The sequence below is a fragment of the Misgurnus anguillicaudatus genome, chromosome 13 (genome assembly GCF_027580225.2).
Source record: "Misgurnus anguillicaudatus chromosome 13, ASM2758022v2, whole genome shotgun sequence".
Classification (NCBI taxonomy): domain Eukaryota; kingdom Metazoa; phylum Chordata; class Actinopteri; order Cypriniformes; family Cobitidae; genus Misgurnus; species Misgurnus anguillicaudatus.
In genome coordinates, this window is record NC_073349.2 from 27,955,817 (window position 1) to 28,193,568 (window position 237,752).

The following is a 237,752-nucleotide window of genomic DNA, read 5'->3' on the forward strand; positions in this document are numbered from 1 at the left end:
TTATTATGTTTTTATAATAATCTTATATATTTATACAATTCACTTTGTGTAAATTCTTACAAATCAGCCAACTCGTAAAATACGGATGAATTCTCATAAGATCAGGCTGTATTTTACGAAGTGGTAAATTCATATTAATTTGTATGACAACATTCGTACAGGGTGTATGCTTTGCTTTCGCTTCTGTGATTTTAGAGTTGGGGGTATTATGTTTTTATAATAATCGTACATATTTATACAATTCACTTTGTACAAATTCATACAAATTAGCCAACTCGTAAAATATGTACGAATTCTCGTGAGATCGGGCTGTATTTTAGGAGGTGTCTAATTCATATTCATTCGTACAACCACATTCGTACATTTTGCTTTCAGGTGACGTTAGGGTCAGGGGCGGGGTTTATTATGTTTTCATAATAATCGTATATATTTATACAATTCACTACAAATTAATATGAATTAGCCAACTCGTAAAATACGTACGAATTCTCATGAGATCAGGCTGTATTTTACAAAGTGGCCAATTCATATTAATTCGTACGACAACATTCGTACACTTTGCTTTCGCTTCTGTGTTTTACAGGTTCTGGGGGGTATTATGTTTTTATAATAATTGTACATATTTAAACAATTCACTTTGTAGAGATTTATATAAATTAGCCAACTCGTAAAATAGGTACGAATTCTCGTGAGATCAGGCTGTATTTTACGAGGTGGCTAATTTATATTAATTCGTACAACCACATTCATACATTTTGTACGATTTGCTTTCATGTGACATTAGGGTCAGGGGCGAGGTTTTATTATGTTTTTTGTAATAATTGTATGTATTTGTACAATTCACTTTTTTTACAAATTCATACAAATGACCCAACTCGTAAAATACTTACGAATTCTCATTAAATCAGGCTGTATTTTACGACGTGGCTAATTCATAATAATTCGTACGACCACATTTATACATTTTGTATGATTTGCTTTCGGCCTTGTGACGTTAGGGGTGGGGTTTGATTATGTTTTACGATAACATACGTATTCGTACAATTCACTTTGTACAAATTCAAACAAATTAGCCAACTCGTAAAATACGTACAAATTCTCATGGGATCAGGCTGTATTTTTCGAGGTGGCTAATTCATATTAATTCACGACCACATTTGCTTTCGGCCCTGTGACGTTAGGAGTGGGGTTTTATTATGTTTTATGATTCACTTTGTACAAATTCATACGAATTAGCCAACTTGCAAAATACTTACGAAATTCTCTTAAGATCAGGCTGTATTTTACGAGGTGGCTAATTCATATTAATTCATATTAATTCCACATTTGTACATTTTGTACGATTTGCTTTCGTCCCCTGTGTAGTTAGAGGTGGGGTTTTATTATGTTTTATGATCATCATACGTATTCCTATAAATGAGTTTGTTCAAAAATATCCGAATTAGCCCTATTGTAAAATAGTTTAAAAGAATTGCAATGGGATTGTGTTGGCTCAACAAACTTTCGGTTGAATTTTAGGCGAGCATCAGTTTTGTCGCTGATGTTTCACCTCAAATACCTTACAGGAAGAATTGAAGAAAATTAGATCAAATGAGAGTTGTTGATTTATAATAAGAAAGCTTTGGTTCATGTTTTTTGACATGTCTGACCTTTGCAGACAGAGCTGAGACAATTGAGAAACTCTGTAGGTAAATTACTGGAAACAAAAAAATGTCTATCAACAAAGCTGCCAAAATAAAAATCACCAATCAGATCTCTGTAATGTATCTGTCCTTTCTATAAGCTACTAATGAAATTAAGTGAAGAGCGAATGCTGAAATTCCACGTTTTTTGGTGTTTCATGTGTTTATGAATCTGCATCATTAAACTGAGTGGTAATTATTTACTGTTTTTAATGCAGATGACAGAGACTTCAAAAAAGTCTCTTTTATTCAACCGAGTTTATAAAACCAAATAAATTTTACTGCAATGATAATTGATCAAATCTAAATCTTAAAGCATAACAACCCCAGATGTTTTTTTCTGAAAACAAAAGTTGGCTGATATCCACGGCACGTTTTCCGCAGTCTGACGGTTTTCAAAGAGGGTGGCGGCGTAGAAAATAATCAGTCGAACATCCCATAATTCAGAATGTGAGGCAACAGATGTTGATGGTGAAGAAAGGGGCTCTCAGGACCCAAGCCTGCGGAGCTGTCCATTGTTCGGCCTCAGAGCCATTTATGTGGTTGCCATGGCAATGCTACGCCACTTTTATCCATTTCCCTGCGCCGGACGCATGCTAATGCGAGATCATAGCTCTTATTGACAAAGATGATAGAAGCTGAACAACAAACAGAACATTGTGGATAAAAGCCAACAGAGCTCAGCCTTTCATGTACAAGGTGCAAAACAGAGTTTTATTTAGCAGCAAACAGTTTGATTATCATTACGAGCAAATATGTTTAATTATGTTCTCATTTGAAAGTTGTTTATGACTTGATGCATATACCATTTGTGCCACAAACATACATTTTCAAAAGCTTGTTGAGAAAGTTACTGTTACTTTTATTATATGCGCTCCATGGACAATGTAGTCAACCAGAATGGATCTGTGGCAGGTGTAAGTTCTGGTCAGTGGAGGTGAATGTAGTGGACACAGCTTTGCCTTTTATGTGACAAAAAGGCTATTGTACCCCAGACCAAAGCTCGTCCGTCTCCAAGACGGCTGTAAAGTGGCCGGCCAGGTGTCCATGTGTCTTTGAGCTACTGGACAATGCTGTGGCTCATTGTCAAGTGCCACATGCTGTCTGTGACACACGGTGATAAAACACAGATCCACGTTCATTTATGGGCAGATTTAGTTTTTGTAGTTTCAGTCATTTCCAGGCCGTATTTGTTATTTTGATTCTGGAAGAGTTCAAACTTTAGCATTATGTTTTATATTTTCAAGTATTTCATTCACCCTGAACGTCCATTTATCTGACTTTCACTTTCCTAGTTTGTAGTAGTGGTTGTATTTGATTTTCAGCTCTGTAACATTGAACCCCAAAACATTTGGAGTGTAACAGGGTTGACAAGTTGTAAAAGTTTTTGTGATTTACATAAAATCATGCTACATAATGTAAAGAACATTCTGTGAAAATATAACCTTGATATATCTAATTAAATTTAATTAAATCAATGAATGAAATTAAAATGTGATTGTGAGACTTTAACCTGGATTTCATAAACAGGGTCACATTATTATTATTATTATTATTATTATTATTATTATTATTATTATTATTATTATTATTATTATTATTATTATTATTATTAAAATGAAAAATATAATACACTATGTTAATTGATCTTAAGGTAATGGTACTTTGCATGCTTTTTTCAAAGAAGTGATTTATAGAATAAAATTAAACAAATACACTTTTAGCATAATATTAGCATGATGCCTGGAAACACTCAGTTAATGTAAACAAGTCAAATGAGTTTGCATGGAAAGGCACTATAGTTATTTTGTCCCTGTTTAAAAATTCACTACATGCAAAAGTGACGAACATGACAGGTGGACTCACGTTTTGTGAACTGGTGAAAACCAGCATTTTATTTTTTTTGTGAAAATATGATGCTGGAGAGTAATAATAGCTGTCACTGGGACCTTTTCACCTAAAGAGTTCAGGTAACACTTTACTTGAAGGGGTGTTCATAAAACTGACATGACGTTGTGTCATGAACATGAAGGAGATTTTATGCACGTTTATGACAACTGTCATAAAATGTCATTCGCTCAATTTTAATGCAAAAATGACATTATTGAAAATTTGAGTCGTCTTTGTTATGAAAAGTTGACATAAACCAATACATCATAACTTGTCATGACAAATTGACATTACCAAGAAAACATAACTTGTCATAAATCTGTGTGAAACTACCTAGCTTTGTGTGTTAACATTACATAAAACTGTCATGTGGTTAGTTTTGACATTGGCTGTCATGAAGCCATTATAATTGTGTCTGACCACTTTTTACCAGTAATACAAACTTGTCATTAAAATATTAAGTGTTAATACTCTTTCAAATAGTTTTATAACAGCGTCATAAGTATTTTTCTTGACCTCAACTGCAGTGGTACAAATTAAATTTGTCATTAAAATGTCATTAATACTCTGTCAAATAGTTTTATAATGCCATCATGAATATTCTTCTTTTTATAATTTTTTTTATTTTCCTTTAGGTGTAGGAGAAATAAAATCAATCATCCAATAATAATAATAATTACGGATGCACCGATACCACTTTTTAAGGATCGAGTTCGAGTACCGATATTTTTCCCTGGTACTCGCCGATACCGATACACATTTTTCATGTGGCAATCACAATGAGACTAATGAACATATCAGCATCTTAATTTGTAACAACTTCAACTCATATTATGAAAAAACAAATCATTATTATGTGCTTATCATCACACATCTTCAAAGCCCAAATTTTACAGTGTTCAATAAGCTCCAAAGGGCAAAACCAAGGACGTAATGCATGTAATTTTTACCTGCCTCTCACAAAGTTGTCAAAGTGCTAAAGAAATCACAGACAACAAGACAATCAAATTGGTCATAAAGTACGTCACATGAGGTATTGGTATTTGGTAATGGGGTATTTTTAAGAGTAAAAGTACAAGTACATATCGGGCCCGATACCAATACTGGTATCGGTGCATCCCTAATAATAATAATAATAATTCAATTTGATTACATTTTATTAAATTTGGAGACAGATTTACTTAAAATTAAATGAAAACAGTACAATGGTGGGTTAAGCCAAGCAGCATTTGGTCCATATTGCTGCAAAAACTTTCATTTAATGTTAATTAAATTAAAATAATGACATTTTGTCAGTTTTTTCTTTTATGTGAGAAAATTCCAGAATCCTTTCTGCAAGGAAGAACAAGCTCTGTTAGTTGTCAGTTTTTATGTATTGTGCACATACATAGAGTAAAATATAATCTTTTAACGTGTCTGTTTATTAACAATTAGTATTAACACTGCCTTAATGCTTCATGTCCATACTCAGGCTAGATCCTTGAGGTCGTCCAATCGAAAGCTTCTTGATGTTACCAGATTGGATATACGTACCTTAGAGATACATGTTGGTATGTTTTGAGCAGTGAGGTCCGACTTAAATAAAAGTTCAGCTCATATCCAGAGCAGCTGTCAATCTCAAGGGTCTGTGTTTATGAGTTTAAATACAAAAAAAGATCTGTAATGAACTAAAAGTAAGTAATAATCCAGATCTTAATGAGAGACAAACATCACAGTACAGCCGGAGGAGAAATGTCTTCAATATTTGTGTATTATAATCAATACACTCTTCATACATCAAGAGCTTTCTGGCACGCATCATATTGTTTTAATCAAAATTCGGCAATTTTTGTTGACAATCAATCTTGTTCGCAATTAAATTTACAGTATCTATCCACTTCAAACAGTTTCACTATCCAGTATTCACGCAGCTGATAGTAATATAATACTTTTATAATGATTAGTAACTAATTCTTCATGAATTTTGTTTATAGAAGCATCAAGACGCTGGTTTGATAAAGCAAACCTAATCAGCAGTTTTTGATGTTGAGAATTGAAATGAAACATAAAAACTATGTGAAGCGATATGTTGATGTTGTCTGGTCAATGTAACGCAAGTGTTTAAACCACCACGCAAAGATGTCTACATGTAGAAGTAAATAAGTGTGTACAAACATGTGTCCTCCATCTGGTTGCTGTTTTTACTAATCAACAGTGCAGATGGAAGTTTTAAAACATATTTTAATCTCTTTTCCGACAACATTCGAAATGTGTTAACAGTGTGTTCACACCTCAGTTTAAACATTTGGCTCATTTTTTGTTATGGTTCACCTGGTAGAACCGATGAGAGTCATGGCTTCATAATTTTACATTTGTGACCTTTGACCATAAAACCAGAGTAATTTTTTTTTTAATTGAGATTTATACATCCTCCGGATAAATAAGCCTTTCATTGATGTATGGTTTGTTAGGATCCCACTAAACATTAGAAGTCTGATGGACATGCAAATCATGTCTATATTGCATCCGTCGGTCCAAGACTAATTCTGGACGTCTACAGGATGTGCAAACTAGGTCCGCGATTTGGACGTCTAACAATGACCCCAGTTAGATGTATATGCACTTTAACTTTTGAACGCCTGACTAAGTTTTGTTTGGTGGACTAAGACCATAGAGCACATTTACTTATATTTTTTCCCGATGCGCTCTCTTCTATTGGACTTTGTGACTTTGTATGAATACAGGTTATTTGTGATTAAACATTATTTGTTATTTAATTATTTATGTATTTTGACTTTTTCCAGTTTTTCCCTTTAATTTACTGCTTCATTTTAAGTGTCTCTGGACCGCAGTTTGTGTCTACATCATCTCTGATTGTGTTTAATGTGGTACATGTTATCAAGGCAAATGTGAACAATGTGAGTTAGAAAATGAAGCATTTTATCTGCTGCTGTGACAAAGGAAGCTATAGGAAAATAAACTTGAACAGTATGCCACTTTCTGAAATATAAAAGCAGTATAAAGCAGAATAAGAACGTCTAAAATTCATTTAAATTTGATGTAGAAAAGACCTACACAACGACCATGTTTGGTCTACAATTAGCTCTTATACAGAGGTCCTATAGTATAGGTTGGAAAAAAGACATTCAGGGGATCAAAATTAGATGTTGTTTCAATGTGCAGTGGGAGGTTAAATTTGATGTAAAAAGACGTCCACAACGACCACATTTGGACTACGAGTAGCCCCCAGAGGTCAATACTGGACGTTCAATAGACGTTGGAAGAAAGACGTCATCTGATGTCACAGTCTGCACCTTCAGGGGACAAAAATTGGACGTGCAAAAGACATCACATTGCTCGGTGGGATAGGACAATATTTGGCAGAGATACAATTATTTAAAAACCTGGAATCTGAGAGTGCAAAAAAAATTGTCCTTAGCAACACATATGGTTAATGATGAATACATTTTTGATATATATGATAGGAAATTTACAAAATATCTTTATAGAATATGCTCTTTACTTAAAGGGACATTTAACTTTTTTTAAAATATGCTCATTTTCCAGCTCCCCTAGAGTTAAACATTTGATGCTTACCGTTTTGGAATCCATTCAGCTGATCTCCGGGTCTGGCGCTAGCACTTTTAGCATCGCGCTAAAAAATAACCAAAGAGTTTCGATATTTTTTGATTTAAAACTTGACTCTTCTGTAGTTACATTGTGTACTAAGATAAATTAAAAGCTGCAATTTTCTAGGCAGATATGGCTAGGAACTATACTCTCAAACTGGCGTAATAATCAGTGACTTTGATGATGTAACATGGCTGCAGCAGGTGTAGTGATATTACGCACTGCCCGAAAATAATCCCCCCTTGGTTACTTTCAATGGCAGGGGACTATTTTCGGCAGTGCGTAATATCACTACGCCAAAATTTGAGTATTCCTAATGCTAATGGTCTAATCAGATTCAATGGATTATGCTAAGCTATGCTAAAAGTGCTAGCGCCAGACCCGGAGATCAACTGAATGGATTCCAAAATGGTAAGAATCAAACGTTTAACTCTAGGGGAGCTGGAAAATGAACATATTTCCAAAAAAAAGTGGAATGTCCTTTCAATATCCTCATGATTTTTTTGGCATTAAAAATAAATAATTTTGACCCATACAATGTATTGTTGATTTTACTACAAATATACCCGTGCTACTTATGACTAGTTGTGGTCCAGGGTCACGTTTATACCTTCAATGTGCCGTACGTCACTTTCAATAAATGCCTCTGCTAAATATATAAATATGAATGTGTCTTGAAATATCATAATTAGGTGACTAAAGTGACTTTAGCTGTTTAGTGCTTTATCAGATGTTATCATCATTTTAACATCTCTCATTCTTTGACATTCATATCATTCAATGACATTTATGGGCTTGCTATATATTATTGGCACACTTGTCATAAAAATTGTAAAAAAAAATGGCCATAGGCTGTCACTGGGGCATTAACTTTTAAAAAGGTCCTAATACATACCATTTAGGTATAAAATTGGTACCTTTGAGGTATATGCACTTTATGGTACCAATACACCTGAGGCACTAATATGAACTCTTTAGGTACAAAGGTGTACTTTTTAAAAGGGCACCACCCCAGTGACAGTTAGGGACCATTTTTGGACATTTTTTGGCCGTGCATTTTGTGCTTTTTATGACGGGATGTGTTGTATGTAGCACTACAATTGTATTAATTTGCGTTTTGCAATTGTATTGATCCTGGTTCGTACTTGCACGAGAATCAGCCTTATCATTGGACATGTGTTTTTACAATCTGCTTAAGTAATTGCTAAAATTCTTACTCAGTCAATTTGGCAAAAAGATCAAGACCTAAATATCCTTCTCTGGATATCATCACATTTGTGTGTTGTGGGACTAATATACTTAAAAGGATCCTGAACTTCACATATCTGATAGAAATTCAATTGGACTTAAATTTAGCTTTTTGTGTGAAAATCAAATATTTCGCTTTTACTTAGTTTAATTTCTGAAATGCTCAACGCAAAATGTATTGAATTTATTTTTGTCCAACACTTCAATAATGTGACATTTCCATGTTGAAACAACATTTTGATAGTTTACATATAATGCACATAAACTCATGTGAACTATTATGAGCATAGACTGAAAAAATATCATTTGGTATTGAATAAAAAATGGTTGCTTTTATATAGGAATCTTTAAATATCAGTTTTTCTCGTACCTCATTTAACTTGCTAATCAACTTTATTTTTATGAATAATATGCAACTCCTCTCTAGTCAAGAAAGCTATAAGGAATTGTAAATTCAAGTTGATTTAACTTTAAAATATAAGTGCAATAATTAATATTACAGTGTATGTTATAAATATTAAATGAATTTGCTAATTTGAAACTATATATTTCTTTCTAAACATTATGTTTTGTCTATGACTGTTTGTATGTTTTGTCATAGTTGTGTGTGGGTCCCTGAATTTCCTGCATCTTTTGCACATTTGAGTTCTTGGAAATATGTAAATAGCTTATGCAGTTTCAGGAAAGCATTAGGATATTTACATATTTCCAAGAACACAAAATAATAACAATTTACACAGATCCTCCTGTTCAAACATGAACGTCCTCTTGGCTCTTTATGTATTGCATTGCTTATTTCCAGCCTTTTGTATATATATATATATAGCTATAAATTCAATTAGATTGTGTTATGCTTCTAGAATTCACTGCATGCAAAGGACAAAAATAAAGTGCATATCTTCGCGATTTGCATATCCTGACTCGGTTACAATGACCCATAGCATAACAAATGCTTTATCTGGCTTTATATGCAGCATTGTTTTGTTTTGTTTTTCAGTGCAGGTGTGTTAATTTTGTGTGTTTGACCATTAGCATATAACTTTAGAGATAGACTCCCTCCCGCCCGATGAATGTTTATAGCCCCGCTCTTCAGATTTGAAGAATCGACCCCCTGTTGTTTCACAGTGTGGCGCTGACGGCAGGACCATCATGTGTCTCAATCGCTTTTCATTCAATCCCCCTCAAATATCCATCTCATAACATGAGACACATCCCCATAATGTTTCACATTCGTATTGCATATCTTTGAATAAAAATGTCTCAATAACCAAATCAGATATTTAAAGATTTATATATAAGAACTTTTAAAGCACTTATGTATTTTTTTTTATTCACAAATGTGTTATCTTGCTACGGTACGGATGTGTTTGGCTTCATTAGACTGATGTGACAGACACAGCATACATCTGATAGGGGGGTTTATGGTGAGAATTGCCCTCGGCAGGGGTCTCCGCTGACTGTGTGGCCTTTTCTCCGCCTCACACTTTTATTGTTTGTTGATGGAAGCAGTTGTCATACTCTGGCAATAACAAAAGCAGGCCCATCATTCTGTTTACCTCTGCACAGGAACCAATGGTGGGCAATTCTCCATTAAATTACAGCCATGTGTGGAATCCAGATCCTTTCACCCACCCCCCATCTCTCTTACATACACATTGAAAAGTTGGTGTGAGATTTAATAGTTAATTTCCACTATATTCCTCGTTTTATTGTTTTAAAGCATGCATAGACACATAACTTGGATTGGGCAGATGTTGCTTTTTTTATAGCTTGGAAGACTTTTGTTTCATTTAAGATTCACGATTTTTATTGTCATGTGTGAAATTTTTATTTTGTCCATTCCTCACGAGAAACAACAATTTACAAAGGCAATAAAATGTAAATGAATATACAATAAAAGATCTCAGATGTTTATCTTACAATCTAAAGTATTTTTAGTGATTTACTGTTACATAAAATCATCCTACATAATGTAAAGAACATATAAGATGAAAATATAATCTTTAATATTGACTGCTTAAGATCAATACGAAATCAATGAATGAAATCAAACTTTGATGCTCCTCATTAGATTATTAGACTTTAACCTGGATTTCACAGACAGGCTCACATAGCAAGACAGCTAAAGTATGTGATTTGATAAGAAATGTTTATATTGATATCTTAAACGTATGCACAGACTATGTTAAAGGGACAGTTCACCCAAAAATGAGTCATCATTTATTCACTTTCGTGTTGTTACAAACCATACCCAGTCTCACAAGGTTTCGTGATATAGTCACATATTTTTTATTCTTTCTTCGTGATATTGTCAAAAAAAAAAAATTCGTGATCGTATAACGAATTCCTGTTTTCATGTAATTATCACGTATTGGTTCCTCAACTGCTTTTTCCTATTTTTAAACCATTTTCGCTTCGGTTTAGTGTTAGATTTGGTGCGCGCATTAGAATGTTACTTTATATATTGGTTTACACTATTTTATTTTTATATGTCGCCTGGTGTTATGGTTAGAGTTGGGTTTGGTTAGGGATGTCATTTTAAGTAAATCTAACCCTAAACCGAAGCGACATTGGTAAGAAAATAGGACAAAACAGTTGAGTAACCAATAGGTGATAATCACACGAAAACAGGAATTCGTTATGCGATCACAAAAAAATTCAAAAATTCGTGACAATATCACGAAAAAAGAATAAAAAAAAATATGTGACTATATAACGAAATATCGTGAGACTGGGCTGTACAAACCTGTATAAATGTCTTTGTTCTGATGAACACGAAGAAAGATATTTCGAGGAATGTTTGTAAACCGTTCATAGGCCCCATTGACTTCCATAGTATTCTTTTTCCCACTATGGAAGTGAATGGGGCTCATAATCATAAATTTGGTTACAAACATTGCTTAAAATATCTTTCTTTATTTATACAGGTTTGTAACAACACGAGAGTGAATAAATAATGATTTTTCATTTTGGGGTGAACTAAGTCTGAGCCCAGTTTGAGACGTTTATTGACACATGAGATTAAATCCTGAACACTTAAGCAAAAATCTCTCCGTTTAATCTCATTGAAACAAGTTAGACGAAGCAATCAAAGTTTTTCTAATAAAACTATAATTTTGCATTTACTAATTCATATTCATACATTTTTACTGATCTCACACATGAATGTCCAGCACCACAAAGAAACCAAAGTTGTTTGTAACATCATTTCCCCCGACTCCACCCTTACCTCCCCCGTGATGGCTGTTTCAGACAAATAAACAGTTTACTTGTTATCTTTAAAGGGGTCACATCTCTATGAGGGCTTCCTGTGAGACATTTATGTGAATATGACTGTATTGTCTCGTGTTATTGCCAGTCATATACTGAATATTTTATTACAGCGGGGGAATTCACTCGCAGAAACCTTAAATAAGAAAAGAAGGTTGACTGAAAAAACACTGTTTATCATATATATTTTATTTTTTATGAGAATAATGAATGCAAGTAATAATAGTAATCAGATTTTTCATCAGTCAAACTTTAGCATTTAACTGAGCTGGAGGGACGGATGGCATCGATCGTACGCCCTCAAAAAGCTGTATCGTAAACATATTCATATGCTCTCCCCACATCATTTATTCTCATCTATTGTGTGAAATGTTATGCCTGCAAATTTATAAACACATAAATATGAGGTCTGAGTATTTCCTTTCATAATGTCTCTCACAAAGAGAGTTTAGTTACGACCCAGATGAAGACAAATACCAAATTACGTCTGAAGTCGAAACATAAAGAAACAACGTTCGCTCCTTGATGAAATTGTTTACAGAAACAACGGCATGCACCCGCAGAGAGGGGCGAATGATCGTGCGAGCCATTTATTTAAATCAATCAATTTTTCCATTTCTTTATTTGTATGTTTAATCCTTTGAGGAGAACAGTCGGTGAGCTAAACAAATTATTTTTAGAGTTAAATCATGCCAACGTGGAAACATGAGTGCTTTGCAAACTATGAATTGCTCAAAGCGTCTGTTTGATTTGGTTATTTTGTACCGTATGATTCGATTCATTTTGATCTTGTGAATATTTGGCCAACGAGAGCTTCCGGTTTGTTTGATGTTGAGCTGACACTGCAAAATATTTTGTGTGTTTCTAGGGGATGCCGAATCAAACACATACACCATGCAAAACATGCATTTCTTTAATAAAATCATTTGAATAGATCAATAATGACTGTTGAATGTTGGTTTTCTTCACATTCCAGTGCACTCGGATGACAAACTAGCCACATGTGAAAAAACCAATTGATGTGAAAGATTGCAGTGGTGTTCGATTGGTTTGTGTCTTTCATGTTTTACAGTAAGTGGACACCGGGAACATGTGTTTAATTTACAGATTCACTTCAAGTGTCACACTGTCACTTTTATAGGAGATATCAGACATCGCAAGCCTCTTTAAAAAAAATGCTAAGTCTCAAAAATACAGTTCGTGTCTTCAAAGCGACTTACAATGCATTACAAGATCACTGTATGCATTCCCCGGGATCGAACCCATGACCTTTTGCCAGTGGCGGCTCGTGACTGCTCATCCGAGGGTCACTAATTCAAAATAAGTGTCGTGTGTTGCTCGTGTTTTCAAAATATGTATTTGTTTTGCGTCATGTGCATCACGTGTTTTGTCAAAATAAGTGCCTGCTGCACACGCGTCAAAACCGTTTATGATAAAAGAGACGCTCACGTTCACAAAATAAACACAAGACACTCCCTTAACAGTAAACTCTGATTACGCATGAGATTATGTGAGTATCTGGCAAACGCAAACGTCTTTTTTATCATAAACCATTTAGACGCGTTTGCAGCAGGCACTTATTTTGACAAGACACGTGATGCACATAGAATCTCTCGAGGCGCATAACACATATTTTGAAATTACGAACCACACACATGACGGGCTACATACATGCTGAACTTCGCATCGTGCGCCCTCGAAAAAAGAAGTCACTGGCCGCCACTGCCTTTTGCGCTGCTAATGCTAATGCTCCACCGATTGACAGGAACACAAGATAAAATGCTTACTTATTTTTCCATATATAAATATATTTGCATACAATATTTTATCAACATATCTATATCTTTATCAATGTTATCATATCACGTGGCTTTCGTGGTCATCACGTATCGTGCGCCCACGAAAAAAGAAGTCACCGGCTGCCACTGCCTTTTGCGCTGCTAATGCTAATGCTAATGCTAATGCTCCACCAATTGACAGGAACACAAGACAAAATGCTTACTTATTTTTCCATATATAAATATATTTGCATACAATATTTTATCAACATATCTATATCTTTATCAATGTTATCATATCACGTGGCTTTCGTGGTCATCACGTATCGTGCACCCACGAAAAAAGAAGTCACCGGCCGCCACTGCCTTTTGCGCTGCTAATGCTAATGCTAATGCTAATGCTAATGCTCTACCAATTGACAGGAACACAAGACAAAATGCTTACTTATTTTTCCATATATAAATATATTTACATACAATATTTTATCAACATATCTATATCTTTATCAATGTTATCATATCACGTGGCTTTCGTGGTCATTACGTAACTTCCGGTAAACTCTGCGAAGAATAAATAACAACAAAGTCCTTTTAAAGTAGTTTATTTATATAACAAGCAAAATAAACAACACGTAGATTACATAGGAACCCAAAATTTTATTAATTTAATTTTATTTTCGACGAGGTATTTGTTTAAGAGTTCAGTTTCAGCAACTAGTCAGACCATTAAACAAACAGAAACCGGAAGTTCTGACCAGACGTTTATCGCGTCACCACACGTGTGCTCGATGAAACGGTCTATAGAAGAATCTTTAATATTCAAAATAGATGTTTATTTTATAATACAAATAAACATCTTTTGATGTGCAATCTCAAAGTCTCAGTTTAAAGCTTCACTCACAATCATTTCTCTTGACATATATTGACATTCTGCTTCTTAGGCAGCTTTATCTCAGAAACATCAATCGATGTATCATTGATCAATTCACCGCATCGGCGTGAATCTTCAGACAACACGAGTGAAATTGACATTTGACCGCTGATGCATACTGATCATCTGCACACGACTGTTTTGTGTTTCCCCTGTATCATATGTTCAAATCCAGCAAATTCTGCTAATAAAGGTGCTTTAAGATGCCACAGAAGAACCATTTTTGAATTACAAAGGATCTTCTTTTTAGATCCTTAATGTTTTTGTAAGGAACCTTAAAGGGACATTCAATTTCCAGCTTCCCCTAGAGTTAAACATTTGATTCTTACCGTTTTGGAATCCATTCAGACGATCCCGAGTCTGGCGCTAGCACTTTTAGCATAGCTTAGCACAATCCATTGAATCTGATTAGACCATTATCATCGCGCTAAAAAATAACCAAAGAGTTTCGATATTTTACCTATTTAAAACTTGACTCTTCTGTACCCTACTGAAAAATCCAGCTAAGACCAGCATAAGCTGGTGAGCTGGTTTTTGCTGGTCCCCAGCTTGGTTTTAGCTGGTTTTGCTGGTGTAGGAAGCTGGTTTTGCTGGTGTAGCAAGCTGGTCTAGCTGTGTTTTGGTCACATTTTAAGCTGGTCTAGCTGGACTTAGCTGGTCATGCTGGAATACCAGCTGGCCCACCAGCATGACCAGCTTTGTCAGGCTGGGAGGACCAGCTTAAACCACCTTAAACCAGCTAAAACCAGCTACCAGCTTATGCTGGTTTTAGCTGGATTTTTCAGTAGGGTAGTTACATTGTTTAATAATAGTCACCATGGTTACTTTCAATAGCAGGGGACTATTTTCGGGCAGTGCGTAATATCACTATGCCTGCTGCAGCCATGTTACATCAGAAAAGTCCTTTATTTACGCCAGTTTGAGAGTATAGTTCCTGGCCATATCTACCTAGAAAATCGCAAATCTTTTTTTCCGTTGGTCTTAGTACACGGTGTAACCACAGAAGAGTCAAGTTTAAAATAGGAAAAATATCAAAACTCTTTGGTTGTTTTTAGCACGATGCTGGTGGTCTAATCAGATTCAATGGATTATGCTAAGCTATGCTAAAAGTGGTACCGCCAGACCCGGAGATCGGCTGAAAGGATTCCAAAACAGTAAAAATCAAATGTTTAACTCTAGGGGAGCTAGAAAAATAGCATATTTTCAAAAAAGTGGAATGTCCCTTTAACTAAATGGTTCGAGGAACCAAAAAATGGCATCGCTGTAAAGAACCTTTTAAAGACTTTGCACAATGCTTTTGGAAAATATTTATACAGTTGAAACCTAAATAGCCATTCACTTTTAAATACATATAGAAGTGAACAGGTCATAAGTTACTACATGTCACAGAATTACTGTATATTAATTTACAATAGGGAAAGCTACTTATTGATCTTGCCTCAGAATAAAACAAAACCTCCATCTGTCAATCTTAAGAAAGTTAGAAATATAAGATGAGACCCTCGCGTTCCCACCGTGCAGGATTTATGACTCAACACAGTCTAACAAAGTGAGAATTGTTTAGTTTGAACACAACAGGAACACTGAAGCCAAGCGAAGTTTCTTATTGCCGTCATAAAGCGTCTAGACTGCACACCCCTCCTTTCTGCACCTTCAGTCCGTACGTGATAGACGTTTGTTTTTACAAAATATATAGAGTGCCCTTTGTGTCATGATGGACAGATGGACCAGTTTACAAGTTCTTCTCAACCTTAAAACATTGCTGTTGGTGAAACAACATGAAAAAATAAGAGGTTTAAGCTTTAATGAACCATTCATAAAGTGTTTTAGCGCTCCAAAGTATTTTCCCCAAGACCTTGAGGCTGAATTCCTGTAACATCCATGAGTCACAATGCTTACTTTAACCCCAGCCCTCTGTTGATTTTAATGGATACAACACTTATGTGTCTGGATTGGGAAATGGATTGAAAATATTCTTTCTTCCTGTTCTTACTCATGAGGCCCTCCATTAAGTTTTCGGGGTATTAATTTCCCGTGAGATAGGGCACACACGGTTGACAGTGAGACATGACGTTGAGGAGGGGGTGATGGCTATATGCAGGCCTATCTTCTTTTCACAAAAGCTATAAATTCTTTCGCACCCTCAAAGCACTTGCCGTTCTCACATTGCCTTATGAAAAAAGGGGGCGGGAGGAAGCAGGGGTTAAAAAATCTCTGTCCATTCTGAACTGTGAGATTTACAGAACCATAGCCGTCCATTACAAAACAGGATGTGCCAATTGGTGCGTACTTAAACAGCATTTACTGGCACATCTGGTGAAAGAAAAATGGATCGTAGAAGTTGTTTGCTCTTAAAGCCTGGTCATCTGTGTTTCATAAAACGGCGGCGGGGACATTTGCATTAAAGAATTTATAAACAAATTTATCAGACTTTAAACTCATCATTGTCCTGCAAATCCTGTCGATGATTCACGCGCCATCTTATCCAATAAACATCTTTGGTATCTATGACAAATCCTGACCAAACAAAAGACCACTGACCAACAGCTATTTTTATGTTTGGTCAATGATATCATAAAAGAAAATTGTGGGAAAATACACTGACTTTATTTTTTGCTCCTTATTTAAGCAACCTTTAAATAATGTGTATGATCAAAATATATACCCTAAAGAAGTGGTCTCCAACATGGTGCCCGCGGGCAAATTTTTTATATCAGCTTGGCTTCTTTTATGTATGTTAACATTTTAAACAATGATTAAAAGTTTTGAGTAGACTGTATCAAAAAAGTAACCATCCAGAAGTATATAAAAGTATAAAAAATACCCTAAAGTATTTCAAAGTATTGGCTTAATCTTTTTCTATCATTTTATTACTCAACTAGAATATCAATACACATGCAAATGTTGAAATGTGAATAAAGGCAAATGTTTTCATAATGCATTTCAAGTAAACTCATAGTATTTTTTTCTAATTCAAATATCTGTCTATATGCCCACTTGTTTGTACTTCACTGGTTTTCAACACTGCACATACAATGTGGTAGACCGAGGTTTGTGTTTCATGTGATGTTGGTTATTGTCAGTTGTGATTTCCATATTTAAATGGCAGCGCGTAAAGGCACGCACACATCTGATCACATGTACACATGCAATTTAATGTAAACGTTGCTTTGTTTAGTATAGGCAAGAAAACATTTACATTATAATCAAGTAAAACATACACATCACATTTTCGTAAAAAAAAAAAACTAAATTAAAAATCAAAACATAAATCTGTTTACATGAGACGGTTTGTGATTTCTGAGATTGTGTCAATGCTGTAAAATGATTGCATTTTTATTTCACCTCGCGTGCGCACTTGCCTCCCTCCCTTTCAGCATCACTCCTCCCTCTCTCTCTCGTTCTCTCTCTCTCTTTGGCTCTTTCTTTCACATCTCCCTCCCCCTTTCTCTCGACTCTGCATTTCTCATCAATGAAGCCTCATTTGAATAATGCTCGAGCACATTGGACCGGAGCCAATCAGCTGTCAGAAGACCATGATAAATCGCAATGCATTATTGATAATAATAATTACTTTGACATGCGCATTTCTACTCGAGGGGCTAATTTCCCCCGACCTGGAGAATTTCTAAAGGAGAGGGACTAAATAGCCTTACTATTTGCCCCTGATGGTCGTAGGTTACCATGTCGCGGCGCAAGCAATCCAAACCACAGCACATTAATTCGGATGAGCCCGCTTCGACAGAAAATGGTAAGTTTGGAGTTTGGTTAACAAACTTTATGCCTCTTTGGGGTTTTTAAAAAATGTATAGTTTGTACATTTTGAGTCGTACCTGAATTATGTTATCGGACCTGGATGGGGATCACGACCTTTCGAGATTGCCCGTGCCTGTTTATAAATTAGGTAGAGTACGCAAAAGTTTCGAATAAATGCAATGAAAGAATATTTACTTCAGATGTTGCGTCAACGAGGTTTGTAAAAATGAGACACTTTGTCTGTTTGGTTTTTGTTAACTGTGATAGTTTGTTTGTTTACGCGTGTGCCTAATATTCGGTAGCATTGAATTTGAATCGCGTTTTTCGTCAGCTTTTTACTGTACGCTGATTGTTTTGCCTTTACATCACTTGTAACTTGTACTTTACGTAGTATTATTAATTTTATAATTCGTAGTATTATCGGTTGAACACGATTGTAGTTTGGTGATATCGATTAACTATGCCTTTTTGAACATTCACTGATCAAATGAATACATGCATCTTTTTTATATAGCCTATAGATAAATGACTTTTTATACTTTGAGATGCATTGGATTGCTGGCTGATAGATGCATGCATATATTCCAGAGCTTGCTCGTGTATTAATATTTGATGCTGGTATCACTGACCACCGTTAAACAAAGGTGCTCAACAGGTCGGAATGAAATGTGAGTCGGGAACAAGCTTGACCACAAAGCAATAAATCCCCCACAGTTTCTTTTGGTCGCATATGGAGACGTGGATTGGGGGATGGAATTGAAGTTGCGGAGGGGGTCGAATCCCAAATGTAAACTATATGAATATTATACATGGGATGTTAAAGTGTTCACTTTTAAAGCAGAGAGCGCATTTATTTATTGGTTATAGATTAAATGATGCGTGGAGTGTGTCATGTTATATTTTAAACGACTATTTATCAAAGTCTGTGGTTGATGGGACATTGCATGTGAAATGGCCCGAATATGTTGACGTACAATCAGCGCTGTTAAGGTATTGAAAGATGCATTGTATCCCCTGTACATTGATCAGACGCCCTCTTGTGGTGAGTTGAGGAATGGACAGGTGTGTTACATTGTATCTTTCATTAAACGCATGTTTTAACACGTGTCTAGTCACTCTGTTATTTCTAATCAAGTTATTTAAGCTTTCATTGTAGATGTAACACGTTTGAAAAAGTTTAATGCACTTTTGATATGATTGCATGTTAACCATGGCTTAGTTTAAATGTCTCATACTGTGTGCGTGCACGAGAACAATGCGCGTACATTTGCAACTTTTTATTTGCGATTCAAGCTGTCCACCGAACAATTAACACGTCCAGATCCACTGTCAGAATGTTAACAGGTGGTCTCTCTCATTCATAAGAGATGGCGACATTTGCATTAAACAGTGGCCCTGATAAAAGACCCCCCCAATAGCTCTGCTATAGACTAATCTGATTTGTCTCGCATGTTCTTTAATTGGAGCGACTGCTTTGCATTATCAGATCTGGTTTCTGGTCTTTTAACAATAGTGAATGCCACAGCCCACATATGTAAAAACACTCTTATTTTTATTGAGCATAAATGTTGGTGTGTAGTTTGTAAACTCTACAATTTTATGGTTTTGTTGCAATTTAATAGCTTGATATTGCTAAATTCTTGTTTTAAATGGATGTTATTTTTTGTATTGTATGTACTGCCCTCATCTGGTAGGTTTTTAAAATGGCTTTATGTTCAGGGGTGTGGGGGGGTGTAGTACAGCTATTTCAAGTTTTTTTTATGTGCACATGCAATGCGTCATCATTTAAAAATGCATCATGAAATGCCTCTTCATAACTTTCTTTTGTTATATATGTAATAATAAATGCTTACATTTTATTTTTGTTAAAGTTGGTTTTGAATACCATTTCATCTCTTGGCCTTTTTGTCTTTCTGCAGGGATATTGCATGATGGTCAAAGAGAGGATGGTGGTAATGAAGCTAAGAGGCGGCGATCTGAGGAGACGAGGGTTTGCGACAAATGTTGTGGCGAGTTCTTCGACGAGACTGAGTTTTTGGAACACGAGATGAGTTGCACAAAGAGTCAGCAGGTCGTGATCATGAAAGACGGTGATGGAAGTGAAGTGCCCCGTGAATTCACCCAGCAGTCTTCAGATGATTTCCTGAGTGATCATAACAGTGATGGTCAGTCTGCCAGTACCCTGCACTCAAAGCACAATGGAGAGATGGACGAAATGGAAGGAGACCTCAAACTGAACCAGGATGATCCCTCAAATCAAGAACAAGAGATGCCTGGCACTCCAGAAATGAACTACATGCTTTCGTCCAAAATGCAAGACTCTAATGTGACTCTTGAGTCTATGGCTGCTACCAAAGTTGCTGTAACGCAACATTCATCCAACTCCTCCAGTCAGAAATCTTCACCCCCGCAACCGCACCAAGAAGCTCTTCTTTCAATCCCGATGATCTTGGAACAGTTGGTCAGCCTCCAGCAGCAACAACTGCAGCAGATTCAGCTAACCGAGCAGATACGTATACAAGTGGCCATGATGGCACCCCATAGTCTCCATCCTGCTGTGGGCGCTGCTGTGGATCCACTGAAGGCACTGGGTGCGCATCTGTCTCAACAACTTTCAGCTGCGGCCGCCCTCATCGGAAAACGAACTCAGAGTTTGTCTCTGGAGGCCTTGAAGCAAGCCAAACTACCTCAGTCCAGTGTCATCCCCACGTCCCTTCCTGGAAGTTTGGGCCCTTTGCCCTTAAAGACTGATTTGAAAGGGCTCCCCGATCTCGCTAGCCGGCTTCCAGCATTACTTCCCCAATCTCCAGGGGTCATGGGATTACAGAGTCCATTTGGTGCTGTTGCAGCAGGTGTGGATCCTTCTAAAAAGGCAAAAAATAAAATACCTGTGATGGCAGAGGCAAAGAATGGCTTGGGTGAGAACATGTTAAAGCACAAATGCAAGTACTGTGGAAAAACTTTTGGAAATGACAGCGCGCTCCAAATCCACTTGCGCTCGCACACCGGAGAAAGGCCCTTTAAATGTAACATCTGCGGAAACCGTTTCACGACCAAAGGAAACCTCAAAGTGCATTTCCAGAGACACAAAGACAAATATCCACACATTAAGATGAATCCACATCCCGTACCAGAACACCTGGACAACGTCCCGACAAACAACGGCATCCCTTACGGCATGTCCTTGCCCATGGAAGAAAATGGTTTTGCTGACAATAAATCTGTGCTTGGGCTTCCCTCCTCAGGTCTCCATCCATCAACGCTCCAGGGATTTAAGCCCTCCTTTGATGTCCCAGTGGGTGGGGATCTCTACTCCCAGAGGCCCTCTTCATCGGGCAGTGATGGCGCATCCATTTCTTCCGGCATGTTTGGTCAGGAAATGTCGGGACTGGATCAAAACAAGGATTCCTCTGAAGCGCTGGCTGGGTTGCACCACATAAATGGTAATGGCCTATCAGGTGAGAATGGCTCTGGCACAGCTAAACTTCAGCAAATGGTGGATGGCTTGGACAAGAGGACCAGTGACCCAAACGAGTGTGTGATATGCCACAGGGTGCTCAGCTGCCAAAGTTCCCTTAAAATGCATTACCGCACCCACACTGGCGAGCGACCGTACAAATGCAAAATCTGTGGCAGGGCCTTTTCCACCAAAGGCAACCTTAAAGCACATTATGGGGTTCACAGGGCCAACACACCCCTCAAAATGCAACACTCTTGCCCAATTTGTCATAAGAAGTTCACAAATGCAATTGTTCTCCAGCAGCATATTCGTATGCACATGGGTGGGCAGATTCCCAACACCCCTATGCCTGAGAGTCAGTTTGAAAATCCTGAAGCTTTGGATGTTAGCTTGACTGAGGAGAAGAACATGGACTCCAATGAAAACGAGGAGAGCATGGAGGAGCAAGACATGGATTTGGACAATCAGGAGAAGATGAACGACTCTATGGAGCCTCATCCTGCCACCAAAGAAGATCAGTCTTTTCAAGGTCCACCATCGATGTTTACAAGCATTGCTGCCTTGGAGAACCATATGAAGAGTCTCACCTCCGCACTGAATCTACAGCGGCAAAGCAGCACTGCTTCTGAGAGTGATGGCGGGCTGAAAGATTCACCTTTAGGGTCTGGAGAGATTGACTACAAGAATGGCCGTAGTCCAGCAGTGTCAGATTCAATGTCATTTCACTCCTCTTCTCCAGTAGATGGTCCTCTGAGTAACGGTCAGTCAAAATCACCAGAATCCACACACCCAGATGATGGACCTAAAGCTAGGTTGGACTCTGATGGTGGACCTCAAGATTTTTGTGAAAACAATGGAGCCCTGGACTTGACATCTAGTTTTACTTCAAAACCCATTAAAGAGGAGCCAGGCTTGCCGTTCTCTAATGGGGAATATGGTAATTTATCATTTTGTTGTTTCTACACTGAAGAACCATTTGTTTAAGCTATCATGAATTGTTTTTCATAATTGTAATTCATTTTCTCATAGGCTCTACTCAATTGCCATACATGAGGGTTCCTCCAAGTTTGGTCAAACTAGAGATGCAGATTCCTCCTGAAAGTCCTATAGGTGCCCACAGCCTGTACAGCTCCCAACTTCCTCAAGGAGCAGCAACACCGCCTGCTTCTGCTAATGGTCCTCGCCGGTCTGCCAAGCAACATATCTGCAACTCCTGTGGCAAGAACTTTTCATCTGCCAGTGCTCTGCAGATCCACGAACGCACTCACACGGGAGAAAAGCCATTTGCGTGCACAATTTGTGGCAGGGCTTTCACAACAAAGGGCAACCTTAAGGTAACCACATCTTTTAATGTTTCTACTCCATGAAGATCTCAAAATTTGTAAATGGTTGACTTCCGATGTTAATGTTAATTATCATTATTCCAATACTGTGTATGTGGCAACTCACTGACTCGTGTTATTTATTTTGCAGGTGCATGTCGGGACTCACATGTGGAATAATTCGGCAAGGCGAGGTCAGCGTCTGTCGTTGGATAACCCAATGGCTTTGATGGCCATGGGCACCGAGTCCAAGATGATGCCAGACATGATGCAGCCCCCCAAGGATTTGATTCCCCCACCAATCAGTTTTGACCCATCTGTATGGAACCAGTACGCTGCTGCCTTTACAAACGGCCTCACAATGAAGACCAACGAGATTTCGGTCATCCAAAATGGTGGCATTCCTCTACCAGGAAGTCTTGCTGGAGGTCCTTTAGTGGGCTCTACTGGGGGAATGACAAAGATGGAATCTTCTCAATCTGGCATCCCTGGCACAGTTGCCGAAATGCAAAAGAATGGATCTGAAAGTGTAGCGAAATTTCCACATTTTATGGAGGAAGGGAAAGTGAATTAAAGCGTACTAAAGGACTAATTTTCCCGATCGACTGTCTATTCTGTGCTGATTCGGCTTGTGGAGAGCCTCCTGAGATATTACGAACTAGGCTATTTATTAAGGCAGTCCTCGGTCGGTACAATCAATTCTTATGTGTAACGTTCCTTTTTAAGAAATTGTGAATGTACATAGCCTTGTTAAATCATTGCCTAAATGGGCCACGCCTTCATTTTTGGACCCTTTACCTACTAGTGATGCTTCTAGATGAATCTGTTGTAACTACTGTAGTTCTTATTTCCTTTTCTCTTTCTAATATATGCGGGTATTTTGTCAAAAGTTTTGTTTCTAGAAGTTGAATGTAAGTCTTACTTGAAATAACTTTATTCCATGGACACACTATATCTGAGTTCATTGGGCTTTGCTCTGCGTGACCTTCAGGAAGCCCTCAGAGACGATAGTGATTTTGTTTTAACCGGTAACATTTTGTTACGGCGTCTCTGCTTGACTACTCGCAGTCCTGTTGTGTGTTGATTTTGTTCATAATTAATTGTTCACGATACATCATCTGTGTCAAAGAGCTGGATTATGTGCCTGGAGGATTAAGTTGTCCATTAGGTTGTCTATCCACTATCTACTGAAGATTATAGATTCCTTAATAGACCAACCGAGTAGTTATAGTGTAGACATTTGTTCTGAAACTGGATTTCACTAAGTTATTATGTATTTTTTGACTTTGTAGTTTCTATCTGCGCTTAATACCAAAAATAATTTTGCTAAGTGCCTGTCTTCGAGTGCATTTTTTTTCTTTCTACTTTGTTCTGCCTAAAGACACCACAGGATTGCAAGCAAGGCCTTTCAGATTTATTTTTTATTTAGACCAAGATGTGCTTTATACCTTTTTCTTTTTTTCTGGTGTCCACCATGATTTTATATGGGGATTTCAGTGGTCCTTATTAAATGCCAGTTAGATTAAATCGGTTTCATTTGGTACCTTTGATAGGAATGCGAATGGCCAGTACAAACTGAAACTCATAATCAGTCCTTGCACTTTATTTTTCTCATTCTGCTAAGAATTATCTGAGCTGGCATTATCCTATGATCAATTGTTTTTTGGATGCGTTGCTTGGAGAACGTTAGCTTGCTTGACATTGTTTTACGACCTATGACTTTTAGAACTGTACATTTTTCCATTACCACACATTTTATACTTGTGAGCTATGTAGGCCTGGATATCTTGTATCACTGTCATCAAAAATGTACTGTTTTCGCAGGGAGACGTTTTTGAGATCGTAGTCATGTACCCTTGAGTAAAACTAACAAAACTGTGCACGCGGAGTAACCGTGAGCTTTAAGCTGGTCAAGTTTCTACCTCATTTAGATGACTTTTTTTTGCATTGTGTTTGGCGTTATGGTTGCTTCCTCCCCTGTAACCTGCTGATTTCTGTAATATATATGAATGTATCACCAGACACTTTGCACAACACTTGTTCAGAATAGGCAGACTCCTCATGTACATTCTCTTTCTATTATGCATTTACCAAGTTGTGCCTTTTTCTAGATGTAAAGAAAGATCAGATCTTGGTTAAATGGGGTCACGTCTGTATGATTGTTCAAATGTTGCGTCTGTTTTAGGCTTGTTTACAGTGTAGACTTTTTGTGAATGTTTGCTTTTTCCAACCCCTCTTTCGTTCTGATATTTTGAAAATAAAACCATGGATGACTTTTCAAAGACTTCAGTCTCATTTACAATTTGGTTACGACAGAGATAATGTTTTATTATGATTACATTTCTGGGGAATGATTGGAGCTCTTAGTAACACAACTATTTTAATCTAATTTCCTGCAAGCTAAAAATATGACCACTATAGATGACAAATACTTATGTGATGAGTGCTAAAAAAATATACAGAGTATAGAATGGTTCCTTTCAGTAACCCTTGACCACAAACCAGTCATAAGTTGCATGGGTATATTTGAAGAGTTTGGTTCTAAAACGAGAGAACTTTTTTAAAAAAATCTAGTTTTTTTTTATTGTGCATTCCAATTAATATCAATCAAACAGCATTTTTTTTATTTAAGCCTTTATAACAAAAGAAATTACAGTTAAGTAGCACAATAAAACATAACATAATAATCAACATGTTTTGACAAAAAAAGTTACCTTTTTTTTACAACCAAACTCTTAATTTGTAGGAATTGCCCACAATACATTGTCAAATCCCCCCCCCAAAAAAAATAGGATATTAAGTAAAGCTCATGTTCCATGAAGATATTTTGTAAATTTACTACTGTTAAATATAGTGTACATTGTTTAAAATGTCTGTAAAAATTACAGTATTACTGGCAGCTGTTTGCCAGTAACTTACTGTAGATTTAAATGTGTTATTTACTGGCAACAGTTTGTTCAAAGTTAAATAAACAACACGTATCTGTCTTTACAGAATAAAACTATAAAATAACAGCCTCATACAACGCAGTCTGAGAACCAGAAATCTTTATTAACCTTTTTCTGTTATTTCCTTCAGATTTTGGTTCCCAGAATGCTTTGCATGAGGCTGTTATTTTAGTTTTATTCATGAAATATAAAGACTTGTTAATGTTTAATATTCATTAACTTTGAACAAACTGTTGCCATTAAATAACATCAATTTAAATCTACAGTAAGTTACTGCTGCCAGTTTTACTGTAATTTTAACAGTGAACATTATATTTACGGTAGTAACTTTCTTCATGGAACATGATCTTTACTTAGTATCCTAATTATTTTGGGGGGAAAACAATTTTTGACAATGTATTGTTGGCTATTCCTACAAATGAAGAGTTTGGTTCCAAAACGAGATAACACAAATTTATATCTACAGTAAGTTACTGGCAAACAGCTGAAAAAGTACAGCAACTTTACAGTGGATTTATCATTAGTAATATGTGTTGCTAAGGACTTTTGGACAACTTTAAAGGCTATTTTCTCAATATTTAGATTTAGTTTACACCCTTAGATTTTTATGTCTTGGCCAAATATTGTCCTATCCTAACAAACCATACATCAATAGCACTGTAAATTCAAATACGGCAGCACATACAGCAATAATAAAGCTTGTTCATTCAGCATTCAGATTATGTATATAAATCTCAATTTCGAAACAATTGACCCTATGACTGGTTTGGTGGTCCAGGGTCAGAAATTATTATATCTTAAAGGAATCATAACTTCCAGAAAAAAGTTGTCATTGTATCCAATAGTGATTCTATAATATTGAATTAATTTCGTAATCACATGCCATTGTATTTACAAGGTCGTTTGAAAGAATGCGATTATAAAATCAGGTACCTTTATTAAAAACCAATAAACAAACGATTATGGTATGAACATAATACGATATGAACATGTCATGGCAATAGCGAGATATTTTTATATAATAAATTATTGCCCCATGTATTTTATTATGTAGGATGATTTTTACATAAAAACTATTTTTCTTATATCTTATGACAAAATACACCCACATTTAAAAATTACTGTAGTACACTGCAGTTTTGATATCCCTCCTGAAAAATCCAGCTAAGACCAGCATAAGCTGGTAGCTGGTTTTTGCTGGTTTAAGGTGGCAGTAGCTGGTTTAAGCTGGTCCTGGGTGGGTCACCTGTGGGTCACCTGTCTGTGGCCGGTTGCATAAACATAGCCGTGAAGTTAAGACTGCATCTTAAGAATGAGTCTGACTAACTAACTAGCAATTAGTAAGAGCTAATCAGTCTTATTATTTGGATTTAAATTAGACCAATCTACCTTTCTATGTAACATACTTTAAACAGTTATGATCAGTCTTGGAGAAAAAAATTCATGACTAACTTTTAAGACTAGTCTTAGAAGTTTATGCAAACGGCCACTGGTCTTCCAGCCAGACCAACAAAGTCCAGCTAGACCAGCTTAAAAAGTGACCAAATTACAGCTAGACCAGCTTGCTACACCAGCAATACCAGTTAAAACCAAGCTGGGAGACCAGTGCTCACCAGTTTATGCTGGTCTTAGCTGAATTTTTCAGTAGATGTAAACCAGTAAAATAAATTGATACTACAGTGTTTTAATATAGTAAATACGACAGTGTAGCAATACACTATGGTTAAAACTACTATACTGTACTATAAACCTACATTAATAAAATGCAGTGAATATTAAAAGTTTACTATAGTAAATACTAAAGTACAGTTTTTCACGTGTGAGTTTGTGCGGGTGAATTTCGCAAAGTATCGTACCATTATGGAAGTTTAAAGTAATTTAACATAAACAATGCCAGATAATATTGATTGTAAATGAATGAAATACATTGCCCATCATGCTGAGCTGCTGCTCAGACTCAGAGCCCAACCCATCATCATCTCACACGGCCAGCCTCCGCCCAACACTCGGGCCACTGCTGTGCTCCGTAACCGACAACCATGACGGACAATATCCCGTTACAGCCCGTACGGCACAAAAACCGACACGACGGCAAACGCAGAGACGGGTAAGATCACGACACGACCCGAAACTCATGCAAATACACGCCAGCTGGTAAATGCGCGTTTGTTTATGGATGACACACACACAGGAGGTAGCATAGAAGCTAACAGCCCGATAAACAACATCCGCATATTTCCGATATTTTATGACGACTTGGTATTTATTTAATTTACCAAAGGTGCTATATTTGTTATTTAGCATGGCCTTTGTTTTGATGTGTGTGTATGTGTAGGAAAGGCACATCCTTGTTCCGGATGTAAACGCAGGTGAATTGTCAGAGATCGCGATATACACTGTATCGTGTGAAAATGAGAGACACGCCTGCACATAAAGGCACGAGGAGATAAATAACAGCATTTCCCCATTCATGAATTGCTTTTTACACATTTATTTTTGATGTACAATGTATCAGGGCCTGTTGTGAGTATCATACTTGCACTTGATTAGGCTCTTTACCCTTGTAAAACATAGTAATACCATAGTACATAGTGTGTGTCACTGCGGTTTTCAATTCCCATACAAATATTGTAGTTTACTTTATTATTTACTCTATTAAACTGTGAATGTAAACTTTTTTTGGACCTTACCATAGTAAATATTTAAATATACTACATTGTTTACTACACTTAAGCAGTTTATCAGTATAGTTAATGCTGCAAAATACTGTAGTATACATTAACAAATTGTAGTAGCCTAATTGCTATAATATACTACTACAATTTGCCACAGTTTACTATAGTACGTATACAACAGTATGTTCATGTGTGAAATACGCCACCTTTGTAATAAAATACCAACATATGATATGTTAACACAATAATAATAGGCTACATTCTTTCAGGGCAGATACATCTTGACATATGATGTGTAAAATCTTTTTTTACATCATACATATGTTTGACTTATTTGTAAAGACCTTTGTTTATGTCAGTGCTGTGTTATTTCCTATATGCTTTCATTCAGCTTGAGTAGCTACACGTTTAAGGTCGATGCAGCTTTTGATAAGAGATTGTTTGATGAAGGTGTTGGTAGGAGCTGAATGTTAAAGGCAAATATTAACTCTAGTATTCAGCCTGTTTGAAAGTATTTCTATGGTTAAAGTTAGTTTTAGTTTGAGCATGTTTATGTCAAATGTTTTCCAATGCTCAGAAATGGCAAAACGTTGTAATATTTGTGATGACGGGTGCTGCCCATGGTCGAGATGCTGCGGTGGGGGCGATTTTCGACCCCGGACCGTCTGGTTGGGCCATCCGGAAAAGAGAGAACAGAGGTACCCAAGAAACGTCATAAACAACCAAAAATACAATTTCTTCACCTTCTTGCCTGGGGTAAGAATGATTCAGCATGCCTTATACCTTGTTTCCCAATATCTTCTAATGACTAATGAGTAATGTGATTATTTCAAATGGTCAGATTAAAGGGACACTCCAGTCTTTTTGAAAATATGCTAATTTTCCAGCTCCCATAGAGTTAAACATTTAATTTTTACCGTTTTGGAATCCATTTAGCCAATGTCCAGGTCTGGTGCTAGCACTTTAGCATAGCTTAGCACAATCCATTGAATCTGATTAGACCATTCCTATTTAAACTTGACTATTCTGTAGTTACATCGTGTACTAAGACCGATGGAAAACTAAAAGTTGTGATTTTCTAAAATTTTCTAGACAGATATGGCTAGGAACTATACTCTCAAACTGGCGTAATAATCAAGATATTTGCTGCCGTAACATGGCTGCAGGAGGCGCAGGGATATTATGCACGCAGTGCCCGAAAATAGTCCCCTGTTTTTGAAAGTAACCAAGGGGACTATTTTCGGACAATGCGTAATATCATCAATGTAAGTTTTAAATAGAAAAAATATCTAAACTCGTTATTTTTTTAGCGCAATGCTAATGGTCTAATCAGATTTAATGGATTCTGCTAAGCTATGCTAAAAGTGGTACCGCCAAACCTGGAGATCAGCTGAATGAATTCCAAAATGGTAAGAATCAAATGTTTTAACTATAGGGGAGCTGGAAAATGAGCATATTTTAAAAAAAAGTGGAGTGTCCCTTTAAAGGAATATTCCATTTTCTTAAAAGAAAAATCCAGATAATTTACTCACCACAATGTCATCCAAAATGTTGATGTCTTTCTTTGTTCAGTCGAGAAGAAATTGTTTTTTGAGGAAAACATTGCAGGATTTTTCTCATTTTAATGGACTTTAATAGACACCAACAACCAATACTCAACTCAACACTTAACAGTTTTTTTCAACGGAGTTTCAAAGGACTATAAATGATCCCAAACGAGGCATAAGGGTCTTATCTAGCAAAACGTTAGGTCCGGTCGTCATGCGCTAGCGTGACCCGACGCAATACGTCATCACGTCAAGAGGTCACAGAGGACGAACGCGAAACTCCGCCCCAATGTTTACAAGTGGGGTGAAAGAGGGCCGTTCCTACGTTGTTGTATGTCAACTGATACTAATTAATGTCTTTGTGTCAGTTTATTGTTTACAATGGTCCGCAAATGTGCGTTTTATATATGTAACACGTGACCTCCCTATGTCACTACGCATTTACGTTAGGTCACGCTGGACCGGACCTAAAACGAAAAGTTGTGCTTTAAAAGTGTATATTTGTTATTTTTCTTGTCAAAAATGACAATCGTTTTGCTAGATAAGACCCTTATGCCTCGTTTGGGATTGTTTATAGTCCTTTGAAACTCTTAAGTGTTGAGTTAAGTATTAAATGTTGGTGTCTATTAAAGTCCATTAAAATGAGAAAAATCCTGCAATGTTTTCCTCAAAAAACATAACTTCTCGACTGAACAAAGAAAGACATCAACATTTTGGATGACATTGTAGTGCGTAAATTATCTGATTTTTTCTTTTAAGAAAATGGAATATTCCTTTAAGGACTTAATCACAGTAAGATGTTTACATGTCTCTTCACTCCTGTTTACATGTAGTTTTTTTTTTTTCAAATTATTTACTGTGCTTATTATTCACACATAGCCCAATGCAGAGTACAAACTATGAACTCATATATACTGTCCACTGTTTTAATTTACTTACGTTAAATGACAAACACGTCCTTATGAACATATTACGTCTGATGTAGACGGTGCCTGTAACGGTTTAATACGCGTCTACATCGTGAAAAAAAATGGCGTACGCCACCTATTTTAATACGATTATAGTGTGATTATGAGCTTAAAGGTGGGGTGCATGATCTTTGAAAAACACTTTGGAAAGGGAGTCGGGCCGAGTACCAAAACATACTTGTAGTCAATCAGCAGTAAGGGGGCGTGTCTATGTCTACTAACCGACATCGTTGCCTGGGTTGCATATGTGTGGGGCGGGTCTATCAAAAAAGGTCCAGATTCTATGGGGTAGGGACGTGTTTGTTTAGGTGATTTCAAATGTCAACATTGGCTTTCAGAGATCATGCACCCTGCCTTTAATCACATTATTTTTTATCAAAGTATTGTGCTTGTGTAAAGTAAAGTATAATTGCAATATTGTCAAAATCTCATTATAATCGCATTATGAGGGTGCATGTAAACGTGGTCAATGTGTCTATTCAGATCATTTATCATCTGTGTATACTGCTTTGGGATTTTAACAAACGAACCAATCCAATTCTAGTGCTGCCTCAGGATTAGGCAAATCGTTTGCAGAATAAAAGTTTTTGTTTACATAATATATATATATATATGGGTGTGTACTGTGTATAATAATTATGTTTATATAAATACACACACATACATTTATAATTTTAAGAAAAAAAAATTATATAATAAATATTTCACGACTAATCGTGAGGCAGCACTATCACATTTTTTTTAAATTGTTTTAAAATCTGTGTTTTTCCAGTTCTTTTCACTAAGTAACTCGTCCTGCACCATTTGTGTTACGAAAATGAATGATTTTTTTTATTTTGTGCATCTGGTTGAGATGTTTTTAAAGAGCTAGCCACCGATAACATATCTACAGCTTTTAATATTACAAAGATTATGACCTGGGCAAATAAACAACTTAATAACACCCTGACAACTACCCATAACAGCCTAGCAACCCACAAAACCAGCCACAGGATACACAGAATCTGGGAGGTGGGATTTGCTTTGGAAAAGTGCCAAAAATGTAAAAATCTATTTTCCTTGTCATGCAGGCATCACAAACAACCTTGACCAGATTGGTGTATGGAAAAAAATAATTTGCATTGCAAATAGTTTCTGGTTATTTTGAATGATTTGAAGGACAAAATGATCAGTGTTTTGTAAATGAGTACCCAGAACTCTCATCATCATAAACTTAAAGACATGTGAGGTTATGCAAAAAAAAATGTCTTGTCCTCAGTTGATCTTTATGCACTTCAAGGTCGAATCCTATTAAGGCATTATTAAGGGCAAAAATGTTTTGTAGTAGTATCATAGTTTTGACAACATTGTGTAGTACATTTTTAAAAGTACATTTATCTATATCAAAGTACTATTGTATACGCTTCAAAAATCATCCCTGTAGCATGGTATCAACACAAGTTTTTCTTTGTTTTTGTCATGCAATAAAGCAAAGTGTTTTTTTTAAAGTAAGACAAAATTGTTTCTGCTTGACTAATCATTTTGTGCTTTTGTGTTTAGGTGTTATTCAACCAGTTCAAATACTTCTTCAACCTTTATTTTCTGCTGTTGGCTTGCTCTCAGTTTGTCAATGAGCTCAGACTGGGTCCGCTCTACACATACTGGGTTCCTCTGGTACGTCACGGCATAATATTTTTGCCTTACCTTAATTTTCATCATGAAATTGTAATGGATTTTTATGTTTGTTTGTTTGATCCTAAGGGGTTTGTATTGATTATTACAATTGTGAGGGAAGCCGTCGAAGAGATCCGATGTTATCTGCGAGACAAAGAGGTCAATTCACAGATCTACAGCAAACTGTCCACAAGAGGTGAGTGATGGTTTTCTCAAGCTCTTGTGAATTGTTTTCGTACTTTCCTTTGCCGCTCATTGTTTGTAGATCTAAATGGGTTTTATGCTAATTTCTAAAAAGAATAGTTCACCCAAATATTTAAAATTCTCTCATAATCTACTTAACCACATGCCATGCCAGATGTTTGTCACTTTCTTCTTTAGTTGAACACAAACAATTTTATATTAATGTTCTGATGTAGAACAATATGGTTGTAAGAAAAAACTATAAATTACTTGGCATTCTGTATGTCTTATTGTAAACATACAAATTAGCACTGTAAATTAAAAAACGGCAGCACATAAATAACTTTGAATCTTATTGGTTCTCGTGTACCTCATGCTTACTTTCTTTAGCACCAGGCCTGATTATAGGCTTGTTCAACTTCATGCGGCGCTGCAAGAACCGACAGCCGGATGACATCAAAGTTCCACGAGAGCGATTTAAAAGCAGACTCCTCCATATGATTTCGCGAATCGCTCTCGCAGTACTTTAACGTCATCCGGCTGTCAATTCTTGCAGTAAACAAGCCTTATGTGCTTTGAACATTTTTTCGCAATGAGGAGTCAAAATGTGTTTATATTTTTTGTAGTTTCTCATGATGTAAAGGCAGAAAGTTTCTTATTTTTATACTTTGTAGAAAGCTGTAAGTATAGTTTGTTTTTTTATGTACACAAATGAACAGCCTTGCAAAGCATAGTTAATTTGACACGTATGCAGACACAGGCATTGGACGCATGTGTATTGCGACAAATAGCAATACAGGTACATACACATTACAAGCGACTTTGTCACTATGTGTCGCCCGTCTCTTTCAAAGAGGTCATTTCTAATTCTGGTTGTCATAAACAAATGAGTTCTGTCCATCCAGTAACTGACGAGAGACGGATGACGTGAACTTAGAAAAAAGTCGCTCACCATTAGCATTTTCTCAACTTTATCTCGCAGGGCTGTAACGATAAATCGTGTGTCCCATTAAAAAGGCCTGTCTAAAATCGATTCTGAATCACAAGGCTGCGATTCTGTGTTTCATGCGCAGCTTGTGCGTGTACTATGGCGTTTTGATCAGTAGAAAGTCCTTATCAATCTAAACTCATTATGAGTCGGAGTCGTTTATAACGTGCATATAAAAAAGCAACACTCGTTAAACACAATCATTCACAATATTCTTTATTATCATGAAAATACCTGAAACAATCTGAAGAACAGCAATATAAATATTCTTCTAGCCATTTCCTGGAATAGGGTTTGTAATGCTACTTCTTCTATGGCTCAATTGGAGTTTCTGCACGAGAGCGCCCTCTGGCTTTTGGAAGTGGCGGCATTTCACCGTAATTCATTCAAATTCATTCATTGAGAAAACGCGCATTTGCACGATTAATCGTTTCAGCCCTATTTGCCGCTGTTCGTGCTCCATCGGGTCGCCAAAGGTCATTGTCGCTCGTGTGTCCGGAAGTCCCATTAAAATTAATGGGATTGTGTCGCTTTATTGCTGCGTGTCGCTTGTAATGTGAATGGGGTATACCTCTCCTGGCCTACTACAAACTTCGGTATGTGCGACCTGTGTGTACAAAGTATGCAGGGTTACAAAAATCCTGTGGTGCACGTACAGTACGTGCGTAATATTCTGTTGACAAAATTTGCGTCACGCACACTGTATGCTGCTGACACTCGCGTACATGTAAAAATTTAACTATACTTGATGCAACTTCTGTACGTTTGCCGCATTTTTGCACTTTTCACAAAAGCAGCGCAATTACAATTTGGATGCCATTTTATTTAAATGAAGGCTGTTAAAGCATGCAAAATGATCTAAGAGCTTGTTTACATCTAGTATTAGGATGCGTTTTGGTCGATTGGATCCGTTTATACCTTGTGTTTTAACTAGGGGTGTAACGATATTTTACGATACACGCTGTGATGCCCATCCGATATCGATTCTGAATCGCAAGGGCGATATTATTCGCAGCTCTTTTGTGTATTATGGCATTTTGATCATTAGAAAGTCCTTTTCAATCTAAATTCACTGTTAGTTTGAGACGTTTATAACATGCATTTGAAAAAGCTCGTCAAACATAATCATTATAAATATTCTTTATTATCATGAAAAGGTTTGATGAACGTTCATATAAACATGCTTATACATTTCCTGGAGCTGTCTGTGTAATGGTACTTCTTTTGCAGTGCATATTGAGTTTCTGCACAAGAGCGCCATCTGTTGAGAAGCATAGCAAGCAAAATATATTTTTGCAATATTATATGTATTGTTACACCGCTAGTTTTAATCCGTCTCTTTTGTCCACTTTCGACTGCTTTTGTCCTGATTACTTCGAGGGGATGGTCTATGGGCGAGTCGTTTAAACGCGCACTAATATTATGTGAGATTACCGCTTAAATGTATATGTAAGGGTTTTCTCACATATTCAGACTAAGGGGGTGTGCACACCAAAGCTTTTAAACACGGCTAAAAAATACCAGGCGTACGCCGACTACTAGCTTTCTTTAGCTGAGTGCTTTGGTTGCTGATACTTCTGCTTTGTTTATCAGTCGTTGTACGATGTGCCGCTTGTTGTGATATTTGTCCCACCCCTCCTCCACTGTGATTGGACGGACGTTTGAGAACTGACATTGACGAGCTGAGCTTTTCACTCAAAGTTGAATATTTTTCAACTCTCGTCGCTCAGTGCTGAGCGCGAAAAAAAGCCCAGTGATGGCTTTCAGTGCGAACAAAACCACCAGCTGCTGGCTTTTTTGAAAAACGCTGCACTTCCATTGAAAATATTTTAAAAAACATGCTCCGGCCGCCGGTGTAAAAGCTTTGGTGTGCACGACCCCTAATTGATGAAATAAGCTTGCGCAACTTTGACACACACGCTAAATAAAAAAAAAACTAAGCTGAAAGAATCAAAGAGTAGCTGCTAGTGCTGCACAATTAATCGCATCGCAATCGCGATGTCAGCCTGTGCGATTATATGACAGCAAATGGTTGCAATTATATTAAATAAATAAATGTGTGGACTTGTTAACACAAACTTTCTGATAACAGTTTGATGATTTTCCTTGCTGTTTAAAAAAGAAAGTAAAACGAACAAAAAAGGCAGTGCACGTGTGGCATGCACGTGTGTGGTGTGCGTCGTCACTTATACCAGAGCGAAGATGGATGCAGAGGAGGTTGACAGTGATCTGGTAGCTAAAAAAAACTCTACGTCTGTTGTATAGGGGTATTTTGGATTTAGGATTACTGACACTGAGCAGTTGCTACAACACGTGGCAATACGAAAACATTTATAGTTTTACAAATACACATTTTAGCATTATCACTAAACTGTGTGTGGATTTTCCTTAAAACCCATCAAGTTGACTCATGATACCATTTAGTATAATCGCAATCGCACATCGAAATATTAGCATCAATAACCGCAATGGGAAAAATTGCCCAAATCGTGCAGCCCTAGTAGCTGCTTTAGTTTTATCAATGAAAGCCTAAAGACAACACCAAACATTGTGGGTTCGCGCTAGAAATGAGGTTTGTTGTTAAAACGTGTACTCGATACATCACACATTAGATCAATAGGTGGAGAGTAGGCGGTCTTTTGTGGCTGCTCGAACACATTCGACCACATGAGCATCTGCACCAAAAATGCAATATGGTAGAATGTTTTCGACTACCTCTGAACGTGGTCGAAAGTGGACGAGCTCAAAACGTTTCACGCCCCGTATACACCTGTATTTACCGTCGTCCACTTGTGATCCATTCGACCAAAGCGCATCTTAATACCCGGTGTAAACACGGCCTTAAGGAGGCTACTGTTTGTTTTTAATTTGAAGTAAGGATGTAAACTGTATCATATAGTGGGGGATGAAAAGCATGTGACAATAAAAACCGAGAGAACCTCCTGTCGTTTCCATCACACGTTCTCCTTTGATCTTGCGGTCTCTCTTTACTCATAAACTCGGTGTATGCGTGCGTCGCTCTAACAGCCTCCATATAAGGCTTATGGAGCAGAGCTGTGGCATTTGTTAGCAGCCTGGGAGGGCCGATGATTGCCATGGCCAGACCAACAGGGATAAAAACATCAAAGTTCATCATATTTAAACCGCTCCTTCACTCCTTTTTTAAGACTTGCACCATTAAAGCTGGGTGTGGGATTTACGGTCACAGGTCACACCTTCCGGAAAGCAATATTGGTGTTTCCCGGATTCTGGAAGTTAGCAAATGACCAACCTCTCTACCTGCTACAGATTTAAATTATTTTTCGGGGGGGTAAAGCTTTACATGTTATTGAGTAAACAGAACTGCTGGTTGACTTTAGACAGTGATGATGATGATAATGCCACCAAATGTGATTTATACACTTTATATATATGAGGTATGGATCTGGAAGATTATTGCATGAATTGAAATGTCATTTATCCCCAAAAGAATGCACATATACATACGTGCTAATGCCTTACATATGCATTGGTAAAGGTCTCCGCAGGGGTGAAAGGTCCCTGACCTTTTCCAAACAATTTTAGCCTGTCATTCTCAATGGAATGAGAGATGGTTCTCCTGTGTTCTTGTAAAGCTGAGGAGGAGGGTATTGTCTAAAAACAAATGAAATCTCATATGCACTCAGAGCTTTTCACAAATCTGAATGGGGATTTAAAGGAGGCTTAAATATTTGAATCTTCACTGGAGGTTTGTCATGAAATATGCAGATGCGGGGCCATCGGTGAACCATCAGAGGACAATAGATGATCCTTTGAGTTGATTTGTTTTATGTTAGACTTTTATAGGGGATTAGAAAACATTTGTGACCCTGGACCACAAAACCAGTCACATGTTGCACGGATATAGCCAAAAATGCATTGTATGGGTCAAAATTATTGTTTTTTTTTTTTGTTTGTTTTTTAAAACATTAGAATATTATGTAAAGATTATGCTCCATAAAGATATTTGTACATTTCCTACCGTAAATATATCAAAAATGTATTTGTTCTTAATAATATGTGTTGTTAAGTGACTTCATTTGGACAACTATAAAGGCGATTTTCTCAATATTTAAATTTTTTTTGCATCCTCAATGTCTTTGAAATTTGTGTTTTTGTAAAAAAAATTCTACTTGTATTTTATTTCTTATGGGTCAAAATTATAGTTTTTTTTATGCCAAAAACATTAGGATATTAGGTAGGGGTGTGACGAGACACTTAATCCACGAGACGAGACGAGACACGAGATTGGGTTCACGAGAACGAGACGAGACGATATTTTTACACTTTTTAAGAAACCCTCGATGATAAAAAAAATGAACAAGAAACTGAAATCACGTTATTTTTAAATGTTTTAACTAATCAAGGACTGGCCCTAACAATTATTTTGCTAACTGATAATGAAGTAGTTTGTTATTTTTGGGCAATAAAAATAGACCCAAGTGAGCAGTAGCCTTTAAAATTACATAATAACGAAGATGCAATAATAATTGGTTCAAATAAAGTATTAAAACCAAGTTACATTAAACAACATTACATTAACAAACACATTACATTTGTGGTCTATAAATAAAAAGCATTATGTATATATTATAACAAATGCCTGCAGGGAGAGATAGTTGACTCGTCTCGCAGACGCTATCTTCACTTTCACTTTAGACGGAGAGAAACGCTTATTTTTTAGCCAAACAATGTTTAAATCCATTTGAATATTTAATATACGTCCATTTCTTTACAATAGAAATGAACATGCAGACATTAAATCATGTAAACTCTGTGATGGTTTAATCTGTTGAGACTTACATCTGACAGTGATCATCAGACAAACACAACACGTCTCACGAGCTCCCAAACGAACATTATTGGAAACCCAAACAAAAAAGCAAATGCAGTAAAAGACAGAATATAATGCATGCACTGTAAGAGGCTAATTACACCAACCACGCTTTAAACGCTTGGAAACGCAAGGCGCGACGCACTGCCTTTTTTTAAAGAAGAGCAGTGCGAGTCGACGTGGCTTTTCATATTGCTAGGCAACCACCTAGTCAGCTGTCTTGTCAATCAAATATTGAAGCGTGAGCGCTCTTTTGCTGTTAACTGTCACATTAGCAGAAACTTTAAAAAGATGACGCTTGCTCTGACCTTGTTTGAGGGTGAGAGGTGCACAAACACGCAGGAGAGAGTGAGCGAGTGGAGTCCGGTTCTTCAAAGCAACTGTAAACCTCCCTCACCACAACGTAAGGCCTGCATCTCCCCTCATTCGAGTGGACAATAGAAAGACGCGAATGACGTCGGGCGCTTCTCCGCTCTTCAGCGTTCCTTCGAAGGCGCGTGCTGCGGCCGCCGGCAAAAACCGCAAGGCGCTCAGCGCGCATAAACAGCGCACAAACGCTCCATGCCCATAGAATATCATTTAAAAAAGGTGCCTGCAACTACCATAAACGCTTTTGGTGTAACTGGCCCCTAAAAGGGTCAAACAGAAAGCTGCATCCTCCGGAGGTCGCATATGCAGGCTGCATACATCATTAAGGTTTATTTCAGATCATTAACTGAGCATTACATTCGCAAGTCGTGAGCATATTACATCAATTTGCGATTAACTAAATTATTAGTAAACTTTATAATTGTTAGTAGTCTCTAATAAGACAGTCTTTATGAAGTAAATGCAGTTTAAAAATGCGACCTCCGAAGGATGCAGTCTTTTATTTGAGACACACTTAATCTCGCGATACATATTTAATATCGCGAGATCTCGTCGCACGAGATCTCGTCACACCCCTAATATTAGGTAAAGATTATGCTTCATAAAGATATTTTGTACATTTTCTACTGTAAATTTATAAAAAATATATTTATTGTTAAGAATATGTGTTGTTAAGGACTTCATTTGGACAACTTTAGAGGCGATTTTCTCAATATTTAGATTTTTTCGTATCCTCAATGTCTTTGAAATTTGTATTTTTGTAAAAAAAAATTCTACTTGTATTTTATTTCTTATGGGTCAAAATGATTTTTATGCCAAAAACTATTAGGATATTACGTAAAGATTATGCTCCATAAAGATATTTTGTACATTTTCTACTGTAAATTTATAAAAAATGTATTTATCGTTAATAATATGTGTTGTTAAGGACTTCATTTGGACTTTAAAGGCGATTTTCTCATAATTTAGATTTTTTTGCATCCTCAATGTCTTTGAAATGTGTATTTTTGTAAAAAAAAAATCTACTTTCATTTTATTTCTGTAAATAATTTTAAGAAATATGACTGTAAAAATGTGTCCCCGGTTATCAGTTAATGAGACAATCATCAGCTATTAGGATTTAGGGCCTGTGTTCTTTTTTATTTTTTTTCTTGAGAGCGTGATTGGCTGATATTTAACAATAATGGGTTCATGCTTAAAGGTGCAGTGTGTACATTTTTGCGGCATCTAGTGGTGAGGTTGCGAATTGCAACCAACAGCTAAGTCCACTGCTTACCCCTCACTATTGAAACGCATAGAGAAGCTACGGTAGCCGCCACCAGAAAAACATGTCATCGTTGGAGACAACTTGGTAAAAAAAGTTTGTCCATTAAGGGCTTCTGTAAAAACATGGCGGCACAAAATGACGACTTCCACGTAAGGGACCCTCAATGCATGTAGATTAAAAAAATATCATTCTAAGGTAATAAAAACATAACGGTTCATTATAAAAAGGTCTTTATACACCCCTAATGATAAAGTTTTGTATATTATTTTGGATTTCCGTCAAGATATCCTTCTAAAAATTATACACTGCACCTTTAAATCTTCACGTATGAAACAAACTCATTGTTCACACTTTTTTTCTCTCTCTTTCTCTCTGCAGGAACGGTGAAGGTAAAAAGCAGTGGCATCCAGGTTGGAGATCTTATCATTGTTGAAAAGGTTGGTTTGCTAATAAGCTCAGTCATTGTTAAGAATTGAGATCTTTAGACAAACGGCTTCTCATCTCTCTCTCAATGCTTCAGCTGTTTATCTTCCCTTGAGATTAAGGCAATCTGACCTCTGATCAGACCTGTAAGACATAACATGCTTTATATGTAAAATTAAAAAGAGTTCCTCATGCATATGTTCAAATTAAAATTTTATACAATATGGCTCATGACAATAATTCTTTGCCGAGTTTCTAATAAATCTACCAGTCAATCGCAGGTTATGTTTTATTAACATAATGGATGAGTAGTGTCTATGAGGATTTAATGCAGAGACTAGCTGTCAATCATGTTGAATGACTGAAGCATGTGACCTGAGGCCAATGGTTGGTTATTAGTAATCCTTCCTAATTCCATTCTGGTATTTAGTGTTGCCTTTTGTTCAACAGTTGCCTCTTTACCGTGCAGACTGAAGCCTATTGTGAGGGAATTGCGATGCTCGTTTCCCACTACAAAGTCTGAGAGCATGAAATTCGAGACACCTCCTCAGTCTCCAATTACCCAACCAGCCAATTTTCTTAAATATGTTGATTTTGCACAGAGAGACGATTTGCACATGTTGCGCTCAATGTGGTTTTGTTAAAAAAGCATTAATTAAAAGAACTAGAAGTAATAGTTTTACTCCTGATAAATAATATTAATTTAATTTATGGGTGAAATGTGACTCTGACATGGTGACTCGGACAAGAAATTGCAATGTAACTTTAGTGTAATACGTTTGATCTATAATATCCATAATCTGTGGAGAATCCAATTGGCTCAAATATTCAAAGGTTATGCGTGGGTTATGGAGTGCATATATATACTGTAGTAAAAGTTGAAATGATTAAAAGCGGGGCCAACGTTTGAGATACCGAAGTCACATCCGATGTTGTGAAACATCTGCCGAGTTTAATAGCGTAGCGAATTCACCTTCGAATAACTACAAACAGAGCCGGGAGTGAAGCGAGGGTCAGGTCGAGTGGAAGTCCCGGTCAGAGCTGCCACGGGGCACCACCCAATGATTTGCTGTCGGCTGTCCTCTTTAAACAGGCCAAATACTGGTAATTGACTAGATTAAAGCCAAATAGAGCCTGTACAACTAAACCGAGGTGATCGTTGTTGACGGCATACTTGGGTTTGTGTCTTTATATTTTATCTTGTTTTAACTCTCTATCTCTTCCTTCAAACTCTTTGCAGAACCAGCGTGTTCCAGCTGACATGATTTTTCTGAGGACTTCTGAAAGAAATGGTAAACATCTGTCGGTCATTCATCCAAATTTCCTAAACAAAAAAGCAGGGGAAACGATACGAGCACGAGGGCGACTGTGTGGAGATGGAGGGATTAGTCTAAATCTCGGGTCATTTAATGAGCTGTGCTTAAATTGCCCAGAAAGATGGCATGCATTGTGATTTTGGGAATTTTTTCTTTAGATCCTGTGTCGGGGAATAATCTAATCTTATCTGGAATGACATTCTTTTTGTCTTTCAAATTTAAAGGCATGCAGACTGTCCCAGAAAATCAAAGGAATGCCCAAAACAAACAAATTCACAGGACTTTCAGGAATGAAGAAAACTTAATAAACAAATAGAATTATTAGTAATAGTGGTAGTGCTATTAGTATTATTATTATATTAAGTAAGAAACATTAATTATGTTTATTTGGTTTATTTTTAAATAACTGAACTTAATCTGATAATATATATATATATATATATATATATATATATATATATTTATATATACACACACTTTTAGCACTGTCTGTTTGTCTGAAAGATTATCCGACATCGTGAAGTGATTTAATGTGGACTCTTTCTTTTTTAGAGTGTTCATAATTTTAAATGGGAAGGTTGAATGTCAAATTGAATTTGTGTTTCTATACCTAAATTTGAGTCGCACATTCAACTTCTCTCAGAAGTCAGAAATCAAGCCTAACTGTGCGTTCACACCAGACGCAGAAAACGCACGAGTTGAAATTCTGAACTTTGGTGGATATTCACGCCGCATTAACCAATCAGGAGCTTGCTTTAGTGACGTGATTACTACGCGCGAATAGCACATTTTTGCCGCCTCTGTCGCGTCTGGTGTAAATGCCCAGTAACATTAAAGCATAACAACTTATTTTTTTATTAAAAGATTACTCCACACAAGAAAATCCTGATAATTTACTCGCCCCTCAGGTCATCAGGGTTGTTCGTGTTTTTGTTTAGTCGAGAAGAAGTTACGTTTTTTTTTTTTTTTTTTTAGGAAAACATTACAGCATTTTTGTCAAATTAATATAATTTATTTGTCCTGTTTAAATGAAGTTTAAGATTGCAGTTTAATCGCGGCTGCAGGGAGCTCCAACAGAGGCAGGGGGGTCTTGTCTGGCAGAACGATTGTCATTTTTGACAAGAGTGATAAAAAATATGCACTTTTAAACCACAACTTCTCGTCTTGCACCAGCCGTGTATTGCACCAACGTAATGCATAATGACATCGAAAGGTCACGCTTTACATATATGAAACGCACACTTGAGGACCATTTTAAACAATAAACTGACACACAAAGACATAAATTAGTATCATTCCACATACAACAAATTCGGAACGGTCCTCTTTCTCCACACTTGTAAACACTGAGGCGGAAGTTTTGCGTGACCTTTCGACGTGATTAGTTTAGGAGTACATTTGTTGTATTTTTCTTGCCGAAAATGACAATTGTTTTGCTAAAAAAAGACCCTTATGCCTCGTTTGGCATCGTTTAGAGCTTTTTGAAGTGGCGTTTAAACTGCAATTTTAAACTGCATTCATGTAATCTAAAATCAGGTCAAGAAAAATCCTGGAATGTTTTCTTCAAAAAATATAATTTCTTCTCGACTGAAAGACATCGACATTTTGGATGACATGGTGGTAAGTAAATTATCTGGATTTTTTTTTTAAGAAAATGGACTAATCCTTTAAACTGTTGAGGACCAATAAATCTATTAAATTGAGAAAAATCCTGAAATGTTTTTAATTTCTTTTTGACTGAACAAAAAAAATTTTGGATGACATGGGTAATCCTTTAAGGACTGCAAGTAAACTGTAATCAGGCTTCTGAATTAAAAAAAATAATAAAGTGCTTTACAATTTTTTCTGCCATTCTTGTAAAACAGTAAATTCATAGATTATTCATACAACAATAATTATATTATAACATTAAAAAAACTACTGTGACTGAAGGTCTTACATATCCGGATAGATTAACCATTACAGAAACATAAACAAATGCTGGCAATACTGTTAGTTTAGAGCAGTGGTGCAAACCTCACATTTACGTTTACATGCAACCAAATAATTTGTTTGTAATCAGATTGATGGCTTAATTGGATTGAAAAGCCTTCATGTAAACACCTTAATCAATTCCATAGAGGTCGATCGGATGCAAATTTCAATTATATTGAAAAAGGGTGGTGTAGTCCAATCTGTGATCCGATGATCAGGAGAAAAGCATGCATGTAAGTGTCTTATAATGTCTTATACATTTGTTATGCACATGAGTCTATAGGATTGGCTATTATATCATCTGCCAGGTAAGCCTGATCACGTAACTTATTCACCTTTATAATTGTACTTTTTTATTTTGGCGAAAATGACTATTCACTGATCATCCTAAGTTTACATCCAGTATAAATCGATCTGATAAACTTTCTTTTGGTGGCTGCTTGTGCTGGAATTCCGCCTGGTTGAGATTTCATTTCTTGGGGGTTGGAAGTAGCCGGCAGTAGTTGATGTGTTAGTTTTCCGGGAAGGGGAGCATTGTTATCTACCCCGCAGATGGACACCATTAGGCAATTATTAAGAGTCCAGGGTTGAATGGCTAAAGCAGAGGGACATATCTTTAAATGGGCGGGGGGTGGGTGACATGTTTTAATAGCAGTACAGCTGCTTCAGGGGTTAAGCTGTGCTTGTTGGTCAAAAAAAAGAGCTGTTTTCTTGTTGTCAGTATTTAACCAGAGAACCGATTTAATTAAAGGTGCATAACCCCTTTAAACACCACATGTGGTAGTTGATTTTACATATGGCTATACCATATTCGTTTTTTATTAGTATGTAGCAAATCAAAACTAGTCAGTGATAATATTAACATATTTTAGTTTAGAAGACTAAACTTCAGTATTTTACTTTTTGATTTATTTTATGCTATTATTTGTCTGTCTACGGCACTTTGGGATACACTAGCTTTATCAGAAATGCCTTATAAATTAAAATAAACAAATGTGAATGGAACTGCTGCGCCCTCTAGAGTTTATGAGAGGCATTACAGTACAATATTGTCTTTAGAAATGCTTTCAGATAGATTGAGTAGGAAATCAAAAGCTGACTTTTGGCCTGTCTTTAAAGTTGTATGAGTATATTTAGATGTATTCTCATATTTTTGTCGTACAGGCTCCTGCTTTTTGAGGACTGATCAATTGGATGGAGAGACCGATTGGAAACTGCGCCTCCCAGTGGCCTGTACGCAAAGATTGCCCACAGCCGCAGTGAGTATTTATTTGTCCTTCACTTATAGTTTTTAAAGTAATGTAAAAAAAGCTCTGTGTACTTGCTAATTTATTTAAATGATTTTATTGTGCCCAATTGATAAGTGCACATTATTTTAAAGTAGGGGTGAGCGATATTGTCCAAAATTCATATCTTTGTCATTTTAGAAAGAATTGGGTTATATGATTAATATCTTGTTGATAGCGTTGAATCAAAAGAAATATGTATTTTTTTTAGAAAGTAGAATTAATGTTTGTATGCAAGTCAAAGCCTTGTGTGAAATGTCACAATCACACAAGGGTTACGAGGCAGTCATAAGCATGATGAATTAAATATTTCCTCTCTGTTTGAAAAAAATATACAGCTTTGTACCACAGGGCTGTTGAATGCTTTATTCTGATTGGTTGGGGAATGTTTCATGGGTATGCATTATTAAAAAAAGCACAAATGTGTAAGGAATAATTGACGACAGGCACGGCGCGAAGCGGGTGTTTATTATGTGGATCAGTGACAAAAACGGTTTGGCAAGATGAGAAATTCTAAAATCTTAAAAAAAAACTTGGTTTAAAAGCACGCATCAGGATTGTTTCAATGCACATAGTGTATTTATGTTAATTTTATGTAATAAAAATTACATTTGCACCATTTTTATGAAAGTTAAGACTGAATGGACCTGAAAATGTCAAATGGTGTAACCGGCAGTTGTGGCAAAGAATGAGAAATATTAAATATTGTATCCACCTTGATGGCATGTAAGCTTAATCATCAAAAAAAAAAAATGTAAAATATATTTTTATTAGTTATTTCAAAATGTACATTTTAATGTGTTTTTGCAATATTTGTCCTGACATATGCCGAAAACCGCTCTGTTTTCTAAATAACCTTTGACAAATGATGTAAAAAAAAAATCATATTACACTAAACTAGATGATTATATTTTATTCCACCTTTTTATGAATATATTTATATTTTAATAAAAAAAAAAATACTAGTTACACCAATTGACACAGACCGGTTACACCACATTGACATTTTTGCAATATCCCCCAAATATTTTTTCAAAGTGAAATAAAACCAGAAATTTTAGACTTGGTCTTCAAAAAAGTGAATGTATGCATTTATTTTAAAAATGTAACCCTTTTACATTTAGTCATTGACCCATGTAAGTAATAGTTGATGAATTATAAGAAAATAATGCACACCCAAGTATTGTACTTTGAAATTTTTAATAAATACAATATTGTTGTATTTTTTGTGACTTATTACATCTCTGAAACACAATGTTATGTTTTCTCAGGATCTACTGCAGATCAGATCGTACATTTATGCTGAAGAGCCAAACATTGACATCCACAACTTTATTGGTACCTTCACCAGAGTAAGTTTGTCAGTTTGTGCCGACAGAACCGCATACATAAATGTTTATCTGACCTTAAAATGATCAAAAGCATCAAAAAGTCAAGTTCAGTGTTTTGACCTGACAGAGAAGATGGAGATCCTCCGGTCAATGAGAGTCTCAGCATTGAAAACACTCTTTGGGCCAGTACAGTCGTTGCATCTGGTAACCTGCAAATTATAACACTTGCAATAGTAATAAAACATAAATTGTATAATTTTTGTATAATTAAAGTGGAATCCGTCAATGTGTAACACTGCCCTTGATATTGCAACATTTAATAATTATAGTTTGAATTGCATGTTCAAAGGCACAGTGGTCGGAGTGGTGATTTACACCGGTAAAGAGCTGCGGAGTGTGATGAACACCTCAAACCCGAGACATAAGGTAATTTTTTAGCACACTACAGCCTCTTGTAATAAGTACTGTGTCACACAATAAAACTAAAAATATGAATGTATGCTTTCTAGATTGGACTGTTTGATCTGGAGGTGAACTGCTTGACGAAGATCCTGTTTGGTGCTTTGGTCGTGGTGTCGCTGGTCATGGTGGCTCTTCAGCATTTTGCCGGACGCTGGTATCTCCAAATCTTCCGCTTCGTTCTGCTTTTTTCCAACATCGTGCCCATCAGGTAAGACGACTTTCTATGTTTTGAACAATCCATAACAGTTTTCATAGTCGGTGTCTAGTGCATGTGCTATGAAGCGTTGAGTTCTGATGCTCAGATGGGTGACGAAGTTCAAGTCCAGTTCTGAATCATTAAAACAACCATGTAATTCTACACTCGTCATTTTTTTTAGTTTGCGTGTGAATTTGGACATGGGCAAAATGGTGTTTAGCTGGATGATCAAGAAAGATTCAAAGATCCCGGGGACGGTCGTGAGAGCAAGCACCATACCAGAACAGCTGGGCCGTATCTCTTATCTCCTTACAGACAAAACTGGTATTATAACCATTTCTGTTATTTTTCTATGGACAGTAACCAAAAACTTATTATGTCTAACAATGTGTAACAGCTTGTTAAAGATCTTTATCATACAGTGACTTAAGTAAAGGAATTTTTATTTTTTTTATGAATCAAGTGTTTGCTATGGTTAAATTTATTATCCATAATATATGCAGGGTTTTTCTGAATTGACCCATGTAGAAGTGAAGAGAGCTGATAGCGTTGAAGTGTGTTTTTAGGATTTGAACCAGTAGCACACATATCGCCGAAGGGCTTAAAGCTGTGTGCCGTGAGCACAGACATGCCACTTATTAAAGCCTTAAATCAGAGATGATCTGAAGGTTCCCATCCTAACATATACGCCTCCGTTAACCATACAGATTTAATAAAGAAATCCTTCCCCCTCCAAATTTATGCGTTTTACCGTCTGCAAAATTATGGCCCTGTTCCTGCATGGATACTGATGTAGCTTGACTGATCCAGTGAATGAAAGGGTTCAGAGGTCATCGTAATGTACGAGGTAGACCAGCGATGCCGGAATGATATACTAGGAGAAGGCTCAGTTTAAGAGCGGCAAGAGCAAGAGGTGTAAGGAAACGAACCTAAAGCTCTTTGTCATTAACAAGCCATTAGTGTTAATATTGTTTCCCTTGTGTTTTTGGCTAGAGGAAGTTCATGTCGATCTGGAAATATTGTTAGGGGTTAACAGAACAGTTAACCCCTTGAGCAGTCTGTTTCTGAGTTTGTGATACTTTTCTTAATAAGGATATGGTAGTGTTTATTACAGAACATGCATTATTTGTTTAAAGACTTGTTTGCACTATATACAATAATTTTTAACTTTATGAATAAGTTTTAAATTAAAGAGAGTAGCGAGAGTTCACACCACAACTACAACAATAAACAATATTTTTTGAATCGTTTTTAAAGAGATTTTTTTTTAACTAATGAAAATTAACCATTGACAGCCAATCAAATTTATTTGAATTTAAAGTGCTCACATATTGGAAAAGTGATGTAAGTAACATTAAACAATTGCAAAAGTTTTCATTAAAGGAAATCTACAGAATTAATTAATGTCATTTAAAGGTAAATGCTTTTCGTGAATACTGCAGCATGTGAGCTAATTAAAAAAACGTCCGGTGGTGTGGACGCAAATATAGTTATTTTGTGATAGTTAATGTTATCCTTAAAGTGTGAACGGCTCTAGGATATATTTTAAAATATCCTTTTAAAAATTGTCCTACATTGAAAGAAAATCGAAGTTCACAGCACAACTATAAGGATAAAGATACACAGAACGGAATTATTGGGAGTGTTTTCTAAGTTATTTTTTTACTAACTGATGAACGATAAACCATTGACAGCCAATCAAATTTAAAGTGCTTACATATTTGAAAAGCCAGACGACACTATGGAGTAAAAAAATCACCACATTTTTTTTTTTTAAGAAAATCTACAGAATAAGTTAATGCCGTAAAAGGTAAAAGTTTTTCGTGAATGCTGCGACACGCGTGCGAATTAAAATAGTTATTGTTAAAATAATGGTATCATTAAAATAAAAGGGAAAAATGTTATCATTAAAATCATGTTGTCGTCAAAAAAAACCAAAAAAAAAACCCATGTTATCGTAAAAAAAGAGTTACCAATCAAATCATGTTATTGTCAAATATGTTATCGTTAAAATCATGCAGCGCTAAAATAACGATATCGGTTAAAATCATGATACCGTTAAAATCGCAGCATCACTAAAATTATGTTGTCGTTAAAATAATGTTATCGTTAACACAACATCCGGTAATATAGCTTTTAAAAATGGTCCTAAATTAAGAGAATAGTGGAGTTCACACCTCAACTATAACAATAAAAAAATAAAGAACAATAACATTTTTCGGATCAGAACTATTTGTTTTTAGCTGTTAAATGCTAAAACAAGCTGGCAAATATAATCTCTGGTGGGTTCCTGAATGTTGTTTAGCTATTTTAGATTGTGGCGCAACAAAAATGATAATAAGGTTTTGTACATTCGTTTTCATGACTGTAAACTACAGAGCGTGAGTTAAAGGGACACTCCCCTTTTTTGAAAATAGGCTCATTTTCCAGCTCCCCTAGAGTCCCCTTTATTTTTACCATTTTGGAAACCATTCAGCTGATCTCCGGGTCTGGCGGTACCACTTTTAGCTTAGATTAGCATAATCCATTGAATCTGATTAGACCATTAGCATCGCGCAAAAAAATAACCAAAGAGTTTCAATATTTTACCTATTTAAAAGTTAACTCTTCTGTTACATCCCCTTGGTAACTTTCAATAGCATGGGATTATTTTCTTTGATTATTAAGCCAGAATGAGAGTATAGTTCCTAGCCATATCGACCTAGAAAATCTCAACTTTAAATTTTCCGTCAATCTTAGATGTAACTAGAGAAGAGTCAAGTTTTAAATAGGAAAAATATCAAAACTCTTTGGTTATTTTCTAGCGCGATGCTAATGGTCTAATCAGATTCAATAGATAATGCTAAGCTATGCTAAAAGTGCTAGCGCCAGACCCGGAGATCAGCTGAATGGATTCCAAAACAGTAAAAATCAAATGTTTAACTCTAGGGGAGCTGAAAAGTGAGCCTATTTTCAAAAAAAGTTGAGTAAGAATTAACATAACCTTATAGTTATGATGTTAACTACTCAGTTAAGTGTGGATGCTAATATCATCATAGCGGTATAGCTTGATAAAGCTTCTGCAAATTAATTCATGCCCGAATTGTTTGCATTGCGTTTGGTTGCATAAGTTCTGGCATGAATTTTTGTCTACCGTTTTTGGCATAAGGCTTACCGAAGCCCACAGCAGTCAAACCACAGGCATCACAGTTTTAAAACAGCCAATTCCGGTCAGGATATCCTTCAGCAAACCTGTAAATGCATTGAAAGTTGAAATTGTATTAGCAGTTCTGTCGGTTTCGTCAGGATGGTATTAATGTTAATATTTTTCACAGGGACCCTCACACAGAATGAGATGGTGTTCAGGCGACTTCATCTTGGGACCGTGGCGTACGGAATGGACTCAATGGACGAAGTGCAGAGCCACGTGTTCAGTGCTTATACTCAGGTATTCCCAGAATTCCATGAATTCGTTGACTTCCATTGATTATGACTGCATCACATGCATACTTACATGTACTATATATTAAAAGTATGTATTTCGCGACTGATAAGTGTGTACTTTTGAGAATAGTATTGGGACATGCATCATAAAATTATACGTTGATACTTTTGTCAGGCTCCTCTGTACATGTAAGGATTAGCAACTAGCTAAATTTGTTAATTGACATCTTTAGCATCACACGTGTAGGCATCCCATTACTGTGTTATTTGCTTGTGCACTCATGTTATTTTTTTCCGTAGTCCTTATAAAACCGGTCTTTTTCACCTCTGACTGACATGTATTGTTCATTTGACACCAGAGGGCATTCAGACAGGAAGCAGAGGTTAGGAGGACTTCGGCCTCCTAATAGCTAATATACGAACTTATGAACTCTGTCATTAGCCTTCGGAAATATGTGCTATATAAATAGAAGCAAAATGTTAAGGTGGTTGTTCATATATGTATCACATCTGGTAGTGTTTATGAGTCGACATATAGATAGACAAGGGTCATTTTATGGGTAGATGGAGAAGTGGACATTTAGAAAATAAAGCTAAATCTTTAATGGTAACACAGCTAGAGACACCCAATTACAAATTATTTAGCAAACCTTAATTATAGTCTCATTTAACAAAGTCAGATATTTAGGTTTTCCATTAACAAAATCCTTATGACCACCTCTTTATTGTGATTGTCCTGTGAATGTATAAACCAGTGGTCTCCAACATGATGCCCACGGGTACCAGTTTCCCCACACAGATTCTGTGAGGTGCCCGCCAAAGCATGTTCTACTAATAGTCTAAATTGTAATATTTATTTATTGCATATTTTTATATTAGCTTGGCTTCTTCTATGCATGTTACAAAATGATAAAACATATCAACAATAAAATAAAATAAAATCAACTAGTAAAACAAAAACGAGTAGATAAATATCAAAAAGTAGCCCTCCAGATTGTTTTATCCATTGTGGTAGCCCTTGCTCACAAAATGGTTGGAGACCCCTGGCATAGACCATCACATTATATCTGATCTTCACAGCCTCCCCAAGACCAGGCTTCCCGTGCACCAGCTGCCACTAAAGTGAGGAAGACCATCAGCAGTCGAGTGCACGAGGCAGTGAAGGCCATCGCGCTGGTGCACAACGTGACCCCGGTGTACGAATCCAACGGTGTGACAGACCAGGCGGAGGCTGAACAACATTATGAAGACACCTGTAGGGTTTATCAAGCATCCAGTCCAGATGAGGTACAATACTTGATTATTTTTTGTTTTATTTGAAACTGATTCGACTCAAATGATTCATCATTCCTTGCTCAGCTCATGTCTTCCTTTTATTCCTCATCATGAATGATGTCACACCAAAAATAGATTTGAATCACAGGGGCCTGATCATAGTCGATCACTTTGGCAGATGTGCCGCCTCACATTTGATACCGTCTGGACGCCGAATCCAGATTCACATGTGCCAGGAGCGAGCGGTTTCACGTGACTCACACTATGATCAGTGCTGTGGTTAGGCAGGCATCATGGTTTGCTTTATTATTGGTTTGCATTGAATCACTGAAAGCCACCAGACTGACTGTGTGACTAAACACACGTTCTGTAGCCCACCACAACTAAACCATTTTAGGACATGATCGGTAAACCAATCTGCTGTAGTTTTGTTGTGTTACTAGGCGTGTCATACGATTAAAAACAAATGCATTTTTATTGTGTAAAATAGAAAAGGTCACTGTGCTTAGGAAAAATATTCATAATAGTTTTATAAAGATGAATCGTAACGGGCACAGAAATGAGCATGAGATCGTTGACGTATTTCTTGCATATTTCTTTTCTTTATCAAAAGCTACACTGCAAAAAAAAATGTTCAAGAAAATTCTTAGTATTTTTTTTCTTCTTTTCAGTAAAAAATTCTAATAATTCTTAAATGAAGATGCTTCTTGATGAGCAAAATGACCCAAGAAAAAAGCCTAGTTTTTAAACCAAAAATATCAAATTTAAGTGATTTTGTGCATAAAACAAGCAAAAAAATCTGCCAATAGGGTAAGCACATTTTTCTTGATTTTTTATTTATTTAGTGCACTGCAAAAAATTATTTTCAAGAAAAAATTCTTAGTATTTTTGTCTTGTATTCAGTAAAAATATAAAAAAATTCATAAATTAAGATGCTTTTTCTTTACAAGCAAAACGAACCAAGAAAATCTAGTCTAGTTTTAAGACCAAAAATATCTAATTTAAGTGATTTTGTGCATAAAACAAGCAAAAAAAATCTGCCAATAGGGTAAGCAAATTTTTCTTGATTTTTTTTTATTTATTGCACTGCAAAAAATTATTTTCAAGAAAAAATTCTTAGTATTTCTGTCTTGTATTCAGTAAAAATATCAAAAAATTCTTAAATTAAGATGCTTTTTCTTTTTAAGCAAAACAAACCAAGAAAATCTAGTCTAGTTTTAAGACCAAAAATATCAAATTTAAGTGATTTTGTGCATAAAACAAGCAAAAAAATCTGGCAATGGGGTAAGCAAAAAATCTGGAAAATTTTCTTAAACACTAAATTCAAGAAAAATTTGCTTACCCCATTGGCAGATTTTTTTGCTTGATTTATGCACAAAGTCACTTAAATTTGATATTTTTGGTCTAAAAACAATACTTATTTTCTTGGGTCGTTTTGCTCATCAAGAAAAAGCATCTTAATTTAAGAATTTTTTTATATTTTTACTGAAAACAAGACAAAAGTACTAAGATTTTTTTTCTTGAAAATCACTTTTTGCAGTGTGTTTAAGAAAAATGTTCAAGATTTTTTGCTTACCCCATTGGCAGTTTTTTTTTTTTTTTTTTTTTGCTTTTTTTATGCACAGAGTCACTTAAATTTGATGTTTTTGGTCTAAAAATAAGACTTGTGTTTTTGGGTCGTTTTGCTCATCAAGAGGGAGCATCTTAATTTGAGAGTTTTTGGATATTTTTACTGAAAACAAGACAAATATACTAAGAAATGTCTTTCTTGAAAATCATTGTTTGCAGTGTGGTGATTTTTAAACTTTTCAGGTTCTTATCAAACAGTTTAAAAGTAGCGTCATCGTTTCTTTATGCTCCATAGATAAGCCTCATTCATTATTTTATAAAAGCGAGGTCCGGCAGCGGCCTGCCCATCTGGATATTGTGAGAGATGTGTTATTAGCAGCTAGTAAGAGAGGGCATTAGAAATCGGGGTTTTTGATCTCTCTGTAACCCTTGGTCTGGAAGTTATTGGGCAATAACTTTTGCCTCCCAGATATACCCCCCTTTAGCATTGCACTAATGGATGGCATGTGGTTTCCCTTTATCTTCACGTGTTCCCAGAAGAGACGCACTTATAATTGCTCCTGTGTTGCATACTTGTATTTTCTGCACCGCACATCCAAAACAGTTTGCCTTCACAGGAAACAGCTCAGGATGTAAAGCAAAACGCCTGTTTGATTTCCAGTTTGTTTTGCTTTTTTGTTTTCTATGCGACATGTTTAAGTAATTTTCTTATGGCGTTGACAAATGAGACCGCACAAATTGCATCCTGTTGTTGCGCATCCGGTTATTCAAAAACATTTGTTTATGAAACTGCGGAAAAGTTGAGAACATTTTGATTTCTTTCTCTCTGTCTGTCTAGGTTTCTCTGGTTCAGTGGACAGAAAGTGTAGGTCTGACGCTGGTTGGGAGAGATCAGTCATCCATGCAGCTGAGGACACCTAGTGGACAAATCCTCAACTTCACGATACTGCAGATTTTCCCTTTCACATACGAGAGCAAACGCATGGGCATCATAGTGCGTGTGAGTATCACATACAAAACTTTACAGAAACGCAAAGCCTCCTTAATTTGGGTTTAGCTCCACTGGTAGAGCGCTGTGCTTGCAACGGCTATGTTGTGGGTTTGATTCCAAAGGTATGCAAGTAAATAAGCTATTTTGTAACTTAAAATGCCATGTACGTCTCTGTACAGCTTATTACACATACATAAATGTTTCTGTTATGTACTTACATCAAAATGCAACTTGGAAAGACTTGCTGGAGAACCCAACTATACTTTTTTACTAAACTAGGTAAAAATTGTTTAGGTCACTAGTCAGGTTTTGTGACCCTGGACCACAAAACCTTTCATAAGGGTACATTTTTATTTATACATTATTTGAAAGCTGAATAAAGAAGCTTAACTATTTGAAATCTGGAACCTGAGGGTGTAAAAAAATACAAAAATATTGAGAAAATCGCCTTTAAAGTTGTCCAATAGAAGACCTTAGCAGCACATATTACTTAAGATAAATACTTTTCTATATTTGGGTCCACAGTGCTTCTTTTGAACTAGAAAATGTGATAAAGATCAACCCAGTAGCTTAGTTTTGGTAAACCATTCTCTGTAAGAATGTGAAAAATAGCTCATTGAAATTTGGCTCCCTTGTGATGTCAGAAGGGTATAATACCGCACCTTAATCGTCACTAACAAACACGGCACTGCCATTTATTGCAGAGATCAGCTCATTTGCATTTGAAAGGACACACCAAAAAGCAGCACATTTTTGCTCATACCTACAAATAAAACAAAATATCACCCCAAAAATCTATCATTTTGTCCCATACATTGAATTTTTGGCCATTGCTACAAATATACCTGTGATGCTTATGACTGGTTTTGTGGTCCAGGGTCACATATAAGCAAACTACTCCATTGTACATGTTAACTCCTTTGTTTAAAAATATTAAAGTCAGATTTTCTGGCTAACATTAAAGCACTCAGGATGTTCTGGAATGACATGGATCATCAGGTTTCTAATGGACCAGTACAGCTTCCGTAATCTTTGTTTTATTATAGTAAAAGTGTGGGCATCATGTTTTTGGTTTTATTTGTAGTAAAACCGTGGTTCATTTTCGTAAGGGCTATGCAGCCCGAGTGCATAATGTCACAATGCAAAAAATTATTTTTAAGAAAAATGTTTTCAGTAAAAATATCTAAAAATTCTTAAATTAAGATGCTTTTTCTTGATGAGCAAAACGACCCAAGAAAATAAGTCTAGTTTTTAGACCAAAAATATCAAATTTAAGTGATTTTGTGCATAAAACAAGAAAACAAATCTGCCAATGGGGTAAGCAAATTTTTCTTGAATTTAATGTTTAAGAAAAATGTTCACGATTTTTTGCTTACCCCATTGGCAGATTTTTTTTTTGCTTGTTTTATACACAAAATCACTTAAATTTGATATTTTTGGTCTAAAACTAGACAGTTTTGCCCATCAAGAAAAGCGTCTTAATTTAAGAAATTTTAAATATTTGTACTGAAAACAAGACAAAAATACAAAGTAAGAAAGTCAGTTTTTGCATTGCACAAAAATATTCTTAGCGTTTTTGTCTTGTTTGCAGTAAAAATGTCTAAAAATTAAGATGCTTTTTCTTGGTGAGCAAAACAATCGAAAAAAAGTGTAGTTTTTAGACCAAAACTATCAAATTTAAGTGATTTTATGGATAAAATAAGCATAAAAATTGCCAATGGGATAAGCAAAAAAAAGAAAAAAAAAGAAAAATTTGCTTACCCCATTGGCGGATTTTTTTGCTTGTTTTATGCACAAAATCACTTAAATTTCTCATTTTTGGTCTAAACACTAGACTTATTTTCTTGGGTCGTTTTGCTCATCAAGAAAAAGCATCTTAATTTAAGCATTTTTTGATATTTTTACTGAAAACAAGACAAAAGTACTAAGAATTTTTTTTCTTGAAAATAATTTTTTGCAGTGTGTATACTGTATGTAATCTTGGACCACAAAACCTGTCATAAGTTGCATAAATATATTTGTAGCAATAGCCAACAATACATTGTATGGGTCAAAATTATCAATTTTATATTTTTAATGCCAAAAATCATTAGGATATTAAGATATTTTGTAAATTCCCTACCATAAATATATAAAAATGTATTTATCATTAGTAATATGTGTCATTTGGACAACTTTAAAAGTGATTTCTTTAATATTTTGATTTTGTGCTCTCAAATTCCAGATTTTCAAATAGTTTCTCTGCCAGATATTCACTTATCCTAACAAACTATACATCAAGCTTATTTATTCAACTTTCAGAAGAAAAAAATTATGCTTATGACTGGTTTTGTGGTAAAGGGTCACATATATTTAACAATTTTCCATTTTCTGTGGTGTCTCCTTTTTTCATGTAAAGCTACTTTGAAACAGCAACATTGCAAACAAAAGCTAAATAAATAAATTAATTAATAAAGTTGCACCCGAGTCATCTTTAAAGCCCAGAATATCATTAAGATTTGGGGTGGGCTCATTTGATGGTCAGCAACTACCCACAACACCCTAGCAACATCTTTGATAACACTTTTAGATACCATAATTATTTAAAAACACCCTAGCAGAACGGCTATCCCTGCTGAAAAATCCAGCATAAGCTGGTGAGCTGGTTTTAGCTGGTCTCCCAGCTTGGTTTTAGCTGGTTTTGCTGGTGTAGCAAGCTGGTCTTGCTGGGTTTTGGTCACTTTTTAAGATGGTCTAGCTGGACTTAGCTGGTCTGGCTGGAAAACCAGCTGGCCCACCAGCATGACCAGCTTTGTCAGGCTGGGAGGACCAGCGTAAACCAGCTAGTGCCACCTTAAACCAGCTAAAACCAGCTACTAGCTTATGCTGGTCTTAGCTGGATTTTTCAGTAGGGATGAGTTTTGCACTGGTGAGCAATACTCACATTTCTAGAAAATGTGAAAATATAGTTCGTCAACAATGCTTGAATGCAATATATCAAAATTGAAGATCAGCCTAAAGATTACATGACTAGACTTGCTGTTATCTGAGAAAGTTGTGACCCTGCCCTGGGCTGGATGACTAACTCTCTCCCCATATGAGCTGTGTGCTATTGTTGTTGGCTTGGAGTGAAGCCTGTAAATGTGTCTCAGGAAACCAGTAACCGAACCTAGTTTCCTCTCTAGAATCCTTTTAAAACACCTTTAAGGACCATCGAGAAAAGCCAAAAATAATTTCCCACATTGCTATGGAAACCGCCATAGACTGTCCTGCTTACCTGTGAAGTTTTCCTGTTTACAATGATAGAATGAGTATCATAAAATATTTGGGAACACATTATTCTTGACACAGGCCTGATAGTCTTCGATGTCTGAAATAATGTGTTTTGGACAACCGAGTGGACTGTAGTCATAACAATAAACAGTCCTAATGATATATATATTTTTGTTTGGGATAGGATGAATCCACGGGAGAGATCACGTTTTACATGAAGGGTGCAGACGTCGTGATGGCCGGAATCGTGCAATACAATGACTGGCTGGAGGAAGAGTGTGACCAAACGCTTTCTCAAACATAAACAAATCCAAAACGTAATTCGAATGACGTTGACGTCAGCTTGACGTTGAGAATTTGTTTTTTTGCCGTCTTTATCAGTGTGGAAATATGGCCAGGGAAGGCCTGAGGGTCTTAGTGGTGGCCAAGAAATCACTTACAGAAGAACAATACCAAGATTTTGAGGTAAGTTGCCAGCGATTAGTCATTAAAATAATGAAAAATATTTCTGATTTGTTTATCTCTAAACAAATTGAATAGTTATGCTCGCTTTAATTTTCAAAATCTGATGGAAATTTTAGAAGTTGTTGGGGGTTCATATGAAAAATAAGTGTGAATCTATCTATGAGGATCTCACGAAAATAGAAAATAAAAGTTGGGCCCTTTATGTAGAGATGCATGATATAACGACTGATACCGATTACTGGCCGATATATAGTCATGGCCGGTATATCCTGTCAATCAAAAGAGAACAGGAAAATGCAATGAATTTTAGCTCTGTGTATAGATGGTTTCAGCAGTAACAACATAAACAAGCGGCTTTCGTGGTCTTCTCGTAACTTCCGGTAAACTCTGCGAAGAATAAGTAACAACAAAGTACTTTTAAAGTAGTTTATTTATATAACAAGCAAAATAAACAACACGTAGATTACATAGGAACCCAAAACATTTGTTATTTTCGACGAGGTGTTTGTTTAAGAGTTCAGTTTCAGCAACTAGTCAGACCATTAAACAAACAGAAACCAGAAGAAAAGTTCGGACCGGACGCTTATCGCGACACCGCACGTGCGCCCGATGAAACGGTCTATAGAAAATTTAAAGAAACATCACTAGTTTAATGTTCAATAGTAATGGTCATTATATCAATGAATGACATTCAAAAATGTAATCTTCAGAATTTAGTTAATATAACCACCAAACTATCGGTATCATCATCGGTATCTGCAGAAATCAGTCTAAATAATCGTACAGTTGGAAAATGTATGCCTTTTATCAATGTTACATGGACAATAATTCTGTTACACATTGAGGACTGGTGCCGGCAACACAGACCTACAAATACAATATAAATACATATGCACCCTATGTTGTAGATCTAGTCGAGCTGTATGATATGTCTTTGAGGATTTCACAGATGGTTTACACATCAGGAAGTTACAGCTTGGCTGGCAGCCATTTGACTCTCAGATGACTTAAGATTGACATTAAGGAGAGAACTTTTGTTATGCTTATATAATAATGAAGGGTTAAACTTTAGCACGTAACTCATTCACACTGACAGAAATGACACTATGAGTGAAATATGAGTGCTGAGCGATCAGACGTACGATTTTTACCTGAAAGACAATAAAACATGCTTTTGACCATGTAACTAACCACATAACAGGGTTTTTATTGTAACTAAAACTTTAAAAGGTTCTGAAATAAAATAAAATATAGGCCGCCTAAATATTACAATTATAATTGGCAGTATAATTATAAACTAAAACTTCATAAAAACAAAACTAAAACTGAAATAGCATTTGCATTGCTTTTATCTAAGCAACGTACAGTTTATTACAAGTATGGCTGCACAATATATCGTTGAAGCATCAACTTCGCAATGTGTCCATCCACAATAGTCACATTGCAGAATGTGCATTGTATTAAGGTAAACATATATCAGTTTAAAATATACTGTATATTATTGGTCTGTAATATATAATTTATGCAATGTATATAAAATATATACATTGATTCATTTTATAAACTAGTGTTATTTCTTAAATGGCGTGATTTATTTTGATTTTACAGGTTCTCGAGTTTTGCATGCATATAACAAAATGATAATCCCGGAGCTTTACGAGAAATGCAAAGTGCAAGTTAAACAGCTTTTAATCTTCTGTGAAGTCGCGGTTTCCTACAATATCATAATTGAATAATCACTTCTTCATAAATAGAGCTTCACTCATATGGTGACATAATTCTGTATTTTACACCAGATTTTTAGACCGGCCTCCTTCCTGCAACATTCAAAAAACAACTAAAAACTCATCTCTTCCAAAAAATACCTGACAAATTGATATTGACTCCATATCTTATAAAAAAGTACTAACTCTCTTTCTCTCTTAACATTGTTTTGGAAAAGTGAAAACTTGTAATTTGATAGCTATACACTGCAAAAATGATTTTCAAAAAAAAATTCTTAGTATTTTTGTCTTGTTTTCAGTAAAAATATCTAAAAATTCTTGAAATTGAGATGCTTTGTCCTGATGAGCAAAACGACCCAAGAAAATAGGTCTAGTTTTCAATTCTAGTTTTTAGACCAAAAATATCAAATTTAAGTGATGTGGGGATAAAACAAGCAAAAAAATCTGCCAATGGAGTAAGCAAAAAATCTTGAAAATTTTTCCTAAACACTAATTTCAAGAAAAAAATCAAGAAAAATTAGCTTACCCCACTGGCGGATTTTTTGCTTGTTATGCACAAAATCACTTAAATTTGATATTTTTGGTCTAAAAACTAGACTTATTTTCTTGGATCGTTTTGCTCATCAAGAAAAAGCATCGTAATCTAATTTTTAGATATTTTTTCCAAAGACAAGACAAAAATACTAATATTTTTTTTTTCTTGAAAATCATTTTTTGCAAAAATTGACTTTCTTGAATTTTTTTCTTGTTTTTAGTACAAATATCTAAAAATGCATCTTGATGAGGAAAATGACCTGAGAAAATAAGTCTAGTTTTAGGACAAAAAATATTTAATTTAAGTCAATTTATGAAAAAACCCATTGGACATATTCTCCTTGTTTTATGCACAAATTTACTTATATATGATAATTTTTGTCTAAAAACTAGACTTCGGTCATTTTGTTCATCAAAAAATGCATTTTGATTTAATAATTTTTAGATATTTGTACTTAAAACAAGACAATTTTCATTGTCATATTTTGCAGAGTAATTTAATATAATTTAATAAAACTAATATAAAAAGATGATCCTAGCATCAGGTTTGCTTGCATTATTCGGATTCAAAAATCTAGTGTTACGTAATGTTGGGCCTGCGAAGGTATTTAAAGATGATTTTGTTGCTTTGTACAATAAATAATTTTGGTACAGTGTCGGTTCTCCAGTAGACGTCCAATGTAAAATCTGGGCCCAGTGACACAAACGGTGAACTTTGGATGTTTATAGCTACAATATCCAGGTGCTAATCTATATTTAGATGGATTAAATGGTTGCCAAGCAGCCGTCCGTCGTCAACAGTGATTGAAAAAAAGAAATTTAACAGCGTGTTTTCCACCGGGAGCACCCCTAAAAATGAAAAAGTGTATCAGTTACCCCACCCACACACACACACATGCACTCGCATAGAGAAAGAGTTGTTTCTTCTCATAGTCTCGGACTGTCAGTGTAATTGTGTGTAAGCGGGTGGGTGGTAGTGGTGACTCAGAGACTGACTCATGCAATGAGAGTGTGTTCCTGTTTGAGACTCGCACATTGTTTGCACTTTATCTCGCTCGGACCGTGGGCCGTACCCTCAGGACAGCACACTGGCTTCCTTCAGCAGCGTGGCATTGAGCGCTTCACGGGTCAATATAAGGGTGTGTGATTTATGAAGTAGTAAAGTTGACAGTGCAGAGGATTATTTTTTTCTGCTGATGAAGTATTTAGAGGTCTGAACTTTCTCACTCGGTGCATCTGTTGTGTACCAGCATCTATGAAATACTGTAAGCTTATATGAATGTAAAACACAGTGTTTCATTGCATCAGATGAATGCTGCCCAGTGAAAAGAGTTTTTGCAGTGTGTAGTTATTGACACATGAGTGGACCTATAGAGTACTGGACTGACAAGGACTGATGGACAATACCTCAACATAATGAAATCATGGTATTTTTGCTTAAGGTTATCATAGACATTCCTAAAACTTTTGATGACTCATGCACAATTGGCTTTTTAAAGTGGTCTGAATCAGTTCAAAACTTACTGTATATTCATACCAGAAGTTATAGTTTTGCGTGTGATGTTGCATGCAAAATTGTATATCACAGATTTCTGATAAACTGTTTGGTGTTCATGTGTGTTGCAGTCACGCTACGTCCAGGCCAAGCTGAGCGTGCACGATCGCTCGCTGAAGGTTGCCACTGTGATTGAGAGTTTGGAGATGGAGATGGAGCTTCTGTGTCTTACTGGAGTGGAGGACCAATTGCAGGCCGACGTCAGACCCACACTGGAGATACTGCGCAACGCTGGCATCAAAGTCAGAGTCACACCCTATACACAAGAGATTTTTACAGTGCTCTTAACCCTGGCTTACTCTGGCATGTCGTCTTTTCAAACCACACTGCATGTTGTCTTTATTTTGGACTGTAGCTGTGTCCCAAAGACAATGATACTATATGCACTTAAACTAGGCACTGGGGCGGCACAGTGGCTCACCTCTCCGGTTCGAGCCCCGGCTAGGTCAGGTGTCCTTTCTGTGTGGAGTCCTTCCTGTGTCCGTGTGGGTTTACTCTAAGTACTCCAGTTTCCTCCCACAGGCCAAAAACATGCAAGTGAATTGGAGATACCAAATTGCCCCACCACTAATCTGTGTATGGATTAACTTGTGTTGGATTAACCGGTTCTCGCCATGAATATAGCCTTAGATGCTGGAATGGCATGAAGAAGAAGGAAAGAAAGGAACTAGGCCCTGTGTACTCACCCATCTAGTGTATGAATTTTATAAGAGTAGAATTGTCCACTATTGGAAAACATGTTCTTACCTCACTTTAGACAAATTAATACATACCTATCTTTTTTCAATGGGTGCACTGTATCTTTTACAGCACGTTGTGAATGTGTGGGCATTTAGCCTGGCCCCGTTCGTTCCTTAGGACCCAAACAGGGATCCAAACGGGAGCAGTAATATTGACAGAAGTTTGAGTGAAGAGGAGGAGTAGTCAGGAGTGATGATGTTACTGCGCGCCGAGGTCAAAGTGCTGCATACTAAGTGCTTTTCCGCCATACAATATAGTTCGCCACGTTTTATTTTGTGCCACCATACTTACTCATTAGGGGTGTGACGAGATCTCGTGCGGCGAGATTAAATATTTATCACAAAATTAATTATGTCACAAGATTTCTTGGGGAGATGAAATGCTGGCCGTTTGTCAAACAAAAGGCTGCATCCTTTGGAGGTCGCATTTGTAGACTACATACTTCATGACGTATGCAGCCTGTATATGCGACCTCCGGGGGATGCAGCTTTTTGTTTGAGAAACGGTCACTGTCAGCATAAAGTTAAGTTTCTGGCTAAACCTTTTCCAGTGCAGTGTGCATGCATTAAATTCAGTCTTTTACTGCATGTGCTTTTTTGTTTGGGCATCCAATAATGTTCGTCTACGCATTGCAATTGTCTGTTGATCAGTGTCAGTGTGTTAGCAGATTAAACCCTCACTCAGAGTTTACATCATTTTATCTTTGCATGTTCTTGATCAAGAATAAAAGTGGCTGTATCATTTCTGTTGTAACGAATTGGACCAATATTAAAGATTTAAATAAATTTAAACGTTGTTTGGTTAAAAGTAAGCGGCTAAAGTTTAGATTCTAAAGTGAAAGTAACAAAAGCGGGTCCGTTAGCGCCCCCTGCAGGCATTTGTTATAATACATAATGCTGGTTTTTCTTACAAAGGCTACTTATTACTTTGTTTACTTGTTCTGATACTTTATTTGAACAAATGATTATTGCATCGTCATTATTATGTAATTTTAAAGGTTATTGCTAAATTAGGTCTATTTTTATTACCAAAAATATCAAAATACTTCATTATCAATTAGCAAAATAATTGTTAGGGACAGTCCTTGATTAGTTAAAACATTTAAATATAATGTGATTTTAGTTTCCCATTCATTTATTATCATTGAGGATTTCTTAAAAAAAGTAAAAATCTCGTCTCGTTCTCGTGAACCCAATCTCGTGTCTCGTCTCGTCTCGTAGATTAAGTGTCTCGTCACACCCCTTTTTCTCATGTAACAGACTTTAAATATTGAAAACCTATTTGGATCCTAAGGAATGAATGGGGCTAGCCTCAATGCTAACATATTCACGAAACGCTGTACAATGATTACCGTATTTTTCGGACTATAAGTTGCGTTTTTTTTTCATAACTTGGCTGGTGCTGCGTCTTATAGTCAGGTGCGCTTTAAAAGTCAGTATGAATTAATTTTGACATTTATGAGGCAAGAGACATCATTACCGTCTACAGCCGCAAGAATCCGCTATATGCTGCTCCTGTAATTATGTAATTTAATGGATTCAGGAATGATGAGTCGCTAGCTTCACGCTAGTTGGCTTGTTCGGTTAATTTAGACTATTCAACCTTCCAGGTAAGTTCTGTGTGCTATATGGTTTATAGTTTAAATAACTGATAATATTACTTTAATGTACAGACATCTATTCAGCCTGCTGTTCTGTCTGCTGTTGTTTAGTTGAATAACTTACCTTTCCAGATTAAATCTCTGTTCTTCAGCTTGAATTTTGTGAAATAATTTTCTAAATAAACGCAACGTGTAGTCCACTGCGACTTATATATGTTATTTCGTCTTAATGACGCATTTTTGAATGATGCGGCTTATACTCCGGTGCGGCTTATAGTCCAGAAAATACGGTAAGTGCACACATTGAAAAAGATGGGTATGTAGTTATCTAAGACATGTAAGAACATAGTAAAATATTAAATAACGGCAGTTTCCCAGCCAAGGGACACTGAAGTCAGATTCATTGTGCAATGCAAGTCAATGAAAATCAATCCGTACATCATTCTTTTAATGTCATTCTTATTTGCTTTGTTTAACATGACTTCAGAAAGCCGTCTACACAGGTAAACTTGGCTCTCACGGCATCTCATAGCCCTGCCATTGTCGCAACAGTTGACTGCATGAAGTGATCAAGGATGGGGCTTGCACCACTTTTTCATACCCATGATCTATGTCAGTTTGGCTGACTTTATTAAAGTGCACATTATTTGCCCAAACTGGAATATTGATCAAAGAAATGCGATGTTGTCTTATGTAAAATGTAATTTAAGTGAACCTGTTCCTCATCTAGGTTTGGATGCTGACTGGGGACAAATTGGAGACGGCGACCTGCACAGCCAAGAACGCCCACCTTGTGACCCGCAACCAGGACATCCATGTGTTTAGGCCTGTAAGTTTCTGAATACTGTACACTCACATAGCTAAAATGACGCGTGCGTTGATAAATATAATTCATTTACTACTTCACTTGTACATGTATATCCCTCATTTGCTGTTCAAAAACCTTGTAACTGCATTTGAGTTTGATTTTGGTCAAATGTTATAAATGGAAGTATCGGACCCTGTATAAAACCAAAAATGTCAACTTTGACCACACAGTGTTTAACTTTATAGAAACACAATTTTTTTCCATTTCCTAAAAAGTAGCCGTTTTGGACATGCATGTCAGGGTCTTCAACACTTCATCTAACACTTCATTGTTGATATAGTCATGACTGAAGAATTGCAGGCACTCCTTTGTGTGTCATTTTTAGCCACGGTTATATTCACATTGTACCCTTCTCATACCTTATTGCCTAAATATATACATAGTCTCAGTGAATTTAATCTTTCGTGCAGATGGTTTTTCAAAGTTTAGTGGTACCTTTTTGTGAACCAGACGGGGAAAGTGTCTTCCTGAAGCCTCCATATGTCCACTATATCTGAAATTGGACTTTAGAAGCTCTTGTGGAGTTCCCCTATGGCACGATGCCATAGAAAGATCAGCCGCTCTGAGGAAGGTTGAATGTCTCCCCGTTGCTGGAGTTCCTGGAAACAAAACACAATGGCTGGCACAACATAAAAACCAGTCGCTTCATTCCCTGCAGATTCAATCGGCATCTGCATTGACTTCCTCCTGGACGCAAACGGCATCCAGTTTGAGGCTCTCTTGTGTTTGAAATTGACAGATGAATTGCTAAACTCCAAATATCCACCAGTCAGAGATTACCGTCTGCTGGCATGGAGTTTTAGTTAAATTGATATGTGAAAAATGTAAGGTCTTTTTAAAGAATTTGTTAACCCAAAAATGACCATTCTGCAGCAATTTCTTTACCAGTGTGTCATTCATATTCATATCCACTGCTTTCTATGTCAAAATCTAAATGTTATGCATAATAAATGATAAAGTCCTGAAGATTTAATGTGACAAATGAATAAATTATGACACAATTGTCATTTTTAGGTGAATTATTACTTTAAGCTTTAACATCTTGACAAAACAATAGGCGAGCAGATATATCGAAATAAATTGAAACATTGCAAATATGCTAAATGGTTAACTAAATGATTTTAAAACTTTGAAAAGTTACAAATAATCAAGTTAATAAAGTTTTGACAACCTGACAAAACAATAGGCCAGCAAATAATAATGTGCATATGGTTTGCAGAAACAATAGGCCATCAAACAAATCGAAATGAAGTGAAACACTCGCAATATTGCAAATATGCATAGATCGCAAAACAATGAAAATTGCAATGGTTTTCATTAACTAAATGAGACATTACAAATAATCAAAGTTTTGACAACCTGACACAACAAAGGGCAGCAAATAAACCTAAATGAATTGAAACAATCGCAATATTGCAATATAAATATGAGATTGGTTTGCTTTAACTAAATGATTTTAAAATGTGGAAAAGTTACAAATAATCAAATTTTTGACAACCTGACAATACAATAGGCCAGTGAATATATTGAAACTATTGAAAATATTGCAACTATGCATATTCCAATATTAATATTGCAATGGTTTGCGTTAAGTAAATTATATTAAAACTTTAAAAAGTTTAAAATATCAAAGTTTTGACAAAATCAAAGTTTTGACAACCTCCATTGAATACAACGGAATAAACTAAAACGAGCAAAAAAAAAAAATGCAAATATGCATATCGCAATATGAATATTGCATCGGTTTTTGTAACTAAATGATTTTAAAACTTAAAAAAGTTAATAATAAAAGTTTTGACAAAATCAAAGTTTGGCATTGTGACAAAACAAAATGCCATCAAATACACCGGAATAAACTAAAACGACAGGAATATTGCAAATATGCATATCGCAATATGAATATTGCATCGGTTTACGTCAACTAAGTGATTTTAAAACGTAGAAAAGTTACAAATAATCAAAGTTGTGACCAAATCAAAGTTTTGACATCGTGACAAAGCAAAATGCAATTGAATACACCGGAATAAACTAAAACGACAGTAATATTGTAAATATGCATATCGCAATATGAATATTGCATCGGTTTACGTTAACTAAATTATTTAAAAACTTAAAAAAGTTACAAATAATCAAAGTTTTGACAAAATCAAAGTTTTGACAACCTCCATTGAATACAACGGAATAAACTAAAACGACCCCCAAAAATTGCAAATATGCATATCGCAATATGAATATTGCATCGGTTTAAGTTAACTAAATGATTTTAAAACTTAAAAAAGTTGCAAATAATCAAAGTTTTGACAAAATCAAAGTTTTGACATTGTGACAAAACAAAATGCAATCGAATACACCGGAATAAACTAAAACGACAGTAATATTGTAAATATGCATATCGCAATATGAATATTGCATCGGTTTAAGTTAACTAAATGATTTTAAAACTTAAAAAAGTTACAAATAATCAAAGATTTGACAAAATGACATTGTGACAAAACAAAATGCCATCGAATACACCAGAATAAACTAAAACGACAGTAATATTGTAAAAATGCATATCGCAACATGAATATTGCATCGGTTTACGTTAACTAAATTATTTTAAAACTTAAAAAAGTTACAAATAATCAAAGTTTTGACAAAATCAAAGTTTTGACATTGTGACAAAACAATAGGCCAGTGAATATATTAAAACAAATTGAAACTATCGAAAATATTGCAAATATTTATATTGCAATATGAATATTGAATATTAATATTGCAATGTTTTGCATTAACTAAATGGTTTCAAACAAATAATCCAACTTTTAGGTTGATGCAGGTAGCACAGAACCTGGCGAGATGTAGAGAGTGATGTTTTTTTCCAGAAAGACATTTTAATATATTTAAATAGATTTTACAGATTAAATCATTATTGTATAGCATGTCGTCTATAGCATTATCCAACAAGTTATCACAGTTTCATCATTATTGTGCAGCATAACCTCCCACCCCTAAAATTGTGCTGCCCTGCAAGCCTACATCTGCCTAAAGCCATCTAAACAGTCTGTAAGAACCAACAAAAGCAACTAATATTGAATTTCCTGTGTGAAACTCTTTTATGGTCTTCGAGGCAGCAGGCGAAGTGAGCCTTACGCTCTTGACGGTTAAGCAGATAGCTTACTCGGCCTAACACGGTCTGACACGCAAATGACGGTTGAAGTTAGTATCTCATTTCTGCTGTGGTCGACCTATCTAAGATCAGTATCTGAGCGACTGCTCGTGTGAGAAAACTTCTCCTGACAGTGACATCTCCTCTGTCTTGCAGGTAACCACTCGAAGTGAAGCTCACCTTGAGCTCAACGCCTTTAGGAGGAAACACGACTGTGCTCTGGTGATATCAGGAGACTCTTTAGAGGTAACACACGCATGGCATTGTCAGCCGACAGCATGCACAAAACCTCAATATGCAAATATGAAGATGCTTCATTACACCTAATAATGAAAAGAAATGTCAGGTGTGAGTGTTAGATATGCATACTGTTGAGTAAGCTCAACAAGACAGCTGGAGAGTTTGCACATGGAAGCACCACACATATTTATCTCTGACATATATGAATCAGATGTAGAAATCAAGATATGAATAATAAATTGAAAATGTCACAATCTTCACCCAGATGCTCTGCTGGATTTTCCTCTTATGATTTTGTTATTTAGTGGACTGTTTCTTTTAACATTGATCAGTCTGTTTACAGTGCTGTTGTTATTCGGCAGGTCTGTCTGAAGTATTACGAATATGAGTTTATGGAGTTGGCGTGCCAGTGTCCGGCCGTTGTATGTTGCCGCTGCGCCCCGACACAGAAAGCTCAGATAGTTCGCCTGTTGCAGGAACGCACTGGTAAACTCGCCTGCGCTGTTGGTGAGTCTCCAATCATCATACAGGCCTTTTCAAAACTTACATTACTAACAGAAACTGGGTTTGTATTTGTATTATATCTTAATCGCTAATATTCCTTCTTGTATAATTCAAAACACAATACTGGTCTAAGCCTGTTAGATGGATTAATCATTATCACAGACAGAACAGCGGAACCATCTGCAAGTTAAACTTTTATTTTGGATTAAATGTCATATTTTTTTTATTTTAAAAGTAAAGTCAGATATGAAATGTGTTCTAAGTTTATCACGCCACAGGAAAATGTGTTATTAACCACCCAACCAAATTTGAATGATGGTAAAAATGCGAAAATAGGCAGCATTCTTTGCTCTCAAGCTGTGGGGGCGTGTCCACTGTTGGTGCTGAAACCACGCCCACTCGCAGGAAACTGCTGTATTTATCAACTTTTAAGTAACACTACAACCTAAATGGATCCCTGCGTTAGTGTTAGGGGCGTGGCCTAAATGGTGACTCGATGACACACTTGAGCCACTGTTTTAGGCCCGCCTAAAAAATCCTTAACTCAGAAATGTAAAAAAAAAAAAAAAGTGTTAAACGATCTAACTCTGCAATTCACTACTACATTTGCTGTCTTTGTGGTGTGTTTCAGCAAGACATTTCTAACATTTTTAATGTGATTAAAGCAATTTTCAAGATTGACTTTACAGGGACTTTAACTCTTTCCCCGCCAGTTTCATCCTACCATCATTTGTTTTCTTTTTATCACCTCCCAATTATAAAAAATTTTGAGCAAAAAGCTTAGATAATTGCATTTTTGTGAAGGACTTTTAATAGAGATCAGATTCAGAGCGATGATCAAAACATACACGGAGTTCTTACTTTTTGCCCTAAGGGATTGCTTCCGGGTAGATAATAGCGGAAAAACGGATTGAAAAACTCGTCATTGGCAGGGAAGCGCATTCTCTTAATTGACGAGTTAACTCGTCAATGGCGGGAAAAGAGTTAAATTAGAAAAGAATGACCAAGCGATTTGGTATTATGGACAAATGAGACCTAAATTTGGTGCTTTTTCCTATAATAATATGCGATATCTTTGTTTCTGTCCTAATCTAAAAATGGACCAAATATAGTTTTTAGTGCTGGGCAAAGATAAATCGCGATATATATGTATGTATGTATGTATTTTTGTATTATTATTATACATTTTAAAAAGTTATATATAAATAAAAAAAAATCTGAAATTAATATATGTTTGTGTGGTTAAATATACATAATAAATAAACACAGTACACACACATATATTATGCAAAAATCACTTTTATTTTGTATGCGATAAATCGCGATTCATTTTTGCCCAGCACTAATAATTTTGCTTTTGCATTTTATTACATAATTCTACTGAAAGGTATGCATGTGATTTTTGGGTTGTGTATTGTGTTTTGGCTCGTGTGTTTTTTATAAATCAAAATTATTAAAATAATGCAAATGAGCAATACGAGTATAAAAATCACTCAAGTGTTGTATCAATAAATCTTATAAGTCATAAATTGCATGGGTATATTTGCAGCAATTGCCAAAAATACATTGTAGTGGGTCAAAATTATAGATTTTTTAATGACAAAAATCTTTAGGATATCAAGTAAAGATCATGTTTCATGAAGATATATATATTTTTTAATTTAAAGGTGATTTTGTCAAATTTTGATTTTGCACCCTCGGATTCCAGAATTCAAATAGTTGTATCTTGGCCAAATATTGACTTATCCTTACAAACCATACGTCAACGGAAAGCTTTTTGAGATATTTTTGAGACAAAACGACCCTTATGGTTTTATGTTCCAGGGTCACACTTGTTATTAATTTAGTATTGCTTATCTTTTTAAAGACAGTACATTATATTAAAGACAGTTAATTAATAATTATTTTAACTTATGGCTGACAGGTGAGATACAATGAAGGATGTATGTCTATAGTATTTTGCATATTTTTTATGCTTTGACCAGCTTTCTCATTTTTGCCTTTGGATAAAAGTATCTGCTAAATGAATATTTTTAAATTTATTATAGGATTGTATTAGCTTTTAGCAACCAAGCATTAAAATATTAAGAAGAAAAAATTAAGATATTTTTTGGGGTGCACTGAAAGAAAAATTGTTGTCCGAAGCCGAAACCAAATATAATGAAACACTCAGCCGAGGGCCGAATACCAGACAACCAAGCTTTTTTTAATTCATTTTACCTAATTATTTGTCAATTTGTTCACAATTACATAGTTTCATTTTCAGAATGTGCATTTTTAATATATTTATTATACATTATTTAACAAAAAAAATTACATTACAGCAGACATTATAAACCTGGTCACTTTATGCGTTTCTCTGATCAGGTTATGAATTCGACTTGTTTTTATTTGACTTGATTTTTATTATTTTTGAAACATCCTAAAAATTATACTGATTTTATCTGCATGTAAGGTTGGTCAATTCAGGTCATTGTTTGGAACTGGTAACATGATGATGTGTCCAGCATTACATTATGCATTGCTAAAATATAAGTTTCAGGGTTTTACCTAAAGTGACGAAGAACGTGTAGATGTGTTTTATTGACCCTGTCATAAGGTCTGCATTTGGGTCATGGCACCGGCTGTCAGTGGCCTATCTCACAATTTTTGCTTTCTCTCAGGGGACGGAGGAAATGATGTCAGCATGATCCAGGAAGCAGACTGTGGCGTGGGAGTGGAGGGCAAAGTAAGAGCTACCACTTCCCTGCACACGATCCTGTCACATACACTATCATATACTCTGTCGCCTGCTTCCGGATGGTTCTGTCCATCTGCTCTATCACTTTGTCAAACACACACCAACCAGAGTCTCATTTACATTCATCCTAAAGATTCACACATTTCTTACATTACAGACACTGAATGCTCAGGGATATTCTCATGTAAAACATTTCCCACACACATGCATGCTGTAACTTCTCCTTAGAGAATATGGGGCATATTGCAGAAACTTTCTATCTTAAGATATGATATGTTAAATTAGGATTTTTTATAAATTTATATTACATGCTTATTCTAAAGTCCTGTGAGATTCTGTGAGATTTCCTGTGTTCACAGTCAAGACTTTGATTGAAAATCTGTTCGTGTTGTGTGCCGTCTTTGACACATCATGGCACACCACACACTATAGGAGCAAAACATCTTTTTTTTGTAAAAAAAATCTTATAAGATGTAAAAAAAAAATTGGTGTGTACCAAGCATTAGGATTCTCATCTGATCTCACCAAATCTTATCTCATCTCTAGTTATTAAGTCTAACACTACGAAAGTGTTACTTTCATCCCGACAGGAACTCCTGACATTTAAACCCGATTTACTTTTATTTTGAAAAACACTGAGAAGGCAAACTTCAGGATGTGTTATAACACTAAATAACCTGTAGATTGATCAGTACAGTACTGTACACTGCAAACAATGACTTTCTTACTTAGTATTAAGATGCATTTTTTGATGAGCAAAATGACCTAAGAAAATAAGTCTAGTTTATAAAGAAAAAAGAAACAATTTAAGTGAATTTGTGCTTTAAAACAAGCAAAAATATCTGCCAATGGGGTGAGAAAAAATCTTGAAATAAAATTCTTTTTTCTTAAACACTTAATTTAAGCAAAATTTTCTCACCCCATTGCCAGATATTTTTGCTTGTTTTAAGCACAAATTTACTTAAATTGTATATGTTTTGTCTAAAAACTAGACTTATTTTCTTAGGTCATTTTGCTCATCAAGGAAATTTTGATTTAAGAATTTTTAGATATTTGTACTGAAAACAAGACAAAAATACTAAGTAAGAAAGTGCACTGCAAAAAATGATTTTCAAGTAAAAAAATTCTTAATATTTTTGTCTTGTTTTCAGGAAAAATATCTAAAAAATTCTTAAATTAAGATGCTTTTTCTTGATGAGCAAAACGACCCAAGAAAATAAGTCTAGTTTTTAGACCAAAAATATCAAATTTAAGTGATTTTGTAAATAAGACAAGCAAACAAATCTGCCAATGGGGTAAGAAGATTATTCTTGAAATTTTTTTTAATTTAGTGTTTTCACGATTTTTTTGCTTACCCCATTGGCAGATTTTTTTTGCTTTTTTGGTCATTTTGCTCATCAAGAAAAGCATCTTAATTTAAGAATTCATTTATATTTTTACTGAATTTTTTTCAGTGAAAAACATTTTTTGCAGTGTAACACATAAAACAAAAAACACAACACATTATAAGAAAAAAAGACCACTTTAGGAATTTACTTTTCATGGTCGAAAACAGCTTTCCGTACCTACAAGCAGAAAACGGTGATGAAATAACGCGATATTTGTCAGCTCTGTCAAGGTTTTTGTGCTAAAGATGCTGTCATAGTTTGAAATGCAAATAGTCAGGGCTTGGAGAAATTCACTTTACAGCGTTACTTTCGCCCAGTTCTCCTATATTCATTGCAGTCATAGTCAGTTTTTGTTTTTTTTAAGCATCAATGCGCTGCACATCATCTGTGAGTTACCATTTAATTTAAACATTTAGCAAATGTGACTTACAATAATGAGAGATGGATATAAGTGCTAGGGTCGAGTGTTTACTGTATTCATTATGATCCCATCAAGTGCTCACTGATAAGAAATTTTTTTTTAATAATGAGGAATGACAGAGATTAGAAGATCGCTCCACTAGTGAGAAACATTGAATTTGAATAATGGGACTGATTGCTGTTTTTCATCCTGCACATTGTTAAAGGGGACATTTCACAAGACTTTTTTAAGATGTCAAACAAATCTTTGGTGTCCCCAGAGTACATATGTGAAGTTTTAGCTCAAAATACCATAAAGATAATATATTATAGCATGTTAAAATTGCCACTTTGTAGGTGTGAGTAAAAAAGGGGCGGTATTATCCCCCACTGACATCACAGGGGGAGACAAATTTCAATGAGCTATTTTTCCACATGCTTGCAGAATGGTTTACCAAAACTAAATTACTGGGTTGATCTTTTTCATATTTTCTAAGTTGATAGAAGCACTGAGGACCCAGTTATAGCACTTAAACATGAAAAAAAATTAAAAATGTAATGTCATTCTCCTGCAGGTCTATCATAATGGGATTGTTTTAGCTAGCTTTCATTTAAGTTGTTAGTTACGACACCTGTGGGGTTACCCTAAAGTTAAGACCGTTTTTAAGATGTTTGTCAAGTTATGAATGATGCTTCTGAAATACCCCTTTCCAATCTGCAGTTAAGATAATGCACTTAGGAAAGGTTATGTTGTAAAAGCTTTTGTCTTAAATGAGGTCTGAAATTACCATGGTTACTAAACGGAAAAGAAAAATCTTAAAAATACAATCTTTCTGTAATACGCCCCTAAAACAAAATTCCTGTATTTATATGTTTATATGTTGCTTGGGATTTTATCAGTGCTTGTTAGTCTAATGGTATTTCAGGATGTGAGTAGTCCTTCACATTCCAAAAAGTCCCTACATTTTTTCTCATTGAATTTCCTGCTTCTCTAGAAGGATTTAAGGGTTTTCTGTAGTTTTCCTGTTTTTTTTTATTTCCTTGTTGTGTTATTAAGATTCTTTGAAACAATGTAACATTGAACAACTTTTAATTTAAATTGAGAATTGAGTTAAAAGAAAGCTCTGTAAGTCATTTTTAGTTAAAAGTGTCAAATGTAAATATAAATGTTTTGCCTAGACCAGTGGTTTTCAAACTGGGGGCCGCGAGATGGTGCCAGGGGGCCCCAGTTTTATGCCATTTTATCAAATACATTAATTTATCACGAATTCTGCGTAATTAAACCTAAAAAATAAGGCTACTAACCAAAAGCACTACTTTTTTGTATAATTTAATGTTTTTTTATTAAAATGTTGAGTTTTAGAACAGTTTTTGTCACAAATTTTCTTTGGGGGGCCGCGAAGGAATGCACCATACACAAGGGGGGTCGCACGCTGAAAAAGTTTGGGAACCACTGGCCTAGACCACAGTATATTTCATAATCCTGGATGGTCAGGAATCTTTTTAGAAATCTTCAGAAACTTTTACCGGTTTTACGACGTGGCGTCTAAACGCAGCCTAAATACTACAAAACCAAGATTGACCCAGTTGTGGTGTGCCAGGCGCTCTTTGTAGGTCATCAAAATGAGACGTTATGACATGGTTAATTGATATTGAGTCACTCGTGACTAACATGCTTTAAACCTTGATTAAATTGCCGTGGTTATGTGGGCTGTTGTTTCTTTTTACGCTCTGCGTTCACTCCGTCACCCCCAACTATAAGATGCTTATTATAGCCGTCTTAATTTAGAAAACACTCTTTCTCATGGTCTAAAAAAGTGGCGGTGTTTGTTGATTTGTCTGTGTTTTCAGGAAGGGAAGCAGGCATCTCTAGCTGCAGATTTCTCCATCACTCAGTTTAAGCACTTGGGCAGACTGCTGATGGTACACGGTCGTAACAGCTACAAGCGTTCGGCGGCGCTGAGCCAATTCGTCATTCATCGCAGTCTCTGCATCAGCACCATGCAGGTACAGCGTGTTTCTGCATGCATCTGAGTTATTATCCATCGGAAATGTGAATCATGTTCAGTACCTGCAGATAAGCGCAGTGTCATGTCAAGGGCTTAGTGTTTTTCAAAAGAACGACTTGTGCATGGCTAAACTCCATCATGTTCCCACGACACCCATTAAAGTTTGTATGATGCTTTTATTATAATAAATGCTATCATATTTTTATTGAAGTTTGGAAAATTATTACATATTGTATGCAGATGTTTTATCTGCAAGTGTTATAAATTCACATAAGCACCATGATAATGCCATAGTTCTTTGTGCATGTACCATAGACAAGAAACATCATTTGGATGTGATGCAGTTTGTAAAACCTTATTTTTGAAATGTATTGTTGGTATTATATTATATTATTTTACTTGACACATGCCTTAGTAATGTGTGACCCTGGACCACAGTTAGGGATGCACCGATAGGATTTTTTTGGGCCGATTCCGATTTAAACAGACAACTTCTGACTGATGCCGATATCAAACACTTGTATACAATACTATACAGTTGGTCTATTAGCTAGTTTATTTCTGCATCAAATTATTTTTACTGAACATGGATTGGATCTAATTAACATCCAACTGACCAGCATAATAAGAGAGGCACAAATTAAGCTAAAACAAATATAATAAGACAGCATGACAAACTTCAAAGGTGGTTTTTGCTATTCAGCATTTATTTTATTAACAACATTAACTCATTTTTTACATATAATGGATTTCTTTATGCAGTTAATTAATAAACAATCGGTATCGGCCTGTCTCGTGCTATTGCCGATATGCTGATGGTTTCAATTTCATCAAAAATCGGCCGATAAATATCGGTGCATCACTAGTAATAAGGATAAATTTTTGATCAAAAATAAGCTTTCAATTGATGTATGGTTTGTTAGGATATGAGAATATTAAAAAATCTGGAATCTGAGGGTGCAAAAAAATCTAAATATTGACAAAATCGCCCTTAAAGTTGTGTCCAAGTCCTTAGCAAAACATATTACTAATGATAAATAATTTTTTATATATTTACGGTAGGAAATGTACACAATATCTACTTAACAAAATGATTAATAATAATTTTGACCCAAAACAATGTATTGTTGACTAATGCTACAAATATGCCTGTGCTACTTATGACTGGTTTTCTGGTCCAGGGTCGCATATTATGTTTGTTTGGGCATGGCCTATAGCAGGGGTCTCCAACATAGTGCCTCTGAGGTGCCCGCCAAAGCACATTTTATTTATAGTCTCAGTTGTATTTTTATTTATTTTTTTGCATATTTTTATATTTGCCTGGCTTCTTGTATGTATGTTAACATTTTAAACAATACTAAAACATATCAACAAATAAAATAAAATGAAATAAACAAGTATAACAAAAAAATTGAGTAGACTAGTATTTTTGTCTTGTTTTAAGTTAAAATATCAAAAAAAAAAAATTAAGATGTATTTTCTTGATGAGCAAAACCACCCAAGAAAATAAGTCTAGTTTTTAGACCAAAAATATTAAATTTAAGTGATTTTGTGTATAAATTAAATGAACAAGCAAAAAAATCTGCCAATGGGGTAAGCAAATTTTTCTTAAATTTTTCTTGAATTTAGTGTTTAAGAAAAATGTTCAAGATTTTTTTGCTTACCCCTTTGGCAGATTTTTTTTGCTTGTTTATTGCACAAAATCACTTAAATTTAATACATTTTGTCTAAAAACTAGACTTATTTTCTTGGGTCATTTTGGTCATCAAGAAAATACATCTTAATTTAAGAACTTTTAGATATTTTAACCGAAAACAAGAAAAAAATACTAAGAATTTTTTCTTGAAAAAGTGCACTGCAAAAAATTACTTTCTTACTTTGTTTTCAGTACAAATATCTAAAAATTCTTACATTTAGATGTGTTTTCTTGATGAGCAAAATGACCTAAGAAAATAAGTCTAGTTTATAGACAAAAAATATACAATTTAAGTGAATTTGTGCTTAAAACAAGCAAAAATATCTGCCAATGGGGTGAGAAAAAAATCTAAAAATAAGTTTTCTTTTTTCTTAAACATTTAGTTTAACGCAAAATTTTCTCACCCCATTGGCAGATAATTTTGCTTGATTTAAGCACAAATTCACTTAAATTGTGTATATTTTGTCTAAAAACTAGACTAATTTTGCTCATCAAGAACATACATCTTGATTTAAGATTTTTACTGAAAACAAGACAAAAATACAAAGAAAAAAGTCATTTTTTGCAGTGTAAAAAGTAGCCCTCCAGATTGTTTTATCCATTGTGGTAGCTCTTAGTAAAAGTATTAAAAAGTCATCCTTGATGTATGTTGTTAAAACCATGGTACATTTGGTAATTATTCAGTAAGTGTGACCCTGCCTGTGAAAACCCAGCAAAAGTATTTTTTATGATTTACTGTTTTCTACATAAAATCATCCTACATAAAGAAAATGCTGTGAAAAAATAACCATGATATCTTTAATAATGACTAAGTAAGACCATGTCAAACTTTAATGCTCCAAATGTCATCATGAGGCCTGGATTTCACAGACAGTGTTATACATATATTGGTATTTGTATCAGTGTCCAGTAGTGTGTTAAATATCAAAATATCATGACTGTATATCTCTGTCTGTGAGATGGTTTGCATTGCCTGATGTTCTTGCATTTTGTGTCCGACAGGCTGTGTTCTCCTCGGTCTTCTACTTTGCATCTGTTCCACTTTATCAAGGTTTCCTCATTATCGGGTGAGTCTCAGCGTGACTCATTTGCTCTCAGTGAAATTTCATTGGCATTCCAGCCATGTGTTTTAGTCAGTTTTGACATTTTAAGATCGCTGAGGGATTTGTTCCATCCAGAAGTCACAAATATCAGAGCACCAAAGCCGACCAATATCAAAAGATTCTTTGTGATGTCTGAAATTAGATGAGAGGGGTTAAACTGAACTCGCTTAATTAAAGTCGTTGCCAAGAGTTCGGCACAGACATGGGCTGAAATTTTATCCAAATCTGCTTATGCTTTGGTGAATAAAACATATGTGTGATTAATTCTGCACCAGCTTTTACAAACCAGTTAAATTGAACTTAAACAAATATATACATGTTGTATATTAGAGAGACGCTGTTTAATAATTCTTCTATTAGTTTTAAGGTGTTACAAAATATTGAGAGACCTGACAATATAATTTTATCAATAACTGCGTTTCCATTAAAGGAAAACACCACAGTTTTTCAATATTTTACTATGTTCTTACCTCAACTTAAATGAATTAAAACATACCTCTCTTTTCCCAATGTGTGCACTTAATCTTTGCACATTGCTTCGTAAATGTGTTGGCATTTGGCCTAGCCCCATTCGTTCCTTGGGATCCAGACAGGGATGAATTTGGAGGCCATCAAACACTTCCATGTTTTCCCTATTTAAAGACTGTTACATGAGTAGTTACACGAGTGGGTGTGGTGGCACAAAATAAAACATGGTGATTTTCTAAGCGGATAAAAAACGAGAACTATATTGTATGGCGGAAGAGCACTTAGTTTGCAGCACTTCGACCTCGGGCGCACAGTAACATCATCACCCCCCTTCTTTTGCTCAAACTTCCGAAGTCAGAAGTGATTATGTTCCTGCAACCGAGGTCGAGAAAAACATAGTAAAATATTGAAAACCTTTAAGGATTTGTGCAAAACTTTAGCATTATTTTCTACATTTCAAAATAAAAACTATTGCAAAAAGTTATGCGACTAAAACGTATAATTATCTAGTATTATTATTATTATTTTGACATCATGCGCTTGTTAGTACTTGTGATGAGGTCGAACACACCTCTTCTGTCTTGTCCTCTAATCAAACAAACCATGGCATATTTAAGGAATGATCATGTGACCTTTACGCACTTCCTTGTTCGAAGTGCCTGAAAAACCATCTCACCCGTGCGTAACAACTTTTTTGCAATATATGGGAGTTTATAAGAAATTGCCATGTTTCCATTAGGCATAATTTAAAGGGTAACATTAGTTAATGCATAAGCTAGCCATGGCAGGATTTTGGGTGCGTTTTCCGGGAGTCTAATGCGTATTTGACAAATTACCCAAAATCCTGGCCTGGTCGCGCCCTGGGAAAATGCCACGTATGGTCACCCTAGCGCAGGGGTGTCCAAACTCGGTCCTGGAGGGCCGGTGTCCTGCAAAGTTTAGCTCCAACTTGCCTCAGCACACCTGCCTGAAAGTTTCTAGTATGCCTAGTAAGACCTTAATAGGGTATATGCGCAACTTGCTTTCGCATTTCTGTAAACATAGGAGATCGCTTCTGGTTCTGTATGCTGTTTTCATACATGAAGCCTTCAGAAGCTACCAAAGATGAGAAGTTAAAGCAACACTATGTAGTTTTTTTACCTTTAAATAATGTCTCTAAAATTATTTCAGTGATAGAACAACTTTTAACTGGACAATTTGTTCTGTTGCTGCAACCTGAGCAACCTCCTAGCTGCTACAAGCACACTCTGAAAGTCGAGGTGGAGGGTAGGAAACACAGCCCCGCCCCTCCCACTGCCTGCAGAAGAGTGTCTGATACCAGGCACTGTTGCGCTTTTCAACCACATGGGGGAGCTGTAAGCCATTTTTACATGGAAACTACATAGTGTTGCTTTAAAGAAAATGTACTTACTTTTTTTTTTAACTTAATAGCCATTTTCTTCTCACACATTCAGATATTAGAATAAAAAAGAACATAACACAAATAATAATACTACGAATAACAATAACAAGCTACGAATGCATATGCCGGCAACCGAAAGCAATCAACCCAGTTTTCCTGTTTGGTCACGTGACGTTCGACATATACCTGATTTGTTGCTTCAGGTGTGTTTGATTAGGGTTGGAGCTAAACTCTGCAGGACACCGTCCCTCCAGGACCGGGTTTGAGCTAGCATAATTTAATAATTTAACATAATTTACATATTTTAATATGTATATGTCACTGTCTAACAGGTACTCCACTATCTACACAATGTTTCCTGTATTCTCTCTGGTTTTGGATAAGGATGTAAAATCTGAGGTGGCCATGTTGTATCCTGAACTTTATAAAGATCTTCTGAAGGTATTTATCAATCTACAATGAGGGTTTTGCACAACAATCCCCTTATTTAGCAAAACAGGTCACATTACTTCCGGTTCAGATCTTTTGCGTATGCTTCATGAAATGAAGATGTTTAACTTAAAGGGGAGGTTTAATGCTATTTCATGCATTCTGACTTATTAACACAGTTTAAGTGTTGTAGTCCTCATGCTAAACATAAGTAAAGTGTCAAAAAACAGTTGAGCTTGTAACAGAGTATTTCTGAGCCAAACTCACGCCTCCTTTTTCCTACAAGTTTCGGAACGTTTTTTTCAAATGGAGGTATCTGTTACGACTGATTGACCCCATATTCCTTTTATGGGCCTTTACCTCCAGAAAAGCACGCCTGTCCTGCACGTCAAGTGAGAGCGAGAACGCGCATTAGCATTGCTCCGTCGAGTAGAAGTCAACGGTATCACTGCACAGCAAGCGACAACTTTGTTTTAGCAAGATAAAGTTCGACAAAAAAGTGTTTTGGGATGTAAGGAGAAGAAAACCTTATTTAGCTTTCCCTGTCGTAAGACAACAGTGGATGCAGTTCGTTTTTCCCGGACAGCAACATAATTGCGAATGAGTGTTTGTTCCCTGGCTGCATTTCGGAGAGGACTGCTTTACAAACAAGGCTCAGTTTGACGCCGGATTTTCCACTTTTTTACAACTATTGGAGCGGTCAAAACTTTAAAAGACCCCGTTTAGGAGTCACAACCACAGGCGTAAGTAAATCAAAATCTCACGTGTTTTGTTTGCAATCGCGCATACGTGCATGTAATGTAAACAACACCAACAACAACACTTTCTACTGCATTTACAACATTTACACCTTTTAAAACGGGCAAATGCAGTTAAAAACTGGATTATGTTGCTTTTTTATTAAAATAGCGGATAAACAAACAAGGATTAATTACCTGATAGAGACGTCTTGCTGTAATCGTTGCTGCTATTGTTCCTGTTCGTCCATTACTGACTAAGTATCTGATTCTGGATCATATTTATAATAAAAGGCTGGTTATTTAAAAAAAAAAGTTTTTTTAAAGATTGATTTCCATCTATGTCGGCTGTAAATCCAAAATTAGTATCCGAAGCTGCACGTACTCGTAACTTTTCAGCTCCGCCTACCGCACGCCTTCAAGTGTTCGACCTTTTACGCCCAAAATCGGAAAGGCTGTTTTTTCCCTTATAAATCTGGCCAAACGAAAGACTCCTCGGACACATGAATGATGAAATACCACTCCATATATAAGCAAGATTAACATTAGATTGGCAAAAACGTCTTGTGTTATGTCAGCTTTAAGTGCATTTAAAGAAGGTACCAAAGATAAACATGAGTGATATCCATCGCATATATAGAATGGTATTTTAAAGTTTTATTTTTTTTCTTACTGACATTTGGATGTTAAAATAGTATTAAAAAGCCACAAATTAAAGCAACTAAGTTAGCTGAATACCTTAAAAGATATCTCGAGTAACACTTGTTGGATGTGATGAACCTGTTTTCTTGTTTGTTCATGTGACATTAAGCAAAAAATACTATTGGCAAATGTAAATCCTTAAAAGTTGAGTTACTCATTTTTTATTGTAAATATTAATCGGAATTTTTTTTTTTTTTAGGGTCGACCTCTCTCGTTCAAAACCTTTTTAATATGGGTGTTGATCAGTATCTACCAAGGTAAGCAAGCAAACTCTTATGCAGTACAATAAATTAACCAGACTGTTTTACTCCATGACCTTAAATTCAACAGGTAATCGTGATCTAAATCATCGTCTTCGTCTGACCGAAAGCGTAACTCAGTTTACAGTCTCTTGTTAAGAAAACAGGAAAGATCCGAAATTGAGTTGTGTGTGCTGAATGTTGTTTCATCCAAACAAACCCACGCACAGGTTTCTCCTCAGCCGTTCTGAATGGTTTATTTGTGTCTGTGGCTGCAAAAGCCGAATAAGCCAGGGTGCTTTTCCACAACTACTGTTTGAGACGAAACTGGATGGCCACAGCGCTCCACCCTAAGCTCTTTGTGTGTAAATCTTTTCGCGTCACACGTGGGCATTCCTTTCGTTTGTAAGGTGATTCTGTTTGTTTTAGTATTTATAGTGCACTTTTTACCTTTATTGATAGCTTGTTTCCAAAAGAAACGTCAGGTATCCCTCATTGGTCTCTGCCCAGGAGCTGTTTTCACCTACATGCAGGTTATTCTGGATCTTTCTTTGCATTTGTTTTTCTGAAGCATGTTTACATGTGTATTGCCGTCGAGGTCAAAGCATTTCAGATGTTATGTATGAATTAATGACATTTTTAAAGGTTGTAGTATTTTGTGTTTAAGTGCAGAGGTCAACAAAACACTTCAGGACAGGAAGCTCCATTAAAAAAAACATCAATATAAGGAAGGGCTTTTACACTTCCTGTCACTGCTCTTATTTACTTGTTAAGTGAATCCTCAGTTTTGGGGTAAAAGTTAATATCAGTTTATCTTTTAAGGGCTGCTGGGTTGTATTAATCCATTGTTGGATCAAATATGTAACTCTGGACAACAAAATCACTCATAAGTAGCACTGGGTATTTGCCAACAATAAACAGAGTTCCCACGGGTCCTTAAAATCCTTGAAAGTTTGTGAATTTGGGGGGGGGATTCAAAGTCCTGGGAAGTTTTTGAAAATATACATGCATAGATATAGGTCATTGAAAGTGCTTGAATCTATTTTATGCAAGAAGTTTTCTGGAAAAAAATCCATATTATTCCTTGTGTAGTGTAGGATAATATCATAAAAATTCTAGACTTTAAACTGTTCGCTTTACATGCTTAATCTTCTGTATGCGAATGTTGATTCATACCAAAATGCTTTTTTGCATAGTTGTGCTTGACACATGAAAACATCTCGGGTTACGTATGTAACTTTTGTTCCCTGAGAAGGGAACAAGACGCTGCGTCTCCCTTGCCATACTTCCTGTGTCCCTGTAACGCCATCTTTGGCAATATTTCAGATAGCGTATACTTCCTGGCTCCCACGTCACCCTGTCTTTGTCGTTAAGCCTCACCATTGGTTGAATTTGATATACACATGTAGACGCAGTTACCCCTGGAGGCGTCCCCAAAGTGACACCGCATTGACGCAGCGCGAGTTCCCTCGAAAGGGAACTGTAACAAAGTATCTTAAAAGGTAACACGATGTAACCTTGCTCTCACTTAAAATGTGTCCCCACAATTAGTCCTTGAATTTGAGGGTATTGAACCTGGAAAGTCCTTGAAAGGTCCTTGAATTTGAAGTTAACTGAGGTGTGGGAACCCTGAATAGAGGTCGACCGATATGGGTTTTTATGGCTGATACTGATATTAAGAAAGCTGTGTGGTCAATATAAGGCTGATATAACACAAATGTTATCGCAGTAAATAAGAGACAAACAGAAAACTAAAAAAAAAACATTATTTATGCACTTTAAATATACAATTTTTAAGTACTTAAAACATATTTTCAATTAAATTTATTTTAATTATTTACAAGACATAATTAATGTGGAGCTGACATAGTACTGTTTGAATAAGTGTTGTATTGTGTCAAAAAGTGAATAATGACAATAATAATAATAATAATAATGTCTTTTTTTATTACAAACATCAAATTTATGTACTAGAGAAATTTATCAACCAATGCCGATAAAACAAATCTAAATATTGGCGGATATAACAACCTCAGCAATATATTTTCCTATCACTAGCCAATAATACATTGTATAGGTTAAAATTATAGATTTTTTTTATGCCAAGAATCATCAGGATATTAATTAAAGGTAATCTTCCATATATTTTGTCAATTTTCTACCGTAAATATATAAAAATGTATTAATCATTATTAGACCATTTTAAAGGCGATTTTTTTCTGATATTTTGATGTTTTTTCTTGCACCCTCAGATTCCAGATTTGCAAATAGTTGTATCTTGACCAAATATTGTCCTAACAAATCCTACATCAATGGAAAGCTTATTTATTCAGCTTTCAGATGATGTGTAAATATACATTTGAATAAAAATGACCCTCTGACTGGTTTTGTGATTCAGAGTCACATATAAACATTGTCTGAGTAATTTAACCCAAAGGCTGGTGTTGGTCCATTTTTAACCCAATGATGGGTTGTAAATAATCCAGCGTGTTTTAAAGTGTAGCTATATGGGTCAGTGACAAAAATGGTTTGGCAAGATGAGAATTTTTTTACTTGTTTTAAAAGCATGCATCAGGTATATTTCAATGCACATAGTGTATTCATGCTAATTTTATCCAATAAAAAATTACATTTGCGCAATTTTTATGAAAGTTGGACCTGAAAATGTCAAATGGTGTAACCACCAATTGTGCCAAAGAATGAGAAATATTAAATATTTGATCCACCTTGACGGCATGTAAGCGTAATCATCAAAGAATAATAATTTTCAAATATAATTTTATTAGTTATTTCTAAATATATATTTTAATGCGTTTTTGTAATATTTGTCCTGACAAATGCTGAAAACAGCTCTGTTTTATAAATAATCTTTGACAAATGATGTAAAAATGTATGTAAAAAAATCATATTACACTAAACTAGATGGTTATATTTGATTCCACATTTTTTTATGAATATATTTATATTTTAATTAAAAAAAATACTAGTTACACCAACTGACACAAACCGGTTGCACCACATTGACATTTTTGCAATTATCCCACAAATATTCTTTCAAAATGAAATAAAAACAGAAATTTTAGACTTGGTCCTCAAAAAACTATATGTACGCAAGTTTGTTTTGAAATTTTAACCCTTTAAATTTAATTTATCCTACGGACACAAAATAATGAACGTCACGTCATTGACCCATATATCTTCTGAAAACCTCTCAGAAGTCAACTCCATATATCCCATATATATCACACAAGATGTTTCATATATATCTAACTACAGTATAGCTAATCCTGTAGCTAAATTTCAGCAAAGCCAAGTTCATGAGTTCGGTTAGAAAGGACAACACAAACTGATCAAATGAACCGTATGTCTCTTTGGAGTAGTGAACAGATGTCGTGATGTGAGATCTGTGGTGTAGATCTGGTTGATCTCAGTTCTGATGGAAACATCTCAATGTTGTGGTTCCTCAGGAAGCATCATCATGTATGGAGCTCTGTTGCTGTTCGAGTCAGAGTTCGTGCACATCGTGGCGATCTCCTTCACCTCTCTGATCCTGACCGAGCTCCTGATGGTGGCGCTGACCATTCAGACGTGGCACTGGCTGATGATCGTCGGCGAGCTCCTCAGTCTGGCCTGCTACATCGCTTCTCTGGTCTTCTTACACGAGTTCATCGGTGAGTACGCAGACTTGCACTAACAAATGGCAAACATTTACACATTATCAATATTAAATGTATATGAATGTTTATAGGAAAGTCTATTTCATATGCTGTGACAATTTTTTACCCTTTCCTGCAAGACCATGGTGCACCACATTTAAATATGTGCAGTACTGAATTTAACAAATATATATATATATATATATATATATATATATATATATATATATATATATATATATATATATATATATACAGTGGAGTTTTGCATGTTCATATAAAGTCCTGAAATGGCAATTACTCCATTTAGTCAATTAATAATTGTGCAATTATTGTAAAAATGCTACTTTTTAACAGTTTAAGGTATAGCATAGCCGTCACATTGTCGTTTTCTGCTGTCACGCATTCTTTTAAAGGACCTTCATCTTTATTCCCAGTAGTAAATACTTTTTTTATATAAGGGTTCAAGGTTTCACCCATGCTTTAGTATCCTATTATCCTCATGATGTCTTATTGTCATGTAACTAGTTTGACGTCAGACTTTCGGATGTGTTCAGGTGAAGCATGCGGCCACATTCCACCAAACCCATTCCTGTTGTCGGTAGAGTGAGCTATATTTGAGCTAATAAAATTTACCTCCCGATCTCCCTGAATCAGCATTCCAGAAGCACTTTGCTCCTGCGGTCTTATGTATATATGTACCTGACGGGTCTGCCAGCGAGCGACCCGCAGCGCTACAGAGGGAAATACCACAAGTCTGTTCTCATTTCCTGCAGTCCTGATGCGGTGTGCTAGCCAAGGTCTCTGTGTTTATCAGTTTAGAGAGTCTCTGGTTTAGCAAAAGAGATTTTCACACGCTTATATGGTATTTCTTATTCATGCATTTTAAAACGCTTTAATCCGTACACGTTTAAAAATAAAGGTGCTTAAAAGATTCTTCACAGCGGCCCCCCAGTTTGAGAACCACTGACATAAAGAACCATTTTTGGTTCCTCAAAGAACCATTCGGTCAGATCCTTTTAAAAGAACCATTTTTTATACAATGTATACACACATGTGCTCCTGTATAGCTCAGTGGTAGATCATTGCGTTAGCACTGCAAACGGTCATAGGTTCGAACCAACACAACACAGACATACTGATAAAAATGTATACCTTGTCATGCACTGTAAGTCGCTTTGGATAAAAGCGTCTGCCAAATGCATGAATGTTATTGTAATTTTATAATCTAAAGAAAGGTTCTTCCAATGTTAAAGGTTCTTAAATTGCGCAACTTGCGTCACTGATGATGGGCTAGGCCTGAAACATGCTGGGTTGTTTTTACCAATTGTTGGGTCAAATATAAACATTTATTGGGTTAATTTAACCCAACAGTCACTTTTTGACAAAACGCTGGGTTGAAAAGTGCACTTTAAAAAATGCTGGGTTATTTTCAACCCAGCATTGGGTCAAAAAGGGACAAACCCAGCTGTTGGTTAAAATTAACCCAATAAATGTGTATATTTGACCCAACAATTGGTTAAAACAACCGAGCATTTTGGGTTGAAACAGCCCAGGATAGGTTAAATTACAACCCAGTTTGCTGGGTTTGTCCCTTTTTGACCCAACGCTGGGGTGAAGATAACCCAGCATTTTTCCGAGTGATACACTTTAATACATGCTGGATTATTTTTAACCCAGCATTGGGTCAAAAAGGGACAAATCCAGCTGTTGGGTTAAATTAATGTTTATATTTGACCCAATAATTGGTAAAAACAACCCAGCATTTTGGGTTGAAACAACCCAGCATAGGTTAAATTACAAACTATTTGGCTGGGTTTGTCCCTTTTTCACCCGATGCTGGGGTGAAAGTGAACCAGCGTTTTTCCATTTTAAAAATGCTGAGTAATTTTCAACCCAGCATTGGGTCAAAAAGAGACAAATCCAGCTGTTCGGTTAAATTAACCCAATAAATTTTTATATTTGACCCAACAATTGGTAAAAACAACCGAGCATTTTGGGTTGAAACAGCCCAGAATAGGTTAAATTACAACCCAGTTGGCTGGGTTTGTCCCTTTTTGACCCAACGCTGGGGTGAAGATAACCCAGCAATTTTCGGAGTGTACACTTTGGTACATGCTGGATTATTTTTAGCCCGGCGTTGGGTCAAAAAGGGACAAATCCAGCTGTTGGGTTAAATTGACCCAGTAAATGTTTGTATTTGACCCAACAATTGGTAAAAACAACCGAGCATTTTGGGTTGAAACAGCCCAGAATAGGTTAAATTACAACCCAGTTGGCTGGGTTTGTCCCTTTGTGACCCAACGCTGGGGTGAAAATAACCCAGCATTTTTCAGAGTGTACACTTTAATACATGCTGGATTATTTTTGACCCAGCGTTGGGTCAAAAAGGGACAAATCCAGCTGTTGGGTTAAATTAACCCAGTAAATGTTTATATTTGACCCAACCATTGGTAAAAACAACCCAGCATTTTGGGTTGAAACAACCCAGCATAGGTTAAATTACAAACCATTTGGCTGGGTTTGACCCTTTTTCACCCAATGCTGGGGTAAAAATAACCCAGCGTTTTTACACTTTAATATATGCGGGATTATTTTAGCCCAGCATTGGGTCATGAAGGTTCAAACCCAGCTGTTGGTTTAAATTAACCCAATAAATGTGTATATTTGACCCAACAATTGGTAAAAACAGCCCAGCATTTTGGGTTGAAACAACCCAGCATAGGTTAAATTACAACCCATTTGGCTGGGTTTGTCCCTTTTTGACCCAACGCTGGGGTGAAAATAACCAAGCATTTTCCGAGTGATACACTTTAAAAAATGCTGGGTTATTTTTAACCCACCGTTAAAAATGCTGGGGTAAAACTAACCCAGCGTTTTTACACTTTAATATATGCTGGATTATTTTTAACCCAGCATTGGGTCAAAAAGGGACAAATCCAGCTGTTGGGTTAAATTAACCCAATAAATGTTTATATTTGACCCAACAATTGGTAAAAACAGCCCAGCATTTTGGGTTGAAACAACCCAGCATAGGTTAAATTACAACCCATTTGGCTGGGTTTGTCCCTTTTTGACCCAACGCTGGGGAGAAAATAACCCAGCATTTTTCCGAGTGATACACTTTAATACATGCTGGATTATTTTTAACCCAGCATTGGGTCAAAAGGGACCAGCCCAGGCAGTTGAGTTAAATTAACCCAGTAAATGTTTATATTTGACCCAACAATTGGTAAAAACAACCCAGCATAGGCTAATTTACAACCCATTTTGCTGGGTTTGTCACTTTTTGACCAAACGCTGGGATTGAATTGATCAATTGCACAAAAGCTGTGTAGTTTTCCCCTTGTTCTCAGCCTGTCAGTTATCTTGTGTAGTTTTGTGTGGCCTTGATATTTCATCACTTGTTACGCTAACCCATGCCATCAACACAACCGCTTTACTTTTGCCCACCTACCGTGGCTAAGGTCTCGATGCATAACCCTGGCAGAGAAGATGATGGATACATGATGGTGGAGATGACTTGTGTCCATCCCGGGCTCACGTTCACAGCACATGAACAAGTGTTCCTTCAGTCGTGTCGATGAGCCATCCCGACACCGCAGAGCAAAATCTGTTGGTGTGTGGCGCGTTACCACATTAAACAAAGACTGGGACTGCTTCTCACTGTGTGACGCTGGTTTCCAGAAAACACTAAACAAACTGTGGCCTACTTACATTTCAGCATTCAATCTGAGTTGCTTCCCCTGACCTGACTGTGGTCTGCTTGTGTTTCTCAAACTCTGTTCTGGTGTTTTTGCATTTCTGGGAATCAATGTTTAAATAAAGACCCAGCGGCTTATTCAGCAGAAATTTAAACAGGATTACTTTGATGGGAACGACTTTTACATGAGCGCGTTTAAATGTCTAGACGTTGTCGTGAGATTCTGACTGTGCATTGGAAAGTCAATGCCTTACATGATGTCAGCCTTCTGGTTTGCAAAACTGTTGTAATGAGATCTTTCCTACATGTCTTTTTTTCTCTCACATGCACAGATGTGTATTTCATCACCACACTGTCTTTCGTCTGGAAGGTCACGGTTATCACTTTGGTCAGCTGCCTGCCTCTCTACATCCTCAAATATCTGCGGCGACGCTTCTCCCCACCCAGCTACTCCAAACTGACCTCTTAAAGACCAACGTACCACCCCTCGCATCTCCAACCTCAAACTTCTGGTTTGGTTTGGTACTGTAATTTACTCTGAACTCCCTAAAGCTAAAAATGCAGGTGTGGTTTTATTTATCTAGTAAGTTTTACTAGATTTTTGGATTTAGGCGTATTCTTGATACTCAGTCAGTGTTAAAGAGCAGACTCACCGAGAGTCATTCAGTCTGAATCATCCCATTTTCACTACAGTTTAACTTTCAGTGAATCACTCTCACTAGGGAAGACTAAACAAACTGGTTTGCTTTGGGATTTATCCTCGACATAAAGGGAAGTCTGGGACGTTTTTCTATAATTAATCATGTGTTGTTGTTATGCATCTCAAGTTCATTTCTTTTGTATTTATATTCTCATGAAAAGGAGAAATTTGCACAATGAAAGGGGAATATGGAAACTGGAATTAAATTTATAAGTTATTTTATGGTCTTTTGGTACATTTATTTTTATTTATTTTCCAAAACTACTGAACGTTATTATTTAATAACTTTAAAATGTCTTCAGATCAGGTGAAATAAAAACGTATCTATTGTACAACTCCACAAAACACAAATTATAATGTAGTAATAATTATTATTATTATAATGTAACGTTATGTGTCTGCGTGTTTGTGCATGCGCAACCTCATTAACTAGGTTTACTGGAAGCCATAACCAGATTCAGAGGTCTCTATCGTCTTAAACCGATACTCCAGCCAAATATCAAAATTACACAGCAAAAGGGATTTTCAGGAAAACATTTTCTTGGTGTTTTTGTCTTGTTTTCAGTGAAAATATCAAAAAAAAATTAGATTGGGATGCTTTTTCTTGATGAGCAAAACGACCCAAGAAAACAAGTCTAGTTTTTAAACCAAAAATATCAAATCTAAGTGATTTTGTGCATAAATCAAGCAAAAAAAAATCTGCTAATGGGGTAAGCAAATTTTTCTTGATTTTTTTTTTTCTTGGGTCGTTTTGCTCATCAAGAAAAAGCATCTTGATTTAGGAATTTTTTGATATTTTTCCTGAAAACAAGACAAAAAGACTAAAAAAATTTTTTGTTCTTAAATCATTTTTTGCAGTCTAGCCCATGATTTACTTACCATCAAGCAATCCGAGATACATCAAGCAATCCATCACCTTTTGACGAACACATTTGGAGTTATTTTAATAAATGTCCTTGCTCTTCCAAGCTTATAATGCGAAAAACTCATTGGCGTCATTACCGGAAGCAACACTGCAGAAAATAATTTTCAAGAAAAAAAATCTTGGTATTTTTGTCTTGTTTTTAGTAAAAATATAAAAAAATTCTTAAATTGGGAGGCTTTTTCCTGATGAGCAAAACGACCCAGGAAAGTGAGTCTAGTTTTTAGACCAAAAATATCAAATTTAAGTGATTTTGTGCATAAAACAAGCAAAAAAATCTGCCAATGGGGTAAGCAAAAAAATCTTCTTTTCTTAAACACTAAATTCAAGATTAATAATAAATTCATATAAACTAAATTAATCACTAAATTCATATTTTTGGTCTAAAAACTGGACGTATTTTCTTGGGTTGTTTTGCTCATCAGGAAAAGGATCTTAATTTAATTTTGCTGAAAACAAGACAAAAATACTAAGAATTTTTTTTCTTGAAAATCATTTTTTGCAGTGTATAGTTTATAAAGTTTCAAATCTGAATATTTTTCTTATAAAATCACATCAGTTACCTGCAAAAAAAACTGTATTACCCTTTTTAGCCATGTGGATTACCTTTGTGAAGGATGAATGCACTTTTTGAGGGTTTGAAGTCAGAAGTTGACTAATCCCTGTTTGCTACCAATATAAAACCATATTTCACAGATTGCTTGAGGGTAAGTACATCATGGGTAATTTTGATATTTAGCTGCAGTATCCCTTTAAAAGCATGAACGTCTGCTTGTACAGAAACGTTTGTCCACTTTTGTGGTGACCTCTGACGCTAAACATGGTCACTTTTGTACCCTGACCTCCTCCGTTGACCGGGGTTTTGACCATTACACCTACACACAATTGGGTTGTCTTTTAAAACATTCAGTCGGTGGATTAAAGGGCAAAATCTTATGATGCATCTTAGCGTTTCATGTTTTTTTTAGGTGTCTTTATGAGACATAAGCCAGTGTGCATCTTGATGTGTGTTTGTAAATGATCCCCAAAAAAGTGACCTGCACTTACCATTACTCACTACGTGTCTGTGTTTGCAGTAATTGTGCCATATTCGCTCATCTGCACACCGTTATTTTGGTAAATGCGCTTATTTTATTTATTGTAAGTCTCTTTGCATGGAAGAGCATTTGTACAGATGTGATGTGGACTCTCGTTGTCATGAATTTCATCTGACTGCTTTATCGTTGACTGTTTTTTATGATTGGGACTAATTCATTTAATAATGTATTGTAACCTACTGAACTGTAAATAACAAAAAAATGGCTTTTATTTATTGTTTTTCTTACCTGTGTTGGAATTTGCACAAATTTACAGAACAAAAAAAAGAGACGTGTGGCTCAGGATTAAAGGTGTTAAAATAAAAATCATCTTTTATAAACTTTCTCTCCTCATTCTCAAATGAATTTTTTTCAGATTTGATTTTGTATTAATACAAGAGTTTTCTGTATTTTAAGTCAAGAAGACATTCAAAAATAGTCAAATCTTAATGTGTTTATGCTGCTGCACATTTTGGCAATTGATGTAGATCAGCTGGAATTTATATCCATACAAAAAAAATTTCAACTTGCTGATACAAATATGTTAGTATGGTACATTAGTATGGTATTACATTTGTAGCATGTGTGTTTTAAACAGATAAATCATATTTCACCAGCAGGGGGAGTCTCAAATATTAATGCACACTTTGAATCTTACTGCAGGAGTGACAGTCTACACTTCTTCATAGTGCACTGCCAAGTACAAATACATCATAGTGGATGATTGCATCCTAAGGGAATTTTCCACTTTAAATCAAATATTAGACTATCGAGTGGAAAATCACCTCCATATACGTGTTTAAATGTGGCATTTTACAGTATTACAAATTCAGAGATAAAATAAAGATGATTAAGTAATAACAACTTTTTTGCATTTGGCTGAAATGGTAACCACAAAATCTGAACATTGCTTTGTATTGCACAGTGGAAAACCTCTTACGCTTCTGTTTTCAGCCCGTGTGTGTAATCTGATCAACTTTCTTTTGTGCCTCACATATTTCTCCCCGGGTTCCTCCATCTCTTACATCTATAATGCTGTTTTTGCTGAAATGAGCTCCTTTGGTAAACCCATACAGCCCATATAATCACAAACGGTCCTCTTCTTCTGATGTGGTGAAGTCTGCGGCGTGCCAGACGCTGGAGTGCCCATGTGCACGTAGCATTAAGACAGATTTTCTTTATTATCAGACACGTGTGCTGCAGATCAGATGAGGCTCAGAGAAAGAGCTGCTATGAGAATCAAAGGAAAGCAGATATGTTAGCAAGGTCACGCCTATGTAATGGGACTGTAAATTGGGCTGAAATCGGAGTGTAATCCGATCAAATTGTTCTTACGTTCATATTTAAGATCAATAACTGCTGAGTTTAGTCAGTTAAAGCATTACGGTGATAAATGTGATGATAACCACACTGTCAGAGCAAAATGGTCAAAAATGGTCCCAAGCTGTCACTGGGCCAGTACCTAATATGTAACTTTTAGGTAAAGATATGTAAACATTTGGTAACGGTAGGCACCTTTGAGGTACTAATATGAAACTTGGGTATGAATATTAATCTTTGAGGTACAAATATAAACTTTTGAGGTACTAATATGAAACTTTGAGGTGCTGTTAATGGCCCTTCGAGGTGCTGATAGGAAACTTTAAGGTACTATGTGTAAACTTGAAGGAACTTATGTGAAACTTTGAGATACTAATATGCACATTGAAGTACAAATAAGAACTTTTGAGGTACTAAAATGAAATTTAGGAACTAATATGAACCATTGAGGTACTAATATGAACCTTTGAGGTACTAATATGAACTTTTGAGGTACTAAAATGAAATTTAGGAACTAATATGAACCTTTGATGTACTAATATGAACTTTTGAGGTACTAAAATGAAATTTAGGAACTAATATGAACCTTTGATGTACTAATATGAACTTTTGAGGTACTAAAATGAAATTTAGGAACTAATATGAACCTTTGAGATACTAATATGGACTTTTGAGGTACTAATATGCACATTGAAGTACTAATAAGAACTTTTGAGGTACTAATATGAACTTTTGAGGTACTAAAATGAAATTTAGGAACTAATATGAACCTTTAAGGTACTAATATGAACCTTTGAGGTACTAATATGAACTTTTGAGGTACTAAAATGAAATTTAGGAACTAATATGAACCTTTGAGGTACTAATATGCACATTGAAGTACTAATAAGAACTTTTGAGGTACTAAAATGAAATTTAGGAACTAATATGAACCTTTGATACTAATATGAACTTTTAAGGTACTAAAATGAAATTTAGGAACTAATATGAACCTTGAGGTACTAATATGCACATTGAAGTACTAATAAGAACTTTTGAGGTACTAAAATGAAATTTAGGAACTAATATGAACCTTTGATACTAATATGAACTTTTAAGGTACTAAAATGAAATTTAGGAACTAATATGAACCTTGAGGTACTAATATGCACATTGAAGTACTAATAAGAACTTTTGAGGTACTAAAATGAAATTTAGGAACTAATATGAACCTTTGAGGTACTAATATGGACTTTTGAGGTACTTATATGAACTTTTGTGGTACTAATGTGGAACTTTGAGGGAATAATATAAAACTTTGAGATACTAATATGAAATTGAGGTACTAATATGAACTTTTGAACTTTTGAGGTACTAAAATGAACCTTCGAGGGACTAATATAAAACTTTAAGGTACTAATATGAAATTGAGGTACTAATATGAACTTTTGAGGTACAAATATGAACCTTCGAGGTACTAATATTAAACTTTGAGGTACGAATATGAACCTTCAAGGTACTAATATTAAACGTTTAGGTACTAATATGCACATTTTCAGTACTAATATGAAACTTTGAGGTAGCAATATGAAACTTTGAGGCACTATTATTCACCGTTGAGGTATTAATATAAAACTAAGGTACTATTATGAAACTTTGACATACTAGCACCTCTGAGGTACTAATATGAACTCTTTAGGTGCAAATGTGTGCTACTGCAGTGACAGCTAGGGACTACACGTATATAGTTACTATTCTGCTAAGGAGAATGACTTTAAACAGCTACTGAAAATTACCTTGACACCACTTAATTAAAATTAATTGCAAAATGGCTCAGTTGAAATGTTGTATTTTCAAACGTAAAAAATCATAGGTTTGATCCGCATGGAGCATGCATACTAATAAAAAAGTATGCATTGAATCTACTGTACAGTAAGTCATTTGGGATAAACGCATCAGGAAATGTATATACAAATGTGGTTGCTGAGGGGTTAAATCACAAGAAGAGATCTTCAGTAGCTGTGACTTCTGATTGTGTAGTGTGCACTATGTAATGTAAAATCATTGAACCATGAAACGCAGATCCAGGCTTGTATTCCATTGCGTACATTAACAGTGACTACAGATGATGATAAATCACTTAGAGAATTTGTGTTGAGCTGATCTCACACCCCAGCGGAGAGCTATTTATATACACACGCACACACAACAGACTGATATGTTTTCATTTGCCTTTTAAAGCTCTGCTGACAAAGATTTTCTCCTGCGATTGTGATCACAGGCACACCTCATGGTACAATGATGACTGAGAGATGCATTGTGCAGGATACATTTTGAACACAGTTAAACTTTTGCACGTATTGTGGTGGGGTGAGCGAGGAAAAACGCAGTGGGTGTGACGTCCAGTTTTTGTTTATGTAAATGTAAAATAAACAAATGGGGCATGGCGTCCAAATGAAAGGGGGTGTGGTGTCAATACTATGAAAATGATGAATGGGTTCACTCTTGGAAAAATAATTGTTTTTCAAAAAAGTAAACCTTTGCATATATTAGTACCACAGAAGGTATACATATCTGTACCTAAATGGTACATCATAGGACATTTTTAAGGGTACTGCCCCAGTTACAGCTATAGGGCCAGTTTTTTGGCTCATTACTTCTGCTATAAAGCTAGATCTGTGGACATTGAAGGTGTCTTGCACACTTCACTTCAGCTCAATCCAATTTAGGTCAACACATCTTCTGTTGATGTTGCTATTTATATCACATACATTATTATTCGTTTGGATTATAGGAAACAGCAGAGACGCTGTACTGGTGGCCCACTGGTGTGTAAATTGAAAATGCTTACTGGAGTGTAACAGGGTAATACATAAATATTAGCTTGTATTTTGTCACAGATGTTGTTTAAGGGGGATGTAGAAGACGTCACTCATATCAGAGTCTTATTAACTCACCACTCCTATTGGTTTCCAAGGAGACAAATCCCAAAACCTTACAGTTGAGTTGTTGTTTGTTAATCCGGAATGGGTGATGTTGACCGGTTCAAGTTTCGCTGCTCCAACTGGAAAATTTAGGAATTTTATACGGATTCCTTTAACGTGAGAGAACTGATGCTATTTTAAGTGTGTCTGAAATCACTTTTTCATTTTTTCCAAGGGGCGTATAAAACCGTTTACATAACACATGCATTTTGTCCTGTAAATACAAGTAGCATATCAGTGAAAAATTTTATTCATAAGTCAATCAAAATTTACCACATTTACTTTTCTAATGCAATAATAGTAAATTAAAATTACTTGTAAAAAAGTTGATTAACCAAACAAATTTCAGAAGCAATTTTTTTACAGTGTACATTTCTGGTCTTATTTATCAGTATTCAATATTTCAAATAAGAAATTATGTTTGCCTTTTTTTAACTTTTTATAAAAATGCACTTTTAAAAATTATTTGCTGCCTGAATTTTTTTGTTTAGTAAACTCAAATTTACAAATAATTTTAACAAGACATGAGTTGCTACAACTTATTTCAACTATATTTTATAAGTTATACCAACTCTAGTCAAGATAAATAATACTATAAGGTTAAATGATTTGTAAGTCTGAGTTGATTAAACAAAAAATTTAAGGAGCAAATATTTTTACAGAGTACATTTCTGGTTTTATTTACTATAATTTATCACACTGTAAAAATACTTTGCTGCCTTAAAATGTTTTGTTGAATCAACTCGGATTTACAAGTCATTTCAACTTACTATTGTTCATCCTGACCATGCAGAGATGAGTTGTTATAACTACAGATTAGTTGTTATAACTTATAAAATTAAATTGACTTTTCTCAACTATATTTTATAAGTTGTGACAACTCATCTCTGTTGACATGACTTGTAAATCTGAGTTGATTTAACTACATTTTTTAAGGCAGCAAAATATTTTTACAGTGCAGTATTCAATATTCCAAATAAGAAATTATGTTTGCTTTTTTACTTTTTATTAAAACGCACTGTTACAAAATTATTTGCTGCCTTAAATTTTTGTGTTTAATAAACTCAGATTTACAAGTCATTTTAACAAGAGATGAACTGCTACAACCTATTTCATATATTTTATAAGCTATGATGACAACTTATCTCTAGTCAAGATAAATAATAGTATGTTAAAATTACTTGTAAATCTGAGTTGATTAAACAAACAAATTTCAGGAGCAATTTTTTACAGTGTACATTTCTGGTCTTATTTACCATCATTTATCAGGATTCAATATTTCAAATGAGAAATTATGTTTGCTTTTTTTATTACTTTTTTAAAAAAGGAACTTTTTTGTTTAATAAACTCAGATTTACAAGTCATTTTAACAAGAGATGAACTGCTACACCTTATTTCAACAATATTTTATAAGTTATAACAACTTATCTCTAGTCAAGATAAATAATAGTAAGTTAAAATGACTTCTGAGTTGATTAAACTAAAAAATTTAAGGCAGCAAATATATTTTTACATTGTACATTTCTGGTCTTATTTGCCATCATTTATCAGTATTCAATATTTCAAATGAGAAGTTATGTTTGCCTTTTTTTTCACTTTTTTAAATTATTTGCTACCTTAAATGTTTGTGTTTAATAAACTCAGATTTACAAGTCATTTTAACAAGAGATGAACTGTCACACCTTATTTTAACAATATTTTATAAGTTATAACAACTTATCTCTAGTCAAGATAAATAATAGTAAGTTAAAATGACTTCTGAGTTGATTAAATTAAAAAAATTAAGGCAGCAAATATATTTTTACATTGTACATTTCTGGTCTTATTTGCCATCATTTATCAGTATTCAATATTTCAAATAAGAAATTATGTTTGCCTTTTTTTACTTTTTATAAAGATTTGTAGCAGCTTATATTTAGACAGGATTAATAATATTAAGTTGAAATGACTTGTAAATTTGAGTTGATTCAACTTAAAAATTTAAGGCAGCAAAGAATGTTTACAGTGTTGCAATTTGCTTATCTTTCTAATTGAAATACGTTCCCAAAGTTTTCCTCATTAAATACCCTAAAAAAGTTGTGTTCCTGTAGCTCAGTGCATTGTATTACCAGTTCAAAAGATTATGGGTTCAATTCCAAGGAATTCACATAATGAAAAAATGTATACCTTGTTATGCATTGTAAGTCGCTTTGAATAAATGCGTTTGCCAAATGCATAAATGTAATGTAAATGGCAATACTTTAAAGCTTAAATGTTCTATAACTTTGCTTCCGTCTAATGCAGCTTAAACTGACGTCAGAGCTGTTGGTGACACAATAAACGCACACGTGACATCACAGCCGTAAATACGCAGCATCCACCATCTTGCATAAAGGACCGGGCAAGATGGGAAATATGACTAAACTAGCAGAGAATGTTGGAAGCGATCAAACGCATAGCCCAAAGGTTTTCCCTTTTCCCAAACATGCCAAAACTTCTCCACGGGACATGATATAATATGCCATTTCCATATCATCTACAGTCGCCAGCTTAAACACAACTGTTGCAATTGGAAAACTCAAATGTTTTAGCGCTCCAACCCAGACAGCCAAACTCATGCGTTGCATAAAGTAGATGGAAAGTGCTGCGTGAACTTGGAAAAAGTGCATGTGTTCTTTTAACTAAAATTCAATTCCGTCGCCTGGAATGACAAGTTTCCTTTTTCCAACTTGTGGAGTATTAATTTACTCATTCATAATTTGAGTTGCATAATAGTGCTGTAACAGTGAAGGAATGTACATCTGTTAGACAACGCTGTCTTGGTCCCCGAAAAACGTACACTTTTTCCAGATAGCTGTCTTTCTGCAGTAATCTTCCACTGCATTCCCATTGGTCAATTTACAGCGTCTGATGCTCACAGTTTCCTATGCATCATTCTGGATCTTACGTCACTGATGGTGCTATTGAAGTCTACAGCAATTACAGTGTAAAGAAAAGATTTCGTGCAGTTTTATGCTAGATCTATGCGTTGTGTTTTGTATCCACGGCATTAGATGTTGGTTTGCTTAAGCTTCACCAGAAAGTCTGTACTGGGTGACCTGCACTAACCATCACACACCAGTTTTAACCTGAATGGACACTTATACTGGTTGTGTCTAGACATTTACTCAGACCTACACAGAGGTCAGTGGGTATACTTCATTCATTTAAACATTTATGTCAGTGTATCATATCACTAAATTTTCTGGCAAAAAAAACTTTACAGCAGAGTTTGGCCAAACAGGCTCAGTCCACAGCCTTGTAGTTGATTTTGGCATTCATTGCCATCCCAGAATTCAGCACTGTTCTCAACTGGGCACTTGAAAAACTCGCTAATGTGCTACATTAGATTTTCTTGAATAATTTAATGCTTACAATTACCAATTTGGCTTTATTTGATGCAAATGAAATCCTTGCTCCACTTAGCTTCTGCTGTTTTATTAATATGCAAAACTAAATCTAAATGTGTAACTACTGCTATATATATAAATAAATATCAGATTACTATTAGACCACATTTAAACCTTAATATACTTTAAATCATCTTTTTATAATAAATGGACCTTTTTTGCATTGATATAAGACCTTTTCAAACGCATTTCAGTGCCATCCAAGTAAAGCATGTCAAATAAACTTTGAAACTTTTGGGATTAGAGAAGGAAAAGCTTCATAAATAAACCATGCAATATTTTCCATGGTTTCTCAAGGTATCTGAGTATAAACTGTGTTACTTCAACCAAAACCATAACCCTGGTCCAGTTGTTTTTAACAGACTTTCTTGAATGTCAGGTGGGTCAAATAACAAATTTCCATCGGAAAAATAACCTCAATCTGAAATCTTAGCAAAAAGATCCATTCAAGACATAACTGCATGTATTTTCCCATCTGTTATGTATGGTTGAAAAGCATGTGAGGCTACAGCTGTATATTTGAGACATATTTTACTATCGAATGTATTTTATATATTGCATCTATACACAGTGATCTCAAAAAAGTACTTACATTTAGAAACAAAATATAAAAAACATTGCATACTTTAATAGGCATTTTTTTAAATACTTTTAACCACCTGGTCCTAAATACTGTATTGGATCTCAAGCTCTTTGACTTCAAGGCCCCAATATTTGTAGGCCCCAAACTCACAATTTCTTAAAAAAAATATTCCAGAGAGTTTCTGACCCTACTTAAATTGAATATAATTAAAATTTCTAATTTAATCCATTATAATGTTGTTTTTTTGTTTTATGAAAAATATTAAGTGGTTTCTAGGCATATCACATGTGTTTTAAATAAATCTATGTGAACTTGACTCATTTAAGTTGTGACTACATGAATAATTTGTGTTGTATTAAAGCAATTTTGCTAAAAGGTGGGGATTTCCAGTTCCCAGCATGCTCAGCATGAGATTGAATAATTTGAATGAATAACAAAATAAAGGATTATTGTACTGCAAAAAATGACTTTCAAGAAAAAAATTATTGGTATTTTTGTCTTGTTTTCAGTAAAAAATATCTAAAAATTCTTAAATTAAGATGCTTTTTCTTGATGAGCAAAATGACCCAAGAATGTAAGTCTAGTTTTTAGACCAAAAATTTCAAATTTAAGTGATTTTGTGCATAAAGCAAGCACATTTTTTGTGAATTTGTGGATTAAACAAGCAAAAAAATCTGCCTATGGGGTAAGCAAAAAAATCTTGAATTTTTTAAACACTAAATTCAAGAAAAAAATTGCTTGCTTTATGCACAAAATCACTTGAATTTGATATTTTTGTTCTAAAAACTAGACTTCGTCATTTTTCTCATCAGGAAAAAGCATCTTAATTTAAAACATTTTAGATATTTTTACTGAAAACAAGACAAAAATACTAAGAAAATGTTTTCTTGAAAATAATTTTTTGCAGTGTATTTGATAGAGTTTCTGTTTTATTGTTGGGTTTTTAAATGGTTACCTTTGTACAATATAATGTGCAGTATAATAACTTTATTTCGAAATTCAAGTAGAGCTAATATGATTAGATAATAGTAACATTGGTTAACATAACTAAATTTAGCAAGTTCAACTAAATGCATATATCTAAAGATATATATATCTTAGATAATTTAACTGCGTGCAGCTACTTACTTTAAGAAAAAAATAGTAAATTCAATTAATGTTTTTTTTTCAGTGTAGAAGGATGAATTTATTTTTATAAAAAATAACCAAAAACTGGAAAAAAAAATCTGCTTATTTTAATGTTAGTTTTTGCTGGTCACACAAATGTATACATTTCACATTTAAAACTCTATTCAATATTATATGACACATTTTTCTTTTAAATAACAGTAAACTTCACACAAGTATACAGTTTCATAAATCTACAGGCCACTTGAACTTAACGAGCCCCGCGCCTTAAAACCCTGCTGTGTGCACCTCGTTTCTTTCATGCATATCCTTAAACCTCGCTCCTGTTTTCATTTTTCTACGCCCTCCTCCTCGTTACTGTGATTTCTTCAAGGCCACAATGAAGCTCTTGTGCGCCAGTGTGTGGACGCAGCCGCAGAAATGCGCTCGCGCACAGTCTCGAGACGTCATGGATTCCTCCGCGCGCGCTCCAAAGGAAAGCCCTGATTCTCCGGCATGGAGCCGCTCCAGGTTTCCATGGCAGAGCGCACAAACAGGAGGAAACACTGTGGGAATCCCGTTATTTTACAGCGTTGGACCATTATAAACAGCCTGTGCCGGGGAAGGAAGCCACTCTTGATACTCAAGTCAATGCTCAGGCAAAGAAGTTCACACCACACAGAGCTTTACTACTATTAAAGTCAACTCTCTTTTGCATTCTTACAACGGAGTATTTTCGTCCACAGTTTTTTTTACTTGCTATGAGCTTTGAGGAAAAGCTGTTTTTTGATTGCTGAATTCGTTTTTTGTTTGTTTTGTTTAGTTTTTTCCAAATGTTTAGAGAGACTTGGAGACTGATGCATTACCACAGCATGAGGTCGATGGATCAAGGTATGGATGGCGCGTGCTGAACTGTTGTGAATTACTGGTAATCAATAATTTGATTTTTAATTCGTCTTTTTTATGCCAGAACTGTTAAAGATTTTTATGGCCATTTTTGCTAATGAATATTTAACGCAAAACCTAGTGTGTAAAGTAGTAAGGGACAGTAATTAACTTTATGCGTGTACAGTTTTGTACATTATATTACAGTATGTACAGTAAAGGGGACTTACGTCATCAGGGCATGCTTAGTTACAGTTACGTCGATGCAACCAATATTATTAGTGAAACTTTAACCATGCGTCTGTATACTGATCATATAATGAATGAATGAACAGTTTCATGTAGTTCAATAGTTTTTAGTGTTAGATGCTCTTATTGTTCAAATTGATATTTGCATGCACTTAACAGTTTATTTTTTATACATTGCAAATATTAAAAAGCATTCGAGCCCATTTAAATTATATCATATAATATAATTTTTTGTGCCAATGTGTTGGTCAAATGTTAACGTCTTATGACTTACGGGTTAATGTCTTACTTTTTATAGGCAGATGGTGTATTGACATATTTAATAATTTATTAATACTTTCCAACTAAAACCAGCTGTTTTTTAGCTGGTTTCCCAGCCTGGTTTTAGCTGGTTTATCTGGTGTAGCAGGCTGATTTTAGAAGGGCTTTGGACACTTAGCTCAGGGTGGAAGACCAGCTGACCACCCAGCTTAAACCAGCATGACCAGGCTGGAAGCTGGTTTAAGATGGTCCTCTCATCCTGGCAAAGCTAGTCATGCTGGTCTTCCAGCCTAGGTCCGCTGGTCTTCTAGCCTGACCAGCTAAAACCAACTTTACCAGCTAAAACCATGCTGGAAGACAAACTAAAACCAGCCAACCATCTTTAGATGGTTTAAGCTGATCTTTTTAGTAGAGATGCACCATATTACACGTTTGCTCAGAAAGAGGAGATGCAATTTTAGGTGTAAAACAGACATTTTAATATACTGATTTGATATACTTTAATTATATACAGTACTAACATACTTTATAATGTGTACAAAAATAAGTCTTCCTGGCTATTTATAGATCGTGCAGCCATGGAAAACCCAGATAATGTTTTATAACCCTATATACAGTACTGTCACTATGCAAATATAATAACTTCCTTTGGGGCCGTAAGTGTTGAGTTTAATTATGGTAACCAAATACAGATAGATAGATAGATAGATAGATAGATAGATAGATAGATAGATAGATAGATAGATAGATAGATAGATAGATAGATAGATAGATAGATAGATAGATAGATAGATAGATTGTTGAACCAAGCCACAACTTAAAATAACCAAGTTTATTTACACACCCGCCCATCACTGCTAAACAATGTTATGTAACTCGGGTTACTTTTGTTGTTTCCGTCATAACTGCTACCTATCAACAGGAGGCGCGTGTCATCAATTTATAGCGTAACCTCTGAATGAACCTTCAGCATGACAGCCCGTACTCTGCACGCGAGCGACGCGACGCAACAAAACGCTCCCGGCGTACGCTCCCGGCTATTTCGGATATGTTTAGAATGATGTTTTTGCCGGTTGCGTCGCGTCAAGAGCGTTGCGTTTGTTAGGCGACGAGTCGAGTTCAACTTTAAAAATGCACTTCGAAATGCGTCCTATTTCATTCCGCTATATTTGAACGCAAGTTTGTTTATGTTTTGAATGGGCAGGGGAGCGTTGTGTCGCGTCGCGATGTAAATGGGGGTGTGAGTGAAGTTAAAGCCGGAAGTTAAAGTTGCGCTCGAATGTCACGAGCATCTGTGACTCGAGCTCATTCAAGCGTTTGCGTGCGCTCGGATCCCTCGCGACGCGTTTATGAAGTTATTGTGGTGCGCGTGCAAATCAAAAACTGAGACAGATGAGCTCTTTTTACGAAGATAAAAGTGAGTTAGGGCTCGTGGAGGAGCTGCGGCAGGTGAACTGTCAGGATGAGCTGGAGTTTGACTATCTCTTTGAATATGAATTTCCTCCGGGACATCAAGGTATGAGATGTGCTGAAGGCTTTTAATGTTTCTATTTAACTTTATGCAGGGTTTGGATAGTAAACTGTAAACTACATAACATTATTGATTGAATGAAAACAGTCATTTATGCTGTGGACTATAAAATGTGGTTCGTTTTATAGCTACAGGGTCCGTTTCTCAATCCGAAGGCTGCAGCCTCCGGAGGTCGCATTTATAGGCTGCATACGTCATTACGACTGTCTTATTTCAGAACATTAACAATTATAAAGTTGACTATTATTCTTAGTTAAACGTAAATTGTTGTAACATGCTTATGATTTGTGAATGTAATGCTCAGTTACCTTAAACGAACCAGGCTTGATGACGTAGCAGCCTGCATATGCGACCTCTGAAGGCTGCAGCCTTCAGATTGAGAAACGGCCATAGACCTCGTTTTAAATAGAAATACTTATTTTATGTGCATTATAAAAGTCTTTAAAATTCAATTCAGTTTCTAAATTTTGCATATTCTCCTTACAAAATCATTTAACTTTAAAAATGTAAAAGCATATTGCTTTAATCTAATAAAATATTTTGTATATTTGTTGTTTAAGTTTAATGTTGTAAATGTTAATATTAATCTTATGTTTGTTAAGAAGTGCTTTAAATATATGACTGATATCTATCTAATGATATATTTAATATAATATCTACTCATAAATCTTTGAATTGAACTAAAAATCTGCCTCTATAGTAATAGCTTCCAGCATTTAAGTGTATACACATTTTTTAAAAACTAAACATTTTAATAAGATTTTGTTTTCTGTATACAGAAATTTGATTATTTAAAATGTGCATGTCGTACAACTTATTGTGTCTAAATAAAGAAACTAAATACTGCTTATATAGTCTAGTCTTCTGTACAGCATATTGCTTCACACATGCTTCAATTTTATTCTGTCCTAACATAACCCGTGACATCACCTCGCAAGCCGTTTTGGATTGACGCTGTGCGCGCTTACCTACTTTGTTTTTTTTATCCTTTGTTGTTGTTTGTCTAGATGAGCAAAGTATCTCATCACACAAAGACCTCAACTCACCGTCCTGCCTCTCCTATCCATTGGAGGAAGCTCCGGCTTACGGCTTCAAGCCTTGCGTGCCCACCTACGACGAGGTCAGCGCCGAGGGTCTCGGTGGTTTTGAGCAACTGGAAGCGAAGGGCTACCTGGATCACACCAGGCCAAACAACCAGGCCCTGAGCCCCAGGATTGAAATCACCCCTTCACGTGAGCACTATAGTCATGGTCGAGAATCCCTCCAGCCCAATCTCGTGAACATCAGCCCCAGTCCTGGGCTCACCGTGCCGGGTCAAGATCCCTTAGCCTACCGAGAGCCCACGTGCCTGAGTCCCGCCAGCAGTAACTCATCTACCTCCTGGCACTCCGAGAACCTCTCGCCCTGGGCGTCGCCCTGCGTATCCCCCAGCAACAGCCAGGCAGCTGGGGAACTCTGCCCGCGACTCCAGGGCATCCATACGGGTTCTCCTCGTGCGAGTCCGGGAACCTCCCCTCATTCCAGCCTGGCCGAGGACGGCTCGGTTAGGCCGCGCTCTCCTTCCTCCAGGCCCGGGTCACGTTCCACCTCCCCCCTATGCAAACGCACCTACGACATGTACAGGAACCCCAACCTGGTGCCAGGATCCCGCTCGCGCAGCCCGTCGCCCCACGGCGGCCACGATGACCATCAGGGTGGCCATTATGGTTTGAACAACCTGTCCGGTGCCTTGAATGGGTTCAATGTTGGGCAGGCTAGCTCCATTCCTCCCAAAATTGTAAAGACCAATCAGCAGGCCTATCCTCTCTATACAGAGAACCATAGTGAGGGCTACCTGTTGTCTTGTGACCAGGATGTAAAGACCAAACCTGGTTCTGAACCTTACTTTGTAATTCCACAAATCTGGCCTAAACAATTGGTGCCTGGGATATGCAGGTAAATATTAATGTCAGTTTTCTGAAAATAACTATGGATAGGAGATGAGACATTTAATTATTTTGAGTTATATGCTACAAACCTCTCAATGTATTGTGCACTGCATGCTTTTATATGTTATGAATCAGATAAGTGAATCAAATGAACGTGATTCTGATCTGTCATCTCTTCCAGCATCCCTGTGACATCACTGCCACCTCTGGAGTGGCCACTACCAAGTCGCACCGATCAATATGAGCTACACATTGAGGTTCAGCCCAAACCCCACCACAGAGCCCACTATGAAACCGAAGGGAGCAGAGGGGCGGTTAAAGCCCCTACTGGAGGTCACCCGGTGGTCCAGGTGGGCGTGGCTTTTATATTCTCTAACCTAGTTAGGCTCGCGTGTGAAGATATTTCCTAATCATTATGCAGCATGAGGTCATTTTGCTCCAGGGCAGGGCTATGAAAATGGCCGGCTTCACTTATTTGTACGTCTGAACTTATACAGATTTCATTCATTAATAGTGTTAGAGAAGACAACTATCGCTTAGACGAAGGGTTTTCCCCCTGAGTTTGTTATACGAACATGAAAAGTACCTGTCCTGCATCATGTTATAAAGAAATGTAATACTGCATTTCTAAGTGAGCAATTTTTAACTGGCAGAGAATAAAAATAATAAAAATCACACACAATGTATTTACTTTACATGTATATAAAAACATACAGACTTCCAAACATGAAAAATATGATAAGATACTTTAGGATCTACTATAGTAAACTGTATAGTTTAGAAAATTACCAGTGTAAATATGAAAGTATGCTACAGTATTTACTACATTTTATTAAATTATTATAGAAAATTCTACAGAATGCTATAGTATACATTAACAGTGTAGTGTAGTATACTATAATTTACTACAGTTTACTACAGTATTTACTACAATTATTTATTATAGTTAATGCTACTTAAGAGTATAGTATACTTAAAAAAGTCTAGTACAGTACACTATAATTAACTGTGGTAATTAATAAAGTATATTACAGTATTCACTACACTTTATTAATTTATTATACATAAATAATGCAACAGAATGCTGTAGTATACATTAACAAAGTGTAGTGCAGTATACTATAATGTACCACAGTTTACTACAGTAAACTAAACACTAAAGTATACTACAATATTTACTACAATTATTTATTATAGTTAATGCTACTAAAGAGTATAGTATACTTTAAAAGTGTAGTACAGTATACTATAATTGACCGGAGTTTACTGTTGTAATTAATAAAGTATATTACAGTATTCACTACACTTTATAAATTTATTATACATAATTAATGCAACAGAACGCTGTAGTATACATTAACAAAGTGTAGTGCAGTATACTATAATGTACCACAGTTTACTATAGTAAACTAAACACTAAAGTATACTACAATATTTACTACAATTATTTATTATAGCTAATGCTACTAAAGAGTATTGTATACTTAAAAAGTGTAGTACAGTATACTATAATTTACAACAGTTTACTGTGGTAAATAATAAAGTATATTACAGTATTCACTACACTTTTTTAATTTATTATACATAGTTAATGCTACTGAATACTATAGTATACACTAACAACGTGTACTACAGTATACTATAATGTACCGCAGTTCACTATAGTAAATACTAAAGTATACTACAATATTTACTACAATTATTTATTATAGTTAATGCTCCTTAAGAGTATAGTATACTTAAAAAAGTCTAGTACAGTATATTATAATTTACCACAGTTTACTGTAGTAATTAATAAAGTATACTACAGTATCCACTACAGTTTATTCATTTAATATTATTCATAGTTAATGCTACAGAATGCTGTAGGATACATTAACAAAGTGTATTACAGTATACTATAATGTACCACAGTTCACTATAGTAAATACTAAAGTATACTACAGTATTTACTTCAATTATTTATTGTAGTTAATGCTACAAAATGCTATGGTATACATTAACAAAGTGTACTACAGTATACTATAATGTACCACAGTTTACTGTAGTAATTAATAAAGTTTACTACAGTATTTACTAAACTTTATTAATTTATTATACATAATTAATGCTACTGAATACTATAGTATACATTAACAAAGTGTAGTACAGTATACTATAATTTATCACAGTTTATTATAGTAAATACTAAACTATTATACAGTATTTACTACAATTATTTATTATAGTTAATGCTACAAAATGCTATAGCATACATTAACAAAGTGTACTACAGTATACTAAATGTACCATGTATATATAAATTATAGTCAATGCACAGTTTACCATAGTAAAAATTTAAATAAATAACAGTATTTTTAATGGGGGCAGGGCCAGTAAGGAACCATTGAGAACACAGGTTCCACAATCTCAAATGCTGCGTCTGAAACAACCTACTTCCATACTATATAGTAGGCAAAAAGCAGTAGTGGAGGCGAGTAGTATGTCCGAATTCATAGTATTCGAAAAACAATAGGCGGAAAGTACCCGAATGACCTACTACTTTCGGGAAGATCCCGAGGTGTTCATTCGATGGACACTTTGCTATCCCCCGATCCCCCAGAAGAGGTGTTATCCAACGAAGAAGAAGGGGCGTTGTTTTATTAAAAAATGCCAGAAAGCGATAACGTGGCTCTCTTTAAATGCAAATACATATATTAAACAGCTGTCCCTTGTGTTTAAATTGTGCTTGTTTAACGTCATTGCACTTAACAACTAACTTGTTGTTATGTTGATGTATGTCACGTGATGTATCAACATGCCAGATGTAGTTTGTCCGAATTCATTCATACTATCCATTAGGGATGCACCGATATGGAAATTTTGGCCCATACCGATAACCGATAACTCTTTAAATTTGGGGGCCGATAACCGATATCTATAGGCCAATAAATATTCATATTTGCACAATGAAAAACTTGCAGACCGCGGACATCTTGTCTTTGCGCTAGACTGGCATACTCTTCTTAAGCCCACAACACGTGTCATCTTCGTGCTATGTCACAGAAAGCCCCAATCAAAACTCCACATGGCCAGCAATGAGCGAGTGAAGTGGTTCAACAAACCAAAATAATCCATCATTTATCGGCTTTCATTTATCGGCCTAATTTTGCTATCAGACCGATAACCGATAATATAAAAAATAAGCAGTTTTTGGCCGATAACGATATGTCGGCCGATATATCGTGCATCCCTACTATCCATATTCATACTATATAGTACCTACTGCTTTAAAGGGAAAATATGCTAATTTTCCAGCTCCACTGGAGTTAAACATTTGATTTTGACCATTTTGGAATCCATTCAGCCAATCTCCGGGTCTGGCGGTACCACTTTTAGCATAGCTTAGCATAACTGATTGAATCTGATTAGACCATTAGCATTGCGCTTAAAAAATAACCAAAGACGTTTTTTTCCTATTTAAAACTTGACTCTTCTGTAATTACAACGTGTACTAAGACCGACGTGAAATTAAAAGTTGTGATTTTTTTAGGCAGATATGGCTAGGAACTATACTTTCATTCTGGTTTAATACTCAAGGACTTTGCTGCCGTAACATGGCTGCAGCAGGCGCAATGATATTAAGCAGCAGCCGAAAATAGTCCCCTTAGTAACTTTCAATAGCAGGGGACTATTTTCGGGCACTGCGTAATATCATGAGTAGGTACAACCTGGCAACCCCCCATGACATTCTAGTTTTGGTAGAAAAGGGCTACCCACATTTTCTTCACAAAATGATCAAATCTGGTGTGAACCTTTTGTAGTTTTTTTACAGCAAGCTGTGAATAATTAGAAAAAGGTTGTGCAATTTATCATTTAGAGAATAAACGTGACTGTCTTTTGAATTGCTTTGACGTCACTTAAATTGACTCAGGAAGTTGTGTTCACCCAGAGATTTTACAGACGTAATGGCAGCTGTTTTCTGTAGACACATGATATTTCTCTGTTTGTTTACCACTTTAAGTTTGATGTTTCCCGGGTAACAGTTTATGTAAAAGCCCTGGTGTTGCCTTTTGCTCACTCGGTGTAAACCATCTTTAATGGTCTTCCTACCGGCGTCCTTCCGATGTCATCTCACTGGTATAGATCGCAGACTGCCTTGGCGAAGCCAAAATGTTTAATGCTTTCCATTCCCCGGCGTTTGCTGTGGTCAGTCCAGTCCCTCGTTGACCAATCACATGGCAGGGAGTTACTCGGGATCGGGATGAATCTCTCGCTCCTTCCTCTACTTTTCTTTTCCAACCTCACAAATGAGTCACCGCTCGCCGGTTGCCATGGCGATCAGGTTCTCAGATGGCGCATGGAAACAGTCGTGTTTACACAGTTTGTGAGGCTCAGCTCTTGTACCTGACTCATTCACCTGTGTCTTAAAGAGACATAGCAGACCTTTATTTCATGTACAAAGAGAGCATTTAGTACATTTTGTGGCCATAATCAACTAAACATTATGATAATGGTGCTTTTACATAAAGGTTGTAGAAAGAAGACTTTGAGATCTGTGATCAAACTTAATCTCATTGCTGTTTAGATATGGGCGTAATCTCATGTGTGACATATCTCAGTTCCTATTTAGGCTTTTGTAAATAACCAGTTAAAAATAATTAGCTATTATTAGCCTCTTTGATATGAAGTGGTATTATTTATCGTTCATTCTAGGAAAAAATCACATGTGGACCATTGCTGATGATAACGTACGTATTCGGGCGACTTATCTGATGCAATTCATTAAAGTGCATGATTTGAAATTTTCACACTTGGCTTGCTCACTTTGCTTTTGAACTCGGTGTAAATTTAGCTGCATCTTCATGCTCTGTGGTTTCTGCACACTTCCTTCCCATGTACATTCTGCTTTTTTCAGCACACATCTAATTTGTTAGTTGCATTTCTGTGTGTCATCGAATAAACAGCCGTAATGTAGATTGTAGTATAGACTGTAGCTGCTGTGCACAGTTCAGAGAAAATACTGATTCATCTTGTACTAAGATTACTGGTTGTGTTGGAGTGTTTTTTTGGGAAATGCCAATGAAAAAAACGAGTTTTGTAAATGTAATTTAATGTAATGTTATGTCTATTTTTGTGATTTATATATTTTATATAAATCTTCAAATGTACTTCAAAATGTATCTTTCATTAGCTGCAAATGTTAAAAAAGCTGTCAATGAGTTACGGACACGTAGTATAAGCGTTAACGCTTTCCATTCACTTTTGCCAAACCGAATTGCGGATCCGTCAGTGCCACGTCAGTGACGTTGCTCGCGCCAGAAGTTTAACATTTCTCAACTTTTCAAGCGGCAACGCGTGCATCAGATCGCCTTATGCAAATAACCTAGGCAGAGCCAGCCAATTACGTTTATGGAAGCATGTGTTGCGGCCACTGTGATTGGCTATTGGCCACGCTTCAGAAAAGCCTTCCGTCAAGTGTTAACGCTTTTGTCCCGTGTGAATGTACCGCTAAACCTTCAAACAGGTCTGTGCGAATTTCTGTCCAATCAAATGCTCTCTGAGAATGCCCCTCCCCCTAATAGCACCTGCCAATGATTAGCAATAACAATAAGTAACATTTCATTGGTTTGTTCAGTTTGTGCCTTATTTCGTTTACTAACCTAAGTAAATGGTTGTTAAAGAAACAACTGAAATGTATTATTTTGTCGACGGTTAAATCAGCCTGAACTCATAGGATTTCGTACGTACTTTACAAGTTGGCGATTTCGTATAATTTTGTACAAAGTGAATCATCCAAAAACATATGACTATCAGAAGAAAAAAAATAATGAAACTCCACCCTTACTGTAAATCCAACGTCATATAGTCGTGCCAAAGCTACACCGTAGCTATGCCATAGGTTATCCGTAGCTGGTGCGTAGCTTTGCGTAGCCTGACGTGCACCTCGCAAAGTTTCTAACAGTGCGTCAATTCTACGCGGACCGCAAGCGCTGTGATTGGTCCACCAGAATCCTTCCCGTCAGGTAAAAAAAACGGAGTCATAGGTATTTCCGTTTAAGACGGTGAAAACAAAGATGGGCCAAGTTGAGGAGTGATTTAACTCAAACTGCAACAAAAGTCGCTGTTTATTTACCCTACATCATTGCTGGTCTTCTCAAATCATACACAACAAGTTGCTGTTTCTTCTTCTCTTCTTCTTTCTCTCTTCACGTCAACGTGGACGACGATGCAAAAGTATAAATGTAGGCCGTTGGACCTACGCACAACTATAACGAGCCCTTAAATTGCAAAAAAATGTACAAACGTTGTCGTACGAATTTGTAATATATGTATGAATTATCAATAAGATCGAGTTGTCTCATCAAACCGCCAGTTCTAGTCGAAAATACTTAAACACAAGATAAAAAAGCTGGACTACATGCAGATTTTAGTAGTTACAAAGGTTAATACCAAATACAAATGGCTTGCCAAACTTTTCCGTGATTAAAATCCTGATTTACTACCAATGTGCCTTTGAGAAAGACATTTATCTTTATGTAAAAGGACAATCCCTGCATTAGTTTACAGTAAATTGGTTGGGTGTATGTAAATGGTAATCTAAATCGATCAATCGACGCAATCATATCGTAGTAGTTTCTTAATATTTTAATGCACACAGGCTCAAATCCTCAAACCCTGCTAAAAAACCAATAGACACCATCACGGAAATTCTATTGGTTTTATTGGGAATTTTATTAGTTCTAATGGAATATGGCCCAAAACACACTATAGTGTATTGGTCTTTGTTGGTCTCTAATGGTATGTATTGGTTCTATGTATTGGTTCTAATGGAATACGGCCCAAAACACACTACAGTGTAGTGGTTTTAATGTTAAAAGCTAATGGTTCCTATTGGTATTTTAATGGAAACCATTAGAATTTTCTGTAATGGTTTTATTGTTTTTTTTCAGCAGGGAATTCCCCCTTAAACTACTCTTTACATTTCCAAAACGACTCTTTCACGATTCAGATATAATTCTTGTTTGGTTGTTCAGCATATCTATCCCATCTACAACCAAACGACAAGGCTGCAGTTGTTTTTCTCATTGGGCCTGCCATGCTTTGCATATGAAAATGTGACCCATTTGCCTTTGTGTCGAATATGATTTGAATTATTAACCTTCATCGCAGAAACGCAGACAGCAAAGTAAAATACATTTGAGCAATTTTGTGTTCATCTACATACATAAATATGTTTTTAAGCCTTAATTTAAGGAGATCAGATGTAATTCCCATAATGCCACATTAGACCCACCTTTTGTCTAAAATTTGAAATGTTATCTTTCTTGATCAATCTGTTGGTCCCACAAACCATGAACCTTGGCACAGTTACAGCTCATGAGTGACTGATGGGTTTCCGGTAGCGTCTGAGAGACAGAGATGAATCGGTGAAAATGTTTGCAGACTCTGAGACCGACTGCACACGCCCTCCTGGCCTGCGTTCAAGGTTTTTGGAGATGCTAATGTTTCCAGCAGCGTGTGTACTTTAAGTACCCAACCAGGAGAGCAGAGCGTTGCTAAAATAGTTGCTCTGGCAGCACAGCCCAGTCTAAACTGAACAAACTTTGTTCTCCATTTAGGGGAGAGGAAAGTCTGACAGACTATCTGAACATCCGAGCACCTCATGATTTTCGTCTATTATCATAATGAGTCGTAGTGGTTGGCTAGTGCTGTATTTACTGCTAGTTTGCCTCTTTTTTGTAATATGTTTAGAAAATGTGCATAATTCTTGTTAGTGGAAAGATGGTGGTTGCCAGGGTGTTGCTAGGGTGTGCTCTATGGTTGCCCCAAATCAAAAAGCCCACTGTCAAATGCCTCTGATGTTATGCACCTGTAACTCAGGTTTCTTATATAATTTTCGGCAATGATACCTTGTTATGTGCATTGTAAACTACAAAGCTATTTAAAGACATCATCATTTTCTCTTGCTCTGTCCCATGTGTAGCTTCGTGGATATAGGGGTAAGGAACCTCTGGGTCTGCAGATCTTTATTGGCACAGCAGATGAGCGGATCCTGAAGCCTCACGCTTTCTATCAGGTTCATCGCATCACCGGCAAAACTGTTACAACCACCAGCTATGAGAAGATCATTCATGGCACCAAAGTCCTAGAAATTCCCCTGGAGCCGAAGAATAACATGAAAGCAATGTGAGTAAGATTTCGATTCAGATTTACATTTTTCTAGATCCATTTAGTTGTATAGATTGTCGCAGGGATAAAGTACATATGTAGGCAAAACCCAGAAGCGAGTTTTTGCATTTTAGCACTTCCGGTTCCATTTTGAATGGGGTTTTGGTTAAACCTTAAATAAGATCTTGGGATAACATAAGCCCAAGATATTTTCAAGTTTTATTCTATGACAAAAAACATCAGTAATCACCCACCCGTGACTTTTTAAAGCTTTAAAGTGTCTTTGATGATACTTTTGAAAAGAATATACTTCTGAATATTTGAAAAGAACCGCCCCTCAAAAAAATGCATATGCGCAAAACTCTACCTGCTCAAGAGAGGGAACACCTATTAAACGTGTGCACGAGAGAGAGCGAGCGAGCATGCAGGAGCCTAGTTCGTGACTTGTGCCAGGGCTAGCATTGCTAATCATAGCTTACATTAACTTTTACTAGCAGTGATTTTAAATGGATTTTTCCAAATAGCATGCCAAACTTTACCTGTCGAGTAGAAACTTTGCGTGGCAAGCTCAACCTGTGCTTTTAGCGCACGCCAGCGTGTGAAATTGTCTCCCCAAAACACTCTGGTCTTGTTTCTTTCTTCATAGTCCTTTCTCTTCTTGTCATACAATTCGTAGACACTTTTTTTCTTGCGACCCTCAGACATTTAAAAAAAACACGGTGAGAACGCGAGCGTCAATGAATGGTTGAAACCGTAGCCCATCACACATATACACCTGAAAGTGCGCATGTGCAGAAAGCGAACCTAGAGACGAGCACGTACGACGGCTTTACGTCAACATATCATCAGAATGATTGACAACTTGGATGACCAATAGTCTTGATGATCCACCCAGAAAAAGAAAATCTTCCGCTATACCTTTAATTTTTGTTAATGTTAGGTAATATCTGCACAGTTATTCAAGTTAGTTCTTAGTGCATTTATTAATGTTAATAGATGCTTGATTTTATAAATGTATTAATAAATTAACATGAACTAAGATTAATAAATGCTGTAGTATTGTTTATTGTACGTTCATGTTAAATAATACATTAACTAATTGTTAACAAATACAACCTTGTTGTAAAGTGTTACTGGTGTGTTAGGGCGGATGCTAACAAGTTGCTTCATGGGACTACACACTTTGTTGGGTACTTTTGAAGATCTCAAAAACAATGCAACATAGGCACAATTCCCAACAAAGATTTATTCAGAGAATTTTCTCATTAGGAAACATGTTTCTAAATTTGTTTAATAAAGTTTGAAAGAGCTGTTGGTGGTGATGACGTTGATGTCAAGAGATCGTGGTGTAGTTCGCTTGTAGCCCAATGCTGCGTTCACACCAGGCGCGGTAGAGACGTAAAGCACGAGTGATTTCAATGTTAAGTCAATGTAAAGATGCGTTGATGCGCGTCTGGAGGTCTCACGGTGTGAATGATGTGTTTAGCCAGCAAGGTAGGCACGATTCTGCCTCATTCGCGCGTCTAGTTTGCACGAATTGAGCATTGCGCGAGAACGCGCGAGTTGAAAAATCTGAACTTTGGCGGAAAAACGTGTCGTGTTAACCAATCGGGAGCTTGCTCTAGTAGTGATGTGATTACAGAAAGTGAACGGTGCAAATGATGTGTTTAGCCAGCAAGGCAGGCGCGATTCTGCCTCATTTGCGCGTCTAGTTTGCACGAATTGAGCATTGCGCGAGAATGCGCGAGTTGAAAAATCTGAACTTTGGCGGAAAAACGCGTCGCGTTAACCAATCGGGAGCTTGCTCTAGTAGTGATGTGATTACAGGAAGTGAACGGTGCAAATGATGTGTTTAGCCAGCAAGGCAGGCGCGATTCTGCCTCATTCGCGCGTCTAGTTTGCACGAATTGAGCATTGCGCGAGAACGCACGAGTTGATACATTTGAACTTTGGGGGGAAAACGCGTTGCGTTAACCAATCAGGAGGTTGCTCTAGTAGTAATGTGATTACAGGAAGTGAACGGTGCGAATGATGTGTTTAGCCAGCAAGGCAGGCACGATTCTGCCTCATTCGCGCGTCTAGTTTGCACGAATTGAGCATTGCGCGAGTTGAAAAATCTGAACTTTGGCGGAAAAACGCGCCACGTTAACCAATCAGGAGCTTGCTCTAGTAGTGATGTGATTACAGGAAGTGAACGGTGCGAATGATGTGTTTAGCCAGCAAGGCAGGCACGATTCTGCCTCATTCGCGCGTCTAGGTTGCACGAATTGAGCATTGCGCGAGTTGAAAAATCTGAACTTTGGCGGAAAAACGTGCCACGTTAACCAATCAGGAGCTTGCTCTAGTAGTGATGTGATTACAGGAAGTGAACGGTGCGAATGATGTGTTTAGCCAGCAAGGCAGGCACGATTCTGCCTCATTCGCGCGTCTAGTTTGCACGAATTGAGCATTGCGCGAGAACGCGTGAGTTGAAAAATCTGAACTTTGGCGGAAAAACACGCCAAGATAACCAATCAGGAGGTTGCTCTAGTAGTAATGTGATTACAGGAAGCGAGCGGAGTCGCAGAAGCCCCTCCCATGACTCGAAGTTCCACGTGAATGGCTCGATGACTAGAATTTGAGAATGAGTGGGCTAACTAACTTCCAGCTAACTTCCGGGTTGGCCTACAAAAAGACCTCATCCCTGCAGCAATCTATTTAACACGTTCTTCATGGGATTTGATTATTTTATGCCAAAAAAAATCCTCAATGGTTTTTCTTCTCACAGAATTGATTGTGCCGGAATTCTGAAGCTTCGGAATGCAGACATAGAGCTGCGCAAAGGGGAGACGGACATTGGCCGGAAAAACACTCGCGTTCGCCTGGTGTTCCGTGTTCATATTCCGCAGCCAGGCGGCCAAAATGTGTCTCTCCAGGTGACTTCCCATCCCATTGAGTGCTGTGAGTACATTTTTGAAATGACAGATTCAGATCGTTCATGATAAGGTCAATGTCAAAGTGAAACTGACATTTAGGTTTCTGGTTTTATTATGAGTGATTTATCAGTGCATGTTACTGCAAAGAAAAAACATTTGTATACATAATCTTCTTTTATCAAAAGGTGTTTCACCTTTTAAAGGTTAGTGTTTCCTGAAAGGTCTTGTTGAAGACTTTGAGTGACTATTTGCAATGCTCTTTAGATGCATCATATGCCTGTGTTCGATTTCACACATGGTAAACGGGGTGGGCTCGACATGTTTTGTTTTTTCTGAGATGTAAATTGCGATATGATAAATACTGGATGACTTCACCAGATGACACGAAAAGCTCTGTTTGAGAGGATTTAACTTCTGCTTTGCATTTCTTGAATAGGTTACAGATTTGTTTACAGAGAATTTTGTGATTTCTTTCTGTCATTTGAAACCATTTTCATGTAGTGTAACACTGGCAAAGGCATCCGAAATAGTTTTCCTTTAGAAATAACTGTTCTGGATGTTCTGCGATGTGAGGCGCACATTGCAACGTCTACGCTGAAAATATATATTGCACAACCCTATTCTGAATTATGACTTCTTAACCTTGATTTGTCAGATAATTTCACATTCTCTATTTGAACCAAATATCCTCATTTGTGGTTAACGCTTCATTTACTTATCATTAAACTATAGCACGTCTGTGCACAACTGTCCAAAGGTCTCTCTTATTGGTCTTTATCTTAGTTACTATAGCGGATATTAAATCATAGCTGTTAGGAGATTAGTTTCATGCATGATGTTAATAACATGAATTTAATCTTCTTGCAAAACAGGATTTTATGCTCACTCAACCTAAAGTAAATAAAGAGGTGATGGATCATCCGGTCTGTTTGTTAACAGGGCCTAAAGTCAATTTGGCTAAAGCAAACCACATTCGTATGATAATAGCTTATTGAACTGCAATGCAAATACTAATATAAAATTTTATTCATTTCGTAAGTAAATAAAATAAATGGATTGTAATGACAAGTGTCATTAGTTTAGGGAACATAAACATTTCATTGCTTAACCTACAAAACAAATTTGTGGTATGTTTGCACCCAGCCTTAACAAATATCTAAATATTAGTGATGCACCGATGTATCGGCCGGCGATATTTATCGGCCGATTTTTGATGAATTTGAAACCATCAGCAATAGCATGAGAAAGGTCGATATCGATTGTTTATTAATTAACCGCATAAAGGCAATGAGTTGCATGTCTGTTGTTCAATTGAAATTATTTAATTTGTGCCTCTCTTATTATGTTGGTCAGTTGAATGTTAATTAGATCCAATCCATGTTCAGTAAAAATAATATGATGCAAAAATAAACTAGCTAATAGACCAACTGTATGGCATTGTATACAAGTGTTTAATATCGGTATCGGCATCGGCCAGAAGTTGTCAGTTTAAATCGGTATCGGCCCAAAAAAATTCTATCGGTGCATCCCTACTAAATATGCAAGACAAAAATATTACTGTTTTGAATATCAGATGATTCGTTTGGCTTGATCTAAAATTTAGCACAATAAAATACTAAATTAATGCATTGTATGTGACTAAACACAAGTACACATCGCTTTGTTCCTCTGTAGCCCAGAGATCTGCTCACGAGCTGCCCATGGTGGAGAAGCAGGACATGGACTCCTGTTCAGTTCTCGGGGGTCAGCAGATGATTCTCAGCGGTCAGAACTTCAGCTCGGATTCAAAAGTCATCTTCACAGAGAAAACTCAAGGTAAGTGCTGTGAGATTGGCTGGATTTTAGAGAGATTGTCAATGAAGCTTTTGAACCTAAACTGAATGAATACAATATCAGTTAGATTGATTTGACTGCATCTTCCTGTTGAGTCAACGTAAGCAAATATTTGCACTTGGTGTCTTCATTAAACGATCTTCATGTCCGCAGTAAAATAGAGCAAGTGAATTCAGAGCACAATAAAAAATGTGTTTTTAATTTTATTAAGTAGTTTACTATATGGTTCTTTGCAGAATTAAGTTGATTGTTCATGTCAGCATATTTGTTTCTGGGTTATTTACATTTTTAAGTACAGTACATGGATGAATTGCTCTTGTATAGCTTATTGTTAGAGCATTGTGTTGGGTTCGAACCCATGATACAAAAACTGTTTAAAAACAATGTATGGGGAGAACGCTTTTTGGTTTTGGCTCAATCATTAAAAAATATTTGAGTTTGATTAATTATATTTTTACACAAGCAACACACACATCTCTGCTACAAATTAACATTTGAAGTTTGTTTCTAGTACTTACCATTCTTTGACAATTACACCAAACGTGACAGAAGTGCAAACGTGGGGTTAATTGTAACAGGCAGGGGGTAAAAATTAAGTTTGCAGGCAAATATTTCAATACTATTTTGTCTATGTGGATATTGTTTATATATCTGTCTAGGTATCCACACTGTATTCATTCATCAAGCCCTTTTCTAACAATAGTTCAATTATAAATGGTTACAAATGTCTAAATATGTGAGAAAAAGCAGCACAATTATGACAAAACATTTTTTATATGTGACCTGTAATAACCATACTACAGTTTCAAAATCAAATTCTGAGATAATGAGCATCAAAGTCTGATTTTAGCCATTTATTTCATTATGATTTCAATCGTTGACATGACCTTATTCAATCAATATTAAAAATATGAACAAAAATCAATTTCACACATGATTTTTGATAAGACAGGCACATTTATTTTGTTGGCAGCCAGCAATCATTCATGTGTAGCCTATTTAAAACAACGGCAAGAATTACGCTAACCTTAGCGGTTTTCATATCATTAGTGCTGAAGGGTTAGTTGTAACACAGCGTTACAATTAACCCCGCTAGGTCAAAATGTTTTCAAGGGCACCAAAAAGGTTGCTAAGAGCTGCAGACATATTTCAAAACAATGCTATGTTTTAGTCAACAAGACAATGATTAATATGACATAGAATTGGATTTGGTATCTTACACACCCAACTTAGAAACCTAAAATAACACATAATGAAAAAATGTACTTACATGCCACCAAAACACTCGTTTATTAATAACTCTCTGGAAAAAACATGATACATTTCCAATAATTTGCGGGAGATCGTATTTTGGCAGCGTGAAAAAATACCGGAAAAACAAACTCTCAACCTTGTGCAACAATGTAAACAGTCCGTGTTACAACTAACCCACCTTTTGCCCTGGGCACCCCTACCCACTGTAAGAAGCGTCTGTCAAAAGTGTCTGTCAAATGCATAAATCTTATGTAGTGTAAATGCAATAATTTTTTCTGTTAAGATTCTTTTATGGTTCCTATTAAGCTCTATAAATGATTTGCTTGTAATGGGAACGTAACTCTTTCGACATACTCAAGATTTTTGAGGATAAAAGCTAGTTTTAAAACAGCAGATAGTCATGGCTGATATATCTTGTCAATCAAAAAAATAACAGGAATTATAAAAAGAAAGGAAAATTAAGAAAATTTTATCTTCAGAAATAAGTTAATGCAAGTTAAAATAACCATCAAACTATCTGTATCGGCCAATATCAATTTTAATAATCAAGTATCTGTGAAAAAATTTAATATTGGTGCATATACAAATTTTTGAGTTTCTCTTTTTTTAGGTTGACTGCTAAAAAGCTTTAATCTGTCAGGTTTCACTGTTGTATTTTTATTGTACAAGGTTTTTGACCCCTCCTTTTGTGCTTTCTGTTTATTTTATTTTATTTGACTTGCACACAAATTTACCCATCAACAATTTGCATTATTTTAGAGATAAGATGCCAAGCCTCACTGTCCCTCCTTTGTGTTGTTTTAGCTCGCGAGCGTCGATGAGTGTCCCGCCTTTGTGTTTAACGTCAAAAACACGTAAAACAGCTCTTGAATGTGGTCTGTCATAATTGTTTAAAAATAATGCACAGTGCACCAAAATCACACAGTCGGCTGATTGCTTTCTCTTTCTGTGTGTGCATTTATGAGTCATTCTTTTAACCAATATGTACTTGAGTTCAACAACTACTAGAACTTAATAATTACATAATTATCACACACGCATGAACTAAACCTGCAAGTGCAACTTTATTATTGACAGAGACCTGCAGCAGACCTTTGCTGCGTTTTTATTTTGAATTGTGAAATTATTCTAATCCAGTTTTTGATTTCTGATTGAATACAGTGTCAGCTTCACATACTGAGAGTGGGTGATCCATTTCATTGTCTTGATTCAGGGTTCACACGGATCCTTGAAATCCTTGAAAGTTTGTGAATCTGGGGAAAAATAACAGTTGTTCCTTGAGAAGGGAACGAGACGCTGTGTCTCCTTTGCCATACTTCCTGCGTCCCTGTAACCTCGTCTTTAGCAATATTTCAGATAGCGATATACTTCCTGGTTCCCGTGTCACCCTGTCTTTGTCGTTAAGCCTCACCATTGGTTGAATTTGATATATACATTCAGACACATTTGGAGGCGTCCACAAAGTGTCACCGCAGTGACACAGCGCGAGTTCACTCGAAAGGGAACTGTAACAATGTATCTTATAAGGTAACACGATGTAACCTTGCTCTCGCTTAAAATGTGTCCCCCCATTTAGTCCTTGAATTTGAGGGTATTGGACCTGGAAAGTCCTTGAAAGGTCCTTGAATTTGAAGTTAACTAAGGTGTGGGAACCATGTTACCAGATTGATTTACGTGTTTGTCGAATAAAATCGATTTAAAAAAATTAAATAAAAGTCAGTTTAGAGAAGTCGCGCCACTAGGCAACTAAAGTCGTATCTATTTGACTTGAGTTGTATCGACTCTACAAAGTTTAATATTAACATATTTTTGACTAACAATTAAACCTGACATCAACTTTACCGTAACTTGTGTTTCTTAAGCTCAAATTCTGCTAAAAACACCTTTATTCAATGTCGTTCAAGTGCTGCGTCGCAAGTGCCTCACACGAATCTGTCTAGAGCCCCTCCCCCAGTCTTTATTGATTGATGATTGGTTCTTTTAGGTGAAAGGCGGGACTTCCGTTACCCCATTTAAAGCAACAGCAGTACTCAATATTGTTAAATCTAGTATTTTTGTTAAAATGTAATTATTTTACTATTAAGCTTTTTCTATATTTAACATCCTGTTTTTTCATATAGTTAATACTTCATTTTACAAAGGTTAATGGCTTGCAAACTGTTTATAGTCAGCCTGAATTTTGAAGTCAGTTTTTCAAATCTTGGAGAGTTAAGCTACCTAAAAACAGGAAAATGTTATGCATCATATTTGTTTTTTCGTGTCGCTGACAGGTTTATGAGAAGCGCGTTCATCGAATGTGTGTGAAGAGATTATTGTGTTGTTTGTGTAGTGCGTGTTGCCTGCAGGTGCCATTGTTATGTCTCTGTCACACATTGTGTTCTTTCATGCATGCTAAGCGGCAGATGAATTGTGCATGGGCTGTGATGGCTCTCTATTATTGACAGGCTTTTTTGATGTGAACAGGTGGCAACTAGCAGTTCGGCTTGCAAATGAAATCCTGTCACAGCTGTGTGATTACAAAGTCTATATCAAAGTCCTTGCTTTGGGTGTTTTTACTTTATTATTGTCACCGTATTTAAATTTAGTTTGTTTGTCTACTTTTATTTAGAGTCTGTTTTATTGATGGACGTGATAGATTGTTTTGTTTGTTTTGGTAAAATGCTAGGCTCTGTTTATTGATCTGTGTGGTGCTTTAAGTACTGCTAGGTTGCATGGCCCTGCCACAGTGTCTTATTTTTGAAGGCTAACCCAGAAGTTAGTTTCACATGGTTTTCCTCTGTAAAAAAAAATAGGCTTTTGGATTATTGTGAAAAACGAGCTCTGTGATCAAGAAGGGTTACAGTACTTATTGTTTGTCCATCAAGATAATCTTCACAATTGAACACAACCTTTATGAATAAAGTTTACTAGAAATTAGAAGCTAACCTTAGCCCATAAGCGAACTACCAAAAATGATGTTGACCCTGGGAAAACATTTCAATCAACCAATCAGAAACTCATAATTTCCCTTTGATTTTAGGGTTCAGTTATTGTTTGGGGTGGGTTTAGGTCTTATTTACAAAATGTGTTGCTTTGAGGACATTTCTTACTTGGCAAAATCGGGTCGAGCTTAGTTGCTCGACTCCATCATCACCACAAAGCTTCCGACAACTCTTTAAAACTTTATTTAAAGAATTTAAAAGATGATTCCCTGGTAAGGAAACACTCCTTAAGGAAATATAAATAAAGTGAATACAGTAAATTTTGGGGGGAATTGTGTCCATGTAGCATTGTTTTTTAGATTTTCAGACAACGTCTGTAGTCCTAGCAACTTTTTACCAACCGCCCAACCGAAGTGTAAAAATCGTGCCATACATACGGCAAATTCCAATTTAGCATGCATATAATACGCCAGTCCTTCCCAATTCTCTTAAATGGCGCATCTTTTTTTGTCGTTTTATTTATTGGTTTCTCAATTTTTTGTTTAGGGTTAGAACAACTTTTTGTTACATAAAAATGACATCCAAACCCCAATTCTAACCCCAACTCCAAGCGATCATGGCTTTAAAAAAGACAAAAACGTAGAGAAACCTGTATATTAAATAACCTTCTTAAGCAAATCTCAAATCTAACCATAAACCCAAGCAGAAATGGTTTAAAAAAACAGAAAAAAATTGAGAAACCAATAAATTAAACGACAAAAAGATGTGCTGTGTAAGTGAATGGGGAGGACTGGCGTATCATATGTTTTGCACGATTTTCACACTTTGTGCTATTTATACGCATCGTCATGAGACTGGGTAGTTAAAAACATAAAAATTGCGAGTGTGGTATTACTGCTGTGTATTTAATGTGTAAAATATCTTCAACCAAGATCTTACTTAAGGTATTTACCCAAAACCCTATTCAAAAACGTGCTGACTTTAGGAAGAGCAAACCAGAGGTGCTAAAATGTTAACTCGCTGGGTTTTGACTACGAAAATATGTCATCCCTGCAGCTAACCCTCTTTCTCTTTTCTGTTCATCACTAACACATTTACTGGTTTGTGTCCTTATATACAGTGCATTATAAAGCATTTAGACACCTAATGGTGGGTACACACCAAAAGATTTTTTTACATCTTATAAGATTTTTAAAATGTGATAGACCACAAACATGAGGATAAAAAATCCTACATTTAACCGTTTTGCACCTATAGTGTCAAATACAGCACACAACAAGAACAGATTTTCAACCAGAGTCTCGACTGTGAACACAGAAAATCTTGCAAAATCTCGCGAGACTTCAGAATTAGCATGGCGGACGATATGCAGGAAGAACTTTCAATGATAGTGTTTGGAATGATTTTCATAGAAATTCAAGGGAAATAAAGAAAAGGGTTTGGGTGAAGTCAAAGAGACAGCGGGAACATGGACTGTCCCTGCTGAAAAATCCAGCTAAGACCAGCATAAGCTGGTAGCTGGTTTTAGCTGGTTTACGCTGGTCCTCCCAGCCTGACAAAGTTGGTCATGCTGGTGGGCCAGCTGGTCTTCCAGCCTGACCAGCTAAGTCCAGCTAGACAAGCTTAAAAAGTGACCAAAACACAGCTAGACCAGCTTGCTACACCAGCTAAAACCAAGCTGGAGACCAGCTAAAACCAGCTCACCAGCTTATAGCTGGATTTTTCAGTAGGGGTTAATGTTTACTTTGCATCAACTTCACTGTACTGCGGCATGACTGCTTCCATCTTCTATCATCTCACTTTCTGATTGAATATTGTTTCGTTTCACGTGATAATCTCAAGAGCGTCCGCGCGTTTGTCCTCGGGGTTCTCCACACACATTAGGATTTTGTAATCATGTTTAATATTTACCATTCGCGATCAGGTGGCTCTGACGTTCTTTCGATCAGGTTCGGACACTCTTAACACACCAAGGGAAAATCTAATAAGATAATCTGTAGAACCATCAAGATAATCAGGACATAGCTAGGACTGTCGGAAGGGGGAAAATCGGCCGAAAATCAGCCAGATTATTTTTTGGTGTGTACCCAGCATAAAGGACACTAAAGATGACACACATGTTGATAAAAAATTACCACTAAAAGCATCTGCCAAATCATGAGTACTTAATGTTAGTTTTGGAAAATGATCCAGCATCTTCGTTTGATATTTTGTGCATCAGTGCATAGAAAATCCTTCAATCTTCTAATAACTCAACGGTCAAAATACTTGATTTTGTTATGCAATTCTGCTCTAAATGTGGAAATAACCAAAAACAGAAGCAGATTGCTGTTTTGTAGTGTTTCTCTCCTTGACAGGCTGTTTTGTATCAGTTTACTGTGAAATCTTAAAAAAATGGGAGACAGCTGTCTTTGGCCAGAGTTTTGCTGGCTCTAAATGAGAGACTCTCTGCCGAGAGCTTCTACTTTCAAAGCCTCATTGGCCAATTATAAGAAAAAACAAACACAAACCTATGGGATTCTCATGAAGGAGCTTTGGAACGAACTGCGATCGAACAGAACGGCCAAGGAAGAATCTCTTTCCACCTGTCTCGGGTGAAACAGGGAGGTTTGATCATAAAGCAGTTTTTAAGACGTTATCCTGGCACTGCATGTGGAATCCCCCTCTTTGTTGCTGACTCATTTCAGCCACATGTGTCTCATTTTCAACCTGATGAGGGGTTTCCCACTCGCTGCTAAGATACGATGCATAATCGCTCCTTGTTTAATGATTAATTTAGTTGGAACGCTACAATGAACAAAATTATAAACACAACACTTTTGTTTTTGCCCACATTTTTCATGAGCTGAACTCCAAGGTCTTGTACACAAAAAGGCCTATTTCTTCAAATATTGTTCACAAATCTGTCTAAATCTGTTAAGCCCGGAATACACTGCACGATTTTTGTCCTCTTATAAGATCATTACCTTATCACTGTGCGACATGTATCGTTTAAACTCGGGTACGAGAGGCATGTAGACTGTACGATGATGACACGGAAGCTTCGGTGGCAGCGGCACACGTTGCGCAACGTCACCAGCATGCGCTCGTGGTAAACAAATACGGGCGCGCAGGTCGTAGCAGCAAACACACTGTGCGGTGATCATGCCGAATTTCTGACACTGTCAGAAAACTATCGTAGGCTATCTTTGGACGCAAGACCGGGAAAACGTCCGTCTTTGAACCTCTCTCATTGTACGACATAGGACTACCGATGAAGAGCCACGATCACAGAAATCGCGACGATTGTTTCACAATGGCATTCTTTCGTCTGGGACAGCCAATTATCGTGCAGTGTATCCCGGGCTTTAGTGAGCATTTCTCCTTTGCTGAGATAATCCATCAACCTCACAGGTGTGGCATATCAAGATGCTGATTAGGGCGCATGATTATTGCACAGGTGGGCCTTAGGCTGGCCACAATAAAAGGCCATTCTAAAACTCTCAGTTTTATTACACAGCACAATGCCATAGATGTTGCAAGTTTTAAGGTATCGTGCAAAGGCATTTCAGAGAATTTGGCAGTACATTAAACTGGCCTCACAACCGTCGGCCATGTTTATCCACACCAGCTCAGGATCTCCACATCCAGCATCTTTATCTCAATGATAATCTGCGACCAGCCACCCAGAAAGCTGCTGCAATCTGAGATACACATGTCCATCATCTTTCAGACACACATATTTGGAGTTATTTAGTTACATTAAAGTACATTACATTATAGTTACATTAAATATCCTTGCTCTTCCACACTGTAGAAAACAGGGTTCAAGGAGCAACTTCTGACTTTAAACCCCAAAAAAGTGCATCCATCTTTCACAGAAGTAATCCACACAGCTCCAAGGGGTTCATAAAGGTCTTCTGCGGATAATCAATGCGATTTTGTGAGAAAAACATTCATATTTCAAACTTTTTAAACGATAATGACTAGCTTCCAGTAACAACATCATCTTGACCGTGCTCGAGCATGATTGTCCCCACTTCCCCATAAGCTTCCAGTCACATTGTGTCTTCATCGATCCGAGCATGAGCTCATCATTAGGATGTGATTGTTTTGAAGAAAATAGGAAGTAATGCGCTCTCTTAACACGACATAATAATATCCCATGTCATAATGTTAAGTTTGTGGCTTCTATTTTGAGTCGTTTGGAATGCAATGACACAACGAATCTATGTTCCAGTCTCTCAATTGTGACCCTGTGTGTGAATCCAGGTCTCAAAATAATCATCAAAGTTTGATTTCAGCCATTAATTTAACTTTGATTTCAATCTTTGACCTTTCTCAGTCAATATAAATATATCTAGGTTATATTTTCACACAATGTTCTTTATGTTATGTAGGATGATTTAATGTAGAAAACAGTACATTTTGAAAAGTGACTTCAGCAAGGAAATGTAAATTGACATTTGAAGCTTTCTTGTTTACGTGCACTTTAAAAAAAATCTTGTCTCTGACACCATATGGGCATATACTGTGCTGCGTAGTGTGCTTTGGCTATCCTGTCCTGAGGTAAGCAGTGATGTTTGAGGAAGTGGGTGTGAAAGGAGATGCAATCGGCTCGTACCACGTGCAGTCTCTATTGTATGGGAACCAGTCAGTAGGCGAGAGATTATAAGTACGACGGTGACTTTGTACACAGACGGATTGATGTACACAGACGTTATCGCCCACTTTTACCTGTCACAACAAAGCCACGGTGTTGAGTCATTATGAACAGGGGAAGAAGCGATGTGTGCCAGTGAGAAGGTCGAAGCTTCACAAGTAAAGGGAACAAGGGATAGTTGGCCAAACCCGTATTTCCCCATACAACTTTGACATAGTATGGCATGAGTATGTGCGAAAGACTCAAAAGATATGAAAGTACCAGCACTTCCTAAAAATTGAATAGTGCTGAGGTTGTATGATTGTATGTTTACTGTATGGTTGGTTATCAATGAATTTCACAAGTGTATTGGTTTAATTTTACAAACATTTATCTTTACAGACGGGCAGCAAATTTGGGAATTAGAAGCCACAGTGGACAAAGATAAAAGTCAGGCAGTAAGTCCAGCAACTGCTTTTTTGTGAATGACTAAAGTAGTCAATTAACTTCCTATATATATATATATATATATATATATATATATATATATATATATATATATATATATAGCTAATAAAAATCGATGTTGTTTACAGAGCATGCTGTTCATCGAGGTGCCTCCATACAGAGACCCGTCCATTTGCCTTCCAGCTAAAGTGAACTTCTATGTGATAAATGGAAAGCGGAAGCGCAGTCAGCCTCAGCATTTCACCTACACACCTTTACCAGGTATGCGTCGTATTACTGCTGTACCTGTAGTCGATAATTTGATCACTTAAAACTCATCTTTGAGCATCAAAATAGCATACAGTATGTTTTTCCTGTAATAATACATTTTCATGCCTTTATAATAGCTTAAATGTAACTCTATGCCCTTGCCTCATTTTGTATATGACAAGAATTGATATGCAAATTAGTCCCTGCCCCCACTTAGTCGCACCAGCTTGGACCATAGATGTGAAAAGGCTAATTAGTCCCCGCCTCCACTAAATCACACTGGCTTGGACTATAGAACTGAATAGACTAATTAGTCCCCGCCTCCACTAAATCACACTGGCCTGGACTATAGAAATGAATAGACTAATTAGTCCCCGCCTCCACTAAATCACATTGGCTTGGACTATAGAAATGAATAGACTAATTAGTCCCCGCCTCCACTAAATCGCACCAGCTTGGACCATAGATGTGAATATGCTAATTAGTCCCCACCTCCACTAAATCACACTGGCTTGGACTATAGAAATGAATAGACTAATTAGTCCCCTTCTCCACTAAATCGCACCTGCTTGGACCATAGATGTGAAAATGCTAATTAGTCCCCACCTCCACAAAATCGCACCAGCTTGGACCATAGATGTGAATATGCTAATTAGTCCCCACCTCCACTAAATCGCACCAGCTTGGACCATAGATGTGAATATGCTAATTAGTCCCCACCTCCACTAAATCACACTGGCTTGGACTATAGAAATGAATAGACTAATTAGTCCCCGCCTCCACTAAATCACACTGGCCTGGACTATAGAAATGAATTGACTAATTAGTCCCCGCATCCACTAAGTCGCACCAGCTTGGACCATATATATGAATATGCTAATTAGTCCACGCCTCCAAGTTGCTAGCCAGCGCCAACATTTTTCATGATTTTCACAAAAGTTTAATGCCTTCCAGAAAATGTTCTTCTTAAAATATATAAACAAACAATATATAAAATGAAAGAACAGACCCTCTGCTTTCAATAAAAAACATTTTATCCTTCCTTCATTAGTTCTCTTTTTATCACCTCTCAAATATGCGTTTCTTCAAAAACACAACATTTTAAGCAAAAAGCTGAGATAATTCCACTTTTTGTGAAAGACTTTTGATAGAGATCAGATTCATAGTGATCCTCAAAACTTACACGGACATACAGCTGTTTGCCCTAGGGTGATACTTCCGGGTTGCGGAAGATCTGGTGGATTATAGCGAGATTGTGGAAAGCCCGAAATACGCAGAGAAGCGTTTCTCTTTCTCAATGGCGTGGAAAGAGTTAATTGTATCAGATTGGACAATATATAAAACTATGCAATTAGTCCCCGTCTTCACTCAATCACGGCAGTTCATACTATAAATAAATATGTAAATTAGTCCCCGACTCCACCTAATCACACCAGCTTGGGCCGATATAAGCGTACATAGATGCTGCATTCGGCAGTTTCAGGTGTAGCTGCTAAGTCTGGATGCTCGAGTTGCGTGTTTGCATCACGTATTCTTTTTTCATGGCGATGTTAACGGGTTAGACTTTCCACTATACGTGTGAGCAGCGCATGCTCACATCACAGCAGTGCTGCAAACGTTTCAGCATCGAGTCTGTGTGGCATAGCTATGACTCGAAATAGTGATCCACTCGTTCAACTGTGTTGACGTGATTGGTTATAAGTTATGTTCATTAATGGCAGAGTGCCCTGCATATTAAAGTATTTTATTTCAAAAGATCAATAGAAATCCTGTATTTCCATTATACCTACACTTTAAAGTCTAGACCATTTAGAATTTCTTTCATAGTCATTTCCTCATTTCACTTCCACAGTTCCTTCTATTAAGACCGAGCCTGTTGATGACTATGAATCTCGGCAAGTGAGATACTCCATGACACACATGCTCGGGGTGTCTCCGCAGTCGTACTTTAACCCACGCGGGGTCATCGGCCCAGACAGCGGACTGGTGCCTGCCCTCGTCCCCTGCCAGCAGGCTCGTCTGGGTGTCTCTCCTCCAGACCACCGCTTTCAGCAACAGAGCCCAGTAATCTACCCCCGTCTTGGAAAGGGCTTGGCAAGCAATTCATCTGTTTACTCACAATCAGGAGCCTCCATGATACCCGACTCCCATCGCTCAGTACTGGTTCATACGGGTTCCCCAGCTCAGTCCTCTCACCTGGGCGCTCAACATCCCAACAACCAGCATCCCTCGATCATCCAGTTCTCACCTACCAACCACCACCTACTCAGAGGAGGAGATCCTCCGGCACCACAACCTCCAGAACATCAGCACATCATTTATTGTGAGGGCTATAACCAAGGTGTAGGAGCAAACCGCTCCCCTGCCCCGGCCCAGGCACCCCAGCAGCCACAGAATTACCCCACGGTCATCCAACAGCAGCCGTTCGTGCAAAGGGTGGCCAAAGAGAGATCGCCTCCTGTCCAGGCTGAGCCCCAAAGATGTTCCTCCGCAGAAGAAGAGAGAACCAGCTCTCCTGGAAGAGTCACCGTGAAGGAAGAGAACTTGGATCAGGCCTACCTTGATGACGGTATGGAAACAATTGCTTAGTATAAGTAATCACACTGAACTGGATTTTCCTTTAATGTTTAGTAATTTTGGCCAGATTTACCAACAGCTTGCGCCAACGCAAACTATCTTTGGGCGTTAAAAAACTACTGTCAGGATTTACTAAAAAACACGCAGTAAAAATTAGCACTGTAAAGGCGTGGACATGGTTGCTTTTGTGACTGACCTTAGTGCATATGTATTTGTAGGAGTTTCCCTCCCAGACGCAAAAATTTTGGAAGGCGAGTATTTAAATTAATTATGCAACGTGATTTACTAAAGTTTGAGCTTGTTAATTTACTGGTAATTGTGCCAATATTTAACGGCCAAAAAGTTTGTCTTCAATGTGGTTCATTATGGAAATGAGATGTTGCACCTGGTTTCTTTAACGTGCGCCTTGTCAGTAAACCAACCGTAGGCATTTCCTCTCCCAGGGATATTTTGTTTGGAATAGTGATTTCACGCTAATTTGCCCTGTTTCGTAAATCTGGCCCTTACTGTACAAAAATGGTTTCAAGCAAAACATTTTGTAGCAGTGCAAACTTCCAGTTATTATTATTATATTAAATAGTCAAAAATGTAAACTTATCTTTTATCAAATAAATATTTTTCATATAAAAATAATGTTAATTATGCCATAAAAATAGCTACAGTGAAACACTAAACCCTAGCGAAATTTACTATATGAAAACAATGAATATGCAAATTAGCCTCTACCTCAACTTAATCATACCAGCTTAGACTCTGATCCACTCAGTCAACACATGACGTGATTGGTTACAGATCACGTTTTTGGGACTGTCGTTGGTCTGCCAAATGAGTAAATGCAAACTTAAAAAGTTAGAAAATATTTGCAAATCACTCCACACCTAGCTGCAGAGATGTCTGTCAACGCATATTGATGTAAAATACGTAGGTGTAGAAATCCATCAGTCATATCTAGCAAACAGATTCATTGTCTATAACGCATTGAAACTGCATTCGGACAATGGCAGGAAGAGTTTTATTGTCATGTCAGTGCTACTTTAGTTCCCTTTCACTCACATTCTTACACCGAACATGCTTTACTACAGTAACTTTAGTTAAAGTGTGGTATTCTAGTAAAACCAGAATAACCACAAATTTACCATTGTCTCACTATAGCAATATTTTACCCCATGATATTTTTTAGTAACACTAAAAATAAAAAATAAAAAACAATAATTTTCCAAAAACCTGGTTACTACAATTCTTAGTATTTTTGTCGTGTTTTCAGTAAAAATATCTTCTTAATTCTAAAAAATTTTGAATTAAGATGCTTTTTCTTGATGAGCAAAATGACCCAAGAAAATAAGTCTAGTTTTTAGACAAAAATATCAAATTTAAGTGATTTTGTGCATAAAACAAGCAAAAAATCTGGCAATGGGGTAAGCAAAAAAATCTTGAAAATTTTTCTTAAACACTAAATTCAAGAAAAATTTGCTTACTCCATTGGCAGATTTTTTATTGCTTGTTTTATGCACAAAATCACTTCAATTTGATATTTTTTTGGGTCGTTTTGCTCATCAAGAAAAGGCATCTTGTTTTGGGAATTTTTCGATATTTTTACTGAAAACAAGACAAAAATATTAAGAACATTTTTTCTTGAAAATCATTTTTTACAGTGTAGAGTCTTACTGTAGAAGTTCCCTGATTATTTTTCATTAGGAACTATGGGATACCAGAAAAGCATTGGTGTTATATAAATCTGGATGAATGAAAGATTGATTCTCTTTGCTTGGCTTTTGCATCTTCTTTCCAGTACCCAGGAACAGTAAAAAAGGAATGAATAAGCTGTTACTTTGTCATTTTTAACTTGTGTCAAAACACCGTAGTCAACTTATAATGACTTTGTTTGCCATTATTTTGCCAAACCATGATTTAACATAAGTTTCACTTCAGTAACTTATCTTCGGTCTTCATTACTCCACATCCGTGCATTACTTTCGCCCTTTATCTGACAAGGAAATGGGTACATTTTTGACCTTGTGAATAAAAAAGAAAAGAGAACTAAGCAGCTCCAAAATTTCTTGGACATGTTGACACTGTTATGATTTGCAAAACAAGTGCCATGGTAACCCATTGTCAAAAAGTGAAATGGGCTGCCTGGGAGAGCTGGGGAAAGCCTCTTTGTTTGTTATACTTGGCCAGGGCTTCACCTTGGCCCCGCGCCCCCAATACTGCGGGGAGAACCCGCGAGAGGATTCGCTTTTTTCCACATGTCGTGCTCTTGCCAATCTGGAGCACAGAAGTCCTATTTGCAGCTGGTGCTGTTCTTCAGCGCGATCTGAACAAGATACTGATGGGCGGGAGTCTGCAGGAAAGGGAAAAGGGCCATGTTGGATGGAAAAACTGAAGCGGATAGGATAGGGAGCCAAAGATGGAATTTCTTCTGGATACTCTAATAGGGTTTCCCTGAGTAAACAGCAACGCCATAACCGTGGCCACATTGATGGAGCGTTACTATGAGATGCTTAGAAGCTTTGATGTTTTTAATAACAACGTGCTGAAGGTTTAGAAGCTCTCGAATGAATGTGTTGCCCGCCTTTTCATATCCAAGATTATTCTTGTAGCGTCATTAGAGTTTAACACAACTCTTGTAAGCTCATAAAGTTGCAAGCGTATTCCCTCATTAAGGCTCCTAAAGCCAGACGAAATGCTGAGATGACTAAACGCTACCATATGGAATTGAAGCAGTCACACAAAACAAACTACACCTACTAAAAACGGTCTAAAGGTCAGAGATAGTAACCAGACGGTTGCAGGATTTGGTCACCCAAAGCTAATAACCAAGGGCTTGAGGTGCACAATACAGTACATATAAAATATATATTTATTAAAGGCACAATATGTAATTTTCACCGCTAGATGGCACCATACAAAAACAAAGTCGCAGCTATTATTCTGTGAAATTATCAAAAATAGAATGCTGATTCACAAATCTGTTCTGGTATGATGTTATGAAATGCTAGTACACTGTAAATAAATGCAGCATTTTTGTCAAATCAACATAATTTGTCGAGTTAAAGTAATATAAAAATATTAAGTTAAACCATTTCAACCATACCTGTCAAGTATCCTGTTTTGGCCGAGAAAGTCCCGTTTTTTACCCTTCTTTCCCGCCATCCTCCCGAATTAGTATGTTCCCGTAAATCTCCCGTATTTTAAAAAAATAACCCAGGCGGAGAAAAAAATTTCAGTTGCTTAAGAGTTATGAAAACAGCATTTAAACATGACTTAATGGTGTATAGTCTCACAATCTCGTCTGACGGTAATAAAAGCGCGTTTTTAAGGTGCAAAGTACTGATAGGAGTGTTCATCTGACAGGAAGTTTCATTTTATCAGGTTTGTGCGTACCATATTTTTTGTCCTCTGGCACCACGACTTTCATGGCAGGGCATCTCCGGGTTCAAGGTCAGATATTTTATAAAAGTCTAGTCTAAAAATGGCATAGCATTTTTTGTGCTTTCAAAAAAAAAATCGAGAATCTAATCGAATCGTGACGTTAGAATCGAAGATGTAATCGAATTGAGGATTTGGAGAATCGTGACTGATTGATTGATTGATTTTATTTGACCACTTAAATATAAAAATATGAAACAGTACTCCGAGTCATACATTAAAATACATAAATAGTCAGGGATAACACAATAAAGCCCAAAGACTTATTTCCATTGTGGTCCCATAAACACCCCTATTGTTTTATGACCACTTATTTTACCTTTGATTCCATAACTACATACACTGTTGACGGATCAACAAGATAGAGATCTTTAACTTTGATAAGTAAAAAATTCTGCAGAAATTGTGTCTGCGCAACTGTTGGGGTGCAGACGAAACCCAGGTCACTGAGAACAGGAAAGACAACAACCGCAAAAAGTCCCAATGCAGAGGTGTAAAGGTGCGTTGATCCACCCACCAACATCTCAACGTTTGATGTCCTCCACCAGACATTAACACTTAACCAGTTGTAGTATGAGTCACACTTGAGTTCATCTTGCTCAGAATTTCGATGGTGGCTTTTGAAAGGGGTATCAAGGTTTCTGTGGTTGGCTTTCTGTAAGAAAACTGTACCTTCATCCATCTCATTATGAACATGCAGTTTTGCATTTCACAACATCAACTACAGTTTCAGAAGGCGGGCATTTCATTTGCAAGAATTGCAGACTTTATCTAAACAGCGGCTGTTGGATGGGACCTTTTCTTGGGTATGCTGGTTAAGCTTTCTCAACAAGCCTACCTAGCTGGTAAACCATCTAGACCATAAAAACTAAAAGTCATAAATCAGAAGAGCAACCAGTAAATTGGTCTTTTCCGCGGTGAAGGTCTTGTTCTTAACTGCACACCATTTAAACCAAATGTTATTTTCAAGAGTCGTAAGGGCTTCAATCTTCCCTTGTTGAACTTGCTCAACGTGGATAGACTTCCCAGACTAAAACTGAAGCCTGAGGCAACAGGAGTTGCATTTCTTCCAGCTGGAGAGAGCAACAGGAATAATTTACAGGTAGATAGAGCACGTAAGCCATGCACATTAGTTTCAGACCACTTGCATCCAGTTTTGCACCATGCACGCGTATGCCAAGCCGTTGGCTGTGAAAATAGCGTCTTGATAAGCTTCAGCTTCTTTGAAAGTTGAAATGAGCAGCATCTGTGAACCATCACCTCAGAACTGGTCTGTGTGTTACAGCATAAACTCTCTCTGTCTGTTTCTTGCACTGTAGCTTTATTATTCTCACAAGTCCAGCCGGTAGCCACCACACAAACCACACATTCACACTGCTAGACCACATAGTCTAAATCTATTCACTTTCGACTTCAGAAAGCATCGTCATCTCGTTTCTCATTTCTACATTTGGAGACATCTAATAAGGGTTGGTCACATTTAGCTAACTGCTGACAACAGTTTTGTCCCCAACGTTTCAATAAGTAACCTCACAGACTAAGTTTAATGCTTTGGTCTGTCTTGCTTGCCAGTGGGTTGTAAACAAGCTCTCTGATTGGTTAAGGCATTCTAGGTCAGACACTTACCTATTATACGGCCCAGGCTGCGCACTTCCTTGACAGCTTTATATTTTTAGGTTACTCTGTTATAGTAAAGAAGAGAAATTAGCTGTTTTTATTGTATATTTAAATATCAGAAGGTGATACAGACTTGCAGTAGGCAATAACTCCTAGCATCCACTTAGCAACACCCTAGCAATCACCCACAGCATCCTGAAAGTGAAGTGATCGTCAAGTATTTCGATGCATTTTACGAGTAGTGATCACACGCACTGCAAGGCGTAAACACACACACACTAACCACGAACAGTGGGCTTCTCGAACATTAGGCCAAGACCGGCCCTAAATATTACGTTCGCATAATGGGAATCAGCGCGGGCTGCGTCGGTGAGACAGCGCCAAATCTTAACCAGCCCATCATGGCAGTGAGTTTTGCATGGACAAGCACCCACGTTTTCTTATGAGAATGCAAACTTGAGTTTTTTTACTGCTTTTACATGTAGTAAAATCCAGCATTCCTGCTGTTCATTTTCTTTAGGCTGTTAGTTGAGAGAAGACCTCTCATACTTAGTGTTGTGTGATCAGATCTAAATTGATTCTCTTTTGAAATTCTTGAATATGTTAATTTGTTTTCATATCAGACTGATCACAGAATTGTAAATAGATAGATAAGCAGACAGACAGGCAGGCACTGTACACAGATAGACAGACAGACACTATAGATAGGTAGGTAGGTAGGTAGACAGAGACAGCAGGCAGACAGACAGACAGACAAACACTATAGATAGGCAGACATGGATAAACACAGACAGACTGACACTGTAGATTGATAGACAGACAGACAGACACACACACAGTTTAGATAGATAGATAGACAGACAGACAGACACTGTAGACAGGCAGACATACACTGTAGATAGACAGATAGACAGACAGGCACTGTATATAGATTTATAGACAGACACTGTAGATAGACAGACAGACACGGGAGATAGACAGACAGACAGACACTGTAGATAGATATATAGACCGACACTGTCGATAGACAGACAGACATACGGAGACAGGCATGGAGGCAGACAGATAGACAAACACTGTAGATAGATAGACAGACAGACAGACAGACACTGTACATAGATAGACAGACAGACAGACACTGCAGATAGATATATAGACAGACACTGTAAATAGATAGATAGACAGACAGACAGACAGACACTGTAGATAGATATATAGACCGACACTGTTGATAGACAGACAGACATACAGAGACAGGCATGGAGGCAGACAGATAGACAAACACTGTAGATAGATAGACAGACAGACAGACACTGCAGATAGATATATAGACAGACACTGTAGATAGACAGACAGACAGACAGACAGACACTGCAGATAGATATATAGACAGACATGGTACATAGACAGACAGGCACTGTAGATAGATATATAGACAGACACTATACATAGACAGACAGACAGGCACTATAGATAGATATATAGACAGACACTGTACATAGACAGACAAGATATATAGACAGACACTATACATAGACAGACAGACAGGCACTATAGATAGATATATAGACAGACACTGTACATAGACAGACAGACAGGCACTATAGAAAGATATATAGACAGACACTGTAGATAGATAGACAGACAGACACTGTAGTCAGACAGACAGACAGACAGACAGACACTGTACATAGATAGACAGACACTGCAGATAGATATATAGACAGACACTGTAGATAGATAGACAGACAGACAGACACTGTAGATAGATATATAGACAGACACTGTACATATACAGACGGACAGACAAACAGACAGACATACAGAGACAGGCATGGAGGCAGACAGACAGACAGACACTGTAGATAGATAGACAGACAGACACTGTAGTCAGACAGACAGACAGACAGACAGACACTGTACATAGATAGACAGACACTGCAGATAGATATATAGACAGACACTGTAGATAGATAGACAGACAGACAGACACTGTAGATAGATATATAGACAGACCCTGTACATAGACAGACAGACAGACAGACATAGAGAGACAGGCATGGAGGCAGACAGATAGACAAACACTGTAGATAGATAGACAGACAGACAGACACTGCAGATAGATATATAGACAGACACTGTAGATAGACAGACAGACAGACAGACACTGCAGATAGATATATAGACAGACATTGTACATAGACAGACAGACAGACAGACAGACAGACAGACAGACAGACAGGCACTGTAGATAGATATATAGACAGACACTGTACATAGACAGACAGACAGACAGACAGGCACTATAGATAGATATATAGACAGACACTGTACATAGACAGACAGACAGACAGGCACTATAGATAGATATATAGACAGACACTGTAGATAGATAGACAGACAGACAGACACTGTAGATAGACAGACACGGGAGATAGACAGAGATACAGACACTGTAGATAGACAGGGCTGCACAACATATCGTTTCAACATCGACATCGCAATGTGCACATCTGCAATTGTCACATCGCAGAATATCCAGAATATTTATTTCAAAAGTTAAACTATTGTGGATGCATTTGGCAGTTTTGCAATATATCAGAAGAGTTTTAAACAGCAGAGACCAATCAAAAATATATCTGTTAAAAATCTCTGAGCTATACTAGAAATGCTAGGCAGAAGTTAATTCCTCTCAGACCGAGCTTTTCAAGCAATCTGATAAAGTCAACTAATATTTCTTACGTCGCAATATACATTGTAGGAAAACAAAACATTGCATTGTCAGTTTCCCCCTACTATATAGACAAGCAGACTACACTATTATACTAGTTTTAATATTTTTACACTATTTGTACTTAATATACAAAACATAATTTCCACAGTATTTTCAGTGGATGTTTATATCTGTATCCTCTCTCTGCTTGCACAATCAAACTTCTGAAAAAGGGAAATCAGTCAAACATTAAGTTCCTTCTTCTAGCACAAGCTCTTACCACAACAAACACTGTTTGATTTAGTTTAGTTCATCTTATTCATAAGTATCAGTCTTCACAACCTGGATATCTGTACCGTCTGATATCATCATCACGTTTGCTAGCGTTGTATCACTTTATTTATAGTTAGCGATCTAATACAAATTGGGGTTTTGGGTTTACTCTCAGTTGGGCAATGTTTATTTTATACAAAATATTCAGACCGAACATCAATAATTCAGTCAGCATTGTATCCATTACACTGCAGTTTATTATTTCAAGAAGTCCTTAGAAAATACACATATACAGCTCATCTGTTATTACAGATTATCCATCATTAACAGTATGGTGCTGTGTATTGTCTGTTGGCTCTGTCCTGTGCTGTGTGTCACTGAAGCACCTTGCACTGATAATCACTAAGATGTTAAGGATGTGGCCAATCAGGTCCGACCACATTATATTCCTGTGAAGTTATTTACTCGTCTTTTATTCACACCATGCAGGAGGGTAGATTGCACTTCACCGGCTTTCAAACGGACACTTCAGCGTTATTCTCAAAAGAGCTTTAGACGGTGATTCTAGTCATTGGTTTAATGTTATAATACTTTATCATATGCCAACTTTATTTAGTTAACTAAAACACTCGTAGTTTTGATTTCTTGGACCACTGTTGCGATAATAAATCTTTGCTGGTTGTAAGAAAATCCTGACACAGCAACATTAGATTAACCAGTGACGTGAACTAAACTTAACATTTTTGGCATAGTTTGATCTAAGTTATAATGGTTTTGGTCAAAAAAGTGGACACTGTTTAAAGTATGGTATTACAGGTATCAATTGATTTGAATGACCTGTGACCTCAGTTAATGTCTTATCATAGTTAATAGAGTTGCGGCTAGTCAAGCATTAGTTTGGTGTTGTGATTGTGTTAACAGCCCTACGCATCCTCAAGCTATTTTTAGAGTGAAAGTTTCCATTTATGCCCCCCGTAAATGTAAAGTAACAACAGGAAGTGATCATGTCCAATATCACAGCTTCACTAACCCTAATCTGTTGTGTCAATATAAAGATGCTGCTGTTCCCCCTACTGGATGCTTGATGTCATGACATCTTGATCTTAATTCATTTTATTCTTAGCAACTACTAGTATAAACAGGAAAAATTTAAACAGTAGTAATTATAATATTTTATACTGTAACTTAGCTCTTACTGAATATATAAATTATTAAATGACAAATCTACAAATATAATACATTTGAAAATATGTATGTAATATAATTTTATTCTCATCAACTTCCAGAATAAACGGGAAAAAAAACACTGATAATTATAATATTTTAACTTAGCTTGTACTAAATATACAAATTATTAAATGACAAATATACAAATATAATACATTTAAAAATATTTATGTAATATAATTTTATTCTCATCAACTTCCAGTATAAACAGGAAAAATAAAAACACTAGTAATTATAATATTTTATACTATAATTTAGCTTTTACTGAATATATAAATTATTAAATGACAAATCTACAAATATATTTGAAAATATTTATGTAATATAATTTTATTCTCATTAACTTCCAGTGTAAACGGGAAAAATAAAAACACTAATAATTATAATATTTTAACTTAGATTGTAATAAATATACAAATTATTAAATGACAAATATACAAATATAATACATTTAAAAATATGTATGTAATATAATTTTATTCTCATCAACTTCCAGTATAAACAGGAAAAATAAAAACACTAGTACTTATATTTTATACTATAACTTAGCTTGTACTGAATATATAAATTATTAAATGACAAATATACAAATATAATATATTTGAAAATATTTATGTAATATAATTTTATTCTCATCAACTTCCAGTGTAAACGGAAAAATAAAAAACCTAGTAATTATAATATTTTATACTATAACTTAGCTTGTACTGGATATATAAATGATTAAATGACAAATATACAAATATAATACATTTAAAAATATTTATGTAATATAATTTTATTCTCTTCAACTTCCAGTGTAAACGGGAAAAATAAAAACACTAGTAATTATAATATTTTATACTATAACTTAGCTTGTACTGAATATATAAATGATTAAATGACAAATATACAAATATAATACATTTGAAAATATTTATGTAATATAATAATTTTTGTAATAAGAACATGCACAATTATGTTTTATTTAAACAGTATGTATTTTACTTTTTTGATGTCATGTTTGAATCACATGCATGTTTTTAATTTTTAAATACATAAACATGTTTTGACTGAAATTATACATTTACATCTGAGGCTTTTGTTTATTACAGATAAGATGGCATTTTAACCTGTATGCAAGGTATAAAATATTAATATACCAAATGCATGACAAATGTGTATATTGATGTTTCAATAGAGTTCTTTGTATAGTTATTGTTTTTACATTTACATTTTTATGCATTTGGCAGATATCTTTATCCAAAACAACTTGCATTGCATTTTTAAGCGCTACATTCTTTCCATTACGTTTGTTTCCTAAAAAAGCAATGCTTTATCAATTGTGCTACACAAACACTTAAATATCTTGTTTTTTTTCTTTCTTTAGTGAATGAGATCATAAGAAAAGATCTGACAGGAGTGCATGGCAGAAGTCAGACATAAAGGAAAACTCAAATCAGGAAGAGAGCAGGACCTCCCTCAGCCCTTATCCCAACACCGTCCGACTGAATGCCCCCTTTGGATTCCTGAGCAAAACTGGATCATGGACCACATTAAACCAGACATCCATCTCAGTCAATGTGTAAATAGTATTGTTTTTCCCAGCTATTTCGTCCAAAGTTGATCTCATATGTCAAAGATATCAGAAACTTGTGCTCTTGAGCCGTCCTAACACTTTTTTGAATTGGACAGGTGAAGTCAATTTATTCCCTCTTGTGGATATTTATGTCATAAGCTGTTGGCTCACATGAATAAAGTCACTCATATCATGGTATTCGAAGTAATAACCTCATCCTCTTGTTAAACAAAATCTTAAGCCATTACTGTCTGCAAGATGCCCAAAAAAGTTGTTTTGCGCTTTTGAAGGGAAACTAGATCACTATACCATCGCTAACATTCAATATCGTTTTTCATGAGGAAAACACACAAATGATTAAAATCAAACCATTGCCAAATGCACCATTATTGAACGGCATTTAAAACAAAAAGCAAGGTATGCACTTCTTTTCAGTGACTTATATATTTTTGGTATACAGAGTGAGAGTTTTATCATGTAGTGATTTAACAAATACAGCTAAGTATGAAAAACCAAAGATTTTTTTCTATTTGTTTTTGTAAATAGAAATGATTGACAAGCCAGCCTCTGTGCCTTTACTTACAATACTGTAATGCTACCAGAGCACACACAAAAAAAGGAAATATAAATCATGTGCCAGAGCCCATAATGCATTGCACTACATTTAGGTTCTGAAAGGGTCACTTTGCCATACTAGTACTATATGGTCTACATCTTTCAATATTGTTTATCTTGTCCATACCAATTCCATCTGTTTTCTGCATGTGTAGAGATACAAAGCACTTGAAATGTTCATCTTTTTTTGATGTATTACAGTTTTGTTTCATCTCATTGATGGTTTTATTATTTTTAACACATCAGCTTTGGTTTTATGATGCATGCATATGTGCGTGTTAAGTAGTTACCCCACATATCTCTTTGTTATAACAGTTTTCTGTTGTTTACTTTTTAAAATGAAATGCAAGTTGACAGCAATTGGATAAATGTAAGGAACAAACAGATATAGCTTGTGTAGATGGTAAATTTTAGGAACATTTTCGAAAGGACTCCTGCCCACTTTAAAACGCAAAGTATATTTTTATACGTCTTTATAATTTTGGCAAAATAATGAGAGTAAATTAATAATTGATTTGTAAGTCTGAAATTTGTCTATTCTATTGGAACACGCTGTTAAAAGATTGATGCTTATATTTCCATAGAGCCATTCTTTCAGTGTACAGTGGGCGTCACCAGAACAGAATGTAAACCTTTTATCTTTATTGTAAATAGATTACATTAAATGTGTATAGAATGTGTCTATTATTTTATTTTTTAGAATCAAACAGTCTTAATAGGAAGCGAATATTTATATGAACTGAATCAGTTGTTCTCATGCCATTTAATATCTTATAATCGAGGCTCTGGGAATATATGCCAAAGTTTATTCTGCCTGTAGACGAATTGCATTTAAGTGTTTTTATTATTAATATAAGATTATGTCAGTACCAAAGGAGAGACCAGTTATATTTTTTATTTTATCAGCTTATCATGAATATAGTCGTGTTTTGTTTTTGCTTAGCCATGTCTAACCTAAGTTGTTTGGACTTTGAACATGTTTATGTTGTTTGTTGAGGCCATGAGCAATAAAACGGAAACATTGATTGTATTCATTCCCTAATGACCACCATTAAATCTGACATGAAATATTATGTGGTTCATTTCTTCTTTGTCAATGGTTCCTAGAATGGCGTAATACATTTTTTGCATAAATACTAAAGTAACAGGTGTAAAAGACATGATCCAATCAAATACTATCAATTATGAATGTGCGTCACACAGACGCGGGTGATTCTCGCGAAATTAGACATATGAGGTGTCATGAAAACACCTCATAAAATGAAATGCAAAGTAAGAGTATATACAGTTACAAACATCTCTTCACATACTATTTTTCACATGATTTGACATCTTACAAACCAATTTTGTTGTTTTTTCCACATTTAAGGGGGAAAATGTTATTGCCGCAACGTGTCCATGACTGGATTTGGGTTCTTTGACATGAAAATATTTATAATGAAAAAATCTAAAAAATAAAAAGCTTCAGTGCATGTTATACTATAAACATTTACAGTAAAGAAACGTGGTGTTCGGTGATCATTGGTAAATGTAGAGACAATAATAAAGAATATAAATGTGTCCAAGAAAAATTTTCTCATCCTCCGTAACAATTTTCAATCATTGTTTAAGCCCTCAAGGAACTAACATTTTCCAAAAAAAAATTAGTTGGAAGGGACATAATTGACAGTGACACTCAAGATGGCTACCGGGTAAGCAGTTCTTTTTTTCTCCAGATAAAGATGTAAATTTTGTTTGTCATAGTACCTAGACAACTTAGTTCTCATTACCGAAACATGAGTTTGTAAATGCATATATTTAAAGGAACAGTATGTAGGATTGTGGCCAAAACTGGTATTGCAATCACAAAACTTGTGGCTAAAACTGGTACTGCAACAATACACAAAATGACAACATAATCAGTTGAGGGCTGCAACTCCACTTTTTAAATGACAATATCCTGGTCAGATCACTGTGATATAATTATTTGAAATGAGAATGATTTCTTAATGTCTAGTGACATATCAGGGCCATTTTATGATTAATTGATATAAATCTCTTACATACTGTTCCATTAATGTAATATCATGTTGCAGTAATGATAATTTTTGATAATGATAATCTAATAAATGTAAATAATTTTATAGGAAATATGTTTTAAATCCTCTAAAAAATAATGATTATAGTAAGTTCAGAACTTACTATAGGTACAAACCCCAAATGATGGCACGATGTATCCTTTCCAGGATATCTGAAGCTACAAAAATGTACGGTATATGGAAAATAATGTGTTTTTACCATAAACCATGCAAACAGGTTTATTAGCCCCCCTAAAAATGGCCTAATGACGCCAATGAGCATTTTTATCTTACTCTTAATGGATTCTGCCAACAAACCGGTATTTCTGAATGACCCGAGGCTGGGATTAAGCTGATTTGAAGCTAAAGTGTTTAATGATCATATAATACAGTACATGCCAGGAGCATTCAGTTAATATCATTATCTCATATTTGACAGGCTTTTTAAAGCTTTCCTCCAGTGTGGATTCTCATGTGACCATTAAGGTGCCATTTATTCTTGAAGGTCTTTCCACATTGGTCACATCTAAAAGGGTTTCCTCTAGTGTGAATTATCATGTGAACATTCAAGTAATACTTGCGAGTGAAGGTTCTTCCACACTGAGCACATCTGTAAGGTCTTTCTCCAGTGTGAATTTTCATGTGAACAATGAGGCAATACTTGTGAGTGAATGTTCTTCCACACTGATCACATCTGTAAGGTTTTTCTCCAGTGTGAATTTTCATATGCTTCCTTAAATCAGACTTGCGAGTGAAGGTTTTTCCACACTGCTCACAGCTGTAAGGTTTTTCTCCAGTGTGAACTCGCATGTGAACAATAAGGCTATACTTGTGAGTGAACGTTCTTCCACACTGATCACAGCTATGAGGCTTTTCTCCAGTGTGAATTCTGATGTGCCCATTATGATCGATCTTGTGCATGAAACTCTTTTCACACCGATCACATCTATAAGGCTTTTCTTCAGTGTGAATACTTATTTGCCCATTATGATTGATCTTACGCATGAATCTCTTTCCACACTGATCACATCTGTAACGCTTTTCTCCAGTGTGAATTCTCATGTGAACAGTATGGTTTGATTTATTCTTGAAGGTCTTTCCACACTGCTCACAGCTGTAAGGTGTTTCTCCAGTGTGAAGTCTCATGTGAACATTAAGGTTAGACTTGCGAGTGAAGGTCGCTCCACACTGATCACATCTGTAAGGTTTTTCTCCATTGTGGACTCTCATGTGCTCATTAAACTTACATTTATATGTGAAGGTCTTTCCACACTGAGGGCAAATAAGAGTATTATCGGTTGTTGCTTGTTGGTTGTTGTTCCTTTTAGGTGACAAATTCCTCACAGTTATCAAGCAGCTCAGAGATTCTTGCTTGGGTATCAAATGATGAGGTTTCTCCTCCATTTCATTGAGTTGTAAAATTTCCTCCTTAACCACTTTCAGATCTGAAATGAACAGAGAAAATTATTATGAAGAATTTGACAGTAAAAAATGAGAACTTCTGCAACTATAATTTTGTTTGTGTCTTGATTCATGGCCTGTAAGTTAACTCCTGTCAGCATTGCATTGTGAGCGAATCTTTCAAACATGGTAGGGAGGTATTCACAACGTACAGATTAGCTGGCCAATCAGGGAGTGACAGATAGTGACTTTCACACGGGTGGTTCTTTTAATGTGTGTGAGTGTATAAACATGTTCATCACACAACAAGAAAGACCAATTTTGACACAGGAAAAAACAAAAATTATAAAATAAATCAAATACATAAATCAAATCACCTTCATCTGCTTGTTTCACTTCTATCCCACAGTCCAGCAGATTCACTGATGTCTTCTGATCTTCATTACAGACAGAAACCAGAAGATCTGTAGATGTTTGATCAGTAAAGCCACAGAGAGAGACACCAGATACATCCTGGAAATAACATTAAAGGGATAGTTCGGCCAAAAACGATATTAAACCCATGAATTACTCACCCCCAAGCTGTCCGAGTTGCATATGTCCATCGTTTTTCAGACAAACACATTTTCGGATATTTTAGAAAATATTTTAGATCTTTCTGTTGATTAAATGTAATATTACGGGGTCCAGCCATAGTCCACGACCTTCAAGTCCAAAAAAGTGCGTCCATCCTTCACAAATTAAATCCAAACGGCTCCAGGATGATAAACAAAGGTCTTCTGAGCGTAATCCGTGCGGTGTTGTTGTAGAAATATCCATATTTAAAATTTTATAAACGTAATTATCTACCTTCCGGTGGAGCCGCCATCTTACGCTCAACCGCATTCAGGATGAGCGCTTACGGAGCGTACAGAGGTTTCTCTGCTGCTGCTCTGTCCCCCCGCCCTCCGAATTTGTCATACGTCACTAAGAAAAGTGCGTACACTACGCTAATACTCTCTCCTGAGTCTAAGATGGCGGCGCTACCGGAAGCTAGTTAATTACGTTAATAAAATTTTAAATATGGATATTTCTACAACAACACCGCACGGATTACGCTCAGAAGACCTTTGTTTATCATCCTGGAGCCGTTTGGATTTAATTTGTGAAGGATGGACGCACTTTTTTTGGACTTGAAGGTCGTGGACTATGGCTGGACCCCGTAATATTACATTTAATCATCAGAAAGATCTAAAATATTTTCTAAAATATCCGAAAATGTGTTTGTCTGAAAAACGATGGACATATGCAACTCGGACAGCTTGGGGGTGAGTAAATCATGGGTTTAATATCGTTTTTGGCCAAACTATCCCTTTAAAACAAACAGTTGTGATGATGTACTTTCACTATAGGATTAACACTGAACACACAAACCTCAATCATGATGACAAAGAGTGTTTAAGTGTTTTAATTTATACAAACCTTTGTGTTGAGTTCATCTCTCTGTCTGAGCTTTGACTCCAGTAACGCCACCTCTTTCTTCAGCTGAGAGATTTCTGTCATCAAATCATCAATATCCAGCATGGACAGATCAGTTCCTACTGATTTACAGCACATCACATCCATCTGATCTCTCATGATGAACATCTGAACACAAACACATCACCATTATAATATATTCACACAAAAACTTCATTTCCATAGGATTATAAAAGACTGCAGCTTTGAAAATCAAGAAACAAAACCTTCAGGAGTGCAGAAAAAACTCTGGAAAGTCTAATAAAAACTGTCTGGTAAAAAAGCAAAAACAACACTTACTGCTGCTCGTATTGTGAACTTTTCTTCTGCATCTGTAGTTTTATGTAAAACGAAGTGCGTTTGCGCCATCTGTTGGACGGAAGCGTGAAGCAACAGCAGCTTGACAACAATCATTTACCATAGTTACACAGGCACAAATCCCTACGATTTACCAGTTACTGTCCTCTTCGTTATCATGGTAACGCTGCAATCAACCAGTCCAAATGTGTTGCATAAAACCTTTAAATAAAGACGATAAAAATTAAGGTTAAAGAACACCTTGTGTATTTGTGAAATAATACGTGCCTTACCTGATAAAACGAAATTTCCTATCAGATGAATATTTCTGTCAGTACTTTGTTTGCACGTTAAAAACTGTGCTGTTATTGCCGTCAGACGAGTTTCTGTGACACTACCCTAAATTTTAAGTTTAAATGCTGTTTAAGCAACTAAAATAAGTTGTTGTAAAATTGAACTGGGACGAAGTTGAGAGAAACGAGTGGTCTGTCAGACAACGTTCTGCTGTGCGTGCGCTTGAGTCAGTTCAGCTGAAGGCTGGAGGCGCGTGCTGTTTTTCCCATGAAAGAGCAGCCCGCGTGGTGTATTTATTTAAGAAACACATTTCCAACGTTGAGACTGAACATTTTAAACAAGCTTAACCTAAATAGAAAAGGAAATTAATTATATAATTGTAATAGTAGTATTAACCAACCTGGGACAGTTACTTTGCCATAAGTCATGCCCCTGAAGGGGCACCCCAAAAACCGCCAGGCGAATGACATCAAAGTACCGCGATAGCGATTGGAGAAATCTCGCAGTTCTTTGACATCACCCAGCTGTCTGCTTAGCACCACATGAAGTAGGACACAAGCTCATTAAATATATATTTTTTAAAGTCTAAAATTAAGAAATTAAGAAAACTTGTGTTCAAAATTTTATTTCATTTTAACAACATATCAGAGTTTAAACTTTATACAGAAGATATTTTTGATATATTTCACTATGCATTCATACTATACTAGAATATTTATTAAATCAGGGGTGTCAAACTCATTTCAGCTTGGGGACTGGATGGTAAATAGCATCACCATGTGAGGGGGTGATATTTTTTTAAAACCTTAGTGTGCTGACAATTGTGTTAAGTAAGGGATAATGTAAAGGCAATCACGACTGCATACATTAATGTTTATATATAATATAATTTATATATAAATACTACCTACACACAGTACACATACACACATATTATGCAAACACTTATTAATTGCAAGAATACAAACAACTCCGTTTCCGGTGCTGGAGTAATACCGTACCTCATAGCACATCTAATACAAGTCAATGTAGTTGGACAAAAACTACGATAAAACCTGTTGGAATGCGTTTTTTGCAGCGATTTGTGTGTGTGCATATCAGTAAACACCCCTGACCACTCGGTGAGTTTCACGTCTTTGTAAACGAAAGTTTAATGCATTTTTGGAAGGATTGTTCCAGTGCACCTATACACCCATTGTAGAGGTGGGAGGTAAAACAACAAACACCCAAAAATTCTCGGGGCAGCCGCATATGTCGAAATTTAAGTCAAAACCGTTCTATTTTATCATAAACAATCTGAAAACAGGGCTTTAAGTGTAAAATACCAAACCTTTCTTTTAAAATTATACTCTTAGCAAAAATCATTCCATAAGTAATGGTGCTTTGTACAGAAACATTATAGTCCGACAAAGAAACAGAATATCCAAATAGTGCAATTTCTAGATCAGGCATAAACACAAATCCATACATGTCAGAAAACCCTAATTTGATGTCATAAAAAACACAGGTTCCTTCCCAACATAAGCAGTTTTGGGGCAGTTGCTACTTGCAATTCTCATTTACGGATCTAACATAGCAAAATGGCCTAATGATGCCCCTGGTGTTCATCTACGCTGTTTTATGGTATGGAACTTATGTACCTTTTGCCTATTCTTTCTATTCAGGGTAGGCAAGGAGAGTCGAATCTGCTAAGTTGTCCCTAAGTATACTAATCACATTACTTTAATTAAAGTAACACTCTTAGATTAGATCATACTCACACAAGACTGGCAGAAGACTTCCCTGTGGATGTTTTCTCTGAACTAAGTTCAAGCACGCAGACCTCTTCTTGTCTTTTATAAAATTTATTCATACAATTTGTTTTCCCGAATTGAATAAAAAAAGAAAGTAAAAATGAAACAAAAATACAGAGTCTACAACTAAGTCTAAAGTTCAAAAAGCATTTGAGTGTCAGGCTGTCAGACAACAGAGATGCTGGCGGCATCCAGATCTGTTCAAGTTCTCCAGCTGCATCAATTTATAGACAAGGTCTCAAGTCCAAGGTCTTTGATCATATCCAGGGGCCCTTGTAACGCCTTCGATTCTTTGATCTTACATTTACTGGGGAACGCCCCAAATATCATTATACGTATACAACGAAGTTTCTTCTTCTGTATGTTCTTCTCCGACGACAAGTCTGCAAATCATGCATTAAAGGGTAATATCTCTCTTATGCTTTATTTCTATCTAATACATGCATCAATCTCTCTCTACTTTACTCTAATAAACTCAAAACCTTAAGTAAGATTGCCTGTTGAATGCTGATTGGCTAAGAAAGGTTCCATGGATGTTGATTTTTTTTTCTGTAAACCGCACAGCTAACCTGTCAAATGTCTTAAAAAATAGGCACCAGTGCAATGTTTGTAGTCACTGTGGTATAAGCGGAATAATTAACTTTGGTCCTTTGAATTATGTGAAAATAATGCACACCCGCGATGTAACCACCTTGGGTGTGCATTATTTTTTTATAATACAATGGCCCATCGTTAATTATTTCTTACGTATATGTTTCTTTTTTGTTAAACATGCATTTAAGAGCAGTCATGCATATGTTCCCAACTCAGTGATTATAATACTTTGCATTGAAGCAACACTTGAAGTAAAAAAAATGACAACATAACACGGCTTTCTAACATTCTTAAGGATTACACATAAAATTGGTTAAAATTCTAGGATTCAAAGGTTGGATAATTTGCATTTTACACAACAACGGATATGGTCGTGGCGAGAACCAGTTAATTTAGACAAGTTCAAAGTGATTTCTGTAAAAGATGATAACTCAATTCAGCATGAACTTTGGGATTTGAAACCCTGACGTGTTTTCTAATAAATGAGCATTTCTATCAGACTCTTAATGGATTCTGCCTACAAACCAGTATTTCCGAATGACCTGATGCTGGGATTAAGCTCATTTGAAGAAAAAGTATTTGATGATCATATAATACATGCCAAGAGCATTCGGTTAATATCATTTTCTCATATTTGACACATTTCTAGTGTGCATAGTAGGGGCTTCTTAAAGATTTTTTTCAGTGTGAATTCTCATGTGGCTTTTGAGATGGTACTTACGAATGAAGCTCTTTTCACACTGAACACATTTGTAAGGTTTTTCTCCAGTGTGATACCTCATGTGCTCGTTAAGGGGCCATCTATTAGTGAAGCCCTTTCCACACTGATCACATCTAAAAGGTTTTTCTCCAGTGTGAATTCTTATGTGCCTGTTGAGATCGTACTTGCGCATAAAACCCTTTCCACAGTGATCACATCTAAAAGGGTTTCCTCCAGTGTGAATTTTCATGTGTTCATTAAGGTAGAATGCATTCTTGAAGGTCTTTCCACACTGATCACAGCTGTAAGAATCATTTCTAGTGTGAATTCTTATGTGAGTATTAAGGCAAGACTTGTGATTGAAGGTTCTTCCACATTGATCGCAGCTATAAGGCTTTTCTCCAGTGTGGGTTCTCGTGTGAACAATAAGGTAGCATTTATTCTTGAAGGTCCTTCCACACTCATCACATCTGTAGGGTTTTTCTCCAGTGTGGGTTCTCATGTGCTCAGTAAGGTTCCATTTATTCCTGAAGGTCTTTCCGCACTGATCACATGTGTGAGGATTTTCTCCAGTGTGAATTCTCTTGTGTTCAATAAGTTTATATGCATAGGTGAAGGTCTTTCCACACTGATCACATCTGCAAGGTTTTTCTCCAGTGTGAATTCTCATGTGAACAAGAAGGCTATACTTGCGAGAGAAGGCCGTTCCACACTGATCACAGCTGTAAGGTTTTTTTCCATTGTGGACTTGCATGTGCTCATTAAGTTTACATTTATATTTGAAGGTCTTTCCACACTGAGGGCAAATAAAAGAATCTTTGGCATTTGCCTTTTGCTTGTTTTTTCTTTTAGGTGACAAACTCCTCCTAGTAATCGAGCAGCTCAGAGATTCTTCTTTGGGTATCAAATGATGAGGATTCTCCTCCATTTCATTGAGTTGTGAAATTTCCTCCTTTACCGGTTTCGGATCTGAAATGAACAGAGAAAATCATAAAGAATTTGACACAGTAAAAAAATTTACTGAGAATTTCTGAATCTATAATTGTGTTTGTGTTTTTCTCAAATAAATCAAATCACCTTGATCTGTCTGTGATTGTTTCTTTTGGCTTCATCAGGTCTGAATACACATACTATTGTGTATCAACGATATCACAAGCTGACAATAGGACGATTTTACATCGCGCAACACTAGTAGGAGGTTGTAAAACTCTTCACAAAGACCACTGTTTTTCTAAAAATACTTTGCGTTTATCAATGAAATGTTTACATATAAAACAGTTGCAAGCCCTTTGTACACATGGGTGAGGTACTTTGTTCATCAACCTCCACAAAAAAAAATTATTTTAACCCAAGACAAAAACTTACATACCTGAACAATTCAAATAATCTTCATCTGTGTCTTCTTGCTTTACTTTTATCTCACAGTCCAGCAGATTCACTGATGTCTTCTGGTCTTCATTACAGGGAGAAACCAGAAGATCTGTAGATGTTTGATCAGTAAAGCCACAGAGAGAGACATCCTAGAAATAACATTAAAACAAACAGTTGTGATGATGTACTTTCACTATAGGATCAACACTGAACACACAAACCTCAATCATGATGACAAAGAGTGTTTAAGTGTTTTAACTTTTACAAACAAACAGAGTGAGATCCTTTATCTCACTCTGGATGAAGGATCACCATCTCCAGCTTAACATTGCGAAGACAGAACTGCTTGTCATATCATCTGAACCAAAGATTCAGCATAACCTTTCCATTCAGCTAGGTTCCTCGTCGACCACCACGCCTTCCAGGACGGCCAAAAACCTGGGAGTGGTCATTGATGATCGGCTTAGCTACACGGATGTACATACAAACCTTTGTGTTGAGTTCATCTCTCTGTCTGAGCTTTGACTCCAGTAACGCCACCTCTTTCTTCAGCTGAGAGATTTCTGTCATCAAATCATCAATATCCAGCATGGACAGATCAGTTCCTACTGATTTACAGCACATCACATCCATCTGATCTCTCATGATGAACATCTGAACACAAACACATCACCAATATAATATTCACACAAAAACATCATTTCAATAAACGACTGCAGCTTTGTTAAATCAAGAAACAAAACCTTCCTGAATTCAGAAATACCTCTGAAAACATAAAAGTGTCTGGTAAAATAAAACAGCAATTTACTTACAGTAAATGAGAATAAAACTTCGTTCGCACACAATAAAAAAGCAACACCACCACAACACTTCCAGCTGCTCGTGAGTTTTTCTTCTTCTTCTTCTTCTTCTTCTGTTGTTTAAATGGCGGGTGGCAAACCAACTTAAGGTGCATTTACCGCCACCTACTGGATTGGAGTATGGAGCACTACTTGGTTGTATACATTTAGTGAAAAAAAAAATAATAATAATAATAATAATAAAAATACTACTATTAATAAACATTTCGTGTTTGCTATTTATATACACTTTGATGAACTACATGCTGCCTGGGTGTTTCCAACCTGTACTTTTCTCGTGAGTTTTTCTTCCTCGTCTGTGTTTTATGTAACACGCGGCGAGTTTGTGCATGGTTTGCGCCATCTGCTGGACAGAAATGTGACGCAACAGCGTCTTCTTCTTCTTTCTTTTTTTTTTACCGGCGGTTGGCAACCAGCTTAATGGAGCATTACCGCCCCCTCTGTTCCGGAATATGGACTTGATAATAGGTCTACTCTCTATTTCTCAATGACATATATACACACAAATTTTTTTTTAAATAAACACATTTTCAATCCTACATTACCTCCCTCCTTTCCCCCCTATAACTATCTCAAATCCTATTATATAGCCCTGTCTCCTTCAGAAAAGTCATCAGTACCCTAAACTGTGCCCTACAATGACCCAACCTTAACCTTGTTATCACTATTTCCTCTCTTCAATTACCAGCTACCATACCAGCTACCAACCTATTTCCTTTGACACTATTCTGAATTTGATATAACTGTCTCCCCCTATCCTCTCTATCCCACCTTACCTGCCACATTTGATTTATTTTCTCCCATACTATGCTTTTAACCTCTGATTTGCTAAGGCAAATTTGCATTTCTATAGTATCTTTCAATAATGCCCTTTTTGCTAGTTTATCTGCCCTCTCATTACCCCTGATCCCCACATGTGCTGGAACCCACATAAACTTGACCTGACTGCCCTTACTGACTATATTTGTGCTTAGCTGCAATACATCATACAGAATATCTTGTCTACTTTTTGATAGAAACGATCTTAAGCTTCCTAAAACTGAAGACGAGTCCGAACAAATCAACGCCTTTACCTGTCCCTTCTTCTCCAGCCACCGCAATGCCTCCAATATTGTCAACATTTCTACAGTGTAAACCCCTAACTTGTCCGATGCTCTTCTACTAATTTCTATCTGTTGCCCTGGTATTCCAAATCCTTCTGTCTCAGGATCTGTATAGATCTGAATAAAATTACCATATTCTTCTCCTACTCGATTCTTAAATACACTCACTAAATTAATTTCCTCCCTCGCTTTCCTTTTTTCTTCTAAAACAAACCAGTTTACCTCTGGCCACATCATCTTCCATGGGGCTAATGCTGGGAAAACTACTGTAGGACTTAATCTCACATTGAGTATACCTAAATCTTCTTCAGCTATTTTATTTCCAATCCTCCCAAAGTTTTCCCTTACATTTCGATCATTCTCCCAGCACTCCTTCAATACTGCTTTTGTGGGATGGGTGTCATTGTGCCCTTTCAGACTAACCCAATAATTTGCCATCAAATGTACCCTTCTTAATTCCAACGGCATTTCACCCATTTCTACTTGTAAGGCTGGAACTGGTGAGGTTTTGAAAGCTCCGCAACATACTCTCAGTGCTTGGGTCTGTACCAACACCTGCTCTATTTATATCTCCAAACTGAATAAAAATAGTAATAATTATGTTTACGTTAGTTTCATTACATCATTTATATACGTAGACTTAAAGATTTGTAACCCTTTGCCCTCAGATAAATAGACATCATCTTGTAGTATTTCCTCGCTTGGCAACAGCTTGTTTGGGCCCTAACTGGTGATGAATGGCTTGAATTAACCCTTTGATTAGGAAGTGTCTTGGTGTGACATTACTGGCTTTGAGCAAAATAAATAAAATGGCACATGGGGTGCGACAGAAGACAGACACTTTCCCTACATTTTTGCAGATTTGCTGTGAGGCATTTGTTCTTTATCTTCAATAAGAAAATCAAATCTGATCTTATATGCACAAAGACCACTATGGACGAAGAACAAATAATATCAATGTTATCACTAGATAGGAATTTCATTCAACATTGTTCTATAAATGACCGGGCGAATCATTCAAACCCATTGTTACTTGTTTTATTTGAGTGAGATTGTGTAAAGCTGGAAAGTAGCCTGTAAATTACGTAACCAGACAGAATGTTTGATGTTACAGCACGTCATGCTGTTTTGTAGCGATGAAATCATAGCAGAACACATGAAGAAGGTCAATTTTTAATAGTTCATAATAAAACATTTATGGACATTTATAGCTAATAATAAATAAAATATATATTTTTATTTCAGTATTTACAACTTACATAATTAACCCCGCTCTCTCATTATTAATATATACATAATGACCGGGAAAAGGTGTAAGCTGGAGCATTTGCTTATTTTATGGTTGTTGCTGCAGCAGCATGTATGATAGGGTGAAGAAATAGCCCTTTATTATAAGACATATGCAAAATAATATTGGATTGAAACATCAATCAATTTAGTGTATGAATCATTTTAGTTGAGAAATGGCTGCCCACCCAAAAATCCTGACTGTCCCCCCAAGTCCAGCAAGCCTAGTACCGGGTCTGGTTTTCCTCATTGTGAATTGTTTTGTGCTTATTAAGGCTTGACTTGCGAGTGAAGGTATTTCCACACTCATCACATCTGTAGGGCTTTTCTCCAGTGTGGGTTCTCGTGTGCTCATTAAGGTTACATTTATTCAGGAAATGTTTTCCACACTGATCACATCTGTAAGGTTTTTCTCCTGTGTGGGTTCTCGTGTGGTAATTAAGGTGCCATTTATTACTGAAACTTTTTCCACACCGATCACAGCTGTAAGGCTTTTCCCCAGTGTGAATTGTCATGTGCTTATTAAGGCTTGACTTGCGAGTGAAGGTTTTTCCACACTGATCACATCTGTAGGGTTTTTCTCCAGTGTGGATTCTCTTGTGCTCATTAAGGTGACATTTAATCGTGAAACGTTTTACACACCAATCACATCTGTAAGGCCTTTCTTTAGTGTGAATCCTCATGTGCCTGTTGAGTTCCGACTTACGAATGAAACTCTTTTCACACTGATCACAGGTGTAAGGCTTTTCTCCAGTGTGGATTCTCTTGTGCTCAGTAAGGTGACATTTAATCATGAAACGTTTTCCACACTGATCACATCTGTAAGGCCTTTCTTTAGTGTGAATTCTTATGTGCTTAATAAGTTTATATTTATAGGGAAATGTCTTTCCACACTGAAGGCAAATAAGAGAATTTTTGGCTGTTGCCTTTTGCTTGTTGTTCCTTTTAGGTGACAAATTCCTCACAGTAATCGAGCAACTCAGAGATTCTTCTTTGGGTATCAAATGATGAGGATTCTCCTCCATTTCATCGAGTTGTGAAATTTCCTCGTTTTCCACTTTCTGATCTAAAATGAACAGAGAAAATCATTATGAACAAGTCACCTCCTGACGCATCCTCGATAAAATGGGCGGATGAAGAACACATCCAGGGATGTTATGTGAACTAGGCTTTATGCGAACTTTGATTTGGAACAGTACTTGTTAAACGTCATCAGTCGTGGCCCAAGTCCACAAGAACACAAGTATAGACAAAAACGCATATTGAGAAACGGCCACTGTCTCGCTCTCTCTCTTCCTCGCACAAACTGGTGGTTGGAAGACCAAATCCTATCCAGTAAGGAAAAACTAAACTTTTGCGATGCCCAGCGGGGATTTGTCCAATTCAGGAACAAATAACTAATTTGAACGGATTAATTTTAATGAAAGACTGAAACAACTGTCCTAGACATCGATCCAACACTGAACTTATGAAATATCTGTTAATTTTGATAAAAAAAAAAAACTGTACATACCTGAATAAAACAAATCACCTTCATCTGCTTCTGTGTCTTCTTGTTTCACTTCTATCCCACAGTCCAGCAGATTCACTGATGTCTTCTGGTCTTCATTACAGACAGAAACCAGAAGATCTGTAGATGTTTGATCAGTAAAGCCACAGAGAGAGACACCAGATACATCCTGGAAATAACATTATAACAAACAGGTTGTGATGATTTACTTTCACTATAGCATCAACACTGAACACACAAACCTCAATCATGATGACAAAGAGTGTTTAAGTGTTTTAATTTATACAAACCTTTGTGTTGAGTTCATCTCTCTGTCTGAGCTTTGACTCCAGTAACGCCACCTCTTTCTTCAGCTGAGAGATTTCTGTCATCAAATCATCAATATCCAGCATGGACAGATCAGTTCCTACTGATTTACAGCACATCACATCCATCTGATCTCTCATGATGAACATCTGAACACAAACACATCACCAATATAATATTCACACAAAAACATCATTTCAATAGGATTCTAAACGACTCCAGGTTTGTTAAAACAAGAAACAAAACCTTTCTGACTACAGAAATAACTCTGAAAACATAAAAGTGTCTTGTAAAAAAACAGTAATTTACTTACAGTAAACGAGAATAAAACTTCGTTCGCACACAATAAAACTGCAACAACACCACAACAACACTTCCAGCTGCTCGTCAGGTTTTCTTCTTCGTCTTTTGTAACACGCGGCGAGTTTGCGCCATCTGCTGGACGGGAGTGTGACGCAACAGCTGCTTGACCACAGTCATTTACCATAGTTACACACACATCCCTACGATTTACTAGTACCACAGTTAGTTATCATAATGGGGTCAACCAAGTACGGTCACCCTTGAGCACTAAAGATGTGGAATCTGCACGTGCATGTCTACAGCACCTCAGGTATTTCAAATGTTTTAATAAGCAAGTAATAAACAGTAAATATGACTGCTCGTTTTATCATTAGATTTACAAAGTTATTTTAGCTTATTCATTCGATTGTTTTGTTAAAATGTCGTTTTTAACGATTTTACTCAATATATTGGACATTTTTTCATGAATAACAAATTGCAGTCAAACCACAGATTCTGAATATAACGTTGTCCTTAAAATGTTGTTATGCTTTAAATTATTAGATATTTTCATTGAGTTGAATGGTTTCAGTTGTTTTATTTACATTTATGTCACATTAAATATAAGCACATACATTTTATTTATAAAAGTTTGAATTCAATTCATTATATCATTTATAAAATGTATTATATAAAATAAAACAATTCTTCTGTAATGTTAAACTGAATTAAGTCATACAGGTATGGACTGACAAAATCTAGTAAACTAACACTTTATATATATATAAAATATTTTACAAGAAATATTAGGAAAATTATTTTTTATTGCCTTATCACTATGGAATGCTGCAGGTGTTCAGGACTCAAATTAGCATCTTTCTTAAGTGTACCATTATATCCTAATGTTGACTGCGATCATTTTCTAAAGGGGCACCTGCTCTTTTTATATCTCCAAACTGAATAAAAATAGTAATAATTAAGTTTACGTTAGTTTCATTACATCATTTATATACGTAGACTTGAAGATTTGTAACCCTTTGCCCTCAGATAAATAGACCTCTTGTAGTATTTCCTCACTTGCTAGGCAACAGCTTGTTTGGGCCCTAACTGGTGATTAATGGCTTGAATTAACGGTGATGAATGGCTTGAATTAACTCTTTAGGAAGTGTCTTATGACATCACTGGCTTTGAGCAAAATAAATAGAATGGCACGTGGGGTGTGACAGAAGACAGACACTTTCCCTACATTTTTGCAGATTTGCTGTGAGGCTTTTGTTCTTTATCTTCAATAAGAAAATCAAATCTGATCTCATGCACAAAGACCACTATGGACGAAGAACAAATAACATCAATGTTTTCACTAGATAGGAATTTCATTCAACATTGTGCTAAAATGACCGGGCGAATCATTCAAACCCATTGTTACTTGTTTTATTTGAGTGAGATTGTGTAAAGCTGGAAAGTAGCCTGTAAATTACGTAATCAGACAGAATGTTTGATGTTACAGCACGTCATGCTGTTTTGTAGCAATGAAATCATAGCAGAACACATGAAGAAGGTACATTTTTATTAGTTCATTATAAAACATTTATGGACATTTAAAGCTAATAATAAATAAAATATATATTTTTATTTCAGTATTTACATCTTACATAATTAACCCCGCTCTCTCATTATTAATATATACATAATGACCGGAAAAGGTGTAAGCTGGAGCATTTCCTTACTACGCCTATCCTATATCTATTACTAAATAAGCTAAATTTTCTCTTTCTTACAGAGAAAAGTAATGATGACCTTAGACTGCACTTTATGATGTGAAATGTGACATGAATGTTGTGCATGATTGATTTGGGTGATTAATTTCAATGTAATCTTACCTTCGCTTACCAGAGCGACGCAATCTCATTGATTTCCATGAAAACTTGCCTCCTGGAGACACGAGCATCATTGACGGTTGGCGACAGGATGGGGCATGTCTAGTCGCACGACAAAGTTGAGAAATATTTAACTTTATGCAAATTATGAGCGACTTTCGGGAGCGACTACCAATGAGAACGAAGCAGTGGAGTTCACGTCTTCCGTCTCTCGTCAGTTACTGGAGTGGACGGTACTCATTTGTTTATGACAACCAGATATAGTAACGCCTCTTTTGTAGTCGCTTATAATGTGAATGTACCTTAAGGGGTCGATCACACCGAATGCGTTTATGGCAGTTGCAGGCGCCTTTTTTGAATGATTTTCTATGGGCAGTGAGCATGATGTGTGCTGTTTATGCACGCAGACACCTTGCGTTTTTGAGGGAGCGCTGAGAATGGTAAAGCGCCCAACGTCATTTGCGTCTTTCCATTGTCCAATCGAATGAGGGGAGAGGCATGCCTTTCGTTTACAATTGCTTGGAACAACCGGACTGGTGTCACGCACTCTCTCCTGCATGTTTGTGCACCTCTCACCCTCAAACAAGGTCAGAGCAAGCGCCCTCTTTTTAAAGTTTTTGCTAATATGACATTTAACAGCAAGAGAGCTCACCCTTCAATATTTGATTGACAGGACAGCTGCATCGATGGTTGCATTTGGTGTGATTGGCCAATAACTCTTTCTCCACCTGTTTGCTCTCTCGATACTCTACTAGCCTGGGTGCCAGCCAATCTTAGCCCCGCCCACAAGATTTTAAAGGACGGGAAGATCGGTCTGGGGTTTCTTCGTTGAGGAGCTACTATGCGAGACCCAAAGCTGGTCGACCAATCAAATTGTCAGGGCGGGTTTATACGATAATGAACAGATGATCAACAGTAACGTACCACGTCACCAAAGAGCACATGTGTTGAATCTATTTACAACAAAATGGCTGCCACTGTAGAATTCAGCTGACATTGAGTCTGTTCTAAAAGGTATTGACAGAGCATTGATTTTAAAAGAGCAACTGAGAAACGCGATCAAGGCATTTGTTGATCGGAGAGATGTTTTTGACGTCCTTCCTACGGGATTCGGCAAAAGTTGGTCGCACTTATGGAGGACCAATATAAAGAAGCACCGGAAATGGGTATCACGGTGATGCAACTCGGCGTGCACGACGAGATGGATATAATTAGGGGTGGCTGCTGAATAAGTGGAGGGACATGCTAGGCGCCGATATTTTTCAAGCAAACGTAATGGGTATCGTCGTGGATGGATGAAGTTCAACTAATGTACAAATGGTAAGAGATAGTCTGACTGTATGACTTAGTAAATACTTAATGTTGTGATATAAATGAAATGTTGTACGTTCGCTAACTCAGACTTAGTATAATCACAGTGTCATTGTAGCGAAATAACTAGCAGTTCGGTCAGGCTGCAAAAGACGTAATTTCAACATACATCACACACTCCGTCACTCTGATTGGTCATAGGTCTATCCTATTGAGTGCAGAGTCATTTTTCGGTTGAGACACGCCTCATAATTATAGATCAATGGAGCGGTATCAGACTCAAATTCTGACTAGAATTGAGTATGACAAAGTAAGTCTACTACACTACAGGTGAACAGGGGGATTTTTTAAAGAGTCATGAAACTTTACCAATAGATTATATACATTTTTACAAATATTTTCTAGTTTTCTTTGAAAGTTTGTTTTAATATGAAAATAGCACACAAGCTTATTCAAGTTGCCTTTACATATGCCAAAAAAATTAAGATTTTGAGAAAACTTATGTTCAAAAATGTTATTTCAATTTAACAACATATCAGAGTTTAAACTTTATAAAAAAAGGGTCTGGAACCACCCTGACGTGTTTTCTTGTAAATGAGCATTTGATTAATATCATTATCTCTTTTCTGACTGAGGTGGCATTTTTTTTATTGATTTTGCATCTGAACGATTTAACTGTAAAAATCAGTGTAGCGGCTTTTTAAGGCCGGTCTCCAGTGTGAATGCTCATGTGCCTCTTGAGATCGAACTTACGAATATAACTCTTTTCACACTGATCACATCTGTAACGGTTTTCTCCAGTGTGGGTTCTCGTGTGGTAATTAAGGTGACATTTATTATAAAAACTTTTTTCACACTGATCACAGCTGTAAGGTTTTTCTCCAGTGTGGGTTCTCGTATGGTTTTTAAGGTGACCTTTATCATTGAAACTTCTTCCACACTGATCACATCTGTAGGGCTTTTCTCCAGTGTGGGTTCTCGTGTGGTAATTAAGGTGACCTATATTATTGAAACTTCTTCCACACTGATCACATCTGTAAGGCTCTTTTCCAGTGTGGACTCTCATGTGAACATAAAGGTTCCATTTATTCTTGAAGTTCTTTCCACACTGATCACACCTGTAAGGTTTTTCTCCAGTGTGAACACTCATGTGCTCAATAAGTTTACATTTATAGGGGAAAGTCTTTCCGCACTGAGGGCAAATAATAGCATCCTTGGCTGTTGCCTTTTGCTTGTTTTTTCTTTTAGGTGAAAAATTCCTCACAGTAATCGAGCAGCTCAGAGATTCTTCCTTGGATATCAAATGATGAGAATTCTCCTCAATTTCACTGAGCTCCTCCTTTACCGCTTTCTGATCTAAAACGAACAGAGAAAATCATTATGAACAAGTCACCTCCTGACAGGGATGTTATGTGAACTTGGCTTGATGCAAACTTTGATTTGGAACAGTAGTTGGACCGCGACTGATGATGACGTTTTACAAGAACACAAGTACAGACAAGAATGCATATCGAGAAACGGCCGCTCTCTCTCTCTCTCTCTTTTCCTTGCATAAATTAGTGGTTGGAAGACCAAATCCTATCCAGTAAGGAATGTTTTGCGATGCCCAGCTGAAATTTGTCAGATTCAGGAACACATGGCCCATTTGAAAAAGGATTCATTTTAATAAAAGACTGAAACAACTGATCCGTCCAACACTGAACTTATTAATTGTCTCTTAATTTTGATTTAAAAAACTGTACATACCTGAATAAATTAAATCACTTTCATCTGCTTCTGTGTCATCTTGTTTCACTTCTATCCCACAGTCCAGCAGATTCACTGATGTCTTCTGGTCTTCATTACAGACAGAAACCAGAAGATCTGTAGATGTTTGATCAGTAAAGCCACAGAGAGAGACACCAGATACATCCTGGAAATAACATTATAACAAGCAGAGAATAAAATAAAGAGCTTTGATACATTTAAAATAATGTGAAGGTCAATGTAACAATCATAGATAAAGAAATCAAACCAAATGACAGAAGTTTTATACCTGAAAGAACTACTCAATAGTAAAAGATGCAGCAAACAAAAAGATTTTAATGCAAAATAAAATAAAAACACTCACATCTACAGTGAATGTGTGTTGTGAGCAGCGACGCAACAGTCACTGGCCCGATTGGCCAATTTAAATATTTCAGATTTCAATACTTTACTCACGCATTGTTTAATAAGTTGTCCACATCTCAAGGCTTCAGACAGCTTGCTAATACAAGCAAATTAAGGAGCGGACATTTAAAACAAAATAATGTCAAAATGCACTTATTATAGTTGTAAAAGTCGTTTACACATTCAATTTAAAAAGGAAGTTGAGAAATAAAATGCGATGTAACAATATATTGGATTTGTGCGTTTCTGCACGTTTCACCAAGTCTAATTTAAGACTTGATGAAACTTGTTAACTTATACAAAACTTGTTAACTTATACAAACCTTTGTGTTGAGTTCATCTCTCTGTCTGAGCTTTGACTCCAGTAATGCCACCTCTTTCTTCAGCTGAGAGATTTCTGTCATCATATCATCAATATCCAGCATGGACAGATCAGTTCCTACTGATTTACAGCACATCACATCCATCTGATCTCTCATGATGAACATCTGAACACGAACACAAACACATCACCATTATAATATTCACACAAAAACATCATTTCAATAGGATTATAAACGACTGCAGCTTTGTTAAATCAAGAAACAAAACTTTCCTGAAGTCAGAAATAACTCTGAAAACATAAAAGTGCCTGGTAAAAAAACAGAAATTTACTTACAGTAAACGAGAATGAAACTTCGTTCGCACACAATAAAAAAGCAACAACACCACAACACACAGCTGCTCCTGCTCGTGAGTTTTTCTTCTTGGTCTTTTGTTTTATGTAACACGCGGCGAGTTTGCGCCATCTGCTGGACAGGAGTGTGACGCAACAGCTTGACAATGTTATGATAATGGGGCAACCAAGAGAAAGTCAAACACTGTATATATTCGTTAAAAGGAGAAACCGTTCACAGAGTTTGTGTTTTAGTTAAAAGTTCAGTCAGGTGATTAAAAGAAAAGCACAGGATTCGCGCGATTTACATGTGGAATCTGCACGTGCATGTTTACAGCACACCAGGTATTTAAAATGTTTTAATAAGCAAGTAATAAAATATGACTTATTGTTTCATCATTAAATTTACCAAGTTATTTTTGTTAATTCATTAAATTGTTTTTCACAAATTTCTTTAAGTTTTTCTTCATCAACAACAAATTGCAGTCAAACCCACACATGTCCTTTAAATGCAGTAAGTTATGCTTTCAATTATTCGATATTTTCATTGAATTAAGTGGTTGTTGTTTTATTTACACTTATGTTACATAAAAAATGGACACATAACTTTTATGAAGAACTTTTATTTATAAAGGTTAGATTTTATTATAACATTTAAACAATGTATTATATAAACAGTATAAAATCATACAGGTATGGAATGACAAAAACTGGTCAACACAAAAAATCTTTTAAAAGAAATAATAGGAAAATAATTATCACTAAAATATCACTTACTGCAGCCTTATTACTAAAATTTGGAATGCTGCAGGTGTTCAGTACTCAAATTAGCATTTTAAATGTACCATTAAAGGAATATTCCATTTTCTTAAAAGAAAAATCCAGATAATTTACTCACCACAATGTCATCCAAAATGTTGATGTCTTTCTTTGTTCAGTCGAGAAGAAATTATGTTTTTTGAGGAAAACATTGCAGGATTTTTCTCATTTTAATGGACTTTAATAGACACCAACAATTAATACTTAACTCAACACTTAACAGTTTTTTTCAACGGAGTTTCAAAGGACTATAAACAATCCCAAACGAGGCATAAGGGTCTTATCTAGCAAAACGAATGTCATTTTTGACAATAAAAATAACAAATATACACTTAAACCACAACTTTTCGTTTAGGTCAGGTCCAGCGCGACCTAACGTAAATGCGTAGTGACGTAGGAAGGTCACGTGTTACATATATAAAACGGACATTTGCGGACCATTTTAAACAATAAACTGACACAAAGACATTAATTAGTATCAGTTGAAATACAACAACGTCGGAACGGTCCTCTTTCACCACACTTGTAAACACTGGGGTGGAATTTCGCGTTCGTCCTCTGTGACCTCTTGAAGTGATGACGTATAGCATCAAGTCACGCTAGCGCATGACGACTGGATCTAAACGAGAAGTTGTGCTTTAAAAGTGGACATTTGCTATTTTTATTGTCAAAAATGACAATCGTTTCGCTAGATAAGACCCTTATGCCTTGTTTGGGATCGTTTATAGTCCCTTGAAACTCCGTTGAAAAAAACTGTTAAGTGTTAAGTATTAATTGTTGGTGTCTATTAAAGTCCATAAAAATGAGAAAAATCCTGCAATGCTCTCCCCAAAAAACACAACCTCCCCTAGACTGAACAAAGAAAGACATCAACATTTTGGATGACATGGTGGTGAGCAAATTATCTGGATTTTTCTTTCAAGAAAATGGAATATTCCTTTAAATCCTAATGTTGACTGGGATCATTTTTTAAAGGAGCACCTGCTCTATTTATATCTCCAAACTGAATAAAAATAGTAATAATTAAGTTCACATTAGTTTCAGTACTTCATTTATATATACTAGTCAACATTTGAAGTGGATCAAAAAAGTTAATAAAAGTTGTCCTAAGACAAAAATTTGTATTGGGTATTGGTTTTAAAACTACTTTTATGAAAGGTTTTGACCCACTTCAAATGTTGACTAGTGTACATAGACTTGAAAAGCCAGATCATTCAAGAAAGTTGAAATGAGCAGAACTTTGGGCCTTCAATGGTATCAGATTCCAAGGCCCTGTGTAACCCATTGCCTTCAAATAAATAGACGTCATTTTGTAGTATTTCCTCGCTTGCTAGGCAACAGCTTGTTTGGGCCCTAACTGGTGATTAATGGCTTGAATGAACCCTGTGTTTAGGAAGTGTTTTGGTGTGACTGTGACATCACTGGCTTTGAGCAAAATAAATAAAATGGCACGTGGGGTGTGACAGAACACTTTCCCCCCCCGTTTTCTCGCTTTCGCAGATTTGCTGTGAGGCATTTGTTCTTTATCTTCGATTAAAAAATCCATTCCAAATCCAAAAGACCATTATGGACTGAAGAAGAAATAACATGAATGTTTTCACTAGATGGGAATTTCATTCAACATTGTGCTGGTGTACAATGACCGAGCAAATCATTTAAACCCATTGTTACTTGTGTTATTTGAGTGAGATTGTGTAAAGCTGGAAAGTAGCCTGTAAATGACTTAACCATACTGAATGTTCGATGTTACAGCATATTTTTATTATTTTCAGTATTCAGTACATAATTATCCCTCCAAAAAACAAGTTTATATATACATAATGACCGTGTAGGGTGAAGCATATTCTTACTACGCCTATCCTATATACATCACTAAATAACCTTCATTTTCTCTCATTTTTACAAAGAAATGTAATAATGGCCTTAGTCTGCAATTTATGCTGTGAAATGCTACATGGATGTTGTGCATGATTGATTTGGCGTTCGCTGTATTCTTGTCTTCGAGCAAGTTTTAGTCTTGCGTCCTGCATAGTGATCTGTTGGGGTGGATCTAAGAATTTTTTGGGGGGATTTCTAGGATTTCATCTTAGCCCATGATGGGGTTGGGACCAAATTGGGACCAGTATTATTAAATGGCCATTATTATTGTGTATCTTGAATTATATATAGTCAAAGTTTATGTATACTATATCCTTTTTTTGTTGATCCTGGATCAACATTTTAATCAAAGATACCCCAACCTACCCTTTACTCAAACCCTAAGCATTTTTAAACCCTCAAATGAGTGTGAAATAATAGTTTCAGGAGTATTTCTCAAAAGCCCCTAACCCAATCCTAAACCTAAATCTAACATACACCCTAATCCTAATCCTTCAATCTGATTGGTTAATGAAAATGTTGATCCAGGACCAACAATGATGTTGATCCAGGATCATATCCTACTTGGTGAAATCACGTTCACCATACAGATATATATCATTTTTTACTTTCCAGGTAAATCACAACAGCATGCATAGTCCGATTCATAAACCTAATAACATCAACCTGTACTGATTATAAACATGATTAACATAAATCATACATGACCCCTTTAATTCCTAAATGGAAAAATTCAAAGCCATGTTTTGGAACAACATATTTTAGGGGCTAATAACATGTATCATGACTATAGCTGTGTCTGAAACCGTTCCCTCGTTCACTCATTCACTATTCCCTATATGGGGAATTACAATTGAGTCCCATATATAGGGAAGAAGCAAATGAAAATGAGTGAGTGATTTCGGACTGACGTCAATATCATGCGTCAGAACTTGAAGCTCATTAAATGTGCCTTTAAACATGATTTAAAAAAAAGATATTGAGATAACTTTTGTTTAAAAAAAGTATTTTTATTTTAACAACATTTTATGTGTAAAAAAGTGTAAACATCTTGCCTCGTCTCGCGGACCCAATTTTCGTGTCTCGTCACGTCCAACCTATGATGAATTGCTTTTGAGTTTTTATAAATGTAAAAACCATGCTAACATATCATAAGACGACCTCAGACACCAGTATAAAACAAGAAAAATACTACTGATTTGCAGCACCTTTAATGTGTGATTTAGAAATGTTAATATTATCAGTGTTAACTTAGACATGTTATAGAAGCAAAATAACCCCAAATCTGAAACTTGAGCAGTATGCTCAAAAATGGCTATTTTGCCTGTAGTGTTTGGCCTTAAAAAAAAAACATATCTATCTTTAAAAAGCAAACTGGCTAAGATGACAGACATTGTGATTGAAGTCCCCCTAAAAAGGGTCTGGAAACGCCCTGATGTGTTTTATTGTAAATGAGCATTTCAGACCGTTAATGGATTCTGTCAACAAAACATTTTTTTTAAATGTCAAGAGGCTAACTGATGAGTTAACTCGTCAATTATAAGAAAACGCTTCCCTGCCAATGACGAGTATTTCTGTCTTTCTGGACACGCATTCCCCTTCCAACCTGTAGGGGGAGCAAAGAGCAAAGACTCTTTAGTGTTGCTTTAAGAATAAAACTCTTTCCACACTGATCACATCTGTAAGGTTTTTCTCCATTGTGGATTTTCATGTGCTCAGAAAGATGGTATTTATTCTTTAAGGTTTTTCCACATTGATCATTTTTCTCCAGTGTGAATTCTCTTGTGAACATTAAGGCTAAACTTGCGAGTGAAGGTTTTTCCACACTGAGCACAGCGGTAAGGTTTTTCACCAGTGTGAGTTTTTATGTGCACATTAAGGTCAGACTTACGAATAAAACTCTTTCCACACTGAGCACAGTTGTAAGGTTTTTCTCCCGTGTGAATTTTCAGGTGCACATTAAGATCAGACTTACAAATGAAACTCTTTCCACACTGATCACATCTGTAAGGTTTTTCTCCAGTGTGAATTCTCTTGTGAACATAAAGATTAAATTTTTTCTTGAAGCTCTTTCCACACTGATCACATGTGTGAGGTTTTTCTCCCGTGTGAATTTTCATGTGCACATTAAGGTCAGACTTACGAATAAAACCCTTTCCACACTGATCACATGTGTGAGGTTTTTGTCCCGTGTGAATTTTCATGTGCACATTAAGGTAAGACTTACAAATAAAACTCTTTCCACACTGATCACAGCTGTAAGGTTTTTCTCCAGTGTGAATTCTCATGTGAACATTATGGTCCCATTTATTCTTGAAGGTCTTTCCACACTGATCACATCTGTAAGGGGTTTCTGTAATGTTGTTCCTTTTAGGTGACAAATTCCTTACAGTAATCGAGCAGCTCAGAGATTCTTCCTTGGGTAACAAATGATGAGGTTTCTCCTCCATCTCATTGAGTTGTGAAATTTCCTCCTTTATCACTTTCAAATCTAAAATGAAGAGAAAATTATTATGAACAATATGACATAGTAAAAAATATACAAGCATTTTTGAAACTGCAATTATAGTTTCCTGTATTTTATGTTAAAATTTGCAAACAATAAGGGATAACACATACAAGTTTCTTTCTGCATTTTTTTGCCACCTCTAAAACTAATCTTTGTTCCGCAAAAGCTTTGTTTGATAATTTAATGTGATTAATGAGTAGATATGCTGATGATTGCACTGCAAAAAATGATTTTCAAGAAAAAAAATTCTTAGGATTTTTGTCTTGTTTTCAGTAAAAATTTCTAAAAATTCTTAAATTAAGATGCTTTTTCTTGATGAGAAATACGACCCAAGAAAATAAGTCTTGTTTTTAGACCGACAATATAAAATTTAAGTGATTTTTTGCATAAAACAAGCAAAAAATAAATCTGCCAATGGGGTAATCAAAAAAATCTTGAACATTATTCTTAAAGGGACACTTCACCCATTTGCATTTAGCTTTGTATAGTTAGAACCCCAGTCATGTTTTTGAATGATCATGCATCCATTTTCTCAGTTGTCGCTGAGACAGGAGAAATACAGACTTTAGTGTTGCACTTCCTTCTTTCAATGATGTAAAAATCATCATTTTGCATCATTGAAAGAAGGAAGTGCAATATCTTTGTTGAGGGAGTAAGACTACAAACACCCCTTTTCTCTGTCAAATAGGCACCAAATTCTAAATGTATGTTACATTTCCACTACAAATATGACACACTTTTAATAAAGATTAATGTTTCTACGGGTGAAATGCTCCTTTAAAAACTAAATTCAAGAAAAATGTGCTTACCCCATTACCCCACATACCTGAATAAATCAAATCATCTTCATCTGCTTCTGTGTCTTCTTGTTTCACTTCTATCCCACAGTCCAGCAGATTCACTGATGTCTTCTGGTCTTCATTACAGACAGAAACCAGAAGATCTGTAGATGTTTGATCAGTAAAGCCACACAGAGAGACACCAGATACATCCTGAAAATAACATTAAAACAAACAGAGAAAAAAATACAGAGCTTTAATACATTTAACTAATGTGAAGGTCAATGTAACATTCATACATAAAGAAATGAAACCAAATGACAGAAGTTTTATACTTGAAATAACTACTCAATAGTAAAAGATCCAGCAAACAAAAAGATTTTAATGCATATTAAAACAAAAAACACTTTCATCCACACTTGTATTGACCCAAGTAAAGATATTCACTATGTACAGCACCTAAAACAACACATATCAAAAAGAAGTTGGAAAAAAGTGTTTAAATGTTTTAATTTATACAAACCTTTGTGTTGAGTTCATCTCTCTGTCTGAGCTTTGACTCCAGTAACGCCACCTCTTTCTTCAGCTGAGAGATTTCTGTCATCATATCATCAATATCCAGCATGGACAGATCAGTTCCTACTGATTTACTGCACATCACATCCATCTGATCTCTCATGATGAACACCTGAACACAAAAACATCACTATTATAATATTCACAAAAAAACATCATTTCAATCGGATTATAAACGACTGCAGCTTTGAAAATCAAGAAACAAAACTTTCCTGACTGCAAAAATATCTTACACACAAAAAGAGAACAGCAAAAACAACACAACACTTACTTCTGCTGTTCAAATTGTGTATCGTCTTCTTCTTCTGTTGTTTTATGTAACACGCGGTGAATTTGCGCGATCTGCTGGACGGGAGGATGACGCAGCAGCAGTTGCTTGACAACAGTCGTTTACCATAGTTACACACTGGACCACTGATCTTTTTTTTTTTTTTAATTGAAGAAACATAGCAGCAAATACAAATTCAACAATAAAAACAATTATAAACAATACAGTGAAGAACAATTGAAATAGACACAAAAAAAATACAATAATAATAAATAAAAATAAAAAAAAAGTAATAATAAAAATAAATAAATAAAAAATAACAAAAATAATAATATAACATAAAATTAAGCCAGGGGAAAATAAAATTTAATATAAGATCAAAATATAAAAGTGCCTTAAGATACTTGGGTTTTCATAGAAAAGAATAAATATTGTACTTTGAGCACAACGTAACTGACTTTAAAGCTTTGGCATTGTTGGAAGAAGAGATAGTACCCAAATAAGATTTCAGGTCATTGCAGAAAATAATAAAAAGAGGTCTGACAGATAAAAATTTACACTTGTGTACAAAAAACTTGGCTAGAAACATAAATAAGTTTACAAGAAAATACTTGTCTTTTACATTTTTATCAGAGTTATAACAGCCAAATAAGACATCTTTAATTTCCAAAGAGAAATTGACTAACAAAGAAGTACGCACAAATAAACAAAATCTGGACCACTGATCTATATAAATGACTGGACCGCGCATGACATCACAACTGTGAAGCCACCGCGCCGCCATCCTGGTATACCCAAACATTCTATTAAATCAATTGACGCGATCAGATTTTAATGATAAAACATCACTTTACTAGTCTTTGTTTTTATATCTTTAGTAACCCTGTACATCATGGGTCTTCAACCGGGGGTCCGCGGCCCCCAGGGGGTCCGTGACGGAACTGCAGTTGGTCCGCCAAATGATGTTTAACTACAAGCAATTTTTTGGTAAAAAATTTAAAATACATGTACAAAACATTACATGTCCCCTTTAAGTTGTGCACGTGCGTGGCCGCATAGGTTTGAAGGCGCGCGTTCAGTTTAGCCAGCGGACCAAAATAAAATATCTGGATTATAAATGTCCACTCAGAAAGCAGCAGTAGCGACAGAAATGTAATCATAAAACAGGTAAATCTTATGTGTGTCTTTCTTTCAGAATGTCATTTTAGAATCATTGCGACATGTCTCATATATATTTCTGAACTTGGATGGCTGTTTCACGCGGTTCAGATTTAAAGCGCTAATTCAACAGGCAAATGACACCACACCGCGTCTGCATTTTCAACTGTGACAAAACTATCGCTCGCATTTAAAAATGAATGAAACACACGCCGTTATGGTGCTTTGTGCAAGATTCATAGTCAGGTTGAAATCCGCCTCTCAAAAAGTTGCCCCAAAGAGATGCGCGCGGACTCGTTGCATGTTGTTCTCCTGAGTCTGATATGAAGCTATGCAGAAATGCGTTACTCAAACCGGTGACAATGATGATACACGAGCAAGGCAGCAGACCTCAAAATTATAAAGTAGCACAACGTCTATCCCCAGCAGAATAGAGTCTTTGTGCCATTCACCATGATCAGTCATCTTTATAAACTGAAAGCCCTTGTCTAATTCACAGTAAAATGAAAATATATTACACTGCAAATACCTTAAAATAATATTATTTTATTTTTATTATTATTATATTAATATAAAAAAACCTCTACTTTAACAAAAAAATGATGCATGTTAATATAGTATCATGGCTGTGTGACAATATGGTTTGTTTCTATATATAAAACAGTTCCAGTCCTTGATTCTGATTGGTCATCAGTTGTACTTTACTCCACTTTGCGTAACTTGTGCCTAATACGAAAAGGCAGCCTCTCGTACCTTACTGCTTACTTAAATATCTCAGTTTTACACATTTAGTATTAGGGGGTCCCTGCTCCATGCCTCTTTCATCTAAGGGGTCCGCGACCCAAAAAACGTTGAAGACCCCTGCTGTACATTATTAAAACACAAACGTCCTTACGATGTAAATAGGTATTTACTGAAAGTTGTACATTTTCGTTTTTAATCAGTTATACATTCATCTTCATTACAGTATCAGAACAGCAGACAGACCGCAGCATATTTAGTATTAATGACAAACGTGCTCATTCTGAAATCTGAATAAATAATCATACTTTGTACCGTATGTGCATGCAATAATTTGCTGGTTTTATGTTATCTAAACTCACAAGTTACCTAAACTTATTTAGAGAAATAACGCTGACCGTGTAGCTGAATGTCAATAAAAACTTTATTTATACCCGTGTCATTAACAGAACGCAGCAGACACACTCACCTTAACGGTTTTTTATAAATATTTTTCCTGCCCGATTAAAACATAAACATTGCAAATAACACCAGAATTAACAGTTAGTTTACGTACACATATCCTAAAAATAATCTTGCGTGACTGATACGCTGTAAAGCGGGTGAATTTAACACATGATTTTGAATGGAAGTTAATGACGCCCTCTGCCAGTTGGGTATACCAAGATGGCGGCTCGAACTCTGCGCTGGCTTCACCTCACGCTGTTACGTTAAGCGTTCTATGCGCAATCCAGTCATTTATATAGATCAGTGCACTGGACTCATCCCTACAATTTACCACAGTTATTTATCATAATTGGGCAACCAAGAGCAATATCCAACACTGTATTTATGCGTTTAAAGGAGAAACCGTTCACAGAGTTTTAGTTAAAAGTTCAGTCAGGTAAATAACTGAAGAGCAGAGGATCCGCGCGATTTACATGTGGAATCTGCACTTGCACGTACAGCACACGAGGTATTTAAAATGTTAAAGTAAGGGATAATGTCCGCTTCGCGTCGGGTCCTGATCACACTGTCGGGGCTTATTTCCCAATAACTACCGGCTGCCTCTACATTATCCCGCTTATTACACGGCTACTTGCCACATAAGAAAAAAAACTGGACATGAATATGAATTTGGAACATTTTATTGGCATATTTGTTTTAAATTAACATTTTTATCCTTCCACGAAACTTTGCACAGATGCATAAAATGATCGTAATACCTTATTAAGATCCTCTGCTTCATACTTGTCTGTCTCCATTTTTTCTCTTTTAGCCAGTCTTTGAGAAGTTTTAATGCCTATTCTGTATTTTTGTGTGTGTTGGCTTTGTAGCTGTCATGCTCTATTTTGTCAAGTTCAGTCTCAGTAAGCTGTCTGTCTCTTGTCGTGGTTGTCCAGTGTTTGTCACAAGATGGCGCCAAACAGACAGTAATCTTTATTGATCTTTATTGGCGCGGAGCGATTTTACTCGTGCAAGTAGTCCGGCTATGCGTTATTACTTTGGAGCGGTTATTATTTGAAACGAACGAACCTGCAAATGTCTCAACTGACCAATCAGAATCAAGCATTCCAGAGAGCCGTGTAATAAACATGATTAACATAAATCATACATGACCCCTTTAATTCCTAAATGGAAAATTCAAAGCCATGTTTTGGAACAACATATTTTAGGGGCTAATAACATGTATCATGACTATAGCTATGTCTGAAACCGTTCCCTCGTTCACTAATTCACTATTCCCTATATGGGGAATTACAATTGAGTCCACTATATGGGGAAGAAGCAAATGAAAATGAGTGAGCGATTTCGGACTGACGTCAATATCATGCGTCAGAAGCTCATTAAATGTGCCTTTTAAACATGATTAAAAAAAACAAGATATTGAGATAACTTTTGTTTAAAAAATGTATTTTTATTTTAACAACATTTTATTTGTAAAAAAGTGTAAACATCTTGCCTCGTCTCGCGGACCCAATTTTCGTGTCTCGTCACGTCCAACCTATGATGTATTGCTTTTGAGTTTTTATAAATGTAAAAATCATGCTAATATATCATAAGACGACCTCAGACACCAGTATAAAACAAGAAAAATACTACTGATTTGCAGCACCTTTAATGTGTGATTTAGAAATGTTAATATTATCAGTGTTAACTTAGACATGTTATAGAAGCAAAATAACCCCAAATCTGAAACTTGAGCAGTATGCTCAAAAATGGCTATTTTGCCTGTAGTGTTTGGACTTAAAAAAAACATATCTATCTATCTTTAAAAAGCAAACTGGCTAAGATGATAGACATTGTGGTTGAAGCCCCCCTAAAAGGGTCTGGAACCGCCCTGATGTGTTTTATTGTAAATGAGCATTTCAGACCGTTAATGGATTCTGTCAACTAAACGTTTTTTCTAAATGTCAAGAGGCTAACTGACGAGTTTACTCGTCAATTATAAGAAAACGCTTCCCTGCCAATGACGAGTATTTCTGTCTTTCCGGACACGCTCGAGGGGAAAGAGTTAACGCCGTTTCTCCAGTGTGAATAATCATGTGTTTGTTGAGATTAACCTTAAAGCAACACCAAAGAGTTTTTTTACCTTAAAATAACGTTTCCAAGATAGTTTCTGTCGTTCATCCACTCGAAACAGGGTAACAGGCACTTTCACATTCGCTTTGCAGCCCTCTATTGGCCAAAACTGCACTAAAGAAGTTTACAACCGTCGGGTCGCGGTCCTGTAGTTGTAGTGAAAACTACAAAAACTTGCTTTACGGCAGACCTACAATCCAATCAGAGCAAGCTATGCTGCAGTAGGCTAAATTATTTACAACAGTGATAATGGACAATTCCCTTTTCAACCTGTAGGGGGAGCAAAGAGCAAAAACTCTTTAGTGTTGCTTTAAGAATAAAACTCTTTCCACACTGATCACACCTGTAAGGTTTTTCTCCATTGTGGATTTTCATGTGCTCAGAAAGATGGTATTTATTCTTTATGTTTTTCCACATTGATCATTTTTCTCCAGTGTGAATTCTCTTGTGAACATTAAGGCTAAACTTGCGAGTGAAGGTTTTTCCACACTGAGCACAGCTGTGAGGTTTTTCACCAGTGTGAATTTTTATGTGCACATTATGGTCAGACTTCCGACTAAAACTCTTTCCACACTGAGCACAGTTGTAAGGTTTTTCTCCCGTGTGAATTTTCATGTGCACATTAAGGTCAGGCCTACAAATGAAACTCTTTCCACACTGATCACATCTGTAAGGTTTTTCTCCAGTGTGAATTCTCTTGTGAACATTAAGGCTAAACTTGCGAGTGAAGGTTTTTCCACACTGAGCACAGCTGTGAGGTTTTTCACCAGTGTGAATTTTTATGTGCACATTAAAGTCAGACTTTCGACTAAAACTCTTTCCACACTGAGCACAGTTGTAAGGTTTTTCTCCTGTGTGAATTTTCATGTGCACATTAAGATCAGACTTCCAAATGAAACTCTTTCCACACTGACCACAGCTGTTAAGTTTTTCTCCCCTGTGGATTTTCATGTGAACATAAAGATTATATTTTTTCTTGAAGCTCTTTCCACACTGATCACATCTGTAAGGCTTTTCTCCAGTGTGAATTTTCATGTGCACATTAAGGTAAGACTTACAAATAAAACTCTTTCCACACTGATCACAGCTGTAAGGTTTTTCTCCAGTGTGGGTTCTTGTGTGCTCAGTAAGGCGCCATTTATTCTTAAAACTCTTTCCACACTGATCACATGTGTAAAGCTTTTCTCCAGTGTGAATTCTCATGTCCCCATTAAGGTCAGACTTACAAATGAAGTTCTTTCCACAATGATCACATCTGTAAGGTTTTTCTCCAGTGTGAATTCTCATGTGAACATTATGGTCCCATTTATTCTTGAAGGTCTTTCCACACTGATCACATCTGTAAGGGGTTTCTGTAATGTTGTTCCTTTTAGGTGACAAATTCCTTACAGTAATCGAGCAGCTCAGAGATTCTTCTTTGGGTATCAAATGATGAGGATTCTCCTCCATTTCATTGAGTTGTGAAATTTCCTCCTTTATTGCTTTCTGATCTAAAATGAAGAGAAAATTACTATGAACAATATGACATAGTAAAAAAATCTGCCAATGGGGTAAACAAAAAAATCTTGAACATTTTTCTTAAACACTAAATTCAAGAAAAATTTGCTTACCCCATTGGCAGATTTGTTTTTGCTTGTTTTATGCACACAATCACTTAAATTTTATATTTTTGTTCCAAAAACTAGACTTATTTTCTTGGGTCATTTTGCTCATCAAGAAAAAGCATCTTAATTTAAGAATTTTTTAATATTTTTTATGAAAACAAGACAAAAATGCAAAGACATTTTTTTCTTGAAAATCTTTTTTTGCAGTGTACATACCTGAATAAATCAAATCATCTTCATCTGTTTCTGTGACTTCTTGTTTCACTTCTATCCCACAGTCCAGCAGATTCACTGATGTCTTCTGATCTTCATTACAGACAGAAACCAGAAGATCTGTAGATGTTTGATCAGTAAAGCCACACAGAGAGACACCAGATACATCCTGGAAATAACATTATAACAAACAGATAATAAAATACAGAGCATTGAAACATTTAAAATAATGTAAAGGTCAATGTAACATTCATAGATAAAGAAATGAAACCAAATGACAGAAGTTTAATATTTGAAAGATCTACTCAGTAGTAAAAGACCCAGCAAACAAAAGATTTGAATGCATATTAAAACAAAAAAACACTTTCATCCACACTTGTATTGACCCAAGTAAAGATATTCACTATGTACAGCACCTAAAACACATATCAAAAAGAAGTTGGAGAAAAACGTGTTTAAGTGTTTTAATTTATACAAACCTTTGTGTTGAGTTCATCTCTCTGTCTGAGCTTTGACTCCAGTAACGCCACCTCTTTCTTCAGCTGAGAGATTTCTGTCATCAAATCATCAATATCCAGCATGGACAGATCAGTTCCTACTGATTTACAGCACATCACATCCATCTGATCTCTCATGATGAACATCTGAACACAAAAACATCACCATTATAATATTCACACAAAAACATCATTTCAATAAACGACTACAGCTTTGAAAATCAAGAAACAAAACTTTCCTTACTACAAAAATATCTTACACACAATAAAAGAACAGCAAAAACAACACAACACTTACTGCTCCTCGAATTGTGTCTCTTCTTCTTCATCTGTTGTTTTATGCAACACGCGGTGAATTTGCGCCATCTGCTGGACGGGAGGATAACGCAACAGCTGCTTGACAACAGTCATTTATCATAGTTACACACACATCCCTACGATTTACCACAGTTAGTTATCATAATTGGGCAACCAAGAGCAATATCCAACACCGTATGAGTTAAAAGGAGAAACCTTTCACAGAGTTTGTGTTTTAGTTAAAAGTTCAGGTAAATAATTAAGAGAACATGATTTGCGCGATTTACATGTGGAATCTGCACTTGCACGTCTACAGCACACCAGGTATTTAAAATGTTTTAATAAGCAAAAATCAATAAACATGACTGCTCGGTTTATCGTTTAATTTACTAAGTTATTTTAGCTTATTCATTTATTGTTTTTAAAAATATTTTATTCGGAATCCTTAAAATGCAGTAAGTTATGTTTTTTATTATTTTATATTTTAATTGAGTTGGGTGTTTCAGTTGTTTTATATCAATTTACATTCCATAAAAAATAAGCACATACTGTACATTTAATTAATAACTTTAATGTATTATTATAAAGTTAGAATTTGTTATATCATTTATAAAATGTTTTATATAAAATAAAACAATTCTTCTGTAATGTTAAACTAAATAAATTTGTACAGGTATGAACCGACAAAAAAAATACAAGAAATAATAGGGAAATAATTGTTCATTGCCTTATCACTAATATTTGGAATGCTGCAGGTGTTCAGGACTCAAATTAATCTTTCTTAAGTGTACCATTATATCCTAATGTTGACTGGGATCATTTTCTAAAGGAGCACCTGCTCTTTTTATATCTCCAAACTGAATAATAGTAATAATTAAGTTTATGTTAGTTTCAGTGCATCATTTATAGTCGTAGACTTGAAGATTTGTAACCCTTTGCCTACAAATAGACCTCTTGTAGCATTTCCTTGCTTGCTAGACAACAGCTTGTTTGGGCCCTTACTGGTGATGAATGGCTTGAATGAACCCTGTATTTAAGAAGTGTCTTGGTATGACATCACTGGCTTTGAGCAAAATAAATAAAACGGCATGCCGGGTGCGACAGACACTTCCCCCCCATTTTACTGCACTGATTATAAACATGACTAACAGAAATCATACATGATGGCTTAAATTCCTAATTGGAAATTTGCTCTCCCTGTCTACAGCAGTTAAAGCAAAACACTACAGGTGAATAGAGGACATTTTTAATATAAAGAGACTTTCATGAAACTTTACCAATACATTATATACATTATTACAAGTATTTTTCCATTACAGTTTCTTTGAAAGTATATTTAATTATGAAATAATAGCAAATAGGACATAAGCTCATTCAAGTTGCCTTTACATATGCCAAAAAAATACAAAGATATTGACAAAACTTAATTGACAAAAGAGCTTTTTTGACCGTTTCGCCGGTGGCGGTGTGCAGTGCAGAAAATGATTCAAGTGCGTTTCATTCACGTTATGCGAAAAAACATAAAAATCTGCCACAAAGACAGCCTTGCGTGTGGAAACGCCAGCTTTTGGGTGCACGAGCATCGCGTGCGCAACGTCTATGCTCATGTCCCCGTTTTGATGCTTAGCTTTCCGCATATGTCCTATTGAAAATAAACTAAACACGCGTAGCGCTAGTTGAAGTAGCGCTAAGAGCGGAAAAGCAGCGGACTACATTCGCGTCTTTCCATTGTCCAATCGAATGAGGGGAGAGGCGGGCCTTACGTTGTGGTGAGGGAAGATTCCAGTTGCTTTGAAGAACCGGACTCCAATCGCTCACTTTCTCCTGCGTGTTTGTGTATCTCTCACCCTTAAACAAAGTCAGAGTAAGCATCCTCTTTTTAAAGTTTCTGCTAATATGACAGTTAACAGCAAGAGAGCGCTCACGATTCAATATTTGATTGACAAGACAGCTGACTTGGTGGTTGCCTAGCAATATGAAAAGCCGCGATGCACTGCTCTTTTTTTTTAAAAGGCAGTGCGTCGCGCCTTGCGGTTCCAAGCGTTTAAAGCGCGTTTGGTGTGATTAGCCCCTAAATCTTCATGTGGTCCAGATTAGACAGCTTTGTGGGCTGTGTTCGGCTCTGAAACTTGACCAATATGCTCAAAAATGGCTATATCTTGCCTGTGGTGTCTGGTCTTAAATATCATTATATATATATAAAGCAAAATGGCTAAGATAAAAGACAGGGTGGCTAAAGCCCCCCTCTAAAAAGGGTCTGTCGTGTTTTCTTGTAAATGAGCATTTCAATGAAACTCCTCATAAATTCTGCCAACAAAGCAGTATTTCTGCCGGGATTTAGGGTTATGCAAATTTGAAGCATAAGTATTTGATGAAAGTATAATACACGCCAAGAGCATTCAGTTAATTTCATTAACTCTTTTTTTTAACAGAGGTGGCGTTTAGTGGTTTTTGCATTTGAACTCTTCAAATGTGAAAATCAGCGTAGTAGGGGCTTTTGTTTAAGGTTTTTCTCTAGTGTGAATTCTTATGTGCCTGATGAGATTCATTCTACGATTAAAACTCTTTCCACACTGATCACAACTGTAAGGTTTTTCTCCAGTGTGAATTTTCTTATGCCAATTAATGTCAGCCCTACGAATAAAACTCTTTCCACAGTGATCACATCTGTAAGGTTTTTCTCCATTGTGAATTTTTGTGTGCTCATTAAAGTGCCATTTATTATTGAAGGTCTTTCCACACTGATCACAGTTGTAAGGCCCTTCTCCAGTATGAATGCTCGTGTGCATATTAAGGTGCATTTTTTTCTTGAAGGTCTTTCCACATTGATCACAGCTGTAAGGCTCTTCTCCAGAATGAATTCTCATGTGAACATTAAGGCTAGACTTGCGAGTGAAGGTCGTCCCACACTGATCACAGTTGTAAGGTTTTTCACCATTGTGGATTTGCATGTGCTCAGTAAGGTGGTATTTATTCTTGAAGGTTTTGCCACACTGATCACATCTGTAAGGCTTTTCTCCAGTATGAATTCTTTTGTGAACATCAAGGCAAGACTTGCGAATGAAAGTTGTTCCACACTGATCACATCTGTAAGGTCTTTCTCCAGTGTGAATTCTTATGTGCTCAATAAGTTTATATTTCTTATTATAGGTCTTTCCGCACTGAGGGCAAATAAGAGCATCATTGGCTTTTGCCTTTTGCTTGTTGTTCCTTTTAGGTGACAAATTCCTCACAGTTATATAGCAGCTCAGAGATTCTTCTTTGGGTATCAAATGATGAGGTTTCTCCTCCATTTCATTGAGTTGTAAAATTTCCTCCTTTACCGCTTTCTGATCTAAAATGAACAGAGAGAATCATTATGAAGAATTTGACAGTAAAAGTGCACTGAGAACTTCTGCAACTATAATTGTGTTTGTGTCTTTGTCACTACTGGTCAGTGGTGGCTGGTGCTAAAAATTTTGGGGGAAACTTAAAATCAAACTTAAAATCAAACTTACGGTAAAATCAAACTTAAAATCAAACTTTTACTGTAGTAATGCAGGACTGTAAATAGCCATTTATCAGGTGATGAATAAAACATGGAAACTTTGTGCTGAACAGGCAAATATGAACAAATAAAATCACAAAATACTATTGCTATTAAAATATCAACAAACACGTAAAAATCTGAATTGAAATAAACTCATGACACTGATTTACCCATTTGTGCCTGATGCTGCCTGCATTAGATTTAATGTTTTGGCGCGCAGCATCAGGCGCAAATGGGTTAAGGGGCGGTATTATCCTCTTCTGACATCACAGGGGGAGCCAAATTTCACTGACCTATTTTTTACATGCTTGCAGAGAATGGTTTACCAAAACTAAGTTACTGGGTTGATTTTTCACATTTTCTAGGTTGATAGAAGCATAGATATGTATAAAGTAGAGCCCGACCGATAAAGGATTTTGAAGGCCGATACCGATACAAATGTTTGTTGGTTTTAAAAACCGATAAGCCGATATATCGGCCGATAAATTTTTTTTTCAGAAACACGCAACAAAACATTAACAGATTTCCCTACCCGATTGCTGCTACAGCCACAACTATTACTTCTATTATTATTATTATTATTGACCGTAATAATCACAAAAATTAATGATCACATTATTACTATCATCATCATTTATATTAAACAAGATAAAGGTCATTCCTAAATGTTTGTGTGCGTGTGTAATAATTAGTCCCTATATTGCCTCCCCGAATATACGACCACCCCCCATTTTCCAAATGTATTTTTGGGTTTTCACCAGAAAATAATTTTATTTTAATTTTTTATTATCTCTCTCTCTGTCTCTGCATCTCTCTCTCTCTCTCTCTCTCTCTCTCTTTTTATTGGTGGAGTTAAGTATAGGTATTCAATGAGAAGAATGAAATGCTTATTAAATTATTTGTTGGGCACAGCAAAATTAGCAATATGGAAAACGAGGAAAAATAAAGGGAATAAACTTGGGACTATTGATGTGGAAATGATGTTTAGGAAACTAGTGGGTGGAAGAATCAAAATTGAATTTGCTTACTATAAACTTGTGAATAATGAAATGCTGTTTCATGATATATGGTGTTTTAAAGATATTTTATGTGTGTTATTTGAGGGTCAGTTGATATTGAATATATAATTATTTTTATTATTTTCTATTGTGAATCAGTATGATTTATAAATGAAGAGGAATAAAAGTTGGTTAATCCTCTCTCTCTCTCTCTCTCTCTCTCTCTCTCTCTCTCTCTCTCTCTCTCTCTCGCGCACGCACCTATCTCTCTCTCTCTCTCTCTCTCTCTGCCTCTCTCTCTCTCTCTCGGCAAGTTTGAGTAAACCGTAAACGTGCGGCGTTTTAATTCAGTTAAACACAGATTTTATGTTGCTGCTCTGATTTTAAATGCATATTAGAAGGGAGAGCTGTTTTTTTCTTAATGGATTGCTTTTCAGACACTATTTCAGATGAATTCCGTTGTGCTTTCCCCCCGTGAATTTTTCTATATCGCGAATATAAGACGACGCCCTATTTTTTGTATCTATTTTTAGGACAAAAAAACTCGTCTGATATTCCGGTATACTACAATGTCAGCTTGCTTATCCCTTTACCTGCACTTTTTAAATTCTTTCCATCAAGCTACATCAAACCATTTTCAATCATCAGTTGCTGCCTGCCTTCTAAAACCTACTATTTAGCGATCTAAATCCATTATGTGACTCGTAAATGCTGCGGCTGAATGACAGTCTGCAACGCACACTTGGCGTCAGTGAATTTCACACACGCATAAAAGAAAAGCGAACTTTTATGCAAAAGCTACGTTTGATACCTGTTCTCTATGTCTAAATGTTCACTCCCCGCAAGTCTTACTTTCATTTTACAATGCAGGGACTGTAACCGGAGATATGCGAGTTATAAATACAGTAATCATTACTTTATTTAGGCAGAATACGTTCATTGTGGTTTCCAAGCTCGTTAACGTTAGCGGTCTTCCACTGATACTGGCATTAGCAGGTCTATGACGAGACATAATTTAGCAAAGAATAACGTCACACTGCAAATTGTAAAACATAGATTTTCAATATAACAGGCTAAGGAGAGATGACACGTCTCATTGCTTTAACTGTCACACTATTAAAGAAATACCTCAGTCGCATTGTCAAAAGTTAAAAGGACAGTCAGTCAACGTAACATTACTAGGTAATTCCGCTTCACTCTCGGCTTATTTAACAGCAACAAAACTGGACATGATAGTCACAAATTTTGTCATGCTTATTTGAGTTAAGAGAACTGATTGGGATGTTCTTTTTATTGTTATTCAAGCAATGTATGTCTCGTGACCAACTCACCATCAACTAAACCGCTGTCATCTCTGCCCTGGTCTGGCTGAAATCAGCAGGTTGCAGGATGTGTGACGCGTTACACACGAGTGTTGCCTACAGGGTAGTTGTAAAGTGCCCTCTGGTGGACAAACTATACAATGGCAACACTCATGACATGGTTGAAGGCTGTTTCGTCCGTGTTTCTTTATTTATTTTTTTAATATTCGTTTATCGGCCATTATGATTGCCGATATGAATAGTTTAGAAAATGCCTAATATCGGCCGATAATATCGGCCTGCCGATATATCGGTCGGGCTCTAGTATAAAGGCTAGATGTCTCGCCCGCGCTGCTGGCCAATTGACTGGAACATCCGCATTTTGGCGGCCATCTTACCACAGGGCGCTCGCTCACTCGTAGCATTGAGTTTTAATGATGCAGGTACTTTTAAATGACCATAACTTGCTTAATTTTTTGCCGATTTTCAAACGGGTTGGTTTGTTATAAACATCCAAGATGTACCTATGGCACTGCATACTTATACTTAAAAAAATTAATGAAACATTTCAAATCATCCAGAATTATAGCCAAGTAATAACAAATAACATTTGTAAGAAACCAAACCGTTCGAAAATTGGTAGAAAATTGAGCAAGTTATGGTCATTTAAAAGTACCTGCAGCATTAAAACTCAATGCTACGAGTGAGCGAGCACCCTGTGGTAAGATGGCCGCCAGGTGATGACGTTAGAGACTCAGCTGTAACACATCTAGCCTTTATACATATCTATGGATAGAAGCACCGGGGACCCAATTATAGCACTTAAACAATGAAAAAGTCAGATTTTCATAATATGTCCCCTTTAAACATTAGAGGCAGATACTTAAATTAATTGAATCACCTTGATCTGTCTGTTCTCTTGCATTTGTGATTGCTTCTTTTGGCTCCATTAGGTCTAATACAAAAAGAAAAAATGATTATGAACAATGTGACATAGTAAAAAATACACAAACTGGCTGCCGCCAAAACAAATCTTTGTCCCGCGAGAGCTATATATGATAATTTAATGTGATTAATGAGTAACAATGCTGATGATTGTGGGAGAAGCAACAAGTGGACAGCTGCACCCACCCGAGCACAATCTACCCGTCTCTAAACTAAGCACCATCTCTCTGCTCTCTCTCGCACAAATTCATGAAAGATTTAAACAACTGATCGGTCCAAAACTTATATTTCTGTACATTTTGACCCACGAAAAACTGATCCTGTACATACCTGAATGAATCACATAACCTTCATCTGCTTCTGTATCTTCTTGTTTCACTTCTATCCCACAGTCCAGCAAATTTACTGATGTCTTCTGGTCTTCATTACAGACAGAAACCAGAAGATCTGTAGATGTTTGATCAGTAAAGCCACAGATAGAGACACCAGATACATCCTGGAAATAACATTAAAACAAACAGTTGTGATGGTGTACTTTCACTATAGGATCAACACTGAACACACAAACATCAATCATGATGACAAAGACTGTTTAAGTGTTTTAATTTATACAAACCTTTGTGTTCAGTTCATCTCTCTGTCTGAGCTTTGACTCCAGTAACGCCACCTCTTTCTTCAGCTGAGAGATTTCTGTCATCAAATCATCAATATCCAGCATGGACAGATCAGTTCCTACTGATTTACAGCACATCACATCCATCTCATCTCTCATGATGAACATCTGAACACAAACACATCACCATTATAATATTCACACAAAAACATCATTTCAATAGTATTATAAATGACTGCAGCTTTGTTAAATCAAGAAACAAAACCTTTCTGACTGCAGAAATAACTTCGAAAACATAAAGTGTCTGGGGAAAACAGCAATTTACAGTAAACAAGAATAAAACTTCGTTATCCACAAAAAAAATAATAATACAAACATTATTCACACACAATTAAAAAGCAAAAACAACACAACTCTTGCTGCTCGGACTGAGCGTCTCTTCTTCTTCTGTTGTTGTTTTATGTAATGTAACACGCGGTGAGTTTGCGCCATCTGCTGGACGGGAGCGTGACGCAACAGCTGCTTGACAACAGTCATTTACCATAGTTACACACACATCCCTTCGATTTACCACAGTTAGTTATCATAATTGGGCAACCAAGAGCAATATCCAACACTGTCGGATACAACACCGTTCACAAAGTTTGTGTTTCAGTTAACAGTTCAGTCAGGTGAATAAATGAAGAGCACAGGATTCGCGCGTGCATGTGGAATCTGCACGTGCGTGACTACAGCACACCAGGTATTTGAAATGTTTTAATAAGCAAGTAATAAACAATAAATATGACTGATCTTTTTATGGTTAAATTTACTAAGTTATTTTAGCTTATTCATTCAACTGTTTTGTTAAAATTTCGTTTCTTTAATGAATTTATTCATAAATAACGAATTGCAATCAAACCACATAAAACATTTTATTCTGAATATAACGTTATGTATGTCCTTAAAATGCAGCAAGTTATGATTTGAATTATTAGATATTTTATTAAGTTGAGTGGTTTCAGTTGTTTTATTTACATTTGTCACATAAAAACAAACACATAACTTCTTTTATTAATAACCTTTTAAAAAAATGCGCGATTTACATGTGGAATCTGCACTTGCACACTACAGCACACCAGCATTTAAAATGTTTTAATAAGCAATAATCAATAAATATGACTGCTCGGTTTATCGTTAAATTTACTAAGTTATTTTAGCTTAAGTTATTCATTGTTTTGTTCAAATTTTTACTGGACATTTTTTTCATGAATAAACAAATTGCAGTCAAACAACAGAAAATATTTTATTCTGAATCCTTAAAATGCAGTAAGTTATGCTTTTTATTATTAGATATTTTAATTGAGTTGGGTGTTTCAGTTGTTTTATTTCAATTTACATTCCATAAAAAAATAAGCACATACATTTCATTAATAACTTTAATGTATTATTATTATAAAGTTGAATTTGTTATATCATTTATAAAATGTATTATATAAAATAAAACAATTCTTCTGTAATGTTAAACTAAATAAATTTTTACAGGTATGAAGCGACAAAAACAATTACAAGAAATAATAGTAAAATAATTGTTCATCGCCTTATCACTAAGATTTGGAATGCTGCAGGTGTTCAGGACTCAAATTAGCACTGATTATAAACATGACTAACAGAAATCATCCATGACGGCTTAAATTCCTATAATTGGAAATTTGCTCTCCCTGTCTACAGCAGTTAAAGCAAAACACTACAGGTGAAGAGAGGATATTTTTAATATAACGTGAAACTTTACCAATACATTATATACATTATTACAAGTATTTTTTCCATTACACAGTTTCTTTGAAAGTATATTTAATTATGAAAATAGCAAATAGGACATAAGCTCATTCAAGTTGCCTTTACGCCAAAAAAAGATTTTAAGATAAAATTAAGATATTAAGAAAACTTATGTTCAAAAACTGTATTTCATTTTAACAACTTGTTAACAATTTTAACAAGAGATGTGATCTTTATACAGAAGATATTTTGGATATCTTTCATTATAAATTCATACATTTTCAAAATACTATGCACAAAACCAGGGGTGTCAAACTCATTTCAGGTTGTAGGCTGGATGCAATTCTCATTTGTAGACGTCAATGTGTGAGTGCAGGCCAGAAACCACTGCTGTTAGTCACGTGTCGCCATTACGGTTTTCTAACCGTGCGTTCACACTGCCACCAACGAGAGCGTCAAAGTGGCCGGAAGTCATTCATTTTCAATGAGAGCCGGTGGCGAGCTTCGTCGATCAGCAAAGCAGCACATCATGTACGGTGTGAGCATTGAGATTTAAAAACAGCTCAACTTCACGGTAATGAGCTATGACGCGGTTCGGCAGCAATCAATCAGAGGGCAGAAATGTTCTGCAGCAACCAATTGAAAGGTAGAAAACTCCGCTTGAGAGGATTCCAGATAATGCATTCGAGTGTCAGAGCGTTCACTACTCTTTTTCTATAGCGTCATTTTTTTACGCTCTCGCCGGTGTGAACACAGTGAAGAAACTGGTTCAAGTGCGTTCCATACACGGTACGCGAAAAAGCGTCAGAATTGCCGCACATCTGCCGATTTTCTCTGCGCCTGCCACAAAGAGAGCCTTGCTTGCAGAAATGGCAGCTTTTGGGTGCACGAGCATCCACATGCACAACGCCTATGCACGTGTCCGTGTTTTGCCGCTTTCTGCATATGTTCTATTGAAAATAAACTAGACACTCGCGACTGCAGTGTTTCCCCTAAAAGGGTTGTTAAAATATGTATTTAAAGGAACAGCATGTAGGATTGTGGCCAAAACTGGTACTGCAATCACAAAACTTGTGGCTAAAACTGGTACTGCAATCACACAACTGGTGGCCAATAAACAACATGACAACATAAACATCAGTTGAGGGCTGCAACTCCACTTTTTAAATGACAATATTTTGGCCGGACCACTGTTGTCAGTGATATAAGTATTTGAAATGAAAATGATTTCTTAATGTCTAGTGACATATCAGGGCCATTTTATTATTCATTGATTAAATTTCTTACATACTGTTATTTTAATATTTAATAATACTGTATAAAGCTTCATGTAGGAAGGATTAGACACCTTTGTGGGTCGTGTTCGGCTCTGAAACTTGACCAGTATGCTCAAAAATGGCTATCTTGCCTGTGGTGTCTGGTCTGAAAGTCATTATCCATCTATATAAAGCAAAATGGCTAAGATGAAAGACAGGGTGGCTGAAGCCCCCTCTAAAAAGGATCTGGACCACCCTGACGCGTTTTGTTGTAAATGAGCATTTCTATGAAACTCCTAATGGATTCTGCCAACAAAGCAGTATTTCTGGCGGGATTTAGGATTATGAGGGTGGGATTAAGCAAATTTGAAGCAGAAGTATTTGATGAAAGTATAATACATGCCAAGAGCATTCAGTTAATATCATTAACTCTTTTTTTGACAGAGGTGGCATTTAGTGGTTTTTGCATCTGAACTCTTCAAATGTGAAAATCAGCGTAGTAGGGGCTTTTGTTTAAGGTTTTTCTCTAGTGTGAATTCTTATGTGCCTGATGAGATTCATTCTACGATTAAAACTCTTTCCACACTGATCACAACTGTAAGGTTTTTCTCCAGTGTGAATTCTTATGTGCCTGATGAGATTCATTCTACGATTAAAACTCTTTCCACACTGATCACAACTGTAAGGTTTTTCTCCAGTGTGAATTTTCTTATGCCAATTAATGTCAGCCCTACGAATAAAACTCTTTCCACAGTGATCACATCTGTAAGGTTTTTCTCCATTGTGAACTTTTGTGTGGTCTTTAAAGTGCCATTTATTCTTGTAGGTCTTTCCACATTGATCACAGCTGTAAGGCTCTTCTCCAGAATGAATTCTCATGTGAACATTAAGGCTAGACTTGCGAGTGAAGGTCGTCCCACACTGATCACAGTTGTAAGGTTTTTCACCATTGTGGATTTGCATGTGCTCAGTAAGGTGGTATTTAGTCTTGAAGGTTTTGCCACACTGATCACATCTGTAAGGCTTTTCTCCAGTATGAATTCTTTTGTGAACATCAAGGCAAGACTTGCGAATGAAAGTTGTTCCACACTGATCACATCTGTAAGGTCTTTCTCCAGTGTGAATTCTTATGTGCTCAATAAGTTTATATTTCTTATTATAGGTCTTTCCACACTGAGGGCACACAAGAGCATCCTTGGCTTTTGCCTTTTGCTTGTTGTTCCTTTTAGGTGACAAATTCCTCACAGTAATCGAGCAGCTCAGAGATTCTTCTTTGGGTATCAAATGATGAGGTTTCTCCTCCATTTCATCGAGTTGTGAAATTTCCTCCTTTACCGCTGTCAAATCTAAAATGAACAGAAAAAACCATTATGAAGAATTTGACAATAAAAATGCACTGAGAACTTCTGCAACTATAATTGTGTTTGTGTCTTTGTCACTACTGGTCAGTGGTGGCTGGTGCTAAAAATTTTGGGGGAGCGCAAACAAACTTAAAATCAAACTTACGGTAAAATCAAACTTAAAATCAAACTTTTACTGTAGTAATGCAGGACTGTAAATAGCCATTTATCAGGTGATGAATAAAACATGGGTTTAAGGGGTGGTATTATCCTTTTCTGACATCACAGGGGGAGCCAAATTTCACTGACCTATTTTTAACATGCTTGCAGAGAATGGTTTACCAAAACTAAGTTACTGGATTGATTTTTCACATTTTCTAGGTTGATAGAAGCATAGATATGTATAAAGGCTAGATGTCTCGCCCGCGCTGCTGGCCAATTGAGTGGAACGTCCGCATTTTGGCGGCCATCTTACCACGGGGCGCTGGCTCGCTCGTGGCATTGAGTTTCAATGGTGCAGGTACTTTTAAATGACCATAACTTGCTTAATTTTACACCGATTTTCAAATGGGTTGGTTTGTTATAAACATCAAAGATGTACCTATGGCACTGCATTCTTATACTTAAAAAAAATTAATGAAACATGTCAAATCATCAAGAATTATAGCCACGTTAATAACATTTGTAAGAAACCAAACCGTTCAAAAATTGGTAGAAAATTAAGCAAGTTATGGTCATTTAAAAGTACCTGCAGCTTTAAAACTCAATGCTACGAGTGAGCGAGCGCCCTGTGGTAAGATGGCCGCCAAGTGATGACGTTAGAGCAGCGTTCCCCAACCTCTTTTCTGTCACGGCACAGTTTTAATAAGTAAAAAAATCATACGGCACACCACTATACCAAAAAGCATTAAAAGAAATTCACAAACCTCTATTGCATAATATGTCCCCTTTAAACATTAGAGCCAGATACTTAAATTAATTGAATCACCTTGATCTGTCTGTTCTCTTGCATTTGTGATTTCTTCTTTTGGCTCCATTAGGTCTAAAACAAAAAGAAAAAATGATTATGAACAATATTACATAGTAAAAAAAACACAAACTATAAGCATCATAGTGTTGCTGTCTTTTATGTCAAAACTGGCAAACATTAAGGGAAGACACACACAGGTTTCTTTCGGCGTTTAAATTTTTTTGGCTGCCCGCCAAAACAAATCTTTGTCCCGCGACAGCTTTATTTGATAATTTAATGTGATTAATGAGTAACAATGCTAATGATTGTGGGAGAAGCAACAACTGGACAGCGGCACCCACCCGAGCACAATCTACATGTCTCTAAACTAAGCACAATCTCTCTGCTCTATCTCGCACAAATTCATTTTAATGAAAGATTTAAACAACTGATCGGTCCAAAACTTATATTTCTGTACATTTTGACCCAGGAAAAACTGATCCTGTACATACCTGAATGAATCACATAACCTTCATCTGCTTCTGTGTCTTCTTGTTTCACTTCTATCCCACAGTCCAGCAGATTTACTGATGTCTTCTGATCTTCCAGCATGGACAGATCAGTTCCTACTGATTTACAGCACATCACATCCATCTGATCTCTCATGATGAACATCTGAACACAAACACATCACCATTATAATATTCACACAAAAACATTTCAATAGGATTATAAACGACTGCAGCTTTGTTAAACAAAACCTTTCTGACAGCAGAAATAACTTCGAAAACAAAGTGTCTGGGAAAAACAGCAATTTACAGTAAACAAGAATAAAACTTCGTTAACCACAAAAAAAATAATTCAAACATTATTCACACACAAATAAAGAGCAAAAACAACACAACACTTACTGCTGCTCGTCTTCTTCTTCTTCTTCTTCCGTTTTAATGGCGGTTGGCAACTAACTTTAATAGTGCATTACCGCCACCATCTGGACTGGAGTGTGGTACTAGAGTCTAATCCTTTCAAAATATGAGACAAACAAATATGCAAAAAAAAAAATATATATATATATATATATATATATATATAATAATAATAAATACACAACACTCAAACAAAACAAAATCAATCTAAATTCTTTTAATTAATTCTGTATTCCTCAAAAAATCAATTACATACTTAAAACAAATTCCACCTGAGCTTATTTGTAAAATGTCCTGTAAATTTAGCCTCATATGTTCTCCTTGCGATTGTGCTATTAATCTTTGTCTTTCTTCCTGATATTTAGTACAGTGTAAAATAACATGCTCTATTGTTTCTGAATTACGGCAAAATTGACAGTTGCAATCAGCATGCTTCTTCATTATTACCAGTGTATTGTTTAATCGTGTGTGACCATATCTCATTCTTGAAAATACATCCTCCTCCTCCTTACTTCTGTTCGTATTTCTGCCCTTTCCCACTTTGTTCTGTATACTATAGTCACGCCCGCCGACAGGGGGGGACAAACGGGTCTGTTGTCCCGGGCCCAGGATGAGGGGGGGCCCAGAACTGGAACCTATGGAATAATTCAGTGTTTTCCATACATTGATTTATCTGCCATAGAATCAACACTGGCCGCCACAAATAGATCTTTCATGATTACCATTTACATTTTAATTCTACTATATTCATTGTTGTGAGCGCTCAGCGCGCCTCCTCTCTCCTGTTGCATGCAGCGCCTCAACAGCGCGCGCCCCTCCCCTCTCTCTCCTGTTGCAAGCCGCGCAGCTCTCTCTACAGTCAAAAGTATTTTAACTCCGCATTCCTTTTACTTTCTTTTTCGCGTAAACGTCAACAGTCACGGATGTCACTTATAGAGAAAATGACTGATCGAGTTCATCATGAGTGAATTAAACAAAAGGTCAGCATTACCACACATACCCGTTCTGGTGTGAGTCTGTGTCCGAGCTCTCTCCCTACCTATGATGCGGTATGCTCGTGCACGTGTTCTGTAGTAACACTAACCGTGTATTCTCTCATATTCTGAATTTGCAACAAATTGTTTGCGCTATACGCGATGATATACAATAAAACTACCACTCGTGTTTAAAATAAAAAAGCGCTCATAAGGCAACTACACTGATGGGAAGAGCAACATCAGTACAGCCTCAATGTAAATGTATGATGATTTTGTCAGATGAGGGCGCGTTTTTAGCAGCAGTTAAAGAGTAACTAAACCCTAAACCGACTTTTTTTAGTTAATGATCTGTAAGAATGATGCTTTATTAGTGCTGTTCATTGATTTTAGTACGTTTTTTGACATTTGGATATAAAGTGTTTCAATACTACAATATATGGTTTAAAAACGTCTGAGTGCTGCCCTCTTCAGGTTGAACGGTGGCTACTGCAGTTGAATTTTCCTATTGGATGTTGGGTCCAAAAAATGACTCGTGACGTAAGCAGGTTCAAGCTCACCACGCCCTTGTTACGATCTCACCACACACTTAAGTTCGTCCCCTCTATCTCCGTTGGGATCTGCCCACTTTTCTTGCATTTTTCAAATATTGCCAGTGGGTGGAGTCAGGCTCTGACCAGGGGTTTAGTTACGCTTTAAAGAAAGAGATTGGATTTACATTGACATTAACATACATTAACAATGAGTCACTGGGTCATAACTGGATCCTGTTTAGTCACTATTTTATAGACAACAGAACAAATAATATGTAAAAATAGCATTCAGTTGTGTTAAAATGCAATATAATGTGACAGATTAAAGAGTAAAACACGACGCAATGACGCCACATATATGCTAATCGGCGTGTGACGTCATCGCCGCCACAGTCTGTCAAAATCCTGTCGGAAACACTGCAATTGTTAAAAAATAAAGAAAATAGGCACATTTGTGGAAAAAAATCTGGTACGGTCACCTCCATGGGTGTTGGAGCAGAGGCACATTTTGTGTTGTTTTGGCTGTTTGCCAAAATATATTCCAGTTACAATTATGATGTTTTTTCTTTATAATGGAGAGGATAATAAGATCATCCACCACTGTTATCCCATTTAGACATACAGGATTTTAATGTTGCTAAGCTCACCACTGTGTTGTTTTTTTATCTGGATGTGCCAAATTGTTGATGTGGCAACTCTTAATGTTCCTGCCATCTCTCTGATGTCAAATGATTTGGGTTCACAGCCACAGCTTCCAAATGCAAATACCACACTTAAAATCAACTCCAGACCTTTAACAGCTGTCATTCATGAGGAAATTATTTAACAAATAGACAATACCCGTCAACTGTCCCATTACTTTTGAAAAGGGGGAGCTACATATTAAATGGCTGTAATTCATAAATCCTTCAGCCATTATGGATGTGAATAACCTCAAAATAAAGCTGAGAGTGTGCACTGTAAGACAATATTCATAATATGACTGCAACTGGAATACATTTTGGCAAACAGCCAAAACAACACAAAATGTGCATCCGTTCCAACACTCATGGAGGTGACCGTACTTGAGATACATAAAAAAACGTTGTATTTGTTTTCGTCCTGAAATAGTGGTCAAGAAACCCCCCGCCCAACACAAAAATGGTTTGGCCACTAATCAAAATTTTATGATGTCATTTGATTTGAAGTTCAGTACGCTCAAAAAATCTGGTCAGACTCAGCACAAGTCCGGTGCTCAGAAAAGAAAAGAAAAGAGAAGAAAAGAGCAGAAAATAGAGGTTTTTAAAAGAGGGGGTTGACGTTATATAAATAAAAGTTATTTTGTGTCAGTATAGTGTCAGTACTACATTTATTTACTATATAAATGTTGAATACAATGTATAATAATGCAATATTCGTGGGTCATGAATCTGATAATGCCAAATGTCTTGTTACCAGTAAAAAGTAGGGGTGCCGAGGGGCCCTCCAAGATTATCTTGTCCCGGGCCCAGGCAAGACTGTCAGCTGGCCTGACTATAGTAGGGGAGAGCGGGGTAAGATGAGCCAATTTTTACATATGTGGCCTTATCTGCCTGAAAAAATGAGACAGAAGTCAAACAAAAACATCAACCTTTATTTAAGGATGTCTTCTGTCAAATGAAAAGATACGACTGCCGTTATAACAAAGGGCTTTGAAAAGGTGGCTTCTCAAAAAAAAGTGCTCTTGTGGCTCAACTTGCCCCAGCTGAGGGGTAAGTTGATCCATGTGAAGGGGTAAACTGACCCACTGACTTTTTTTGTTTAAACCCGAACATAGTTAAAAAATTCACACCATTCTTAAATTTAATTTTAAGGGTGCCAAAGAATGCATTGAAATAATGTGTTAAATTGTTCTTTGATATTTACATAGAAGGTATGTAACTTGATTAAGTGCAAACATTATCCAGAAACGTTTTTAAATGTCCATTTACAACCCTAGGATTTGTCATTTTAATGAAATTGTCTATTTTTGCCCTATTTGGAAGGGTAATAATAATAATAATGTTGATTGCTCTATTTAAAAAAATTTTAACTAAACATCATGGTGGGGTACATTGAACCGCTGGTTCAGTTTACCCCACAGCATTTGGTTCACTTTGCCCCACGGCCACCATTTTGGGAAAAACTGCCTAGTTTAGTAATTTAGGTTAATCTTTAGCTAAATCATTGACCTGGTTTTATACATTAGCCTATCACCAATATGTATGGTATAAATATTTAGACCTGGATAAATTTGCTTTAACATAACAGCCATTATACTTGACATGTATAAATTTAACTTTGATGGGATAAAAACTGTTTTTTGTAAAAAAATCATACTTATCTCTTTAACTTGTGCTTCTCTTTACCATAGTCAAATAGAAAAGATGGTTGCTACCTGGATTTGTGGTCAGACGGCTACAAATCTGTATGGTAGCCTAGATACAGGGGGTGGGTCAACTTACCCACTGGCTCACTTTGCCCCACTCTCCCCTACTGTCTTCCAGTCTGCCCACTGTCCCATAATGTTTGCCATGTTCCCTTCATTTTGTTTTTAACCATACTTTTAATTTCTGCTTTAGTGTAATTTACCTCAATATCTATGTTAGGCTTTCCAGCTGCTTGTTTAGCGTATTTATCTTCTTCTGTTGTTGTTTTATGTAACACGCGGTGAGTTTGCGCCATCTGCTGGACGGGAGCGTCAACAGCTGCTTGACAACAGTCATTTACCATAGTTAAACACACATCCCTTCGCTTTACCACAGTTAGTTATCATAATTGGGCAACCAAGAGCAATATCCAACAATGTATTTATTCGTTTAAAGCAGACACCGTTCACAAAGTCTGTGTTTTAGTTAAAAGTTCAGTCAGGTGAATAAATGATGATCACAGGATTCGCGCGTGCATGTGGAATCTGCACGTGTCTGTCTACAGCACACCACCAGGTATTTGAAATGTTTTAATAAGCAAGCAATAAACAATAAATATGACTGCTCGTTTTATGGTTAAATTTACTAAGTTATTTTAGCTTATTCATTCAATTGTTTTGGTAAAATTTCGTTTCTTTATGATTTTACTAAATGTATTCATAAATAACACATTGCAATCAAACCACATAAAACATTTTATTCTGAATATAACGCTATGTATGTCCTTATAATGCAGTAAGTTATGATTTGAATTATTAGATATTTTATTAAGTTGAATGGTTTCAGTTGTTTTATTTACATTTGTCACAAAAAAAACATAACTTCTTTTATTAATAACCTTTAAAAAAAAACTTATTTTATTAATAACCTTTTAAAAAAACTTATTTTATTAATAACCTTTTTAAAAAACTTCTTTTATTAATAACCTTTTAAAAAAAACTTATTTTATTAATAACCTTTAAAAAAACCTTCTTTAATTAATAACCTTTAAAAAACTTCTTTTATTAATAACCTTTAAGAAAACTTCTTTTATTTATAACCTTTAAAAAAACTTATTTTATTAATAACCTTTTAAAAAACTTCTTTTATTAATAACCTTTTAAAAACTTGTTACTAATAAAAGTTAGAGTTTTTAAACATTTATACAATTTATTATATAAAATAAAACAATTCTTCTGAATGTCTCGCACTCATTTTGTGCTTAATATACTAAAAAAATCTTCTTAAACTTCTAAGATAATCTTAAAACATCTAAGTGTACTTATCCATGCTATTTTGAGACCACAAGAAACCATGAATATGGAGTGAAATGAACTTTTAACATACTATCTTAGGAGGAGTTTCTTCCCCCAGGTCATCCGGCTACTTAACTCAAAACCAGACTCTTATCGTCTTCATGTTTTCACTTAATACTCACTTTATCAGAAAGTCATTCGCTACCTCACTGACATACTGATAGTGTTAACCTGTTTGCACATTTGCCTCTTGTACATTCCTGTGTATCTTAATATTTAAGACTACAGTATAATGCACATATGTACATTGCCTTTTGTACACACCTGCGTATCTTAATATTTAAGACTACAGTGTACCTTCATGCACATTATTTTCCATTCATTATTTAGTACTACAGTTTACATCTTTATCTCCTTTTACTTTTAATTTTATATTTTTTTCTCGCATATTTTTATTGTTTACTTGCATTCCATTCCTTTAATAGCCTTATTTATGTTTATTGTTCAACTGTGTTGTTTACTTTAATAATTGCACTGTCCTTGGAGCGGACCTGACTCACATTTCACTGCTAATTATATGCTCTATAATTGTGTATGTGACAAATAAAAATCTTGAATCTTAAACTATCTTTATTTAAAAATAGGCTCATTTTCCAGCTCTCCTAAAGTTAAACATTTGATTTTTACTGTTTTGGAATCCATTCAGCTGATCTCCGGGTCTGGCGGTCCACTTTTAGCATAGCTTAGCAAAATTCAGTATAAATATCAAAAATATTCTCTGTGCTGTAATTATTTCCAAACATTTTATGCCATTTATGCCTCCAAACATGTTAATAATGTTATGTAAGATGAAGATAATACTTAATACTTAATGTTTATCATTCCCAGTACTTGTTGCAATGTAGATTAAGCAAAGAATATAAAGCACACTTCTTGCACACAGCAGGCTTTCAAAAAAGTCAGAAAAAATTGGGGGCCTCTGCCCCAGTAGAGCTTTGTGTCTAGCAACGCCCCTGATCATCACATCTGGAAAGCTTTTCTCCAGTGTGAATTCTCTGGTGAACATTAAGGCTAAACTTACGATTAAAACTCTTTCCACAGTGATCACATCTGTAAAGTTTCTCTCCAGTGTGAATTCTCTTGTGAACATTAAGGCTATACTTTCGAGTGAAGGTTGCTCCACACTGATCACATGTGTAAGGCTTTTCACCAGTATGAGTTCTCATGTGAGCATTCAAGTCAGACTTACGAGTTAAGGTTCTTCCACACTGATCACAGCTGTAAGGTTTTTCACCAGTGTGGGTTCTCATGTGAACATTAAGATGCCAGTTTCTGTTGTAGCTCTTTCCACACTGATCACAACTGTAAAGCTTTTCTCCAGTGTGGACTTTCATGTGCTCATTAAGTTTATATTTCTTAGTGAAGGTCTTTCCACACTGAGGGCAAATAAAAGCATCAATGGCTGTTGAGTTTTGAATGTTGTTTCTTTTAGGTGACAAATTCCTCACAGTAATCGAGCAGCTCAGAGATTCTTCCTTGGGTATCATATAATGAGGTTTCTCCTCCATTTCACTGAGTTGTAAAATTTCCTCCTTTACCGCTTTCAAATCTGAAATGAACAAAGAAATCATTATTTGACACAGTATAAATGCACTGAGAACTTCTGCAACTATAATTGTGTTTGTGTTTTTGTCATTACTGGTTAAACATTAAAGGCAGATAAATAAATCAAATCACCTTGATCGGTCTGTTCCCTTGCATTTGTGATTTCTTCTTTTGGCTCCATCAGGTCTGAAACAAACAGAAAAAAATTATTATGAACAATATGACAAATATAGTGTTCCTGTTTATGTCAAAAATGGCAAACATTAAAGGAAGACACATACTGGTTTCTTCCTACATTTTTGGCCACTGCCAAAACGAAACTTTGTCCCGCAAAAGCTTTATTTGATAATTGAATGTGAATAATAAATAACAACGCTAATGATTGTGGGAGAGAGGATGAGCAGACATTAGATCAGCACCCGCTGCTCGTTGAGAAAAAATAATGAAATGTGATTTCACGTCAGTCTCCAACTACGCCGGAAAAGCTAGCTAGTTTTTTTCCTAGTTGCTTTTTTGAAATCAAGTCGCTAAATGGGTCTAAAAAGTTGCTAAATCTAGCGACAAATTCACCAATCAAGTTGGCAACACTGCTCAGACTTTTTTTTTACAATGCTCGGACTGTGCATGTGCTTGTGTGTGAACTCTGCCTCTGGTTGGCTAATGATGGAAATTAAGCCAATCATCATCAGTTATACAAGACTACCGGCACATCCGGGAACTTGACTGTAAATTTCGTCACCGCCCCTTTTTGGGGGATAAAAAAGCAGACCCCCCATTGGCTTCCATTCAAAACAGCGGAACAAAGCAACGTTTCTACACAGCCGGCAGGCGTAAATAACCCATGAAATCACTCAGATTAAACATGTTGAGTATGCCATAGAGCCCGAAAGATACATTAACACATCCAATCTGGTCAACACAAAAACATGTCCCCTTCATTCTCACAGCATCAAATCTGTGCAACAACGCCATCCAGTGATTGCTGGAAATATCGCTAAGCCAGTTAGTTGTATGGCTGGGCGGAAAAGTGCACTCATTACTCTAAATATAAAGACATAATAAATAAATACGAAGTAACTTTCAAATCCGAAGTAAAATCATTCATTTGCTTCCCTGTTGACTCGATGAGGTAAGAGTAAATGTCCGGGTAAGACACCTCTGGCCAATAGGGAGCGTTGTTACACAAATTTGATGCTGGGAGAATGAAAGAGACATGTGTTTATATTGACCAAATTAAATATGTTAATGTATCTTTCGCGCTCTATGGCAGGCAGGGTGGACAGATAATTACTCAACATGTTTAATCTGAGTGATTTCATAAGTTATTTACGCCTGCCGGCTGTGTACGAAGGTTGCTTTGTTCCGCTATTTTGAATGGAAGCCAATGGTAGGTCTAGTCTGATTTCCCCCAAAAGTGGGCGTGAACCTGTTCAGAGACATTCTATGACGTTGCGCCGGTTGTGCGTATGTAGTTGTCCCACCCCCTTTAACACACACACCCTACTCGGGTGAAAATCGCTTCACTGAGATCAATTATGGTATTGAGCAGCATTTTATTGTCAGTAATGGTAACAGCGCTACTCAAAAAAAAGCAATGTCGTTAGTAACGCCATTTATTTATAACAACGTTATTCCCATTACTCTTAATGACACAGACAGCAGTAGGTATCCAATAAATGTTGAACTCACAAATCCATAAGCAATTCACATCTCTTGGTTAACTTAAGATATAAAAAGCCTTATCGAGACTATGACATTTTAAGATAATTTTTTATGTGTGTCCGGCCAAGTGCAAGAACGTAATTGTCCGCGTGACCTCTTTGAAATAATTGCTTCCACGCTTTTCAGTGTTGAAAATTGTTTACCTATTTGTTTATTTGACAAGTTGTGAAAATTTCTCTTATTATAAACATGGAACTTGTGGAAATAAATAAAAAATGTTGCCCGAAGTCCTGAGCCAATGATTGTTATGATTGACAGCTTCTCTGAGCGGACTGTCTGAGCTTCAAGGGAAGATTAAAGATATAACTAACTATTAATTTTCAATATTTGTGTTTTATATATATATATATATATATATATATATATATATATATATAAAACAGACAAAATGAGTTGTTAAGCAGTAAACTGTACTAACCGACCTATGGGATCTGACGGATCACAAAGTTTTTCCTGTAACGTTAAATGTGGGGTTTATAAGCTAATTAATAAATGTTATTATTAGCTAAGAACACGCCTAATGTTAGTTAAAACAGACTACAGCATGAACTAAAGATTGTTCATTTTGCTGTCCAACACATTGTGATAGAGTAGTTCATTTTTAAACCATTTAAAAATAGCCGTTCTGTTTAAATATATAGTGCATTATCATGTGTCTTCAAATTTAAGTCGTTAGTTGTATTTGTATTTAAATTAACTAATTTTAGCAAGCAAGTCAAATGAGATGTTCAAGGTGCGTGGTTGAATTGGGCGTAGGAGCATTTGGGCCGAGGATTGATACCCCGGAGCTCCATTTTATCGCAAATGCAATTAATCATTCAGCCCTAGTGGAGTCAGTGGTCAGAAGACCAAATCATATCCAGTGAGGAAAAACTGAAGTTTTGCGATTCCCAGCTTGGATTTGCAAACAATGCGTTTGATTTCTCTAATGTCCAATTTGGGAATTAACAACTTATTTCAACTGATTCATTTTAATAAACAATTGAAACAACTGATACATTCACTGGTACAATCACACGGGTGTCAGCTTTAACGCTAACTGGAGGGCGTGTCTGAAGCGTGGCTAACAGCGGCCGCAACACATGCTCCTCTGTTCTCCGGTCTTGCATTAACGTAATTGCCTGGTTCTGGACTAGGATATTTGCATAAGCCGATCTGATTGGCTGAAGTCAGCGTTTGCGCTTGAAAAGTTGAGAAATGTTCAACTTCTACCATAAGCAAAACCAATAATGTGACACTGACGAATCCACAATTAAATTCGGCAACGCATGACGTCACCCATTCAAAGTAAATGAGAAGCGAGGTGACAACCCGTGTTAATGTACCGTGAGATGTCTGTCAATTTTGACTGAGGAAAAATCCCTGTACATGCCTGAATAAATCAAATCACCTTCATCTGCTTCTGTGTCTTCTTGTTTCACTTCTATCCCACAGTCCAGCAGATTCACTGATGTCTTCTGGTCTTCATTACAGACAGAAACCAGAAGATCTGTAGATGTTTGATCAGTAAAGCCACACAGAGAGACACTAGATACATCCTGAAAATAACATTAAAACAAACAGGTAATAAATTACAGACCTTTGATACATTTAAACCAATGTGAAGGTCAATGTATCATTCATAGATAAAGAAATTAAACCAATTGACAGAAGGTTTAAATTTTAAAGTAAAAGATCCAGCAAACAAAAAGATTTTAATTAAAACAAAACACTTTTATACACACTTGGACTAACCAAAGTAAAGATATTCAGGATGTACAGCACCTAAAACAATGCATATCTTTACATTTGACAGACAGACACAGTCATTCAAATAGACTGTAATACATTTCAGGTTAAGAAAACTTAAAAACCTAAAGTTTGTTGCCTTTTACTTTACTCAACTTTTAATCCAAGTACCTTACATAATTTAATTTACGGTGTAATGTCCCATATGTCCTACTACAAAAAGAAGTTGGAAAAAATCTCTGTCTTTGTAATCTTTGTATGTTCGCTTTGGATAAAAAAAGTTTGCTAAATGTAAATGTAAGTTGAACCAACTGAAAATACTTAATAGACATAAATATATACAAAATTTGATATAAAAATTATAATCTATACTTTTTATTTTGTTTGAGCATTTTATTATATACACACTCCACTTACAGAAACTAAAACATTGGGCAATAACTATTCAAACAGGTTGTGATGATGATGTACTTTCACTATAGGATCAACACAGTGTCATTCACTGAGATTTCAACACTGAACACACAAACCTCAATCATGATGACAAAGAGTGTTTAAGTGTTTTAATTTATACAAACCTTTGTGTTGAGTTCATCTCTCTGTCTGAGCTTTGACTCCAGTAACGCCACCTCTTTCTTCAGCTGAGAGATTTCTGTCATCAAATCATCAATATCCAGCATGGACAGATCAGTTCCTACTGATTTACAGCACATTACATCCATCTGATCTCTCATGATGAACATCTGAACACAAACACATCAACATTATAATATTCACACAAAAACATCATTTCAATAGGATTATACACGACTGCAGCTTTATTAAATCAAGAAACAAAACCTTTCTGACTACAGAAATTACTCTGAAGTCTGAAAACACAAAGTCTGGTAAACACACACTCCAGACATTTACAGTAAACAAAATAATACTTCGTTCACCACAAAGATAACACAGACATTATTCACACACAAATAAAAAGCAATAACAACACAACACTTATTACTGTATTGTGAGCTTCTCCTCTTCTTCTTCATCTGTTGTTTTATGTAACACGCGGTGAGTTTGCGCCATCTGCTGGACGGGAGCGTGACACAACAGCTGCTTGACAACAGTCATTTACCATAGTTACACACACATCAGTACGATTTACCACAGTTAGTTATTATATGTGGCAACCAAGAGAAATATCTAACACTGTATATTTGTTTAAAGAGAAACCGTTCGTTGGCAAAGTTGGTGTTTTAGTTAAAAGTTCAGTCAGGTGAATAATTGAAGAGCACAGGATTCGCGCGACTTGCATGTGGAATCTGCACGTGCATGTCTACAGCACACCAGGTGTTTGAAATGTTTTAATAAGCAAGTAATAAACCATAAATATGACTGCTCGTTTTATCGTTAACTTTACTAAGTTGTTTTAGCTTATTCATTCAATTGTTCTGTTAAAATTTCGTTTGTTTACTCAATTTATTGGACATTTTTCATGAATAGGAAATTGCAGTCAAACCACAGAAAACATTTTATTCGGAATATATGTATGTCCTTAAAATGCAGTAAGTTATGTTTTGAATTATTAGATATTTTTATTGAGTTGAGTGGTTTCAGTTGTTTTATTTTCATTTAAGTCACACAAAAATAGCCAGATTGGCCACATAACTTTTATTAATAACTTTTCAAACCTTTTATTAATAAAAGCCAGACTTTTTAACATGTATACAATTTATTATAATAGAATAAAACAATTCTCCTTAATGTCCCAGGTAAAAAAGAGTGTTTGAAAATAGAGCACTTCAAGTACACTCATTTCGTACTTTATATACTAAAAAAATATTTTATACTTCTAAGATAATCTTAAAACTGTGTAATATCATTGTGCCTGCATCAGCCATAGTACGGCAGCAAAGTCCTTGATTATTACGCCGTAATGAGATTATAGTTCCTAGCAATATCGGCCTAGAAAATTGCAACTTTTAATTTTCCGTCGGTCTTAGTACACAATGTAACTACAGAAGAGTCAAGTTTTAAATAGGAAAAATATCGAAACTCTTTGGTTATTTTGACCACAATGCTAATGGTCTAATCAGATTCAATGGATTATGCTAAACTATGCTGAAAGTGGTAGCGCCAGACCCGGAGATCGACTGAATGGATTCCAAAATGGTAAAAATCAAACGAGTGTCCCTTTAAAAATGTATTAGGTTCCCACTTGTAGTAAACTTGAACCCATCTTTGTTTGAAAGATGGGTTTAAGTTTACTACAAGTGGTACCAAAATAAATATTTTAATTACATTTTTAGCACATTTTAATTCATTTTCATGGTGTCTCAAAATAGCACAGAGTAAGTACACTTTGATGTTCTTAAATTAATTTTAAGAAGTAAAGAAGTATTTTCTGTATATTAAGCACAAAACGAGTGCACAAAAATACAGCATTCTTATTTTTAGTCTTCACAAACAATTTTCGTAATTGACTCAAAAAACTAATTTATATATACATAATGACATCAAGCCCAGAAAATGCCAGGTTCAGGAATGTGCCAAGTTACGACAAAGCAGTTGATTTTAAACACCCCTCCACTTACGTCTAATTCGGAAGCCCCAACCACTGGTTTGCATAAACCAGATAGTCCATAAAACAAACATGACGTTGAAAACGGCAAACTATTTCACAGTGCCTGGTTGTGGAAGAACACAGGCGCTGCATCAGTTTCAGGAGTAAGCTAGGGGACAAAACACCCCATTACTTATTGCTTTTGATGTTTTTTGAATGTAAAAACCATGCAATCATCATAAGTAGACCTCAGACAACAGTATAAAACAATAAAAACTACTGATTCACTGCACCTTTAATGTGCGCTTTATTTTAATATCATCTGTGTTTAATTATACATGTTATAGAAGCAAAATAACCCAAAAACTGAAACTTGACCCCAGTATGCTCAAGAATAGCTATTTTGCCTGTAGTGTTTGGCCTTTATATATATATATATATATATATATAAACTTTATATAAACATTATATATCCATCTATAAATAAAAGCAAACATGTCACTGAATGTTGAATATAGTCTAATCTAATTTGTATGTTTCATAATCATATACAAAATTTGTGAGTGCACTCAGTTTGTTACTTGCCAAGTTTGTTTGTTCGCTCTAACTATTTGATAGTTTAATAGACTTAATAATTGTAGGGTGGCTGAAGCCCCCCTTAAAAAGGGTCTGGAACCACACAAATGTTTTTTCTTGTAAATTAGTATTTCTATCAGACTTTTAATGGATTCTGGAAACAAACCAGTATTTTTGAATGGTCTGAGGCTGGATTAAGCAAATTTGAAGCAGAAGTATTTGATGAACGTATAATACATGCCAAGAGCGTTCGGTTAATATCATTAACTCTTTGACCGAGGTGGTGTTTAGTGGTTTTGCATTTGAACTCTTCAAATGTGAAAACCAGCATAGTAGAGGCTTTTTAAGGCCTTTCTTTAGTGTGAATTGTTCTCATGTGCCTGTTAAGTCCAAACTTATGAATAAAACAATTTCCACACTGATCACATCTGTAAAGCTTTTCTCCAGTATGAAATCTTGTGTGAACCTTAAGCTGGACCTTCTTCTTGAAGGTCTTTCCACACTGATCACAGCTGTAAGGTTTTTCTCCAGTGTGAATTTTCATGTGCTTTTTCAGGTCAGACTTACACTTGAAGGTTTTTCCACACTGATCACATCTAGTCTGATCTCCAGTGTGGGTTCTTATGTGTTCATTAAGGTCCCAACTTCTGTTGTAGGTCTTTCCACACTGATCACATCTGAAAGGTTTTTCTCCACTGTGGATTGTAATGTGCTCATCGAGAAGGAAATTACGACTAAAACACTGTCCACAGTGATCACATCTGTAAGGTTTTTCTCCAGTGTGAATTCTCTTGTGAATATTAAGGCAAGACTTGAGAGAGAAGGCTTTTCCACACTGATCACATCTGTAAGGTTTTTCTCCAGTGTGAATTGTCATGTGCTTATTCAGGTCAGACTTACGAGTGAAGGTTCTTCCACACTGATCACATCTAGGCTGTTCTCCATTGTGGGTTTTCATGTGCCGATTAAGGTTCCAACTTCTGTGGTAGGTATTTTCACACTGATCACATCTGTAGGGTTTTTCTCCAGTGTGGGTTCTTGTGTGGTTATTAAGGTGCCATTTATTCATGTAACTTTTACCACACTGATCACAGCTGTAAGGTCTTTCTCCAGTGTGGGTTTTCATGTGCTCATTAAGTTTATAGTTATAGGTGAAGGCCTTTCCACACTGAGGGCAAATAAGAGCATCCTTGGCTGTTGATTTTTTCTTGTTGTTTCTTTTAGGTGACAAATTCCTCACAGTAATCGAGCAGCTCAGAGATTCTTCCTTGGGTATCAAATAATGAGGTTTCTCTTCAATTTCACTGAGTTGTAAAATTTCCTCCTTTACCGCTTTCTGATCTAAAATGAACAGAGAAAATCATTATGAAGAATTTGACACAGTAAAAAATGCACTGAGAACTTCTGAAACTATAATTGTGTTTTTGTCATTACTGGTTAAAAATTAGAGGCAGGTACTTAAATAAAATCAAATCACCTTGATCTGTCTGTTCTCTTGCATTTGTGATTTCTTCTTTTGTCTCCATCAGGTCTGAAACGAACATATGGTAAATTTTTTAACTTACACAATGCAGATTCAGAGCAATCTTTAAAACATACACGAACATGAAGCTGCTTTCCCTAGGGCGATACTTCCGGGTTTTATAAGTCGCTCGTCATTGGCAGGGAAGCGTTTTCTCTTAATTGATGAGATAACTAGTCAATGGCGGCGAAAGTGTTAAGGTAGTTGTTATCACGCTGATAAATGTTCAATTGTTCATTTTTGTGATAAGTTTCATTTTAGCTAGTAATAATCTGATGCTATAGAAATGGGATGCGTCGTTATGATTGACAGCTTGTCTGAGCGGACTGTCAGAGCTTTGAGGTGTATCCTGAGGAAGGCGTAAGCCGAAACATGTAGATCTACCTTTTAATTTTGTATGTAGCCCAGTGTATTAAAGGCTTTTTAAAATTTTCACTTGATTGCCTTGGATATTTGTTTATAGACCCCTTCACGGTTCACGTCACAGGCGGTTCCCACTGCGCATGTCGGGGTCAGAAAAGCCATTACAGCAGTTGAGTTGCTTGAAAGGTTGAGAAATGTTCAACCTCTTCTGTGAGCAACGCTAGTGATGTGAAGCTGGCGAATTCACATTTCAGTTCGGCAAAGCATGACGTCACCCATTCAAAGTAAATGAGAAGCTTTAATACTGACGCCCCGTGTTAATGTACCGTGACATGTCTGTCAATTTTGATCCAGAAATAAACAAGTACATACCTGAATAAATCAAATAACCTTCATCTGCTTCTGTGACTTCTTGTTTCACTTCTATCCCACAGTCCAGCAGATTCACTGATGTCTTCTGGTCTTCATTACAGACAGAAACCAGAAGATCTGTAGATGTTTGATCAGTAAAGCCACACAGAGAGACACCAGATACATCCTGGAAATAACATTATAACAAACAGTTGTGATGATGTATTTTCACTATAGGATCAACACTGAACACACAAACTTTAATCATGATGACAAAGAGTGTTTAAGTGTTTTAACTTATACAAACCTTTGTGTTGAGTTCATCTCTCTGTCTGAGCTTTGACTCCAGTAACGCCACCTCTTTCTTCAGCTGAGAGATTTCTGTCATCAAATCATCAATATCCAGCATGGACAGATCAGTTCCTACTGATTTACAACACATCACATCCATCTGATCTCTCATGATGAACATCTGAACACAAACACATCAACATTATAATATTCACACAAAAACATCATTTCAATAAACGACTGCAGCTTTGTTAAATCAAGAAACAAAACATTCCTGAGTGCAGAAACAACTCTTACATTTGAAAACACAAAGTCTGGTAAACACCCACCCCAGATATTTACAGTAAACAAAAATAATACTTCGTTCACCACAAAGATAAGTTAGATAACACAGACATTATTCACACACAAATAAAAAGCAAAAACAACACAACACTTATTATTGCTGCTCGAAGTGTGAGCGTCTCTTCTTCTTAGTTTGTTGTTTTATGTAACACACGGCGAGTTTGCGCCACCTGCTGGACGGGAGCGTGACGCAACAGCTTGACAACAGTAATTTACCATAGTTACACATCCTCACGATTTCCCACAGTTAGTTATCATAATGGGACAAAGAAGAGAAATATCCAACACTGTATTTGTTCGTTTAAAGGAGAAACCGTTCAGAGTTTGTGTTTTAGTTAAAAGTTCAGTCAGGGAATAATTGAAGAGCACAGGATGCGCGCGATTTGCATTTGAAACCTGCACGTGCATGAGCACACCAGCTATTTAAAAAAAATTAATACGCAAGTAATAAACAATAAATATGACTGCTCGTTTTATCGTTAACTTTACTGAGTTACTTTAGCTTATTCGTTCAATTTTCTTAAAATTTCGTTTCTTTAACAATTTTACTCAATTTATTGGAAATATTTTCATAAATAACAAATTGCAGTCAAACCACAGGAAAAAATGATTCTGAATATATATGTATGTCCTTAAAATGCAGTAAATGCTTTGATTTGTTATTATATTAAGTTGAGTGGTTTCAGTTGTTTCATTTACATTTATGTCACATAAAAAATGGGCACATTTTAAAAACTTTTATTAATAACTTTTAAAAACTTTTATTAATAAAAGCCAGACCTTTTAACATTTATACAATGTATTATAAAAAATAAAACAATTCTTCTGGATGTCTCAGCTGAAAAAGAAGTACACTTACATAATGTACTTGAAGTGCTTTATTTTCACACACTCATTTTGTACTTACTAAAAAAGTTTACTTATCCGTGCTATTTTAAGACCACAATAACCCATGAATATGGACTAAAATGTACTTTTAACATACTATATATTTAGAAAATAGGCTCATTTTCCAGCCCCCCTAGAGTTAAACACTTTTTACCATTTTGGAATCCATTCAGCCGATCTCTAGGTCTGGCAGTACCACACCCAGCATAGCTCAGCACAACTCATTAAATCTGATTAGACCAGTGGTTCTCAAACTGGGGGCCGGGGCCCCCAGGGGGGCCGCGAGATGGTGCCAGGGGGGCCCCAGCTTTGACATTTTATAAAATACATTATTTTATGATGAATTCTGTTTAATTAAACCTTAATAAATAAGGCTACTAACCAACAGCACTACTTTGTATACTGTAATATGTTTTGTCTAATTACGTTTTAAAACAAAATTGTCATAAAATTTCTTTGTGGGGGCCGCAAAGGAATGCCCTGTACACGAGGGGGGCCGCATGCTGGAAAAGTTTGAGAACCACTGGATTAGACCATGGCTACAGGAAGCTCAATAATATTACACAGCACCTGAAAATAGTGCCCTTGGTAACTTTAAATAGCAGGGGACTATTTTCCAGCACTGCGTGATATCATTGCGCCTGCTACAGCCATATTACAGCAGCAAAGTCCCTGATTATTACGCCGGAATGAGATTAGTTTCTAGCAACATCAGCCTAGGAAATAGCATCTTTTAATTTTCCATTGGTTTTAGTACACAATGTAACTACAGAAGAGTCAAATTTTAAATAGGAAAAATATCGAAACTCTTTGGTTATTTTGGGGCATGATGCTAATGGTCTAATCAGATTCAATGGATCATGCCAAGCTATGCCAAAAGTGGTAGCGCCAGACCTGGAGATCTTAACTTTAACTCTACGGGGAGCTGTCCCTTTAAATATGTATTAGGTTACCACTTGTAGTAAACTAGTAAACTTTCATACAAAGATGGGTTCAAGTTTACTACAAGTGGTGCCAAAATAAATATTTTAAATACATTTTTAGCACATTTGAATTCATTTACATGGTGTCTTAATAAATCAAAGAGTAAGTACACTTTGATGTTCTTAAATTAATTTTAATAAGTACTAAAGAAGTATTTTTTGAATATTAAGCACAAATGAGTGCACGAAAATAGAGCATTCTTATTTTGGTCTTCACAAACAATTTTCATAATTTACCCAAAAAACAAATTTATATATACATAATGACATCAAGCCCAGAAAATGGCATGTTCAGGAATGTGCCAAGTTACGACTAAGCAGTCGCATGGGCTATCAGAGTGATAGTTCTATTATCAATTTTATAATTACGTTATTTTATACTCATATGATTTAACTATAGGCAGCTAGAAGGAGCTAAGCTAAACCTCTGGTTATAATTCATTAAGTGGTGTAAGCGACTGTGGGGGCTATATGGATGCTATGTAATGACAGCACGTAATGAAGTGGTATCGTTAAATTGCTTTAGCCATAACCTCTAGTGTTTGTATGGTGAGATTAATTATTTAACCTTAACTAAGTTGTTTTGTTATCGTAATTATAATTACCAAATGCCTTTGTTATAATCACGTTGTTATATGTGATTTAACTATATGTGTCTAGAAGGAGCTAGACTGAACCTCTGATTATGGTTTAAGTTTTATACTTAATTGGCGATTTTTGAGAGCTACATGGGGACCTTTAAACAAGAGATTGACATTGTTAAATTGCTTTAGCTACAACCTCTAGTACGGCCGAGCTTGTGTTCAGTACCCGCACAACGGCCGGTGTGGGCTGATATGACATTGGTAATCGAATGAATGAGTTCAATGTAAACATGAGTAAACAGAATGATCAAACGTTTATCCAAATTCCATAATTACATCAACTGGATTCATATTACAATCTGTCTTTATGCAATTTATGTAGCTTCATCTGACTCCAAAAAGATAATGTTAAAATGGCATTGATAAGCGCCGGAAAAAATAGAACGGACGATCCTTCATCATGCCGTTTGGATTCCGCCGTTGGTCCAAACGGATGGATACATATTTTTATTTTTCTCCTTACAAATTCTCATGTGCCTGTTAAGTCCAAACTTACGAATAAAACAATTTCCACACTGCTCACATCTGTAAAGCTTTTCTCCAGAATGAAATCTTGCGTGAACCTTAAGCTGGACTTTCTTCTTGAAGGTCTTTTCACACTGATCACAGCTGTAAGGTTTTTCTCCAGTGTGAATTGTCATGTGCTTATTCAGGTCAGACTTACGATTGAAGGTTCTTCCACACTGATCACATTTAGGCTGTTGTCCATTGTGGGTTTTCATGTGCTCATTAAGGTCCCAACTTCTGTTGTAGGTCTTTCCACACTGATCACATCTGAAAGGTTTTTCTCCAGTGTGAATTGTAATGTGCTCATTGAGAAGGAAATTACGACTAAAACTCTTTCCACACTGATCACATCTGTAAGGTTTTTCTGCAGTGTGAATTCTCTTGTGAACATTAAGGCAAGACTTGAGAGAGAAGGTTTTTCCACACTGATCACATCTATAAAGCTTTTCTCCAGTGTGAATTCTCATGTGCTTTTTCAGGTCAGACTTACGAGTAAAGGTTCTTCCACACTGATCACATCTAGGCTGTTCTCCATTGTGGGTTTTCATGTGCTCATTAAGGTCCCAACTTCTGTTGTAGGTCTTTCCGCACTGAACACATCTGAAAGGTTTTTCTCCAGTGTGGGTTCTTGTGTGGGAATTAAGGTTCCATTTACTAATGAAAGTTTTTCCACACTGATCACAGCTGTAAGGTCTTTCTCCAGTGTGGGATTTCATGTGCTCATTAAGGTCCCAACTTCTTTTATAGGTCTTTCCACACTGATCACATCTGAAAGGTTTTTCTACAGTGTGAGTTCTTGTGTGGGAATTAAGGAGCCATTTATTTATGTAACTTTTACCACACTGATCACAGCTGTAAGGTTTTTCTCCAGTGTGAATTCTCATGTGCTCATTAAGTTTATAGTTATAGGTGAAGGTCTTTCCACACTGAGGGCAAATAAGAGCATCCTTGGCTGTTGATTTTATCTTTTTTTTTTCTTTTAGGGGACAAATTCCTCCCAGTAATAGAGCAGCTCAGAGATTCTTCCTTGGGTATCAAATGATGAGGATTCTCTTCTATTTCACTGAATTGTAAAATTTCCTCCTTTACCGCTTTCTGATCTAAAATGAACAGAGAAAATCATTATGAAGAATTTGAAACAGTAAAAAATGCACTTAGAACTTCTGAAACTATAATTATGTTTGTATCTTTGTCATTACTGGTAATACTGGATAATACTAAATCAAATCACCTTGATCTGTCTGTCTTGAATTTGTGATTTCTTCTTTTGGCTCCATCAGGTCTAAAACGAACAGAAAAAAATCATTATGAACAATATGAGAATTTTGTTCCTGTTTTTTATATCAAAACTGGCAAACATTAAGGGAAGACACATACAGGTTTCTTCCTGCATTGAACCCGCTGCTCGTTGAGAAGAACGAACGAAACGTGCTTTCACGTCAGTCTTCAAAAGTCTCCAACTATGCCGTAAACTACGTCCTAGTTGCTTTTTTGAAATAAAGTCGCTAACGGGGTAAAAAATTTGCTAAATCTAGCGACAAAGTCACCAACCAAGTTGGCAACGCTGCTCAGACTTTTTTACACTGCTCGGACTGTGCATGTGCTTGTGTAGGAACTCTGCCTCTGGTTGGCTTATGATGGAAATTAAGCCAATCATCATCAGTTATGTAGTTGTCCCATCTCCTCTAACACACACACACACACACTAGGGGTGGAACGGTACATGTATTCGTTTCGAACCGAATCGGTACGGGGGTCGCGGTTCGATGCATGCATTTAAACGGAGAATATACGGTATGAAAACAAAAAAAACTTGCGTGCAAAATAATTAATGTAATGCGGAACTACTGTTAGATACGCGGGTTCTTTTAGGGACAGCTAATCTGTAGCCCCGCTTTAGCTCTGAAGCTCTGATTGGCGCCGAGCCAGCCGAGCTCCGCCTATGTATGTGCTCTATCAGAGCCCTTCTACATTCTCTGGCATTCTGCAGTTTTTTTGTCAGGTCGACGGTCAATCCAGTGAGTGACAGCGAATATGGCAAGTGGTGGTTTTCAAGAGTTAGAGGATCCTCCGGCGTCTTTAAGATCGCCAGTTTGGGAAAACTTCGCTTTTCCGGTCAGTTACAGTAATACAGGCGAGAGAGTAGTGGAAAAGACGAGGACTGTGTGTCGCCGTTGTTCAGCGGTTGTTGGGTATGTGAGTGGAAACACATCTAACATGCTAACGCATATCCGACGCCATCACCCAGATGTGAAAATCACTGGAACGAGACAAAAAAAAACTGTTCAACTTCTCCTCCCTACCGTGCTTAACCAGCCTTTAGATACACATACAAATAAGGCCAAAAAAATCACTGAAGCAATCGGAATTTACATGTCATCTTCAATGCGCCCGTATTCACTCGTAGAGGAACCCGGCTTCAAGTATTTGCTGCACATACTCGAACCTCGTTACAATATGCCATCCCGTACACATATAAGGCAAACTGTTGTCCCTTCCATATACAACCAAACACGTGCTTTGATGGAGCACGAGTTGTCAGCTGCACCCTCCGTTTCACTAACAACTGATGGTTGGACTTCTCGTGCTACGGAAAGTTATTTAACGGTAACTGCTCATTTTATTGATTCTGAGTGGGAAATGAAAGCATCAGTTCTACAGACGCGGCCCCTTTATGAGCAGCACACAACCACTCACTTAGCTGAGAAGCTACAGGAGGTCGTGGCAGAGTGGAAACTAGAGAGGCCTGGAACAACAATTTCAGTGACCACAGACAATGCAAAAAACATCGTTAATGCCGTCAGAGAAGCAGGGCTCGGTCCGCACGTAGCATGCTTTGCTCATACCCTAAATTTAGCCGCACAAAAAGCACTTGCAGTCAACCAGGTATCTAGATTATTGGGAAAAATCAGAAAGATTGTTACTTTTTTTCATCGTAGCACAACGGCTGCGTATGTTTTGGAGCGTAAACAGGTGGCCCTCGACTTGCCAAAACACTGCCTCATACATGATGTGTCGACACGCTGGAACTCCAGCTACGAAATGGTCGAGCGCTATCTGGAACAACAAGTTGCCATTTACTCTGCTTTAACAGACAACACCGTAAAGAACAAACATGACGGCTCGGGCTCACGTCTGTCAGATCAAGAGGTGAGCTTCGCAGAGAGTGTGGTTAATATTATGAAACCTTTGAAGACCATCACTACAATTTTGAGCACAGAAACAACGCCGTCGGTTTCAATGATCCTACCACTCAAAACAATGATAATGAAGTCTATGGAGCGAAATGACAACGATGCTCCCATCGTCAGGGAAATGAAAAATGCCATCAGAGAGAACTTGCAAACCCGATACACTGACACACATCTCCAGGATTTTTTTAATAAATGTACTGCATTGGACCCCAGGTTCAAATCGCTCCCTCATTTGGATCCTGCCCATCACCAGAACGTCTTTGAAGATATCACCAAAGAAGTTATGAGCAGAACAGAGCAGGTATGTATTTAATGCATATTCCCTGACAATTTGTAAGTCTTTTTTTAAAACGTATTTGTTTTCTTTAGGGTATTGATTTTTTAAAATAATTTGTACATACTTTTTTCTTAAATATGTATATTATATTTGTGTGTATTAAAGTGTGTATATTTCGGACCTGCATTTGTGTTAACAACACTTTGGTCTGGCTTGTGGCTGTTTTAAATGTGCTTTATAAATTAATTAAACTTGAAACTTTAATGCTAAGGTTGTTTTTCGTTACATTTTTCCTTCACTTCTGTCATGTCTTAAACTGAATATTGTTGTTACAGTGTTCACTGATAAAACCCAATAATTGTCTTTGTTTTATAATACTGCAGACTGAGACCACAGAGGCAACACAAGACAGGCCATCAACTTCACAGGCTACTTCCTTACCAGAGATGCCAGAGTCTGAGACATCATCCTCCCCACCTCCTCCAAAGAAGTCAGCCATGGCAGAAGTCTTTGGCTCCCTCTTTGCAACTAGTCAGATGAACAATTCTGATTTGAAGCAGAAGGTGAAGGATGAAGTATATGCCTACATAGCCAAGGAAAGCACTTCTTTGGAATCTGACCCACTTGGCTGGTGGAAGTCCAATGAAACAATATTTCCAAATCTAGCCAAGTTGGCCAAATGCTACCTGGCAGTACCTGCCACCTCCGTCCCAAGTGAGAGGGTTTTTTCAACGGCAGGTGACATAGTCACTGCCACAAGATCTACCCTCACTAGTGAAAGTGTGGACATGCTTGTGTTTCTGAAAAAAAACTTAAAAATACAGTAAAGCTACCTCTAAGAGGTACATTTTGTGATACTGCACATATTGTTATTTTCTTTTATATTTTATAACAAATGAAGGACCACAGTTTTATTTTAATTTTTGCTTCACCCATCAGAAATATGGACTATGGGACAGTTTATGTTTACCATAGCAAGCCATGGTATAATTGCACTATAATAAACTATAATGTGGTCATAATTTCTATATTCTGAAGTTAACAAGTTTGCCAGTTGGCACTTGGCACAGGTATGCCTGTCACACTTAATAGCATATTTTTTTCTTGTTATTATTATTCTAAGAAATTTACACTTTCAGAAATAAGAGATGCTGTATTTTCTGTTTTTATTGCTGATTGTCAAATTTTGTTTACAAGTTACTGATGGAGTCTGGAGATGATGTGAGGTAGTTGTTGTTGTTTACTGTTAAATATATACCTTAACCTTTAACCTTACACACTTAAGGCTGTTGCAGCTATAACTCAGGGGAGAGACTGTATAACACTACGTGGTACAGCTGAGACATTTACAATAAAAAAATTGTCTTCTGCATTTTTGTCCCGCTTTCCTCTCCGTTGTACCGAAAATCATACCGAACCGTGACGTCTGAACCGAGGTACGAACCGAACCGGGACTTCTGTGTACCGTTCCACCCCTAACACACACACACATCATCATCAGGAATGTAGTTGTTGTGTACTCGTAAATTATCGTGGTGCAGATAAGAGTAAGCAGTCCTTCCAGAAAAACACTGCTTTTTTTGTGATTGTTGCGGGCAAAAATCCTTAATCTTGCAGTTTTCTTAAAAAAAGTGATTTTATGCGATTTTATGCAGTTTTCAGCTTTTCGTTGATGTTTACGTCACGTAATTACGTTCCTTCATAACGTCCCATGGCCACAGGGGACATGTGTGATGTAAATGCAACATTTTTTAGCTTTCTGCTAAGATATATATGACTTTTTGCTACAAAAATGCAGGATTATGAAATCATGCAAGCCCCACATATGTTTTGCGTGCGGAAATAAAGCAATAAGCCCCAAGAAACAGTGGGTTACCAGTGCATTTTATAACAGCTAAGGGGCGTTGTTAAAACCCCCTTAGCTGTTATAAAATGCACTGCTTTGCGGGGCTTATTGCTTTTATAAAACGGTTACTTCATATGCATAACGTTAGCAGGATTTCATAAAATAAAACACAAATAAGTTTTAGTTATATTAGTACAATTATTACTCTTCCGCCAAACAAAGTAGTTCCTCAGAATCAAGTGTGGCTGCAACAGAGCGCAGTTCCCAACAACACAGACGCACCAAAGACACAATGACAATATGATTAAAGACTGGTGTTTATTTTTATAAATCAACATTCATCTAAAATATACATTAACATGTATATCGTTCAACTGTTGAAGTGATGATCAAATATGCTTGGAAGCATGCTTAACTCTTTCCCCGTCAGCGTTTTCTTTTTCAAGTTTTAGTTTAGGTTAATGGCTTCCAGAAAAACTATCTTCTTTAAATAAACATAAAATATATCAAATAAAAGAACAGACGCTCCGCTTTAAAAAAAAAGTTTCATTCTACTTTCATTTATTGTCTTGTCACTAGGGATGCACCGATAGGATTTTTTTGGGCCGATACCGATTCCGATTTAAACAGACAACTTCTGGCCGATACCGATATCAAACACTTGTATACAATACTATACAGTTGGTCTATTAGCTAGTTTATTTCTGCATCAAATTATTTTTACTTAACATGGACTGGATCTAATTAACATCCAACTGACCAACATAATAATAGAGGCACAAATTAAAACAAATATAATAAGACAGCATGACAACCTTCAAAGGTGGTTTTTGCTATTCAGCATTTATTTTATTAACAACATTAACTCATTTTTTACATATAATGGATTTCTTTATGCAGTTAATTAATAAACAATCGGTATCGGCCTGTCTCGTGCTATTGCCAATAGTTTCAAATTCATCAAAAATCAGCCGATAAATATCGGTGGCCGATACATCGGTGCATCACTACTTGTCACCTCTCAAATTTTCAGCTAAAAGCGGAGATAATTCCATATCTGTGAAGAACTTTTGGAAGAGATTCAGAGCCATGAACAGTACAACACAGTGTTTTTAGTGTTGAGTGAATGTGTCAGTGTTTAAGTTGTGTAAGATCGCCACCCAGTGGATAGCGGAAATATGAATTTGAGGTACAAACTCCTCAGGGAACGTTTTCTCTTTATTGATGAGATGACTCAACAATATTGACTGACATTTATCTGGATATTGTCATTAATTGTGCAATTGTAGAAAAAAATATGATTAAAAACTGGTGTTTATTTTCATAAATCAGTACGCAGCAACAGTGGCGCAGTGATACTTATGTAATGCGGTCTGAACCGTGGGGTTATCGGGGTATTTTATCACAGCTTAGAACGCGTTCCAACCAATCAGAATGAAGAACCAGAACGGGACGTTTTATAATCTGTAATTTATGTGGCAAAAGTGTGGCGTATTTTAAAAAATGTGGCCGCCGCATAAATATGCAGACTTTGGCTGATAATGCATTAAATTATGTGATCGTATTTTCGCATTTTTCTGGTAAGGTACTTTAATTTGTGTACACTCAACATAACAACAAATATTATGTTGAATATTCAACAGAACATAGGTGTACTTTCTGCTGTGTATAGAGCTGTCGCAAAAATGAACCGTCAAAACTCATATTTCTTTATAGTTTCATAGTTTTTTATATGTTAATTTTTTATTAAACATATTTTATGTACATAAAAGTAACCCCCTGGAAAAAAGCATTTATGATGTTCTAAGAGATTTTTTTTGTAAAAGTGTGTACAGCAAATTAAGGAAGGAATTTATTTCACTATTTAAGATAGCTTGCTGGGCAGGGCATTAATACATTTTGATAGCCCTTTAATGTAGGGATGCTCCGATGATGCTTGCTGTGCTTTTCAATGAATTACGGCAGAAACTCAATTTGCACTGCAGACAAAGAACCGTACACATGCAGCTATGACGCGCAGCTCCTGGAAATGGCTTAAGGATACATTTATATTGCTGTTCTTCAAACCTTCATCTGCTTCTGTGTCTTCTTGTTTCACGTCTATCCCACAGTCCAGCAGATTCACTGATGTCTTCTGGTCTTCATTACAGACAGAAACCAGAAGATCTGTAGATGTTTGATCAGTGAAGCCACACAGAGAGACACCAGATACATCCTGGAAATAACATTAAAACAAACAGAGAATAAAATACAGAGCTTTGAAACATTTAAACTATCTGTGAAGGTTACATTGAACTTCACCTTAAAGAAATGAAACAAGTTTTACATTTTAAGGACCACTTAATAGGAAAAGACCCAGCAAACAAAAAGATTTTAATGCAAATTAAAACTAAAACACGTTCATCCACATTTGTATTGACCAAAGACAAGTTATTTAATATGTACAGCACCTAAAACAATGCATATCTTTACAACTAGACTGCAATAAATGTCAGGTTGAAAAAACTTAAACTCCTGAAGTTTGTTGCCTTTTACTCTATTCAATATTTAATCCAAGTACCTTACCTAATTTAATTTACGGAGTAATGTCCCATGTCTTACTACAAAAGTGGAAAAAAGTGTCTGCTAAATGTAAATGTAAGTTGAACCAACTGAAATATTTAATAGACATATACATAATTTGATTTAAAAATATATATATATAATTTCAGCCTTTTTACTTTGTCTTGGCATTTTATTATATACACACTCAGAATTCACCAAAAACATTGGTCAATAACTATTTAACCAGGTTGTGATGATGTACTTTCACTATAGGATCAACTGTATGAGTCATTCACTGAGATTTCAACACTAAACACACAAACCTCAATCATGATAACAAAGAGTGTTTAAGTGTTTTAATTTATACAAACTTTTGTGTTGAGTTCATCTCTCTGTCTGAGCTTTGACTCCAGTAACGCCACCTCTTTCTTCAGCTGAGAGATTTCTGTCATCAAATCATCAATATCCAGCATGGACAGATCAGTTCCTACTGATTTACTGCACATCACATCCATCTGATCTCTCATGATGAACATCTGAACACAAACACATCACCATTATAATATTCACAAAAACATCATTTCAATAAACGACTGCAGCTTTGTTAAATCAAGAAACAAAACCTTCCTGACTACAGAAATACAATTCTTGAAAGTGTCTGGTAACCCCCCCCCCAGCAATTTACAACAAGGGAGAATAATACTTAGTTTACCACAAAAAAGAGGACACAAACATTATAATCATACAAATATTGAAAAGTATAAACAACACAAAACTACTGCTGCTCGATTTTTAACTGAGCTTCGCTCCTTCTTCTGTTGTTTTATGTAACACGCGGTGAGTTTGCGCCATCTGCTGGACGGGAGGTTGACGAGCTGTCACCCGTCATTTGCCATTTATTAATTTAAAGGAGAAACTGTTCACAAAGTTTGTTTTTTAGTTAAAAGTTCAGTCAGGTGAATAATTGAAGAGCACAGATTCACGCGATTAACATGTGATATCTGCACGTGCATGACTACAGCACATCAGGTATTTAACATGTTTTTATGAGCAAGTAATAAACAGTAAATATGACAGATCGTTTTTATCGTTAAATTTACCAAGTTATTTTAGCTTATTCTTTCAATTGTTTTCTTAGAATTTCGTGATTTTACTAAATTTATTAATAAATAACAAATTGCAGTCAAACCACAGAAAACATTTGAAGAGTTTAGTAGCAAAACGAGATAACCACCGTTTTTTTAATTGTTCAGAAATCGCGTTTTTTGGTTGTGCATTAATTTCAATGCAATTGCAGTTGGTTTGTTTTGATTTAAAACCTTCATAACTTAAAAAATACAGCCAAGTAGCACCATAAAACAAAATAATAACATGATAACATAATAGCCTAATAAACATGTTTTGACAAAAAAGTTAAAAAATGGATTTATCTCGTTTTGCAACAAAACTCTTCATTTTATTCTGAATATAAGTTATGCTTTGAATTATTTGCTATAAGTTGAGTTGTTTCAGTTGTTTTATTTATATTTATGTCACAAAAAATGGTCACATAACTTTTATTAATAACTTTTAAAAACTTTAATAACTTAAAAAAAACTTTTATTAATAACCTTTAAAAACTTGTATTAATAAAAGTCAGACTTTTTAACATCTATACAATTTATTATATAAAATAAAACAATTCTTCTGAATGTCTCAGGTGAAAAAGATGCACATTTCCATAATGTACTTAAAGTGCTCTATTATCACACGCTCATTTTGTACTTATCCATGCTATTTTGAGACCACAATAAACCATGAATATGGATTAAAATGTACTTTTAACATACTATCTTTTTTTTTAAAAAAAAAAGCTCATTTTCCAGCTCCCATAGAGTTAAACACTTTTTACCATTGTACAATCCATTCAGCCGATCTCCAGGTCTGGCAGTACCACTTTTAGCATAGCTTAGCATTACTCATTAAATCTGATTAGACCATGGCTGCAGGAGGTGCAATGATATTACACAGCACCTGAAAATAGTGCACTTGGTAACTTTAAATAGCATGGGACTATTTTCCAGCACTGCGTAATATCATTGCACCTGCTACAGCCATATACAGCAGCAAAGTCCTTAAATTATTACGTCGGAATGAGATCATAGTTCCTAGCAATATCAGCCTGGGAAATCGCAACTTTTAATTTTCCATCGGTCTTGGTACGCGGTGTAACTGCAGAAGAGTCAAGTTTTAAATAGTTTATGTGTATCATGTATTGTGCATAGAACATCCTGTGGCTTAAAATCATATGGGTTAATCCGTCCAACTGCCATTTTCCCATGTCGGAAGTTTTCAAAACAATTCTCCACATGTAACGACGCAGGACTGAAAGCTAGTTTACTATGAAAAACTGTTATACAATCATAGCAGTGGGTGTTTACTTCCAAGTCTTCAATTTGTCCCGCCCAAAATCTAAACAGAGCGTTTCACGAGTCAGCCTCAAATCCAGGGGACAAAATATCCTATTACTTATTGCTTTTGATGTTTTTGAATGTAAAAACCATGCAATCATCATAAGTAGACCTCAGACAACAGTATAAAAAAATTTAAACTACTAAAGAATGTCTATTTTGCCTGTAGTGTTTGGCCTGTGTATATATATCCATTTATAAAAGCAAACATCTCACTGAATGTTATCATCAAAAGTTGTTTATTTCACTAATCCCATTCAAAAAGTGAAACTTGTATATTATATTGATTCAATACACACAGACTGGTATATTTCAAATGTTTATTTCTTTTCATTTTGATGATTATAACTGACAATCATAATATTGTGAAAATGTTCAATATTGAAGACATCTGGTGCCACACTGGAATCAGCTAACTATCCCAAAACACATTGCACAAGGAGGGCAAGACACTATTACATTGCATTGCAAAAGAGAGCTCTGTGTCCAAGCACATTAATAGGGACATTCCAGAAGACGTTTTTAAGATATTAAATAAATCTTTGATGTCCCCAGAGTACATATGTGAAGTTTTAGCTCAAAATACCATATAGGTAATTTATTGTGGCATGTTAAAATATGCACTTTATGGGACTGAGCAAAAATGCACCATTTTTGTGTGTATCCCTTTAAATCCAAATGAGCTGCTCAGGTGGGCGGAGTCTCAATCGCTCGCGCTGTAGTCAAGACAGAGCATCAGGGAGATTTTATCACGAAAGAAGTTAGTAAGTTATGTTCAGCATTATATATTTGAACAAGTTTAAAAAGTCAATCAGCTATTTTATGCATACTAAATACATGTTTATCAGCAGATGTAGAACATTGTGGAATAAAAATAAAGACTTTTAGGTCTCATAGTGTTTTAAACAGGCACAATGATTTTCAGCATGTTACAATAAAATACATGTACACAAACACTCAGAAGTTTACTTTTTGACCAAACCACACAAGCACATTTAAATGATCTGTAATAAAACAACACGTTAATGCTTAAACTTTAGAGAAACAGATCAAATGACATGCTTAAGTTTATTGTGTACACATATAGAACACATTCGCGTTTCTGTCAGTCTCTCACTCTCTATCTTGTAACTCCTCGTATTCATTTGAAACTTCAGAGAAACATTAAAGCGACACCATGTAATTTTTCAACCTTCATAATAAATTTTCAAGACCTTTGTGATAGTACATCGACTTTAAATAGGTTGAATGACATGTCTACCATAGCCTGACGGGGTCTGTATCACTTTTACTCGTATTTTAAAACTTAGGGTTTCTGGTAGTAACCAGAGCACAAAAAAAGTACAAAATTCGATTTACGGCATACGTCACTTCCTCCACACAATTTGTTTTTAACGTGAATTTTGCTGGAGGCTACTTAAGGAGTGTAGAGAGCTACACCTATTATATGACTCTGTGGCACCTTGTTAGTGTCACGGACCTATGACACGGGTGACCCGGGTTCGATTCCCCTTTAAGGCAATGTTTTATATAAACTCACAATCTTGATTCATACATAAATGCGATCTTTATAAATGACGGCGATTATCTTGCATATAGTTCCCTGTATTCAGATGCTGTGTTCACGTATTTACCTTTCTTTTACTGTGTCTATGGTATTTACATTATAATCCAGGATGCTATAGCTTTAAAACTTGCTCAAACTCACACAGTGTTAAACCAAACCCTATTCATTCACCAATCAGATCCGAGCGTTTATCTCTTCTCTCTTCCTCATTTGCTGCGTTCCACTGTCACTCGCGTGACGTATTACAAAGCGGCAGACCTAAACACATCGGTTTACTTGGATTTGGAGCGACAATTTTCACACAAAAGAGAGGAAAACGAGCGCCATTGCGGAAAATCCTGGTGGCGAGGGAGAGAGGGACAATGTAACAATATTTGTTTCGAAAAAGGCAAGGAAATACTTCTGGTCGTTTCTCAATTGGAAGGCTGCAGCCTCTGGAGGTCAAACATGCAGGCTGCATACGTCATCAAGCCTGGTCTATTAAGGTAAACTGAGCATTACATTCGCAAGTCATAAGCATACTGCAACAATTTACGATTAACTAAGTATAATAGTCAACTTTATAATTGTTAATATTCTGAAATAAGAGAGTCTTGATGACGTATGCAGCCTAAAAATACGACATCCGGAGGCTGCAACCTTCAGATTGAGAAATGGCTTCTGAGTTCCTCATCAGAAAGTTGTAACATGACTGCGTTTCTCCCTGATGCCTCAAAATGTTGATCGTTTAGCGTTTTAAATGTTTAGTTTTTAGTTTAGTTTTAAGGTTGGCCAGTTCCTTTCCTTTGCGACAGTGCTGCGGTGCTTGTGGCCTCTAGGGGCGCTAGGCGTGAAAAATGCATGTTTAGCACCCCCTAGTGGACAAAAAGTTCCATGGTGTACCTTTAAACAACATATTTATGCTTATTGTGTATGATAGTGAATACGCGTTGTTCTCTGACTCTGTCTCGTGCAGTGCATTAATCCTCGTGTTCATTCATATAAACTGCAGAGAAACATATTACATATGAAACAACATACTTGAAAGCAAACCGTCGCGTTGCTCTCTCTCTCTCTCTCGTTCGCTCACTCGCTCTCTCTCACTCACTCGCTCTCTCTGTTGCACTAAGGTAATCCTTTAGAATGTTAATTCAATCTTTAGAAAGATTATTAAAACTACAAGTTATAAGATTGTAGGCTCCTGTTTGTGTTTGAGGGAATACAAACGCGTCGTGCTGTCAGTCATTCTTTCTCTCTGTCTATCGCACTCATGAGGCCGCATCATGGTTGGATAGCGCAGTTAAAAGGGCGGTATCATTATAATAAGAGCCCCTTAATACGTCATGGGGGGAGCGAAATTCGAATGACCTATTTATTCACATGCTTGCAGAGAGAGCCTTACCAAAACAAAGTTACAGGGTTGCTATTTTTTATATTTTCTTATAGCACTTAAACATGGAAAATGTCTGATTTTCATGGAATGTCCCCTTTAATAGAAAGGCGAAGGGAAGGAAAAGATGTGGTAGCAAAAAGTGTACAAGCAATATGGATAATCGCACCCTGGAGAGGATTGTGAAACAAAACCCATTCAAACAAAACTGTGGGGGAGATTCAAAAAGAGTGGACTGCAGCTGAAATCAGTGCTTTAAGAACCACTATGCACAGACGTATACAAGACATGGGTTTCAGTTGTCACAATCATCAAAATTAAAAGAAATAACCATTTGAATCATATTAAAAATGATTTGTGTTGAGCCCTGTTTGTTATTTGCCAAGTTTGTTTGTTCACTCTAACCATTTGATAGTTTAATAGACTTAATAATTGTAGGGTGGCTGAAGCCCCCCCCTCCCCCAAAAGGGTCTGGAACCACCCTGATTTGTTTTCTTGTAAATTAGCATTTCTGTCAGACTTTTAATGGATTCTGCCAATAAACCAGTATTTCTGAATGACCTGAGGCTGGGATTAAGCAAAATTGAAGCAGAAGTATTTAATGACCTTATAATACATGCCAAGAGCGTTCGGTTAATATCATTAACTCTTTGACCAAGGTGGCGTTTAGTGGCTTGTATCTGAACTCTTCAAATGTGAAAACCAGCATAGTAGGAGCTATTTAAGGCCTTTCTTTAGTGTGAATTCTCATGTGCCTGTTAAGTTCAAACTTACGAAAAAAACAATTTCCACACTGATCACATCTGTAAAGCTTTTCTCCAGTATGAAATCTTGTGTGAACCTTAAGGTGGACTTTCTTCTTGAAGGTCTTTCCACACTGATCACATCTGTAAGGTTTTTCTGAAGTGTGAATTCTCTTGTGAACATTAAGGCAAAACTTGCGAGTGAAGGTTTTTCCACACTGATCACATCTATAAGGTCTTTCTCCAGTGTGAACATTCATGTGCTTTTTCAGGTCAGACTTACGACTGAAGGTTCTTCCACACTGATCACATCGAGGCTGTTCTCCATTGTGGGTTCTTATGTGCTCATTAAGGTCCCAACTTCTGTTGTAGGTCTTTCCACACTGATCACATCTGAAAGGTTTTTCTCCAGTGTGAATTCTCATGTGCTTGTTTAGGTCAGACTTACGAGTGAAGGTTCTTCCACACTGATTACATCTAGGCTGTTCTCCAGTGTGGGTTTTCATGTGCTCATTAAGGTCCCAACTTCTGTTGTAGGCCTTTTCACATTGATCACATCTGTAAGGTTTTTCTCCAGTGTGGGTTCTCGTGTGGTTATTAAATTGACATTTATAGGTAAAGGTCATCCCACATTGAGGGCAAATAAGAACATCCTTGGCTGTTGATTTTTTCTTTTTTTTTCTTTTAGGAAACAAATTCCTCACAGTAATCGAGCAGCTCAGAGATTCTTCCTTGGGTATCAAATGATGAGGTTTCTCCTCCATTTCATTTAGTTGTAAAATTTCCTCCTTTACCGCTTTCAGATCTGAAATGAACAGAGAAAATCATTATGAAGAATTTGACAGCACTGAGAACTTCTGCAACTATAATTGTGTTTGTGTCTTTGTCATTACTGGTTAAACATTAGAGACAGATACTTAAATGAATAAAATCACCTTGATCTGTCTGTTCTCTTGCATTTGTGATTTGTTCTTTTGGCTCCATCAGGTCTGAAACGAACAGAAAAAATCATTATGAACAATATGACATTTTTGAACTGCAATTGTAGCGTTCCTGTTTTTTATGTAAAAAAATGGCAAACATTAATGGAAGACACATACTGGTTTCTTCCTACATTTTTGGCCAACGCCAAAATGAATGTTTGTCCCGCAAAAGCTTTATTTGTTAATTTAATGTGAATATTAAATAACAACGCTTATGATTGTGGGAGAGAGAACGAGCAGACACATTAGATCAGTATTGCTTGCCACAGACGTGGAGAGACTCTTTCTTACTCGGCATAAGTTCCATGTTACATAAACGTTCATGCCTTTAACCTCAATGATGGAAAAGTAGTGCTTATTATACTTCCAGTTTGCAAACCCTACCTTTGAGCTCTTTGTATTTGCCATCGCTCTGTCGTTGCGGGCGTGAGCGACTCAGAGGGATTGCTGCGAGGATCGGGCTGCCTGTGTTGCCTTAAAAAGGGAATGGGGCCAACAACTGCTCGTTGAGAAGAGAGAACGAAACGTGATTTCAAGTCAGTCTCCAACTACCCCGGAAAAGGTAGCTAGATTTGACCTAGTTGCTTTTTTGAAATAAAGTCGCTAAAGGGGTCTAAAAAGTTGCTAAATCTAGCGACAAAGTCACCAACCAAGTTGGCAACACTGCTCAGATTTTTTTTTTTACAATGCTCGGACTGTGCATGTGCTTGTGTGTGAACTCTGCCTCTGGTTGGCTTATGAAGGAAATTAATCCAATCATCATCAGTTATGTAGTTGTCCCAATAATAAAGTAATAAAATTATTTTAGGTCCAAGTTTATTTCAAACATGAATAATAAATGCACAAAACATTAAATTGTAATTATTTAAAATAATTAAAATAATAAAGAATAAAATTTTTGCATAGCAAATATGGTGCATATGGTGAATCTTTTACACAATGTACTTCAAAGTTAAAGCCAAAAGTGACTGTTTTCAGAGCTCGACTGTGGTCTATCTGGTGTGCATTATACGTTTTAAAAAGTGAAGCTGGATGCAGTACAAGTCATAAACGCTGCTCTTTCCATGCAAACGAACGGGACTCGGGTCAAATATATATTTATATTACACTTCCAATTAAAAAAGGTTTGGTAGTTAAGGTAGTTGTTATCACGCTGATAATTGTTCAATTGTTTATTTTTTGTGATGTTTCATTTCAGCTAGTAATCTGATGCTATAGAAATGGGATGCATCATTATGATTGACAGCATTTCTTTTATTACAACAACTGATTGGTCCAACACGGAGTGTACATTCACACTGATGGTTAACGCTCGCTGGAAGGCGTGTCTGGAGCGTGGCTTACAGCCAATCACAGTGGCCTAAGCCAATCTGATTGGCTGACTCAAGCGTTTGCGCTAGAAAGGTTGAGAAATGTTTAACTTCTGCGGTGTGCAACACCAGTGATGTGACGCTGACGAATTCACAATTCAGTTCGGCAATGCATGACGTGTTAATGTACCGTGAGATGTCTGTCAATTTTGATCCAGAAATAAACCTGTACATACCTGAATAAATCAAATAACCTTCATCTGCGTCTGTGACTTCTTGCTTCACTTCTATCCCACAGTCCAGCAGATTCACTGATGTCTTCTGATCTTCATTACAGACAGAAACCAGAAGATCTGTAGATGTTTGATCAGTAAAGCCACAGAGAGAGACACCAGATACATCCTGAAAATAACATTAAAACAAACAGACTGTGATGATGTACTTTCACTACAGAATTAACACTGTGTCATTCACTGAGATTTCAACACTAAACACAAACCTCAATCATGATGACAAAGAGTGTTTAAGTGTTTTAATTTATACAAACCTTTGTGTTGAGTTCATCTCTCTGTCTGAGCTTTGACTCCAGTAACGCCACCTCTTTCTTCAGCTGAGAGATTTCTGTCATCAAATCATCAATATCCAGCATGGACAGATCAGTTCCTACTGATTTACAGCACATCACATCCATCTGATCTCTCATGATGAACATCTGAACACAAAAACATCACTATTATAATATTCACAAAAAAACATCTTTCAATAGGATTATAAACGACTGCAGCTTTGATAAATCAAGAAACAAAACCTTTCTGACTACAGAAATGAAATTCTAGAAAGTGTCTGGTAAAACACCCAGCAATTTACAGTAAGGGAGAATAACACTTAGTTTACCACAAAAATGATAACACAAACATTATATTCATACAAATATTGAAAAGCATAAACAACACAAAACTTACTGCTGCTCGAATTTTAACTGAGAGCTTCGCTTCTCTTCTTCTTCTTCTGTTGTTTTATGTAACACGCGGTGAGTTTGCGCCATCTGCTGGACGGGAGGTTGACGAGCTGTCACCAGTCATTTGCCATTTATTCATTTAAAGGAGAAACTGTTCACAAAGTTTGTGTTTTAGTTATCTGTGCAGTCAGGTGAATAATTGAAGAGCACAGGATTCACGCGATTTACATGTGATATTCTGCACTTGCATGGCTACAGCACCTCAGGTATTTAAAATGTTTTTATAAGCAAGTAATAAACAGTAAATATGACTGATCGTTTTATCGTTAAATTTACCATTTATTTTATCTTAAAAACCGTTTTCTCAAAATTTCGTGTCTTTAACGATTTGTACTCAATTTATTTGAAATATTTATAAATATTCATAAATAACAAATTGAGGTCAAATCACAGAAAATATTTTATTCTGAATAGCCTATAAGTCATTGCAGTAGCCTAAGTTATGCTTTGAATTATTAGTGGTTTCAGTTGTTTTATTTACATTTATGTCCCAAAAAATGGACACATTACTTGTATTAATACCTTTTAAAACTTTCATTAATAAAAGTCAGACTTTTTAACATGTATATAATTTATTATATAAAATAAAACAATTATTCTGAATGTCCCAGGTGAAAAAGAAGTACACTTCCATAATGTACTTGAAGTGCTCTATTTTCATTCACTCATTTTGTACTTTATATGCTAAAAATTTTCTTTTATACTTCGAAGATAATCTTAAAACATCTAAGTGTACTCATCCATGCTATTTTGAGACAACAAGAAACCATGAATATGGACTAAAATGTACTTTTAACATACTATATATTTGGAAAATAGGCTCATTTTCCAGCTCTCCTAGATTCAAACACTTTTTACCATTTTGGAATCCATTCAGCCGATCCTCAGGTCCGGCAGTACCACCCCCAGCATAGCTCAGCACAACTCATCGAGCTGATGCTAATGGTCTAATCAGATTCAATAGTTTACGCTAAACTACGCTAAAAGTGGTAGCGCCAGACCCGGAGATCGGCTGAATGGATTCCAAAACTGTAAATATCAAACGTTTAACTCTAGGGGAGCTGGAAAATAAGCCAATTAAAATAAAAAGATGAGTGTCCCTTTAAATATGTATTAGGTTACCACTTGTAGTAAACTTGAACCCATCTTTCATACAAAGATGGGTTCAAGTTTACTACAAGTGGTACCAAAATAAATATTATAAATACATTTTTAGCACATTTTAATTCATAATTATGGTGTCTCAAAATAGCACTTTGATGTTCTTAAAATTATTCTAAGAAGGACGAAAGAATAATTTTAGTATATTAAGCACAAAATGAGTGCACAAAATAGAGCATATTGAAAAGGTTCAATATTGAAGACATCTGGTGCCACACTGGAATCAGCTAATTATCCCAAAACACCTGCTAAGGCATTTAAATGGTCTCTCAGTCTAGTTCTGTAGGCTACACGATTATGGGGAAGACTGCTTACTTGACAGTTGTCCAAAAGACGACCATTGACACCTTGCACAAGGAGGGCAAAACATAAAAGGTCATTGCAAAAGAGACTGGCTGTTCACAGAGCTCTGTGTCCAAGCACATTAATAGAGAGGCGAAGGGAAGGAAAAGATGTGGTAGCAAAAAGTGTACAAGCAATATGGAAAACCGCACCCTGGAGAGGATTGTGAAACAAAACCCATTCAAAACTGTGGGGGAGATTCAAAAAGAGTGGACTGCAGCTGGAGTCAGTGCTTTAAGAACCACTATGCACAGACGTATGCAAGACATGTGTTTCAGCTGTCGCATTCACTCATAGTTGTCAGTCATAATCATCAAAATTAAAAGAAATAAACATTTGAATCATATTAAAAATTATTTGCATTGAGCCCAGTTTGTTTGTTTGCTCTAACTATTTGATGGTTTAATAGACTTAATAATTGTAGGGTTTCTGACCCCCCCCCCCAAAAAAAAGGGTCTGGGACCACCCTGATGTGTTTTCTTATAAATGAGCATTTCTATCAGACTTTTAATGGATTCTGCCAACAAACCAGTATTTCTGAATGACTGAGGCAGGGATTAAGCAAATTTGAAGCAGAAGTATTTGATGAACGTATAATACATGCCAAGAGCTTTCGGTTAATATCATTAACTCTTTGACCGAGGTGGCGTTTAGTGGTTTTGCATCTGAACTCTTCAAGTGTGAAAATCAGCATAGTAGGGGCTTTTTAAGGCCTTTCTTTAGTGTGAATTTTCATGTGCTTGTTAAGTTCAAACTTAAAAATAAAACACTTTCCACACTGATCACATCTGTGAAGCTTTTCTCCAGTATGAAATCTTGTGTGAACCTTAAGCTGGACTTTATTCTTGAAGGTCTTTTCACACTGATCACAGCTGTAAGGTTTATCTCTAGTGTGAATTTTCATGTGCTTTTTCAGGTCAGACTTACGAGTGAAAGGTTTTCTACACTGATCACATCTAAGCTGTTCTCCATTGTGGGTTCTTATGTGCTCATTAAGGTCACAACTTCTGTTGTAGGTCTTTCCACACTGATCACATCTGTAAGGTTTTTCTCCAGTGTGAATTGTCTTGTGAACATTAAGGGAAGACTTGCGAGTAAAGGTTTTTCCACACTGTTCACATCTGTAAGGTTTTTCTCCAGTGTGAATTTTCATATGCTTTTTCAGGTCAGACTTGCGAGTGAAGGTTTTTCCACACTGATCACATCTGTAAGGTTTTTCTCCGGTGTGGGTTCTTGTGTGGTCATTAAGTTGCCATTTATTCATGTAACGTTTACCACACTGATCACATCTGTAGGGTTTTTCTCCGGTGTGGGTTTTTGTGTGGTCATTAAGGTGCCATTTATTCATGAAAGTTTTACCACACTGATCACAGCTGTAAGGTCTTTCTCCAGTGTGGGTTTTTATGTGCTCATTAAGTTTATATTTCTTAGTGAAGGTCTTTCCGCACTGAGGGCAAATAAGAGCATCATTGGCTGTTGAATTTTTCTTTTTTTTTCTTTTAGGTGACAAATTCCTTTCAGTAATCGAGCAGCTCAGAGATTCTTCCTTGGGTATCAAATAATGAGGTTTCTCTTTAATTTCATTGAGTTGTAAAATTTCCTCCTTTACCGCTTTCTGATCTAAAATGAACAGAAAAAAAGAGAACTTCTTGTGTCTTTGTCATTACTGGTAATACTGTTCATACTTTAGTGAATCAAATCACCTTGATCTGTCTGTCTTGCATTTGTTTTTTCTTCTTTTGGCTCCATCAAGTCTGAAACAAACAGATAAAAAATCTTATGAACAATATGAGACTTTTGAACTGCAATTGTAGTGTTCCTGTTTTTTATGTCAAAACTGGCAAACTTTAAGGGAAGACGCATACAGTTTTTTTTCCAGCATTGAACATTTTTTGCCACCACCAAAATAATGTTTGACTAGTGTTCTTTTTCAAATGCATGTAATAATTAATGACTCAAACTAACAGTGATTTCAGATTGATAAGGACTTAACATTACTGATCAAAAGCCGTAGTACATGAAATAGCTGTGAATGTGCGATTCAGAATAGTTTTCGGACACATATTATTAGTGTATATCGGCCAGTGTTTCCCCTACCATTATATAAGGGGGGCGCCCTTATTGTTTCCCACACACAAGCGCGCATTCTCTCACTCTCTATCATGCTGTATATGCCCGCGCACATGTTTTGTATTAACATTGTGTAACAGTAACAGTGTATGCTGTCATATTTCTCAGGCATGTGATTGGCTAAGGACAAAAACCAGGAAAATATATTGAGACCCCCCCCACACACACACACACGCCAATCAAACTGGTGAGATCTCATTTTCGGGGATGAAAATTTTCTCAGTCTCCTGTGTTATCTGGATGACTTGATCGTCTTTGGGCCTGATGAGAAAACCGCACTAGATCGCTTGGAAATGGTGTTCGGCAGACTCCGCAAATACAATCTCAAGCTGGCTCCAAAAAAATGTTACCTGCTGAGGAAGTCAGTGAAGTTCCTTGGGCATGTTATCGACCAAACAGGGATCTCCACAGATCCAAGTAAAGTTGAAAGCATTACTAAACTGAGCAGTGTGGACTTAATGGAGCCAGATGGCTTAACCCCTTCCCAGAAAAAAATAAGATCGTTCTTGGGAATGGTGAATTACTACCAGCACTTCATTCCAAACTATTCTGCAACAGCCAAGCCACTTTTCAGTCTTCTGAAGGGTCAGAAAACTAAGACAAAGCGCCTGAAGAAGCCAAATCAAATTTGTCAAAACCGAAAGTTGAAGCCCAGTGATTGGACACAAATCCAAGATCAGGCGGTTGAGAGGTTAAAAACATCATTGGTTGAGAGTGCTGTCCTTGCCCACCCGGATTTTAACCGTCCATTCATACTGGCAACGGATGCCTCTCTAGATGGTATTGGGGCTGTGCTCTCACAAGTCCCGGAAGGGGAAACAAAAGCCAGGCCTGTAGCCTTCGCCAGTAAGTCCCTTAGCCGTTCACAGCTAAATTACCCAGTACATCGATTGGAGTTCTTGGCCTTGAAATGGTCAGTATGTGATAAATTTAGTCATTGGCTCAAAGGACATGAATTCACCGTCTTGACTGACAATAATCCTTTGGCCCACATACTTACCAAACCCAAGCTGGATTGCTGTGAACAACGTTGGGTGGCAAAATTGGCTAGCTACAACTTCAGTATAAAGTATGTGCCTGGTCCCCAAAACACAGTCGCTGATGCCTTAAGCCGGGTTCCTTTTGTCAAAACGGATGTCACACAGAGATTACTCATGGAGCCATACAGAGCTCTTCTGACCGATTCAAAAGGGATGTCTACTGGATCAGTGCAGGAGGCCTTTAAACGTTCGTGTGATTTGGATAGGAGACAGAGAGTCCTTATTTCGGACTTGCCATGCGAGTACGAAGGTCAGCAAAATCTTCTGACTATCCCAGAAGTAGACGTCTCTGCTGTATTGAACTCACATGTTGAGTGGAACGTCGGTCCCAGGATGCGAGCTATGTCAGTCATTGACCACTTACCTCAGATGATGTCTGTAGGACAGGATACATTACCAGCTTACTCAGAACAGGACCTACGAGAGAAACAGCTCAATGATAGGATTCTGTCTCGAGTCGTGTATTATGTTGAACGTCAACGTAGACCTTCGAGGAGAGAAAGAGCACAAGAATCAGCAGTTGTCATGCGGTATCTAAAACACTGGGAGAAACTTGTCATCAGAAATGGCATCTTGTACAGAGTGTCTCGTGACAAGCTATCGAGGATAAAACACCATCAGTTCATAGTCCCAGAGTCTTTGGTGACTGAGATCTTGAGAGGAATTCATGACAGTTGTGGTCATCAGGGTCAGTCACGGAGCGTTAATCTTACAAGACACCGCTTCTTTTGGCTGAACATGGATCATGATGTGAGAGATTATGTGCGCAAATGTCATCGCTGCACCGTAAGCAAGACAACAGATCCTTCTGGTAGAGCTCCCCTAGAGAGTATTTTAACAAGTAGACCACTGGAGCTTGTGTGCATAGACTTTTGGTCTGCAGAGGACTCCACAAAGAAGTCTGTTGACGTCTTGGTGATGACTGATCATTTTACGAGGTTAGCACAAGCCTTCGTGTGTAGGGATCAGTCTGCTAAACAGGTCGCCAGAGTTCTGTGGGACAAGTATTTCTGCATTTATGGTCTCCCAGAACGAATTCATAGTGATCAGGGTCCGAGCTTTGAAAGCAGACTAATACGGGAGCTTCTAAGGGTCTCTGGAGTGAAAAAGTCACGCACAACGCCGTATCACCCGATGGGTAATGGAAGTGTGGAACGCTTTAACAGAACTCTCGGAAATATGATACGAGCTCTGTCTCCAGATATAAAGAGGGACTGGCCTAGACGGTTACAGACACTTACTTTTCTGTACAATTGCACAACCCATGAGACGACAGGTTATGCCCCATTTTACTTGATGTTTGGGCGTGTGCCCCGCCTGCCCATCGACGTTCTTTTTCGCTCTGTTCTGAGCGATTCAGACATAACCTGCTGTGACAGGTTTGTGTCTAATTTGACCAAAGATCTGAAAGAAGCATTGCAGATCGCACAAGAACATGCAACAAAGGAGCAGAAAAGACATGCAGAGTTGTATAACCGAAGAGTGAAAGGAATGGTCATTGAGATAGGTGATCAGGTGCTCCTTGCAAATAAAACTGAAAGAGGTAAAAAGAAAGTCGCTGACAGATGGGAGTCGACAGTCTACACTGTGGTAGATTGTAAGCCAGATACTCACACTTACAAGATCTGTAACCCAGCCACAGGTCAGGAAAAAGTTGTTCATCGGAACCTGTTGATGTTAGTGAACTTCTTACCAGTGAACATGGAGACTTCCCTGTCTGATCAGTTTTCAGACATATCCAACTCTTGTTCGAGATCGCATTCCATTCAGTCACTGAGTGAAGTAGAGGTTGAGCCCTTAGAAGGAGATACGGACGTGTCTAAGCACAAAGAGGACAGTTGCAGTAGTGTTGCAGTTGATGGTTCTATGAGGACGAGGGGCAAGTCATTACCCACATGTGAGAGTGCTAATATTGGCAATGTGGATGACTTTGTATCAGTTCAGGAATCTGATTGTAGGACCAGGACCATAAGTTGGGTCTCTGAGTTACCTGTAAGATCTGTCCCAGATGAGTCTGAACAAATCCCAGCTGAAGTTCAGGTAGACCCTCCAGCTAATGTCACTCCTGCTGTACCAGAATGTCACACACCTGAAGGGTCAAGTGCTACAAGGGAGCTTGTTTCTGGTGACAATGCAAGCAGCAGTTCAGATTCACATACGATGAACAGTGAGACAGTCCTGTCTACCCTACCTCGTTCACAGACTTTTACCGACACAATTGTGAATAACACTGAGAATGAACCACAGCATTCTAGTTCGATCACGCAGGTCAGATCACGTTTTGGCCGTATCATTAGACCTGTTGACAGATTAATACATATTATGTCAGTACAGGTTATGGCTCAAGATACAAAACACAATGTTCAAGCTGTTTATAAATCAGTACGTAAAGTTTTCTCTGGTTAAGACGCCATTTGTAATGTGCAATGGTATGTTGAAATGTTTTTACTTGTTGGTGTTAAACAATAGTACTGAAGGAACATACCTGATGAATAGGTGGCCTTACAAACTCTGATGGAATTATATGCCTTTGTCTTTTTGTTTGAGCAAGGTAATGATCAAATGTGTATGGGAAATATTGTGGAATGTATGTAGATGTTCTACTGTCAGTAGCTGTTGGGAGAGCTTAGCGCTACTCTCTCATCACTTCATCCTTATGGGATAATAGTATTTTTGACGCTCCTTTAACAGGATATTGTTCCCATTTTGAATTTTTTTTTCCCCCCGCAAGTTTATGATCTGTTGGTGATACTCCACCTGCCATACCATTATTTTATGTAATTCAGTGGGGGTGGATGTAACATGGTGAAAAAGAACATTTAAGTTAAAGAGTTTAGATGTGTGAATTCCATAAAATAAGGCATTATAATGGTTTGTGTGCTCAGAGGCTCCCCTCCTGTGGCCAGTGACGGTACTGCATATATTGTATTTTGTCCCTCTTTGCTTCCCTTACCGTAGCAGATTTGAGAATCTTTGCTGCGGGTAGGTATGATTTTCAGGGCTCCAACTCATAATGAAATAATTGTGGAAATAATGTGGTTTTTGTGAACATCCTCGATGTGATTGATCATACACATGTATATGAACATATACTTAATAGATTTATTTTGTTAAAATAGTTATTAGGGTGGAAATGTATTGAACCTCATTGTGTGTCACATGTGTAGGCCTCATCTGTGTTTAAAGATATATTGAACAATTATAATATGAGTTGAGTGAATGTGAACTCTCTATCTTCTAGCTTTTATAATGTCTGCAGTACTCAGGTCACCAGCCGGTTTTGATTTATATTTCATTTTTCTAATACGGATAGTAAAGCAGGACCCATAACAACTTATTTGAAACAAAAAAACACATTTTAATTTACTTTACAGCTTTTTTGTACAGCATGACACATAACAACTTATTTGGTGGATGTGTAACAGTGGGAACCAAAAGCAAATGTCTTGTCCACTGATCCATCACCACCTCTCTCTATAACAACAATGGCTTATAAAGAACGAATAAATCTTACAAAGATTTTTTTTCCATATCCACTTAGGTTTCTCAGCTTGCACTCTAGCATTTGTGTGATCCAGGTAACGTTAGCTTTGCATAAAAAATGGTTATCATTCGCATGGCTACTTTTACTTTTATACTTTAAGTAAATTTCCAAGCCTGTACTTTGGTACTTTTACTTGAGTAAAGAAGTTAAATCAGTACTTCTACTTTTACCAGAGTATTTTTAATACAAATATCTGTAAAAATGTTCTACACAGGACCTTCAGTTATAATAAAGTGTCTTAAAGGTCTCTTTTCCTAATTTTAGACCCCTGTAGATGAGTAACTTTGTTAGCTGTTAAACATAAACAATAGAAGGTTCACACTACTAAATAAAAGTAATTGTACAAAAAAGTACAAGTGCGATTATTTTTATCAAACTGGTCAACCTTAAAACTTTAAACACACGAAACCTTTGAAACAAACAATGATACAGAGGCCGTTTCTCAATCCTAAGGCTGCAGCCTTCCGGAGGTCGCATTTCTAAGATGCATACGTCATCAAGATTCACAATATTAACAATTATAAAGATTACTATTATTCTTAGTTAATCGTAAATTGTTGTAATATGTTTATGACTTCTGAATGTAATGCTCAGTTAGGTTAAACCAGGCTCGATGACGTATGCAGCCTGCATATGAGACCCTTCGGAGGCTGCTGCCTTCCGATTGAGAAACGTTCAGAGGTAACTTATTTCCTTGCCTTTTTTTCGGAACCAATATTGTTGCATCGTCCCTCTCTCAGTCGCCACCAGGATTTTCTGCAATGGCGCTCGTTTTTCCTCTCATTTCTGTGAAAATTGCCACTTCAAATCCAC

The 237,752-nt window shown here is 36.3% G+C and overlaps 9 protein-coding genes, 1 long non-coding RNA gene and 1 pseudogene across 12 annotated transcripts; 3 read left to right on the top strand and 8 right to left on the bottom strand.

The window, feature by feature from the left end:
• Nucleotides 1-17,931: 17,931 nt before the first annotated feature.
• sall4 (spalt-like transcription factor 4) lies at nucleotides 17,932-25,228 on the top strand. The gene is made up of 4 exons (XM_055188802.2): nucleotides 17,932-18,159; nucleotides 20,084-22,561; nucleotides 22,654-22,958; nucleotides 23,098-25,228. Exons 1-4 carry the CDS (start codon nucleotides 18,093-18,095, stop codon nucleotides 23,518-23,520), a joined length of 3,273 nt encoding a protein of 1,090 aa, XP_055044777.2. The 5' UTR covers nucleotides 17,932-18,092; the 3' UTR covers nucleotides 23,521-25,228.
• Nucleotides 25,229-27,843: 2,615 nt separating this feature from the next.
• Nucleotides 27,844-92,983, top strand: atp9a (ATPase phospholipid transporting 9A). Its single transcript, XM_073875525.1, has 28 exons — nucleotides 27,844-27,996; nucleotides 29,176-29,325; nucleotides 32,624-32,737; nucleotides 32,825-32,933; nucleotides 40,775-40,833; nucleotides 42,060-42,111; nucleotides 45,274-45,368; nucleotides 46,667-46,751; nucleotides 46,859-46,930; nucleotides 47,076-47,152; nucleotides 47,236-47,396; nucleotides 47,566-47,708; nucleotides 50,699-50,811; nucleotides 51,888-52,094; nucleotides 54,490-54,651; nucleotides 58,079-58,169; nucleotides 58,274-58,359; nucleotides 62,244-62,414; nucleotides 65,244-65,342; nucleotides 68,686-68,775; nucleotides 69,132-69,276; nucleotides 71,937-72,001; nucleotides 75,652-75,807; nucleotides 78,508-78,572; nucleotides 80,811-80,919; nucleotides 82,546-82,603; nucleotides 86,053-86,256; nucleotides 90,277-92,983. The coding sequence occupies exons 1-28, from the start codon at nucleotides 27,934-27,936 to the stop codon at nucleotides 90,411-90,413; spliced, it is 3,138 nt and encodes a 1,045-aa protein (XP_073731626.1). The 5' UTR covers nucleotides 27,844-27,933; the 3' UTR covers nucleotides 90,414-92,983.
• Nucleotides 92,984-102,648: 9,665 nt separating this feature from the next.
• nfatc2a (nuclear factor of activated T cells 2a) lies at nucleotides 102,649-144,391 on the top strand. 3 transcript variants are annotated; one of them, XM_055188585.2, is made up of 11 exons: nucleotides 104,431-104,954; nucleotides 105,977-106,904; nucleotides 107,079-107,247; nucleotides 114,864-115,066; nucleotides 117,816-117,988; nucleotides 119,638-119,778; nucleotides 128,995-129,050; nucleotides 129,189-129,321; nucleotides 131,162-131,878; nucleotides 142,240-142,268; nucleotides 142,515-144,391. In XM_055188585.2, the coding sequence occupies exons 1-10, from the start codon at nucleotides 104,831-104,833 to the stop codon at nucleotides 142,254-142,256; spliced, it is 2,661 nt and encodes an 886-aa protein (XP_055044560.2). In that variant the 5' UTR covers nucleotides 104,431-104,830; the 3' UTR covers nucleotides 142,257-142,268; nucleotides 142,515-144,391. The 3 variants fall into 3 exon arrangements, with proteins under 3 accessions (XP_055044561.2, XP_055044560.2, XP_055044559.2); XM_055188586.2 differs by lacking the exons at nucleotides 104,431-104,954; nucleotides 142,240-142,268 and adding an exon at nucleotides 102,649-102,934; XM_055188584.2 differs by lacking the exon at nucleotides 142,240-142,268 and having other exon boundaries at nucleotides 104,432-104,954.
• Nucleotides 144,392-145,728: 1,337 nt separating this feature from the next.
• Nucleotides 145,729-158,245, bottom strand: LOC129430382 (uncharacterized). Its single transcript, XM_073874832.1, has 6 exons — nucleotides 158,086-158,245; nucleotides 156,855-157,638; nucleotides 153,029-153,034; nucleotides 151,923-152,634; nucleotides 147,154-147,289; nucleotides 145,729-146,820 (listed from the first exon to the last, which is right to left on the bottom strand). The coding sequence occupies exons 2-6, from the start codon at nucleotides 157,595-157,597 to the stop codon at nucleotides 145,820-145,822; spliced, it is 2,598 nt and encodes an 865-aa protein (XP_073730933.1). The 5' UTR covers nucleotides 157,598-157,638; nucleotides 158,086-158,245; the 3' UTR covers nucleotides 145,729-145,819.
• Nucleotides 148,243-149,249, bottom strand: LOC129430958 (uncharacterized). The gene is made up of 3 exons (XR_008639686.2): nucleotides 148,864-149,249; nucleotides 148,574-148,792; nucleotides 148,243-148,402 (listed from the first exon to the last, which is right to left on the bottom strand). It is a non-coding gene; the product is annotated as an uncharacterized lncRNA (long non-coding RNA).
• Nucleotides 158,246-161,524: 3,279 nt separating the features above from the next.
• On the bottom strand, nucleotides 161,525-163,855 carry LOC129430383 (uncharacterized). The gene is made up of 3 exons (XM_073874833.1): nucleotides 163,850-163,855; nucleotides 163,605-163,770; nucleotides 161,525-163,214 (listed from the first exon to the last, which is right to left on the bottom strand). Exons 1-3 carry the CDS (start codon nucleotides 163,853-163,855, stop codon nucleotides 162,559-162,561), a joined length of 828 nt encoding a protein of 275 aa, XP_073730934.1. The 3' UTR covers nucleotides 161,525-162,558.
• Nucleotides 163,856-167,224: 3,369 nt separating this feature from the next.
• On the bottom strand, nucleotides 167,225-191,941 carry LOC129430384 (uncharacterized; annotated as a pseudogene).
• A 6,179-nt stretch (nucleotides 191,942-198,120) lies between these two features.
• Nucleotides 198,121-199,252, bottom strand: LOC129430385 (uncharacterized). Its single transcript, XM_055187542.2, has 2 exons — nucleotides 199,086-199,252; nucleotides 198,121-198,957 (listed from the first exon to the last, which is right to left on the bottom strand). The coding sequence occupies exons 1-2, from the start codon at nucleotides 199,132-199,134 to the stop codon at nucleotides 198,350-198,352; spliced, it is 657 nt and encodes a 218-aa protein (XP_055043517.2). The 5' UTR covers nucleotides 199,135-199,252; the 3' UTR covers nucleotides 198,121-198,349.
• A 6,618-nt stretch (nucleotides 199,253-205,870) lies between these two features.
• Nucleotides 205,871-207,946, bottom strand: LOC129430386 (uncharacterized). Its single transcript, XM_073875529.1, has 3 exons — nucleotides 207,785-207,946; nucleotides 207,005-207,058; nucleotides 205,871-206,868 (listed from the first exon to the last, which is right to left on the bottom strand). The coding sequence occupies exons 2-3, from the start codon at nucleotides 207,051-207,053 to the stop codon at nucleotides 205,871-205,873; spliced, it is 1,047 nt and encodes a 348-aa protein (XP_073731630.1). The 5' UTR covers nucleotides 207,054-207,058; nucleotides 207,785-207,946.
• A 3,203-nt stretch (nucleotides 207,947-211,149) lies between these two features.
• On the bottom strand, nucleotides 211,150-228,212 carry LOC129430946 (uncharacterized). Its single transcript, XM_073875691.1, has 10 exons — nucleotides 228,204-228,212; nucleotides 227,941-228,106; nucleotides 226,347-226,400; nucleotides 225,393-226,216; nucleotides 219,774-219,818; nucleotides 218,806-218,953; nucleotides 215,589-215,663; nucleotides 215,334-215,420; nucleotides 212,653-212,703; nucleotides 211,150-212,433 (listed from the first exon to the last, which is right to left on the bottom strand). The coding sequence occupies exons 1-10, from the start codon at nucleotides 228,210-228,212 to the stop codon at nucleotides 211,313-211,315; spliced, it is 2,580 nt and encodes an 859-aa protein (XP_073731792.1). The 3' UTR covers nucleotides 211,150-211,312.
• Nucleotides 228,213-228,515: 303 nt separating this feature from the next.
• Nucleotides 228,516-232,337, bottom strand: LOC129430944 (uncharacterized). Its single transcript, XM_055188596.2, has 2 exons — nucleotides 231,929-232,337; nucleotides 228,516-231,845 (listed from the first exon to the last, which is right to left on the bottom strand). The coding sequence occupies exons 1-2, from the start codon at nucleotides 232,086-232,088 to the stop codon at nucleotides 230,932-230,934; spliced, it is 1,074 nt and encodes a 357-aa protein (XP_055044571.2). The 5' UTR covers nucleotides 232,089-232,337; the 3' UTR covers nucleotides 228,516-230,931.
• Between the last annotated feature and the right edge of the window lie 5,415 nt (nucleotides 232,338-237,752).

What these genes read in the sequence shown, in the direction of transcription:
- LOC129430386 (XM_073875529.1), bottom strand. Translation starts at nt 207,053, where the DNA reads ATGGAGACAAAAGAAGAAATCACAAATGCAAGAGAACAGACAGATCAA. An exon ending in AAGAGAACAGACAGATCAAG is followed by an intron (nt 206,869 to 207,004) that starts GTGATTTGATTT and finishes TGTTCATTTTAG; the next exon opens with ATCAGAAAGCGGTAAAGGAG.
- sall4 (XM_055188802.2), top strand. Translation starts at nt 18,093, where the DNA reads ATGTCGCGGCGCAAGCAATCCAAACCACAGCACATTAATTCGGATGAG. An exon ending in GCCCGCTTCGACAGAAAATG is followed by an intron (nt 18,160 to 20,083) that starts GTAAGTTTGGAG and finishes GTCTTTCTGCAG; the next exon opens with GGATATTGCATGATGGTCAA. An exon ending in GTTCTCTAATGGGGAATATG is followed by an intron (nt 22,562 to 22,653) that starts GTAATTTATCAT and finishes ATTTTCTCATAG; the next exon opens with GCTCTACTCAATTGCCATAC.
- atp9a (XM_073875525.1), top strand. Translation starts at nt 27,934, where the DNA reads ATGACGGACAATATCCCGTTACAGCCCGTACGGCACAAAAACCGACAC. An exon ending in TCTTCACCTTCTTGCCTGGG is followed by an intron (nt 29,326 to 32,623) that starts GTAAGAATGATT and finishes TTTTGTGTTTAG; the next exon opens with GTGTTATTCAACCAGTTCAA. An exon ending in TCCAACATCGTGCCCATCAG is followed by an intron (nt 47,397 to 47,565) that starts GTAAGACGACTT and finishes CATTTTTTTTAG; the next exon opens with TTTGCGTGTGAATTTGGACA.
- LOC129430383 (XM_073874833.1), bottom strand. An exon ending in AAGTGATTTAATTTATTCAG is followed by an intron (nt 163,215 to 163,604) that starts GTATGTACAGTT and finishes TGTTCGTTTTAG; the next exon opens with ATCAGAAAGCGGTAAAGGAG.
- nfatc2a (XM_055188584.2), top strand. Translation starts at nt 104,831, where the DNA reads ATGAGCTCTTTTTACGAAGATAAAAGTGAGTTAGGGCTCGTGGAGGAG. An exon ending in TTGGTGCCTGGGATATGCAG is followed by an intron (nt 106,905 to 107,078) that starts GTAAATATTAAT and finishes CATCTCTTCCAG; the next exon opens with CATCCCTGTGACATCACTGC. An exon ending in TTCCCATCCCATTGAGTGCT is followed by an intron (nt 117,989 to 119,637) that starts GTGAGTACATTT and finishes GTTCCTCTGTAG; the next exon opens with CCCAGAGATCTGCTCACGAG.
- LOC129430385 (XM_055187542.2), bottom strand. Translation starts at nt 199,134, where the DNA reads ATGGAGCCAAAAGAAGAAATCACAAATGCAAGGGAACAGACCGATCAA. An exon ending in AAGGGAACAGACCGATCAAG is followed by an intron (nt 198,958 to 199,085) that starts GTGATTTGATTT and finishes TGTTCATTTCAG; the next exon opens with ATTTGAAAGCGGTAAAGGAG.
- LOC129430944 (XM_055188596.2), bottom strand. Translation starts at nt 232,088, where the DNA reads ATGCGTCTTCCCTTAAAGTTTGCCAGTTTTGACATAAAAAACAGGAAC. An exon ending in TGCAAGACAGACAGATCAAG is followed by an intron (nt 231,846 to 231,928) that starts GTGATTTGATTC and finishes TGTTCATTTTAG; the next exon opens with ATCAGAAAGCGGTAAAGGAG.
- LOC129430946 (XM_073875691.1), bottom strand. An exon ending in AGGTTATTTGATTTATTCAG is followed by an intron (nt 226,401 to 227,940) that starts GTATGTACAGGT and finishes TGTTCGTTTCAG; the next exon opens with ACCTGATGGAGCCAAAAGAA. An exon ending in CTCAGACTCTGGCATCTCTG is followed by an intron (nt 212,704 to 215,333) that starts GTAAGGAAGTAG and finishes TGTTCGTTTTAG; the next exon opens with ACCTGATGGAGCCAAAAGAA.
- LOC129430382 (XM_073874832.1), bottom strand. Translation starts at nt 157,597, where the DNA reads ATGGAGGAGAATCCTCATCATTTGATACCCAAAGAAGAATCTCTGAGT. An exon ending in TTCACACTGAAAAAAATCTT is followed by an intron (nt 147,290 to 151,922) that starts TAAGAAGCCCCT and finishes TGTTATTTCCAG; the next exon opens with GATGTATCTGGTGTCTCTCT. An exon ending in AGTGAAACAAGCAGATGAAG is followed by an intron (nt 146,821 to 147,153) that starts GTGATTTGATTT and finishes TGTTCATTTCAG; the next exon opens with ATCTGAAAGTGGTTAAGGAG.